This window comes from Sporothrix brasiliensis (genome assembly GCF_000820605.1).
Source record: "Sporothrix brasiliensis 5110 chromosome Unknown Cont22, whole genome shotgun sequence".
In the NCBI taxonomy this organism is placed as follows: domain Eukaryota; kingdom Fungi; phylum Ascomycota; class Sordariomycetes; order Ophiostomatales; family Ophiostomataceae; genus Sporothrix; species Sporothrix brasiliensis.
The window spans coordinates 2,060,107-2,308,040 of record NW_024467141.1 but is presented as its reverse complement, the minus strand read 5'-3'; the positions used below and the strand labels follow the sequence as shown (position 1 = coordinate 2,308,040).

Below are 247,934 nucleotides of genomic sequence, written 5' to 3'. Positions count from 1 at the left end.
CGTGCTCTGTCGCACCTGCCCGTCTGGCCGCACATTTGTACCTTCCGGTTTACAATACTTCTTCCTGAGAGCATGCTGCTGTAGCAATAGCATTGTCCGGGAGCAGGGGATAGTTGTACAAAACCAAATGTTGCGGGTGGCAGAGTCGCACTGCTATACCGCGTCGAGAAGAAAGAGTTGCCGGAGAACGCAGCAGACAAAACAACAGTGCCATATGTGATGCCGCTGTCGCCGGGTTTCACGGATCACGAGACTACGTTTTTTGTCGCAAGTGATATGCAGAGTATGTCGTAATTACCTTTGAGGAAGGAACGCTCGGGCACGGCTCTTGCCCAACAATACGAGGCAGGGGTGAGCAAGTGAGGAACAGGCGCAGAAGTCGCGACGGGCGGGAGCGCAGCGGCTGTGGAAGGAGCAACTCGTACAAAATGCGGATTTGTCTGCCTTGGGGAGACCAAGCGGTCGCTCTGTCCGACGCTTTCCACTTGGTTCCTTCCTTTTGTCTTGTCCTCTCTTCAATCTTCTCTCTTTTGGCAGGACCTTCGGGTGTTTCCACACGCGGACGAGGTGCAGGGGGTTGGATACTACCTTTGCTGCATGCTTCCTTGTCCATGCGGGCTGTAACTTGAACTTGAGCGACTATTCCGTCTCGCTGATCCTGTGGACTGCCCAGCGTTGCTTTGTCCTCCCCAACATTTCGTGTTATTGCGTCCCCCCCCCCCCCCTCCCTTGTCGCTTTCATTTAATATATGCTTTCCCCCCATCTCATGACCCGTCACCTCACATACTTCTCGTCCACTTTTACCACCCTTGTGTCCTGTTTCTCTTTTGTGTGCCCAGCACAGCGCAGCCTCTCAACAAAGCGAATGATGTGCACTCTTTTACGCCGTGTGTGCCTCCTGCATGCGGGTCAATGTCAGTGGGCCATACGGCGTGACCATTGGCCAGCCAGCTAGCCGCCCTTGCCATCATGGAGACAAGGCGACTGCTGAAAGGGGCAAGGTGACAAGATGTGGATATGTGCAATGGAACAGCGGCGAGACAACCGCAGGGCTTGTCAGGTCACACACGAATGCCCCTTGAGGGCATATGTTGTATCCCTGTCTCCCGTTGGCCGTGTATTTGAGTTACTGTCTTGCAAAGGGACAGTCGGGATCTTTGCCCAGCGACGTTGGACGATTCTCGCCCAGCATTGCCTAGCAGATGGAAAACGACTTGCCCACTCCTCCTCGTCCAAGCCATCCCTTGTTCCGCCACAAGGGACAGGACCCAAACGACGTAACGCCCGTAAATCGTCACAGCGGAAAGGCCTTGAAGTGGTGACGGGTGTCTGTTGGTCTGTGGGGCGGTCGCTTCGCCTCTGTACCGGCGAAGTGCGCGTGTGTTGTGTCGGGTGGTGGCTTTTGCTTCCTCCTACCCACTCTCAGAGTAACCCCCCTTGCTTCGCGTCCCGATGATACGCTAACGTCTCTTCTTTCCAGGGCGTCTCCTTCGAACATCGTCATGAATAAAACTTGGCCACGACAGGACACTTCATAGACGACACCTTGAAGGTCACTGTCGGACTCCAGATCAAAGACGTATCTTGTTCCGTGTGCCCACAGCACCGAATAGTAAAATTCGAGGTTGGAAATGGGTTGGCCAGCACGTCAATGTTTTCTTTTAGATGTTAGAAGTGGTGACTGAGGACGGCGGCATGAACCAGCCCGGTTGTTGATTGTTGATACTGCTCGACTTGGTCCGCACCTGCTTGAACTTTGTTTTATGTTGGGGGGAAGGGCTCCCCCCCCCCTTTGGCCACGTCTTATTTCCTCGAAGGCTGGTTACAGCGCAATGCAGTGACCGACATGAGAATGGGGAGAGAAATAAACGGACGCGTTACACAGACACCAGGGGCATGTGTTTGATGTGTTTTGCCGGTTTCCTCGAGCATGTCTGCTCCAAATGGCGTGGTCCCCATTCAGCCCTGGGTTGGTTTCTAATTTGAGTACCTAGGCATTGACCATTGTGACTTTTCATCGTCGAATTCTTTTGACCTCGAGCATATGTGCCTCTCATGGCATACGAGGACCTTGTTTTGCTCGCGGCGCTCACTTGCTGACCCATCCCTGCACGCTAAAGCAAGTTCAAGACAACCACCACACCCATAAAAGTAATTTTTTAGAAAATAAAAAAGGTTTCGCAGCGGCCGCACGGGAGCTATGGCCAGTGTTTCTGTATGGCCAACCGTGGGCTGGAAGGACTTGTTTTAGCACCCCCACAGTCATATCACGACTGGGGGACTGGACTGCAAAGTAATGGCGTCTGGCCGCTTGGATGGTGTAACACGGGCAAGGCATCCCGTTTCTCGGCTGAAGCGGTCGACGTTTGTGGGTCACTGAGGGGGAGGGGGGGGGGTGTGCCACCTGAAAACGTAGCCTCGTATCGAACAGTTGCCGTTTTTATTTATTTTTCTTCAAGTTTCTCAAAACGACTGAGGCAATTAGTGTCCCGGTGCAAGGAGAGGCGATTCGACCTAGAGGCCACTCGATGTTAGCAATATGTTAGCAATATATGCAAGAAAGGTTGAATGCGAAAGAGATGGAGCCAACATACGTAAGACGAACACAGCACCTGAATTGCTTTGCTCCGGGGTAACACACTGTCTAGAGTGTCAAACCACCACTGTGTGTTGGCACACATGCACAGACTCTAGTCGTACAAAACTTTCGCGCACCCCTTGGAGATTGGACTGTGCTCGCTCCGCTGTGATGGGGGCTGAAAGAGAGTGCATACCTCGCGCTGCAGCTGCTGCTGGCCGTTGGTTGTTGGATGCGTACATGAGTGCGTGCTTCTTGCCATTGGCTGGTCGTGTTTTGTCGATTGTTTTTCATTTGTGTCTCCTGTACCGTAGACCCCAGCACCGAACAGGACCTAATGCCACTCATCACAGCTCGTTGGCAAACTAGAGGTGATGGGGGCCAGCATGACCCGGAAATGCAGGTTGTACTTTGCGTTAGAACACCGATGGACGGGGGTCCGTTCTTGTTTCGGTAGAGACAGATATCAAGAGCGCAAGGGCGTGGACAAAGTGAGGTCATTCGGACCGCGCTTTCGGTCGCTAATATGACACCGCTTTGCCTGCCGGTTCGTCTCTTGCCAACCGATGGTTGGGGCTCCATCCGGGCAGATTGGCTATGGCCCGCTCAAATTGTCCTCAAAGGACACGATTGAGAACGCGGCACCAGGTCGGCGAACTATTCTTTTCTGGGACATTCTGTTGGATCTTGGAAAGAGGAGGGAGGGCATCCAAACAGGGTGGGGTGGGCATTGCGAGGCCGACAGCTGAGGGTATGGATTCAACCCGGCCAGAGGAGGAGGAGGAGGAGGAGGAGAAATGGGGATTTTGTTCTCGAATGACGCTCTGTGATTTGGGACTTTTTGTGGATGTTGCATGAGGAAAAACCGGCAAGGGCGCTTGGGACTTTGAATGCGGCAGGACCTTCTTGTGCAACACCCTCGTTCCTCCCGCACATACTGTGCTGAGCCGTTAGCCGTTCTTTCCTCGCCAACACAAGATACAGGAAGAAGACGTGCTACGAAGCGCTCTTTCCGTCGTTCTTCTTTTCTCTCTTAACTATTTGTTGGTGACTAAGTCGTCATTGCGATGTCCCTTTGTAGTAGGAATCATTGCCTCCGTGCCTTCCGTGGATGAGTGCGAATTTCCTGCCGAGGAAACATAAGGGGCAAAATACAATAAAACACCAAGGCGACGATAAATTCACAAATCCAAAAGAACCTGTTATTACCTGTTTCTTCCCAGGCTTTGTCGCTCCCTTTTGGTGAGCTTAGCTGTAACATGCTGTGTGACACACATGATAGCCCGCAACGACGAGATGCAAAGGCAAGGAGCGGATACGGGGAGGCAGGGACGATGCCGAAGGCATATATACAATGTATCAGCAGCAAACCCAGACTGACAACAAGAGAGAGGTATCACAGGCATCAGCCAGGCCGCTATCGATCATGTTGGCCTAGCCAGGGCGCCGGCTCTCATCGTCACAATTGGCGGCCTGAACGGCTGCCACCTAGGATTGCATGTATCCGGTCACCTATTACTACCTTTCAACCTCCTAGATATGTATTGCCTAGACTGTGGCCTTTGAAACGCACCAACTGGCGCTTACTGAACAGCCAGCCGAGCCTCATATCGAGAACCATGAGCAAGGCGAAGGCGAGACATGATTGACAGATAGCCCATTTTGTCCACATGCGTCGAGTATCTTTTGACACAATGACGAGTCATTTCTGTCGTTTTTGCCATCAGCGACACGATCCTGACTTGCATCGGCTAGTGCTCGCGTTGGAACAGGGGACAACGGTACACGAACGACACGCTGTCGACGGTCCTGCCGCCGTTCCTCGCCACACTGTGAGGGGACTGTGTGACAAACAAACAAGGATGGTTACACGGAAAGCACGGAAACTGTACAGACACTGTAGAGGGGCTGCAGGCGGTCCGTCACGCTCCGGAGACGGACAGACAGCTTCAGAACAATAGGGACGGCGGGGCCAGCAGATGGCCTTGCCGCGTCCTACGCATGGCAGCGGCTGTGGACCAGCTACAAAGGCCGACGTATCAGGATGGGCACTAAGCAATGGTTGTGAATTATGGGGGCACAAAAATACGGGAACGATTAGAACAGATCTTAGGCAAACACCTCATCGCTGGGCCATTGCTGCCGCCTGCATCTGGCCATTACTCGTTCCCGGTGACAAAAGGCCGTGTCGACAACAGCCTTGGCATTGCCGACCAAATGCTTCACGAAAATGCAACGACCAGTCTTCCGTGTCCGAAGCTCACTCCATCTGGCCGAACTCGAGCTTGCTGTGTTCAGCCTGGTCCCGTAGCGGGTGCATCCAAACGTGGCACTTCACCGTCCGGCTTCTACCTCGAGGTGACGATAATACGTGGGGGCCGGGCGATAGATTGAAACAGTAATATACAAATGAATCAACAAGAGTCAGAGGCAGCACCGGAACAGCCACAGCACCCCGAGGCGACGAGTACCTGCGGGCAGCCCTGCGGATGACTTGCATGACCGACGGCTTGTAGGACGTGAATTCGATGGGTGCAACGTCTGACCACCGAAAATTCGTACGTCTTGTCCGGGCCCTGCACGTACACAGACGAGACCTGACGACAGTAGGAATAGAGGGGAGAAGTAGAAAACAAAACACAAATGCAATTCTGTCTCCAATAACTGACGATCGTTTGGGGTCACACAATGTGGACGAGGCTGACTGTTTATGGGTTTCAGGGGCCGTTAGGCGGGCCCCGGTGGCAAAGGTACGCTACGTGGTCGCAGCCTCGCAGGGTGCGTGGCTGTGGGTGCACTAATTGTTGCTACCCCGCTAAATTTTTAGCACGCTCAGCGGGAAGGAACGCGTCTGCCAAAACGGCCAACGCGTCTTCGTCAACAGAAGATAGCGACGACAACGTCACCACAAAGACAGCCTCGCCGACCACTGCGGCACCACCAGCCCTGTCGCTGGCCTGCACCTCCGAATTGACAAGTTTTGCAACGCTCCCAACCGACTCTCGTCGTTGCCGTCTTCTCCCTTTGCCATGGACCCCGAGCCCGACGAGGAAATCGCGGCTTTGGTGGGCGACCTCGTCCAAGGTGCGCCTTTGCTTTCCATCTGGTGGACAATCACCCGCCTCGGTCCATCCCCCATCCCCTTACTGACAGGCCCAGCCGCTCGCGTCCCAGCCAAACGCCGACCCTTCTCCGTCAAACCCACCGTCGAACGCTTGACCGCCCTCGCCTACGAGCATGGCCTGCGGCCCGATGTCCTGCGTTTGCTCGTTGTCGACGTCCTTGCGGCACCCGGCGTGCTTCTCGACCAGGCCAGCCTCGGCAGCCTGATTCGCAATCTGTACCCGTCCGCCGCCGTGGCCGATGATGTCGTCTTGGCCATTGTCGGCTGCCTGGGCCAGGGCCAGCTGAAACCGCCCTTGCCCGTCCAGGCTCTGCTGCTGCGGTGGCTCGTGCTCGTGTACCATGTGCTGGCACCGCCGGCGCTTGCGGTGCTCTCGCGGGCGTACGCGGTGCTGTTCAACCTGCTGGACACGGCGGGCATCCGGCCGCAGCTGTGCCACGTGCTGGTGCTCATTACGCGGCGGAAGCATGTGCGGCCGTTCCGCATCCAAGCCACGTGAGTGTTGTTTGAGCGGAGGCAGCCGAGCTGAATGATGACGATTGAGAAAACAATAATAACTACAACACATACACTAACCGCTACAGTCTCGGCCTCTCGCGGCAGATTGGCCATGACCCGCACCTGGTCGGCCTGCTGCGCGTCTTCAAAAACTACTACCCGGAAGTGATTGTGGGCGCGGCCACGCGTGGCAGGGCGTCGCCGTTCAAGGTAGGAGGGCACGAGGGCACGCCAATGCCTTGCGGACGTTCCCAAACATCGATTCTAACATTGTTCATAGCACCCCGACCCACAATGGCGTGCACACCTCGACGACATTCGCCTCACGCGGCAGCAGAGCCGCCAAGATGAAGCCAATGGCAGAAACAGCGGCGCCAATGGGGTCGACCTTCTCGATGATGCGCCTTACAATGGCTTTCGCGTGCGGCACAATCACACCGGACGTGGCCGTTCCGCCGGAAAAGCCTCTGGTCTTCCCGTGGTGAACACCATCCACGCGCAAGAAGAGTCCGTCACCCTCGAGGAGATTGACAGTGCGGCAGGTTTGGCGGCGCACTTTGAGACCATTGAGCTGCCGACCCAGCTGGTTGCCGTGCTCGCTGATCCGCTCCTTCAGAAGCTGCTGCAGCTGCGGCCTGCGGACGAGGCCTTCAAGCGCGTCGACAACTGGCTGGAGGCGTGTGTGGCGAGCACGGCGAGCGGCGACAGCAGCAGAGACGAGCTAATGGATTTGTTGGAGGTGGTGCACGACTACATTACGAGCACCAAGACGTTCCCGCCCGTCTTCGACCGTTTCTTTCGCGAGATTCTTGCTCACTGGAACGGCCGTGACAAGAAGAGCTACATTCTCGAGTCCCTTGCCTTCGTTCCAGTGACGAGTTTCCCAGGTAAATATTGTCGCTGAGTTCCCTTTTTTTGGTTTACGCCTTCCTAACACCCCACAGAAACATACAAGGCAACCTACGAGCTGCTGGAAGCACGGCTCCTCAACAACGAAGTTTCTTCGCAACTTGACCTGCTGGCGTTCTATACCCTTGTCTTGCGACAGTGGCGAATTACCTTGATGGCGGGTACTGACGACGACGCCAGCACCAAGGCCGCTGGATCGGTCGCGGCCCTCGTCGAGCACGTCAGCGGCCTCGTGCTCGCCCTGATCCAGAACTCGGTCGGTGCATCGCCTTCCGCCCCGAACAACGGCGGCGTCTCGACCATTGCCCTGCTTGGTGTGCTCGACTTTTACGAAGAGGTGACGGCCGTGCTTGCCCACCGCCGCGACGATGTACTTGCCTCCGTCCAGGAGCTGATCCCACCCCCCGCTGCCGTGTACACACTCCACTTCCACCAGTCGGCTGCTGTCGTATCGCGTCTCTATGGGCTGCTGGCGAACTACAAGCGCGGCCTGGAGGCGGCCATGTCGCGCCGGCCAGGCCGCAGTGCGGCCGCCGCGGCCCTCGCTTTGAACAGCAACAACGGCCACCCCCCCAAGCCCCTGTCCCTGCCGCTGAGCGACCACGAGCGCGCACGCGTCAATCTGTTCAACGGCTATCTGATGGACGTTTGCAACTGCCTGTGGCGGTCGCGTGCCTTTTCGTCGACCGACACCAACGCGCTGGGCTGTTGCGTGGATGGCGCGGTCGTGGGCCGCTTGGCCGGCTACGTGCAGAGCCTGCTGGACCGCGATCTGCCCCTGGCGGCCGCCTTCAGTCTGCTGCACTCCCCGACGTTCTGTCTGCAGGCGATTTCCTATCTGCGGCAGCTGGAAGACGAGGCGATGGAAGCCGCGTCAAATGTGGGCAGCGGGAGCGGTGACAGCGGCAGCAACAACCCGGCTCCCTTACAGCGCCGGCACGCGGGCCCTGTGACGCAGGCGGCGCTCCTGCGACTGGCAAACTCGGGCGGCCTTCGCATCACCTGGCAGGCATACCGATCAGGCCTACTTGTTTATCTCGAGAAGCAACATCTCAACGGCGTTGCTTCGCTCATGTACAACACGATGAAGAATCTGATGAATGCCCGCGCGAGCTCCGGTGGATGAAGCTCAGAAGACCGATGGGTGGTGGAGAAGAAGCGTAAGTATATAAGAATTGCGACTACGCGCGGAATTCGGAGACGGATGGCGGCGCTACGTTCTTCAACGCAGGAATGGTCTCATCCAACCCCACTATGAGCCACAAATTCTCGGCATTGTTTGTCACTCCAAACCGTCACCAACTTGTACTTTTTCGATTTCTCATCCTCATCCTCATCGTTTTATCGCTTTTCCGACTCTTTCACGCCATTTATCTCGACTTCACTTTTTTTACCCTGCACTTTTACTTTTCCTCCGTACACCGAAGACAAAAGACAAAAACCAGCCACGACCCATACACAGCATGGCCGATACGCCGCCAGCGAATGGCGCCGCTGCCTCGACGACTGATTCGCCCGTTATCCAGACAAAGGGCCTGACGTACTCGTTCCCGGACTTCAGCACGGGCATTTCGGACATTACACTCGACCTACCCGCCGGCAGCCGTACGCTCCTGATCGGTGCCAACGGGGCCGGCAAGACGACGCTGCTGCGGCTGCTCGCCGGCAAGCGCCTCGCGCCCAAGGAGAGCATCCGCATTCAGGGCGTGGACCCGTTCTCGCGGGGTCTCGAGGGCGTCACGTACCTTGGCCTGGAGTGGGTGCTCAACCCTGTCGTGCGCCGCGACATTGGCGTCGACGAGCTGCTCGCGTCCGTCGGCGGCGATGCCTACCCGGCGCGCCGCGACGAGCTCGTGAGTGTCCTGGATATTGACACGTCGTGGCGCATGCACGCGGTCAGCGACGGCGAGCGCCGCCGAGTGCAGCTGGCCATGGGCCTCGTGCGCCCCTGGCGGGTGCTGCTGCTGGACGAGATCACGGTGGACCTGGACGTCTGGACGCGCGCCCAGTTTCTCGGGTGGCTGCGCCAGGAGTGCGAGCGGCACCCGGACCGCGCGGCGGGCCTGCCGCCGCCGACAATTGTGTACGCGACGCACATCCTGGACCACCTGGCCGGCTGGCCGACGCACCTGGTGCACATGCACATGGGCACGGTGCGCGAATGGGGCCCCGCGTCGCGGTTCCTGGACGACCCGACGTACGTCCAGCAGCGACTGCTCAAGCAGCAGCAGCGGGACGCGGCGGCTGCAGCCAGCAACAACAACGAGGTGGACGGCCGGCACACGGGCAAGAACAGTCCCGCGCTCAGCATGCTGGGCGCGTCCGGCAACTCGCGGCTGGGCGACTTGGTGCTGGCGTGGCTGCGCGAAGACCTGCGCGACCGGGGTCCGCGGAGCCAGAACAAGCGCGGGCCGGAGGGCCTGTCGTACTTGGTGCAGGGCATTGGCGGGTACGGCCTCGAAGTGTGGTCCAAAGACGACGGTGCGCCGGACAAGGTAGAGCGGCCGTCCGAGGAATAAGCAGCATCATCTGATGTTTTTGAGGGGCATTGTCTGCGCGTTATGACGTTTTGGCCTTTCCATTTGGCGGAGTTCTCACGATTGTTCAACTGTATTTTTCAACAGATACCCTGGGTGAACCGGACACACGGACGCATTGCTTTTGGGAACATGGTTTTTGTAACGATATAATGGATACAACGATTAAAAAAAAAAAAAAAAAAAAAGCTTACAACGCTTAGTTAAAAAAAAACAGGAACAGATCACAGATCAACCACATCATACTCTCATACTCACTGAACCAGTCCGTTCGCTACTCCAGATTCGCGGAGATGCCGGGGTGCACGCCCTCGAGAATCCCCAGCAGCTCTGTCCACACACGGCCCTGTGCCTGGGCGCCTGCTGCGGACGTCACGTACGTGCTCACGGGGTACACCTCGTTGGTATCGAGGTACTGGCCGTGGGTCTCGGGCCCGGCGGCCGCGGCCGACACGAGCGTGCGTGCGCCCATCTCGGCCGTGCGGCCAACGACAAGCAGCCCGCCGTGGACCAGGTGGCGCACGCCAAAGGGCAGCGAGCGGAACAGCTGGGTGCGGCAGAGGCCGGGGTTGAGGGTGTTGACCGTCACAGGGATGTGGCGGTCGTCGAGGACACGGGCCATCTCGCGCACGACGAGGATCTCCAGCAGCTTGGACACGTTGTAGCGGTCGTGGGACATGGCGGCCGGGTCCTGCAGGGCGGCGAAGATGGACGGCCGGTGCTGCTCGGCGAAGCGCGCGAAGAAGTGCGCGTCGGACGAGACCACGGCCAGGTTGGGGCGGACGTTGTGCTGGGCGGCGGTGCGGCGCAGCAGCGGCAGGAGGAGCAAGGCGAGGTAGAAGGTGGACAGGACGTTGACCGTGATGGAGCTCTCGTGGCCCTCGAGGGGTGTGTAGGTCCCGGTAGCCACGCCGGCGTTCTCCACAACGGCATCGAGGCGGTCGAGCTCCTTGGCGGCGCGCGCCCCAAACGCGGCGACACTCGCAAACGAGCCCAGGTCGACGTCCCAGGCCTCGAGGGTGCAGGCGGCGGCCTGCTCGGGCGTGAGGGACTGCTTGACATTGGCGACGGCGGCCGCGGCCTTGTCGACGGAGCGGCAGGCGACAATCACGCGAGAAGCGCCGAGACGGGCAAAGTGGCGGACGGCTTCGAGGCCGAGGCCGACATTGGCACCGGTGACGATGATGGTCTGGCCGGCAAAGTGGCCGGGGGCAGGCAGAGGCACGGTCTGCCACTGGGCCCAGACGACGTGCTTGACATAGCCGGGGCTGGACGATAGAGGGCACAATGAGCAACGAGACCGAAAAGAAAAGAGAACGCAGCAAAGGTAGAAAGGGGGCGGCCGATGTGTATCATGTGACAGGGCCATGATGATGATGCAGAAACGGAAGGTGCAAGGGAGGGGGCCGAGGAGCATGGCCAACGTACTTGAAGAACGCATGGAGATAGTTGGTTTCCGTAAAGACAGAGAGCGGGTGCTGGCGACGGTCGGCCATGGTGACGGTGGCACGACGGCAAGCAATGACAGCAGCGTGAAATTGTGCAGGATGACACTTGTCTTGCAGTCGAGAGCAATATGAGGCCGGAGTCGAGTGGTGGAAAAGAGGAAGGTGCGCTAGAATGTGTCGTACGACAGACACAAGCTGAAAAGTGGGACCAGAACCGTGCTGAAACTTTGGTGCTGTAGGGGCGTGTTCCAGCTCTCTAGTGGCCAGGCCCTATTTGGCGCAGTGCTATACAGTCTCACCCATCGGTGAAGCCTTTCCACGGCGAAACCAGTCGGACTCGCAAACGTCCACAGAGCCTTGTCAAAACAGTTGCAAGCTGGACGAGTGCTCGTGGAAAGGCACATCTCGTAGGTAGCTCGTTCTTCCATGGTTGGACACCAACGGCTTTCCGTCACCTGGTTGCCTGGCCTCTGCGTAGTATCGGCAGTAAGCGTCGACGGGCGGTGGGAATTGCTGGGGAGCATGAGCCGCTGTGTCCTTTGTATTTTCATCAACCAGCCTGTTGCCATACCAGCTGCCTCTGTTCAGCAGTGCCGCAAGGCATGCACAATCACCGCTGCAGCCGCTTCGCGAGGAACTGCATAATGGGCAGCATCTCGGCTCGATTGCGCGGCATCCCATTGTCTTCGTCGTCGGGACGACGCCACGCGGCTGTGTCGACCGCCGCAAACCGCCGCCGCAGCAGGCCTTGTATCTCCGCAGACACGGCCTCGCTGCCGGCTGCGCCGCACACGAGGAGAGGCGTGGCAAGGCGGGGCGCCGATGTTGGCGCGCCCGTGACGGCCGACGGCACAGCGGCACCAATGGCCACGATGCCCTTGAAGGCAGCCGTCGTCCCTGTGAACGGCTTGTCGGCAATGGCCCGAGGCGTGGCTGCCGTCCGTGCTGCCACACGTGCTGCCAGCGCCAGAGCAAACGTCCCGCCCTGGCCGAAGCCAAACAACAAAATGTCGTCGTAGCGCCAGCCGCACGCGCGCACCAGCACGTCCTGGATCAGCCGGCCGTCGACGCGCTGGACGGCCGCGTCAAAGCCCGGGTCGTCGTCGAGCTGGCCGGTGCCGTCGAGGCGCAGGTCGTCGCCCCAGTGGAAGCGTTGCGGGCCGTGGCCAAACGAAGCTTGCGATGAATCATCGGCCTCGGCTCCGGCCACCAAGCTCGGCGGCAGGACACTCGTCCCGCGCACGGCAATGGCCAGCACGCCCGGAAGATTCACGGCGCGCGCAAAGGCGGCAAACGGCGACTCGGCGTCGCCCAGTCCGTGGAAGAGGAGCAGAATGGCCGTTGTGGACGCCGGCGGATCTGGGAAGTGGAGGGCCACGTTGACGTCGGGCGCGAGGCCCTTGAAGTCGTCCTCGGTGGGCACGCGAATCATGGCGGGGATGGACGGCAAATTAGGTGAGAAGAGCAGACGAGCAGAAGAGCAGGACTGGGAAGTGAAAGGACATAGATGTGTCGCCGATGCCGACAGCTTGGGTGAGACTACGAGTTTCTTGTGCTTACTTGAGTGGGGCACTGGGATAAGTAATAGGGCTGTCATGCGCTATATTGATAGGCTGATGATGTGCCGCTGCAAATGAACTAAAACCAGGTCGAAGACGGGAATATTGACAGGAGTCGAAGCAAAGGATAAAGACGGAAAATCGAAACAAGAAGGAAGAAAACTGGAAACAAATAAGAAAATATAAATCACAAAACAAAAACAAAAAACAAAAACCCGCCAGTCCCAAACTCCATAACATGAGCAGCCACTCCTACAGTAGGATCGTCTCCGCCTCGCCTTTCGCCGCCTATCGCATCTCGGCCACCTCGCGGCTGCGCACCCGTGACGGTCCAGGCGGCATCGACAGCCACTCGCCCTCCGCCGTCCAAATTCCCGCCCGCGTGTAGTCGTCCGTCTGGCTGCCCTCCATGTAGCCGAACCGGAAGTATTCGTCGACGCCTGCCGCCGCCACGTCGGCCGGCCGCTCCCATGTAAACGTCGGCCCGCCGTTGCTTGTGCCGTCGGCCTCCACCGGATCGTCAAAGTAGCCGCGGTACCGCTCAACATCGTTGACCAGCACGCTGATGCCGTCGTAGCGCGGGCCCGGAGGCGGCTGCCACGAGAAGGTGATGCTGCTCGTGTTGGCGGCGGCCGTGAGCACGCCGGCGAGGCGCGACACGTCGGAGGCCAGCAGGCCTGTTGCGGCGTCGACGGCCGCCTCAACGGCCGTGGCCACTGTCGTGTTGGCCAGCCGGACCACCGGCTCCAGCAGCGTCGGCAGGGGCGAGTTCAGCTGCGCGTCGTCCTGCAGCGCCGCCGCCGTCTGCAGCAGCGAGTCCCAGCCCCAGCGCGCGATGCCGTTGATAAACAGGCCCACCAGGATGCCCTGGTAGACCAGCGCCGGCCGTGTTTGCATGCTTGTGCCGGGCAGGAGCAAAAGGCCCACAATGTAGTGGTGGATGCGCAGGCGCAGGCCGGGCAGCAGCATGCAGACAACCAAGCCGGAAATGAACAGAATGTACAGCTGCAGGTAGCGCCGGAGCCGGCCCTCGCGGCGGAAGTACCAGACCTGGGTGGCCGCAATCGACAGCAGCACGCCAATGATGATGGCGAGCGCCGCCTTGGCACCGGGCTGCTGCGCAAGGTCGTGCGGCGTCAGACGCTGGATCGGGATGCCGTCAAACGTGTAGTTGTTGAGCGAGCCAGCCCAGCAGCCGCCGAGCCACAGCACCGTCTTCTCAATCTGTGCCGTCAAGCCCGTGAGCGTGCGGCGCACGGCCATGACGTCAAAGATCACCCAGGCGACGAGGGCCGCCGGCAAGAACTTGCCGGATATGTTGGAGAGGAGGGCCGGGATCGACGCGTGCGGCGGCGGGTCCGAGGCCAGGCCAACGTGCCAGAAGAGGCCCGTAAAGACGCTGAAAAAGAAAGCCGCCGGGCTCGTCACAAACAGCGACAGGATCGTCGAGAACACCACCGACACCGCCAGCAGCGGCCAGCGCGCATCCTGCTGGCCGGGGCAGCTCACGCCCTGCTCAAACGTGAACGCGAGCGGGAAGTACGAGTCGAATGCGATGCTCTGGATGCCGTTGTTATTGGACGCCGTGAAGTGCGTCTGTCGGCCGACGAGCCGCACCACGCCGCAACCGCCGGCCGCATTGTTAATGACGCCCGCATGGATGGCCGCGCTGCAGATAAACGAGTCGCCACGGTAGATGTGGTCCGTGCCGTTGGCGCCCGAGTTCGGGCCGCCCACCACCAGTGTCTGGTACACCACCTCCTTGTCGCCGACCGCCCGCGGGTTCAGCACCTGGTAGCCCGCACAGGTCGCTGGGCACCGGAACGCAAAGCCGCTGCCGTTAAACGGCCGGCACCCGCTGCCGTCCAGGCCGCACATGTTGCCCGGCACCCAGTACGTGTTTCCGCACCCAATGTCCCCGGGGATGCCCCAGTCCGCCATCTCACCCGCCACAATGCCACGACGCATCACGAGCGCAAACGTCAGCAGCCAAATCGCGAGCCAGCCGCCCAGCAGCGCACGGCGCCACCGGATCCGGCTCTTGAGCGGGTCGTCCTTGGATCCCGGCAGTCTGTCCAGCAGCCAGTCCAGCAGCTGAAGGGGGGCATGCTGCACAACGGGCAGCAGGGGCTCAATCACAAAAGGGCGTGCGTCCTCGGGTCCACGGGACCATTGCACAGCCGCTTTGGCGGACCGGCGCACCCAGTACGGCACCCAGCGGAACCGCCGCCAGGAGCCCTCGTCCTGCATGAAACGTGGTGTCGGCGGGGCGTCGTCGCTGGCGTCGGCGTCTTCTTCGAGTTCGGAAAGGTCGCCGTCGAGGCGTTCGTCGGGGCGCTCAAATCCGACTTCGGCGGCAATCGTGTCAGACGACGATGAGCCTTCGGAACGAGCGGATCGCCGGATGTCGCCGTCAAGGAGGCCCTTGTTCACGTCGTTATCCTCGCCCATGGTGCCTTGCCAGCCGAAAGGCAATCCAGCGGGAGAGGTGAGGTTTTGTTATGTGTCTATGTATTCGCCAGGCGGGTGGTCGGCAGTGGCGGGAAAGCGGCACAGGGCGCTGGATAAATCACAACACACGTGAAGTGCAGGGCCCGGATGAACTGCCTGCTGGAAGCCCAGGTCGAAGAGGAGAAGAGGAGGAGGAGATGATGGCGGAAAAGGGAAATGGAGGGAGGAGAGATGAGGAAAGAAAAGAAAACAAAAAAGGAAACGAATTCCTATCGGCAGGAAAGAGCGAGTGAGATCGGTAAATACGAGACGACGCTGTGCATGCTGTGCGGGTGGAATCTTCGAAACAGCGCCAAAACAAGGCTGATTTTAGCGTCTTAAACGCCCTGGAACGAGCCCCAAGCCCTGCTGCGGATGCGACGGACAGTGGATGATGACGGAGCGAATCCGGTCGACTAGCTCCTACCCGTGCACAGAAACGTCCATGTCTTTGCGAGACCCACTTTGTTACGTCGCTCCTGCCCTTCTCTGGGCCATTGGACCCACTCCTCTGCGTGGCAGTTCGTCCTCTGTGATCTCAGATACTCCGTTACTCAGGGCACCCAGCCGGACTAGGCGAATTTGCTCTCAGATCACCCTCGGGCCAGTGGCAAGACAATGTCTTGGAAGTCGCATCGCATCGCCAACTGCAACGGTCTATGAAAGTGTACAAATGTCGCACATCGTATTCCCGTATTCCGTACCTTGCGCCAGCACCCCGTGGCTGCTCTTGCCCTTTCCTGTTGGGCGACGCGTGCTCTTTGCGGGTTACAGAAGGCAACTGCCATGCAACTCACACCAGGGACCAGCCAATCCTGTGCACGCATGCCCCCCCACAACCCCCCGCAGGTCCAACGTGACTGCCGTTTTCTGACACGGACAGCTTTGCGCCTGCTCGCCAGGTATTAACCCAACTTCCATTTCGAGCTGCCCCCTCCATTGCTCGATGTAGACCGCCCGCAATTGCGCCTTCCTATCTGGGGTCGTGTCAAATGAACCTCCTTCCTCACCTCCGCTGCGTCCACCACGCTGCCCAGCTCTCCGCCCCCCGCCGTTTGATTTGTAGCAGTAACAGCCGTAGGCTTTCTTCGTCATCTACGTCTTCGTCTCTCCATCTCGTCTCACGACGCACGCCCTGCTCACTGCCACGCACGCACGCTCGCCCCCCTCAGTCTCCCCGCCGTCACAACGTCACTGCACGCACATTCAGCGCAACCGCCACCATGGCCTTGACCGCCCAGGAGCTCAACCAATACCTGGCCGACGCGCCGCCGAGTGTCGTCCGCCTCGAGATCGCCAAACACTTTGACGCTCTGTCCGACAGCCAGAAGCGCTATGCCCACTACATCAGCCGGTAGGTGTCGTCGTGCGTCCCGTGGGTCGGTCTGCTGTCCACCCGGCGTGACACGTGTGCTAACCAGGCCTCTCGTTGGCTGGCGCCAGAGCCTCGTTTGCTGGCAACCGCATTGTGCTCCGCCAGGTCTCTCCCGAGGCTGAGTCCATCTACGACTTTATCCTGGCGCTCAACACGGCTGCTGCCGGCGACTGGAAGGCCCTTGCTGCCAAGGCGGGCGTCGAGGAGGCCCACCTCACGGCGTTTCTGCAGTACGCCGCGCAGTTCCTGGGCAACTGCGGCAACTACAAGAGCTTCGGCGACTCCAAGTTCATCCCGCGGGCCCCCGAGTCCGCCTTTGCCGCCCTGGCCGGCACGTCGCCCGATGCCGAGAAGCACTACAAGGCGACGAAGGGCGCCATCTTCTCGTCCGAGGATGTCGGCCTGCTGCATCTCGGCTACACCGACGACGGTCACCTGACCACGTACTACCCCGACTCGCCCGACATCACCAAGGACGAGATTGCCGGCGTCGCCCAGTGGATGGAGAAGAAGGGTCTGCTGCCGGAGAACACCCGTCTGCGCAAACAAAAGGGCAGCAAGGTCTTTGAGCTGCTGATTGCGTCCGGTCAGACCAATCCGCCCGTTGACGGCCGCGACGTCGGCAGCACCGAGACTGAGTTTGCGCTGGGCGAGAGCGAGCCGGCTGCCCTCAAGGGCGCCACAATCCGCCTGGTGTACGGCGATTACGCCACGGAGATGGCCGAGATTGCCAAAAACATTGCACAGGCGGCCCTCCATGCCGACAACGAGACGGAGGCGAAGATGCACGAGGCGTACGCCAAGTCCTTCTCCGAGGGCTCTCTGCTCGCGTTCAAGGACAGCCAGCGCCACTGGATCCGCGACAAGGGCCCCATGGTCGAGACCAACATCGGCTTCATCGAGACGTACCGCGACCCTGCCGGCACGCGCGGCGAGTGGGAGGGCTTTGTGGCCATGGTCAACCTGGAGCGTACACGCGCCTTTGGCGCCCTGGTCGACGCGGCCCCGACGCTGATCCCGCTGCTGCCCTGGAGCGCTGATTTCGAAAAGGACAAGTTTTTGTCGCCCGACTTCACGTCCCTCGAGGTGCTCACATTTGCTGGCTCCGGCATCCCCGCCGGCATCAACATCCCCAACTACGACGACATTCGCCAGACGGAGGGCTTCAAGAATGTGTCGCTTGGCAACGTGCTCAGCGCCAAGGCGCCCAACGAGAAGATCCCCTTTATCCGCGAGGAAGACCTGGAGCTGTATCAAAAGTACCGCGACGGCGCCTTTGAGGTCCAGGTCGGCCTGCACGAGCTGACGGGCCACGGCTGCGGCAAGCTGCTGCAGGAGACGAGCGCCGGCGTCTACAACTTTGACCACAGCAGCCCGCCCGTCAGCCCGCTGACCGGCAAGCCGGTGACGACCTGGTACAAGCCTGGACAGACGTGGGGCTCCGTGTTTGGCGGTCTGGCGGGCGCCTACGAGGAGTGCCGCGCCGAGCTGGTGGCCATGTTCCTGAGCTGCGAGTTCCCGGTGCTCAAAATCTTTGGCTTCGGCGACGGCTCCGACGACCTGGACGGCGAGGCAGGCGACGTCCTGTACGCCTCGTACCTCAGCATGGCCCGGGCCGGTCTGACGTCGGTTGAGTTCTGGGACCCCAAGGGCCAGAAATGGGGCCAGCCGCATTGCCAGGCGCGGTTTTCGATCCTCAAGTGCTTCCTCGAGGCCGGCGACGACTTTTGCAAGCTGGAGTACAAGAACGACGACCTATCCGACCTAACCATCAAGCTAGACCGCTCCAAGATTCTAACCACCGGTCGCAAGGGTAGGTCGTTTTTCGTTACCCCCCTCCCCCTCTCCTCTCCTCTCCTCCCGGACACGATGCTAACTTTACAGCCGTCGGTGACTACCTCCAGAAGCTGCACATCTACAAGTCGACTGCCGACGTCGTGAACGGCACCGCCTTCTTCGCCGACAAGATGTCGGCTGTTGGCCTCGAGTACTGGGGCACCAAGGTGCGCGATGTTGTGCTCAAGAACAAGCAGCCGCGCAAGGTGTTTGTCCAGGCCAACACGTATCTGGACGATGCCACTGGCAAGGTCACGCTCAAGGAGTACGATACGACGCCCGAGGGCCTGATCCAGAGCTTTGCCGACCGCGAGTGACTGCCCGTGGGGCGTCCAGTGCGTCACGGACGGTCGACCAAGTTGTGATAGGATATCAAAGTAAAGGAAAAGTAAATTATGCGAAGCCAGTATCTGGGCCCGTGTTGACTTACGTAGTGATTTACCGTATTGCATCTCATTTCGTTTCACGTATCCTGAAAAGACTGTAATATTCATATTTAAGGTTTTTATATATTGTATTTCGTATATTTTTGCTTTCTTGCTTTGCGCTTCTGTGTGTGGTGACGGTGGGGAGAATAAAAGAACAAAAAGGGGAGAACCAGTCAACACACACATTGGGTGACAAAACGCAGGACAGAAAAAGAAAAGAAGAATGAAAAACAGTGACAAACACAGAGAAGGCCAAAGCCGAAAATCGACCATCTAGTGCGCCATTGAATCACAAACCGTGGGACCGTGAAGAAAAAGTTGAATGGGTAATTTTGTTTGTTTTTTCTTTTGTTTCTCAGAATTTTGTTTCTCGTCTTTTTTATTTCTTAAATGTCCTTTCACATGTTTTCTTTCCCGTTCTTCTTTGACAAGGAAAATCAGAATGTTGTGAAAAAAAGGTTGTATTTCTTTTGCTCCCCTCGTGAGAGTTTGTGTGCCCGTGCCCCAAATGAAGACAAAGAGACGCGCCGATGCTCCCTCCAACCAACATCTCGTTTCCTTTTTTTCTTCTTCCGTGCCCCTTCTCCAGTCACCTCACCTCGCCACATGGTGTCCCCCGGTTCCCTTTTGCCAGTCATCCACGACAGCATGATCGATTGTTCCTTGGTTGTCGGAAAGCGAAAAGGTCGGTTGGCAAAAGCCGGTGAACCGAGAGGTGGGAGGGCCATTGGTGATGATGTGTATAGCGTTGAAAAAAGAAAAGAAAAACCCATAAACATAAATAACAGTGCCGCGATAAAAGAGAGACGAAAGGGATAAACGGAGAGAAATGAGACGAGAAGAAAAAAAAAACAAGAACAACGCCCTGAATTCTCTCTCATTATTTGTCGGGAAACGTACGTCGAACGTGAAAACGATGGATACTCCGTGTGTGTGTAGGGTGGAATTTTTAATTTTCAATCGATCATATTATCCGTAATAAAACAAGAGAAAGGTGTATTGTTGTGCTTTTTTTTCTTTGTCCGATCATCATCCGTCTACCACTTCATCTCGTGGGGCTTGTCGCCCTTGCGCAGGCTGAAGGATGTTGCCAGGTAGCTGCCGAGGAGCTCGACCTTCTTGATGTTGGCAATCAGAGCCTTGTCGATGGCCTTCTGGTCCGCTACGCGGGTCGTCGCAATCTCCTTCTTCTGGTATGGGTTAGTGGTGGTCGGAAAGGACAATACACACAGCATAGGCAACTGAAAAGGGGGAGGTAAAACGCACCTGGGGCTTCTCGCCCTGCTGGAAGAAAGCCTCCTCGCCAGCCTTCTGCTTGGCCTTGTCGGCGGTGAAGTAGTTGGGTGCCGCAATCTCCTCAATCTTCTTGGCGTCGACGCCGGCCAGGTCGACCTTCTCTGATGTCGCAATGACGTACTTGGCGTTGACTCTCCGCAGGGGAACGCCGTTGATCTTGAAGGGGCCGGTGACCAGCAGAACACCCTGGTCGAGGTTCTTGAGGAGGACCACGCGCTTGCCGCGGAATCGGCCGGCAACGAGGATCAGGATGGTGCCGGGAACCAGGGACTTGCGGGGGTTCCACGGGCGGAGGGCCTTGCGGACCTGTGATTGCGACTTCGTTAGCAACTGGAACTGTACTGTCTTGCAGATGTTTCGTCGTCGAGGATGCAGGATGGCTCATTGAGGCGGGCTTCCACGCAATTGTTGTCCGATGCGGGCGGCCTTCCGGTTCCCATCTCTCTGTTTCTCTCGATTCCCACCAGGTGGGCTTTCCGGGTGGCTTTTCCAGCTGGCCATGCATCCTCGCCAAAGACGAAAACATGCCGGCCAAGCCTTTCAAGTCTCCAATCCCATCTGCCCGCATATCATCCCATTGATGTCCTCCTCTTGCCGCATCGGTCCACGCCGGCGTCGGTATACTCGGCTTCCCCCTCTTCCAGGCCGTCCGTTCGTCCCGCGCTTGCCCGCCTCATGCATCCTGTTCGCCCTCTGCCTTCTCCCCTCTCCGTCAACACACCTTCTTCGGCTGCGCATCGTCCTCAGCCGGGTACCACTTCTGGGCCCGCTGGGTGTGGTGAGGCACAGTCCGCGAGGACTTGCCGAACTTCTTCGTCGCAGGGGCGGTGGGCGACATGGTGTCGATTGTAAGGAGTGGTAAACGACGAAAAAGAAACCTTCGTTGCTGTCCCGGGTCGCGATGTGTGCGGCGATGATACTGGGCGTGTTGTGTCTAGATGTGCGGGTTGGCCTAAGAAGCAGAGGAGGTTTTAAGAAAAAACCACACAACCGATGCCAGTAGGGGAAAGTAGGGCGGAAAAAAAATTGGTTAGCCCAGCCCACCAAGAAGCAAACCCTATCAGCACAGGATTCTCCGATTTTATTTTTGTGTGCGGCGTTAATTTTCTGAAGGAGAGTGGGGCCGTCCCATGGAAAAAACTGGAAGGCAAGACAAAGGGAGAATAGTTGACCAATCATCATGCGTAGCGTGCCCACCTATTGTAGAAGGCACATAAACGGCAGCATAGCTGCACGTGATGTAAATAAAATGTCACATGCAGAGTCACATGGGTCGGTTACTCATCACATTTAACATTTCTGTTCTTTCCACCCGTCACCTGTTGCCACCTGGCAGATGACGCTGCAGACGTCACGGCATTGGCGCCTGTCGCCAACGGCCGCCTGCCCAAACAGAAGCTCCGAAAGCTCCAACGTCTTGTTGCTCCGTTCCCCTCATCATCACCAACAAAACACACGACATCATCACCGTATCCGTGTTCCGCCCGCAACACGTGTTCCAACACTGTCCAAAGTCTGAATTGATTGCCATAGCACGTCTACACCATCTTTATTGTCGAGACACCAGAACCCCACAGCTCTTCGCGAACATGTCAATAATCCCAACCATCACGTTCAAGGCGGGCCTCTGTGAGGTGGATGTACGTTGCCACTACTGGACGCATGCACGCATAGTTCCTGGCGACTTGGGGCCGCTAACATTTTGATTTTCCTCTGCTGCAGTCGTCAAGCCGGCCGCACAAGGTAAAAGCTCAGCCCGAGCCGGGCTACATCTTTCTGTACGCCGAAGATGGTAAGTGGCAGGTGGCAGGATCGTCTCAAGACCCAAGCCTCACGCTCCACGCTCCATGCTCCATTACTGCCCTGAAGCCGGCTCGTCTGTCCTAACATCCGCTTCCCAGAACTCATGCACTTTTGTTGGCGGCCACGGGACGTCCTGATGGACGACGCACCGCTCAACCTCGTCATGGTTCCCGGCGACGGCCGCTTTATTCCCTATGAAGGCACGGGCGACCATGCCTCTTCCAAGACCAACGGCCGCATCTTTGTCCTCAAGTTCGAATCGTCCTCCCAGCGCCACCTCTTCTGGCTGCAGTCCAAACCCCAGAGCCCCGACGGCAACCCGGCCTGGCTCAGCCCACGCGACCGCAAGATTGGCAACCTGGTCGACGAGCTCCTGCAGGGCGGCGAGCCGGACATTGACGCAGAGTTGGCCGAGGTGCGCGATAACAACGACGACGACCGGCGAGGCGGCGGCCACAGCGGCAACGACGGCGACGGCGACGAGACCATGGAAGACGCCGAGGACCACCACGGCGGAGGCCCCGGCGGTGCTGGATCCGGCGCGACGGGCGGCGACGTCCGCGAAGAAGGGGAAGATTCCCGCGAAGGCGGCGCCGACGGGGCAAGAGCGTAGGTGTTCAGTCTTCCTTTCCGAGAGCGTTGTGTGAATGAGGACGTGGAGAGACAAGAGAGACGAGAGAGACGAGAGAGACGAGCGACGGCCGACGGTATGGGCCAAGTCACAGCCCGGCGCACCAAGAAAGATACGATGAGGAAGCAGACGTGCAAGGACGGTCATCGAATCTCAAAGAGGCGGTGAAGAACCTGGCGGACGCGAACAGCTCTACAACTACGACCTGCGCGCCTATCCCTCCTCCCTCCTCAACACCCACATCTGTGGCTACCACTCACCCCCTGACGATCTGCACAGCAGAGCAAGGGCACGCGCTCTCTCGAGGCACTGGTTTCCAGCGTTGTTTTACCAGCATTCTATTATCTTTTTTTGTCAGTTATTAACCATAGAGCGTTTTGCCAAACGAAAAAGAAGAATATTTTCCACCAGCAAAAAATTTACAATTGTGTCGGTGCGGGCGGGCTTTTGTTGTTATAGACTAGCGTTTTGTGTTCGTCTTTTGTTCTCGTTCTGTCTTTTCCTGTCTCTCTCTCTCTCTCCACTCTCCATGTTGTCGTCTGTCACAGCCAAATCTCTCCTCCTGGCGATGAATCACCTCACTGACTTACATGCTCCAGAGTTTCGTCATCCGCGCCAGACGCAGCAACAGTCGTTCGCAACCTACTAGCATCGCTCGGCCAGCAGGGTAACCCGGGGGGCGGTGCGGGCGGTGCAGGCGGCGCGGGCGCCGGCCAGGCACGCGACAAGACTTACCCGCTGCTCAACGACTTGCTCGAGACCAAAGTCACCATCCCCATGGTTCGCAACGCCAGCGAGGAGTACATCGATGGCCTCCTCAACTACCTGCCGCCCACAGTCCTGATTTTGAGCCAGCACGAGGCCGGCGAGGACGGCGGCGACCTGGTCGAGCCCACAGCGGAGACCGCTGCTGCTGCCAAGGCTGCCATGTCCATGGCCGAGAAGAAGAACCTGCTCGAAAAGGTGCTGCGCAGCCCACAGTTCTCGCAAAGCCTGGCCAGTCTGTCCATGGCCATCCGCGACGGCGGCCTGCCCAGCATTGCGGACGCGCTAGCCATCCCTGTGAAGAACCAAGGCTTCCTGACGGGCGGTGCCATGCCCATGGGCGGCGCCGAGGCCGTCGAGGCGTTTGTGGAGGGCGTCAAATCGGCCGTCGAGGACAAGCTCGAGAAGCAGAAGCAGTAGCGGAGACGGGGGGCGGTGATGTCATAGGACATGTGTTTTGGTGAATATAGACTCCTTGTATGACACTCACATGTCTATTAATACATGTTTCGGCGTAAATATGCAAGCGAATCCAAAAACAAGAAAGAAATGAGATCAGATCCATGGAGTCTTACTGTGACATGCCGTCAATGTGATGTACAGTGTAATACAGTGTTTATTATGTAATGCACTGTGCGTACAATTTGGCCAATAGGACCACGAGATGGAGCCACTTCGAAGCTACCCTGGTTCTGCCAGCTGCATTTCTTGTTTTCGTTGATCTCATTCTCGTTCTCATGCTCATGCTCACTTGGTATCGCAAACATAACGAACACGACACGTCGGCGTCCTCCTCATGGTGCTTTTATAGCTGGGTCCTCTCGTATCACCTCCGCCATGGCCGACCAAGGGGTGGGCCAGATCTGGACGTTTCCAACGGACATATCACAGTTTGACGACGATGAGCGCATCTCGTATTCACGGCTCGACCGCAAGTACATTGCCGTGCAGGACGATGGCACCGAGTTTGAGTTTGACCAGTCACTGAGGCGTTGGATCCCGCTTGCGGACAACGACGACGCGGACGAGGGCAGCGCCATCGATGCTTTTGCTGCCGCGCATCAACAAGAAGGCAGTGCTTCGGAGAGCAGGAAACGGAAGCCGGACCACTCCTACTACAATAGCGAGGTAAGCTGCACCCGTTGTTGCTGCTGCCACTGCCGCTGCCTGTGTGCAGCTGCCCCTGCACTGCCGGCCCCTTTTCTGTCTATTTCCTCACCTCACCCTGCGTCATCCTCCTTTGCCTTCACCTGAATATCAAAATGAGACATACGAAAAACAAGAACACGCGATGGGAAATTTCACCGTCCCGGGCGAAAAACTGACCATTTTTGCTCTCCTCTTCCGTCTTGGCTTCTGCCTCGACTTTGTTGTATTGTACGCTCCTTGTTTCCCTCATGTTCAGCCACGAGATACAAGTCAGAACCGAGACCGGCATCCAAACGGCCGTCGAGGAGGTCACAATGGCAACAACAGCAACAACAACGACAACGACACTACCACGGGCAGCAGCAACAAGCGTGCCAAGGCACAAGCTGGCCCACGCCAACCGAAACAAAATACCGCCGTCTACGTCACCGGACTGCCCCCCGACGCCACGGCCGACGAGGTGGCCGAGCTGTTTTCACGCAAGTGCGGCGTGATCGCCGAGGAGATTGACTCGGGCCGGCCGCGCATCAAGATGTACACAAACAGCGACGGCTCCTTCAAGGGCGACGCGCTCATTGTCTTTTTCAAGCCGCAGAGCGTCGACATGGCCATTATGCTGTTGGACGACACAGACTTCCGCTTTGCGCCCACGCCGGGCAGCGCAGACGCCGGACGCATGCACGTGCAGGCGGCCGACTCGAGCTACAAGAAGACCAACTACCAGCAGCAGAGCGAGTCCAGCACGCCGGCTGAGGGCGGAACACCAGGCGCCGGAACGGCGTCGGCGGCGGCGTCGGCGGTGCCGACGGACACTGGTGGACAGCCGGGATCGTCTGCGTCTGCGCCGGCGGGTGGCGGCGGGAAAGCCGCTCACCAGGACAAGCAAAAAATCATTAAAAAGACGCAGAAGCTGGACGCCAAGCTGGCCGACTGGAGCAGCGACGAGGACGAGCGGTTTGCAGGCCTGACGGGCGGCGGCGGCGGCAACAGCAACGGCACCAGCCGCAACCGCAAATGGGACAAGGTCGTCGTCCTCAAGCACATGTTTACGCTGGCCGAGCTCGACGAGGACCCGGCCGCGCTGCTCGACATAAAGGAGGACATCCGCGAGGAGTGCAGCAAGCTGGGCGACGTGACCAATGTGGTGCTCTTTGACCAGGAAGCCGCGGGCGTGGTGAGCGTCAAATTCAAGACGGCCGAGGCGGCGGCGGCCTGCGTGCGGCTGATGGGTGGGCGGGCGTTTGACGGGCGCATTGTGGAGGCGACGCTGGCGACGGGGCGGGAAAAGTACCGCAAGTCGAAAAAGGGCGACGACGACGAGGGCATGGGCAGCAGCGACGAGGAGGACAATTGATTCTCGTGTCGATGGTCGGTGCTCTTCCATTAGCGTCTCGTTTTCAGAGTTGTGGCCTTGGCCGGTAATTAAGTTCTTTAATAGCTTTTTTATTTATTTTCTGTGTCATTTATTTCAATTTTCTTTTCTTAAAATAAACAGGAAACATTGAGGAATATAATACTTGCATTTATTAAACTTCCTTTTTTTTTAAAAAAAAAAAGTGTTGTCATTGATATAATATATGCTCTCCCTTTTTCATCAATTTCCAGTCATCCCCGTACTAAACACCGCGTCAATTCCTACCTTTCGCCCTCATACATCCTATCAACACAGCACCCACCATTTTTGGTTTCGTCAAAACATCACTGTGGTATATCGTAACAATAGAAGCCAAAAAGCAAAGAGCAGACTATAGCTTGCACGAGTCCATGAATGCGACCAAGGATCTCAAAACAAATTAAGGCGAGAGGACGACTCTCAGTTGTGGACCGGAAGAAGACTGTGTGTACCTCGACCTTTAGTTACGCCAGCATCTCTGGCTCAGCAGGTGGCACTTTCAGCTGGATCTTTTGTGCCATGGTGTACCAGATGGCCGCCTCGACAATGCGAACAATGATAGCGAGATCGCTCTCGTCTGACCTGTTAGTGGAAACGATACTTGAAAGAAGACAAAAAGGATCACGAAAGCGCAGGTGACAACTGACCTCTCGGCGCATAGATCATGACAAAGGTCGGCGGCAGCGGCGCCTTGACCCAGCCAGAAAAGGCGAGAGGGTGGCGCTGACCCCAGCCCTTGTCCAGCACCTCCTTGATGTCGTCCGGGTGCAGGCTCATGTGCATGGACTTTTCCGAGTCGTGGATGTGGAAGATCTCGCCCTGGCCCCAGACGTTGACGGGATGGCGTGCAAACAGGCCAAAGCCGTGCTTCTCGATGCACGAGGTCGCGATGCTCAACGTGTCGGGGTGCTCACGCGTCAGGGCCTCGACCGCGGCACGGAGTTGGCTGTAGCACGCCGTGGACGCCTGCTGGTCGAGCTGCCGCTGCGGCGCGAGGCCAGCCACCTGCGGCCGGGGCCCGGGACGGTACGGCAGTTCGCTGGCAGTTGAGTCCATGTGCTCGTCGCTGCTGCCGCCGCCGCCGCTCTGCAGAATGCCACGGGACGGCGCCAAGCCCGGGTCGGTCTCAGGTGGGCAGTGGTAGACGTCACGCAGAGCAAACAATCGGAACCACAGCAGGCGGACGTAGCCCACAAAAGTGGGTGGTGTGCCGCCCGGGCCCAGCAAGAGGAAATTGAGATAGTCGTTGCGGATGAGCAAGACGACGGGCACCGCAACAATAATGGCTTTGAGCACAGACAGGTGCATACAGTGCATCCCGACCACGAGCAGCAAGGAGCCGGCGAGCATGGCCCAGGCGTCGAGTGTGACGGAAAAGGGGTTCTGGTGGATGACCATGTTGATGGAGAGGTCGCCAGTGTTGGCGTCTCCGTTGTGCTTGGGAAGGGAGAGTGGCGACAGCGTGGATGAGGGCGTCGTCGAGGGCAGAGGTGGAGTATGAGACGACGCAGGCAGAGCATGTAGAGGGTCGACATCGGTCGACGTCACGATGAGAGTCGCCATGTTGACGGCCGATAGAGACAGTTGACGGCTGATATAGAGAATGGGAACCGGGAAAGGCAAAACAGATTGAGACCCAAGCGGGAGATGTCAAGAGACGGGCGGAAATGTGTGGGTATGTCGGGCAAGAGAATACGACGGCGGGTACGTGAGGAAACAAGGGCTGACGATGAGGCGACCGAGAGTAATGAGAAAAGTGCGAATAGATGCACGACTGACAAGGAGACGACAAGGGTCTCGCGTCGAGAAGATGCCTTTTTATTTGCCACCTGTATGCTGCCGAGGCGAAAGGCGGGTGTTGGTGGTTTGAGGTGGCTCTAGGTGCGAGGGCAAGAGGGAGCGTCGAGACGAAAGCGAGGGTGTGAATGTAGACCAGTTGTGGGATGCTCTTAGGAATATATAATGACAGCAGTCTGTCGAGAGTCGAAAGACGGCAAAGATGAGGAGAAGTTCGAGACAATGTGCAGTTGACCTGTGTGGACTAACACCAGAACAGCAAGAGCAAGAACGACGCTAAGTAGTGGCAGGTGACTTGCCCGAGGACCGGTGGAAAGAGGAAAAGAGAAGGAGGGGTGTGTACGAGGAAAGAGCAAAGTGACAGTGTGGGAGCATAAAACGTGGAAAGGCGATTAAGAAGGGCAAGAACAAGGTCCAGGAAGGAGCAAAGGACGTTGCGCAACAATGTTACTTTTGGGAAGCGACGATGGATGACAAAAAGGTGGGAGGCTTTTTGCCCTTTTAAGTTTTCGGCGTGGCCAATTGTGCGGTGTGTTTCTGTTGTGAGAATCGGGCCGTAATTGGTTTTTATTTTTATTTTTATGGTATTTTATTTTATATTTAATTTTTTTTGTTCTTGTCTCTCCTTCCCATAACATATGCCTGCTTAGCTCTTGTGTCGATGCTGCTGTGTCATAGTGGCAGCGTTCGATCAGGGATTTTGTTCCGTATACGGAGGGCAGCGCCGGTTTGCATGAGCGGATGGACGACGTCGACAGTACATGGGGGTCACCGCAAGGCGGTACAATGCTGGGGTGAAGGTGCGATATCGTGTGCGCCTGCGAAGGACACATTTGCGTTGTGCGTGGCACGAGAACAACGCAGATGCAAGTCCACTAACAAGCGGGTCCGGGGGTCAGGTGGCCGGTGTCGAGAGGTACAGGCGCCGGGCCAATGACATACAAAGGAAGACGGCTGATTGGAGCGAACGGTGTCTGGATCGACGATGCAGTACGAGAGAAAACGAATGAGACCTGGAGACGTAACGAAGACACGTCGAGGATAGCAAACAAGACGAAGGCGGTGACAGGACATCAGGGGATGAAAGTAGGCGCAGTTCCTCAGGACGACAACGTTCTTTGCTTGGCATGGAATCAAGACGGGCTTACATGGAAACACGAGCATATCAAGTGCAGGGCCGGGGTGTATCAAGGTTGCAAAGGGCTTTCTAAAAGACGCTTGCACTTGGTGACATTTAGGGCTGGGAGAGGTTGCTACGAGCATCCCGCCGATCCAAGGTAGTGGACGTCGTCAAGGTTCCAATTATGCTGAGAGAAGGCTACATGGCACAGACGTTGGATGCATAACGCGAGTCAATGTGAGAGGAATGAGGTGAGGCGACAAAAGCCAAGAGGTTAAATTTACAAGATGTCAAGATATGTGTACGACCTCGTATCGAAATCATCTTCGAAACAAGAAACAAGGCCGTGTAAATTATAATGATTGGGTTGGGATCAACAGACGATGGAATCAATGCCTGTCCCTCTAGAGCCTCTCAGCCTCTCACCCGCAAAAATGGCTTTTGCGGTGGTGGTCAGCAGGACCTGAATGTGGACACGACGACTTACACGCCACAGGCTACTGTCGAGTAATGTACGTCCAGACACCGTAGACACCAATGCAAATGACCTCATGTTGAGTCTTGGCTGTGCTAAGCAAGGCTTGCGTCGGGGAAACGTGGATTTAGTGAGAGGGCCTGAGGGCCCAAGGTCACTTATGTCATCCTACGTCAAACACACGGTCCATGGGGCAGGCAAAGTAGTGTTGGCTTTCTCGTTTACCAGCTTTCGTCGTTTTGCGTCGTACTTTCTGCTGGTGATCGACACTGTTTTAGCGACGTAAGTCAACCGACCAGGGGCAAGCATTTCGCACAGCCAATGGTATGTCGAGCGTGGCCAAATCGCAGCCACGAGTCTGAGGAAACAATTGTGTGGGCCAGGAAAACGACTGGCATTGGAGTTTATGGGCCAGGGAATGGATCATTGGATTCCGAATGGAAGAATGCATTTCACTTCCCCTTTTTTGGTATTTGTTCATTCTGGCCACCGCGAGTTCGCGACGCAAGCTGCCCAAAACCAACGAGTCAAATCCAATGCGACATAGGTCGCCCTTGTGCATCGTGCTCGTACGAGCGTGCAGGACTCTGTCGACGATGCGACCTCTCATTGGCAGTGGCCGGCATGCCGGATAGCAGCCCCGCTGCACAGATTGAGGTCACAAGGCGAGAGAATGCCCGAAACAGTACAGAAACGGGTGCGTATGGGCGACCGAAGCACGGCGACAGAGGTGAAGGGAGACGGATTGGCCACCCAAGAAGAAGTCATGTGATGGGCCCAAAATTGGGGGTGCATCCGATGCAGGAGCAGCTGCAGAAACACGCCAATTTGAGGGAGAAGATGCAAGGCAAAGAGGAGGTGAGAGGCTCAGAGACGCGGTGAGATCCAAGGTGGGGGGCCGTGTAAGTTGAAGCCCTCAGCAGAGGAGTGGGGACTGAGAAGGACGTGGGAGGTGACGATTTCAATTATTGGGAACATATTTGGGTCATTTCCTTCGTGTCCAAATTATGATCTTATAAAATGGCGAGATGTGTGCTAGGAAGGACGGGGGAGATGGTTGCTTGGGACATAAACGAGTGAAAGACCCGGATGGAAGTAGGGCAGGACGAATGAGGATAAAGAAGAATTTCTGGCTGGCGGAGAATCAATAAGCGATCTACTGATAAGGTGGCACGAGGCTATTCTGTTGAACTTAATGGGACCGATGTGCTAGAGTAAGTTAAGATGGCAGGAAAGTATGTATTTGTTGTCGAGTTTCACAGGTTTTTTTTTTTTTTTACAAAAGGACAATAAAATGCAATGAATTTAACTTGAGATAATGCAGGCCAGTTACAAAAACAAACCTCAGTCTACTGCAGCAAACATCATTTCAAGAAACCCTGTTAAACAATATAAAAAGTAACGATTTGACAAAACAAATTGGAAGAGTACGAATATCAAGACGGTGACACATACGACAGGAAGCACCTGTTGTTTGTGATATTTTATTCATAAAATGAACAAAGATCAAGGAGAAACTTATATAGAAAAGCTTGCCTCATCATCCATCGCATCTCACATAACGAATCTCATGTATCGCCTTCCATATCATTGCACGTCTTACACTCGTGTGAGTTTCTTTGAAAGCTTGCAAAGAGTCTTGGCAACGCAGATTCTTTCCATTGTTTTTTCTGGCCATTCATCTTGGATCAAAGAGAGTACACTTTAATGTCCTTACTAAACGTCCCCCTGTCCACGGAAGGACGGGTAGCGGGTAATTACAGAGCATGCCGGAAGAGTACAAGAGCGTAGCCTTGCGTGAGAGGCTCATAAACAGGGATACACAAATGAAATGTCGCCCTTATTTTGCTGCTGGGCTTTGGTCGTTCGAAGTGGAGGACAAAAGGACGGTACAAAAACCCACTTGAGCGACCCAAGTTGGCAGGTCGCATTGACGTTAATTGTGGAGTTAGTTTCGGCCAGCCAAGTTTAAATTGACAAAGAGAAGGGGGAAAGGGGGAAGGGACAGAAGACAAGCAACTGGAAAGGGAGAAAGAACGACTGGCCGGCTGGTAGCCCTTTCCACGGCGCTCTTTTACTTCCCCGTCCGCGCCTGCCTCCACGTCCTCACACTGACGCCGCATCAATCAGCAAACTGTGTCGCACCTGCCTCCCTTCAATTTGCACCCCTTTCCTCACAAGAATGAACTTTTGCCTGCGCCTGTTCCACCAAAGGCAAGCGAGCCTCGTGATTAGCCCATGAATACGACGTCCCATAATCGTACAACAAAAAACTCGGATCATGTGACAAAAGTGACTAAAATAGGTCATGTGATCAATCCGCCAGGAACGCGAGCGATTGCCCGCGCGTCAAAAAAGTGAGGCTGTAAAAATACATCGTGAAGAATATCGTTAAAATGACTACGTTTTGTATTAAGTAGAAGAAAATTATTTTTGTATTATAAATATATTAATTACGTGTTACTTTTTAATACCCTTTTTTATTTTTTCCGATTTTTTTTTATAAAAGTAGTATAGTAACCGAAGTATAATAATTTTAAATTAAAATTATACTTTTTCGATATTATAATATTACCTTTTATTATTTTAACCGTACTTAGTGTTTTTTTTATATATTTTAAGGTTAAAAAAACGTTTTTATTATAATATTTATTATTATATTTTTATAAAGTTATAAGTATTTAAAGTAAAAGAATTATTATTATATTATTAATTACTTATTATTTATATTATTAAAGTTTTTATTTATAAGTAAACGGTAAAATATTATTAAAGGATATTTACGTATATTTTAAGTACGAGGTATCGTATACCGTTTTTATAAACTATTAATATCGTCGATTAACCGTATAAAAGAACGTAAAAGTATATTTAAACCGTTAATAAATCTTGTATTTTATTATATCTTTTATTTTTAAATTAAAAAAAAAGACGTTTAATATAATCTTTAATATTACGACCTTATTTATTAGTAACCTCGTTTTTTAAATCGTTCGAGTTAATATTAATAATAAAAATACTCGACGTATTATTAAAAACCTTTTTACTTACCCTTTATATATTTATAACGTTAACTTACTTTATTATTTATAAGAGTTTATATTTTAGTTTTAAAAGAAGTTACTCGTAACTTTAAAAAGGACACGTTTTATACTTTTATATATTATCGAAAAAGTGTATATTATTAATTAAAGGTTTAAAGTAATAAAGGATATACTTGTAAAAAAGGAAACGGTTTATTAAAAAGGTAAGGTAACCGTATATTTAATATTATAAGTTTATATAGTATCGTTAAATAATTATAAGATTTATAAACCGTTAAATCGTCGTTTTTTATTACTTTTTAAAGGTTTTACGTTAACTTATACGAGTAATACGGTGGTTTTTTTCGAGTATTATATATATTTACTTAATTACGTTAAGAAATATATACGTAGTTAAAACTTATATTATTAAGTCGATACGTAGTCGATTAAAACGATATAAAAAGTCGTATTTAATTTAACGTTAATAAAACTTAATAATTATAATCGTTTTTAAAATAAAAATTTTTACGGTGTTTATAAAACGAGTTTATAAAAACTAATAATTTTACTTATATTAATTAAAATATATATAAACCTAAAGTTTAAAGTAGTTACGAACTCGACACCACTCGTATATCTCGTTTACGTATACTTTATAAATAAACTTTACGTTATAACGAGTCCCGTTATCGTTTAATATTAACGAGTGTACGTTAAAGTAACGTATAAATATTTTAAATATAGTCTTTTTCTCGTTTAAAAATAAAGACTTTAACGAAGTATTTTTTAATATATTAATAATACGTTATATATAATTATATATCCTTTTACAATATAATCCTTTAAACCGTCGTATTAATAAGAATCTTTAATAAGGTTTTAAATTAAAGACGAGTTATAAAACCTTAAAAGAGTAGTATTATAATAAACTCGTTATTTTAATATTTATTAACCTCGTCTTTATTATACGTTTTATATACTAAGTATATAACTATACTTTAATAATCGGGAAGACGTAACGAATAACCGTAATTTTAAACTAATCTTTATTATAATTAAAAAACGAAGGTGTAAAACTATTATCTTGTATAAAAGTTAAAAAAAAGATTATCGTAACTTTCGTAACGTTAACGTTAATCTTTTTAATATTAAACGTTATTTTTATTATTTTAAAGAAAAGGTATACGAAAAGAACGTTAATCCCGTTAACTTTCGTAAAAATAATAAATAAATTTATATTAACGTTATTTATACCGAAAGTAGTATCGATAAAAAACTCTTTTATAATAAAAGTAAACGGTTATATTATTTCTTTATAAAAAAAAGTAAGTTTTTTTATATTATTATAAACGTACTTTTTAAAGGTAAATTTATCGACTTTTTTTAATAAAAGTAATAATATAAAAACGTATTAATTTTAATCTTATACTTAAAGATTTTTATTAACCTTCTTTTACTAATAATAAACTTAAAAAAGGGTTATACGACCTACGTTAAACACTTTACTAATAATAAGGTCGTAGTAAATCTTTACGGGAGTGTAAAAGTTAAACCGTATATCGATATACTTTAAGGCTTTTAATTTAAGATTAATATTTATATATATCTTATAATAACGGTGACGGAGAAAAAGTATAAACGTATACTCGATATAATATACTTTAATCGTTAAACGATTATTATAATCGTAACGTTTAAAACTTTTTTTATCTCGTTAACTCTCGTTTTTATTTTTTTATTTTATATTCGTATCTTAATAATAATAAAAATAAAACGTAAACGAGATATAAACTTTATAAGTTATTTTTTAAAAAAAACGATAACTACTAATTTATTAAATAGTGTCGATTAAAGTTAAAATAGTTTACGAGACGTCGTTTTTAAGTACTTCTTTTTTTTCTTTTAAATTTTATTAATTTAATAAAAGAAAAAGGAAAAAGATAAATAAACGGTCGATAATAAATAATATATTAATAAACGTAGGTTTATTATTCTTTTAATTATATTAATTATAAAGAAAATAAAAAAGAAATAAATAATTAAGTAAAAAAAGTATATTAATAACTTTTACGTTTATAACTTTTAATAAAAACCTTTTAAACGTTTAATTTAAAAATAAAACGTTTTTTTTATACTTTATATAAGTCCTTTTTTACTTATTATTTTATAAAAACCCGAATTCGGTAATATCTCGTACTATTTAATATTTCGAATAATACCTTTTAATAAAACTACCGAAAAAAGGGTTAAAAGGTAAGAAAAAAGGGTCGAGAAATAAAAAGAAAGAGTTTAAAAATAAAAAGAAAGGGTTTAAAGATAAAAGGAAAGGGTCGAGAGATAAAAAAGGGTCGAGAGACGGTTAAGGTTTTAAAAAGGTACCGATTTTTAACGACGACAAGACGTTATAATATCTTAAAAAAGAAAAGAAAAGTTAACCATATATATAAAAAGACGGTCGAAAAGATAACATAAAAGTAATCTACATACCGTCTTCCATAGTAGTTCAATTACCGAAAAACGATAAGGGTAAAAGAACGTACAGATTATATAAACGGAGGATTATAGTGATAGATACGGGTAAAAGTAAACAAAAAAGAGGACGCGACGCGTTTTCGACGTGGTCACGAGAAAAGCGGACCCGCTAGTCCCTAAAAGGATGGCGTTTTAGTCACATGATCCGAGTTTTTTGTTGTACGATTATGGTTCATGATGAATGCTTGAAATGTCCCACTACCCGCACCTTGTTGCTTCGGTTGCTTTAGCAACTAGCCCAGAAATAGCAAGTGGGACCGTCTTCTTGCTACATTGGCCAATGGCCTGCGGCAGCGCTGCACACTAATAACAAAAAAGCAAGCAAAACACTTTCACACTAGCAATTCAAAGGCGAGAAAGAGCGACCCAATCTCTCTTGCGTCGCGACTTCCTGAACTCCCTTATGCTATATTGTGCCCCCACTAAAGTTGGCCAGACGAAGAGGGAAGGGGCGACACCAACGAGAAAGAAGGCTCGACCTCTTTGTGTTCTGGGAAGGAGTCGCTTTCTTGTTTTCTGATTTTGCAACGGACTTGTTGACGGATATCCATCTGCAGCAGACGATCGTCTCCCGTCCTCATCCACTTTGACTTTGGCACAATTTTGTCTGTTTCTTTTTGTCGTACTCCAGTTGGCAACTTTTTTGTCTCTGCTTTGCACATGCCTATCTCCTGTGCCGCACTACTAGGACGACCACTTTATTTAGCCAGTCGTGACGATCGTCGACTTTTCTTGTCTCTTTTCTTTTCCCTCTGATCGTTCCTCTCAACGCCTCGATACTTTCCCGTCGTCTCATCGTGCCGCTTGGACAGTTTCCTCAACGTCCTTCCACTTCGCGGGCCATACCGCACACCATTCCAGCCAGACTTGGTCTGCCGACTCTAGCTCGCATTCTTCTCCGCCCTCCATCACTCAGTCTTTTGCCATGGGGCTTCTCCCCACGGGCCTGTTCCGTTCGCGGGACTCACGGCCACAGGCACTTCCTCTCTACGAGAAGCCCACAAGAGCATCCTCCGGCAAGGATCGCTACTCAGACGACGATATCTCCTCACCCGATGGCAGTGACGACGACGAATACGACTACGACGGTGAGAGCGCAGCCTCCTCACCACGCAGCGGCCGTGCTTTCTCGCGACAGTCCTCCGGCACGGCAGCCTCGACTTCTTATATGTTGCCAAAACGCGCCCCTGGTACCGGACACCCGGTGTCGGCTTTTGAACAGCCCCGGCGGCGGCTGCGGGCATCCACTGCGTCGGCCGCCGTTCGCGCACATATCTACCGCCTGCCACAAAAGGTCATCCGCTACCTCTGCACGGCGCTGATCATGACAATTGTTGTCCTCATCATCACACTCGTCCGTGCCAGCCAGCTGGAGAACCGCCGGTTAGCCGTTGGCGGCGGCAAAGGAGCGGCAACCCCGCCTGCCTGGGAGTCGTTTGACTTTTTGACTCGCTACTATGGCGGCGTGCGCAACCTGGTCCCGCTCAAGGAGAACGTGCCGCAGTACCCGCGCGAGGAAGACGAACAGCCGTACGGCCTGGGCGTGAACGATACATCGGCGAATGCCGCAGGCACGGGCGACGTCGCTGCGCCCAAGGTGCACCTGCACGCGGCCGCGGCCGCAGCGGCTGCTGCCCTGCACAAGGTGGACAAGGCGCCTCTGCCGCCCAGCGCTGCCTTTGACACGTACAAGGGTTACGTCAAGGCGAGCGACCCGGATCACATCAGCCCCTGCTTCGTCGACGACAAGAACACTGTCAGTGTGCCGCCTCTGCGCTACTATGAAGGCCGCCCCAACGGCTTTCCTCAGAACATTATGGGCTCGTATGAGCTTCTGTCGCTGCCCGAGGATATCTGCTTTGACCGCTTTGGTCGCTTCGGCCCATACGGCTACGGCTACTCGGTGCGCTCAGGTGGCCTGGGAGTCGGCGAGTATGGCGAGAACGAGGGGGCCGAGGCTGTGTGGGCGGGTGGTGCCAGCAAGGTCGATTATCGCAAGGTGGACTGGGCCGGCGCCCAGCAACGCTGCTACAACGCTAATGCCCGCCGCTTTAAGCCGGCCGAGACTCGCCACGCCCCGGTCAACGGCCTCTACATCAATGACGGTGCCCCTCTCGGAAAGGAAGCTCCTGCGCCCATTCACCACGCGCCACGCGATGCGCCTGCGGAGGCGACGTCCGACGTCGTTTCTGAGCCCGCCATGAACAGCACTGATTCAGCTCCTGTCGTGCATGCCGAAACCTCTGCTGCTCCGGCTGCACCTCCCCCGCAGGGCGACATACCGCGTACGGCTGTTGTGATCCGTTGTTGGGATGAGTTTATTTGGCGCGAGGAGGACATTATGAACTTGCGCGCTCTCATCGTGGAACTTTCGCTTGCGTCGGGCGGACGCTACGACGTCCACCTCCTTGTCCAGGTCAAGAACGACGCGAAGTTCCCCATCTGGGCCGACGACGGGGCCTACAGGGCGAAGATCGACTCCGTCATTCCTCCCGAGTTCCGCAGCATCGTCACGCTGTGGACCGAAACGCAGATGCTGTCGCTGTACCAGGGAATCCACGACCTGTACACCCGCGGTCCCGGCCTGCCGGTCCACGGTGTCTACCGTGGTCTCCAGATGGCCATGCAGCACTTTTCCTACAACCATCCCGAGTACGAGTACTTCTGGCAGTGGGAGATGGATATCCGCTACACGGGCCACCACCTCGACCTCTTCACCAAGATGGAGAACTGGGCCAAGGAACAGCCTCGCAAGGGCCTGTGGGAGCGTAACTCGCGCTTCTACATTCCCTCTGTCCACGGTTCCTGGGAGGACTTCCGTCAGATGGCACGTGTGCAGACGGAGGCGGGCCTTGCTGGTGCCGACAATATCTGGAGCGGCGTCCCCGGTGCTGGTCCCAATGCGGGTCCCGGCGCCAACAAGGTCGCTGGCGAGCAGACTGTCTGGGGCCCTGTGCGACCAGCCGACCCGGAGGACTGGTTTGAGCCCGAAAACGATCCTGTGCCGCCCACCTCGTACGAGAAGGACCGGTACACGTGGGGCGTGGGCGAGGAGGCAGATCTGATTACGCTGAACCCCATCTTCGACCCCGAGGGCACGACATGGCTGCTGGCCGACGACATCACCGGTTACAACGAGACAGCCGAGAGAGCGGGCGGCCAGACGAGCGGCAAGCCGCAGCGGCGCGCCCAGATCATCACGGCCTCTCGCATGTCCCGTCGCATGTTGCACACGATGCACCGCGAGACGGCCTTCAAGAAGCACCACGCCTTCTCCGAGATGTGGCCTGCCACTGCTGCCCTGCAGCACGGCTACAAGGCTGTCTACGTGCCGCACCCTGTCTATGTCGATCGCGAGTGGCCGACGCAGTACATGGCACGCACGTTCAACGGTGGCCGCAATGGTGCCTCGGGCGGCTCGCGCATGTCCGTCTTTGGCCAGCGTGAGCACAACTTTTTGGGTCTGACCTGGTACTACAACGCAGGCTTCTCGCCCAACTTGTACCGCCGCTGGCTGGGCCTGAAGGTGAACGGCGACGGCGGTGCCGACTTCGAGGAGAACGCCGACGTTACCCGCAACGACTCGACCGTGTCCAACATGCGCGGCGGTGAGGGCCGCATGTGCCTGCCTGCCATGCTGCTGCATCCCATCAAGAGCGTGGAACTGCCCGTCGAGAGCCATGCGAATGAGGACTACAACAAGCCCGACAGCGACCTCAACCCTGGGTCGTAGAGCACCGCGATGACAAACACAAGCGTTGGAAAGAGAATTAACGAGATCATGTCGGCGTGCACGTTTTTGCGAGTTGTAATGATGTGTTCGTTGCGCTGCTGGGTTGCTTTGGTTTTATTTATGCGCTGTTCTTTTCCGGGCATGACAATGGCGTTTGGTTTCCGGGCTGGCACGTTTTGTGTGTTTTTGTATACATTTGCTTGCCTTTTTTCTCGTCTATTTTTATTTGCCTTGGATCAAAGAGCGCCTTGTGAAGTTGTAGTACGTTCTTGGCATGACGTCCATCAGGAAACACGGTGGCGCCGGTGTATATACTAGAAGGCTACGGCAGTAGATGTTTTGATAATGAGAAATGAAAAGCAAATGCCGTTTGATGTATTTTCCTCGTCCCGTATTGTAACAGAAAATGATAACTATACATATGATAAAAAACGCGAAGTTGAAGTCTATATTAGCAGATCTGTCCAAGACCTGCACCAGACTTTGTGTATGCGCGCGCCAAAAATAACTCGCTTCGTATTGTTTCGTGGCGTGTTCTCTTTTTGTTTTGTGGTCGTTGATGATTAGATGCACGTCTGTGCTTGTTCGACCCCCTTTCATGTTTGTCCTCATGCAACGTCCTGCTGTGGATGCCTTTCCCACGCCCACCCGTCACTCCGAGGCCCGGTCAGCCCTCATTTAGATCACTCGCTTGACCTCAAAGAACCGCCGCAGCCACCACACCTGAAAGATGGACTCGCCGACAACGACTGTGATCACAAACAGGTTCCACCACTTGACCCGCGCGTTGGTGCTCTCGGCCGTGTTGCGGTGCGTCCGCTCTCGCACGACAATGTACGACTGCTCGTCCTTGACCTGGGCCAGCATCTCCGACAGCTTCTGCGCCTCCGCCTCAAGCGGGTCCTTGGGGCCGTCGGCATCCGACACGTATACTATGCCGTGCACGTTGAACGACACCTCCTTGCTGGACGCGCCCCAGTGCTCGTTGCTGAAGCAGTACATGTACTTGCCGTCGTGGTGCGCCGTAAACGTAAAGTCGCCGTTGGACGTGGACTTTTGCAGCGTCTCGTACTGGCCGGGCGGGTTGGTGATCTAGGCAACGGGCGTCAGCGAATGTGGTCTTACCGTATAAACGTACAAAATGGCCGGCACCAGTCTTGGGTCGGGAGCTGCATCTCACCCAAAAGTCAATGTCCAGGTTGCCTGCGCCGCCAAACTCGCGGTCGCCGACCTGGAAGGTCACGGTCATCTTGTCGTCCTTGTGCAGGTCCTCGAAGAAGCACTCGCGGCCGTGGGCCGGCAGCTGGATGTTGTGGGCGGCGACGGTCTGGACGAGGGCCGCGCCAGCAGCCAAGAGGCCGAAAAGAAGCCGAACCATTGTGTCGAGGACGAAAGCCGAAGAAGAGAATGAAGGAGAGTCGAGAACTGAACAAGAAAAGAAGAAACTGACCAATTCCGTTGTCAAGCCGTATGCCGTTCGCCTCTGTCGTCGATGATCGCGTGTGGTTGACAAAGTGGTGGAAATCGTGAGAAACGGCCCCTTTCTTTTTTACGTGTTGTTCCAGGGATACGGGGACGGACCCAGAAAGGAGACAGCTTGCCAGTTCGCGATTGGGGACCCGCCCTAGCAATAGCAATGGGACCCAGGGCAGAACGCGGTTGGTTGGCGTTGGCGCTGGAGCAGTGCAGTGCTCAGTGGCTCCAGGCCTGGAGCTGGTTGTCTGTAGCGGAAGAGCCAATTATAGTGGGCACTACGAATTACAGACGGGCCTACTTTGAACACTGAGGCGAGCACGTGAAACTCAAACAGCATGTTCGTGCTGGTGCCCATTTACAGGTGCTCCCCGTCCAGAAAAACCGGCCCGAGAAATGATCCGGCCAATTGAGTGCGCTGTGGCCTAAGTTTGCTACCCCTTTGCGAACCCCACTATGATACCCACTGATACCCACTGTCCTGGCTGTCTCTATCGCGTCTGGCTCGGCGGACCCTCCTGTCTCGCTCCCTGGAAAGACCCTCGACTGCCCTAGACGCGAAAGCTACAGCGCTGGCGACCAACAGGCACCTGTCAGCAGCGCCCAACCAACCCCTCTTCGAAGCTACCTAGCCCGCTGAAGACAGTTTCGATCGTATATGTTCGCAAGGACGCTGATTCGTTCCTGCCTTGTCCACCAGGCTTAAGACACACCACGCACTGTCCAGTCCCAGGCAGCCAGTGCAAGAGCGACCCGCGCAGTCCAACAAGCAAAAGGGGGAGGCGAAAAGTCCTATCAGCACAAACCAGTCGAGCCAGTGCAGTATCGGTAGCACAATCTTGGTCCTCGTCAGTGCCTTCCCCCAGCCTCCTCGTGCTCTGGTCTCAAATTTTACCCCCTCCGAGGCCCCCCTTTCCGCCCTTTCCCCCTTCCCTTTTTTTCGTCCCAGTCCCTCCTTCCTCGCTCGCACAGTCCACACTGTCCACATAGTCCACAGAGTCCACACACCGACAAATCCCACTTTTGGCCACATCGCGATAAATCACCCAGTTATTCCTCACCCCAACTAATCTCTCCCTCTTCTCTCCTACTTCCTCTCTGCACCGGAACCACCTCCACCCACCACCCGTCTACAGCCACGAATCCCGACTCCATCCTCGAGGTGAGCACCTTTCCTGCTTTTTGTGCTTTGCACTGCGATTGTCCCCAATCGAAGCGACAAACAAGACCACTCGGCGGCTTTCATCCGGCCCGCACCTTGTCAACCCCCTGGAATATCGTCACTCCTTTGCTCCTGTTGTTGTTTTGGTATCATCTTCCCTAATGGCTTCCCTCTGTCCTCTGCACGTCAGCCCTACGATGCTAGCATCGACTGGTCGTCTCCTTCCCCTGTCTCCTGGTACACCACCGTGATGTCTGTTCGTTGGACTGTCCGCCTATGGCCTCCCTGTTACCTGGCACATCGCGTTCTGCTCGCCTTCGGATCAAGATCAAGCCGCCAGTTTTGCAACCCGATATTTTCGAGATGCGCCGCCGAGTTTTTATGCAGGACTGGCGTGCACCGCCGCCTTGGTCCGCTGGCGACCGCCCATGCAGCTTCTTCCAATCCCAAGGCATCCGTCAAAGGGAGCCCGGCATCGACTTGGCAGACTTGCCGCCCGTGATTTCCACCACACCTCCTGATGCGGTGTTCACTTGGTGTTTTAATCTCGGAGCCTGGACCGGATCCCTTGCCAGGTGCAGGTTCAAAGCGGACATCGATCAAAGCCATACACAGGAGCAGGACACGGCCAGACACAGACTGCGGCAGCCTTCAGACGGAGTTCATCCTGCCAGACCTAGACCCCCTCCCTCCATCGTCCCAGCCCCCTTCTTGCTGTGCTGCTGCCTGCGCCAGAGCTCTCTCCTGCTATCGGATGGCTACAGAAGTCGTGATGTTTTCCTCGCAGCGACCATGGGCGTTGTCAAGTTATCTGTCCTCTTTTAATGGTTGTCGGCCTAGCGATGCTTTCCTGCCACTATATCTGGTCGGCGCCGGCGCACGACAGCAGTGGTCAGGACAGTACCTGCTTTCTCGCGCCATACCTGCATCATCCCGCCTTTTCCCATTTACCACCCACACACTCTCCAAATCATACCCCACGTCGGGCAACAAAGCCCTCCTAGGTTCCTACATTTCGTGCCTCTGAATTCCACAACCTGCCTGGTCTCGTGATCGTTTCCGGTTTGGTTTCGCAGCGCATCCGGGCCCAAATCGCAGCTTTGCTAACTCGTGCCTCTTTTGGTAAACTTCTAGATCAGCCGTTCGTATTTCGTCGTCTATCTCGCTCGCTCCCCGCTTTTCTTTTTCTTTTTCTTTTCTTTCGGAACCACCTAGTACCACCTCTTCCCAGCCGCAAACATGGGTCTCAACTTCTCCCGAATCTTTGCCTCTTTCCTTGGCAAGAAGGAAATGCGTATTCTGATGGTCGGTCTTGACGCTGCCGGAAAGACCACCATTCTGTACAAGCTCAAGCTTGGCGAGATTGTCACGACGATTCCCACTATCGGTACGTAGGCCTCGATGGCTGGCGTTGGACCTCCCGTTTGGACCATTTCTCGGGCCTGACTAACACCGCTTTGCAGGCTTCAACGTCGAGACCGTCGAGTACGGCAACATCCAGTTCACCGTGTGGGATGTCGGAGGACAGGACAAGATCCGCCCTCTGTGGAGACACTACTTCCAGAACACCCAGGGCATCATCTTCGTGGTCGACTCCAACGATCGCGACCGTATCATCGAGGCCCGCGAGGAGCTGCAGCGCATGCTCAACGAGGACGAGCTCCGCAACGCTGTCCTCCTGATCTTCGCCAACAAGCAGGATCTGCCCGTACGTTTATCCCACCCACGTCTTTCCTTCGGTTTCCCATTTTCTGTTTCGATTTCCGCTTTCGACGCTTTTAAAGCGCGTGGCCAGTTCTCTTTGTCCTGGGGTGTTGGCCTTCTTTCTCCCGTTTTGGCGGACCAGTTTTGGGGCATCCCTTGCTTGGACCGTAGCCATATGTTCCCCTATCGACCAGCTCATTCCCGGCCATAGCAACCCAACTGCTTGATGCTAACTATACGCTGTCTAGAACGCCATGAACGCCGCCGAGATCACAGATAAGCTCGGTCTCCACAGCATGCGGCAACGCCAATGGGTAAGCTTCAGTCGTATTTTGTTTCCGTTCTACTTCATGCGGCGCATCAGACAACTGACACTTTTGTTCCTCTCTAGTTCATCCAGTCGACGTGCGCCACGTCCGGTGACGGTCTGTACGAGGGACTTGACTGGCTTTCGGGTGCGCTGAAGAAGAGCCAGGCTAGCCAGTAAAGAGATGGCGAACATCGGCAACATCCTACGAAACCAGGCGCTGGGGGACGAAGGGGGGATAGATTGCGTGAGAGTGAGAACGAGCAGGGACGTTGAAAGAGGGTAACGACAAACATACGAGGGAGAGCGAAGACGGTGTGGCAGACCGAGGGCAAGATGGGAAAGGGTTTGGGGGCCTCTTTGAGAAAAGAGAAAGACTTATTTTTTTGCACGGTGCTTTTTATATGCCTGTTTTATAATCCGTCTCCCTTATTTTTTCATCCCAGGCGCTTTTTTTCTTCCCCTTCTGTTACTCGGTTCTTGTCTTTATTTTCTATTTTATTTTTTGTGTTTCTCACTGCTGTATGTCCATCTGGCTGCTGGTGTTTGATTTCCCCTCCGCCGCAGTCTTCGCTCTGAATCGGTGTCTCTTTCTTCAACTTGGTTCCTTGCTCGCACGCCTTCTTTCTCGTCTCGTTTACATCTCTCTGTTTTTCGTTTCAAACTGTCTCAACGTTCTCGTACCTACCAGTCTCTTTTTTCTCTCTTTTACCACCCGTCAACCGCAGACACTCAATCCCAATCAATCCTGTAAACCTCTGTTATGAACAGCTTTGTACTTTTCGTTTGTTTTATTCGCAAAAAATGGAACACTTGAACAAGAGTTTATTTCCCAACATGATTATCTGCTGTCCGTACACTGTTACCAAAGCGTACCTCAGACTGTACTATTTTATGCTGCGTGTGACCACTTTGTTTTATTTCCATTGGCATATTGGTATATGGCCAAGGTTGGCTGTAGTGTTTGTTTTATTCTACGAGATAAGAAGACGAGACAATAAATTTGAGACACTTGGAAACGTCTAACAAAATCTAAACAAAATGATGTAAGACCGTCTGTTAATACTTTAAAGTCTTAAAACGTACCCGAGTTAGGATGGTTAGATTCTTTCGGACGATAATACAGAACATGTTTGCATAATGTCACAAGAGGGGAATGAAGAAAAATAAAACGACAACCCAAAACTGCAAATACGAATATGCCAAATATAATCCAGTAAAAACGCCTCAAGTCCAGTTTTTGAAATGTCCCACCCCCTAGATGTCCCATGATATCATTGCCAATGTAGGCCCTTGTGATTCTTTTGCTACCTTGCTCCGATGTCGACTAATGCCTTTTCTTTTTTTTTTTTTTTTTTTTTTTTTTTTTTTTTTTGTTGAGAGAGAGAGAGAGTGATGGGGTTGTTATGACGACTCAGTAGCTGCGGCGTCGTCGGCGGGTGCAGGCGTGACCGTGCTTGGCGCTGCCGTCGCCACTTCCAGGCCCGAGCCGTCTTCCTTGACCGTGATCGTGGCCACGTCACCCGTCCGCACGCCGCCACGGATGATCTTGTCGGCCAGGTTGTTGCTAATTTCTGTGGTGATCAGACGGTTGAGGGGCCGCGCGCCAAACTTGGGGTCGTAGCCACGGTCGGCGAGCCAGTCGCGAGCGGGCAGCGTCACATCGAGCGTGATGCGGCGCTCGGTCAGGCGGCCCTGCAGCTCGCGCAGCCGAATGTCGACAATGTCGCGCAGGGCGGCGCGGGCCAGGCGCTTAAAGACGATGAACGAGTCGATGCGGTTCAGGAACTCGGGCGGGTAGCTTGCCGAGACGACGTCCATGACGGCTTCCCGGACGGCGGGGTCGACACTGCCGTCGTCGGTCTCCTTGTAGGGGTGCAGAGGGTCGTTGCCCACGAGAATGTCGGCGCCGAGGTTGGACGTCAGGACGATAATGGTGTTGCGGAAGTCGACGCGGTGGCCCTGGGCGTCGGTCAGGTAGCCTTCGTCGAGGACCTGCAGGAGGAGTGCCGAGATGTCGCGGTGCGCCTTTTCGAATTCGTCGAGGAGCAGGACGGCATACGGCTTGCGGCGCACGGCCTCGGTCAGCTGGCCGGCGTCATCGTAGCCGACGTAGCCTGAGGGCGCGCCAATGAGGCGCGAGATGGTGTGCTTCTCCTGGAACTCGCTCATGTCGAAGCGGACCACGGCCGACTCGGTGGAGAACAGGAAGCCGGCCAGCTTCTTGCAGAGCTCCGTCTTGCCGACACCCGTGGGGCCCAGGAAGAAGAAGGATGCCAGCGGCCGGTTGTCGCCCGAGAGGCCAGCACGCTGCAGACGAACGGCATCCGCGACGGCCTTGAGAGCCTCGTCCTGGCCGCGCACGGACTGCCGCAGCGTCTCTTCCATGTGCACGAGCTTCTCGATGTGGCCTGAGGTGAGCTTGGCCACAGGGATGCTGGTGATGCGAGAGACGACGGTAGCAATGTCGTCGGCGGTGACGGAGTCGTGGATGAGGGTGCTGTCCGAGGCGGCGTCGGTGCCGGAGGTCTCGACAGGGGCCGCATCGCTGTCGGACGCAGCAGGCGAAGACGCCGCCCTGGACTTGCCCTGCTTGTCGCTGTTGACCTTCTGCTCCAGCGAGGGGATGATGCCGAAGCGGAGCTCCGAGGCGCGGCCAAAGTTCCCTTCGCGCTGGGCACGCTCGAGGTCCATGCGGGCGCGGTCGAGGTCGCCCTGGGCCTGCTTGATGCTGTCAATCTCCTCACGCTCCTTCTCCCAGCGCGTGGTCAGGGACGCCGCCTCGTCTTGGTAGGCCTTGAGGTCCATCTCGAGCTTCTCGCGCCGCTCGCGGCTGGCAATGTCCGTCTCCTTGCGCAGGCTCTCGAGCTCGATCTGGATCGTCATGATCTTCTGGTCGAGGCGCATAATGTCCTCGGGCTTGCTCTCCTGCTGGAGGCGCAGCGAGCTGGCGGCCTCGTCCATCAGGTCAATGGCCTTGTCGGGCAGGAAGCGGTCGGTGATGTAGCGGTTCGACAGGGTCGCAGCGGCCACCAGCGCGCCGTCGGTGATGCGCACGCCATGGTGCACCTCGTACTTCTCCTTGATGCCGCGCAGGATGCTGATGGTGTCCTCGACGGTCGGCTCGTTGACCAGGATCGGCTGGAAGCGGCGGGCCAGCGCAACGTCCTTCTCGATCAAGCGGTACTCGTTGAGCGTCGTGGCGCCGCAACATTGCAGTTCGCCGCGGGACAGTGCCGGCTTGAGCAAGTTGGAGGCGTCGATGGAGCCCTCGGCCTTGCCGAGACCCAGAAGCGTGTGCAGCTCGTCAATGAACAAGATGACCTCGCCATTGGCCTGCTCGACTTCGGTCAGGACCTTTTTGAGGCGCTCCTCAAAGTCGCCGCGGAACTTGGCGCCCGCAATGAGCGAGCCCAGGTCGAGGCTGACGACGCGCTTCTTCTTGATGCTCTCGGGCACGTCGCCGCGCACGATGCGCAGGGCGAGGCCCTCGAGAATCGCCGTCTTTCCGGTGCCCGCCTTGCCGATCAGGACGGGGTTGTTCTTTGTGCGCCGCGAGAGCACCTGGATAGTCCGCTGGATCTCTTCGTCGCGGCCAATGACGGGGTCCAGCTTGCCGTCGCGCGCCCGGGCCGTCAGGTCAATACCGAACTGCTCCAGCGCCGGCTTCTCCGCCTCACCGCCGCCCATGTCCATGCGGTGGGTGCCGCCGGGCGGATGTGGACGGCCATTGGCATAGGAACGGGTGGCTCCGATGGGCAAGTACTGGAAGGTGTGCGCTACGGGCGCTGCGAAGCTGGGGACGGCTGTGTTCAAGGCGGCGAAGCGACTGGCCCGGAGGCTGCTGGGCGGAACATTTCTAGACTTGCCAGCTGCTGAGAGGAGCTGTCGCCTTGTGGAATTGGCGAGGATCTGATTTCGTGCAAGCATTGTTGTCGATGGCGATGTTGGCGGGGGCAGGCCAAAATGTGCCGAAAAAATGTGTCAGATCAGAAATTCAATTCCGGACGCGTCTGCTGTGATCCAATAACCATGTCTGTATATACCATCTTCGTGGTGTGGTCGTCTGGCGGGCATCCGAAGCTCCTCGTCGTTGTCGGTATATTGGGGTATCTTGGGGCGTTCTCGAGATCGTTCGAGTATCTTCGGGGAGCTACACCGAAGCTTCCAGGCCTTATCCTTTATCGGACAGCCCACTTAGCGCTCGGATTGTCCAATATGCATATACAGGGATTTTATTTTACCCTTGTAAGTCGGTATAGGGTGTATGGCAATACAGCCTGGCCTGCCCCGCCAACAGTGGCCCGCTTTAATTTTTTTTTTTTTTTTTTTTTTTTTTTTTTAAAGCAGTCTAGAGGCGGCCCAAGACCAAACACGTTGCGCCGTTTCGTGGCTGCCAGGCGAACGAAGAAATAGGCAAGAACGACGGGGCAGAAAAATAAAATCAAAAATCAAATTTCGTCCCAAAAAGGCCCTGCGTCCCACCACTGCCCATCGTCAGTGCCCGCACCTCCCCACCAGCACTTTCCTGTTCCTACCATCGCCAACCTCCCCTTGAAATTTTCCGTCAAGCTGTTAATTTCCCCCTTTTCGCATTCGTCCTTGTCTTCTTTTTTCTTCTTGACTCTTCTCGACCAAGTTTTCACTCTGCTTCTACCTGTCACAATGGGTTTCACGGATCTGCTCACCGACGCCGGCCTTGCTGGTACGTTCTGCGCTGTTTTGCCTCGCGGGCCTTCTTTTCTTCGTTCTTGATTCGACTCGTTTTTTGTGTTCTTTTTGCTTCTATCTCTTCGCCTCTCTGCTCTATTCTGTCTTCTCTGCTTTCTCGCTCGTTGCTTCACTCATGCGCTGCGCGGCTCGTTTGCCGGCAGCCTGGGCTGTCCAACGCTGACCGACAACTCGCAGTGCTGAACAGCTACCTGACCACCCGGTCGTACATTGTTGAGTAAGTTGCAGCTCTCCGTTTTTTGCCTTGCTTGCGCTCTCTTTGTTGTCCTCGGACAAGACGAATTCCCCTTGCAGAACACCTTATGATGAGAACAATTGGTCCGTGTTTCCGAGCAGACTCAAGACCTGTAAATGACGACCTATCTATTGCAACGCAGTTGCGTCTCTGATCTTTTATGTTTTGTTACATTTTTTGTTTTTTATTGTTTTTAGGGCCTTTCCCTTCGGGGCATCCGTCACTTTGCTCATGTTTTTGTGGACGCTTGCTAACGTTTGCCAACAGCCACAATGCCACCCAGGCCGATGTTGTTGTCTTCAAGGCCCTGAAGTCGGCCCCGGCGGCTGACAAGTACCCCAACGCTGCGCGGTGGTACAAGCACATCGCCACGTACGAGGACGAGTTCGCGACCCTGTCCGGCGACGCCTCCAAGCCCTACACCGCCTACGGCCCCGAGATCGCCGAGGTCACCATCAACCCTGCCAAGGCCCCGGCGGCTGAGGAGGACGACGACGATGTCGACCTGTTCGGCAGCGACGACGAGGAGGAGGACGCCGAGGCTGCCCGTATCCGGGAAGAGCGTCTGGCCGAGTACCGCAAGAAGAAGGAGGGCAAGGTCAAGCCGGCGGCCAAGTCGGTTGTGACGCTGGATGTCAAGCCGTGGGGTGAGTCTCTGCTCTTCGTTTTTACTATTGGGTACTTGAGTACGTGTCTAGTACTTGCCTCTTGCCTGCATACTAACAACAACACCAGACGACGAGACCGACATGAAGGCTCTGGAGGAGTCTGTCCGCAGCATCAACCAGGACGGCCTCGTCTGGGGTCTGTCCAAGCTGGTCGCCGTCGGCTTCGGCATCAAGAAGCTGCAGATCACCCTGGTCGTCGAGGACGAGAAGGTCTCCCTGGACGACCTCCAGGACACGATTGCCGAGTTCGAGGACTACGTCCAGTCGTCCGACGTTGTTGCCATGCAGAAGCTGTAAGAAGCGTCAATTTTTTGACGACTTTGTTTACTTGCTGATATGTGCGGGTGTTGTACGCGAGGTTGGATGGACGACCACATGGACATGACATGATCCTGGGAATAATCCTGGGAACAAGCAAAAAACATGAGAAACGTTTGACATGTCGAAATGTATGGGATGAGACGAAAACATTGCACGCCCCCTATATACGCAAAAAAGATTTAAAAAATGCATAGACAAGGAGACGACCATTTTGGATCCCCTACCAACGTGCTGCATGGCTGGCGACGTGTGAAATGTGACATGGCGACATGCCGTCGCCGCTGAGTCAAACGGGAGGCCAAAGGTCAGGCATCGCCCAGGAAGAGATTTTGGAGAAGGCGGGATGCCAATGGCATGGTGGGGTACGTTGGCTCCGGGTTGGCGCATTTGAGCCTGCTGTGGGCCCGGACTTGGTGCTGAATTTGTGGTAGCGTAATTGGCTGTTCGCGCCTGCCCGCGACGCGACTTTGACGCCTCGAGCTACTTTCTGCTAACTGACTGCATCTCAACATCGTCCAACATCCGCCATACATCATACATCGCGACACGTACGTCGCTCCACGCCGCAAGAACAGCACACGTTCGCCGGCATTGGCGTTTTTCACTTCGATTTGTTGTCTGCTTCTGCCCCAATTCGCATTTTTGTTCGCCACAACCATGTACGGAGACCTGGGTAACAAGCTGGTGCGTCTGCCGTCGTTTTGTTTGCAAGTCCTTTTTATTTTGCTGTGACATTCTGTACCGTGCTAACTTCATGCCTCCAGGTCCAACATGCCAAACGGACACAGAACCTGGCGCACTTGCCGCCCTACCAGACCGAGATCGTCCGCGCCGTGACGCGTGAAGTCCGCGACCTCGACAAGGACGTTGCCCAACTCCTGGAACCGTTCCAGGGCAACTTCGACCCGTCCGTCGAACAGGCCACGGCCTGCGCCCTGCTCGTTGACCATTTGGCCATGCGCCGCAACAAACGCTGTCTCCTCGCCTACCACCGGACGCGCACCGACAAGCTCGAGGAGCTCGTGTGGAAGGGCTCCGACGTGGTCGACTTGTCGGTGCAGCAGGTGCGCGACGCCAGCGGCAGTGCTGGAGTGGGCGGCGGTGGCAGCGGCGGCGGCGCAGGCTACAGAGCGGGGGGGGGATCTGGTGGTGCTGGCGGCGCGGGCGACAACGGCCTCTCGTCCGAGGCGAGCAATACCAGCAGCAGCTTGAGCCCGCAGGAGGAAGACTATGTGCGCCAGTACTCGGACCTGCTGGCGGCGTACAAGGGCCAGTGGACAGACATCGACTTAACCGGTAGCCTGGAGCCGCCACGGGACTTGTTTATCGATGTGCGTGTCCTCAAAGACGCGGGCGAGATCCAAACAGAATATGGGTAGGTTGTCTTTGATGCCGTAGTGGAATTGGCCTTCCGCGTCCGCTTTCTAACACGCCACAGATCCATCACACTGAGCCGCAACAGCCAGTTTTACGTTCGCCAGGGTGATGTCGAGCGGCTGATTGCCCAGGGGTACCTTCAGAAATTGGGATGAACAGCTCGTTTCTCGATTGCCGCTGGCTGGAACTGCTCCGAGCGGCACATTACCAAAGACGTGCGCGTTTGTGGATTCATCGGTGTTTGGCAACATTTGCTATTCTGCTATGCCATTGATGGAACAGAATAGCGCCTCGTTGACGACAAACAAACAACACACTGGCAGGGCAGCAATGGCAACGAAACCAAACCACAGGCCATGTACAAGTACATCGCATCACGCCGAGAACGGAGGCTTCGCGTCGCGAGACGGTGCACATCGTTGCGACCGGCAGGCCACTCAGCGAGACGAAGCGCTCGGCAAGACGCTATCGACAGGTGTAAATATGTCACGATATGCGAACAGCACAACATGTGAGGACAGGCTCGATATCACGACAGGTCCATTTGTTGGTTCTCAGCCGCAAAGGAGATTCAATCCTCAGAAGAAAGAAAAGACGTGCAGGTCCTTTCCTGCAGAACGACTGGGACCGACTGAAGTTGAAGCACTGCGATATGGCCATCCGAGGCCCCTCCTTCAAGGGTTCGACTCCGTGGGGGGCTGCAGATGTCTATTTACGGGCTATATAGCATAGAATAGCCAGTGTGCACCTGCGTGTGTATTCCATTATACAATAGTATTAGTACACACATGCAAGACATTCCATGCCCAGCCGTCCACAGAAAAGTCTGTTCAGACCACGAGGCCATCGCATACGGCAGCCTGCATTTCGACGTGGTACTCGCCGTTGGCATTTTTAAGACAATGCAACGGCATTTGGACCAAAGTACTGGGCGTGGCAGCTGGTGTGACAAACAGCTGCAGTCCCCGGCGCCTGCATGGCCCGTTTTTGCATTTCCACATGGCCAATGAAGTTTTCACATCGTGGAAGCTCCTGCGGCACTGAAAAGAAACTGCAGGCAGCCTCGCCTGGACTGTGCATACTACTTTGTACAGTGCATATCATGCTTATCATCTGGCTGGAAAAGAGTGAGTTCAAGACGGGGCATGGACAAGAGTCTGTAGACGCAATTGACCTCGGAAAAGTCGCAAATAGAATACACAATATATATACTTTATTCTGTACGGGGTACAGGCCATTTCCCTTCAGACTGACAGTAGCGTCCTCATCTTTGAACCATCGGTCGCACAGAAGACGCAATTCTCAAGGGATAAAGCCATTCTGAAGCATATGACCTGCAGCCTTTCACACCGTACTGCAAGACATTGCACGATGTCCACTTTTTCTTGGTCCTCCTGCAGCCAAAAAACCGACCTCTTCTTTCCTCTTTCGTCCCGTTCGATCTAGACCATTGCTGTTGCCATTGTGCCTGTCCTCGCCAATTCGCGCCTTCCGTCGTTGTGTTGACGACAAATCAGTCAATAATAATGGCGACAGCAGTTGCACTATCGCTCTTGCTATTTTCAATGAAACGTGAGGCAGCGCCTCCTGCCGATATTCTTGCACGTGTTGATCGCGCAGCCATTCGCAGCTTCCTGGGCGTGTGCTTTAAGGCATGCGAGTAGTCCCTTCCTCGGGAAGATGTCCAATGCATTGCAAGTTTCTGTTCATAAAGGGCATTACCAAAAGGAAAGCGCTAGCTTGAGTGACAGATAACGGAATCCAAGTGAGGGAAAGAGGGACGGAGCATAAAACACGAAAAACCCCATCACGGCAGCTCCAGTTGCTCGCTAGTCCCGTTGCCCAAGGAAAAGCCATCTTCTCTCTCACTGCCCACTTCTCTTTGCTCCTCTCCTCCTCTTCACCCTGATCTCGCCCCGACACCATCGTCGATCCTTGGCCGCAGCAGAAGCTACCCTAGTCACCTAGCTTCTGTACCTTGTTGGTAGAGAAGGCTTGGGCCATTTTGCATCCTGTGCGCAGGCTCTGTTGGTCGTTAGTTTTTATTCTGCACAATTGATGGTCGAGAAGTTGTGTCGTCATCACGCATCCAACAATCTCTCTGCCCTTGGGTTCCCTTTTGCACTTCTTTACGCGTGTCTTGGCTGCTTGCGCACGTCGTACTTTTGGTCGGCTCCTTGAAAAAAAACACCTTGGCACCCTGGCAGCTTTCGGCTGTCCGTTATCAACAGACTAAAGTCGCCTACTTCATTGACGCCACTTTTTTCTGTCGTCCTTAATTTAGCTGCCCCCGGATTCGAACGAGACCGGCGACCTCACATATCTGGGAACCCGATCAATCCTCTCTCGACTCAATTGTTCTCTGCATCTATTCTGCTTTTGTTCTAGGCTGCTTTCCCCACTATGCTGTTGCCATAAACCGGTGTGCAGCTCATTTGCGGGCAAAGGTCGACGACAGACGGCACACGACAAACCGAAATAAGTGACGCCAGCGCGCATCGTCTTCCCCCCTCTCTCCGTCACCATGTCCTCGACACCTCCGGCTGGGTTTGCCTTTACGGCTTGGGGCCGCCGGCGAGCTGAGTCCGTGGCATCAGAGGACAGCGCCAGCAGTCATGACAGCCGTGGCCGGCTTCGCTCTATCAGCTCCGTGGTCGCGCCCCGGGAACCTTTCCACAGCCAGGACGGTCGTCATCACCAGGGCCAGCACCAGCTCTCGTCGTCTGTAGCTTCGACGAGTCACAGGGAGCCCATTCGCTCCTTTATCAACCCTGCACAGCGGGACTTGGGTAGGAGCACCTGCACGAGATCTGCGCTGCCTTGTCATGTGAAAGCACCTGCTAACGCTTCTGTCGCCGTATTCTAGCTCCCGTCAGTAGCCAGCTGCAAGCACGATCTGTACGCGAAGACACGGCCGAGCTTGCCACCTACCAGCTTGCCGACAAGACCGAGCGCCAAAACTCTTCTATCCTCGATCGCAACCGCTCACTCTCCTTCCGAACCACCGTCTCCTCAGACGTGGACGCTGATGACCTTGACTCCCCAACAGCTGCCAACACGAGCGGCGCTAATCGAGACCCTGAGCCTATTGAGGAAACGTCGGAACCGGAACCGTCACCCTCGTTAGACGAGGAATCCGACGACACCGCCGCCTTTGGCGAGAGCCCCTCCCTGTTGACAAGAGCGTTGCGGCGCTCGCCCCCACATACGCCCGGCGGAGGCCCCTTTGCCTCGACCAGCAACAACCAGCAACAACAACAAGACCAGGGCGAACAGACACAATCCCGCAATGACGCATACCGTGGGCGCATCTACCAGCTACGGGGTGCCCTTGTGCGTGAGAGGAGCGACAGCTACGCTGTCTTTTCGGACGCAGAAGAGGATGGCGACGAGCTTCGGCCTGGTTTGCAGCGCCAGCAGGGTCGGCTGTCCTCGTCGGCCGCCGGCGGGCATGTCAACGGAACAAACTTCGCGTCACATGTGCCCACGGAGTCAACACCCCTCTTGGGAAGCTCGGGTGCTCCGAATGGGTCTGTTGGCCAAGCGAGCTACGATTTGGAGGGACAGATGAACACGATGCGGAGGCGGATTCTGGGTATCTTCGACCGGCGCCAAGAGGGACCTACACATAACCCGACGATCGTGGTCCGGGACAAATTCAAGAAAACCTACCGGAATGTCAAGAACCTCAAGTGGTGGGACCGCAGACGGCTCTGGCAAAATGTGGTTGTCGCGCCCATCGCGTGCCTCCCGGCTGTCGTCGTCGGCTTGCTTCTTAATATTCTGGATGCACTCTCATATGGTGAGTTATATTTGAGCCTTTTATTAACACATTTGCTGCGAATGTAGCTGCTGACCTCCTTTTCTTTCTAGGCATGATATTGTTCCCGCTAGGAAGTCCTATATTCGCACACCTGGGTGCGGCTGGCATCTCCATCTTTTATGTTAGTACCATTGTGTCGCAGATTGTATTTTCGAGCGGGAGTATCTTCAGAGGCGGCATTGGTTCGGAGTTGATCGAAGTCGTGCCCTTCTTCCATAGCATGGCCTTGACTATCACGGACATGGTGGGCGAAGAGCATCCCGACGCTGTCATTGCTACGACCATCACATCGTACGCCCTCAGTGCCATGGTGACAGGTACTGTATTCTACCTTATGGGCCATTTCAAGTTCGGCTACATTGTGGGCTTCATCCCACGACATATCCTCATCGGCTGTATTGGTGGCGTGGGCTGGTTTTTGATTGCGACCGGGTTTGAAGTGACGGCACGCATTGAAGGCAGCCTCGAGTACAACCTCGACACGCTCCAGAAGCTGATACAGCCCGACACGGTGCCACTATGGGTCATTCCCTTGACTCTCGCGATTGTCCTCTTCTATGGACAGAAGCACATCACCAACAAATACTTTCTTCCCCTCTACATCATCACGATTCCCTTCATCTTCTATCTGATTGCACTGATCGGCAGCTCCGCGTCGCCATCGGATCTTCGTGACCATGGCTGGGTGTTCCAAGGCCCGCCAGCCGGCGAGCCGTGGTGGTATTTCTACACATTATACAGTACGTTACGATGCTACAGCCACGAACGCTATTATAACCCCGTCTAACGTTGTTTTTCTAGAATTTAATGAGGTTCACTGGGGAGCCATTGCCCAGTGTATTCCGGCCATGTTTGCCTTGACCTTCTTTGGCATCTTGCACGTCCCGATCAACGTGCCCGCCCTGGCTCTCAACACGGGCGAAGACCACGCCGACCTGAACCACGAACTGAAGTTACACGGCTACTCCAACTTTTTGTCCGGCTGCACGGGTAGCATCCAGAACTACCTAGTGTATGCCAACACGCTCTTCTTCATGCGGTCGGGCGGCGATAGCCGTCTGGCAGGCTTCGAGCTGGCCGCTCTCACGTTCGGCGTGATGCTGATTGGGCCCAAGACCATTGGCTTTATCCCCGTGATGATGGTCGGATGCTTGATTTTTGACCTTGGATTCGAGCTTCTCGTCGAGGCTGTCTGGCAGCCGCGCAAGAAGCTCAAGCCCCTCGAATATATAACGGTAAGACAGACACTTGACAGAACAGACACTTCACAAAGTATAACAGCGGCTGACTCGTTCTGGCAGGTCATTGTCATTGTCTTGATTATGGGTGTCTATGACTTTGTCGTGGGCATCGGCGTCGGAATCTTGCTGGCGTTTGTGTCTCTGATTTTCCAGACGTCGCAGGTCTCGGCCGTCCGTGCCATGTACGCCGGTGACATTGTCACCTCGACAGTGCGCCGCAACCACGCGCAGCACCACTACCTGCGCCAGGTGGGACGGCAGATCTGCATTATCAAGGTGGCCGGCTACCTGTTCTTTGGCACGATTGTGAGTGTGGAGCAAAAAATCCGCGACCTGATTGCCGACGAGGCGTTTATCCAGCGGCCGATCCGCTACCTGATTCTTGATCTGCGCCAGGTGACGGGACTGGACTACTCGGCGGGAGAGGCCTTTAACACAATCAGCCGCCTTCTGACTGGGAAAGGGATCCATCTGGTCCTGAGTGGCGTCGATGCGGACCGTGCTCTGGGCCACGACCTGCGCGCGGTGGGTGTCGGTGAAGACGGTATCGAGGTCGCTTTTTTGCCGGACATCAACTCGGCTCTCGAGCTGTGCGAGAACGAGCTGCTGAAGACGCTCTATGCCAGCCAAGAGGCCGAGGCCAGCGAGATTGTCAAGGCGTCGACGGCTGGCGATGCAAGTGCAGCCGTCGCTTCAAAGGCCGTATCGAAAGCGACGGCCACACCGGCAGTCAACTCGTACCTGCATCCTCCAGCCGGTGGTAGCGGCACAGGAAGTGGGTCGGGACCTGCAGTCGATATGCTTGCCAGCTCGCCACGGCGTAACCTTCTTCGGACGGCCGCCCGGGAGTCGATCAACCGCTTGGAAGACCGCCGCCAGTCCAGGTGGCACAACTTTGCCGAACCCTTGCGGCTGATGCTGCAGGTGTTCCAGAACATTAGCGACAAGAACGAGGACTTTTGGTTCCGTGCCACGCGCTACTTTGAACGGCAAGAGTTTGCCGCGGGCCAGATGCTCTTCCAAGCCGGCGCACCTGCCGAGGGCTTTTATCTGCTGGAACAGGGAATTGTGCGGGCCGAATACGACCTGCCGCACGGCCAGTTCTACCACGAGAGCATTGTCGCGGGCACGACGTGCGGCGAGCTGCCCTTCTTCTCGGATACGAGGCGCACAGCGACGGTGTATGCGGACCTCGACTGCGTGGTATGGGTGCTCGAGCGGACGGCCTGGCAGCAGCTGCAGAAGGACGACCCAGAGGTGGCCAACGAGCCGCTGCGGGTATCCCTAAAGCTGACGGCAGAGCGCATGTCTACGGTGCCGGCATCGACGATGTTGATGGCGGACTGATGATGTCGAGGCAATATGCCTTGTACCGTTCTTTGTTTATTTTTGGGCATATTAGGCGGTTCATTTAGCGATGATGTTAGAGACATTTTGACTGTATTTCGGTTTATTTTTGACATATAAGAAGAGAGCATATATACGAGCTGACCTACAGACTATGTCGAACATCATCTAGGGCCAGATGTCGAAGGTAACTCGCTCAGTTTGAAGTGCGAATTTGATGATTTAGTGAATGGTGCATGTCCGCTATCGCTAGTGGGCTCCTGGACGAGGCTCTCGCACCAGAAAAGCGGGTCTTCTTATCGGCGCCGCTACAGTGCGAGGCCAAATCGCGATAAGGAAAAAAAGTTACAGAAAAAAGTTTCTGGGTGAGGCGAGGAAAGCAACTTGCCGTGGAGGTCCATTTGCACTTCCAGCACCCGATCATCTCTTCCAGCCCACGCACAGCGCGACAATGCGTCCTCTCACTGAAGAAGAGACCCAGACGGTCTTCAAGAAGCTCGCCGACTACACTGGCGCCTCACTAAAGAACCTGATTGCGCCCATCGACGACTCTCCCGATGCCGACCGCCACGTCTTCCGGTTGTCGCACGACCGTGTTTACTACGTATTGCTGTCGGTCGCCAACCTGGCCACCTCGGTCGCCCGCGACAAGCTGCTCTCGGTCGGAACATGCTTAGGTAGGACCCGGCGCAGTGGACGTTCTGAAGCCGCTGTGTTGCTTTCCCTTTCGCTAACCTTGCCAGGCAAATTCACAAAGACGGGCAAGTTCCGCCTCCATATCACCGCCCTCCCCGTCATCGCCGAGCACGCCCGCTACAAGATCTGGGTCCGCCCCAACGGTGTCATGCCCTTTCTGTACGGCGGCAACATCCTCAAGGCCCACGTCGGCCGCTACTCTGAGGACTGCCCCGAGCACCAGGGCATCGTTGTTGTCACCATGGACGACATCCCCATTGGCTTTGGTGTGACGGCGCGCGGCACGGTCGAGGCACGGCGTGTGGAGCCGACGGCGATTGTATGTTTCCGGCAAGCAGACTGCGGCGAGTACCTGCGTGACGAGAGCTCGCTGTTCTCGTCTGGTTGAGCGGGAGACAATGTGGCAAGGGAATACAAGCGGGAAAGGCTGGCAATATACGATGGTGAGAAAGAGGAGCACAACCAGTCGGCTGCGGTTTCGGACGGCAAAATTGGATACCCACGCGTCAGTCGTTGTGTGTCTCTGGGCTGACGTCTGTCGACGGCCTGGCTGTCGGCGGCCTGGCTGCTTGTTCTTCTGCCGTCCCGTCCCGGCCGGACTACGATGCCACTGCACCAAGACGGCCATACTTTATCAGAGCAACGTCGACGGTGGCCCTGCTTGCGTGTGCAAAAGGCACGTGTTCTCAGCTGGCCACCATATGCTTGGAGACGTGGAAGGAGATTATGATCGAAAACGGCATACCGGCGTACAAAAGGCGTTTATGTTTTGACATATTTATCTGCACAATCTATATTTTCTTCATGGTGGTCTTATAATTTGGCATCGTGTATTCGGTATCCTGCGAAGCCCAGACATGACTGCACTATGGCAAATATCCGCCTATCAAGCCAGCAGAATTGAATCACCGCTAGATTCCGTGCAACAGCGGGCGAAAGGCCTAAAGAGCCCTGTATTACAGGCGGGTCTTATGCCTATGTCGATTTTCTCTCGTACAATTTCGCCACGACATTGGCATGCTTTCCGAACAGCAGAGCCCATTTGCATCGAATGGAATGAGCAGCCTCCAGGAGAGCTGGCAGGCAGTCAAAGATGTGCTAGTCGGGGACTTTCCCATTTCCAGATGGGCCATTTTACTTTCTGTCTGGACTGATGGAGTAGTACAAGGCCGGTTTGCTCTAATGCGCTCCAATTTTATAGCGCCACCAGCTAATGACCAGCGGTCTGCTCTTGCAATTTACAGGGCGTCTCATGACTGCCACCAATGGTCGCCTACGTCATCGACCGATGGCGGCAGATCGTAGAGATCGAGGGAACAAAAGTTTGGAGCAAGCTTGCGCCTCTCTTTGTCTGTCAATGGAGCTTTGACTCAAAAGAAGCGCAAGAGAGTCCAGCCCTTAATTACCTGCATTGACCCGCTTTCTTGTTTTCTCCCATATCCGTTGTTTCTTGGATACCATCGGAAATTTGTTTCTTTACAAGTCTTCTTGACCATCATCTCACTCTATCGGTTGCATCCATCCCTTGTTTGTCAACTTACCGGACGTTGCCTGTAAAACAAGGTATTGAATGCCTACCGACACGATGAAAAAGCTTTTCAAGCCGGCGGACAACAACTCCAGCCGGAGCGCTGGCCGCTCTGAGATCGGCGAGTCGGCCTCCCGCGACAGCCTCGACCAGCCTTCTGCTGCCGGACCGCCGCCAGACGAGACGACACGCCTGCTGCCGAACCGCATCGACAGCAGCCACGCAGGCTACCTGAGCCCCGATGACCCGGCCGTGTCGCCCTACAATTTGTTTTCCGTCCGCGCCACCCACTATTTCACAGGCTTCCTCCTCTTCCTCACCTCGGTCTGGTGGATCTTGCTGCTGGTGTCGCTCTTTGTCACGCCGCCGGGCTTCCAGACACGCGGCTCGCCCTTTACGGCGTTCGCCTATGCGACCGTCGCGCTGACCAGCCTCGCCGTCAGCCTGCTGTTCTTTGCGGCGCCGTCCAAGTCTGTGCGTGTCATCACGGGCATCGTCGCCTTGTTCTTGTTCGTCAACACCATCGTCACGGCCGCCGTCGAGCGCACCCGGCACGAAGAGGGCTGGGTCGGCATCACCAGTGTCGCCTGGGCGCTGGCCATGGCCGTGTGGACCATTGTTGCCGACCGCACGGTGCAGTGGGGCAAGCGCGAAGAGGAGGAGCGCCTGACCGGCCGTCCGGAGTCGCGCCGCACGCTGCTCGAGTGGATCGAGGTGTCCGTGTCGAGCATTGCGCTGCTGGTCCTCTGCGTCGTCACGGGCCTGTTGATGTGTACCTTGATTCTGCGCTCGGTCGACGCCGGCCTGGCGCCGCTCGGCCACCGGTACTGGGTGGACGGCGACAAGTACGAGATTCACTTGTACTGCCACGGCACCAAGTCCAAGGAGCACCTGCCGACCGTGCTCTTTGAGGGCGGCGAGGGCCCCGTCGAGAACGGCCTGTGGCAGTTTGCGCAGAATGCCGTCCAGAACGGCTCCATCAACCGCTACTGCTTCGCGGACCGCCCCGGGCTCGGCTGGAGCGACACGGCGCCGTCGCCGTTCTCGGCCGGCCAGGCCACCGAGGCGCTGAGTGAGGCGCTGGCGCGCGCGGGCGAGACGGGGCCCTGGGTGTTGGTCGGCGCAGGCATCGGTTCCATCTACTCGCGCGTCTTCTCGTCGCGCCACGGCGCCGAGATCGAGGGCCTGCTGCTGGTCGACCCGCTGCACGAGGATCTGCTGGAGCGAGTCGGCGCTTCCGGTCGCGGCTTTGGGCTGTGGCTGCGCGGCGTCCTCTCGCCGCTCGGCCTCGACCGCATCCCCGGCGCCCTCTTCAAGGGCCGCACCCGCGAGGACCGCGTCTGGGGCCGCGCGGCCTACCAGAGCAGCAAGGCCATCTTTGCCAAGCTCCAGGAGAGCCTCGTGGCCAGCTCGCTCACCAAGCGCGACGCCACCACCAGCCGCGCCATCCAGTACCAGGACACGCCGCTCGTCCTCGTCTCGTCGGGGGTTCAGATCAAGCGCGACAAGGCCTGGGAGGACAAGCAAAAGGACCTCAGCAAGCTGACGCACACGCTGGTGAGCTGGGACATTGTCGAGGACGCGCCGCACGAGATCTGGCAGACGGTCGAGGGCCGCGAGCTGATTGAGAAGCGGCTGAAGAAGCTGGTGCGCCGACAGTTAAAGCGTCCAAGCACGGCCGAGGCAGGCGAGAAGGAGGAGCTGGTCGCGACCAGTGAGGCGAACTGAGGTGTGGATTGAGGTGGACTGGGGAGCACGAAGTACGAAGAGTGTTCCCTCTGGAAAAGGACTGTGCATGCTAGCTGCTTGTCAGTGGTTATTTTAAGGTTTCTGCCTAAAGCAAGTCCATGCAGTAGGGAGCAGCTGCCACCTCAACACGCGAAACGGCTTTGATACCAGGGTTCAGACGACGAACCAGTCCGCAGCGCCATTTGCTGCACCGCTGCAGACATATCCATATCGCCTCAGCGGGGCCCAGTGGCTGTGGCTCAGTGGATACGGATGGGCGGGAAACAAACAGATACGAATGTCAGACATGGAGCAGCGGGGTGGAGAGCAAAAGGCGGAGGGGCAATACCGAAACCCAGCAGACTGTTTTGTGATGATTTGACGTCAACTATTCTATTAATACACAATACAACACGGAGTACGACATACGGGAAGTACAAGTTCGTAGCATCGCACCTTCCATGGCAGTCGCATAAGAGATTAGATGGAAAGAGCCTGCTCGCCGTGCTGCAACCGTCGCTTCCTTCCGAACAGGAAAACGTCAGATGAAAAGGTACAAGGTACAAAGGAATGTAGAGTCCCCCCCATCGCCTGCACGGTCCTTCCTAATGACGGGGCAATGGTCTGTAGCGTGTTCAACGGTGCGAGCAGCTAGGCGAGCTGGCGAGGAAGGACCAGGGAGTCGAACAATTATGAATGAGGTGAGAACGACTGGCATGTCGTACGGAATGGCAAGAAGGAAAGCACGCAGGCAGGGAAGGAGGGAACAAGTCAAGGGCGTGTCGCACGGGCCAGAAACGGCCACCTAGGTAAAATCAGGACTAGTGCCCCGCGGATGTCTGTTCTTTCCCTGAGTTCCCCTTCTCGTTTCTTTTTCGGCTCCCCGTCTTTTCTCCCACAGCGTTATGCCATCCTGCTACAGTGGGCTTTTGGGTGCTCAGCGCTTGTCCTGGTCCCCTGGCCCCTGTTCTCCGCCCTTCCTCTCGCGTTGTCTCTTCCCCTGGGGCGTCTTGTGCCGTTTCTGCTTTGAGTCCTGTGGCTTGCTCTCCACTGGTGGTGCCTCGCGCCTTCCCTTTCTCTCTGTTTCCTCTCTTGTCTCCTGCAGTCGTACCTGCCCTCCCCCCTCTCACCTCACACGCCCCTCCTTCCCCCCTTCTTTCCCGCTCGCTCTTGCCCTGTCCACGCCCTGTAGATGGATTGCAGGCTCACGACGTCGTTTGTCGCTGCATCGCCGTTTTTTGTCGGTTTCGTTGCGTTTCCTACTATTTTCAACGGTCGTCCGCACCGCCCATTCCAACGTCTCTTCGCGCCAACGATTCACCACGCCAACCCAACTGCCAACAATAAGGGACTCGACTAACGCCCGGCTACCGCGAAAACGAGCCACGCCGCTACTTTCTGCCGAGCTAAAGGGGCTTTGTTTTTGGCCCGCTGGCCTTCTCCAGCCCCGAACCCGTCACGTCCCTTTTTGTCGTTCCGTCGAAACCGCAACGTACGCCCGCCATTCTGTACACGTCGTATGCGACCGCGTCGATACGTATCTCGGCGCCGACGAGTGACAGTGTGCCCTCCTCTTTCTCTCCCTACCGACGCGCTGTCCAACCTACCTCGCATCCAATCCCATCGCTCGTAGGACTTTCCAAGGCTGTCTCGTTCCGGAGCTGTCTCGTCCTCGTGCGACGACGCCAGTCTGGTGCTGCATTGGTCACCTCAGTCACCTTCTCGTGCAGTCAGAAAAACGCCTCCCTAGCGAGACAAGCGCTCTCTCTGCCCGTCCCGTCCTCAGACGTCCCCAAAATTAAGGTTCGACTTTCCTCGACCCCCGTGTCACCAGCAACCCTACCAAAATCCCCGCCTAAAAATAACCCTCCACCATCTCTATTCATTCTTGATCCTCGCCGCGTTTGCGTCGTGCTCGTCTTCTTCGCTTTGCCCTCTCCTTCGGTTTCTTTCCCCACCCGTCCCGTTGCGTCTTGTTGCTGTTATTGCTTCTCCCCCTTGCCTATCAGCTTTTGGGCTTCGCCACAGCCGTGTGTGGACGAAAACAGCAGCCCGACGTCCCCAGAAGCCCGCTTTTCTCTGACCAGCTCAGCCTCAGTACCTCCTCCTCTGTCGCCCATTTGCCCAATCGAGCGACTGTTTCGACGATTTGATCGTCATCTTCCTTTGTATCTGTTGCCCTGCTGCTCGCCTGCCCGGCACGCTTCCCTCCCCGCCTCTACCGTTCATTTGCAGGCGGGCAACTTGTCGCGGGCACGCACCCTGTCCTGGTGCAAAATACGCCGGAGCCAGGAGGACCCGCCAAAACTCGGAAGAAACGAAGAGACTACGAAGAGACCACGGAGAGACCACGAAAGCAAAACACCGATAACGACTGCGAAGACGAGGCCAGCGAACAACGAGTGGCCATACCGACGGCCAGTTCGAACCTTTCTCTTTTCCCCGCTGTCTTCAACACAGCCCTGCACCCGTTGCAGGACACCCGACCTTCACCATGGGGTCCGGCTACGATAACAACAGCGTACGAGACGACCACATCCATAACCCTCTCCAGCCACCACCGCCCCTCAACAGCGGCGGCTACCAGATGGAGCGAGACCACAGCGATCGCAGCAACCGCAGCAACCGGAGCCAAGGCCAGCCATGGCAGAACGGGGGCGACGGTGGCTACGGGGACGCCGGCTACGGCCATATGGGCGGCCATCCTCACCCACCAGGCTCCCCAGGACCTAGCTACCGGGAACAGCAACGAGGCGACCGTGAGCGGACACACGACCGCGATCGCGATCGCAGCCGAGAATTGGACCGTGGGCGGGATCGAGAGCTGGAGCCAAGGCGCAGCGGAGAGCGGAAGCATTCACAGCAAGGAAGCTCAAGGACAGCGAGCGGCCAAGTGCGGATATGCAAAAAGTGTGGGGAGCAGTTGACTGGCCAGTTCGTTCGCGCTCTGGACGGCACTTTTCACCTCGACTGCTTCCGTTGCAAGGTAACACTACGATCTTGACAATAGGCCACACGCCCCGATTATTTTATTACCCTACTCATTGCCCGACTAACCATTTCCTCCAGGATTGTGGCCAGATTGTTGCGTCCAAGTTCTTCCCGGCCGACGACGGCAACGGTGGGCCCCAATTCCCGCTCTGCGAAACAGACTACTTCCGCCGACTGGGTCTACTTTGCTACCATTGCGGTGGCGCCCTCCGAGGATCCTATATTACCGCACTCGACCGCAAATACCACGTCGACCATTTCACCTGCTCACTCTGTCCGACCGTCTTCGGCGCCCAGGACAGCTACTACGAACACGATGGCCATGTCTACTGCCACTACCACTACTCGTCCCAGTTCGCACAACGCTGCAATGGCTGTCAGACCGCCATTCTCAAGCAGTTCGTCGAGATCTTCCGCAATGGCCAAAACCAGCACTGGCATCCAGAGTGCTATATGATACACAAATTCTGGAACGTCCGGCTCACTGCACCACAAGATGTGAAGCCGGTCGAACCGCTCTCCGAGACCGACGAGGCCGCCAGCCGCCGGCGCGTTCGCGAAGACGAGGAGAAGATGGAGGAGAAGGTCTACCGCATCTGGAGCGTGCTCTCGACCTTTGAAGAGTCGTCGGCGGCATGCATTTCGGACATGCTTCTGCACGTCAGCAACGGCGCCTACGTCGATGGTGTCATTGTTGCGAAGCGCTTTATCAGTCACGTCGAGATTCTCTTCCGCTCAGCGGATCACTTGGATGCGACCATGACACGGTTGGACATGAAGAGCCTCTCGTACGGCCGCGAGGCCAAGCTTTTGTGCAAGAAGATTGTTGCCTTCTTCTCTCTCTTATCAAAATCCCAGGATACCTCCGCTGCTAAGCTCGGTGTGACCCAAGAGCTTCTGTCTCTTGTCACAAGCCTCGCACACTACCTGAAGCTCCTGATTCGCATCTGCCTCCAAGGCGCCCTCCGCATCGAGAAAGACCGAGGTGCACCCGACGGCCTCTACCAGTTCCTCGACGATATCAGCGCCCTCGAGGCCCTGAAGAATGAGCCTGAAGATAGTCTGCGGCAAATCACCGCCAGCATTTCCCGCCTTGCTGTCAACGACTCCGACCAGTGTATGGTCTGCCGAAAGCCCATCGAAGACGAATGCGCCAAGAGCGGTGAGCGGCGCTGGCATCTGGCCTGTGTCAACTGCTCGCGCTGCAACAAAGAGCTCGGGCGGACCCTGCAGGACGCCCACGTCAACCCCTACGACGGCAAGATCCTGTGCAGCTCCTGCGAAAGCTTGACCAACGCGGAGAAGGCCGTGTCGTTCGAGCAAGTGACCAAGCTGCAGCAGTACGTCTTCCTCCTTCGTGTGGCTCTCGCACGGCTGCTGGACATTTTACACAGTAGCGGCGCCCTGGCCCGTGCCTTGCAGGACGAGTCCTCCCAAGGCGGCGGCGGCGGCGGCAAGGACGACGATGTACGGCGAAACAACCGACTCTCCATTATCAGCGATCGCGATCCGAACCGCGAACCGTCGTCCTACGAAACCACCCTAAACGACATACGCCGCCTGCGGAGCACCCGCCTCGACAAGCACCTGTCGTCCAGCTTTCGAAAAGCAAGGACGTCGCGTGTCATGGGTGGCCCGGAGGATGCGAGCGCCCAACCTGGCTCGGCTGGAGCGGGCGCAAGTGGTGGGAATGGCCCCGGCGTGCAGATTGTGGAGGATCGGATGGACGAGTCAATGGCTGATACCATGCTCGGGCGCCAGGACGCGCTGACACTGGAAGACATTCCGCACATTGTCGCCGCCGAGCAGGCTCGTGAGCAGCGCCTGGGTGGCTTTGGCCGCCAAATCACCAACGAAAGCGGCGATGGCCAGCCAGGTGAACCGGGCGGTTCGGGCGACCGGAATATCTCCGAAGGGCGATTTGGCGGCGCGGCGCCAGGCCCGAATCGGGCGATGAGCCCCCAAAAGATCACGGGCCGCAAGTATTTTTCGGAGTTGTCGGGTCTGGAATACTTCATCGTGCGGCATCTCGCCGTGTTGACGATGCTCCCCATGATTGAGGCCGAGTTTTCACTCGAGGAGCTTTTGGGGTTCATCGAGTCCCGGAAGCCTGCCACGTTCTGGAACAAGTTTGGCAAGGCCTTCAAGAACGACAACAAGAAGAACGTCAAGAAGAAGGGTATATTCGGCGTGCCAATCGAAGTCATCATCGAACGCGACGGTGCAGACTCTACGGACGGTGTCGGGCCCGGCACGCTGCGCATCCCCGCCATTGTTGACGACATTGTATCGACCATGCGCAAGATGGATCTGTCAGTCGAGGGCGTTTTCCGTAAAAACGGCAACATCAAGAAGCTCACGGAGCTATGCGAAAGGATCGACCGCGAAGGCTCGGACAACGTTGGCCTCGGCCAGCAGCCGGTGATCCAAGTGGCCGCCTTGCTGAAGCGCTACCTCCGTGACCTGCCCGATCCACTGATGACGCACAAGCTGTACCGCCTGTGGCTGGCGGCGGCGAAAATCAACGACGAGACGAAGCGGCGCCGGTGCTTGCATCTGACGTGCTGCCTTCTGCCCAAGTGCCACCGCGACTGCCTGGAGGTCCTGTTCTTCTTCCTCAAATGGGCGGGCTCGTTCCACCAGGTGGACGACGAGAGCGGCTCCAAGATGGACATTCGGAACATTGCGACGGTCATTGCCCCCAACATTCTATGTGTCAACTCCAAGATTCCGGCACTCGACAGCGACCCCATGTTTGCCATTGATGCGGTGACCATGCTCATCACTTACATTGAGGAAATGTGCCTGGTACGTGCAGACGCCGAGGCGCACCACCCCTCCGTCATTTACGGTATAGATTTTTCATTTTCACTAACCAAACCACGCAGGTCCCTGACGAGCTCGTCGATGTCCTGAACGATCCTTCGCTCTTCAACAACAATGGCGAGATCACGACCAAGGAGATTCTCAAGCGCTTCGGCGACCGCACCATAACAAGTGGACCCGGCCAGCCGTACGGCAAGCTGGGCGAGGTCACGAACCGCCATGACCCGTCGACGCGGCCCCTTGCTCGGCGCGTCGAGACAGACCCCTCCGTACTGCAGGACGAGCGCAGCGTACGCCCCGTCCAGGATGCGCCACCACCCCCTGGTGCGAACATCCCGCCATACAACAGCGCGCCCAACCAGAGCACGCCGACCAAATGGAACCGCGGCCAGGACGACGGCTCGTTGCACCACGTATCGCCCTTCCCGTCCCAGCACAACCTCCACCTCAACGACAACGTCGACGATCAACCGCTCTACCCCCACCCACAAGCGCAGCAGCCGCCGCCACCCATGGCAGCCTCTCAGTCGCGGTCGCAGTCCCAGCAGCGCGGCGACCCACGTGACCCGCGTGATCCGGGGGACATGCCGCCACGGCAGGAATGGCGCAACTCGGGAGCTTGGGGCCGAGGGAACAATGGATCGGTTGGTGTTACCGGAGGCATCTAGACTCTGGTATGACTTGGCCTCATCTTGTCGTTCCGCTTCGTCTCTTGTTTTGGGGTTTGGTTTGGTTTGATTTGGTTTGGTTTGGGTAGTTTTTCGTTTGCGGAATGGGTTTTGGCCGCCGGGGACAGGGACGTGTTGTTTTCCCCTTCTGACATACGCAATGGTGCTATATGGTGTGATTTACAAAACGTGGTTTGCATATACGGTCACATGGTGACTACCTTTTTGTGTTTCTTCCCCCCTTCTCATCACAAAACTTTAGTTCTATCATCTTGGCCTAGTTCTTTCTCCACCCTTTTTTTAACAGTTTCTGTTTCCTTTTTTTTCGGTCGGGCGAAGGGTAAACCCGCGCGGGGGGGTTTTATGGAAGCTCAATACCCTAGTTATCTTCCCTCATAGCCTTCCTTTCTTTTTCTTTTCGTGTATTTTCGTCTTGATAAATTTTTCAATTTTTTATATGATATTTCTCTAAAAGTAGTTAATTTCCCCGAGACATTCTATTGCTCTGTTATCGGTTCTTCAATTCACAGAGCTGCACATTGCTTCAGTACTGGCTTGTATGCTTCTGCGTTTGCAGTTAATGCTCGACGTTTCCTAGCATGATTGCGAGTATAAAATCATGATTTAATTTTTCACTGTAATTCAACATCAACTGTAAGGTGCGGAGTTGAAAAGCCATGTAAATTCTGACAATAGTGTAAGAGTATTGATGGTTTAAATATAAATCAATAGAAGTAAATAAAATGACAACACAATTGCCAGTGGTATATGTGAAGAAATATAAAATATAGGAATAATACCCGAAATATCAAAGTAGGGATAAAAAGGTAAGCTTTTTTAAAATGCGCCCCGGTAACTGGAAGTGCATTTTTCAAATTGTCATAAAAAGCCAAGCATCACACGCACCAAGCCACGAGTGCTCTTGGAGCGGCGTTTTATTTATGTTTTGTTTGTTTTGCGTCTGGGAAACAAACTGTTGTGTGTATATCTTGTATGTCCGTTTGCTTGCAAAGTTTCGCCGTGGATTGTTCAAGCCCACTTGCCCAGGAGAGCCATGATAGCCACGCCAAGGAACAGGCTAACCAGCATGAACGTGACACGCTTGCCGTCGCGTGAGCGCTCCGGGTTGAAGAGGAAGTCGCGGGCCAGCAGCTCGACGAGACCGGTGTAGATCAGGATACCGGCCGAAATGCTGTCCAGGACACCGGACACGACATTGGCCGTGAAAGAGCTGTCGTTGTAGGTAGTGCGGACGCCGAGGCCGACGGCAATGGCGATCGGTGTCGTCAGGCCGTAGGCGGCGCACAGAAGCCAGGGCAGAGCCTTGAGGAACTTGCCAGGGCGGGCAGGGAAGGGGATGGCGCTGAGACGAGCGCCAATACCGAGACCCTCAAAGGCCTGGTGGAAGACGATAACAGGGTAGAGAGTGTTGAACTCTTCGCCGACGACGCCCAGATTGAGGCCGATGATGACAGAGTGGAAGATGACACCGAACTCGAGGATCAGGAAGGCGGCGAACTGCTCGCGGAAGGCACGTTCGTTGCTCGCGGCGGCATACTCAACCTTCTCAAGGTCAAGCTTCTCGTTGCTAGCGTCGTCTGCGGAGTTCGAGTGAGGAACAGCGGCGTTGGGGGCGGCTGAACCGTCTTGGTCGGCCGAGTGCAAGAATTGATGGGACTGCGAGGGGTGCGAGACGGGGACCGGGTTCCCGGCCTCACCAGAAACCCCGTTACGGTGCTTGTCACCACCCAAGGTAATGGATTGCGCAATGTTGTCACCATGGCCGTGACTCATGTTGTACTTCTTATCGACAAACCACTCAGCGCCAAAATCAAGTAGGAAAGTCAACATGACCATGATCATAGCCAAGCAGGGCGGCCAAGAGTACCCAGCCCATCCGCCCGTCAAGCCGACGCAGGACGCAGGGCCAATCTCAGCATAGGCCGGGTCCAAAAGATGGATGAACGCCGTAGCTATAATGACACCGGCACCGAAGTAGCGAGCGAAGAGGTAGACATAGACAGGAATGCGAAGGCGCTTGATCCGGGTAGCAACGACGGGGAAGAGGGTGCAGAGCAACGAGGTGATCAGAATCACAAAGAGGGCCGAGATGCGGGCACCCAGGCGACCGTCGTACTCATTCTCACCGGCACTGAGGAAGCAGATGATATCTTTCGGATCGGCCATCGTCAGGTCGACATGGTTCGGGTCAAACTCAAACTCGTGGTGTTGGTGGTTGTGGCTGTGGCGGTGGTGGTGGTGCGCCATTGTGAGGGCTGTTCTGGTGAAGCTTTGGATTTGGTTAGGGAGTTTTGTCAGACGTTGTTTGCGTCAGGATACCGTCACCGAGGATGTGGGATGGAGACACTATAAACAAGTGGCCCTGTGAACTAGGCACGTTATGGTGAACTGAGCACGACGACCCGAGAACCTGGAAACGGGGACGAGCCGGCTGCAAATCCAGGAACGGCGCAGCCACAGGGCTACACAGGTACAGAGCCACTATCGGGATTGTGACTGGTGAAGCAAGTAAAGTTGTTGAGGGGTAGGAGCAATATACGTACTGAAAAGCTGGATAAATAGCAAGGAATGTAAAGAAAAAGGCCAATAAAAAAGGCCAATAAAAAAGGTTCCGTCGGGACAAGTAGGCGACTAGGGACAGGCGGGAAGGAATCCAAAGAGACGAATGCCAAGACAACAGACCGACGGAAGAAGTATGCAAAGGAAAACAATTTGTTGACGATGCAAGCTCACCCTCCTAGAAGAGTGAGAGGATCTGCGATAAATATGTAAAATATAAGCACAAGGGTCTGAAAATCTGTAGAGCGACCATGGGGGCTAACGGGACCAGAAAACGCGAGAGACGCCGAAAAGAAATATATCAAAGTTAAGCGGAGATGGTCGACAAGGTCCCTGAAAAGCCAAGATGGCCAAAAGAGGGTCGATGGGGGGTCGAGTGGGCACAATCGGTGGTCGTATGCTCTCGTAGAGAAGTTCGTATGAAAGTGAAGAAAGTGAAGAAATTTCTGCTGTGGACAGACACCTTGATGGACAGACAGGTCCTTTTTGTTCGGGAAGAGGAAAGGGCGACTGGTATAAGAACGATGGAAGGCGAGACGGCAAGACGGGGTAATACGGAAGGTGTCCGTTATGGGAAGGCGTGGGGGGATTGCCAGGCAAGTGTATTTGTATGGCGCACAGTAATAAAAGTGGAAGGAACAGAACAAGCGACGGACACGACCGAATATGGAAAGAGCAAAAGGCCTGCGGAAGTTCAGCTAAAGAGGACGGAACAATATATCGTGGTCGAGGGAGAACAACTAAAGGACGAGACTCAACCTGGCAAGTCTGAAGAGTACAAAGTATGTGCGGGCTATTGAGGGCATTTTTTGGCCCGCCAATATGGGTAGACAACGAGAGGGACCTTTCACCGAGGGCGTGGGAAGGCGCAGGACTAGTGGTTGCTGTTCCGTGAGAAAGGGAGCAAAGTAAGACATGTGCCAAGCAGTGAGACGATGGTGGCCTTAGGAGTCGAATACGATGCAAGAAAAAGTAACAATGTAAAGAAGCCGTAAAAGAGCAGATGCACGAGAGGCGAATATGAGTTCAACATAAGAGAGACTAGGATATGATCTAGGGCGGCTAGTCATGACAAAGTACAAGCACAGGAGACTAAAGCTATGCACTTTGACGAAACGCCGAGATTATTACTAGTAAAACAAATGGGATAATAAATAAATAGGGGCGGCAGCGCAGAACGGCTCGGCCAAGTGTCGACCGCTGTGCCTGTAGTATATCCATGGCATAGTCTCGTGGCTATTCTTTTCTTTTGCACTTTCGTTTTGGCAACGGATTTTGCGGGAATCCAAAATAGAGAATCGCTATTGTAAGAAAAATTGCTATGACGACTGCCGTTCCAGGGCCGGTAACCGAGAAGAAAGACGAAAGTAACGGCGAGGTTGAGGTCGACGAGGGTGGTGGGAAGAGGAAGCTGAAGAGGAGCCAAGAGACTGACACACCTGCCACAGCGGCGCAGCTGAGGATCAGAACAAAAGTGGGCGTTGGTGTCTCCATGATGAGCGCGATCCAGCCACGTGAAATATAGATGGAAAGGGATTGTGGCGGGTCTCAATACAGATGAGAGACATAAATTTTGTGTCCACAATTCGATCTTGGTGCACGCGAGGATGAGTCATGAGATGGCTGCCATGTGTTTTGAAATACCCCGTACAGCGTACGCATATCTCTGATTATTTTGAACGACTCGTATTCAACGGTGAGCACTGCAGTCCGCGCGTGGGCCAATATATTACACTGACCACCATGTCTCAGCTCCGCGGAAAGGCAAAGCGACACGATTCCTTTGGATACTGAACGCATCTTGGCAATGTGCCCCAAAAGAGAAGACAGGCAGTGACGAGAACCAAGACGGCAATCGTTCACCAGATCAGCTAGACCTCCGAACTATCCATCGCGGCCCCTCTGTTGCATGCGAACAAGGATGAGAACGAATCAAGAGAGGGCCAGAGGGCCAAAGAAAAGAGGTGACGAGAAAAAGAAAAAGAAAGACATCGTCGAAAGTGCGAACAAGAAAGAACCTTGATGGCCGGTTGCCCATCTCCTGGTTTAATTCTCGTCGGATCCTCCATATGCATTGCGAGTGGAGAGAATCAAGAAGCGATACGTCTCTCAAAGAACCACCATCTATTTTCCTCATCTCTTGGTCGCGAGAACCTCTTTGGTCTGCTTCTGCAGGGCTGGACCCAGTTGGGCCGCAAATGTCTGACACGCTATTGGCCGGAAAGGTGCAAAGAAGCTCGGGAAGGAGCGTGTCTATCCATCAAGGTTCTCAATGGCCATCAGCACATCCCTGACCCGACATCCGTCTTATCTTATTCTTTGTTTGAATACGGAGCATTAAACGAGACAGAGAGAGCAAAAGTACGGAGCAGCAGAGGACCGCAACCGCAGAAGGCGACATAAAAGGAGAGGCACAGAAAATTGGTATACATCCGCTAAGTCGACGAGCAAAATCGGGCTGCGCTAGCTTGCGATATAGGGGATATAACAGTTAAGAGGAAAGAGCCAATATGACACGCGCAAACGGCTGACGCCGACTATAAACCGCAACGAGTTTTGCACGGCCCTTATTCGTATTGGCCATGATTTTTTTTGGGCATTTTGCAAGTAAAAAACATCTTCGGGATCGAACCCGTTTGATTTGGAGCGGACGTGTATTCTCACTGCCTATACACCGGTTGTTGGTGGGCATAAAATGTGCTTGTAATAGACTGCCTTAATGAACAGTGATATGTCGATCAAGACAGAGACTAAATAATGTTTAAGAGAGACGTTTGGCTCCACGTTTCGTCCAGCGTGTCGCCAATGCCAATATCAGATGCGGGCCGTCCCAGGACCGCTGTTGGTGATGGTTGATCTCAGGCTCTTCGCATCGCCACTTTGGGGCCTTCGGATGGCTTCATCGGAGATTGACCGCCCTGAGCTATATGGCTCCGTTTCTTGTGCCCTCGTTCTTTCCAATTTCGGCCTGCTTGGTCCGTTATTTTGTCCCTCTTTCCTCGCGAATGCATCGCGCTCCTGCCCGGTCTGGCAGCCCAACCCAACAGACCATCCGGGTTCTCACAGACAACAGTGAGGAAAGAACGATCCATGCCCACCGTCCCTGGAACGTGCAACTGAGGGCGGGAGACCAGATTATGCTCACCAAAGCAGGAAAGAAAGACACAACAGACATACTCCGTACAATCAGAAGCACGAGGGGCCGTCCTGACGCCTCTCCAGCTTGCTGTACACAACCACGACCGTTTCCTGCATTTCCCAACATCGCTGCTCGTCGCCGACTCAGAGACGATCACGCCCTCGAATTCCAAAACGGGACCGTGTTGAATCATCGTCCTGGACGGTCAATAAGCAGGTTCTGGCTTCGATCAAGGGGCGCAAGGAGGCACGCTTGTGCCGGCCCCTTTTTCCCTGTCGTTGGCACGTCCTCGGGCACAATCTGCTGATTGCTGATATGCGTTTCGTTCAGACAAGACACAAGATGCGGCCCCTGGCAGATCCGACTCGCTGGGAATCGGTTGGGAAGAGAGTCACAGTTGTCGCGCTCTCGGTTCTTGGATGAGCGGAGGAGCAGATGAGCAGATGAGCAGATGAGCAAATTTCTGTTTCGATTCCTTGTCTGCTCTTTTGGGTTGCGTCGATATAAAGAGTAGCAGTCGACCCCAAGTGCCGGTCTTTGACTCTGCCCTTCCTTTCCTCCTTTTGATCTTTTTCGCTTCTGGCACCTCTTCGTCCAGCATCCTGCGCTGTTCGGATCGCCGTTCATCTTTCTTTCGCCTTTCGACCTGCGTGTCCGGTTCGTTGCATTCGCAAATCTTCCGACGAGCAGCATCCGACAATTCGAATTTTGTGCCAGTCACTTACTTCTCGCGTTTGTCGGAACCGGCATCGACAACACGCCCTCGTCCGCACCTTTCGCCCACTATACTCCTGTGTTTAACCACGTCTGCCCGCGTTCGCTCGCTCAACCTCGTACTCTTCGGCCCTGCTCGGTCTACCACACTCTCTCCGCGCCTCCACGACCTCCACGACTGTTCTTGCATTCATGGCTTCCCCACGCGCTGTGTCCCATGCCTGTTCGTCTCCGGTTTCTTTCCTCTCGACTCTTTTTTTGGCTTACTTTCGTTACCAACACAATATTCTTCCTCCCGTCCCCTACTTCTCTCTGTCTCCGGCCTTTACCTTTACGTAACGACTGCAAGCAACACAGACAGAGCCCCGTCGACTGTTGCCCACGTCGTCCCACACTCTTCTTGCCCTCCTTGGTCACATCCTCCACTAATCTCCTGCTCAGCTTGCATGGAAGAAGGCGCCTAACCATGCACACTGCACCTCCCTTGGCCCCCTTCGCCCAGTCCTTGAGACCCAACTGACCACAATCCGCCCAGCCCCGTTTCACCCCCCTCCTCTGGTCTCTTCTCGCGTTGTCTCCCCATTCCTCCCGACCACTTGCGATTCCGTTCTCAACCAGCTCTGGTCAGCTAGGGTCTGTATGACCCTGGGCCGTCAGATTCTGTCTCTATCGTGCTCATTGTCTCCTCATCTTGTCCAAGTTGCCCTTCCTGCCTCTATGTTTCTATGCCCCCACGTTGTGACATGAAGTTATTACATACCGGGGGAGGGGGGGGGGGGAGCTTCCAACAACCTACTCGCTGGTTTACTTGGACCTCCGGAACCGCCCTGCATCGGCGGTCGATGTTGCCACAAGACTCGCGTGCCACGTCGGCGTCGGTGCAACAAACAGGAAAGATGGGTACATCCACTGTTCACCTCGCCGTCCCACTGTCCTCCCACAATCGAATATCCTGACCCGATCGAGAAACCATTTCTCACCCCATCTCGGCCTCAAACCCTGATTTTCTGACAACTGGGTTTTGTTCTTGCCTAACTCACCCTCACTATGACACTGCTCTCGTTTCTCTTATTATATTATTTGTCACTTTACCGTGCATCCTTCCTTCATCCTACGCCTGCTGTGTGACCATCTGCGGTGACCATCTGTGGCACCAGTTGTCTCCAGGCTCTCACTACGCCTTTCACGCTCTTTCTTACCTGCAGAGATACCCACATTACCACCACCCCTACCCTCCCTGCCAACCCTCCCTCAAATGATGTCGGATCACAGCCAACCAGAGACCGGCTTCGGCCCGCTTCGTTTGGATGCCTTGAGGGTCCGCAGACTTTCTCCCCTTTCCTGCTCGCCCGCCCATTTCGTTTGTCCTCCTTTCGTTCCCTGTCCTGGAGAATAGAGTCTCGTGCTACAGGGTGCCGTTTGCACAGAAGAGAAAATGGAACACGTTTTCGTTTTAATTTTCTGATAATGTGCTCTTTTTTTCTTTTGCTTTCTCTTTGACTTTTGCCGAACTTAGCGCAGCAGTCGCTGGTTTTTTCTTTTCGGCCTGCACCGAGAGCTACTACTTTCCGTCGTGTCCCCTCCGAACAGCTTTCCCCCACCCTCCTTTCTTGTCTATTTCCTCTCCTTCAGGGTGTCCCGTCATGTCGAACATGGAGCCTTTGCAGCTGTACAGGTGCAGGCTGCATGATGATCTTTTGGTTCACATTTCTTGCGTATGCACACCCTCTTCTGCGTTCCGTATCACCTCTATGAAGTACATACAGTGATACCGAGATTGCACCACAAACTTCTAGCTAGCTGCTACTATGTTTCTGCAGGAATATGTTAGCTGGTGGTGTAGCTTGACTGCGTTCATCACCCTCTCTTCTGGATTGTCTTATCATCTGCCACGTCTTCTCCGTTGCATTTTTTACAGTTTGCCTATCACTTCCTACATACGTGACCTCCACGCCGCGCTTGGCACTCACATCTCTGCAGTAGTCTGTATTTCTCAAGCTGCCTATCGATGCAAGGAAGCAAAACAAACAGGTTGATGTGAGGAATATGTGCACCCCACTGCTAACATCAGCAACCCACTCCCCACGCGTATACCCGCTCTATGACCTATGCTTTACTTTTATTTGCTCATGAAACCCTGCGGAAGTAGTATGACATCGCATGTGGCAGGCAGACAGGAGCAAATACGACGTCGAGGGCCGTACTTTTGGAGGGAGAAACAATCCTAGACTGCGAACCCTCTAGCTCTCTCCTTCTCCCACGCGGGGGATACGTTCTTTCTATTGTTGTATGCACGACGTGGGAAAGGCTGCCTTTGTTCTTCGCCTTCGGTCGTATTTTCCCACTTGTTCTCGCTGCCTTCAACCCCTCTGCTCGCCTTGTAGGCTTGTAGCTTTCTTTCTAGCCCGTAGCCAGAAAATGTGTATTTAAGGACCGTGATTCTCCCGGTTTGAGAGCTTCCAAAAATCTTTCTTCTCTCATCAAGAAATTCATTCTCAGCATCTCACCAATCATCTTCATTATCATACAACCTATTTCGACCTTAAACAGTCACCCACCCAAATCATCAAAATGGCCCCTTGGTAAGCCATAAGTCATTCCTCTTTTCTGGCGTCAAGAATCGGATTAGCCTCCCGCGGCTGCAGCCCATATGTCACCTCATCACGTGTAGACAGGCATTCCATAAGAACAAAACACTAACAACTTATCCTTGTTCGTAGCGACTGCTCCTCGTGCGCCTCTGGCTGCTCCGGCTCGTGCTCCTCCTGCTCTTGCAGTTCCTGCAGCGTACGTGTTTCCACCGGGTCTCTTTCACGTGTCTACACATTGAATGGCCTTTTATGGTGTCTTTCCAAAACCAATACTGACATTGCATTTCTCTTATCAGCACTAAATAGTCACTATTCAACCCCAGCAGCAGTCGCACGCTCCCCTTTATCTGAAGACTGACAATGTAGTCTCCCCGTGAGATCACGATGGCTTCAATAAAGGCTTCATAAAACACAATGAGATGCGACTTGTTTGCGAGGGTGGGATATTGGCCACTTCAACATACGTGGGAAACAAAACCTTTTTTTATTGTGGCTACATATGGTTCCTATTTGTCGCGATCGCTACCTGTCAATACCCAAGGGGATCCAATAAAAAAGAAACCATCCTGCTTCGTCAAGAGGACCCCAGTTTCTTTTTTATTTTCTCATCGTTCCCATAGTCCAGGCTCAAGGCATTTCAAAATACTAGACCAACTGTTGTCCACCTTAAAATTAGTCAAAGGCCCGTTTTCACGGACACAGGTGCCGTTTGCACGTGAAAGCATTGCAATGGTAAAAAAAAACCCCTCTTGTGAAGAGAGACAGAGAGGGAGAGAAGAAGTGAGCATGAGGCTACAAGATCAAGCAGTAAGCCTGCCTACTTCTGATATGTAGCATCGGCTCCAGACAGGAACAGTCTATCCTTACTTCTTCGGGGGTGGGGCCGGGCCGTGAGGCGCCGGAGCCGCCGGAGCAGGCTTGGGGAAGTCGTAGCCGTCTTTGCGACCCATGCTGGCAGTTGTGGGGTGGGTTGTTTTGTTGTTGGGCTATGGAAATCGTTTTACTTTTTGTCGTTTGCTGCGTTTGCTTCTTGTTGTGGTTTGGGTTGATAAAAGGAAAGAAAGCAGACTCTTAAACGTATACGAAGTCGGCTATTTATACCCTTCTCTTTTGCCACCAATATTTATTTTCGACGAGGTGCAAAGTGAGGTCAGGATGTAGATGGTGATGCTAGGACTTGAGCTGTCACTGCCAACAATCACTTCCCGCCACGTCGTGTATGAATTGGAAGTGAGTGAGTTTGATGACTCTATTATCGTTATCCAAGTCTAGAAAGACAAAAGCTAAATACAATGATGATCTAAACCACAACAAACTCGATTGACATTGAAACACAAGAATCTTGCCAAAACTCCGCAGGGTGAAAACACAGACGACCAAACAGCCGAAAAGGCACAAAAACAAATAAAGTCAAGATGAAAGAACCCGCTCTCTATTTTCATGACTTGATTAGCTTCTCCTCCTTGTGCAGCTCAACGCCCGCCGGTGCGCCCACCAGGGCCTTGCACTGCGCGTAAATCACAAACTGGCCCGCCACCAGGCCGCATGTCATCACCACACGAGGGCCCAGACCCGTCAGCAGCAGCCGCTTGGGGCCAAACTCGGACGCCAGCGTAAACATGCGGCTCAGCACGCCCTGCTTCGGGTCGCCGGCACCCTTGTTCATGGCCGACAGCAGCGTGTCGGCCGGGTGCGAGAGCACCGCTGCCGCCACACCGGCCACGATACCCGACGTCAGCTCGACACCGGTTTGTTGCAGGTGCGTCAGCTTGGCTTTGCGCTCGGGGCCCATGGCGCGGAAGATGACCTCGTTGGCGGCCTCGTGGACGGAAAACTGGCCGACGGCATACGGCACCTGCTTGAAGAGGAGGGGGATGAAGCCCGAGTAGAAGCCGCGCAGGCCCTCCTCGCGGGCGATGCGCACGAAGCCCGACGCCAGACCGGACGCGAAGCCGCGCTGCGACACGAGCCGGATGCGCGTGGCCTCGAGCGGGCAGAGCGCAATGTCGGCAAAAAACTCGGCGCTGGCACTGGCGCCCAGGTAGACGGCGGTGCGGTGCGGCGTGGCCGGCTCGATGCCGCCCAGCAGGTCAATGTACTTTTTCTTGAAGAACTCGTAGCCGGCAAACTTGCCGCCGCCCTGGACGAGGTAGCCGACGGCGGTCGGGCCGAAACCGGTCAGCAGCGCGGCGGCGCCCTCGTTGGCGACGATGCTGCGGCCGGCCGAGACCATGTTGAGGCCCTTCATGGCGCTGTCGACCTGGATGCGGGTCTTGACGACGTCAATGGGTGTGGCGGCGCCATGGGTGAGTGTGGCGGCGAGAGCGCCGGCGCCGAAGAACTTGACATAGTCGCCAGCCGCGAATGTGGGCGTCTCGTTGGACGTTAGTGTCGCCATTTGTCAAGGTTGTGACGAGGTGGCGAGAGTGAAATAAGGGACGGGACGAGGCCGAGACGAGGTCGAGGCTCAGAGGGATGCGAGGAGATCCCCGTTGGTGGCGGCGAAGAGGCGAGAGGTGAGGAGGAGGTGAAGAAGAACAACAAAAGTCGTGAGGTTGTCTGTTTGTGGCTTGCTTTGTTCCTTATTGTCTTCGCTTAACGAAATAGCACACGTGAAGCAACAGAACCCCTCGAATTGTGTGCGCGCGATTGTGGCCAGGAACTATCGGGACGGGGGTTGTTGACAGCTGTGTCCGGCAGGAACGATGCAAGTTACTCAGCTGCAGCTGCGGCGGGGTGACGTAAGGACCAAACCACGGAGGGGAGAGCAGGTGTGAGTGCGTTGTAAAATGAGCGCTAAAGACGATCAACAGGAATTGCACGAAAGAAGGCGCGCGAATCGCTCGACAAGGAAGGTGTGACGGTGCTGTGTGCAAGGGAAAAACGAGGAAGGAGGGGAGTTTGGAAAAGTAAAGTTGCCATTCAGCCGCAAAATAATCAATCCAGTTGAGTGTCTCTGGAGTCCATCGTAAAGTAAGGAAGTGCGATGCCCATCGCAAATAAATCATTTCCAAGGGCCGGAGCCGAAGCCGACAGCGCCCTGTTTTGTGTTTATTGGGACCATGCCATCATCGATGGGCCCGGCGACTCCGCCGAACGGTCATGCAAAAAAGCATGGTTTTGCGCACCGTCGCGCTTTCCTCGACATGGGTCTTGCTTTTCGCAGTGGACGTGCCTGCCGTTGACGTACCTCCTGCCTCTGGTGCGAATTTCGTCGTTCGCCATTCGCACCTGCCCCAAAGACAAGACCATTGGGCTCCTGAGGCACGACGTTCGGAGACGCGAATACGCCGAAAAGAAACTGTCTCGTTCCTGCCCCTCTCCTCTGTTAAGCCCGCTATTGACGGATTCGACGGGCTCATACGGGAGCTGCAGAGCGATGATGTCCTTTGCTCGGCAGTGCCGGCAGCGACGTGACAGAGGACGATTTGTTGACGAGTGGGGCATTTGTGCAAGAGCGGTGTCGGCAGGTTAGTGGCCGAGGTGCGAATTCAGCGAGCAAAAAAAGGCATGCGCCAGGGAAGGAGAGGGGCTATTGCGTCAGACAAGGCAAGAGCTCTAGTGGGGCAAGCCGAGGCGGCCTGAACAAGACATCAGCTCGAAGCAGACATAAGACAAAACTGCGCCCAGTTGTCGTCGTGCAAAGATCAGAAGTCAGAAATATGTATTATATTGCACCGTACTACGGAGTGAGTTTCTTTACTGCCGTTGCATCAATGTTATCTTGAGTCCATGTCGACAGCAACGACAACCAAAGTCACGTGACTGCGACAATAGGACGTCTTTTCCAGTTGGTATCTCTTTGATGCCTTTCTCTGTTGACTTTTGTCAGGGGCGAAGTTCTCGACAATTAAATTCAAAATTCAACATTCAAAATTCAAGCACACTCGAGGGAGTCAAGAATGTAGGGCTGCATGGCGTCTAACACGACCAAGACGACGTTGGCTTTTGGCCACGCATCGGAGACTGCCGACCGCCAAGTAGATGCATTTCCCGAATCGGCAACTGCGATAAGACTAAGAAGATTAGATTTGCCGTGTAGAGAGTCAAGTTCAGTGCCATGAAGGCTACACGCCACCATAGGATAGGATGGCCGGCGAGGGCCCGGACGATATCTATACTCTGGGCTCTGTGCGGGGGAGAAAACGTGCTTGTCACTCGTATCGGGTGAAATATTTATTCTTTGCCAGTGCAAATGATTTTTGACAACCTCTCACCAGGTAACGAAGGGAACACACCTCGTCTTTCTCAACGGGCCGTTACAACAATGTCTTCGACAGTCTCCCCCAGTGGCCTCGACAAGGCTACGTTCCAGGCCCTGGTGGCCTCGTTCGGCTTCCAAATGGCCCCCCAGGACGAGGCCGACTACTGTACGCTTGTCAAGGCCATGGAAGACGAGGTGCGCGAAGTCGAGGCCCTGCCCGCATACGTCGACCCCCGACTGGCGCCCAGCGTGGCCACGCCCGTTGCTGACCGGACGTATGCGGTGCCCGACAAGGCGGCCAACCCATTGAACGCCTGGAGCCACCGGTTCACGCTCAAAGACGCAGCCGCTGTTTCGACCGGCATCCTGGCCGGCCGCACTGTGGCCCTCAAGGACACCGTCGCCGTGGCGGGGATCCCGCTGACTCTGGGCACCCACCCGTACCAGCTCACCAACTCGCCCAATCAACCCTTTCCCATCCCGTCAATTGACGCGCCCATTGTCACGCGCCTCGTCGAGAGCGGCGGCGTGGTTGTCGGGACGTCGACGTGCGAGAACTTTTGCATGTCGGGCTTGTCGGACACGAGCGCCTCCGGGCCTGTGGACAACCCGTGGCTGGTGGGGCATGCGGCGGGCGGCAGCAGCAGTGGCAGCGGCGTCCTGACGGCCATTCCGGCGGTCGAAAAATGGCGCAAGACGCGCGGTCTGCCTGTCGGTGACAACGGGCCGGGTGTCGACCTGGCCATTGGCGGTGACCAGGGCGGAAGCATTCGACTGCCCGCGGCGTACAGCGGCGTGTACGGGCTCAAACCAACGCGCGGGCTGGTGCCGTACACGGGCATCGCATCACTGCACCCGCTTTGCGACCATGCGGGGCCGATGGCGTCGTCGGTGGCGGATGTGGCCCTGCTGTTGTCGGCGATTGCCGGGCACGACGGCCTGGACCCAAGAGCGACGCCAGAGACGCCGACACGAAAGAATGCACCAGCGTACCACGAGCAGCTAAAGGCAGCCATTGCCGCCAAGGAGAGCCGCGGCGCGTGGACGCCCGCCACCGCAGGAAACGGCCTGCGCGTCGGTTTGCTCAAGGAGGGCCTGGCGCTGCCGAAGCTCGACCCCAATGTGGCAGCCATTGTGCGTGCCGCCGCGGCCAAGTTCGAGAGCCTTGGCGCCACAGTGGTGGACGTCTCGGTGCCGCTGCACAGCAAAGGCGGCGCGATCTGGACGGCGGCCATGCGTGGTGTCATGTCCGACGTGCTGTTGGCCGGCAAGGCGCCGGACCTGCTCGCGTACACGACAACGGACGTGGCAGCGCCGCCGTTGACGCAGGACTGGTACGAGAAGATGACGGCGGCCAGTCCCATGGTCGTCACGGCCGCGCTGGGCTCGGCATACCTGGGCGACACGACGCGGTACCCGCATCGCTACCGCAGCAAGGCGGTGTCACACGTGGTTCAGCTGCAGGCAGCGTACGACGCCGTGCTGAACAGCGACGTGGACGTCTTGCTTCTGCCCGTGACACCGTCGGTGGCGCTCCCGCACACCATCACGGCAGCGGGCAGACCGCCAGGGACGAGTCTCCTGGAGCAGTATCAGGCGAACCTAGGCGTGAGCGACAACACGTCGCCATTCAACATCACAGGCCACCCGGCGCTGGCTATGCCGGGCGGATGGGCACCGGCCCCAAGCATGGACGGGGCAGAGTCGCCTGGGAAGCTGCCGGTCGGTATTCAGCTTGTAGGCAAGCACCACGATGAACTGGGTGTGTTGCTGGCGGCGTCCATTTGGGAAGTGGGCGGTCTTGGGCTGGACGAAGAGTGTTGAGCAAGAGAGTGATGAATGAGTCGGATCTGTTACTGCCGGCGAGAGAAACATTGCGTAGCGCCATCCATTGACTTGAGTATGCACAATTGTCGATCTTATGTGGGATATCAATCACTGAAGTACTGTGGGCGGATGTAGACTTTAGCCGGCAGTCCTTTTTGCAGTTCAGTTCAGTTCGGATTTGTATTTTTTTATTTATTTTGTCGCCTTCATTTGCTTGCCATTCTGTTTTGTGAGGAAAGATCAACCAACAAATCTGTAAAGAAATTCAGTGGAAGACACTAGGGGAAGGCACGATTGTGAGAAAGGAAGGTGCAATGTCTTCGCGAGTCGTCCTTTCCTTTCGGTGTTTTGATGTGTTGAAGCTGCCCCTTTTTCTAGCGCGTCGCTCTTGCCGCCTCGTCCAGAACGGCACGGCAGGCATTCCGAGGACCAGGACAATAGAACTGGGGGACGGCTTGAATGGCAAAATGCACAACATGAGCCGCACAACATGAGCCGGCAGTCAATGCTTCCCACGCAGCCGCGTTTCCAATGCATTTGCACTGGGCCAGGCGGGATAAGCTGTATGCAAGTCTGTTTGACCTTTGCCTCCAATTCACTGTTGTCCTTCTTCCAACCTCAAAGCACGCCAAGACATTGAGATGAGTTCGCGATGCTTCTGCCGGCGAGAATCTTTCGACGTCGGCCCAGACTGGCCGTCCTCGTTCTCATTGGCCTCGTCGTGTATGTCGTGCATCGCAATCGAGTCGCATTCGAGGACCTGCCAAAGCAATGGACGGCCGACCCGGTAGGGTGGACACACCATGGCCGTGGTCGTGGCCGAGAACGTCACAAACTCCTCGCCGATGTGGCCAATACGACACTAGGTGTATGTCCCATTGGCTGTATTGCACGTACTTGAGTCTTGCTAACGTGTCCAGTTCCAGGAAATATTCGTCGTCAACTTGCCGTCGCGGACGGACCGCAGTGATGCCATAGCGCTGGCCGCCAGCCTGACGAACCTAAAGCTCACATTCAGCCCCGGCATCGACAGCCAGACCGTCCAAGACCGCGTGCTTCCCGCCGACAGCGCGGGACAGCCGATCCCCGCGGGCAACAAGGGCTCGTGGCGGGCGCACATGAACGTGCTGCGGCGAATCATTGAGCAGAATTTGACGACGGCGCTGGTGATGGAGGACGACATCGACTGGGACGTGCGGCTCAAAGAGCAAATGACGTCGTTTGCATTGGCTGCGCAGGCGTACGGCCAGCCACAGCGGGTTCAGGGTTCTGGAACAGGGAGGTCGCTGGCACAGCTCCATAGACCTCTGTTTGACAAGGCTCCAAGAAGCATTCCCGATTTCGGCGGAGCGACCCTCATGCGCAAAGGCCAGCAACCTTCTGGCCCGGCAGAGGAACAATCAAGCGACCATGCCCATGTGTATCGCCTCATTGTAGCCGCTTCCGATGCCAAGGGCTACACGCAAAAGAAGCATGACGTCCCATTGGCCTCAGCGCCGGAATACGAATGGGCGACAACATCACCCTACGGCGACGACTGGGACGTCCTGTGGCTCGGCCATTGCGGCACCGAGTTCCCGGCATCGCCGCCATCGTTTACAAAACGGCCAGACACCATTGGGGGCACACAAAGTGGCGGGCCCTCGTCGGCACCGGCCCAGCTGTCCCTCTTGCGTGTGATCATGGCCGACGACGTCACGGTCCCTCAGCCAGCCGACCTCCGCCCGCACCCGTTTGCCCTTCCCGATCAAATTGGCAAGCAATACCCTCCTCATACGCGCGTCGTGCACACGGCCAGCGGAACATTGTGCACACAGACGTACGCTGTCAGCCAGCGGGGCGCGCGGAAGCTGCTTTATCAATTTGGGCTGGCTTCGTTCACGACAGGGTTTGACCTGATGCTACGGGACTGGTGCGATGGTATGTATCGCCAAGGGCCCGGAACGACGCCGAGGAGGCGTCGAGCGGCGACAACCACCGGCGGCGGGCAGTTGGCCGGTGACGATGGAGCAGAGGAGCCCCTGCCGCAGTGTTTGACGGTGCAGCCACCACTGTTCAGCCACTTTCTTGTGGCCAAAGAGACCAGCTCGGACATTGGGGCACAGGGCGGCGGCTTCTTGCACAAGACGGGGTCGCAGTACATACGCCTCAGCGTGCAGCAGAATCTACGACGGCTGGCAAACGGCGTCGGCCTGAGTGGCTTGAAAGACCAGTGGCCCGAGGAATCCGGAGGGCATCACGACGGTGGGTGACAGGTAAAAGACGCTTGCCGTTCTCTCACAATTTATTGGATATATATATAAATACACTCGCTCTCGGGTATAAACAAAAACTTTGATCACATACCGTATCATACACCAACTTACAACTAGCTACTGCTGATCCTCTTGAAACCACAGACCGCTGTCCAGCTCCTCGTCGTACCCAAGATCAACATCCCAGCCGGTGGCATACTCCGACAGGTCGATCCGGTCACGGGAAATGGTGCGTTGTGAGCCAAAGCGACACGTCGGCAAATGCAGCGGCATCAGTACCGTGGAGCTCGGGCCCTGGCCGCGCCTCCCGTAGCTGCCAAAGACGGAGCCGCGCGCACCCGGCCGGGCCGGCGCCTTCCAAATCACCTTGCACGCCCAGCAGAACTCGGTCAGGCACCGCCGGCACGTCATGTGCCCGCAGCCTGCATCCCGCTGGATGGGTACGCGGCAGCCCACGCGGGGGCAGCGCTTCGCCGTGGTGGCAATGACCAGCTGCGAGCCGCGGCTGTTTTCGTGGGCTTGAAGGGCCAGGGTCCTAACGGCTCGTTCGGCCAGCTGCCGCTGCCGTTGCATGTCGTACGAGGCAAAGCGGCTGCGCTCGTGCTCGTCGCGCAGGCGCTCCAGCGCGCGCTCGTCATCGACGCGGCGGAGGTGCTCGCAGACGGTGCCCACATCGGCGTCTTGGCACACAAAACAGTGGCGGGCCGAACATGCCGCGCAGGTCCACTCGGGCTTCGCTTCGCCGCCGGCGTGAATCTGGCCATGGCCGCAGCGGCACCAGCGGAAGTTGGGGTTGCGGGTCATGACGATAAAGGCGAGCTTCTTGTCGTACAGGCGCAGCGCTTCGTCCGACACGAGGTCGCGGATGGAGTTGCGGTTGAGCGGTTTGCGGCACGCGGGCTCGGGACAGACCAAGTCGCCAAGGCGGTCGCTCTGGATGGCCGCCTCGCAGAGCGTGGTGAGGCACGGCCCACAGACGTTGCGGTCGTGGTCGCACTCCGGTGTCAGGTCGGTCTCGGTGTGGGGGTCGCTGTCGACGGTATCGGCGTGGATATCGCACTCGTATGTGCTGTGCGCCCGGATCAGCGCGTGGAACGCTGTCCACAGGCCTGGGTGGTCCCAGAGGGTATCCTCGACGTCGAGTACATGCACCCGAAGAACACGGCGGCAGCCCGCATGGCGGCACTTGTGTTCGCCGCGGATGACCTGCAAGACATGGTCCTTGTCGCAGCGCTTGCAAAGGCCGCTTCGAACATGGTTGGCCTCCGGCGGCCGGTGGGATGCGCGACAGGTGGTCATGCGCCAAAAGGTAGACCGAAAGACGTGCTCTGTGTCGATGGTACCGGTGCCCGCGCCGTCCTCACAATCCTGGCCACAGGCAACACAAGAAATGACGCGCCCCCGCGCCGGTCGCATACACTGCAGGCCGACTTCGCTGCAAATGATCCAGTCGTGTAAAGACGGCGGGATGGTCGGCCGGGTGGCGAGGGCGGGCGTGTTCGAAAAGCTGGGCATTTCAAACGGCGGCACTGGCGTGAAGAGGTCGCTGTCGTCGACGTCGTCAGCCACAATGTCCTCCTCTTCCTTTGGCGTAGTGTTGTGCCTTGCCGCCGCTGACTCCGCATTCTCGACCGTCGTCTCGCTTGACGTCGACTGCACAAGGCTTCCTGGAGACTCGCGACTGGACGACGGGGCGGACGAGTCAGGCGAGGCGATCGGGACAGCTGCGGTGTCCTCCAAGGACGTCGAGTCCCAGCAATCGACGAGGGAATAGTCGCATGCCAGGCCGGACACGAAGGAATCCTCAGGTATGGGCCAGGCTATCAGTTCCGGTGTCTGTGGAATTGTTGCATAGTAGTAAGTGAGTTCATCGTCCGGTAGAGATATGTCGATGGGTGGTTGTGGGTGAGGCTGCAACTGTTGCCGTTCGACTGGTGCGGCTGGAACAGACGTCGGCGAAGCTGCACCTGCTGCCACCTGCGACTTTGGCGCCCAGCCTTGTCGCAGGAGGGCTGCAACAGCAGCCTCACGGGTGTTCATTTGCGGGGTGAGTTTGCCTTCGTCTCTTTTTTGCGTTCTTTGTTGCGTTCTTTGTTTTTGACGAAAGTCAACGGCCTAGGGAATCCCTAGAAAATAAAATCTAGAGGAAATTCCCGTGTCGACAGACTGTGGGTAGAAGAAATCGGGATGGGATCATTGGACAAAAGAAGCATCCCACCTCGACGATTCACTGGTAGCCGACCCTCCTACAGCGGAACGGATTAACGCAGCACGACGGACACAATATTTTCTCTGCTCCCTCACCGTCCTGAAACGGATTTCCTAACAGACCAAACAAGGCTGTCCAACAGTACAACATGCACAACGAAGGCATTAATACAAAACTATTTCGACCACTTTACCTGTAGGCCCCCCTCTCACCCGCACAGCCCACTCTCCACTTTGGAGAATGTGCCTCGTTATGCTCGAGGACCTCCTTTTCTTGGCATCTTGGTCAAGCCATTTTCTCACACAAAGCTTGTTGGGGCTGTCGAAATTGGAGACATTCTTCCTTGAGAGCCTGTCCGCAGACAGACTCCCGGAGCACTGCACATTGTAGTGGATGCACATTGACCGACGGTCCATATTTGGCGCAAGGCGCTCCAACCAAGGCGTCTTTTATATACAAGGCTGCCATGACCTGTTTGCTGCTTGTCTTTTCCCTTTCCTTTCCACTTCGAGTGGCTCAACTTCCGCATCCTTTCTTTCAACATCGCCAGCCATAATCTCACGACAAACAACCACGACCATGACCAGCACGTCTTCTGCCAAGCAAAAGGCGCTCGAGGCCTACAGCGGCTCCATCATCTTTGCCGAAGAGCTGATGGCCAACGAGGGCGAGTCGCATGCCATCGAAGGCCTTGACCCAGACAAGAGCGTGCGCGATCTTCGGCACCGCATCGCGCACGCCATCTACAACCCAGCCAGCTGGTCGACCATGCAAGTCATCTTTGCCGGTGAGGTCATGGAAGATAGTAAGTCTCTCCATTTTTCGTCGCCACACAAAACATTGATCCGTGGTTTTCATGTTTGCTAACCATGTCGTGCAGTGTCCAAATCACTGTCCCACTACGGTGTCCATAAAGTAAGTCTCTCGTGTTTTGTTGCGAGTTTCATTTCTCAGTTCACACAGTTACTAACAAACAGTCCAGGGCGATACCGTCTACTTTATCCGGTCCGTCGTCGAAGCGCCGCCACCCTACAATGTCGAACCCGATGCTCCAGTACAGGTAGCACGAAAGGCGACTGCGCCGGTCCCAGCACCAGCGACGGCTGCCTCTTCCTCCTCTTCGGCGGCCCCCAGCGTCCCCGTCCTCAAAACGCTCTTTTTCAAAGACCTCGACGGCAAGTCGCTCGTTCTCAGCGACGTCGGCATCGACACGCGCATGAGCGCCGTTTTCCGCCGCCTCGCCGAGGAAAAGTCCATGGACACTGAGTGGCTGCGCTTCATCTGGTCAGGCAAGCAGCTCAACGGCAATCTGACGGTGCGCGACTACGGCATCATGAACGAGAGCACCATTCACATTGTGGCCCGATTGCGCGGAGGTCATGATTCTGCCTGATGCGTGCGGCTTTGAGACTATTCTGTACCTTCTACTTTCGAGAGTAGCTGGCGTTTTGGTGCCGCTGTTGGGATGTTGGCTGTTTTCTTGTTTTATTTCCTTTTTGCCGATACTCCATTTGCTTTGCAGAATATACCACGATTGTTTCCCCAGAGCACGGCGTACGGAGTGATACCGTCTCTCTCTCTCTCGTATAGTACCCACGTGGCAGTGCTGTCCCCTCATTTCAAACTCGATGCCTAGGCGTTATGGTTGTCACTCGTGGGCAAGGCAAACTTCAGTTAGTTGGTCGTTTGGATTCGGATTCGCTGTAAGTCGCCCGTTCGGGACTAGCGCCGGGCCGCAGCAGTAGCCTTCTATGATTATTGGCGGGTGTGGCCGCCGCCTAAGGGCAGCTCCTGGCCCCACTGACGTCGGCTAGGCATAACTGATAACAACGGGCCCTGGGGGCGTCTCCTCGCCATTGCCGATTCTACAGCACTTGCCATCGTCTATCAAGCATGAAGCGCTCCCCGGTTTATTTCCCGCAATACGGCATGACGAGAAAATCACGTGGAGAGCCTTGCTGTTGACACAATCCAAAAAGGATGGGAAAGATGTCGGCAACTGAGCCTTGTCCATATTGAACGCAACAGACGGGAAGGAACAACTCTATACACGCCTCCCTCAACTGGCTGGCTACTTCTACCCAAAACCAGCATACATGCATACATCCTGACATCCAGCTTTACACCAAAGCGCCCTCTGGTCGTCCGCCAGAGACCACTGCCAACATGGCCCCAAGCGTCATCAACATATTCCACCGGGGGAGCACCAGCAAACCGCGAAACACTGGCGGCGGCCGTGTAGCATCCCCCCCGGGCAGCGGCAACAACACGGGCGGCAACAACAACACGGACAATCCCTGGAGCAGCGGGCATCAAACCGTCCGCATCCAGGCTCTTGAGGCCCGCATCGAAGAGCTGTGCGACCTGTGCGAGGCCCAAAACCAAGAGAATGGAAGGCTTTCCCTCATAATCAGCGGCATGGAGATAGCAAAGACCAAGCAGCGGGTCCAACAGACCATGCGCGAGGCCGATCTCATGCACCGGCTGAATGTCAAGGAGCAGCAGCTATGGCTGGCCCAAAACGTGGGCAGGAATCCCGATGACGCCGAAACAGAACGCGGGTCGACTGCCGTGACTGCGCCCTCCACCATCTTGTCCGACAAACCGTCCGTAGCTACCAGTTCTACCCTCCCCGACGAGTCGACGAGCCCGTCCGCCGTCTTCGCCTCCCTCAATGCCGAACGCACCCGTCGCGTCGAGCTCGAGAGCCAGGTCGCCCGCCTGCGCGTCCAGCTCAACGACGAGCGCCGCTGCGCATCCACGCGCAACAAGGAGCACGCCACCCAGCAGGAGCAGTTCACGGAGCAGCTGGTTGCAAAAGACGTCGTCGTCGCCGCTCGCGATGCCGAGCTGTACCGCGTCACGGCTCTGCTCTCCGACAAAAACAATGCGTCGTTGCAACGGGCCGCCGACCTGGAACGCCAAATCGCGGAAGCGGCCGCGCGCCACCAGACGGAGACGGAGGCCCAGGCGAGCCGGCTGGCTGCGCAGGTCCGCGCCGTCGAGGACCTGCGCCTCCAAAAGAACATCCAGAGCACAGCATGTGCGACCGCCGAGCGCAAAGTGCAGCGTCTGCAGGACGAAGTAGCGCAGCGCGGCGCGCAGCTTGAGTACTACCAGCAGCGCTTGTTGCGGACCGCCGAGTTCCGCCTGGTCAAGACGCCATTCGAGGTAGAGGAGGCCATCCCAATGGCCCCGCGAGGGCCGCATCCGCCACCAGGGGCTACAGCTCTCCCAAAAGAAGTTTCTGCAAACCCTTCCTCGATGGGGCCGGAATCATCCCCATCGTCGCCATCGTCGCCATCGACGCCATCAACGGCAAAATCGATACTCCCGGTCGAGACTTGATCTTGATTCGTGTTGTGTCATGACTTTACAAGTCTTTCTTCATAGAGCAGCGTTCATTTCAAGGCGTTCCGGCGTTTGCTGCACCATAGCGGCATATATACCCACAGCCACAGTTGACAGATTTTATTGTATTATGTGGCTTGGTATTGACACCGGCTTGCCTTGTGATTGTCTTCCGTCGCACCGAGATTTTGCCAATATGAGGCGTTGACTTTCGTCCCATCTTCGCTCACCTTCTCTGTGCGTTGGTTTTAATGCGTACTCTCGTGTTTCCGGGGCACAAGGCACCGCCCGCGGCCTGTATATTAATACCAACATCGGCATAAGACAAGATGCGGCGACAACATGAGCAATTAATAGGAGCCGAAGAATTTAACACTGCTCCTATTTCGTCCCGTTTTTGTCAACCGCCTGCGCGACTTGTCCGTCGGCGAGGCGACTGGAACACTCGGAAGATGATAATATCAGAGAAACACAACGAAAGCGCAAGACAAGGCTCTGCTCAAATTACCGTTTTCAGGGTGCACTGTGTCTCGCCTCGCGTCTGTGTAGTGCAGCAGGAGAAAGACAGGACGATAGGCGCCGTGGTTGAAACACCACCTGCTGTGGCAGCATACTGAGCCGACAACAGAGGAATCCCAGACAGAGGTTCCAACAAAGTCAGCGGAACCCTCGGTCAGGCGAGGGTTTAGGATTTGAAACTCCCCCAGAACTCTCCACCGCGATGGTGCATATGGTGTATATGCAATGTACTTGCAACGCAGAACGCATACGATGCAGTGCGTGAGCGCCGACGTGGGTGCCATGTTTGTCATGCCCTAGCATGCCCTATGTCCGCCCAGTACCCGTGAAAGGCATCCTTGCCGCGAGCGAGCAAATAAATTTAACATACTCTGAAGCGCGTCTCTGCTCGTCGGGTCGTGGCAGGATGTGGCAGTGTGGCGATCGACGTTACATCATTTTCACAAGTCGTCGATCCAGACGTCGTGATGATCAAGCCGTGGGGGTGGGGGGCGACTAGTGAAGACGGGACAAGAAATGCTTGGTTATTCCATGCTGCAGTAAAGACACTGTCTATGCTGTTTCTGCGCGTTCCAGACTTCGATGTTGGATTACTTCTTCACCTTGCCTTGTGTGCCGTGTCTCTGTTTCTAGAATACGTTGAAACAGAACCGGTACGACTCAAACAGAGACAGCCGTTTCTCGTCTTTCCCCCTTCACAAACGGCTGTGCGATGCTGAGCTCGACATTGTTCTTGATTCTTGGCTTGGGTCGTGCGCGCGTGCAGACGTTCATCAGAGACACTCCATGTTGATCACCGACCACTCAGTGCACTCGTACGTGCACATCTTCCATCGTTGGTGATGGACGGCCTCTCTCCTCTGTACTGTTGACAGCCATTTCGGCCCATCCAGCAGTCACCGCCCGTCTCGGTTGTCTCAATTCCCCCTTTTCAGCCGCTGAATCACTTCAAAAGAAAGCAAGTTGAAGAAGACTGCGAAATGTGTCTGAGAAAAGGCCGATATCAAGACCTGTTTTGTTTGAAGAAACGTTACCGTCTTACCCATAAAAAAGCAGAAAAAACAGAAAAAGCAGATTGTACAAATCCGGACCAAACATCACGGCTGCTTTGCTTGCAAAAGCAATTTGCACTCGCTTACGCTTCTTGCTTCCTTGTTCGCTTTCTAGTCGTGCCTTTTTTCGTCCTTTCTTCTTATCTCGCGTGCGGCCCATGTCGCAGGAGGTGGTGAGCTGCATGAAACGACTTGTGTTTGGAGAGGTCGGCAAACCGCCGTGCAAAACTGGACGGGATAGGATTTGCTCCTTTGACGTGGACTTTGACTGGGGGTCCAACATTACGGAGCCAGCCGCTTGGGAAGGAAAAAAGCGACGGAAACGAGTTGAAGAGGGGTCAGAAAAGACGAAACGGAAACAAGACACAGAAACAAACCTAGTATGAAGGCAGCCAAAGATAGGAGGATGATAAGACGTGAAGATGCATCGCGACTTTGTCAGCCAGCGTGGGTCGAAATACAGGCTAACAGGTCCCTCTGACAGGATCCAGTTTCGGCGCCAGAAGGATTGGAAGCCTCTGGCGAATGTTCGATGGGTTGCGTGATTCGAATGCTACGTTTCGTGTGGAAAGGCAAAAGTGCCAACAAGCAGCCAAGAGAAGAAAAAGGAAAGGCGCACGACATACATTCGAATGGGTCGTACTCAGTATTACTCCGGAACTCCAGATCGTCGTGACGAGAAGGCGCTCCTGACAACGCGCCTCTCCAGGGCAGGCACGCTAAATGGCAAAGAGGCCCGGAGGGCTGGAGAGTGAAGAGCAAATTAGGAAAGAGCCCCTCTTTCCCCTGAATCGATATCATCCGTGCCTGCCACTATTTTCGCAATTTTCGCAAGTGTAATTGCTTTCGTCGTTAAAGCGACACTAACATCCACCGTTGCCTCTTTGTTTACTCCGTACAAAGCGGCCAAGGCTCGACTGCAGCCTGGTCGGTGTGCTAACATGGGGAATCGTGCTCAGTCATCCTCGTGCCATCGAAAAGAGTTGGATAGGGATAAGGCGAACGCGAAAATACCGTCCTTCCCTCTTGCAAAGGTTGGCGATCGCTCCTTCCCGAGGCTTTTTCTTCTTCTTAATTTGCAACAAGAAGAGAAGGAGCGCAGGGCCATCTTCGCTGAGCGAGACTCGTCTAAGGAAGGTACACTGGTACACTGTACCTCTCGACAACGACAATGAAGGCAAGCGCGACAGGCGTAGAAAGGAACAAGTCAAGGAAGGTGCGGGTGGCGAGGCTAGATGTAGTCCCAAAAGGAGAAGCCGAAATGCCAAAGTCGTGACAACAAATGCGATATGCTCTTCTCGGCACTCATCACGTCGTGCTCGTCTCTTTGCCCTCGAGGTGCGACTCCGTGGCGGGCCACGAACATCGTTCATGCTGCCAGGCCTTCCTCGACATGTTTGTCTATGCAGCATTGACTGCATCAGTATTCGGGGCAGGGCCTTCGCAGCGGTCGCACTGCATTTTGCATGCAGGAATTGTCGACATTTGTTCCACCGCATGCGATCTACAAGGGCCTCCCCAGGCCAGGTGAGGTCAGTGCCGTGGACAGATTGTGCGCAGGGGACACGAAAACAGAGCCGAGCAGCAAAACTGCTTGTGACTTGTTCGTCAAAGTCCAGCTCGCTGGACCTCAACAGAGACACTATTTGCAAATGGCCGAGCGAAAACAAGGGCAACAGAAGATTGTGTGAAGAGCAAAGGTAGCAGTGAAGGAGGCCAGACAACAGCTGAAAGAAGAGGCAACAGCTAACTCGAGCAGCTTAATACAGCTCGAATCAAAACTACGCAGAAACAAGATACGCGTCTGGACAGCGTAGCGCAGTCAGCTCGTGAGATCTGCGTCAGACAAACCGCACGGTTGGAGCCATTCAGAGGGCGACCGCATTTTTGCTTCCATTTCCCAATTGTCCAGTCGAAATTGTCAGCGAGCCATGTACGGCCTCATTGGCCAGCCTTTGACCGATGCCAATAGACTCACGAGTACCACGTCAAAGGTCAGCACAGCTAACCAAATATGTGAGGTAGCCCCAATGTCAAAAGATCCATCGACACGACTCCACATAAGAGACGAGAGCCGGTCACGACAGGAGGAGTCGAGAGACACGGAGGGAGACAATCGGTGAAAATGGACACTGTGAGAAAAGAAAAAGGAAACAGAAAAGAAAAATTCGAGGCGCAGAAAAGGAACGAAGCAGGCCCAACCTGAGGGAATTGCAAAAACGAAAGCAAAAAGGAAGAGTACGGACGCGAGCCAGGGACAGAAAAGAAGACAAGCAAGACGCAAAAAATCCACCGAGGAAGCAAGCGCTAACCGTTCTACGATGTAGCTGCAGATCGCAGGTGTCGTGCAGTCTGCGCGCAAAAGGAGCATCTTCCTCGCTCATCGTCTGCTCATCACGTTGTTTCCACGCCTCCAATCTCCTTCAGAGCAATCTGCCCCCAGAAAGTCACCGGCGGCACCACCACCACACCACACAACCCCTGACTCTGCTGTGACATCGACAAAAGACGGTCGCCTTCTCCACTCTTTCCATGCCCTCCACCCCTTCCACCCTTCCACCCTTCCATCCCTCCCCAACCTTTCCAACTAGGGGTCATGACGGGCCCTTCGCCTTGGCCGGACCCAAAATCGAATTGGCCTAAAGAGGGAATACACAGGGGCTAAGAAAAGGGTCATTCAAGACGACGCACGAAGTACTGTGTAGCGAGACACGCAAACCCCAGGAAGACCCTCGTCGTCTGTCCGTCCATCGTTTCCTCGATTGTTCAAGACTGTCGGTCGACAGAGGAAACGACCACGAGAAACAAGAGTCGCTCGAGCCGAACGCTGCGTCTGTGCTGTCTGCCAATTTTGTCGTGGTTGTCGTGGTTGTCGTGGCTGTCGCACCTTTCCGGCTGATTGAAAGCCCTGCCACGCGCAGAGTTCCCCTTTTTTGCCCACCTCGAAAAAAGCACCCAGCAGCCGACTAGGCGATCCGGCTCGGCTGCCCGTGTTGTGTTCTCCTGATTTCGAATTCCTCAAAGCTCTCGAATTTCTCGGATTTCGCTGGCCACGACGCTACTCAGTCCATGCGACCTTGAATATTGCCAGGGCCCGTCTCTTCCGCCAAACAAAAGACCACCGACCAGTGCATGAATCCCTCCCTCGTCTCCTCCTTCACTAGTATGTCCGCCAAAAGGGCGCTCCACGAGAATCCCTGACCGCCTGCAAAGTGAACCACGACGACGACAACGGCCACGGCCACGACCCTCGTCCGTTTCTTCTTTTTTCTGCCCCGCGAGACAGGAGCAATGCCTGCACCGCACATTGCCTTCGCCTCGTCTGCCATCTCAAACCCGTCATCCACGACGTCCTCGCATGCCGTCGCTCACTTGGGCCATCCTACCGCTACTGGGCCCCTGCCCCTTTTCCCCCTCGTGTCTGCGCCGATCACCGTTTCCAACGCCATACCCAGCGCCAGACTGGATTCCAATTCCCACGCACACGCCTACTACAACTCAAACTCCTACAACACCCCGTCCGACCGTGACTTGACGGCAACATCCAGAACCGGCGCCAGAGCCCAGGCCCACATCTCCTCGGCCTTTGTCTCGCCGGCCGCTGCCATTCCCTCCGCTGCACCTGTCGATACCTTTGCAGACTCGGACTTGCATCCCCTCTCCTTCCGCCAGCGCACCACGCCCGCCGCCCCCGCGCCCTTTTCCGCAGCCTCCCTCCCTCGCACCTCGTCGCTTCTTCCGCCCGCGCGCGTTGTCGCCAAAACCGTCCCCATCACCAACGGAAACAGCACCGTCCACGCCAACGCCGTCAACGTCGGCGGCGCGACTGCTCCGAATCGTCCTGCGGCTTCTACGGCCGCCGTCGCACCGTACGGCACCCTCAATGACCCCGCCACGACAACAGCCGCATCATCGTCGAATCATCGTCCGTCGCGTTCCAACAGTGTCGGCGGCGTCGCCCCTGACCTAGCACGCCTCAACAACCGCTGGTCCGCCTCCACCGCTGCTTCCAGCCGTGCCTCCATTGCCGGCAGCCACCAGCTCTACCACCGCCACCAGCGCTCGGCCAGCTTCAGTCGCCGCCTGAGCGTCGATTCTCTCGGCTCTTCGTTTCGCATTTCTCAATTTGAGCCCACAACCACTCCATCCCCTGAACGAACGCAGCAATCGACACCGCGCAAGTTGCAAAAGAGCCAGTCGGGCACGTCCAACAGCGGTTCCCCTCTCCGCGACCGCGGCTCGCCGCTCCGCTCCGCTGCACTCTTTACCAGCCTCCCACCCATCATTGCCCTTCCATCACTCGAGCAGGAGGTCCAAGGCGGAACGGCATCTCTTTCCATCGAGGACCGGCAGCAACGTCTACCCCACGCTCGCCAGCTCAGCTCCGAGGATAACCTGCAGGCGTTCTATCTAGGAGAGCTCACCACCACCACGACCGCCGTCGGCCCCCTCTCCACCACAATGTACAGCCGCGACCAACCTGAGGCAGTGTCCTCACGCGGCTACACGCGCAGTCGCTCACAAGCCCCCAATGGAAGCACAGACTCCACCAAGAGCAACAAGGACCGGAGCAGCAAGCCGCCGTCACAAAAGGCCATGCTCTCGCGCGCCCTTCAAAAAGCAAACACCGCCGTCCAGCTCGACAACGCCGGCAACATTGAAGGCGCGCGAGAAGCCTACTCCGAGGCATGCAGGCTTCTGACGCAAGTCCTACTTAAGACTCCCGGTGAAGAGGACAAACGCAAGCTAGAAGCTATTGTGAGTACAGCCCACGGTCTCTCGGTCCTGGCATCTGATTTGATATTCAATCACTTACCATTCACAGAAAATTACATATACAGCGCGGATCGAAGAACTCGATCTTATCGCCTCAACACAAAGTCAGGACACTCGGCCATTGCCTCAACGACCCTCGAGCAGTAGTGATCGTGGCCGGCGCAGTTCTGAGGTCTATCCGGGCGCTATTGATGTCGACTCGGATACTGCCGTAGAGCCCGATGAGGACCTGGCCCAGATGTCCGGCATATACAACACCGACAGCGAGCAACAGCGGCAAGCCGAACCGCGCTCCATACCAGGCTACTCCATTCCGCAGTCGTCCTCATCACCAAGACCAATGCAGTCTGGTTTCCCCAATTCGGCCAACGAGCAGCACCCACAACAACACGTTTCCTCTCTGCTCAAGGACCAGTACACCCTGCAGTCGACGTTCTCGCGCTCGCCAAGAAAAGAGTTCATCCCACCTCGCAACTTAAACACGAAGCCAATTGCAACGAGCCAGGCGTCGACATTACAACCACCACCCAGTGCCAACCAGTACATGCCCCCTCCCCTCTCGCCGAGGCGGATTGTACCGCCATCACGCCCTTTTGAGGATGCGCCTACCTCCTACCGCTACAACCCCGACGAAGAAACGCTCCCATCTGCGCACTACGGCTCCACCCTGCGCCCAGGCAGCGCCAATGCAAACAACGATGATGCCACACACGCTGCCTATGGACACACCAGGACAGGAAGCCACGAGTCGGTATCTTGGTTGGACCCCATCCACGAATCCGGCAGCTCGGCAGCCTCGTCAGTTCACTCCCGGTCGTCTTCAATGGTTATCCGGAGGAAACACATTCGTGCGGCCAGCGGCGCCACAGAAGCCGAGTTTGATGCCGCTCTCGACGATGCGATTGAGGCTGCCTACAACGACGGCTACGAACCCATGAATTCGGACCCGACATACCCAGCATCGTCGCAAAATAACTACAAGAGCTACGGCAACGGCGATGCAAGGGTGTCCAAGAGTTTACGCAAGGTAGAGCTGGCCAAGGAGCGCGTGCGAGAGACAGAGCGCGAGGCCATTGCCCTTGAGCGCCAGTTGCGCCTCCGCGAACAGCTGATGCTTCAACAGCAACAGGAAGAGGAGGAGGGGCAGGTGGAACGCCGGACGCCGCGCGACTTTCTGGACGACGAGGACGTCGACTCAGACGACGAGGAGCGTATTCTCGAGGAAATGACCAGTGGCCTAGCCATCGAAGACTTTACGTTTGGTCTCAAACAGAAGTCCGCCATCAAGCCGCCGCCGCCACGCGAGTCTGATTCAAGCGAGTTTACCTCGCGCACCTGGCATAGCTCCATGGCCTCCAATCCGCCTACTGCCAACACAGTTCTCTCGACTGTGTCCGAAAGCACGGTTCTGCCGCCCGGAATGGTTCCCAAGGGCATGCCCCCACCGCCACCACCACCACCGACACAAGCGCTTCCGTCGCTACCGCCCCAGATGCCCCCACCGGGCCGCCCGTCAACCGCCCAGACGAGTCCCGTACGCGCCGGCAGCGCGCAGAGCGTCCGCAATCGACGACTGTCGGGCCAGAACATGAAGCAGCTCAAGATTGAAACGACCAAGCTGAGCCCGCCGTCCGCGACAGGTCCCGCGACCACGGCTAACAACGCCGCCTCGTCCACATTGCCCGCCTTCGCCGCCCCCCCACTGCCCCAGCAGCCACGCACCGCAGGCTTCCTTGTGCAACAACGGCAAGCACTGTCGACGGCGCCCGGGGGGCCACCAGCCCTACCTGGCGCCAGTCAGAGCCGTCCAGGGTCCAGTGCCGCGGGCGCGGCTGGCCGACCGGCCGCCCCGACGCCGTCACCAGGTGCAGGCAACACCATGTTTTTTGGTGCCAGCCCAGTCGAAACCATGCCACCGCCAAACTTCCCGCCACCCACACCACCCATCCCTCAGGGCTTCGACAACGATGGACGCTCCGGCTCGCCGTCTGCAGGACGGCCCGGCCTACGCAAGAACTTCTCGTCGTCCAGTCTTCGCAGCCTGCGCAGCCGCAACATGTCGTTGACCAACCTGGACGGCGACATGTCGCCGAGTACACCGCTGACCACCCAGTTCTCCAATACACGCCTGCCCGACATGCCTACACTGCCTACGCCGAACGCAGCCACGTTTAAGGACCGTATCTTCATCGCTGCCAGTGGCGTCGGCGGCATGCACCTGCTGGATAACGACTTCCACTCGCCCAGCACGCCCGGGTCGCCCAATCCCATGTACTCGGACGCCCCCGTGCCGCTGGAGCCGTGCCCGACCGATACGATGCTGCGGCCCTTTTGGCTCATGCGCTGTCTCTACCAAACGCTTGTCCACCCCCGCGGTGGCTACCTCAGCAACAAGCTCTTTGTGCCCAGCGACGTATGGAAAGTCAAGGGCGTGCGCCTCAAGAACGTTGACGAAAAGGTTGCAAATTGCGATTTCTTGACGTCGGCGCTCATGAAGCTCGCTCAGGTCGACACCTGCGATGCCGACGCTGTCTTGGAAGAAATGCAGGCGCTCGAGAACGTACTGGAACAGACCCAGACTACGCTTGCCCGCAAGCTCGGCAACGAGGTCGGCGTCCAGAGCGCCAGTGCCCTGTTCAAAGAGGCGTCCGTGGTTATCGACGCGGACGCCAACGGCGGGGCAGGTGGTGGTGGCGGCAGTGCCGTGCCGCGCACGTCGAGCGTCTCGGGCCAGTCGGGATCGCGGTCGTTTTCGTGGCGCCGGCTGCGGTCCAAGAACTCGTCGGCAGGGCTGAACAGCAACTACAACACGTCGGGCGGCCGCAAAGAGAGCGTGTCGGATGCCAGCGGTGCGGGCGGTGCCGGTGGCAGCAAAGATGGCGGCCCGCTCGCGAGTCTCCCGATGACGGCCCAGCCCACGCGCCGGCCTGCCAAGCGCGACGTGTCGTCGGCCAAGTTCGGCGGGCCGAATGCCGTGTACATGAACTCGCTCGCACGGTTGTTTGACGCGGCACAGTCCATCGACCAGATCGCGCGCCAAGTCGAGGACCCCGGCCTGCGGCACGCAGACAAGACGCAGGTCGGCCTGGAGCTGTGCACGCGGCACGCGGCCGAGTTCTTCGCCTTCTTCATTTGCCGCTTTGTGCTTTCGGACGTGTCGCTGCTGCTTGAGAAGTTTATCAAGCGTGGCAGTGAATGGGTGATGGCGTGACGCCTTCCTCGTCGTCTCTGATTTATGTATAACCTTGATGTCCACATTTGCATTCTGGCATGTATATATGATGTACCGGTTTTGTTCTATATGTGTATGCTCTTGTAGCAGTTTATTCCTCCATTCCTTCTACCGCTGCCTCTTCCTTCTCTTTTCCCTGAACATATCGTTTATATTCCGTCTGGTTCATTTCTGCGCGTTGCTGCTGCTTTCTGTTATGTTTCTCTGTAACGGCTGTATTAGACGTCGCCATGTCATGTCGCCATGCGCAATTTTGTTTCGCGTTTATACCTTGTTATCTTTTTTTATCTTGGAGAGCGAGTGCAATATATATATTCCTTGTGCGAACAGCAGACGATATTTTTGGATAACAAAAGTCGACAAATATTGGGTAGCGTCAAGCCTGACTTGTTTTAGCGCTCTTGTGCCTTGTCGTCCCCCGTAATATAGAGCATGTTTAGCGCTCTTTGGAACCGCACGGTCCGATAAGATAAGACTCTCTAGGGCGTAAATTCTCGGGCCTCAATCCGCCCGAACCTCGCGATATCTGTCGGCAATTGGTCTTCACGCATATTCTTGACACGCCTTCTCGCACCTACGCCAATTCACCATCGACTTCGTCCTCTGGCAAACTTGAGCCAAATTCCGATCGGACCGTGCGCGGGGGACTCTACATACCCCCTCCTCTCGGAGACCACATGCAGCCATGTCTTCGGCTGCTGCGTCCCGGCGCAACGGTCCTTCGCGGCCGGTCGTGCGCAGGGAGCGCCAGGACCAGCAGAGACGCCGGGAGCAGATACAGCAGTACAATGGTGCTCTCTTATGACATCAGCCGTCGCACGTCCACAACGGCGCGCCCACGGACAGCCGAGCGGACAACGTCCATACGGCACCCTCGACGCACCTTTGCAGCCACAGTCAACGCGGCTTCGACGACCTCGACGGCCTCTACGGCTACTCCGAATGCTTCTTCCACAACACTACCTGCCGTCTCTTACTCGTCGAAACAGCCGCGCGTGAGCAAGAACCCGGCGGACATTGAGCGACGCATCGCGGCCATCCCGATCGAGCGGTTTCGCAACTTTTGCATTGTGGCGCACATTGACCACGGCAAGAGCACACTCAGCGACCGGCTGCTCGAGATCACCGGCACGATCCTGCCGGGCGACGGCAACAAGCAGATTCTGGACAAGCTGGACGTGGAGCGCGAGCGGGGCATCACGGTCAAGGCGCAGACGTGCACCATGATCTACCGGCACAAGGGTCTGGACTACCTGCTGCACCTCGTCGACACGCCAGGCCACGTCGACTTCCGCGCCGAGGTCACGCGCTCGTATGCCAGCTGCGGCGGCGCGCTGCTGCTGGTGGACGCCTCGCAGGGCGTGCAGGCGCAGACGGTGGCCAACTTTTACCACGCCTTCGCGCAGGGGCTGGGGCTGATCCCCGTCGTCAACAAGGTGGACCTGCCGACGGCCGACGTGCCGCGGGCGCTGCGGCAGCTGCGCGACACGTTTGAGCTGGACGTGGACGAGGACAACAGCAACGGATGCGCGGTGCTGGTCAGCGCCAAGACGGGCAAAAACGTCGAGGCGCTCCTGCCGGCGGTGATTGAGCGGATCCCGGCGCCCGAGGGCGACGCATCGGCGCCGCCGCGCATCCTGCTGGTGGACTCGTGGTACGACACGTTCCGCGGCGTCGTGCTGCTGGTGCGCGTGTTTGCGGGCACCGTCAAGGCGGGCGACCAGGTCGTCTCGATGCAGACGAACCGCAAGTACACGGTGGGCGAGGTGGGCATCCAGTACCCGGACGGCGTGGCGCAGCCGACGCTGCGGGCCGGCCAGGTCGGGTACCTGTACTTCAACCCGGGCATGAAGAAGATCCAGGACGCCAAGATTGGCGACACGCTGACGACGGTGGGCAACGAGGGCATTGTCGAGCCGTACCCGGGCTTTGAGGAGCCCAAGCCCATGGTGTTCGTGGCGGCGTTCCCGACGGACCAGGGCGACCACGCCCGGCTGGCCGAGAGCATCAGCCAGCTGGTGCTCAACGACCGCAGCATCACGCTGCAAAAGGACCACTCGGAGGCGCTGGGCGCGGGTTGGCGGCTCGGCTTCTTGGGCAGCCTGCACTGCTCGGTGTTCCAGGACCGGCTGCGCCAGGAGCATGGCGCAAGCGTCATCATCACGGAGCCGGCCGTGCCGGTCAAGATGCGGATGCGCGACGGCACGGAGAAGGTACTGACGAGCGCGGCCGAGTTCCCGGACGCCGACGACGCTGGGCGCACGCGCGGTGCCGAGTACTTTGAGCCGTTTGTGAACGCGACCATCACGGTGCCCGAGGAGTACCTGGGGCGGGTGATTACGGTGTGTGAGGCCAGCCGCGGCGAGCAGAAGAGCATTGATTTTATGGGAACGGGGGCGGCGTCTCTCGCCACGGCGGATTCGGCGACGACGGCGACGACGAAGACAACAACAACAACGACGACGACGACAGACAGCGCAACCGTCACCACGCCCAATACGGCGTCCACGGCCAGCATCCAAGTGATCCTCAAGTACGCGCTGTCGGCGATGGCCTTGGTGGACGACCTTTTTGGCAAGCTCAAGGGCGCCTCGCGCGGCTACGCGACGCTCGACTACGAGGACGCCGGCTGGCGCTCGAGCGACCTGGTCAAGCTGCAGCTGCTCGTCAACAAGCAGCCCGTCGACGCCATCGGCCGCGTCATGCACCGCTCGCAAATCGACCGCGTCGGCCGCCAGTGGGTCACCAAGTTCAAGGAGCACGTCGACCGGCAGATGTTCGAGGTCATCATCCAGGCCGCCACGGGCAAGCGCGTCGTCGCCCGCGAGACCATCAAGCCGTTCCGCAAGGACGTCTTGGCCAAGCTGCACGCCTCGGACATTACGCGCCGCCGGAAGCTGCTGGAGAAGCAAAAGGCAGGTCGCAAGCGGCTGACGGCTGTGGGCAATGTGACGATTGACCACGGCGCATTCCAGAAGTTCTTGGCAAAATAGGAGAGGAAGAAGAGAGAGGAAGGGTGAGGGAAGAGTGAGTTTGGTTGATCCGAGGTTCCTGATTCTTCGCATTTACAGGGCGTTTTGGCGGCCGCATTTGTACCTATATTCGCGGCTTTGACACACTCCAAAAGCAGCAAAAAAAGAATTCAAGCGTGTAATAAAATAAACATGTAGAACGATCATACGAAAACATCACGACGAGAATGAGAGAATGCTAAAGAAAAAAAAAAAAAAAGAGAAAGAAAAAAAAGGTACTTCAGACTCGACAAAAAACAACGACCACTACGGGACTCGAACCCGCAACCTCGGTCTAAACCCCCCGGATTTTGCCCTATGGTCGGGACAAAATAGGAGGACCGCGCGCTACCATTGCGCCAAGCGGCCTTGCAACAGTAGCATTGAGCACAGAAAACTTGTGGCCAATAGCGACGTGGCGACAATTTGTCTGCTTCTAGGGTTTATATAGTCTTTCGCAGAAGGGTGAGCCTCATGTTAGTTTCTTTGCTGCGATTGTTTAACAACGATTCACTATGTGTTTCTCATTATACATTCATATTTTGTCATTTTATTCAATAATACACAGTAATAGAGACGTTTTCGGGGAGATTATGTAAAAAAGGTTCTTGATAGTAAATACGGCCGAAATTCGGCCCTACATTTCCGAGAATAAAAGTCGTTTAAAAAGTTTGATAAACAAAACGAAGAAGAGAAAACAAACTAAAAGGAAGCTGGCATCATCTTGCAGCCATGACTCGCTCATTGGGTCAATTTGATGAAGAAAAGAAGACAAAAACAGACCAGAGAGCCAACAGGCACTGTGGCTCCCATTACATCCAACCTGTCGACACCAACCCGACAGTCTGTCCGGCAGTCTGTTCGACACTATGTAGGACCGCATCGACACTCACACCCTTGCCATCACACCATGTCCCGCCGCACTTCCACCTCGCGGTCGACCCACACGCGGCAATCGCTTGCCGACAGCGGTGTTGCATCAATGTCATGCAGCTGCTTCTCAACGGGGTCCATGGCGGCCAGGCTGTTGTTGCGTGTGTGGCTGTTGGGCGCCCCAGATCCGCCAGACATGCCCGCATTGCCCAGGCTGGACTGGTTGGCCTGGATGCGGACCTGCGTGGCAATGCCGCCCGCGATCATGGCGTTGGTGCTGTTAGCGTCCGACGCGTGCGACCAGGTACCGGAGTTGGCATTGTTCTTGCTCATGCCGTTGCTGTGGTTTCTGTGGTGGTGGTGGTGGTGCATGATGCCTATCTTGCTGTCCACGGTGTCGAGCGTGTCGAGCGTGTTGAGCGTGTTGGTCATGGCACGGCTGTAGGCGCCGCCGTGACCACCATGGCCGCTACCATTGCGGCCAGGGTGGGCGCCGGACGCGCCGCTGGCACCACTGGTGTTTGTGCGCTGGACGTAGCCGTCGGGGCGCGTCATGGCCTGGGCGATGAGCGAGCCAAGAGGCAGCAGGACAATGACGGACGTATAGACGAGCGAACCAGACTCGAACGACGAGAGCCCGTTGATCTCGATCGCAGCGAAGATGACTATGTTGTTAGCAGCGGTACGTCAATAGACAGATACGTAGAGGGAAAAGCATCGCCGAAAAGAACAAAACCTACCCGGCACCAGCATCAGGACACCGTTGGTCATGACGAGCACCTCCATGGCGGACACGCTACCCATGGGCGGAAGGATGCTGCGGTACTCCCACATGTGGATGACGAGCCGGATGATAAAGATGAAGCAGAACCAGAAGATGGTTGTGGCCGTGAAGGCAAGGTCGACCTCGACGAGCCAGAAATCGAGGGAGTCGTCCAAGTTCAGGGTCGCGCGCATGCGCATCACCACCGACGCGAACTTGAAGCCAATGGCGCACACGGCGACGACCACGGACATGGCCAAGACCACGGCGCGCCACAAGGACGGCCACATCTTGATCATCGAGTAGGCCTGCAAGAACAGCGCGGCCTCGATCAGGACCAGCTGGGGCAGCGAGAAGAAGGTGGCCACGGCCGAGACGCACAAGTCCGAGCGCCGCACCTGGCTGTAGTCGCCGACGAAGAGGGTGTAGAACTCCGTCAGCGACGACGTAAAGTACACTGCGAGCAGCACGCAGCGGATCACGCCAATCAACAGAGAGGCGACGTTGATGAGGGTGGCGGCGCGCGAGAAGCGCGACTTGGACGTCAGGGTCAGCATGACGAGCAGCATGAGGAGACAGGCGCCAATCTGGCTGCCATAGTTGATGCTCGTGCCGATGAGGTAGTGCCAGATGTAGTCGACTTGGGGCACCGAAACGGGGACGGTCGTGTTGTCGGGGCCCGTGAGATAGAACGTCTGGTTGAAGGGGTCAAAGGGGGACGAGGCCGGGCCGGCCGCGGGGGGAGCAGAAGAGGCCATGAGGAACGTGGAGATGGGAACAGGAGACGGGGGACAATATCTGCAAGATGGCAAGTTGATGACGTGGAAAAATCAAAGCCTGGCTTCGGGTGGTGATGGTATGGAATGGCAAGACCTCCTGCGAGAGAGAGAAGCAAAAATATTGAAAACGAAAGGTAAAGAAGAAAGATGGTAAAAGCTGGATGGTGATATACGTCAAAGAACGGGCGAGGAAAAAGACGGAAGATGAAGACGAGGGAAACAAGTGATATGAGAAAGCGGACAACTTGTCAGCTCCAACGAAGCACCAACCGAAAGACAGGTAAGGGAGAGACGGTAGTTGCAGTTGTTGCCGACGAGAGACAAGAAAGACGAGAGAATAGCGAGACAAGAAATAACAAAACGGCCAACAGACAAGACGCCATACACTCTCGTATTTAAAGCGTCAACAAGGAGGCGATGCTGCTCGTCCTGTTCTCGTCCTTGCTGCTCTGCCGGCTCCTTTTCGATTGTTGTCAGTTGTCTGTTGCAGGATACCTCCGGTGAGCGTTTCACTGAATGGGAAGAATGCTCTGCGTAGCCCATTCTGGCCCCGGCCCCCCTTGGCAAGAGATAAGGGCCGTGAAGCTGAAGGATGTCACGTCTTCGCCTAGGAAGAGAAGAGGTGGCGACGCTATCGAAAGTGAAAAGCGACGGTGGCCGTGGGCATCACTGGCAACAATACCAAGGGCGAGACTCTTCAATGAAAGCCACGGGAAGGGGGGGTAGGCAAGAGACAAGAGACAAGTGACGAGGAAGAGACACAGAAACCGGACGACGGCAAAAATAGAAAAGCAACAAAGCAACAAAAAACGACAAACGACAAAAGGGCAAAAGATGTGCCGAATGTCTGCAGCAACCGACTGACAAGCGCGGACTGCCCTGCCCTTGCCTGGTCGCCGAGAAATGATAGGCCGGCGCGGCGATGCAGCGCCGCGGCGTTGGTATTGTTCTCCATGCTTAGCCTTAGCATTGTTCCCGCATTGGACAGCCGTTCAAAGACAAGCCGCACGGCCGTTGGGGGCGGGCGTGCAATGGGCCTGGTCCAGTCCCCTCCCCTCGTCGCTGCACGGCAAAGTGACATCAGATGCATCTCATCAAGCGTCGGCAGAGCGAGCAGGGTGTGCGGCGAGCTGTTGGATGGTCGTTTTCTGGTTGCATATTTGTTGTTCTCCCTGAGTTTGCAACGATGATGAGTAGCTTGCACTTGCAACGGGCCACGGAGCGACTCTCACAAAGGATGAATCATTTCAGGGGGGCACGTAGGGGCAAATTGTTGCTCTTTTCGGAAATTGTGCCATTTGCTCCAAGGGTGGGAGTGATGCTGTTGCTTTCGTGTTGGTGATGCTGGTACGAAGCTGTCGTTGTCCGAAAGAACGTCCTCCAATTCTCCACAGTCATCGCACGCTACGACGCATTGGGATAGTTGGCGGATTACGTAAGTCCTGAGGTGTTCCCTTTGGTCACGTGCACATCATTTCCTTGAGTCACGTGCACTTCAATTTCTAAGCACAACTCGGACCCATGCGCAGGCAGGAGCGACCTACACCATGTCCGGCCTAGCGCTCTGTTTTGCCGTGTTGCCCCCTAGCTTTCTAGCAGCCTCTCTGGCGAGTCGAGACAAAAAAGGGAAAATAAGGCAGGGGCGACCAAGGGACATCGATGTGGCTCAAAAGCCTCTTTGTCTTCTACATCCACTTTGTTGCCATCACGAGTTTTCTGTCGACCACCGCACTGCTGCCACCACGCGGTCTCGCCCTCGACGACACGCCTTTGCCCGTTCCTTGCCGTCTCGCCATTCGTTGTGTTCGATTCGTTTTCTCTCTTTTCCGCGTTGCGCCGCCCGCCCTGCATGCGCTGATCTCGACAGCTGGGGAGAGCAGAAACGCGTCGCGGTCGCTTCGCCTGGCCCAGATCTGCGGGCCGACTCCCGTCTGCTTCGCTGTCCGCGTCCATCGATTCGACTCTGTGTCTTCTTGCCCTGTGTGCCGTTGCTCGACTGCCACCGGCCCCTTGCTCGTCGCCGCGCCCGACGCTTCCGACCCATTCGCTTTTGCGGTGAAAATCGTTGATTTCTGCTTCTTTTCACTTTTGCATCGACCCGCCATCTTTCCTACCACCTCCCATTTTCATCTTCCGACCACACCCTCATCATGGCTGACTACGACGACGGTTACGAGTACGACGACATTGTCGACGGCGAGGGCGAGGGCGACGAGAGCATCACGCCCGAAGACTGCTGGAAGGTCATCTCGTCCTACTTTGAGAAGAAGAGCTTGGTCTCGCAGCAGATCGATTCCTTCAACGAGTTTACGACCACCACGGTCCAGTCGCTCATCGACGAGCACTCCCTCTTGACGCTCGACCAGAGCAACCCGCCCATCACCTCCGACCGCCCCGTCAAGCTGCGTCGCTATGAAATCAAGTTTGGCAGCGTCATGGTGTCCAAGCCGCAGTTCGCCGAAGGCGACGGCCGCGTGTCCACGCTGACGCCCTACGAGTGCCGCGACCGCAACCTGACCTACTCGTGCCCCATCTACGCGCGCATCACCAAAAAGGTGTCGCTGGCCGTCGACGAGGAGATCCCCTACGACGAGCTCGACGAAGAGCAGATTCAGGAGATGAACCAGACCGGCGAGCAGCCCACGCGCATCGTCTGGGAGGAGGAGGCCGCCGAGGTGGCCGACGTGGAAAAGGACAAGACGGACGAGGACATGAAGGACATGGTGTTCATGGGCCGCCTGCCCATTATGGTGCGCTCCAAGATCTGCCACCTGGCCACCGAGGACGAGGAGGGCCTGTTTCTGCTCAACGAGTGCCCCTACGACCAGGGCGGCTACTTTATCATCAACGGCTCCGAAAAGGTCCTGATCGCCCAGGAGCGCTCGGCCGCCAACATCGTCCAGGTCTTCAAGAAGGCCCAGCCCAGCAAGTTCTCGTACACCGCCGAGATCCGCAGCGCGCTCGAAAAGGGCTCGCGCCTGATCTCGTCGCTGAGCATCATGCTGCTGACCAAGGGCGACACGCAGCGCGGCAGCTTCGGGCAGACCGTCCACAGCACCCTGCCGTACATCAAGTCCGAGCTGCCCATCGCCGTCGTCTTCCGCGCCCTCGGCGTCGTGTCCGACGAGGACATTCTGAACCACATCTGCTACGACCGCCACGACAGCCAGATGCTGGAGATGCTGCGGCCGTGCATCGAGGAGGCCTTTTGCATCCAGGACCGCGAGGTCGCGCTCGACTACATTGGCAAGCGAGGCCAGAACTCGCACGCCGTCAGCCGCAAGGACCGCGTGCGCGCCGCGCGCGACATTCTGCAAAAGGAGATGCTGCCGCACATTTCGCAGAGCGAGGGCTGCGAGACGCGCAAAGCCTTCTTCCTGGGCTACATGGTCCACAAGCTGCTGCAGTGCGCCCTCGGCCGCCGCGACACGGACGACCGCGACCACTTTGGCAAGAAGCGCCTGGACCTGGCGGGCCCGCTGCTGGCCAAGCTGTTCCGGGGCATCATCCGCAAGATGTACCAGGAGCTGATGAACCACCTGAAGCGCTGCGTCGACACGGGCAAGCACTTTGACCTGCGCGTCGGCATCCGCCACCAGACGCTGACCAACGGCCTCAAGTACTCGCTCGCCACGGGCAACTGGGGCGACCAGAAGAAGGCCATGAGCTCGACGGCCGGCGTGTCGCAGGTGCTGAACCGCTACACGTTTGCCTCGACCCTGTCGCATCTGCGGCGCACCAACACGCCCATCGGCCGCGACGGCAAGCTGGCCAAGCCGCGCCAGCTGCACAACACGCACTGGGGTCTCGTGTGCCCGGCCGAGACGCCCGAGGGCCAGGCCTGCGGCCTCGTCAAGAACCTGTCGCTCATGTGCTACGTCAGCGTGGGCACGCCCGCCGACCCCATTGTGGAGTTTATGATTGCGCGCAACATGGAGGTGCTCGAGGAGTACGAGCCGGTGCGCTACCCCAACGCGACCAAGGTCTTTGTCAACGGCAGCTGGGTCGGCGTGCACCAGGACCCCAAGCACCTGGTGAGTCTGGTGCAGGGCCTGCGCCGCAAGGGCGTGATCCAGTCGGAGGTGTCGCTGGTGCGCGACATTCGCGACCGCGAGTTCAAGATCTTCTCGGACGCCGGCCGGGTCATGCGGCCGCTGTTTGCGATTGAGCAGGAGGAAAAGGCCGAGTCCGGCCGGGAAAAGGGCCAGCTCCTGCTGACCAAGGAGCACATCCAGCGGCTGGATGAGGACGACGCGCTGCCGCGCGACGACCCCAGGTTCTTTGGCTGGGACGGCATCTGCGAGGCGGGCGCGATTGAGTACCTGGACGCCGAGGAGGAGGAGACGGCGATGATCTGCATGACGCCGGAGGACCTGGACAACTACCGGCTGCAGAAGGCGGGCTACGAGATCCCCGAGGACGTCCCCGACGAGGACATCAACAAGCGGGTCAAGACCAAGGTGAACCCGACGACGCACATGTACACGCACTGCGAGATCCACCCGAGCATGCTGCTGGGCATCTGCGCCAGCATCATCCCGTTCCCCGACCACAACCAGTCGCCGCGCAACACGTACCAGTCGGCCATGGGCAAGCAGGCCATGGGCTTCTTCCTGACCAACTACCCGCGGCGCATGGACACCATGGCCAACGTGCTGTACTACCCGCAGAAGCCGCTGGCGACGACGCGGTCGATGGAGTACCTCAAGTTCCGCGAGCTGCCGGCGGGGCAGAACGCGATTGTGGCGATTCTGTGCTACTCGGGCTACAACCAGGAAGATTCGGTGATTATGAACCAGAGCAGCATCGACCGCGGCCTGTTCCGCAGCCTGTTCTTCCGCGCGTACACGGACTCGGAGAAGCGCGTGGGCATCAACTTTGTCGAGACGTTTGAGAAGCCGTTCCGCAGCGACACGCTGCGCCTCAAGCACGGCACGTACGACAAGCTGGACGACGACGGCATTGTGGCGCCCGGCGTGCGCGTGTCCGGCGAGGACATTATCATTGGCAAGACGTCGCCCATCAACCTGGACCACCAGGAGCTGGGCCAGCGCACGCAGTCGCACGTGAAGCGCGACGCGTCGACGCCGCTGCGTAGTACGGAGAACGGCATTGTCGACCAGGTCGTGGTGACGACGAACCAGGACAACCTGCGGTACGTCAAGGTGCGGGTGCGCACGACCAAGATCCCGCAGATCGGCGACAAGTTTGCGTCGCGCCACGGCCAAAAGGGCACCATTGGCCTCGCGTACCGCCACGAGGACATGCCGTTCACGGCCGAGGGCATCACGCCGGACATTATCATCAACCCGCACGCCATCCCGTCGCGCATGACGATTGCGCACTTGATTGAGTGTCTGCTGAGCAAGGTGGCGACGCTCAAGGGCATGGAGGGCGACGCGACGCCGTTTACCGACGTCACGGTCGACTCCGTGTCTGGGCTGCTGCGCGAGCACGGCTACCAGTCGCGCGGCTTCGAAATCCTGTACCACGGCCACACGGGCCGCAAGCTGCGCGCCCAGGTCTTCTTCGGCCCGACCTACTACCAGCGCCTGCGCCACATGGTCGACGACAAGATCCACGCGCGCGCGCGCGGCCCCGTGCAGATCATGACGCGGCAGCCGGTGGAGGGTCGTGCGCGCGACGGCGGTCTGCGGTTCGGTGAAATGGAGCGCGACTGCATGATTGCGCACGGTGCGGCGGCGTTCTTGAAGGAGCGTCTGTTTGAGGTGTCGGACGCCTACCGAGTCCACATTTGCGAGATTTGTGGACTCATGACGCCGATTGCGTATGTTTCTGTCCCCCCCCCACCTCCCCTTCTTCATATCATCCTTTACAAGAGTATGCTGACCGTCTAGAAACCTCACGAAACAATCGTTCGAGTGCCGGCCGTGCAAGAACAAGACGCGCATTGCGCAGGTGCAGATCCCCTACGCGGCCAAGCTGCTGTTCCAGGAGCTGGCGTCGATGAACATTGCCGCGCGCATGTTTACCGACCGGTCGGGCGTGTCGATTCGTTGAGAAGCGCCGGCGTGCGAAGCGCAGCCAACGTGACAAAGGTGCATGATATCACGCTGCGTCTTCTCATGCCGTCTTGTCTGGGGGGAATCAAAATGACATGCGGAAAAATTGCAATATCTTGTAGAATGCCTTTCCGATCTGCTGTTTTCTTCTTGCTATGCTTTACTTGTCATTCCTGCCCTTTATCCCTCTTCTTTTTTCCTCACCTACTCTTCCCCCTTTTCGTTTTTATCCTCTTACTACAGCATTGACTGGATGGCGTTGCAATTTTTGTTCTTTCTTTTTTACTTTTATTTGGTCGGAAGGGCAGGGAGTTGACGTGTAAAAAGAAGATAGGCTGGCGATTCACAGAAATATAGAAATGCTAAAGTGCAATATAGGCGATACTTACCATCTTGTGACGATGCACTCAAAGAAGCATAACACAGCTTACAACAACAACACTCCGATACAATACGATATGTTCTACCAGGCTTGCTCATCCTTTACCGTAAAATATCATAACTTTTGGAGATGTCTATCTGTTTCTATAGTGCGTTCAAAAAGCCCGTGATCAATATCCAACCGCAACGCCAGTATATCGTACATTTCTTCATCCCATCGCACCCATTGAGTCCATTTTTGGGTATCAGCCACTTTCATTACACGAAGCAACACCCCTCTCCTTGTCTCATGCCCCCTTTCCTTTCGCTTTCGCCTCTGCCGCGTCTGCTGCGGCAACGGCATCGTGCACCGACTGCTCCTGTTTGTACTGGAGCTCGAGTGCCCGCTGCGTGTCAAAGTCCAGCTGCCGCTCCTGCTTGATGCGCTGCTGCTCCATGTCGCGCACGACGCCTTGGTGCATGGCCTGTACAGTTAGTGGTGGTCTTCTGGCATGTCCTGGTCGCATCGACGACGGTCTTACAGTCTTCTCGGCTTCTTGCTGGAAGTGGACAAAGGCCACAGTCGAGGCGGCAAAGAGGGACGTGCCCAGCAGCGTGAGCTTGGAGGCACGGGACATTTTGCCGTGCGGTGGACGGCTGTATGCAAAACGCTGTCGTTGGGACGTTGAAAACAAGTGATTCGATGAAAAGCTTCAAAAAGCAAAGACCGCCAAAACCGCCAAAGACCGCTAAAAGCCGTATCTACGGGCACTATACGAAGTACCGCCTATCAGCCTATGACACACCAAGCTCCATAGCTCTTTCCGTCTCTCTACACCCCCACCCCAAATTCTGCCGCTTCTGACCGCCCATTGGTTGGTTGCCCGCCTGCTCCTGCCGTTTGTCCATGCTGCAGCAAGCTTCCACTTCTGGATCAAATAGGCAACTCCAATCTGCCCGCTTTGTTATTTCAACATCCAACATCCAACATCCAACATCCACTTCCGACGACCAACGATCAACTTCAACCTCACGTCTGCCACGACGCAGTTGCTCTTCTCCTCAACAACAAGCAACCGTACTCATACGACCATCTCCTAGCACCACACCACATTCGCTCGCCTGCCGATAGCTCCCCTCCGCAGCTGCCTTGACGCTCATCGATTCTACCTCCTTCAAGACCGAAGATGGTGCGCAGCCTCTCCCTTCTTCCGTCCACAACGACTGAATAAGGGTGTCCCATTGGCCAGCTTCTTGCCGTATCGTTTCAACCTTGCTAACAGGCCTCCGGCGACAGTCCGCCCAGAACTCCACAGGCATCCAGACCCTGCTCGAGGTATGCCCCGCCCTGGTTCTTGTGTCTTGCTCGACGATTCATGCGATGGAGATGCGTTCTGTTATGCAATCAGAGTGCATATGTGAAGATGTTCCATGGCCAGCCACTGACGACATTGTTCCCGAACCTCTAGGCCGAGCAAAAAGCCGCCCAGATTGTGCAGAAAGGTGCGTGATTTTGGCTGCTCAGGGACATTCCTTTTCTATGGCGAGACGACGAGGACAGCAAGCTAACCATGATCTTCTTGTGCAGCGCGCGAGTGTACGTTTCGGACAGCAGCTGCCAGCAACCTCCCACTCCTCGTATTCCACCACTAACAACCACACACAGTCCGGACAAAGCGCGTAAGAGAGGCCCGCGACGAGGCCCGGAAAGAGATTGACGAGTACAAGGCCCAGAAGGAGGCCGAGTTCAAGAAGTTTGAGGCCGAGGTACGTCCAGCCCCGTCTTTGTTCATGGCACGAGTGCTACCTGCTGCGTGCTATCTGCTACGTGCCACTGCTAACCGTCTAGCACACCCAAGGAAACAAGGCGGCCGAGGAGGAGGCCAGCCGCGAGGCCGAGGCCAAGATCCAGGAGATCAAGGCCGCCGGCAAGAAGAGCCAGGACAAGGTCGTCAAGGACCTGCTGACTGCCGTCCTCAGCGCCAACCCCGTGCCGCCGTCCAAGGCATAGAGCGGCGGCGACCATGTGCCGTTACGTCGAGGGAGGGTGTCGGTAGATGCCGCCTCTCTTTGTTCATTGCTTTGTGTTCTCATTTTGCATATCCTATTTCGTTTTACTTTCGTCTCATGGACAAGGACAGACATTGTTCGGCAGCCACTGCCACTGCTGCACTCGACCTGGCCGTGGGCTTCCATTTTGCATAGTTGTTCATTAAACCGATCATCTTTCCAATGCTGTGCCATTGTGTCCCTAGATGCATGCGCTGTCCGTCTTGCTCGTCTCCCACCTACAGACATCCCAGCAAGGCCGTCAGCATCTCCTGCAAATCCTTGCCCTCGGGCGTCCGAAGATCCAGCTCGTCTCGCCGCTCCTGGAGCGACGTTCGCAGCACGGAAAATGCGTCGTCCTTGCCGCCCGCTGCCGACAAGAGCGACCGGATCTTCTCTTGCGCGCCGTCGTCTTCGGCCACCAGCCACGCCAGGATAATGTCGAGCGTCTGCAGCGTAAACAGGCCCGCCTCCAGCCGCAGCGACAACCGCTCGGCGTCCGCCAATGCCCTGCGCTCCGCCTCGGTCGCGTCGGCCTCGGCCGTGTACGTCGGCTCGCGTCCGGGCACGGCCAGCGCGCGGTCCACGGCGTCCACCCTCGTCGCGTACGCCGCCCGCAGCGACAGCAGCTGGTCGACCTTCTCGTAGTCTTTTTCGACAAACTTGGCCAGCAGGCGGATGCGCTCGGGCGTGTCGGCGGGTAGAAGACGCAGCATCGCCGAGAAGATGGCCAGCAGGTGCTCCGCCGTGGGCCCGGCATGCGGCCGGCTCTCCTTTTCCGTGTCCTTTTTGCTCTTGCTCTTCTTCTTATTCTTGTTCTTGCTGTGCTTAGCGTCTTCCTCGCCCTTCATAAACAGCGTAAATGTCGCCTTGAGCCCGCCGGCGTCGACCAGCGTGCGGCACACGTCGCCGGCGTACAGGCCGCTGGTGGCGTGGTCCAGCAGCTTCAGCGCGGGCGCACGGCTCTTGTGGCCCTCCTTGAGCATCAGCAGGCACAGCTCGACGCCCTCGGCCTCGACGAACTTGGCCTTGCCCTTGTGCGGCGGCGGGTCGTCCGACGTCGCCGTGGCCTTGGATTTTGCTTGCGCTTGCGCTTGCGCTTGCGCTCGGGCATCGTCGTCGTCCACGGCCGCCTCGCCCACCAGGTACGTCAGCGCCTCAAACAGGTCCGCCATGTACTCCTCCTCGTTGCCGCGCTCGGGGTCGCGCCGGCGGTAGGCGGCCACGAGCTGCAGCAGAATGTCGACCGCGTCCAGGTCCACCAGCCGCTGGCAGTTGGCCGGCGACCGGTACGCCAGCGTCACCAGGGTCTCGGCCGCGTACTGCTTGTTTTGGCTGACCGTCTCCTTGTCGTGCTCTTTGCGCTGCACCCGCTGCAGCAGCCATTGGAGAAGCGCGGCATGGCGGCCCAAGGCGTCCGCCGCGCGCGTCGCCCGCAACGAGCACAGGTTCTCGACAATGCCCAGCGCATAGTACACGCCGTTGCGGTCCACGCCGTCCGTGTCGACGGCCGGGTCCTCGTTGAGCCGCGCCAGGTTCGACACCAGCAGCCCCACCAGGTCTGCGTCCAGCAGCGCGTCGACCAGCGCAGTCCACTGCTCGTCCGTTGCGTCCACGTCCTCGTCCGTCAGCTCCCCGAGAATCTCAATCGCCGAGATGGCAATGTCCGTGTTGTCGTGCGCCAGCAGGCCCACGAGGCTGGCCGCGGTGCCGAGGCGCGCAAACTCCGGGTACAGCGCCGGGTGCTCGCCCAGGATCGACAGCGCCTTGATGTCGGCGTCGAGGTCGGCCTCGCTGGCGATAAAGCGCGTGGGGTCCGACGCATACCGCGCGCGCAGTTCGGCGTTGCGGTTGATGCGCTTTTCAAAGTTGAGCGCCGTCCTGCGCAGCCAGGCCGCGTCAAACGCCTCTGGCCCATCGGTGACGCCTGTTTCGCCCTGTTTCCGGCCTCCCTTGATCGCCCCTCCTGGCCCGTCTGCCGCGTTCTGGTCCCGGCCCTCGACGTAGTCTAGTATGCTCGCTTCAGCCCTTGTGATGCCGCCGCCAAAGAAACGGTCCTCCTCGTCGTCGCCATCGCCATCGCCATCGTCCTCAGGAGGCGCTGCCGGGCCGTAGTCGTCGCCGTCGCCGTCCTCGCCGTCGGGTGGTAGCGACGGGCCGGCCTCAATGTCGCCGGTGTCGTCGTCGACGCGCGCAAGGCGCGAGCTGCTCCCGCCATTGGGTGTGAGCTTGACCGATTTATAAATTTCGTCTGCGAGACAACGCATGTTAGTAAACGACAAGATTACCACCCCGAGCGTCGTCATGGAGGAGGATCGCGGTTCGGAACATACTGGGATCGCGGACGGGCTCAAACTTGCGTTTGCTTGGAACGCCCGATTTCTGGCGTCAGTTAGCAAGACAGACATACACAGTCGTGGCATGCATGGAGAGACTACCTTGAAGAGCTCGTCGATGCTCGTCATCGTGACAACCGGATGCGTGGGTGGGCCAAGTAGCGGGCGCAATTGAGAGTCGTGGACTTTGAAGTCGCAAAAAGTGTACAGATCGAAAGCAGAGCTTCTGGCCAGGGCCACTTTGAAGTGAGCTTGGCAGCCGCGCTGGACCTTCTATTGCTGCATTACTGGTGCCTGCAGGCCTCGCCCCGGCGTCCCCACTAAAAACGTTTTTAGCGGGTGCTTGGTGGGCGCTGTTTTGCTGTAGGACGGCTCGGCGGACACGACAATCGCGCTTGCCTGCCCCGAGACGACGTCGATGCCCCCATAACCGAGTCGTGCCTAACGGCAGGCAGGAGCCAACGGCCGACTCTTCAGGGTAGGAGCGAAGAGGTCGAGCCTGCTTGGCGTACAAATACCATGGCGAGGCCTCTTTACTTTGAAATTGCATCAAGACCATCTGCCCGTCTTTCAGCCTCGCTGCCTCACGGGCTGGGCATTTAAAGACGCCTCGGTCCCCCGCCTTTTCCCATACTTTGGCAGTACACCTTGACTCCCCTCTCCAGTACCACCACCGCCCTCACCTGCGTCAACATGCCGCCGACCGTGATTCTTATCCGCCATGCCCAGGCGCTTCACAATGTTGCAGATACGTATTCAACCCATTCGTTCTCTGCTGCGTCACTCATTCACACAGCTAACGTATCCAACGCGACTATCAGCTGCATGATCCGTCACTCTCGGAGCTCGGCTTCGAGCAGTGCAAAAAGCTGCGCGAGGTCCTGCGCACCACCCTGCCGGGCCGCCTCGACCCGGATCTGGTCATCGTCAGCCCGATGACCCGCACCCTCCAGACCGCCATGGCCTCGCTGGACTGGCTGCAGGCCAACGGCGTGCCCTTTGAGGCACACGCCGGCTGGCAGGAGACCACGGACCACCCCTGCGACGTGGGCTCCGAGATCGACCAGGTGGCCAAGCAGTTCCCGCACGTCGACTTTTCGCACGTCGATCCCATCTTCCCCGAAAAGACGACACCCCAGGCGCTGCTCTATGCCTTCAACCGGCAGGCCCTCGTGACGCGGGCGCAGACCGTCCTGGCCGAACTGTATGCGCGGCCCGAAAAGGTCGTGGCCGTGGTGTCGCACTCGGCGTTTTTGAGCAAAGCCGTGAGCGGCAGCTTGTATGCCAATGCCGATTTCCGCATCTTTTCCTTCAAGGAGCCCGTTGCGGCCGACTCGAAAGAGGCACGGAGCGCAGAACACCCGGACCTGCCACCACTCGTGTACCAGCTGCACGAGTGGGACGAGACACGGAACGGCCACGGCGGCATGGGCTGGAGCGAGGACCGTATCCGCAGCATTGGCGATGAGCTGGTAGATTGATCACAGAGATGATAGACAGGCGGTTTTGCTTTGTGTTATGTGCAAATGTGTACATTATATCATGACTAACTAGCATTTGTGTTTTGCCTACTATATACAAGACATTAGATTGCTTTAAACCGCATCCAGTCGTGGCATATCGCGTCCCAATGTCAATTTTTGGTCATTGCATCATGCCTTGTTGGCAACACACCGCTTGCCAGGTTGCCTACATTTATTTCGTTAGATCCTCGCTTCAAAAGACAAAGAATTGTGAAACCCCCCCCAAAAAGAAAAGAGCAGAAAACAAACAAAACACCAAATAAAACAAAAAACACAAGATCATCTCTCACTCGCAACACCACCCAACTCACTGCAAAACAAACTGCTCCGCATGCTCCTTGTACAGCACAGAGCTGTCCAACACCCGGCCCGTCGACGACTGGTAGAAATCAATTTTGAGGTGCTTGCTGTCCTGGAACGTAATGGACGCATACGAAAAGTCGTCGGCGTACGCAAACACGTTCGTCGAGTAGTTGGCGCCAACCGCGCTCAGGCCCTCGACGTTGCCCGGACCGCCCGCCACAATGTACATGGGGCTCTTGGGGTTCTGCATCCCTGCCGGATCCGCCACGCTGTTGTTGACGGGCAGGAAGCGCTGCGAGTTGTGCACGTGGCCGAAAATGCCCACGTCTACGCCGTACTTGTAAAAGAGCGGCTCAAACGCCTTCTGGCACGGCGAGCAGATGTTGCCGCTGCCGCCCGTCGAGTACCAAGGGCGGTGGCCGCCGACAACAACCCACGGCGTGACGGTGCGGTCGACGGACGCCAGGTCGGCCTCGAGGAACGCCAGCTGCTGCCCGAGCGAGCCAAAGGGGCCGGCGCCGAGGTGCGCGCTGCCGCTCTGGCTGTCGGGCGCATTGGGGAAATCCGTCTCGGTGTCAATCATCACGACGTGCGCCATGCCGTACTCGAACGAGTACCAGAACGGCGGGTTGGCCAGCTGGCGCGCCGTGTTGGCCGAGATCTTGGCGTCGCTGTTGGACGATGTCGAGGCAAACGCCGACGGCATCGTGCGGCCGAAGCGGTTCATGAAATCCGTAAAGTTGTGCTGCCCGGACGGGCACAGGGCCGACGTGTATGGGATCTCCTCGCAGGCGGCCTCGTGGTTACCGGGGGACGCCAGGTAGGGCTTGCGGGCGGCAATGGGGGCCAGCTGGTTGTAAAACTCTTCGAGAATCGCCTCGTACGCCTGGTGGCTGTCGAGGATGTTGGCGGCATTGTAGACCCAGTCGTCCGCATACGCCAGGTCGCCCGGATGGATGATGAACTCGTAGTCATTGATGGTCTCGGCGAGGGCACCAATGGTCGTGTGGTTGAGCGAGGGCTGGATAGTCGGAATGGTGTCGCGCTTGGACATGTCCATGCCGATCGTGTAGCCGTCCACACCGTACACGCCGAGGTCGATGACAATGTTCATCTGGAACGGCGTGGTGTCGCCGGGCAGCCGAGGGCTCAAAAAGTGCTCGACGGTCGAGTTGGTCGACACGATCTTGTAGTAGTAGGTGGTCGCCGGCGTGAGGCCAGTCAGAGACGCGGCGTTGGAGTAGGTGCGCGCCGTGTCGTACGTGACAGACGTACCGCAAGCCTGCGAGGTGAGCTTGTCGGGCGAGGTGCCGTAGTTGACGCAGGGCTTGTCGAGCTGCTCAAAGGTGTTCCAGCCAACAGACATGGCTGCATTGTTAGTCGGCGTTCCGTCCCACGCATATATTGCGTCTTAACACCATCCGTACGTACAGTTGGCACCATTGACGGCAATGCGCTGCTGCACCGGCGTCGTCTTGTCTGACGGGGTGGGCGGGAAGTTGGCAGCGCGGGCACACGCGGCGAGGACAGACAGGCCCCATGCGGCCGACGGGATGTTGTAGACCATGGTGAGATACGAGGCTGTGATTGAGTCAGCACACTGCGATTCGGGAAACAGCAAGCACAAAATTGAATACACGATGGAACAAGTAACCATAATGAGCAGGAGACAAGAAGACTAATACGAAGGCAATAAAGACAACAGCAAGCCACTACTTACTGTATATAAACTGGATAAGAGGCAAGGATGTCTTGTCCGTTCTCGGGTCGTATTATCTGCACTGACGGACGATCTCTCAGATTCAGCCCATCAAGGAGGTGGACGTCATCCAGACTTTATCCTTCCCCAAATCTACCTGCTGTCTGTTCACCATCTGGTAGAACACACCAGAGGGCCACTCCCATTCCGAAATCCTCCACGGCGGTTCGCGAAAGTAGCTGTCGGGATACCCCGTGCTATGGCTTTTGTAACCCTTCAGGGGTCTTCTCCGAGCCTCCGTAAACAAAAAAGAGGCGTAGCATGGTTGTCTTTCCCTCTTCTTTCATTCGACCGCCCTGGTCTAAGTGCTGCGAGTGGCCCATCGATGTATTTAGTGTAATTTGGTCGCAAGATCGGCCTTTCCTGTACCTGATTGGGTTGGCCAGGCCTAGAAAGAACGCCGGTTGTCGACAGGGGGACAAACCGTGTCGCCGCGTGCCAGCCCGTCCATCCCCCCCTGGTCTTTTTGCCCCCAACGGCTGGGGCTAACGTCGGCCATGTGCTGTCGATGATTGGGCGACGGTCTCGAAGAGACATCTTTTTAGATGCCCAGTAAACGGAGGCACGGTTTAAATCCAAAGAGAAGGTGCCACCTGATGCGCAGCGAGCGATGCATGTGAAAATCAAGTGATCCCCCACGCTAAAGGCGAAATAGAAGGAGCAAAAAGAGCCCAGACGAGGATAAAAGTGAACAAAATCAGGGCAAAATGCAGAGAAGGCGAGAACGACGGTGACGCCAGGTATGAAGAGGCGAGGGAAATATAACGGCCAGTTCAACAATAAACGATCAGTTCCAAGTAGCGTAGACAGACGACACCCGAATGAAAACGTGGTCGGACAAAATCACCAAACTTTGCCACGCATTTGACCCATGAACATTGCCGTGTGCCGCAGTTAGTCTGGTGACAAAGGTGGCGAGTCGTTCAGGCACACTGTTGTGTAAGTCGAGTGTGGGCTAGCCGGCCAAAGAAGCTTTTTGGTGCTCGGCACCTGTATCCTTCCTATGCGCGTACAGCCCAATGAAACAGCTGCAGTTTGTCAGTTTCGTTGCTCGTATTTCTTGCCTTACTTTGCCCTGCCTTGCATTTTCTGCTGGCTGATTCGGTCGCCGTTTTGGGGATGATTTCCCCCAACCTGCTTGGAAGTGGCATGCCTGGTCGCAGTGAGGCTTTTTGGCGTCGTTTTCCTGTCTAGGTTTACTTCACCACGCCGTAGAAGCGTACATCAAAGGTCTTTGGCATGTGTATGTCGGTATGCCGAGGACGACACTGGCAGTGTGGCGGGTGTGCGATGTAGGGGTCCAGGTAACATGCAGCCAAAATGCCAAAACGAAACCGCCGTCGACGGAAGGTAAAAAGAAAAAAACCCTGCGATGTAGGCGTCTGCACAGAAGAAAATAAAAATAAAACACAATTCAATCCTGACAAGGCCAGAATGTCCGCCCATGCCGCACGTTTCTTAATGCGGAGACCGACGCCTTGCAGCAACAGAAGAGAGGGCAGAGACAAGGGTCGCTTTGCTTCACAAGAACCGCCAGATCCCATCGGCAATCCATGTCGAGCAGAGATGCAACGGTACATCGCCTTCTGATTTTGCTGGTTGGCCGCTACCATGTGGGTCGATGATATGTCGTACAGCCGACCAGGTCAAGCTGGAGCTGTGATCCTTGCCGTTGGCTTGCGCGTTCAGATGATTAGGTCGTCTTCTGGAGCAGCCGCTGTGTAAATACTATTTACGGAGTAAGGGACTCCACCCCGTCAAATCTGCAATAACCTGTTAGTTATGCCTCTGACTACTTCGATTGAGATATATCTTCCGTGTAGAGTTACACTGGTGAAGCGACACTGCATACTTGTACCTGTGCATCTTCTCTGTTTTGCAAACACATTTAGAGCTCGGTGACGACACTGGGAAATGTGCCATAGATTCAGGTCCAGGTGGCTGACGTGCATCGGCGAAAACTCTATTAGAGACGAGAAGATTATTGAGCGGAACACATTCTATTCGGGAGCTGCCGTCGTCAGAACGCGGGACCGGTACTTCGTATGGACCGGTGACGCTGGAAAAGTCGGCATCAAGGGCGTGGGCAAATGTTGGTATCTGATTGCTGCGAAAGATGAAAGGAAGAAAAGGGGAGAGGGAGAGGGAGAGGAGGGAGAATACACAACCGACGGCTTGACATGCGTAACGATCGTGCCTGCCTCCTTTGACGGGATCTCAATGTCCAAAACGGAAGGCACAAGAAAGCACCTTCCTCGAAAACTACTTCCGGCTAGAACGGAAAGAACGTTCACGAGATGCATATGCACGGACAGCAGGCAGCTTCCTTGAAAGGAAGGACTAAGCTTTGGCTGGCTGAACGGGCCAACGAGTTCTGCTATTCCTGTGCCAACAAAATAGTAAACGAGGAGATTCTGTAGGAGTGCAAAACAAGGATCGTCACCAACCGCCCACTGTGATGCCCGCATCCTTTTGTCCACCTTCAGCCGCTACATCGGAACTCAGACCATCTTGGCATTTGTTGCTTTTGCTACTCACTTTGCCAACTCAGCGTTACGGTGCCTCCCTGAGCACCATCCGACAGGCCCCAACAACATTTCCCTCCATGGCTTACTCACACTCCATTTCGTCCCCAAGGGCATCGATGCTTCACGCGGAGTTCCAGCCATCGGCGTCCAGCTTCCGGCAGAGCGTCGGGTCCTCCCAAAGGAGCGCCGAAAACTCACACCCCGCCGGCCCGCGTCACGCGGCTGACAGCAGCTAGGTCCGCTCGTCATCCGGCTCGCAGAGATCCACCAACCCGTTTTTTCCATTCATCGAGACGCGGAAAGAAGTCGTAAACGAGGAAAAAAAGGAGGCTCGCAAGGCTCGCAGGGTCCAGGCAAACACTCTTATTCGTGACCTGCTCCGGGGCGAGCGTTTAGCCAAAGAGAATCATCGTGGGAGCCGCTCAGGCTGCGCGTCATGTAAGTCAATATTGAGAGTCTTGTCTGCCGCTGTTTACACACCACCAACTAATACACCTTGCCAAAGCAGTGAACGACAGAGCAACTGTGTTTGTGCCTCCTGTAGATGCACAAAAACCTGTCCATTGGCAGCCTGTGAGGAACTCCACGTGGGAAGCACGTCAAGACCCTTTTGCGGATGAAAAGAAAACACAATGCGTTGCGCAGTCGCACGTCGGGGTCACCACTCCAATCAGAAAGCGGTGCTCTGCTGTGGATGTGGCTCCTTTGAGCCAGCCTCTAGTCAAAACGAAGCCTGCTTCACCGCATACGACGAGCACGACAGGGCTTTACGCATTGTACGATTCCCAGAGCGGCCTGCACACTTCGCCCAACGTCAAAAGTGCTGCCACAAGCTTGGTCTCAACGAGACAAGCCAGCAACGGCATCCAAGGAAACGGGGCTTCTCGAAAGTCTCACTCAGTCGCCATTGTTAGACTCATGGCACCCATTGAGCCGGCGTCTCTCTCAAAGTCAACACTCTACACTCCTTTCCCCGTGAGTGTATGGGCAGTCTCAAGATCACCAGCTGCCAAGGCATCGAGTCTCAAAACAAAGTCAGTCACCAGCATCGAGGAGTCTCCACAGATAGATATTGAGACTACTTCGGCAGACACTGTCAAAGTCGTCAAGAGCCACGGCAAGGTCGCATCTGGAAACGACAACTTTGATTTGTCCCCGGAAGCAACTCCACGCAAAAGCCTGCCTCCTCAAGCCAGCCATGAACCGACTACACCTGTTCGCCGGGAGCCACCTCTGGTCCACGAATCAATTACGAAGCCGGTCAAAAAGAATCACGAAGAAGGAAATGAAGCAGTACACGAAACGTCAACCTCTGTAGCAAGCCATCCAATTATCGGCCACAAAGCCGCATCTGTTGCCGACCTCAGAAAAATCTTTGACCGTCCGGGCCCAAGCAACATGTCTACCCACTCGATGCCGAAACTGTCACCTGCAAAGCACTGTGAAGGTAACAGCTTTAGGCCACTTAAAGTTTCCAAAACAATGATATGTGCCGAGACCACAAAGTCACCATCACTTTCCGAGCTTACGAAGACCACTCTCCACAGCCCAGGGCCCGAAAAGACGGACGCTGTTCGACCAAGGCTTATTGGCAGCCCTTCAGCGCAGTGTCACCCTGTGCAGGAAAATCAGATTGGGGCCCTTCCAAGGTCTAGACTACGGGCATTTCTTCATTCAAATCGAAGCTCAGGATCATGGAGGCGGCTGTCGTCGCACCTGCGCCGCCGGGGCTCACACGAACAAAGCTCATCCACTGGTGATGTTCCTTGCCCAAGTCAAGCTTTTGCAGGCTCTGCATCGCATGAAGCCACTCGTGGTCCTTCTTCCTGGAACTCAACTACTGAAAACAAATACCCTGCTAGTGCCCGGTCAGACAATCGCAACGGCGAACAACTTGTTGCTAAATTGGAGCCTTTGGCACCACTGACTACGACGCAAAACGCGTTGAACGGATCAAAGCGATCCTGGGTCTGGGGCCATGTTCATAGAGCCAAGGAACAGTCGGGTGCTGCATTCCATGCCAGTGAGGCAGCCGCCGGCTTTGAGGAAAACAAACTGTTCCGGCGCGTCTCGAAAGAGAGCCGTTTTCGAAGCTGGAGTTGGGGGCGTCGAAGTGGCGCCAAAGCATCCGTCAATGATGCTAACAGCAATTCTGTGAATGTGTCTTCGTCGACAAGAGACACGCAGGGCAGCAGTACGAGCACATTTAACGGCCCCTTTGAGGATCTGGACCGCTCAGAAACCGATGCCACTGTTTTGTCGAACACAGATATGACCTCTGCCACGGCCTCCTCCCCAATGGTCGATGCCGAAGCAAGTTGCGAGCTACAACACCCAATTCCGGTCCACGTCGACGATATCCAGCGCCTAGTCAGCCTCTGCAAGAAGAGAGAAAAGAGCCCGAGCTTGTCGTACCTCTTCCAGCCTTGAATAGTGCCATGCTTACGGAAGACTGCAGTCAAATTGCTATTGCTACAGCATCGTTCTAAGTCCTCTCTTATGTTTGATGATTACCTGGCGGCGAAATTATTATATGGCTCCTTGGTCTATGTGCAATGAAAAACGAGAAAGTGAGGAAGAGAGAAACAGAGAAATAGAACTGGTATCCGCTACTACGTCTTCCATGTATGTATTGCCCAAGCCATTATAAATCAACTTATTTACAGGCGTCAGTTTTCTTGCAAAAGCAACGAGGTCCATGAATAATAATAAAAACAAAAAAAAAACACAACGGACATGAAAATAAAATAAATGAAACGAAATGATGGGGGATGTACATGCTATTGAAACAACCGTTAATCTACGCAACAAAGCAAAGAAGCTGAGCCTTTACATTCTTCTTCTCGATGCGACCACCTCTTTTCTATGCCGATGCGAGGCCCATGCCTCGGCCGACCTTGCGCACCAGGGCTTTCTTCAGGTACCACTCGCGGGCGAGCGACCGCGTCATCTTGGCGAAAACGACCGGGCTGACGCGCCCGCGCTCGACGGCACGGCCCAGCATAAACACCGCGTCGGCCAGCGCGCGCTCCTCGGCCACCAGGTCGTACAGCTGGTTCGCCACCACCGTGGGGCCCACCAGCAGGTCGTCCACGGCCGGCGCCGGTGTCTGCTGGCTGCTCGCCACCAGCCCGTCGGCCGCGGCCAACGTCTCGTGCAGAATGTCCGTGTTGCTCGTCAGCAGCGCCGACAGCTGCGCCACGTCCGACATGTCCTGCTGCAGGCGCTGGGCCGCCGTCAGCATGGCCGCCCGCTGCGCACGCAGACCGGCCAGGGACAGGTCGTTCTTGTCACGGATCTGCTGGCGTTGGGCCGCGAGGGTCTGTGCAAGCTGGTGGAGGAGGGCGTCCTTTTCCGGGTTGCGCGGTACGGGCGGCGGCTGCACGGATCCAGCTTGTGCGCGGCCGGACTGGCTGTCGCCGAGGTGGGCACCGTCGGAGGGGCCGTTAGGAGCGTCGTTGGTGGCGGGCTCGTCCATAAGATCGGGCGGAGGGGGTTGCCGCGGCCGTGACTGAACTTGCTGAAGGAACTGCTGCTGTGGTGGATACTGCTGTTGCTGTTGCTGGGGGTTATACTGCTGGAACTGTTGCTGCTGCTGTTGCTGCTGCTGCCATGGTGGCGGGACTAGTTGCGGCTGCTGCTGCTGTTGTTGGTACTGATAGTAGGCATTTGAGGACTGATGGCCGTAAGGCACGGAGGGCGGTGGCGGAGACGACTTGGATGGTTGTAAAGGCTGTGGCTGTCCGTAGGAGGCGTTATATGGTGGCTGCTGGTGCTGCTGGCTCGGGCTCATGGGCGGCTGGCCGAGAGGTGATTGCTGGTATGCAGGTCGGTCGGGTCGGTCAGGGCGTTCAGGGCGGCCTGGGACCGGTGGCCCCCCGCTAGCACTCCGTGCAGACGGTCCTGCTTCGACGGCTTGCGGCGGTGGTGGACTTGCGCCATACCACGAGCTGCGGACGCCGCCAGCTCCCGAGGTTGACGGATGAGGAGGTGGTGGAGGGGGGCTCGGGGTTGCTTGCGATGCTGGGTAGGCATTGTTGCCGTTGGTATACGAGGGATGCGGCGGGACGGGTGGCGGCGATGGGGTGTGATGCGCCAGCACAGCGGCGCTGTGCTGTGGCTGTCCGTTTGCCTTTGGTGGTGGTGGTGGCGGTGGTGGGTCCTGTTGTTGCTGCTGTTGCTGCTGCTGTTGTCGTGAAGCGGTTGCCTTTGGTGACAGTGGGGGTGGGTGCGGCGGCGAGGCCAGCTCTTGTGGCGGTGGAGGGACGGGCGGAGGTGTTGGTGATGCGGCTGGTGCTTGTAATGGCGCTGCTCTCGGGGCCTGGCGTGCAATGACAGGTGGTTCTTTGGCGAAGACATCGCGCAATATGGTCAGAAAGTCACATATCGTCGACTTCTAGAGGATGCGGAATCCGGTTAGCGGTCAACATCGCAAGATCCTATCCCAGCTGCCCTTGCTTTACTCGCTCAACGTACATCCCAAAACTCGGCCCAGCCGGCAAGATACGGATGATAAACCTGCCCCTGGGGGTCGACGTGCTGGCCAGGGCGGACCATCATATTCTCGGTCGGTGTGACGTAGACGAGCGGCGCCTCGCGCGGGTAGTTGTGCGGCACCCAGAGCGAGATGGGGTAGCGGTAGGTGGCGCCGCGGAAGACAGCCGGTATTGTGCCGGACAGGTGAAGAAGGAGAGCAGATGCGCCATTGGGGAAGGCTGCCAGGGTCAGCAGGGAAACAAAAGCTGCAAAGTACCAAAGGCAAAGTCCATGCACTCACTGTGAACGTCGGTCCGCGGCGACAGCGAGGGGAAGTAGGAGAGCGCCTGCGACACGTCATTGTATGTCCGATTGACGTCTTGGTATTCCTAGAGAAGCAGTGACAGTCAGTAAGCGGCGCCGCAGCTCGGGACACATCCGCATCTGTCACATTCACATCATTGTGGTCTCAGACTTACGCTCGTCAGGACGCTGTAGAGCCAATTCAGCACATGCTGCTGGACAGCCATAGCGGGCGGCTCGCGAGGCGGCGTCGGATAGTGCAGCAGAGAGGTTGTTGGAGTTTAGCAGCGCATGCAGGGCGGTCGTGCTGTGAGGTCTGACCCTGCATGGGGAGTTGGTATGAAGGGGAGAGTGGTGACGATGTTGGACAATATTACGTGCAACAGTGCTTAGTGGGGTTGCAACAAGGTATCCTGGGCAAGCTTGGCTGGCACAGTGTGGACATACAGATGGGCCAAATGCTGTGGCTGAAGTGTGGCGTCAATTAAAAGGTCCAGCCACCTTGCACAGTCCTGGCCGCGACCAACGCTCCACCCCCGCGTCGCAAATATGTAAAGTCGTCTTTGACAGTGACACAGACGTCACTCGATGTGGGACACTCCGCTGACAGGTTGTATTTGGTATCGCACAGTCGGCGAAAGCGTGCTTCATAGACGGCCTATGGTTATGTGGCGTGCGTTTGAGCGTTTCGCTTGATTACTGAATATGGCAGGACAAGTGCGAATCGGTGCCTGCCGTGGGATTTGTATTTGCGTTCTTCGGTGTTCACTTCGGAGAAATACAGCCCCCTCCTTCCAAACAGCGAAGGCACCTGACGGCCAATACGGAAACAGCGCCTGTAACTTACCGCAGCAAAACAAACCTGCAGCTTCCCTAGTCGGCGGGGTGTATGTAGAAAATGAATATGGCAATCACGCCTTGCAGCTCATAAGGGCAGGAGCGCGACTGTGTGGCGAGCGATCCCGTGCTCTTCCTTACCTGCATGAGAAAACGTGGAAAGAGCGAAGCATGTGCAAATCATGTCACACGACAGCGTTAAAAACGATTCACATTCAAAATACGTCACGGTTTATAAGACGGTACGATAATTGCAATGAAGTCCGAGGTCTGCCACTAGGGCGAGGGACGATTTGTGAGCATATGTGAGAGGGAGACGAGTCGGAAATTTTGCATTTGTAAATGAAAATCGAGGCCGCTGTCGGAGAGCGACTGCCCAGCGCAAAGCAGCGCAGCCCGGTTCCGCCGGACCAAGGATGGTCTTAGGGGGGGAAATTAGAATAGGGCAGGCGCTATGGAGCACCCATACAGGCAGATTATGAGCGACGCACCCGGAGGGACGACATGCACAAAACAGAAGCGATGAATCGTGCAAGTTTGGCAGGAGCAGTGGGAAAAACAGAAACAACAGGAAAAGAGATTCCGCACGCCCCTGCGCCCTTGCCTTTTTCGCAAATGCTGGCATCCACTGGTTCCTTCCCTACCTTTGCGTAGGCTTCTTCGTTAGTGCCATACGACGCAAAAGGCGCACATCTGTTGCGCAGAGCCGGACCATCGGAATTTGCCTCTCACACCCGGGACACTGGATTCGCCTCGAGACTTTGGAGGGCGGGATGGCGCGGAGCAGTGCGAGAATGGTCCTGCCCTGCCCTGTCCCATGGTTATGGGCAGCCTGGGATTTTCAAGCTATGTTCCTTAGCGGCATAGCCTGGTGAAAGAACCCGGAAGAAGGCGCGATCGAGACAACCCGGGGGCGGCGCTTGCCTGCAAATTATAAAGCGCCGTTAGTTTCCCGTTTTTCTCGGGCGCCTTCCGTTGTCTCGCTTCCTCTCCTTTTTCTCTTCTTCTTTTCTTCTCTTCTCCTTTTTTCCTTCACCCCAAGACAAACTCCCTCAAACCCATGGTCACGCAACCAGAAACTCGCACGGCTGAGGAGTATCACAGAATCAATTCTGTATACTCCTTGCGTCAGGACCTCTCGAGTACTTGAAACATCACGACCGCTTACATTGCCGAATCCAGCAATTGCTTCAGTCCCAAGCCCTACAAGCAATCTCGGCATAACAGATACTAAACTACCGACGGCTTACACTTTGGACCAAAGAGCATCGCAACGTCAAACAATCACGAGCGACGACATCGTTCCAAAAGACAAGAGCAGACAAATCCAAGCCGCTGTCCTCGTGACCAACAGTCCGCAGCTTCACGCGCTATCGAAAACGACTCTTGCTTCTCGGTTTCTTGAAACATAGGGCCAACAAGAGCCAGACAAGCCTCTGGCCTGCTACCAAATATGCTTCCCAAAATTCCCGTTCTTGCCGACTATGGCATCTCCCCCAAGCACGGCTTCCTCCCTAATGAGCTGCCCCTTGCCCGGCTGCCGGATCCGTACTACAACAAGTGGGAGGCCGTCGTGGCCAACCTGCAGGCCCTGATCCTCAGCCGTCGCCTGCGCGGCGTGGTCGACCGTCTGCCTGTGCTCTCCACAGTCGGCCTGGAACACGACGCGGAGTGGCGGCGGGCGTACAGCATCCTCTGCTTCATTGCGCACGGCTACATCTGGGGCGGTGACAGCCCCAGCGACCGCCTCCCGCCGCCCATCACCGTGCCGCTGCTGGCCATTTCGGCGCGCCTCGAGGTGCCGCCCGTGGCCACGTACGCCGCGGTGTGCCTCTGGAACTTCAAGCCGCTCTTTGTCGACGAAGGCGTCGACCAGCTCGAGAACCTGGCCACGCTCAACACGCTGACCGGCTCCATTGACGAGTCGTGGTTCTACCTCGTCTCTGTGGCCATGGAGGCCCGCGGCGGGCCCATGATTGCCATCATGCTCAAGGCCATGGCGGCCGTGCGCGAAGACGACGCCGACACGGTCACGGCATGCCTGTGCGCCTTTGCCGAGCGCCTCAACGACCTCGGCGAGCTGCTGCAGCGCCTGCACGAGCAGTGCGACCCCACCGTCTTTTACCACCGCATCCGGCCGTTTTTGGCCGGCAGCAAGAACATGGCCGACGCGGGCCTCCCGCTCGGCGTGATCTACGACGACGGCCGCGGCGACGGCGAGGACCAGGAGTACCGCCAGTACAGCGGGGGCAGCAATGCGCAGAGCAGCCTGATCCAGTTCTTTGACATTGTCCTGGGCGTGGAACACCGCCCGACGGGCGTCAAGGCCGGCGACGGTGACAGTGCTGGCGGTGCCGACGGCGACGATGCGGCCGCCAAGGCGGCCGCCGCATCCCGCCACAACTTTATTCTGGAGATGCGCAAGTACATGCCGGGCGCGCACGCGCGCTTCCTGCAGGACGTCACGGATGTGGCCAACATCCGCCCGTACGTGCTTGCCAACCAGGCTGCGGGTACCAACCGACCACTGTCGATTGCCTACGACTCGTGCCTGGCCATGCTCCGCGCCCTGCGCGACAAGCACATTGCCGTGGTCACACGCTACATTGTGATTCCGTCGCGTGACGTGGCACGTGCCCGTAGCCGCTCGCGCAGCCCCGAGGCTCTGCGCCGCGCCGCGCCTACGACGCACCGGCCCAAGACGATGAACCTGGCGATGGCGGCCGTGAAGACGGACGACAGCGGCACCAAGAAATCGCTCAAGGGCACGGGCGGCACGGCACTTATTTCGTTCCTCAAGCAGGCACGCGACGAGACGGGCGAGCCGGCCGTCGAAGAGTGGACGCAGCGTTTCATGCACCGGCAGGGCCGCGTGCCGGGCAAGAACGACTTCTTCTTTGGCAAGCCCGCCGAGCCAGCGACGCCGGAGGTGGCAGCGGCTGTGACGGGGGACGATGAGGTCGAGGTCGGCGGGCTGGCCGGCATGTGGACGCTGGACGAAGATGTCGGCGGTCTCTGCTTGTACTAGTCTCTGATTGGGCCTCGGTCCAGTTTTTGATCAATTCCATTGCGAGCGTGCATGCACAGTACGCTTTGTCATGGCCCTGGCCTTGGAAACGATGGGATCCTCAACGATTCACTCGTCTTTTATCATTCTTCGCCGTTTCCCGGTGGCTACAGGTACACTTTTGCCGTCGAGCCAAGTCAGCTCGATGCAGGCGGGCCTGTGTAAATGAACGTTTTCTTTATTTTCTTTTCTTTTCACCTACATACATAAGCAATGACATCTTATATTTTGCATTTTGGATACTGGCGCTGCCGAAGCTCTACATTCTTGAAGACCGCATCGAAGCTTTCCCGTTTCTTTGTCTGCATTATGGACCAACATCAGTCCATTCAGGGAGAGATGAACTGCGTCCCCCAGCCTACAGTTTGGCTCGCTGACTCCGTCAAACCACTAGCTGTTGTTGGATGAGGGCCAACGGTACGTCACTACACAATGTGCAACGAGTGACGCTCACTAAGTTGGCAACTATTGCATCACCAGTGTAAGCTGCAAGCGTGAACTCCCTCCATCTGTCAACCAATGAGGGGCAACATCGAGATTTGTTTACGCACCCTTTTCTGCGGCAGCACGACCCATGGATCTTTTCTATCCTTTATCTGGCCCCTTCTCCTTCCTTGGTCTCTTTCTTGCCAAGGTTTTTGTTTCTCTCTTCTTTTTCTTTTTTCTACTTTCTGTCATTGTATCTTATTTCATGCTTAATCATTAATTTTTAATTTCTGCGGATAGTTAGAACGCATCCATCGCTATTTGCATCACCTCAAATTTTTATTATTTTTTTTGTGCCATCGTCATTTTCATCATGGATTACAAGGACGAGAAGCCAATTGTCACCGTTCATGACATTGTCGACGACTACAAGGTGGCCCACTCCAAGATTGCCACCGCCAACCCCATTACGTCGCCGATTCTCTTTTGTCGGCAGCTGGTGAAGCGCCGGCGCGAGGCCAAGAACGAGAAGGCGCGTCAGGAGGGCGAGACCAAAATCGCAAAGAGCCTGTCCGGCATCCGGGAGGCCATCTTCGAATCGGAGCAAAAGTGCCACATTCTCGTCAGGCGCATAGAAGACCTCTGCGGCAACATCGGCATGCGGACCCAGTACCTGCATTTCGCCGTCGTGAGTCTGCTCCCACCGTCCGACGACGCCGGCTACCGGGGCAGCAGCACGGCCGAGTACCAGGCCTTGAAGGCGGCCAAGCTCCGCAGCATGACTGAGCAGACCCAGGCCGCCTTCAACGCAGTCGAGACGGCCGTCGGGTTCATCCGCGCGCAAATGAACGGAGTCATTGTCCTGGTCGACGAGGCCTGCGCGGGCAAGCTGTTTGTGTCGCCTTTTGGCGACCAGAACCCGCCGAGCTTGTACCCAAACGGGCGGACGCGGCCGCGGATGGTGCGCCGGGACCCGTCCAAAGACGGCTGCCCGTCCCAGTTTGTCAAATTGCGCGAGGCCGTACTTGCCACGGCGACGACCAACAGCGACTGGAACATTCCGGACGCGCAGTATGACTTGCTCCACGCCGTCCACAGGCAGCTGAAGAAGGTGCAAGACGCGCACGCCTCCGCGTACGGGGACAGCATGGCCAAGCGGACCATCCACGGCGGGTTCCGGCCGCCCCCCGGCGGTTGGTGGAGCCGCGAGTACATGCGGTCGGCCGCGACGGTGCTGAACAATCTGGCCACGCGGATGGCCTCCCTGCAAGCGAAAGCAGACGGCGTCCGCGAGGCGCTGGTCAGCGCCAACGCCGTGCGCGAGGCCACGGCGGCGGTGATCAAGCAGGAGTTGGCGTCGCTGGGTCCGGCCTGCACCGTCATCCCCAAGCAGCTGGAGCCGGTTGACATGAGAATGTACAGCATCTGTTACGACAGCATGCAATCGGTGAAATGGACAAAGGGCAGGACGCACAGCATCCTGCAGACGGCAGAAGCCATGCCCCTTGTCCACACCATCAGCTACAAGCCGCAACAGCGCGGAGTGACGAAGTAGAGGAGGACATCCATGTGATACCGGCTCTTGGAGATGTGCATTTGTGCATATGTGCATTTTTGTTGTGATTTATGATTTGGTTCTACCTTTCATTCGGGTTCGGATACGTTTGGAGTTGACTCGGGGGTCTTTCGTTTATTTGATGTCATTTACTTGTAATCAACCGATGATGCATGAATTAAGCGTAAACCTAAACTTCTTTTTCCAGTTGAAGCTACACACTGTGATTAGCAAAATGCGCGGGATCATTCTACGTCAGTCTTTTAGGAACCAGACAACACTAACACGACACAAGAAAGGGGCTATTAGTTTCCTTACCATTTCAACCATCGTACGAACAGTGTAGATCCACGAAATGCGTTGTACGTCTAGCGAAATGTGGCATATGTTGTGTATATATCGCTTACTTGACTTATACAACGATTATATGGCACTTATGCAATTAAACAGAAATTGGGCAAAGGCGAGCCGGCGTCGCAGCACGAATTTGGCAGTCGTATCCCAGGCAAAGATATAGTTTGTCTCACATAATGCGCAGAAAACTCGCTTTTCTCCTCAGCCTCATCGTACTCCACAGGTCAAACGTTGAGACAAAACAAAAAACCAGTCCAGGGTGCAAAAACACAATGAACAGAACGGTAAAGTGAAGTCGGAAAAGTGGAGCAGATGCAAGGCTCGACATTGGGAAGGTACGGGGTGCGCCGTCCAGATCGGAAGTACCCGGTACTTCCTGCTGCGAACTCCTACAACACGCTAGCACCATTTTGAGGAGAGGGGTGTGTCTATCACTATGAATCATTTCGCATCACTTTGCATCAACGTCGCATCATTTGCAGGCGGGCAGCAGACTTGTTGCTCTCCCACTGCATCCCGTTTGGTGGAAAGATTCTTGGCTGGCTGTTGTAAGGAACTGAGTGCAGCAACACAGGGTGAGCAGGGCGAGCAGATTGGCCTGGGCTTCGGAAGGATTCGCGGTGGAAGACAAAGGCGGTGATGTTGTGAAAGCCATGAACGAGGAGGAATGTCGAGAGTTTTCGAGGGAATGGGGCAGCTAGAGAGCGCTGTCGGTGTCTATATTGCCGCCAAGTGTCCATTGAGAGCCAGGCTACTCCAAGACTTCGTCCAGATGACCTTGCTCCCGTCTACCACAAAATGCGGTCTATGTGCTTCTGGCAGCGTGCATTCTGAATCTTTTTTCCTTTCGTAGACGTTCATAAGAGAGCGGGACTCACGATCTGTGGTAGACCTTCCGCTGGTCGTCGTAAGACAAGAGAATACTGCTTGCCGAAAGGGGGCTGGGTAGAGGACACCAGACACTTGCTTCCGCCAGAGCGAATCTGACCGCGACCTAGAGGATAAGAGGATAAGAGGATATAAAGACTGGTATCTCAATGAATGATGTCGCATAGATACTGTGACAGACGGTGGATGACGGGAAGCAAGCAACCGTCATATTGCCCTATCCTGCCGAGCACGATTCCATACATCCACGGTTTGTGTATAGTCGAGCCAAGCCAGTTATAGAGCAGCACCACAACGAAACAGCCATTTCGCCAGGTGCTTTCGTGATGCGTCAGGAGTCGTCAAAAGAGCGAGTACAGGTACATCCGCTCGAGAGTTGCAGATGAGGAGAAGAAGAGTGTGAAGCGAGACGTGGCCTATATATGAAGCGTCGCAGATGACGAGATATGAATCATTCTCCCTCGCAATCCGACACACCTCGACTCGACAGTATACCGAAATCACCCCAAAATCACCAAAAGCAACACACGCACCTCTCGTAGATGCTCATTTGTCTGGTACTTGGCACTGCAGAGCCCGTCTACCCCCTCGTCTGTCGTTTCCCTTGCGACGTCCCCGGAAAAAAAGAGGAGGGTATGGACAACGAGCAGCATATATAAAGAACAGTTGCTGGTATCTGGATCGATCTTTTCCTTTCCTTTTTTTGGTCCCTTTCTTCGTTTATCCTTTATATTTCCCTTACCAAAATTGATTTTCTCTTGTTCCTCTGTCCTTCCGACCCTGCATCGATATGTTCTGCTGGCATCGATATCCCAATGATCGATATCCAATGTCGCCATCGTGGCATCGACATATATGTAGGTAGGCTCTCGCTCTCTTCTGCCCCGTCCACAAAAAGCACAAACCACACAATGTTGCACGCCTCTCTGCATGAAGAAAAACCATCGTTCCCAATGTTGAGAGCAAAACCACTGCACACAACATGGCACGAAGAGACTGAGGATTTGATGGAGTCGGACACCTGCAGAGTGGAACAGGAACTATCAGGCGACAAAAGAGGACGACAAGGTGGTATGGAAATAGAAGAGTCGGTGCCAAGAGAGTTTACTTTCTAGCACCGTTCCTACGTTCCTTTTCAACGGGTTATCTTCGTTTGAGGATGATGGCGCCGCTCGTTTTGGTCTCTTGCCCTCCCGTCACATCTTGTCCTCCTCGTTTTGTTTGTGGTGGGACTGTGTCTTCGTTCTCGCAGTGGCCTTCTTCTCTCCTCGGCTCATGCGTGGTTGTGCCTTGACGTGTCCATGAAAGCACTATATTCTACATATATGTCACCTAAGAGCCGACATCGTCCGACAGCAGCCTTCACAAGGCACATTTGTTGCTTTGTCTTTGGCGTGCAATTAAGCTTTGATTCTTCAGTTTGCATAAGATACATAAAAGAGCAAAACTCGCTAACGAGACAAAGCAAAGGACATAGAAAAGGAGAAACGCAAGAATAGAGGTAAGCAAAAATAGAAATAGACAATATAAAAACAACTCGGCCAGTCCTTTTGTACTTTTGTCCTTTTGAAATGTTGTCCTTTTGTGTGAAAAAAAAAAGTAACTTTTAAAAAACAAATCCTCTCTACTGCTACTTTCTTTTCCGCCGCTTGCTGCCTCCATCGTCTTCGCGGTCCCGGCTCTGCACAAGAAGCATCTTCCGCAGTGCCGTCGTCTCCGCCTCCTGTCGTGCCAGCTGAATGCGCAGCGCGTCGCGCTCGCCCTGCAGCTGCCCGACTTCCACCTCCAGCTCCGAGATGCGGTCCAGCTTCTTCTGGCGGTACTTGCGCGCCGCCAAGCTGTTGCGCTGTCTCTTGAGGAGGAGATCCTCGTCGTCTGCAGCCGCCGTCGTCGTGGACGTCCGGACACGCGCACCGCCGGCACCCGACCTTTTGTGGACGCCGCGCGCAGCACGACTGAGCGTCAGGCCAGGGACGTTCGGCGCCGAGGACGACGAAGAAGAAAGGGAAGAACGAGGCGGAGGCGAGGGCGCGGCTACAGCCGAAACCGACGTGCCAGACGCAGACGACGACGAAACGGACGGTGCCATGGCCACAGACGCGGCTGGTTCCGCGGTGCTACCTGGCGTCGACCCAAGCGAAGACAGGTCCAAGAACGAAAGAAACTGAAGATTGTTGCTGCTGCTGCTGCTGCTGCTGCTGTTGTTGTCGTTGTCGTTGTCTTCTCCGACAGCTACACTCGCGCTGCAGCCGCCGTCGGCCGCCTGCGCAACAGGCGACGTCTCCGACGAGTAGGCCGGCGACAGCGACAGAGGTGGCGTGCGCGACTGGGTGGCCGTTGACGTGGCCATGGTCGCGCCCACCGATGACGAGGGCGAATGGTGGTGCGACGCCATGCCAAGGCGAGACGGCGGAAACATGATGGGGTCCGCGTACGGCATCGTCAAGATCGACGACCAGTCAAAAATATCGAGCAGGGGTTGTTGTTGCAGCTGCTGCTCTTGTTGTTGAGCGAAAGAGGAGCTTGCCGAAGAACAGGACAGCTGCTGGGATCCGTACGAGTCCAGCAGCGGTGTGGATAGCGAAGAAAGGAGAGAGGCCGGCGTGGTCGACGGCGTTGTGGTCAGCGGCGTGTCCGCAAACGAGACGGCGGGCGTCGACTGGGCCGCCGGGAACAGAGGCCAATTGGAAAGCTCCGATGGGGTGGGAGCCGTTGAAGGCAGGGAACTGGAGGGAACAGAAGTCGAGGTTGAAACAGAATAAGGTGCAAAAACAAATGCAGGTGAAGAATCAAAACAGAGGCTGCCGCCGCTTTCGTGGTTCGCCCAATTAAGGAACAGATCACCAACGTCGCCGTCGTCGGGGTCCTGGTGCGGCTGCTGTTGGCAATCTGTCGAGGGTGCTTGTCGGTGGCTGTCGCACTGCCGCCCGTCTCGACAACTAAGACATGTTGTGGGCGACAGGTGCCTGGGTGGGCCGGAACCAGTGGAAAGCGGAGTTGCGGACGCACGCTGCTGCTGATGAAGCGCCGGCACCCATTCTTGCAGAGTTAACGGTCGGCCTCCTTAGGTCGAGGCCGTGACAAGGGGAAGAAAACCGGAGGATATCAAAAGAAAGGAACACCGACTGCAAGACAGGTGGTGCCTTGTAAAGGGAAATCAAATGAAAGAAAGTGACAAAAAGGGCTGTGGAAAGGGGTGAAGTTGAACGAGAGAAAGGAGAGAAGACAAGAAATGAGGCAAAAGAGGGGTGGGCGTTGGAAATTTATAACGAGATCTGGTGAGATGTGGTTTGGTGCCAAGTTCACAAAGGAAAGGAACCATAAAACTTGCCCGTTTACCCTGGCACAGGTTTTGGGAAGGTTTTGGTGATCGTCGTTGTCTTAGCCACACGCCCCCCCAAGAAGCCGCCTCTGAGTCACCGCAAGTACCTCTGACTTCCTCGGCACAGCCGTCCTGGCGTCCTTGTCGCCAATCAGTCCCACCCTGCTCTGAATGGTCCAGGCGGTGCTGCAAAGGATGATGCGCGCCGTTGATCGACAATCGAATTTGGGTATGTCAGGTTTATCAGATTGAAAACCTCATTCTAAGGTTGGCTTTCTTGTGATGTGAGCAACGTTAGAAAAATGGGAAGGACGAGGCGGTGCAAAAAATGGGAAGAAATTTCGCGCAACGCTAGAACAGAACGAACCCACAACAAGATGCATACATACACTTCCTACATAAACAGGGAAAAGGGGAAAACAAGCACAAACCAGACGAGAAGAGAGATGGGGTTCTCAAACTGACGCGCAACGTCTCTTGTTCTTTATGTTTGCGTGCCACAACAGCAAAAACTGCAAATCCACCGTTCGTTCTGTTTTCGTGAAACTGACAAAAGTATGCTGTATATCGTACAAGACTCGTTGTGAAGCCACACCAATACATCCAAAAAGTCTGGACACAACGGCCTGCCCGGAAAAAGTGTGCAGGAGATAAGCTGCAGCAACAAACACACTTGACATTTACATAAAACAACAAAGGGTGCTGCGGTCCAACTGAAAGAATCCAAAAAAGTTTTGTTTTCAAAGGTATAAATAGAGAGAAGGAAAAGGTTAAGGCAATGCAATATGCTGTGTTAAAACCACCTGTACAGTAAAAGCCAAGACCAGACAAAAGAAAAAAAAGCCCGAAACCCAGAAAAGACGCAGTCCGTCATTGTAAGCAATCAAGACAAGATTGGAGCCTTTTTATTGACCGCTTTACAGCATCATCATAACACCGGCGACGAACAGGGCGGCCAGACCCATATGGGTCGACACCTTGCCAGCGCCAGCAGTGACGACACTGCTGCTGGGCGATGAGGAAAGGCGCGAGGCGCTGGCCGTGGCGCCAGAGCCAGCACCGTTGCCGTTCCCGTTGCCGCTGCCCGAACCGGCACCAACGGTCGTAGGCTTGACCTTGGTAACATTCGAGGCCGTCGAGTTGCTGTAGTGCACTGCAATAAGCGTCGTGGTGGGAACAGCGACGTGGCCAACAATGATCGGCGACGAGTTGGCGCCCGAGCCCGAGCCCGAGCCCGAGCCCGAGCCCGAGCCCGAGCCCGAGCCAGAGCCAGAGCCAGAGCCAGAGCCAGAGCCAGAGCCAGAGCCAGAGCCCGAGCTGGGATAGACAGTGATGGTGCTGACAGCAACCGTGTGGGTGTTGACGCGGGCCGGGCAGTTGGTGACCTCGGGAGCGCACGAGGTGATGGTCTCGTAGCTGGTGCTGTAGATGGTGCTGACAACAGGGGCACCGCCAGCACCACCGTTACCGCCGGCAGGGGTGCTGGTGGTATGCTTCTCGGTAGCAGTCACTGGGCAGATGGTGGTGTACAGATCGACGATGACCGTGGTCACCTTGCCGTAAGGGCAGTTGGTCACCGTCGGGGCGCAAGACAGGATGGTGCTCGTGTAGGTCGAGCGGACAGTCGAGGTGATCAGCGAGGCGGAAGGCGAAACAGCCGGGCTGGAGATGGGACCGGTAGAGGCCGAAGCACTGGCAGAGCCGCCGGCAGAGCCACTGGACGTGCTAGGGACAGCTGAGGCTGAGGCACTCGAGTTGGAATAAGGAGCGGAGCTGAAAGCAGCGGAGCTGGAGGCCGAGCCGGAAGCCGAAGCCGAAGCAGAGGCAGACGACGAGGCGACGGAGCTGGAGGCCGAGGCAGAGCTGGAAGCCGAGGCAGAGCTGGAGGCAGAGCTGGAGGCAGAGCTGGAGGCCGAGGCAGAGCTGGAGGCAGAGCTGGAGGCCGAGACAGAGCTGGAGGCAGAAGCGGACGACGAAGCGGATGAAGAAGCCGAGCTGGTAGAGACGACGCTCGAGGTCGAGATAATCGACGGGACGGGGTCAGCAGGGTTGGCAAGCTCGACAGCCAGGCCAATATAGTTGGTCTTGCCCTGCTGCTTGGTCTCGACGGGGTTGTTGAGACCGAAGAACTCGTCCCACAGCATGATGCCACCATAGTGGCTGTTGCCGCGGTACTTGACAATCAGGTCCTCAAACTGCTTGGGGTTAAGGTAGCCGGACCCGGCCGCTTCGGGACTAGCGGGCAGACCAATGAGCAGCGGGGTGTCAGCGTTGGGGGAGCCGTCGAGGTGGGTGACCCAGGCATTGAAGTTGAAACCCCCATTCAAGCCATCACAGACCGGGTTGTTGTAGAACTGGATGAAGAGGAGATCAAACTTGGACCCGGCCAGAATACCAGTCATCTGGAAGTTCCTGTCGTTGAAGGGGCACTGGGGAGCAGCAGTGACAAGGTAATCGCCGCCCTTGAAGTTGGTGCGCAGCCGCGAAACAAGGGTGTTCCAGGGACCCTGGTCGGCGAACTTCTCTTCGATGTCCAGGTCGAAGCCGTCGACGGAGTTGTGGGTGGCGCCGACATCGAAAGGACGGGGATACGTGTCGGTGCCGTCATACGGACCGAAGGCACCCCACAAGAAGTCGGCAAACTTGGTGGCCTCGGCGTCGGAGGACACGGTGTAGTTGGAGGTCGGCGAGAAGACACCGCCAATGGACAGGAGGATCTTGACGCCGTTGTCCTTGCAAGTCTGCCAGCCATCGGTGATGTCCGGGCAGTCCTTCAGCAGGAACGAGTCGGGGTAGTAGCCAGCAAAGCAGTGGTTGGCGAAGTTGTCACCAGGATAGCCGGACTTGCCGCCGTTCTCGGGCGAGACGTTGATGAAGGCCAGTGTCACGTAGTCGATGCCGGTCTCGCAGATGGTGGACAGCTCATTGCTACCCTGCTGGCCGTAGTAAACATTGACTTTGGCGGACTTGGCGGCCACAACAGCGGCGGAAGCCACAGCCAGGAGAGTGTTCTTGATAGAAGGCATTGTTGCGTTCTTTGTTTATATAAATGAGTGTTGGTGATATGAAAAAAAGGAGTGCCAAAAGAGAACGGGACGAGGCCGTTGAAGAACGAGAGACTATATAAAAATGAGTGACTATGATCCAAAGATCAAAACGAAAGGACGCAAACCAGAAGGAATGCAAAAAAAAAAAAAACGACTCAGTGAACAGAGTCGGTTGGTGAACGAAGTTGGCGATGGTGAGAAAACAAAAAGAGGAAAAAAAGAAGGAGAAAAAGAAGGAAAACGTCCAAAGCTGGACAAGCGGCGAGCCATCGTAGCCATATATTGCTCGAGGAAAAGTCCCGAGAACGACCATGCCACGCGCGCGTATGGGGGGTGGTGGGCAAGCCACAAGGAGGAGTAGGAGGTGAAGGGGGGCTGCTCTCTGCGAGTTTGCATGTTGAGTGTGAAAAGGGGCACGATAGCCAGATTGGGCAAGTCTGCCGCTCCATGCGTGTATCGACCCTTGCCCTGCCTTGGGCTGGCCTCAGTCCACGTCCCATCGAAGGGGTTTGCCTGGTACCTTTTGGCATTGCCATTTGGTTGCTGCTTGCCCTTTTGAACTCTAGCTCCGTCTCTTCCCTAGCAACATGTCTCTAGCACTGCACGAGAAGGTAGGAAGGGCGCGACAGGGCGTGCCGAGCATGTCGACCTGCCAGGAACAGAACTGGCAAAGTGGATAAGATCAGGAACAATAGAAAAAGCCTCCAGTCTCGAAGGATTCGGGGTCAGTGGAAAGACCGGGGAGACAGATCGTGATTGGCCTGGGAGGCACATCTCATGCAGGTACAAGTGGATGGCCCTGAAAGTTAAGATGACTGACGATGCCCGTCCTGCGGTTCTTCTGAAGAGTCCCCCAAGGCTGAGGGGTGACGAAAGAACCGCCAACGGAATGCTTGCCGACGACATCGAACGAACATCAGGCGTTGAAACACGTCTGTCGAAATCAACCTTTTTCAACGGTTTATGGAAGGCTCGACTGCAGCCGTATGCTGCTTTGCATTCATGTTTCCTTCTTCGTCGCATTCCTCGGTCAGGTCGGCAGGGCGGCACAGTGGCAAACAGAAGACGCCGGGTTTACCTCGACCGTTTTGCTTAATTCCAGACTTGCCCGGACGGCGGAAGCAGAGAATGGGCCGCCATGTCTTCGAGATCCCAGCGTGCCTCTTTGCGTCTCATTGTGCCTCCCTTGCGCTGGGCCTGTGTGTGTCAGTTAATATACGGTGGGAGCATGATAGTGGCAGGGGATGCATAGGCATGGTAGGGCTTTGTCACCCAACACGTTCGCAACGTATGTTGGCCTTCATGATGTGTTTTTTTTTTCTTCTTTTTTTTCTCTTCATCTCGCCAGTCCAGCTTGGCGCGCTGGGGACTGGGTGTCAATGGAAAAGCGGCACGCCAGGTACGGCACCCATCCATAACCGTCTGCAGTGTTGTCGGTGTAGCAGACGAGTTGCCCGAAGCAGAATTCCAAAACCCAATACATCGTAAAGTCAACAGCACAAGCCGCATCCCTTAGCGTGGGCCGAGAACCCACTGGCCATCCATCACCAACAGATAGAGGACCAGGATTGGCTGCTTCTTGGTAAATGGGACCTGGTAAGGGGGGTCTGGTGGAAACCGTGTGACGGCTCGTCTGAAAGTTTCGCCGGGCTGGCGCGCTTGGAACGAAGCGTTACCGATTTGAGCTTTGAGGCAAAAGAAGATGGAAAGGAATAAGATTAGCACCAAGCGCCTTGTCCGTTGAAGTCAGGGGGTGCCACCTGCGATGGAGAGGAAGGTGCAGAAAGACTGCGGGGCACACACATAACTACAATCCCGAGGAGAAAGAAAGTGCAAAAATGCCAGTGGAGGAAAGCGACAAGAGGTAAGGAGTGCGAAAAAGGTGGGTAAGCACGGCAGGCAACACCTTACAGGGAATAGCAGGGGGAAGGTGCAAGGGACACAAAGTGACAGCCAGGCCTTGGCCAGGGGATATAGGCTTAGAAGCTGCCCAGGCTGTGGCAACAACATTGTCGTGAAGAGCACCAAAATTGGCAGTGGCTCGCTTCATCGTTCCTGCCATGAATGTGGACGTGCTGTTGACCCCACAGCCGGAGCGGCCGCCAGCATCACAGCAGGAAAGTGCGAATGAGGCTGTTGCGTCCCCCACAGCAGAACATTCTTCACTTAGCGGGTTTCCCTTTATCTGGCTGAGCATGTCGTACTCGCCAGCATGATGCGGCTCCCGTGAGACGGGATCGTAAACAAACAAAAAAAATCAAGTTCCTCGCCGAAATATCTTAAAATGTCCCTGCCCCCAGTGTCTTTACATATGCCCAAAGGACAGGAGGTTTGAAAAGAATCCGCTCCAGCAGCAGGTGGAAAAAGCGCTGGGAAGGTACGATTCTCTGCGACAGAGTACTTTCTATGTGCTGCAACTACGTCGGGCACACCTTCCTCGCTACAACATCCCTTCCACACCTCCACCAGCCATGCCAATTTCCGGGCGTTTAGGAAGGAACAGAGGACTACGAACATATTTTGTGGCCGGGCAGGAAAGAGACAAGTCGTTCTTTCTCGTACTGATGTGGACTCTGTTGGACGAATTCCAAGATTGTCTTCCAAGCAAAGGCAGTTTCTCTCTTATTTAATCATCACCACTCCCCGCCGCCAAGAAGCTCCAGTCTTTTCAGTGCCCGGCTCTCGGCCTTTCTCCAAGACTCCTATGGCTTGGTACGCGCCCGATATCGCCAGCATTGCGAGCGGATAAATTGGCTAACTAGAAGACAGCAGACCCAAAACGGCATGGAGCACGAGTGGCACAAGGTAATTACCCTCCTCGCCAGGGGCAGAATTCTTGACACGATTCCAGTTGAAGGCCCGGTTGGAGAATATGTCCCCTTTGTCGTCCTGGTGTCCTGTTTGTCCTGTTTGTCGTCTCCTCGTCAGATGGCCAAGCACAACAGAGTTGCCGTGCAAGAAAGAATCTCCGTGTCAGTTTGCCAGCGCCTATTAGGGAGAACGACAAAGGGTCCTGTTTGAATCCGAGACAAGACTCAATGAAGCGACTGTCGTCTCGCTCCAGCGCATGGCGAGACAACATGCGTGCGGAAAAAGGTCGCTATTCCACACTACAGGGGGCCTTGTCTTTGCGATCGCTCCGCTCCGCGGATGATCCGCTCTGGAGAGGGCGATGATCAAAAACGTATTGACCTGGCCCACGGATGTCGGGAGTGGCTTGAAGAGGATGCGATCGACGGAACAGTGCCTGCCAGCGAATGCACCGCATTTCCCGTCCACCATAAGATATTGCCGTTTGCTCGTTTTCCAAGCTCTGGAACCAGCGCCAATTTCTTGGTGACGACTGCACACCCGCACGACAAGCCTGCTCCTGTCGCGAGTGTTGATATTTGTCTTCGCAAGATTAGTGTCTGCTGGAGTACGATGTATCTTACAACATGTGCGCATATGACCTCAAACCATTGCACTCTTGAAACTTCCGGGGATCTAGACGTACGACAGCATCAACCTAACATGACGGCTTACAAGCCTCGAAACAAAGACGGACAATTCATGTCAAATTTCTAAGCGGGAAAAACAGGCGAAATACCAGTTCGACTATTCCTGCCAATAATTGAGGCAGCGGACACATTTGTTCACTGAAAACTACAGCAGGCGAAGCGAAGATTTTTCAAGCATCCCCCCTCTTAAAAATTACCTGACTCGACAAACCGCCAATGCCCAACCAAAAGGTCCAGAACGATGCAGCATGGTAATTACACATCTTCGACAGGGGTGCGCAGTATTACTGCAGGGGCATGTGCGGCTCAATTCCGTAGCCAGGCGCAAAAAGGCCCAGAGCACGTTTCTGCCAAGCACAGCAGGGCTGACCGGGGTGTCTCTTGACGCCACATTCATATTTTTATCGCGATAATGTACCCAAATTTCAGTGCGAATAACACGGTTTGCTGACAACAAACAGAAACCAGAATTTCGACCAACTTTAGTCCTTCTCCCCTCGCACAATGCGCACGTTTCGTGGTATTACTTCCTTGCTCCGCAGACGCGTGCAAAATGGTCACAGTGGATACAGATGTTTACTTAGCCTCTGTCGTTTTCCCCGTATACGCTACGACGAAAAGGGGCGAGGGTGGCAGGGGGGGGGTTGAAGCCCCATCAGAGGTTGCATCCGAAGGATCTGGTAAGAGATTTGTTAATACCAATGCAACAAACAAAAACAGCTCATTGACGGTCAATGGTGGTCTGTTCAATGGACTGGACATGTCTCGCGCCATGGCGACAATTGCCCGCCTCCGGAACAAGTGTCGACATAACAACAAAAGGCCGACCAAGCATCAGAGTGAGAGAGCATGCACGGTCAACCAAATTTCAGCCGCCGGGACAAAACAGCAAGGGAAAATTATAGTGGAAAAAAATCCAGCGTCGTCTCCAAGCTTTGGGCATCATCGATGTTATTGCAGGCTAATTTCAAAAACAGCTGGTGTGGTGCGTGCGCCAAAAGGCGATGGGCATGACAGCGGCATACGCTGTCAATACGGCGAATACCGACTGGGTCAACATCCACAGCTGACTGCCGCTTACTTACGGCGTATTCACCGTACCAGCAGGTATTTGGCATGCACGGCGCACGGCACATAATTATGTACGTTCCGTACGTTGCGTATGCCTGGTGTCAAACACGTCGTATACCTTCAACAGACGGCGGGCGTCCTCGAGTGACACTCGACGATACCCTCGTATGAGCTAGTCGCAAGTGGTGCCATGAATGGTTGGGTACGGATACTAATGTTGAGGGGAAATAATATACAAGAAAATGAAGATACGCAGTCTGAACATACGACCGCGCCGACATTCCAACGCTCGACGGCTATGTCCTCAACGGCAAGAGACTTAGGTGACCGGAAGTGACAGGAACGGAAACAAAACCCCCGGCAACACCAGTACAATCCAGACGTCTCCCTGCCACCTCACTACGACGGCGCCAGCACATCCTTGTCGGCCGCCCGCCAGGTGACGTTGGTAATGGGCACGTTCCAGGACGCCGTCTCGTCCGTCAGGCACTGTGTCTGGCCACCTGCTGTCGAGCAACTAAACGGCTTCGAGATGGCCGTCGTCGCCGTGCCGCTGAAGAGAACCGGGCGCTCTCTGTCCAGGTCGCTGCAGATCCAGTCGGCCGCCAGTGTCAGCTGCTTGGCCGCAGCATCGTACGTATACGTGCAGTTGTACGGCGCCAGCGGGATCTCGTCGGCACCAAACGTGCAGTGGAACCACTGCGGCCTGCCCTCGACAGCCCTGCCCTGATAGACGCTGATCGGATAGGTGGCCTCGTTGGTGCCAGTGGCAAGCCGGAGATCGAAGCCGACGGAGGTGATGTTCGCCGTCCTGTTTCCTTTGGGATCACTGTCAATCTCGAAGCTGCTCAGCGTCCAGGCCGGCCCCACAATCGACGACACCGTGCAGCCGTCGGGTGTGGGCAGCGGATCGGTGACGGAGTACGGCGGCAGCGACGTTACCGTGCCGGGGTGCTGGGCCTGCACTACAATGTCGCCATTGGACAGGCACGTCGTCTTGTTGCCCACCTTGTCGCCCGCGCCGACAGCGACGCTCGTGCAGTTGAGCGGCAGGACCGTGCTGCCACTGGCCGTGATGCTGACCCTATATGTTGTTAGTCTCGACGTGCGCCGTCCAACACAAGTCCCCCTTTCCCTCGACGTCTACAGTACTCACGGTTTCCCCTCGTCCGTGTCATCGCAGTACCATGTCTGGTTCACGGTAAAGTTGAACGTTGCCGGCTCAAAGAGCGCCTGCGTCTGGATCCGGTACTGGTCCCTGCCGAGAAAGTCGTAGCCCTGCCCGGCGCAGGTAAACGACACCGGTTTGGTCGACAGGTCGTCGGACAAGAAGCCCGTGCAGCCGGCCTGGTACCCAATCGCGTGGTTGATGACCTGCAGCATCAGCGTCTGCGACGAGATCGCGGTCGCCCCGTTGTCGCCCGTCTGGTTGAGGTAGTAGACGCTCTGCAGCGACCACGAGGGTGGTTTGCTGGCCGCCGCGGAGCAGCCGGCCTTGCTGTGGCCAATGGGGCCGTCGGCAGGTGCCGGGTGGATGGCCACGGGCGCGGCGAGGTTGCCCCGGACGAGCAGGGGCGAGTCGACCGCCACACAGCCGGCGGCGCCGCACGCGAGCACCGTGGAACTGTTGCCGGCCGCCGAGAAGTTGATTGGCTGGACCGCTGCCGTCGTGCGGTCGCTGCAGGCCCACCTCTGCCGAAGCAGCACATCCGCCGCCGTGCCCTTGGCCGTCACGCGCACGAGCGCCAGCAGCGAGTCGTCGCTGGGCGCAGGGTCCGTCTGCACATCACAGTGCGCATACACGTCGGGCTTGCTCTCGTCGGCCGTGGCGTTGGCGCAGCCAATGAAGGCGGTGTAGTTGGTGGCGCGGTTGAGGAGGTCGAACGTGACGCTGTCGTCGGTGCGGTTCAAGGTCAAATTGCGGACGAGCCAGCTCGGCGTCGAAAAGGAGCTGGTGGTGCAGCCGAGAATGGGCGCCGCAGCAGCGGCAGTGTCGCCATTTTGTGCGTTTACTTGGGCAACAGTCGAGGCCGACGCGAGGGCGTGGCCCGGCAGCTCGATGGTGAAGCCGGCGGCGTCCTGGAGGTGGTCGGTGGCCATGAGAATGACCGCCTCGGCCGTGGCGGCCAACAGGGCAAGATGGAGACGCATCTGGGAGACGGTTGACAGACGACAGGAACAAATGAGCGACAATATTGGTTTGTATCAAAAGGAATGGCGGTGTAAGTGCTGCGGTCGTTGGGTATCAAAGGAGTGTACGTGGTCGGTGTGTTTACTGATTCCGAAGATCGTGAGATTGTCAACCTTGCCTCGCGAGAGATCCAGGAACAAAATTCAACAAGGGCAGATCTCTTCTGCACAACGTGGTGGCAGCCCCATGTGCCATGTTGTTCCCCAGGCCTTTCCCTTTCCTTTTCCCCTTATTGTCTCTTTCTTACCCTCTACACCCACAATGTCGGCTTCATTTAGCCAACATGTGCTCAAGGCCGGACGTTGGAAAGCCTGCGGAAAATTTGGGAGGGCTGGAATGAGCAGTCTGACTCGCCTATCCGCGCGCCCAAGCGAATATAGCCATATTAAAGATTTTAAACAGACCTTCCACTGTCTTACACGCATCCCGTCTCTCGATGCCGACCAAACGAAACGAAACGAAGTAGACAGGGCGGCCGGCTAAACTCGTGTTTATCTACTATGCGGCAGTCAGAAAGAACAATTATGTTTGGCCATAAACGTATAGGCTCTGCTTTCCCGTTTTTCATGAATGTAATTTTACCAGGGTTGGTGTCGTTGGCGGTGCCTTTCTCGTCAGCCACCACGACTGATGCAACAATTGCCCAAGAATCCGTCAACAACGGTCAATAGATTGAAGACGCAAACACGAATACAATTATAAAGGTGCGAGGGCCTATTTGGCGATGGTGATGCTGGGAGAGCGTTGCTCAAAGCATCTTGTAGCGTCAACTTCACAACTCCCACATCAAACGAGTTCACAGAACATATGGCACAGCACTTGGAGAGAGGAAATTATGCGATTTTGTATTTTGTTGCGCCGCAGGAGTGTCCAACGCATACATATAGCAGATTCAATATTGTCGCGGGTACGGTGCCCGCCCTGCTATCATTTTTGTCGTTTTGATGTGCTTTTGGGATGTTTTTTGTGTTTTGTGTTTTGTGCTGTTATTCATCCTCGTTGTCCATTTCTGTATCCCACGGGAGCTTCCAAGGCATCCCTCTCCCAGTGTACGCGTCGTAGCCTTGCTGTCGTACAAATACATCACCGACGCGTATACATCCGGACAAGTGTCGTTAAGCTGGTCGTTGGTATAGACAAAGAAGGAGATATGTCGGCCGATCAGTGATGCGTCTTCACAGTCTCCGTGTCCGCAGATGTTATTGCGTGCTCATCTTCTGGCCGTACCACCCCTTTGCAGTTCATCTGTCCGCTCGTCTGTTCGTTCGCCGTCTGTCGCTTATTGCCTGTGGAAAGTCAGCGGCCAGCCCTCACCAAATCTTCCTTCTCCTCCGTCTCGGCATGCACTTACGGCGGCAGCAGGAACTCGCCCCAGGAGCTGGCCAGGAAGGCAGTGCCGACAGCAAAGGCGGCAATGCCCTTGACAAACGAAGCGTTCTCGGCCGCCGTCAGGCTGTCGTAGGTCGACCGGAAGAAGCCCTTGGGCTGCAGCGTCTGGCCGCCGGCCTTTTCGACCTGCACGATCTGTCTTGGCTGGTACATTTTGTGTGTGTGTGCGTGTCGGTGAGTGTATTTGTGTGTGTTGACGTGAGAAATATCGTGTATCGTCGCTGTTCGTGTCGTGCGCGTTGTGTCGTCTCAGTCGTCTGTCGTCGTCTTGTCGTCATCTGTCGTCGCCGTTGACGTCAAAGTTGCAAACCAGAGTGCGAATTTTTTTGTGGCGCTAATGGAGTCGACGCCACACTCCGGCTAACCAACTGTGGCTGGTGGGTCTGCTGCTGAGCAAATGTAGGCTAATACCGTTAGCGACCAATCATGCCCCAATTCAGCGGCGATGCACTGTAAGACAGCTTCACCAGCCCCACGAACAATGATCACCAAGCACTCATATACACACCTTATTCTATGCTTACATATTCCGACATATTTGCCAGAGCATTAAACAGTTATACAAAGCTGATTTTTGGGAATTTTTGCTAAAGCCAGCCATTATCTGACTGAAAAAGACGGGCCAGCGGGAGCTCTCTCTCAGGCATCTGTTCTCTCATCTCATCTTCATCCCACATTCAACTCAAAAGGACTGTATCGGACCTCACATTCCCAGCACCTCAGCGCACTTCAGCACACCTCAGCATACCTCAGCCAGCCATGGCTGACCCAGCACGAACTCCGGCTTCGTCTGTGGTCTCACCGAGCCCTGGCGGGTTTGTTCCGGATAGCTCTGGTCTCATGTCACCCACACCTAGCCATGCCTCCTCTGCACGCAGCAGCACCTCCGCCCTCGGTCTGCCACACCCCCGCAGCCATCCATTGCGGCCGGGCTCTTCCAAGGAGGAGATTGTGCGCCGTTTCGTCAGCGATCGTCTCTTGCACATTAGTCGGCGGTTTGTAAAACGAAGTGGTATTGTCGAGGCGGTCAGCGGCGACGACGTCGACGACGACGGCGACGACATCGACAACAACCTCGACAACAACAACGGTGGCAGCAGCCACCATGACACGGCCGGCTATGCATCCATGGGCGAGCTGTGCCGCGACCTCGACGCGCTGCTCAACAACCTGTGGCGGTCCGGCACCCCCTCTTTGCAGGTGCAGTACCTTTTGAGCATCGCGAGCGAGCTCATTGCATGGATGGAGGGCTTTCCGCCGTCGCCGCGCGCGACACTCGCCCTGCTGCGCAAACTCGACTATTGCTTTGCAAGCTTGCTGGTGGGCGAGGACCTCGAGACGCGCGAGACGCTGCCCGGGTTCGAGGGCGGCAGCACCAACAGCTACCGTCGGGTGGGCCTGTCGCGGACGGACATGGTGCGGTGCCGAAGCATTGCCGAGCAGACGCGCATGGTCGTGGTGGATGTGTTCCGACGCGGCCCGCCTGACCCTCTGGACGAGATGAATGCGAATAATACGAATCCTTTGCGTAGCGGCCGGTCTCGGGCAGCACAGGAACCGGGTCAGCGTCGCCGCGAAGACAGAGAAGGGACCGTCGGCACAGAGGCATCCTCGACCGTCCAAGGCGAGGAAACAGACGCCGAGCGGGAGACAACAGCCGAGCCGACCGACGACGATGCCACTACGCTGGCCGATGAAGGCGACGACGACGACGCCAGTGACGACGACGTCAGTGACGTTCAGATGAGCGTAGCACGCGTCTACGAGTTCACGCTCGTCAAGTTGGGCCAGGCGCTTGGCGACCAGCCGGCTCGTATCGGCGATTTCGAGCCGCCCGGCGACCGCATGGTCTTGGAAGACGAGAACGACGATGAGTACTAGATGTCAGTGGCCAGGCTGAATAATGTATGTCGTAATGAATGTATGATAACGAAGCACGAACAACCTTTTACTGAAAAGCAACGAAGAACACAACCCCAATGGGAATCAAATATGGGGTATAATTGGTTGCGACACTTGCCGTACAGAAGTAGCATCTTGCCTCTCGATTAAGTGTCGAAAATCCGACTCGCAATATTAGAAAGTGCAGACCCTCGTCTGTCCAAGTAGCTACCAACAGAGAGAAACAACTGGACGTCCTTCGCTCATCAACATGCATCAACGTAGTAGTGAGGAATCTCAGTGCCTATATGCCTACCCCCTCAACGACAGTTCCGTCGAATTTCCTTGGTGTGGGTCCGTTACCCAGGCAGCTCCGAGTAATTGTTGTGGTCCATGGTGGGCACGCCATGGTACGCAGCCATGCGCCGGCCATCATAAGGAATCTCGGGGATGGGCTCGCTCGTCACGCTCGGGCCACTGCCTTGGTGGCCCCAAGCAACCGGCGGTGTCCGTCGCAGGTCGTGCATGGCCACTGCGTCCGGGCTAAAGCGGGCTTGTGCATAGCTGTAGTGTCGCTGGGGGTGCGGTTGGTGCAGATGAAGCGGCGCCTGTGGCTGTTGCTGGAAGAGCGGCTGCTGGTGGTACTGTTGCTGCTGCTGCTGCTGCTGCTGTTGCTGTTGCTGTTGGCTTTGCTGGTACTGCTGGAATGAGCTCAGCATGCGCCCTGAACGGAGACTTTCGGCACACGGGCCACTCAGCACAGATCTAGTGTCCGGCATCGGTGCGGCTGGACCGCCGTCGCCGGCACCCATGTTGCTCAGTAGTGTTTTGCTTGGACGTCGACTGAGAAGGCTTCCAGATCGAAACATGGACCCCTCCAGCACGGAATTCAGGATAACGTCGTCGGGCACATCACGCGGTGGCGGCGACTCGGCCGGGGCAGGTTCGTCCCGTTTCCGGCGGCGCCAGAGAAAGTACCCTATGACGGCGGCGGCAATAATAGAAGCACCTCCGATGGTGACGCCCACGGCCAGAGGGACGTTCGAGCCCGAGTTTGACGAAGTCGAGGTTGTGGGCGGAGGGACCACCGTCGACAATGGATTGCCCGATGTTGTCGACGCCACAGACGGTCCAGACACACCGCTTGGGAAGCCTGTAGGCGCAGCGCTTCCAGGTGCGGTAACAAGCCCGGTGGTTGCATTCCCGCCACCTGGCGAGGATGTCATCGAGGTTGCCATCGAGGTGGATGCTGAGGTAGGTGCTGCAGTATGAGCAGTTTTGGACGGTGAGATGCCAATTGTGGTAAACGAAACAGGTCCTATCACGTTAGAAACGTCCGCTTGTTGAAAATCCGCAACGAGGATCAAGAGAACTCACTGGGCAGCGAAACAATAAAAGCACCCGTGGAACAGTTGGCCCTGTGCATGTTGCTATCAGCGCAGTACCAGTCTGTGTTAGACCCAGGGCACGGGATGATGCCCACGTCCGTGTGCGGCGAGATTCCGGAGCCCTTGATGCACACCGTCGGGCAGTTCTTGCCCTGGCTCCAGTCCTTGAACGTGCAGCTGCCGCGGTAATAAACGTTGGTATCCAGGGCATTTGCGTACGCGCTCTCAATCATATCCGTCGAGCCACCCGCGGACGAGCGACTCATGCACACGCCGTTTGACAAACAAACATCGCCCGTGCCGCAACAGAGTCCGATGGCGCCACCATTGGGCGAGTAGCACGGCTGATGCTCATCGTTCTCGGTCCCGTCGGGCCAGTAGCAGTCGGCACGCACACCGCTTGCCAGAATGGCGGCCGCTATGACGACCGTGACATATGTCCAGAAATGGCGAGACGGTGATAATGGTGTACAAAATCGCAACAGCGAGATGACGGCCATAGTTGCAGGGTGGTCAAGGTCGTGATGAATATCTGGAGAAACGCAACGATGCGTCTCTTTGTATCAACCTCTTCAACGATGAATAGAGATCAAGCTCTGCTATCCCGCTTGTTTGTATGTTCTCTTCTAATCAAGCACCCGTGTTTGGTTATGGTTCCATGGACCGCTTTGCCCATTTGATGCGAGTGATGGCGGCGGTGATGATGATGACAAGATGTGGAAGCGCAAAATCGAAACGGCAAAATAAAATTTCTTCCAAGGAAAAGGCAGGATAAGAAACCGCGGACAGGCGTCAATCATGACAGTGAAAGGCAGGAGCCTCCGAGACAAGCAAGTTGTGGGTGGAAGGTGGACGTGTACCCAAAGAGGAAAGAGCAGTCGACAAGAACTTCCCTTCGTTCCTTCCTCAACTCTGTCCCTCCCACCTTCCCTCGCCCTGGCCTCTTTCCCTTATCGTCCGTATTAGGCCAGGAACAAAAGGCCGAACGAAGGCAAAAGCACAGAGCCATTGTGTGCTCTTCTATCTCCAGTCACAGCGTGACAGTCGCCTCCTTTGCGCAACGTCCAAAGCTCTCTGCACAACGGCATCTCTTGGGTAGATAAGACTGGAACACACGCATTGCATTGACAAAGGCTCGCAAACGAGCACGGGTGTACCCCTCTGGGGAGTGTTTGCACGACCAGGACCGTCGGAGAATGGAACAACCTCGTTTCGTTTCGATCCACTGGCCGCCCCAGTGACACCTTGACGTTGTGCTCGTTTTGCGGGACGGCAAGGTCAGGAAATGGGACAAAAAGAGCCAGCAACGGAACGAGTACTGCACGTAGTGCGGCGGTTGACGAGATGTGGCCGGTGGACATATGTTGACTCAGGGGAGTTACTCAGAAAGGCTGAAAATTCGAGCTGAAAAGAACATATATTTTGTTCCTACTAGGACATCATACCTCTTCTTTCCGACCGTCCAGTAGTTAGATACAGAAATATGTGGCTCGAGACTATTACAAAACTTGAATGCCAAGCTGGTTCTCCATTCGTATTGGAAGGGAGGAGAGAGGGTCGGAATAAGCCACGAACGTCACAAGGCACAAAAGATGTGGGAGGAACAATTGACAGCGTTGAAATAGATATATCGACCAAAACAAAGTGATAGACAAGCAAACAACTCGACGAAAACAAACACAAAACAATACCAACTTCCGCCCGAGTCCTCCCTTCCCTTTTGAAGAATCCCTTTCCCCCGATTCCATCGTCCCAAGAGGCATATAATAAAAGAGGCGGACGAAAACGAAAACGACAAGCCAAAAAAAAAGTGCGGGAAACAAAGATGAAGAAAAGAGAGCAAACTCGAGGACAGAGAGGTGTAAAGGAAAGGATGACAGTGGGGAAGCTCTCGAGAAGGAGAGAGATTTAGGTGAGAAAGGGATGAAGGATGAAGAGAAAAAAAGGACGAGAACGGGGAGAGTAAAAGCACACAGGCTCTAATAGATACATATACACGAACAAAGGGAAAGGGCCGATCAAGCCTTCGAATATGTCCTGCCCACACATCTGCTCGTCTCATCTCGTTCCTCTTTCGTATATTTCCGCACACGCAAACATTGCCGAAAGAAATGTGTGGCTTCCTGGTCGAACAAGAAAGAACTGCCGCAGATGCAGAAGCGTCAAAGTGCAGTAAGCGGAGCACGAGTCAGACGCTGTTTCGAAGGGTCGGTTTCGTCATTGAGGCGGCCTGAAAAGGACAAAAGTCCAGCCAGGTCGACGGCCAGAAATGGCCCGCATAAGAAGTGAGTAGAAAACGTCATTTTGTAGTAATTGTGTATCAAGTCGTGGGCAAAATCCCACCGGATGCCGAGGCGTTGTCGCGTAGTGACCATGGGAGCAAAAACGTTGACGAGTGCAAACAGTCGGTGAATTTTGGAGAGAGCAAAAAATGGTCGCAAAATATCGACGAAAGACAGGAGATAAGAACGACGAACGCATCAGAATCAACAAGATAATGACAGCGGAAAGACGATCAATGACAAAAGAAAAAGGTCCCAGGAAAACGCCTCAAGAAAGAAATGCTGCCCGGATTAAAAGCGCACAAACCAAAATTGCAAGTAAAGTAGAACAACGGTGCAACACACATCATAGGCGAGATTGTGTCAAAGAGAAAATGTTGTCCAGATGCGAGATGTAGGGGATACTATTGACAGCCGGCAAAGTAAGTCGGTTGCAGAGTGCGGAGATCGGCTCCACAATTGGCGAACAAAAAGTCTGTATCACCGGGTCAAGAACCAGTGCTCCATCTAGTCAGCACCGATCTCGCCCGTGCCTTCAATACCAAAAGTGGCCGAGCCAAAGTCAAAGCCGCTGCCGTCTTCGTTGGTTTCGTGCAGGAACGTATCGAAGTCGAAGTCGTTGAGCACGTCTCCTGACGCCATAGGGTCGGCAAACTCGAGGCCAAACGTCTATAAAAAAAATGTTAGTGTTCAAACCTGACACAAAACCACTCGGGTCAAAAAGCAAAAGAGCACGCACCATCGATGTGTTGTCCATGCCAAACGCCGAGTTCTGGTTGGGGTCGGCCGCGGCCGGTGCCGGTGGCGGGACAGGGGTCACGCCAGGTGCCGTAACAGCAGGCGGCTGGCCATTCGAAACATTGGCGCCAGCGGGAGGAGCTGACACGGCAGGTCCTGCCGCTTTGCCGTTGAAACCTGCCGCGTTGCCGGGCGTGATTGGCGTTGCCGGTGTCGGCGGCTCAGCGTCGGTAGTCGAGGGTTCGCCGGCCGGTGTTGCTGCGGCGTTGAGGTTCGACGCGGACTTTTTCTGCGCGGCAGTCTGCGGTTTCTATAAGTTAGCGGAAGTGCACAACCAAATGACAGAAGCAGAGACCAAATCGATCTCCACAGAACACAGCATAGATCCTCGTCCTGTACCTTCTTCGTAGCCTTGCCGTCCTTCTTCTTCGGGTTGGCCTTGGCGGCCGTCTGTGGCGTCGGGGGCGCCGCAGTGCTTGTCTGGGGCGAGGCCGTTGTCCGCTGGTTGGCGCTGGCGGCAGCAGCACCAGGTGCGGACGGTGGCGGCATCGCTCTCTGCTGAGGTGTGCCCTGCGGCTGCGGGGCCTGGAGGGCACCGCCCTGCGGGCCGTTCATCGGACCGCCGTTGGGTGCACCCTGCTGCCACTGGATCGGAGGACCACCCTGGCCTGCAGCACCGGCCGCAGCGGCAGCCTGTTGCTGTTGCTGCTGCTGCTGACGGGCAGCAGCCATCATCTGCGGGTTCATGGGGCCGTTGAAAGGCATACCGGGGTGGGCGCCAGGGGTCCGCATGCCGTTCATTTGCTGAGCGGCCATGTTGCCGTCGACCTTGAAGAAGTTGGGCGCCATGGACGGGTCCATGTGCGTGTTCATAAAGTTCGCGGCGTTCGGTGAGCCGCGGGACTGCGGGTTGTCAGGCAGCGGTGAGCCCATGCCGTTGCCAGCCATCTGCTGGTTGTTACGCTTCATCTGATCAGCAGGGTTGGGCGAGGCGCCGGGGCGGCCACCCTGAGGCGACGAGCCAGGGAATTGCTGGCCGACGTTGGGCGCGCCGGGGCCGCCGGGGCCACCAGGAACGCCGGGCTGGCCAGGAGCACCAGGAACGCCCGGTGTACCGACCGTGCCAACAGGGGTGCCGTCAGGGCGGCCCATGCCGACATTGCCGTCCTGCTCCTGGCGAGCCATCATCAAACGCTTCTTGTTCTGCTGTTCAAGGAGCATCAGCTGCATCTGATAGTCCTGCAGGGCGTGGTTGCTCCCACCGCCTGCCGGTGGAGCGCCAGGGCCACCGCGCATAGCAGCGGGGCCGGCCAGCTCACCGGCATTGTAGAACGCATTCAGCGAAGCACCATCCGGGATCATAGGCGAGCCCTGACCGGGAGGACCTGACACATTGGGCATGACCTTGTTTGGCAGCTGAGCGTTGTGATGCTGTTGCAGGTTTTGTGAGTAAGCCTGAATACTCTTGGCCTGGGCGGCGGGGGATTGCTGGGAGAACTGCTGGAGCTGCTCGGTGCTCAGACTAGCGGGGTTCACACCGTTGGCGAGAAACATCTGGTGAACCTGAGGGTTTATAGGACCGGTTCCTACCTGTTGGCCAGGCATGCCCTGTGCAACCGGACGACCGTTTTGCATCAGAGCCGCTTGGTTGGGGTTAAAAGGCACACTGTCCAGGCGGGGTCGCTTGGAGGGCGACGGAGCATTTTCACCCGAGCCAGGAGACGAGGGGCGCGCGCGGTTGCCGTCAAGATCCGACGGGTCCCGCTGCATCTGGCCCTGTTTTGCCTGAAGCATGTTCATACCTTGCGGACTGTGGGGACGAGGAAAAACAAGAATTAGCGACGGCCTATGAGTTGTGGCGCTGGGAGCGTAAGGAAAGTAAAAACGAACATGTTCTGGCTGTTCGCCATGGCCGTACGCGGGAGATTGTTTCCCTGCTTCATGGCGAGCATTCCGCCATTCTGCATATTGCGCATCATCATCTGCTGCTGCTGCTGCTGAAAGTCGGGGCGAATTTGACGGAGCATGTCCTGTTGCTGGGCTTGACGGAGGCGAGACTGTACATCAGAGAAGGAAACATCTTGTCAGCAACACGAAGACTTCGACAAGACGGGAGAAAGGATCAAAAGAGGTGAGACATACCTGCATGTGCTGCGTGTATTGGTTCACGCCAGAATGGTGACCCTTGCCCTTTTGTGCGTTGAACATTTCCCAGAAGAGGCAGAACCAGTCGAAGAGGAAACTACTATCTGACGGCATGGGCAAGTTCGGGGTCGGCAGGTCCTCGACGGTCTTTGCGTCGGCAAAGTCCTTGGAGTCGGTGTCCATAGCATCGTCGCCGACGCCGTTGATAATGTTGCCGTTCTCGTCGCGGCGGCCGTCAGGGCCATCCTTCTGCAAGTTCACCTGCTGACCAAGGATCGCGCGGGCGCAGTCCAGCATCTCGTACCGGAGGAAGTATTCGTAGATGTAGGTGTTGAGCAACGTGCGGTTGCCAATCTCCTGCATAGGGAGGCCCGGGGCCGGGCCCTGGGGCTGGCCATGGGGCTGCCCTTGGGACAGGCCCTGCTGTTGCTGTTGCTGCTGCTGTTGAAGTTGGAGTTGTGCCTGCTGCTGTTGCTGTTGCTGCTGAAGCTGCTGCTGCTGCTGGGCCTGCTGCTGTTGTTGTGCTTGCTGCTGGTTCTGCGGAGGCTGGGGCCGGTTTGCCGCGCCGGGCGGGACACCGACATTGTTCATCATACCCATCGGAGCGCCGACGGCACCAGTCATGGCGGCCATGTTGGCCATGTTGATGTTGTTCATGATGCTCGGGGTAACGAGAACCAAGCGTTCAATAACGTGAACGGGTTGTAAGGAGGAGAAGGCCTTGAACTAAGGGGCGCGAAGAAACGCGGCGATCAGGTTGACGGAGAGCCTAGTCCCGACAACAGAAATCCAAGCGTGCCCCAAAAACAAGGCACGAGGAGCGAAAGAAAAGAACGAACAAAGAAAAGACACGCGTATTGTGCCTATCCGATGCAGTTCCAGAGTCGCGATCCCCCGAAAAGAAATCAAGTTGCAGGTGTGCAACTCTTTTTCTTTACTTTGAACTCGATGCTTCCAAGCCAGCAAGCGAACCACTTCATGCGGAGGAGAAACACAGAAAATGGGCAAGGGTTGCGACGCTAACGGCGAAGCAGAAATATAGCCCTTGATGCTGAGAAAGGAGGAGTCGGCCGACACAGGTCTTGCTTATCCAGCTACTCCGGCGGAGCAACAGTTGATTGCGCAGAAGGCGTGTTTGAGTGGTGTGTTGCGGTTGAGAAAGCAGAAAATAGAAAGAGGGCGAGCGTCACAGTGTGCAACGAATGCGATGCACAAAGAAGCAGCAACGACAAAAAAATAGGGAGGGGGAGGAGAGGTACGGCAAAAACGTCGCGTGAAGTTGCGTGTTACTATTCGATTCGGAGGGAGGCGGATTTGACAAAGGTCGAAGCTGCTGACGAGAAAATCCGCCGGAATAAAGAGGAAAATGGTGGTCGAATCGAAATGCGAAGTATGGCGACGGGATGTGGCGATAAAATGGAAGGGCGGGTTTTCCCCCTTTGCGACAGGCGAAGGGGAGAGCAGCTCTCCGAGAAGCGTGGTGTGTGTTGTATGGGGGACAACGCTGTTGGTGTGCTAGCGAAACCAAAAAGCGGCCTCTGCAACCCGTGGTCGGTGACAGCAAGAATGCAGAAAAGAGCAAAGCGGTGATGATGCTGCCGGGAACAACAAAACGGGTTCTCCGTCAGCTCATTCGCGATGCTGGTGGCCTCGCCTGAGCCTCTGCTGCGTTGGATTGGGGCCACGCCCACAACTCGATCTCTAAGCGGATCGGTCGACTGCGAACAGAACCGCGCGGGCGAACGAAGGCGAACACATTAATAGGGGGGGCGAGGCGACGTCGTCAATCGAAGCAAGTGTCGGCACGGTGAGGGAAAAGAAAAGAAACAAAAGAGAGGTGGAAACCAAAAGGAAAGGAAGAAGCGAATCGATACCAGGAAGGAAAAACAGGGCAGTCGCGAAGGGGAAACAGAAAAGGGAAGGTCGAGATGTGCGAGAGGAATTTGGAACGGAGGGAAGGAGCAAACGGGGGTTGGAAGGCGCTGGGTGAGGGAAGCAGCGACGGACTGCACAACGGACAGCGTGCAGCGGAAGCAGACAGAGACAGCAACACGGACGGCTCTTGCCTGGGATGAATTCAAAGGGAAAGCGTTGCAAATGGCAGGCGCAGTGGGCGTCACCGCTAGCGGCCGCTGAGAAAGCTGCTAAAGGGCTGCTGTAAAGTAGCTTTTGGTCCCTGTTTTTCTGCAGCCGATTTTTAATTTTTGGTGTTGCTGTTGTCCTGCAGGGGGTAGTATGGCTTGCTGCTAGGGGTTGTGGACGGGTTCATCTGGCGCTGGGAGAGAACAAGGAGGAGGGGGGACTACGATGGGCTAATGTGCGAAAACTCTCGCGTCGGCGCAGATTGAGGCATGGAGAAGTGGGGATGGCATGCGTAGATCCAGTACCGATGCCTGGATTTTAAGGCTATAATATCCAAATAGGGACTAGCGCCGTCCATTTACATGCATAGATGCCTCAGGCCAAAAGGAGCGTGTAAATTGGCCACGCCGTGACTGTTTCGGCGCTGGCAACGACGGCGACCGCGCCGAAATTACAATGCAAGAATTGATATCTGCACGTGTGTGTTTGGTGCTGCTTTGTCTACGTCGTTATATTTCTGAGAATTCGAGTTTTTTGTGCGTGTTTGTGTGATGCTGGTGTTGTGATCTGTGGCCCGACGGTTGCAGCCTCGTTGGCTCCTTCCACATAAAGTCGACCATGCATTAGCTGCCCTTACCCGTGACAATAGAACGACAATAGATCGGTTGACTAAAGCACCTCAATAGCACCTTATGTCGCACAAACGCATACAGCCACTGGGTCCTATGTTCGACAGCAATGCCGCCAGTGGACGAGTCTCTCTAGCAGTGCATTCCTCGTGAGGAGCTGCGGACGCCCGCAGCATAGCCGACCGTCCCCGCTGGTAGCAGAGGCAAGCAAACAAGTTGACTGCCCAAAGCCAACGGGGACGACAAACAATGAGAAACAAGAGCAGGAAACCATCCGGTGGAGAAAGCCTGGCACAGCAAAAGTAGGGACGGTTTGTGCTATTGTCGGACCAATTGGGGCGAAACGGGGTGCACGTTGTGCTGCGCTGGCGGAAACGGGGGATCGATTCGCCGGCGGCGGAGGACAACACTGAGGGATAACCCGCATCTACGGCCGAAACGCGACACACATGATTGCTTGCCCACAGTGGTGCTTGGCGTTGCAAAAGAACTTGTAAGTGCTATTGTCAGCTGAGCAGCAGTGACGCACTGCTTCCATTCGAGATACGACGTGAAGTCAGCAGCCAGTTTGGTGAATATCAGGTCCAGGAGCTTGCTGTGAAGCACGAATTGACAAAAGCTTTTGGGCAGCAAAAATGGGGGGCAGGCCGAGAAGGCTCAAAGGCCAGCCTTTGGCTTGGCCAGTTTGGCCGTGGGCTGGTCAACCTACATTGATCGACCGCCGCCTGCAGGTCTTCGCTGCTTCAGGCCTAGACTACCCGGCAATGCGAGCAAAAGAAGGGGGCCAGCAGCAGCCTAGCACACCAAAACAACAAAAAATGCTTGTGTTAAGGCTCCAGACGTTAGAGGCTGCTGTCACACTATTTTAACGCTATTGTGCTTTTACGGGGTAGCAGAGCTCAGGGATCAAAGTCTGGGCGGAGCGCCCTTGCATTTGGGCGAGCTGTCATCGTGGCAAGAGGTATGCTAGGTGAATGATATGCTTCATCAGAGCCTAACATGAGAGGGCTGGAGAGGAGCTTGAGAACTAGTGAGGGGTTGTAAATAGTTGAATGGGTGTTGAACACTTCGTTCGTATTGTTAACATATTTTCAAAAGCATGCCAACTCATCCATGGACTGTATTTCCGCGCTTTTTGCAGTCGGTTTATTTTAGGTCTAAAACGGCTCATACGATGGCCTCGTCTTTATTTCGTCGTCTTGATTCTTTGTTCGCTATAAGCTTTGAGACGACCATCGAGAGAATGCCGGTTGAGACTGCGTCGGAACGGCCCCCATTGCCGCCATATTGCCTCCTACGCCTGCTTGGCCCCACGGCCGGACCTGACCAGCATAAGTCGAGCTCCCACGTCACTTGCCATGTATTCGTACCTTGCATTAGCTCATACCGCCCGATCAGTTTTCACCTTGTGAATTAAAAGTTCCCACGGGGCGTTCCTGAGGCACGCAAAGACAATAATTTGAAACCAACAAAGCTGGAAATGCCACCATAAATAGGATTGTATTTATTGAATGCAGACGGCTATTGAAGTATCATAGACAACTTCTGCAGCCTCGGCTTTGGAACCCAGAGCTGCCCTGTCGTTACGTAACATTTGCGAGGTTTACACGACAATCTGTTCCCTTTTCAGCTAAACAAGATACCTTCTGCTCTGGTTCACTTCGAGAAACAAAAAAAGGCAGTGAGCTTTTATGCTAGTCATGGAGCACTCGCAAAAGTGTTCCGGATAAGAATCTGAAGTCTGGGGCTCTACGATGTAAGTTGCCATCTGACAGGATTTAAACACGTTTTTTGCTTTACCTCAATCTCATTTTCATTTCTTTGAAATGTCAAAAGACGATTCGAACCGGTAAGACGTCCTAACATTGTTTATTTATTTATAAAAAACATAATTTTCCTAAACAATCAAGAAAAGAGATATCTATAGAGCACTTTTCTTTCTCGTTCTTTCTTTCTATCTGCCCTTTGTTTTTCTTCTTTATATATATAAACACAAACAACAAGAAATTGCTGTGCATTTTTAAGTATTACGATGGGAATGCTACACCGGCCATATGCCGTATCTTCAACACCGTTAACATCACGAGTTTGCCAGGCTATGCTTTGCCCTTCGTAGATTGAACGATTAAAGCTCATAGTACATACGCAAAAAAATAAAGCTTGGTTGGCCAGTAACCAAGTGTGTCTGAATGATTAGACTTCTGCTTCTTCCACTTCTTCCGTTCCCTCATTACCCGCCATGCAACATAGGCTGCATTTGGAGTGCGATTATTCGTGGAGGCTCCCGAACCGGCCGAACACCGCCTTTGCTACCACAGAGTCCGATACCTGTTTGCTTGTATCATGCTTGCCATGCTCGTACTTGTTCCCATGGTTCCTCCCCCACTTCTAGTCATCTTCTGGCGGCAGCTCGTCGTCAATGTAGCGGATCAGGGATATCCGCATCTCGGTGGTGTCGTTGCCGCGCAGGACATCACTGATGAAATGGGCCTCGACCTGGACCTGGACCATTTCAAGGGCGCCCCGAAGTACGCCGCACAGGATGTTGGAGTACCACAGCTCGTCCTGGGCGCGGCCGTCGTCGGGCAGCTCGACAAAGTCGGCGAGGGGGAGCTCGTCAAAGACGAGGGAGAACTGCTTGCCGTCGGAGGTCCAGTTGGTGATGATGGGTGTGGTGTTGAGGAAGATTTTGAAACCGACCTAGGCGCGAGGTGGTGTCAGCGGGGGAGGAGAGGGAGAACAAAATGGCAAAATGGCAAAAGGGACAAGGGCAAAAGGGAGAGAAGGATGTAAGATACATATAGGGGAGGGAATTCACCTTTGAAATCATATCGGCCGTCTCGCGAAAGTTGTTGCAGCGCTTCATGGACACCGACTTTGCGAGGTAGTCCTCTATTAAGCGCAGGCCAATGTTGTAGCCCATCTTGTCGAGCTGCTTGTTGACCTCAATGTAGTCATTGTCGTAGTCCTTGCATAGCTGAGCGACGATGGTGCCGTAGGTGAGGGTCACGAGCTCGGCATTGACCTTGTCTATCCGTGTCTTCCAGATTCTGGCGAGGTTAGCCCGGTATCCATTTCCACGCAGACAACATGCGCAGTACCCACTCCTCGCCCACGCGGGCAGCCTTTGCGGCAGACATTGTGCTCCTCCGTATGCGGCGGCCAACACCAGAGGCCCTGGAGTCTGGCGCGGTGCAGTTGTGCCGGACGACGCAGGGTTGGGCGCGGCTGTGTTACGGTTGCGATGGGGGTTGGTTCGTCAAAGAAAGGTAATGTGCCGTCGTTCGCAGGGGTATCGTCGTCAACGTCGCCGGCGTTGTGGTCGTTGTCGGTTGTCGATGTTGCAATGGGGGAGCTTTCGGCAGCCGATTGTCTCGCTGGCGGTGTAATGCGTGCCTGCCTTGTCCAGTGGGCTCGAGTGCTCCTGCCATCTGGCGGGGAGTGCGATAAGGAACACGGCCCACTTTTATTCACCGATAAGGCCTTGCTCCCTTTTGGCGCAACTCGAAAGTTGAGGACGGCCAAAGGAAAATTGGATTTTGCGGAGCTTCAACCAGGCACCACGTGAACCAAACAAACGACAACCAACGTTCGCTACTGCGACACGACCCGACTACGTCCACAACCACGCTCGCGTCTTCAGAGGACATTACCCGTTTGTTTGGAAAATACGCTACGCTTCGCCTGTTTCGCGCTCTCGCACTTGCATGCCCCACAATGTCGGAAAAGAGACGAGCATCGGCGACGCAGCCCGGCAGCCAGCTGGTGAAGCGGCCGAACCTGGGCGGCAGCTCTGGCGGGCCGGGCAGCACTGCACTGATCCAGGCACAGCCCCGCACGAGCGGGCTGCAGGCGCCCGTGATGCAGCTGACGGGCCACGGCGACGAGGTGTTTTGTGCCAAGTTCGACCCGGCGGGCCACCTGCTGGCGTCGGGGTCCATGGACCGGTCGATTCTGCTGTGGCGCACGTACGGCGACTGCGAAAACTACGGCGTGCTGACGGGCCACCGCAGCGCCGTGCTGGACCTGCAGTGGTCGCGCGACGCAGACATATTGTTTTCGGCGTCGGCCGACACGCACCTGGCGAGCTGGGACCTGACGACGGGCGCGCGCATCCGGCGGTACGTGGGCCACGAGGAGGCGGTGAACGCGCTGGACATTAGCAAGCGCGGCGAGGAGATCCTGTACAGCGGCAGCGACGACGGGTCGCTGGGCATCTGGGACCCGCGCACCAAGAACGCGGCCGACTACATCCAGACGGACTTCCCGATCACCGCGGTGGCGATTGCCGAGGCGGGCCACGAGCTGTACGCAGGCGGCATCGACAACGACATCAAGGTGTGGGACGTGCGCAAGCAGGCGGTGGTGTACACGCTGCACGGGCACCAGGACACCGTCACAAGTCTGCGGGTGTCGCCCGACAGCCAGTCGCTGCTGTCGTTTTCCATGGACGCGACGGCGCGCACATGGGACATTCGGCCGTTTGCGCCGACGGAGCGGCATATACGGACGCTTGACGGCGCGCAGCCGGGGGTGGACAAAAATCTGACGCACGCCAGCTGGGACCCGCAGGGCAAGCGGATTGCCGCCGGGTCGGGCGACGGGACAGTGGTGGTGTGGTCGAGCGACAATGGCAAGCTGCTGTATAAGCTGCCGGGCCACAAGGGCAGTGTCAACGCGGCGGAGTTTTCGCCTTCGGACGAGCCGATCAGTGAGTTGATGGTCCCCACCCGTTGCCGAATGTACAAATGTTTATGTTTACTTCATAGCGACTAACCAGCTCTAGTTCTCTCTGCGTCGTCTGACCGGACGCTGATGCTCGGCGAGCTGAAATAAGGCACCACCGTCGTGTCTCCTGGCCGACCGACATGCCGCGCGGCAAGCACGATGACGTAGCGACACGCAGCCAAGTCTGGGTCTGCCTTGACCGGGTCGAGATGGTTTGGCTATGTCTACATATAATCCGGCGCTCGTCGACCTTGTCTAGACGAGGCTGCCAAGGAACAAGCAAGGCCGCGGATCGAGAACAGCACCAGGCTCTCCTCGGTGGGAGTCCGTGCCGCTATATACAAGTGACGGCTGCGCAGCCAAGCAGGACAAGTTGCCGTTTATGGATCTGGTCTACGAGAAACCTCGCCATGACAGTTGTTGACGACGTCAACCACCAACAAGGGAAACGAGGGACATCTTGGTTGGTACATGTTGTTGCCAGTTCAGGCTGCGTGTGCGATCTTCAGTACATTATGGCCCGGCTTTGTTTCTGCTTAATAGGCACAGACGGCACATCCACTATGCCTTGGCAAGTGGCGAGTGCAGAAGACATATCTGGTCGGACAGTGGAACGGCACTGGTGCTCGTGATTTCATGGCGAGGCATCTTTTTTCCACCAAGCTGCAGGACGCCTGCAACATGTCACCTTCAGATACAAAGAGGGTGTACGGGATACGTGGACATGCGCAGAGCCGCGTTCGAACCAGTTGGATGCGGTCTACCCGACCTGGCATTGGTGGCCGAGCCCTCGGGAGAGTACTTCAAGGGTACAATGTGTTGTATGTAATTTGTGGCGTTTTCTGGCATATCGTGATGATATATTTGGTTCATAGAGCGTGCATACCTTTCCTAATCACACGTTTATTTGAGACGCGATGTCCCTGTTGTCTCCCTATTCATCGGTGTACGACATTGTCAATGTTGGTTTGTCGTGCTTGGCGCGGACATCAATCATTTTTCTTCCTTCTTCCACCCTCTTTACGACTCTAGGACTCTATCAGCGTCAAACCGTTGAGAAACCAGTAGCTGCCACACTGCGCAAACACACCTGTTACGTGAGGCGCAGCCGACATGAAGCACTGGCATGAGAGTGTTGGCAACGGTATTCGTATCGTATCCGGACATCTCCCTCGTCTTTGGAGCTCAGGTTCACTGCTGCACGTTGATTGGCTGGCAGGTCTCCATTTCCAGAGGAAGGGTCTTAGCGCCCACGGGCAGAGGCTCAAGCCCAGTCCCGTTCTTTCCCCCAAAGAGAACCCGAAACACACGACAAACGCCCACACTCCGCGGACCCCTGCATCAATTAGGCAAGAGCATCGACATGGCCGCCCTCACCTCAGAAGAACGTCCAAGCCGCACCCTTCAATTTGTGTGCCCTTGTATGTTGTACGCAGTACTTTCACTCTGCTTCCGATTCCGATCTCCTTGCGCCTTTCGTTCGTGATTTCCTGATCCATGCTGCGACAGCCCCCAAACCACAAGCCGTGTCGCAGGAACCAACTCATCCCCCCCCCCCCCCCTTTTCGAGGCCCCCTTTTCTGGTTGTATTTTGCGACTCAGTTGGATCTTGGTCTCCCCTCCCGTCTTCAGTCCTTCAGAGTCTTTGTAGTCTTTCGTCTTTATTGGCTGTCTGTTGTCCGTCCTCCGCGGCCCCAGGAGTGATCGTCCTTTGCTCTTGCCGTTGTTGTGCTTCCCCTGACTTTGGACGTGGTCGTGCTTTCCTTAAAATGTCTGGTGCTCAGCGGGCCTTCTCACATGCATGGAGAAGGCGCCATGGACAGTTCAGCCCTGTGTCGCAGCCAGTCCAGTTGAAGGAAGCAGCCACGACGATAGCGGCGGTTACCCTGTCAGATTGTTCAAAGCTTTATGCAGGATAAAACTAGCAACTTTCTTACTGCAACAGTGCTACGTTATGACAGGCATTTTTCATATTCTCACATGCCAAACACGGCAGCAAAAGATCGCAGTGGAATTACGACATACTCTGGGATGAATTCCAAAGCCAGCGCCATGAAAACCGGCGGACGGAATCGGAAGTGGTGATGTTAAAGAAAGACGAAATAAAAACAAAAATGGGCAAAGAGACATACAGGAGAAAAAGTGCAGAGATACAGTGGAAGAAAGCACGGTACAGAGCTGTCTTTCTCACTCGTTCTCACCGTTGCTTGCCGTCTTCGAGTCTCCTGCCAAAGCCTATTCCTTTTCCGGGTTTGTGACGCAGTTGGCCCCCTACTGCGACTTTGCTCACCCCTGTCTCAGTCTGCATTCCTGGCGTCCCTCACGCATCGTGCACTATTTTCCCAATTTTGCACTTATTTTTCGTGCTCTATCACGGACTACTGCGACACCTCCCTCTCTCTGCTGTCCGTATTCGTGCCTCTTTCTATACTCACGACGTACTGTTTCTCTCACATTCCCCTGCTTGTCGATTGCCGTTTTCGTCCTCCCTACATCGTCTCGCCGACCGCAGCCCAGACCCGTCCGAGTACGTTGTATTGAAAGGGGTTTGCCCCCCTAGTATCTCTGTCGAAGCCGTGTTTACGTCACAGCTTGCTTTGGCGTCTTCTGTGTTCGTCGTCTAGTGCAGGTCCGAACCCAAAACAGGAGACGGCGCGAGCGGGCGCAACCTCAGACTGCGGTAGTAAGCAATGTTCTGTGTTCTGTGCTCTCCTTGCGTTTTCATGTGCGAGTTGGTGTGTTGTATTGGATGTGTTCGTATTAGTCTCGCCGTGTGTGTGTACCTGCATACGTTGTTTCGCCTGCTTTCCAAAGCATAATCCATTGGCAAAAAGCCTCTGTTTGTTCCTACCCATTTTCGGTCTTTTTCTTTCTTTCCAATTCTTTGGTTGTCGTTGCTCCCCTTCTCATTATTTTCTTTTTCTCAGTTCCTGTGCACTGCGACAGCGCAGTGTCTTTTCCGAAACGAGGCTCCCACCCCTTGTCCTTTCGTACTCTGTTTCTCACTTTCCCTCACCATTTCCTGACACATCCAGACGCACGCTCTCTCTTCTCTCTCTCTCTGTCACTTTTCTTTTTCCTGGATGACAACTCCGTCTTGAGGACAGACCTTGTCACAGGTTTTTGGCCTCCTGGTATTCATTGGCCCTCATCACTCATTCTCTTACTCCCTTGCCCTCCCATATTCTACAAACGACTCTCAAGTCTTGGCCTTTTTGTTTCTTTTGTTTTCTTCCTATCCTCACCTCCGAGAACCTCTCCGGTTTCTCTTTCCCTCTTTTTTCTTTCCTCTTCTTCCTCGGTTATCACTTGCAGATAACCGCTTTACGACTCGCGGCTCGTGAGACTCGACAAAGTACATTCGACACACCTCGTGGTTGACGACTGACAACGTCACGACAGCCTGGCAGCTCGAGGAGGCATCGGCAGTAAAAACGGTCGAACACCGCAAGAGAACGACAGCAAGGCGTGCAGGACACCTCAAAAAAGCATGAACGGCTCGAAATAGGACGCCCATACTGCTCTCCTCTCCCCGCCTCCGTCAAACACGCACTTTCTCACTGGTGCCTGTACAGCCTCACATCATTCCACTCTCGCAATGGACATCTTCCGCAATGCACGCCAGAACTTCCTGCGGCGGCAGGCCGAGGCCGAGCAGGCCGACCTAGAACGGCAACAAGCTCGTGGACAGGAGTTGCGGCAACAAGAGCGGCAGCAGCCACAGCAGCCCGAAATGCGGCAGCAAGGCACGGCACAGCCCCAGACAGCCCGCTCGTCACCTGTGAGTGCCGTCCTGCGCCGCTTCGCCGATCTGCCACGTCCGTCGATGCCTTCAATGCCATCGATGCCCTCCTTTGGCCGCGCGGCGCCCCGCCCGACGAGCAGCCACTACACCACAAACAGTCACGCCGGCAGCGCCACGACGGACAATGACGAAATCGTCTCGCCCAAAACACCACAATTTGGCTCTCTGGGGATGCCGTCCTTGCCCTCGACTCGCCTGCACCTGCCGAACCTGCAACGAACCTGGACACGAGGCTCGAGCGGCCCGCCGTCCCGGCCGGGCACGGCCAATGGTACTACCACCTCCACGACCACAACGGCAGCGACACCAGCTGTGCCTCCCACAGGCATGTCCGAGCCTGGGCCCATCGTGCCGGCCCAGCACGTTACCACCAGTCGGCACCGCAGCGGCAGCAGCCTGAGCGAAGCGGGGACCGAGGACGACCGCCGACGAGGCCGGCGGCGGCGCTTCGAGGGGGCGGATCCGGCCGAGATGCACCTGGCGAACATGGCCGACGACGGCCGGCGGCGGCGGCGACAGAACCGGCAAAACAGCGACGGAAGTGGGAGCGGGAGCCGAAGCCACAGTGGCAGCGGGAACCGGTCGGGCCGGCGGCAGCGACACCAGCGACAGTATGTCGTCGACATGGGCGTCTCGCCGCCCTACCCAGGACGCGGGCCGGCCGACCCAAACGCTCCACCAAAACGGTTCCTGTTTTGCTTCCCCTACATCAAGTCCCGCCGCATGCGCGCCCAGATCCTGCGCCTGTTCGTCTCGGGCACCTTTCTCACGCTCATGGTAGGCGTCTTCTTGGCCCTCTACATGACGAAGAACATTTACAACACCGAATTTGCCGTCCTCCTCATCCTCATTCTCTTGTGCACCACCATCTTCTTCGCCCACGGACTCATCCGGCTGTGCTTCATGGTAATCCACCCAATGTCGCCCGCCGAGGAAGAGGCCGCCGAGGAGCAGTACCGTCGCCGCCGCCGTGGTGGTCCCGCGGGCCTGCCGGACATGTACGGCCCGGGCGGCTACGCCATCCCCAACCAGCCCATCCGCGTGGTGCTGGCGCGCGACGAAGAGGCCGCGGGCCTCGAGAGCGTCACTGCCAAGATGCAGCCACCAGCGTACGGCTTGTGGCGGGAGAGCGTGCGTGTGGATCCGAACCGCATCTATTGGCAGCGCAACGAACAGCCGTCGGCGGCAACGACAACCACCGGAGGCAGCGAGACGACGCGCTCAACAGAGGCGAGCAGCAGCAATAGCAGCAACAGCAGCAGGAGCAGCCGCAGCAGCCGTAGTCGAAGTGCCACAATGCGTGGCGGCGCCGCCAGCAGTGTTTCCGATAGCAGCAGCAGGACAAGCAGCACCCACCACCGCCAATCTCGTGACGACAGCGATGGTGCCAGCACACGCGGCCGCCAGAGCCCACGTCCACCGTCGTACATGTCGGATGACGGCGTGCAGTATGTTGTCGAGGCCCAGCCACGCTCCATGGCACCAACGACCGAGATCCCGCTGCCTCAGCACCCGTCCGAGGCGGGGCGTACGGCACCGCGACCGGCGTGGTGAAGGCGAGAGACGAGAGTTGACGAGCACCTTGCTGTGTAGTTATACATCTGTAACAAATTGAGCGTTCATTGTTTTGTCTTACTTATTTTGATTTTTCTGTCGTTTTTGTTCGGGAGCGGGACGGGGGGTAATTACGGGACATGATTTGGGTTTGATTTTTATACCTGTTTGACACAGCATAGAGTGGTTAGCACATGGCGTTTTGACAAAGTTGGCCACGATTTGGGTCCCAATAAGTGAAGACGAATAGTTTATATCCCTCTCGCTGTCCTTTGAAATGAACAATGCACCGGCACCGGGGATTGCCTACCACTTGTAGCATGCGATCGAAATACATCACCGTTCCTTATTTTTGATGTATTTGTTCCAGAGGTAAGGTATTGACGGCTTCGATCTCTTCACACATCTTCGTGCACAAGGTCAAAAGCGGATATTTGCTGCCACCGGATGTCTGCATCTTTCCTTGATTGAAGACAGACTACCCAAGCCAACCGAAGAATAAGAGAAATCAGTGTTTGGCTATGTGATCCGCGGCGCACCGGCGAGTTTCAGTCTCTTTCTCCCATTGGAACGGTCGGCTGGTTGTCGAGAGACCGGTTGCCCTCCCCTCATTTCTTAAAGAAAAAGTGAAAACTGACATCGCCTACATCGGCGTCTGGTGCCAGGAAGCAAACGTATAAACGAGAGCTGCCCGAAGCTGATAGCACTGCTTCTGTTAACGGACCAAAATAGGACACTCATGGCTTACTGCAGCGTAGACTCTCACTTTGAGAGCCACGATACTCAAATCTGCCTCATCTGGTACTGTCGAACCGGCGCGGCACGTTTTATTGCAGAATCGAATAGAATGCTTTGTTCAACTCGTGCTGGTGCTTAGAACCGTCTCGGTACCATCAAATCGATATATTCCCATATTCCGTTCGTCTGCTAAGAGTGGTGGGGAGACAAGACTCGACAAGAGATCGGGACTAGGGCCAAAACCAGCAGGTGTGGAGTAAACAAAGGTGCTGCCCTGCGACCCTATTGAATGCATCGTCAAACACTCGTTCGGTGACGATCCTCTTTTCTTGCACTTTCGTCCTATTGGCTTTTTTCGGCGGTGAGCAGAAACGTGCCGTGGGAAGGGGGGACACGCATTGAGTTCGTTAGCCCAAAGCGGGCCAATACCGCTTCTTCTGTCATGGTGAAGCGTTTCGATACACGAAGCAGACCAATAACCGTGGCCATATTTGGCTGTCCTGAGAAGCGGCGGGGGCTGATTTGAAAGAACTAGAAAGAGCTTGTTGTGTGCTGGTACGATGGTCAGCTCCTTTCGATCAACTGATTCACTTGGTGGCTGTTTTTGTATATCACAATGTCGGAGAGCTATGCCGTGTGAGTGTGTGTGCTGAACTTTCGCGCTTGCAACCCAACGATGTTCTGCAACTCTGCTTTCAGTCAGTGCTTTTATTTGTATCCTCTCCCCTGTCCCTTCCACCTGCCGCCTTCAAACATACTGTGAAGGCCTGACAGGGCCTGGCCACACCTCCAGACTAGCCCCAATAAAACAGTAGACCGGTGACGGCGCAGACGCCCCTGGTTAAAAAACAAACCAAAAAAAAGAGCCCACGCGCGCTCCGACCCACTGGGATGTATTCCGTCTCAACTTTACCACAAAGCTCAGCGAATCCCCTTTGCCGGTTCGTCCCACAGTCGATGGAGTGTTCTGTCAACCAACGTTCTCTCGGAGCATGGGTGGTGTGTGGGCTGATGAGGGGGAAGAGAGGCGCGGCGCCTGACGAGAGACAAGAGACACCCCCATGTTGCTTTCTCGTCTTTCGTGTTCTGTTTCCCTTGCATGATATGTCTTTTGGCCTCCTTTGGGCTTTCCACCGCAACATCACAGCGCACTAGACCAAGTCGGCTGCCAAGCTACTCCGAGTGTAGCGGCGAAAGGGGGCTTGGGCGGGCGCACGCAGAGGCGATGAGAGGTGCATGTTGGGAATTGTTTGGTTGAAGAGATCAAAAAGGGGGCAGAACTTCTCCATGAAAAAGTACTGAAGAGGCACAAGAGACCATCGGCCAGGCACGAAGGACAAAGATGGCAGGTGCGTTGCAGTCCAGTTGCAAAGACACAGTGGGCAAGACACGCACGACGCACCGAGCGCATGAAAAGGGAAAGTGCAGGTCTCTCGGCTTGGATCAGTACTTGCCCGTTGTGAGTCCCTCGGCTACACGATAGTCGAGGCAAGTGCATCCCAGCTTTGGGGGCCTGTCCTTTCCGCACCGGCGCCGCTTTGCCACAAAGCCCATTGGCCCCAATGGTCAGGGCTGGTCAGACTAGGTGTTTAAGGCAAGGGCGATGGGCGATGGGCGACGGACGATGGCAACCGCACAATCGTGACCCGCACGGTACCTCGACTGTGCGCTGAACTTAGCGCCAATATTTCGCGAGGCCGCGGTACCCGCTGGGTATCTCAAATTGAGCACTCCTCCCAGTTGCGCCTCCCACTTTTGTGTTGGTGGGTTCTTCCCTCGTCCTGGATTCTCCCCTGCCACTGGCGCACCTCTGCCCGCCTTTCACGTCTCGCCCCTTCCGCTCCTCACCTTTTGCTCCGTAGTCGAGACTTACCAGCTCTTTCCTATTCGCCTGCCGCCGCCATACCAGTGGTCGCCTCCTTCCATAGGCGGTGGCCATCCCCACAAAAAGGCCCAAAACCTGTCGTCTTAGTCGCTCGTCGCCTCCTTCCCATAATTTTTTATTCATTTTTTTTAAACTGCTGTTTTAGTGTCGTTTTTATTTTTTTATATCCCTTCCTGCCTTTTCCCCCTCCTCTTTCCCTTTCCTACCTCTTCCTCCCCTTTCCCTCTCTTCCTCTCTCTTTTTCTCGATATCCACATCTCAATCATTTTGCTCTTCACCATACATTACATCCTTATCTGGGTTGTTGTCGGTGTTGCTGTCGGAAGAAGTTGACGAAGAAGCCGAAGTTTTTGGAAGGGATCGTTTTTTGCAGGGTATTTTGTCTTCAGGTTTGTCGCGCCCTCTTCTCAGTTTGTTGTCCTGTTCCTTTGGTTCCTTTTGATCCTTTGTTCTCCGTCCATCTCCGATCTCTCCGATCTCTCCATATTCCCCTCCTCTCTCGTCCTTGAGTCTCTTCTCTCCTCCCGTCACTGCATATACTCTCGCCGTCGCTCCTCTCTCGATCCACCTCGCACCACTTCTGCGCCCACCACATCACCGTCGTCTTCCCTGCGACAGCTGTTGGCCTGGAGCGCGTCATATTTCGCCTCCCGAATCTGGAGCTGCGTATCCTCGTCGCGACGCACAGTCGACAGCCTCGCACTCAACGCCTATTCTCCGACCGTGTGACCATGCCGGCGTGGCTTCCTCGCCCGTCTCACGCCCGCTTGGGAACGCGGCCGCTTCGGTACCGACAAGCTTTGACTTGAGCCTCAACTGCCTGGGATTACAGACGCGCACTCACAGTCACAAACAACGTATGCGATTCACCACTGTCTCTATCTTCGACTGCGTCAGCAAATGCACTGGACTTGGCACCACCGTGTCGTCGTTTTGGTCATCGCCACTACGATGTCGCGCCACGTTGTCTGCCACAAGGATGCAGCCAACCAATCTATCGGGACTTTGGACTGGGGTTCCAGCCGCATTCTGCACGTCTTGCATCCATTCCTCTTGCTCTGTGCTCCCACCATGCACTGCCTTCCCGCCTCCCTGTGAACGCGCTCTACCGAGGTCCTTCCACTTCATCCCATATGGCTCTCACCCCGTTGTATCGGAGACTCTTGTGCTTAGAGCGCCCTCTCGCTTCACATTTTCAAGACGCGTCCGACTTCGGTCTTCTCTCAATGCCACAATGGCAGTTGGTAGAGCAGCGGCAGAGAATTGCAGCGCGAGGCGATGTCGCACAGGCTCATGCGCCTCATGCATCCTGAAAGTCGTGGGTGGACAAGGCAGGCCGTGTGCGACGAGTTGTGCTGATCGGGACAACTTAATCCACACAACGAAGTTCGGGCTGTTGATCGGGTTCGCACGTCACTGCTCTGCACCTCTTCAAATTTTAACACTGCCCTTTACATTGCACACCTCCACAAGCCTGGATCACAGGGACGGGACTCTCTGGGTTCTGACGGAGAACATTGGTTCGCCTCGTCCTTTTATTTCAAATAGCCACTAACATGAAAATTCAGACCTCTCACACCCACATACATCATGTCTTCTCTCTCTCGTCGTGCCTGCTACAAGTGCGGCAACGTCGGCCACTACGCCGAGGTTTGCTCGTCCGCCGAGCGTCTTTGCTACAACTGTAAGTGGATAAATCCAAAAAGCGAAGTACTATTTCGCGTTTGCGCCGTTACAAAAGCAATTGTTGACATTACGTTCCTTTACAGGCAAGCAGCCCGGCCACGAGTCCAACGGCTGCCCCCTGCCCCGCACCACCGATGCCAAGCAGTGCTACCACTGCCAGGGCCTCGGCCATGTGCAGGCGGACTGCCCGACCTTGCGCCTGACTGGCGCCTCCACCGGCGGCCGCTGCTACAACTGCGGCCAGCCCGGCCATCTGGCCCGTGCTTGCCAGGCTCCCAACGCTGCCGGCGTTGGCCGCGGCGTGCCTATGATTCCCCGTGGCGGCTACGGCGGCTACGGCCGCGGAGGCTTCGTGTCCGGTGGCCCGCGCCCTGCCACGTGCTACAAGTGCGGCGGACCTAACCATTTCGCCCGCGACTGCCAGGCTCAGGCCATGAAGTGCTACGCCTGCGGCAAGTTGGGCCACATCTCGCGTGACTGCACTGCCCCTAACGGGGGCCCCCTCAACACTGCCGGCAAGACCTGCTACCAGTGCGGCGAGGCTGGTCACATCTCGCGTGACTGCCCGCAGAAGAACCAGGCCAACAACACCACTACCGACATCCCCAGCACCGCCGATGTGCCGATCGCCCAGATCCCGGTTGATGCCAACAACGTTGCGGCCCCTGCCCCCGTCGCGCCCATTGCCCCTGTTGCTTAGGCGGCAATATCTGAACAAGCAGTTTTGATGGAGAGGAATTCGGCGCCTGGCAACAGCGATGACATTCAACGCAAGCGCAGCGGAAGTCCTTTGATTGCCGTACGCCGTTGGAGGCGTCGTACATGAACAACAAAAAAACCATGTGCTGCGTCGCACTTCCTGTTGTCGCCGAATTCGTTTTGTCGATTCTCGCTCGCCTAAGGGCTGTCTGTTTCTGTTGGGGGTTTCGACTCCTTTTGTGCGCTGCTTGTGATCGTTTCGCCGTCTTTTTTTTCAAAGACAACCCCAATACCTCGTTCTTTGCTTTTGTTTTGCCACGCCCTTTTTGTCGGGATTTCGCACGTTTCTCCACTTTCTCGCCCTTTTTATGTCTCTTTTGACATCGTCTCGTTTTCGGTATTGGCATAATATCCTTTTTCTTTTCGACATGATCCTGCGATTTTCAACGGCGTCAACGGTTTTTTTTCCACCCTCTCTTTTTTTTATTTGATTCTCTGAACGAACGCGAAACGAAAAGTACACGACGCACCGAACAACTTTTTTAAATTTTTCTCGGGTCCAACAAACGGAATATCACGATTGGGGGAAACAAGAAAAAGGAGAAGAGGGGAGGCCAAGAGAAACGAAAGTGGAAAGTGTAGTATGGGGAGAGGGAAGAGAAAGAGAGAGAAGAAAGAGAGAGCAACAAAAAAGACTGTCCGACGTTTCGTCTTTTGAAGAAGCAAGCCCTGGCGGAAGAAGACTAAAAAAACATGCAATTTTATTTTGCTCATGAATGTCGTGTTGATGATGTTGATGCTGTTGATTGAAGATGAAGATGGCTGATGCTGGTGCAAGTGAGGAGGGAGTTGGAAACCAAAAGAACCAAAGAAAAGAAAGATGAAACGAACGTAAAGCGTCATTGCTCACCTTTTATGCTGGACTTGGGCCATATTGCATCCGCCATGATACCCCTTCTCGCATTTGTTTTGATTGTTCGGCTCGGATTTGACTGAGGAACTTGGAGTTGAAATGTTGCATTCTTGACGAAGGTCGAGTGTCAGTAATGACGATGAAATAATGAAATATCCAACCACTTAAATCGTGACTTTCACCCAAGTGAGTCCGTCGTGAACTGAAATAAAAGAAACAGGCGAATCCATGCGGTGCAAACAAATTGTTGCGGTGTAGTGTATTTGTGAGAACAATGTGCAGTATAGTATTCAAGAGAAGCGAAAAGAAAGAAAAGAAAAAAAGAAAAAAGAAAAAAAGAAAAAAAGAAACGAAACGAAACATTAGGGGTCAACAGTTGTGATTTCACACACCCTAAAAAATGGATATTCACGTATTTCCACAGACAGAATAAGCAAAAAAAGGAAGACATGAGACGACCTTTGGTCAGTCCATCAATTTGTCGCATAGACGGCCACGTACTGCACCTCCATTTGGCTGGCGGTGCCGCCTTGGGTCGCGCTGTTGGGCGCACCGGGAAAATCGCCGCCCACGGCCACGTTCATGACAATGTTGAAGCCACTCGCCGCCAGCGTCCGCCACGTCGCCTCGTCGAGCTGCGCCCCCGCGAGGGTAAAGAAGACCGTCTGGTCCAGCGCCCACTGGATGGTCTGCGCCTTGTAGTCGCTGCTCGTGCGGTCCCACGTCATCGTCCACGTGTGAAACGCCGCCGGGTCGGGGACGGCGACGGTCGCGCCGCGGCCCGAGGGCTCGTTGCACACGCCGCCGTTGGCCGTGGTGCCGCAGTGGGCTGTGCCAAAGCCCATGGCCACGCCGTTGCGCAGCTCCAGAATGTCGAGCTCGCCGCACTGCGGCCAGTTTGTGCCCATGCGGATGGCCTCACCCAGCAGCCAAAAGGCGGGCCAGATGCCCTGCTTGGTCCCGGCGGGCCCGTCGCCCATGCGGATGCGGCCTTCGACCCGTGTCTTTTGGCCAGCCGCGGGCAGCCAGCCGCTGGCGGACTCGACGCGGCCCGAGGTCCAGCCGCTGCCCGGCCCGGACGACTGGGGGTCCTTGAGGGGCACAATCTGAAGGGAGCCGCTGCCACTCAACTGGAGGTTCTTGGTGCTGCTCGAGTAGACCTCGGCCTCGCTGTTCTGGTTGAGGTAGCCGGTAACGGTTCTCCAGTTGTTGGCATTGGGCGGTGTGCCTGCCGCGCCGGCAAACGTGTCGTTCCAGATGAGGGTGAATCCGGGATAGCTGGGCGGCGCGGTGGCGGAGACAAGCAGGTTGGGGAGAACGGCCGCGGCCGCGGCCGCGAGGAGAGACGCCGTGTACATGCTGAAAGGAGTGACTCGAAAAAGTGTGAAGAGCAAAAAGGCACGGTGACAATGGTAAAGAAAGACTGCCGCTGAAAATGAGAGACGGGTCTACAGATGCCAGATCTGTAGTGGAAACCAAAAATAAGAAGAAATGTCGCCGGCGTTTATATGTATTGACGTCGAGTCGAGGCGCGTCAGGGGTATATTACAGAGACGGGAGATGGGTATCATGACATAGCCTTGGACCAGCCGCTTCCAAGCGACGCTGTTGGAGATCTTGCGTGAGTAGAAACTGAATCGGCAAGGAGAGCGAGAAGGAAGGCAGGCAAAACAGACGAGTAATTAAAAGAAACGTGGGAGAGGCAAAGAGGATGCAAACGACACAACCAACAACGCTGCTTTTAATTTGCAAAAACGCGACAAACGTGAGAAATCAATAACAGGCAAAAGGAATAAAACACAAGCGAGAGAGTAGGGGAAGCAAAGACGCAGGAACAAGACCAAAAAGGAATACAAAAAGAGGCCCAGCCAGGAGGCAAAGGGGCAAACGGCATGACAGCGAGCTCATATATAGTCGTTGAAGTGAGGGAGACAATGATGAGGGGGGGGAACCGGGCATGACGAAAAGGTGTATGGACACCTCCTTCAAGGCGCTCGGAGCGCACCACTAACACGACATGCAGGGCGGAAGAAGGGTGGATGCTTTGGGCGGGTCTTGGAGAGGGGGAGAGAGGGATACTCGGACAGTCAGAGAGATATGAGATGTGGTTAGACATAATGGGAGGCTAGACTTTACTTTTGATAAAGACGGCTCGACCAAGAGGTCCGAGAGGCAAATAAGAGGTGTAGAAATACGACATATATTGTCAGGAAAGTTTATTAGAGCGCGGACTGTTGCGGACATTAAAATGGACAAAAAAAAGATGTTCTTTTGATTTCAGGAATGCTGGACAGGGAAAGACAAATACTGTCGTTTGAATTCTTTCTTCCTTTTCCTCACAAATGGACAGATGGCCCGTCCATAATGTGTTTAGTTCAGAAATACGGAACACAGAAAGCCCGTAGACCAGAAGATTGTGCGCATTGCGATATGTCGTATTTCCGTTGTGTCTGCCGGCTTTTGGCGCTTTGAATCAACTAGCCATGCACCTCTATGGTCAACCGCCTCGTTTGTTGTCTTCCGGAGCTCCTACATCTTCTCTACATAATTCTATTTTCTCGTTGAAGTTTCATAGTTGATATTTTGGTAAACTGTATTCGCTGGATCGATTCAGTGGCCCCGATCCTGATTAGTGAGAAGCACACGATTGTTGGTTGTTTGACAATTCGCAGAACCAGGCAGCGGCATATGCAAAGCCACACCACACTTGGCAACTCTGCCCTCTACTTATTGTCTTATCTTGTACCGGTCTCTGGGTATTCAGAAAACCAGTTTTGCCGACAAATGCCCTGCTGGCCGACGTTGGTCAATGGAGCGCCGAGGATAAAGTCAAATAAAAGAATGACAAGCGCGAAGCACAACAATCAAATCCTGACCGTTGCCTCCCAGGATCTGCAAACTACGCTCCGTGCTTGGACACGGAGCTGGCGCCTCTTCTGCAGCACCGGAACGTCACCCGTTGGAGGGCATTTCTCATATATCCAATGCCCGCTCCATTTACCCAAAACGCCCGTCTTTGGCACGCTCCTCGCTGTGCCGCCACCCGCCGTTGTTGGTATCGGTTATATCAACCTAAGTACCAGATGCAAGACGTAAGTGTGAGAGAGAACAAAACGAATATACGGTTGCCAAACGAGAGTCCCAGAGTATATGCCACTTTTTTGTTCTGCCATTAGTTTTCTTAACTTCTATCTCCGAGGCGAAAACAAGTTTGCTAAATATGAAACAAAAAATGCAAGGAAAACCTGCAAAAAACGTTTTAAACCCCAAGTTATTTGCAAAGCCTACCTATTATACCTTTGTTTAAATCGAACCTCCAGATTTGCACATCAAAAGCGTACTCTCGAGACAGACGGTGACGGTGATTCTCAGATGCCACCGAATGTGACCGGATTTGGGTACTGTGAATTGGATTCTGTCGGAAAACGGCCAGCAGACATATCAATTACGGAAATAAGGCTGCCACATGCTTTTCTCTCTTCCAAATGAGTGCATAGACCTTCGCCGTCAACATCGCCGCAGTCTTCGCATAGCCCCTATATATGCATATTATATAGCTATAGTTGCATATACCACCTCGTAAGAGAATATTACTAAGCACTGTTGAAGGCCATAATTCAACCAATCACAGTCTCCCAATTTGATCTGGCAAGGGCCCGACAAAGCAAAGCTAGTGTCCCGGCCGCTTCCAAACCGTAGTCGAATGGGAAAATCGAGAGACGAGGCTCACGACCTGGAGCGCTGGTAGAATTCCATATCCCCACGACCACAAGCGCGCACCATAGGTCCACTCGGTATCCGACGACGGATCCAATTGTCTTGTTTTGGCAGTCGGCCCCAAACGTGCGACTTCAATTCCTCGGCCCCTGGCGTCTCTCGTTCGCTTGAGCCTTTTTCCAAAACGTTTCAACGACCCTCAACGACCACCAGTTATATACCCTCTCTCCGACTTTACACACCACCGCTCCAATGGCCGCCAAGCGTATCTCCTCGACCGCCCTGCGACGCGCCGTCCGCTCCGCATGCGGCACCGTCGCTCCCCACCCGGCCCTGGCGGCTGCTGCCGCCACCGCCGCAAAGCCCATGCAGATCCGTGCCCTCTCCGCCTCTGCCCGGAGGGCCAGTGATACCCTCATGGTGGTGAGTCTACATTTAGGAGGCTTCTCCTGTTTCGATTCCTTGCCTTGTTGGTATACTAACGTTTGTCAGCACCGCCACACCCCCGACAACAACCCCGACCTGCCGTTCAAGTTCTCGGCCGAAAACGAGCAGGTCATTGCAGAGATCCTCAAGCGCTACCCGCCCCAGTACAAGAAGGCCGCGGTCATGCCGCTGCTCGATGTCGGCCAGCGGCAGCACGGCTTCACGAGCATCAGCGTCATGAACGAGGTGGCGCGTCTGCTGGAGATGCCGCCCATGCGCGTCTACGAGGTGGCGTCGTTTTACACAATGTACAACCGGACGCCGGTGGGCAAGTTCTTTGTCCAGGCATGCACGACGGTAAGTCAGCGCCAACGAGAGAAACGAGTGAGCGAAGCGAGCGAGGAAAGAAAAAAGGATAAGCGAGTGAGCGAAGCGAGCGAGGACAGAAGAAGAGGAGATGCGAGTGAGCGAAGCGAGCGAGGACAGAAGAAGAGGAGATGCGAGTGAGCGAAGCGAGCGAGGACAGAAGAAGAGGAGATGCGAATAAGGCCACAAGCTGACTTTCTTATAGACTCCCTGCCAGCTCGGCGGCTGCGGCAGCGACGCTGTGGTCAAGGCGATCACAGAGCACCTGGGCATCACGGCAGGCCACACGACGGCGGACGGCCTGTTTACGTTCATCGAGGTGGAGTGCCTGGGCGCGTGCGTCAACGCGCCGATGATCCAGATCAACGACGACTACTACGAGGACCTGACGCCCGAGACGGTCAAGGCGCTGCTGGACGGCCTCAAGGCGTCGGCGCTCGACACGACGGGCAAGACGCCCTTACCCAAGGCGGGCCCGCTGTCCGGCCGCGACACCTGCGAGAACAGCGCAGGCCTGACGTCGCTGACAAGCAAGCCGTGGGGCACGGAGACGACCCGGAGTGACCTGTAGGGGAAGAAGATGGCCGAAAATAGGGGATATGCACTGCGGAATACAGACTATGGCAGTTGGCCATGCGTGTGAGGTACACTTTTATGGATGCTACTGCAATGGCAGCGTGAGCGAACAGTCACAGGACACGAGGACAGATGAGATGGGCGGCAAGAGGTAGCGAGCTGTCTTGTATATAACCAAATGCTAAAAATCATGTATTGCAACTTATATCTTATGCCATCACTGCGTAATCTATCTGTGTAGAACGTTCATATTCAATTTACGACCCAAAAGATGTCATAGAAATCAAGCTAAATCGGTCCAACAGAGCAAAACACGCCAAATCATAATGAAAGTAAAAATTCCAAGTCATCGTTACTCGCGCGTATCGGCACCCAGACGGAAAATCCAGGCATCGCCCAGCCGCTGGTTCTTCTCGTTCAGGCCGCCAAAGATGACAATGCCGTTCTCCTCCAGCTCGCCAATCCGCGAGCTCGCGATCCAGCCGCGCGCCTCCGGGCCAAACTCTGGACCCTCGCCCGCCGTGTCGTCATCCGCGTCGTAGGGCGCCGTCACCACGCGCGACCAGCGGCCCTCGCCGGCGCCCGAGGCGCCGCCAAACAGCCGCCGCGGCAGCACGTAGCGCACGGCATTGGACACGCTGGCCGCGCTAAAGTTGTCCGAGGGCACCTGGAAGGCCCAGACGTCGCGCCAAAACGTGCCGGCAGCCTCGTGGCCCGTGCCGCTCGGCGTGCGCTCACCCAGTGCCAGCACCAGGTACTCCCAGCCGCCGCCCGCAGAGATGGTCTCGAGGCTCGAGACGGAGCGGTCGCCGGGCCAGGTGGCGCCCGAAACCAGCGGCGCAGCATCGCTGTCACGCCCGGCCGTCGCCTCTTCGGCCGCGGCCGAGTCGGCAGCGACCGACGCCGTGTTGGACACGACGGGGCTGGTCTCGGCGACAATGCTCTGCCAGGCGCCCTTGGCAGCCAGGGTGACGTCGGCGTTGTCGACGCTCGTGTCCGTCAGCGTGTTCAGCTCCAGCTGCAAAAAGTCAAGGCGCCCGCCCTCCTCGGTCGACCCGTTGAAGCCGCCAAAGCGGTACAGCCGGTTGCGGCTGATGCAGATGGACGTGCCGCCGCGGGGCAGGCCAGGCGCCGACGGCAGCGCCTGCCACACACGCGTGCGCACGTCAAAGGCCCACAGGTCGTTGGTGCGGCCACCGCTCGCCAGGCAGCCGCCGTGCACAATGAACGTGCCATAGCCGTCGCTGTCGGCGTCGCGGGCGCGCGCGGCAATGTTGCCCACAATGGGCCGCTGCGGCGTGCCCACCTCGGCCATGTCACCCTCGACCCACTCCTTCCAGCTGCTGACACGGCCGCGCTTGGCAAAGGACGACGAGAGCGGGTCGTCGGCGCTGGCCGGCAGATCAGAGGCCGTCGCCGCGTGGTAGCTGCGGGCCTCGGGGAAGATGGGGCGGTTGACCGACGAGGGCGCCGCCGCCGTCGTGGCCACTGTGGCTGCGTGGCCCGTCTCGGGCACGGCCTGGAGCGGCACCGGCGCCGACGGGGCCAGCGGGTCCAGGAAGCTCCAGGTATGCGTCTTGGTGTCAAACACCCACACGCGGCCACGCTCCTCGAGCGGCTTCATGTCCGGCCCGCCCCGGCCGCCAAACAAGAAGATGCGGTTGCCAATGACGGCCGTGGCGTGCCCGACACGCGGTGACGGCACATCGCCCAGCGCCGGGCCCGGCAGCGGGATCTCGTCGACGGCACCCGTCGAGTCCTGTTCGGTGACCCTGCCTTTGCCTTTGGCGTCCTTGCTGTCGAGGCCGATCGCCTCGGCCGCCTCCCCCTGTCCCTCGCTGCCAGTGGCTGTGGTCGCCGTCTCCGCCTCCTCACCGCTGACTGTGCTGTCCGGTGTCACCAACTGCGGCTCGACAATGGCGACAGGGTCCGACTCCGGCGGCGGCTCCGAGATGGTCAGCTTGGGCGCCTCGGGTACCGCCGGCTTCTTGGCCGGCGCCGCCTTGATGGTATAGTAGTCGGCCGAAGCGCTGCCCGTCGGCAGGACCAGTGCGTGCATGACGTTGTCGACGGGCTTGCGCGCATTGACGCTTTCGCCGCCAAAGACGTAAGCGGTGCCGGCAATGACATTGATAGAGGACGAAGAGCGGGGCAGCGATGGAATGGCGACGCGCTGCCAGGTGCCCTTTAGGGAGTCATCCTGTGGGGCAGCGGACTGGGACGACGAGAAGATATTGCCGAACGTGGTCTTGGTCGGCGAGAGCGTCTCCGGAAGTGACTGGAGGAGGTCTGTTGTGCGGCGTTTCAGCTGTTGAATTTGCTCCATTTTGGAATATGCGGGGAGTTAGGATGAGAGATTGTGAGAAGAGGATAATGGGAAGTTGTGGTGGTAGTGTAGAGACGGTGAGGAAAGAAGAAGGAGCGTTGGAGACGATGAGTTTTCAGGTAATAAAGGAAAGAGCGAGGCGTCAGCAAGGAAGGAGGAGAAGTGGCTTGTTTCGTCAGATTGAGGAGGATCAGCTGCTCGGCTGGGATGACGACGGCCCTTGAGGAAACTGCGACTCTACTTTACGGAGGATGCACCTGCCTGTAATTGATGGTTGTTGTGCACCAATGAAGAAGGCGCAGTTGGTGCAATTGGCCTAGGCGCGCCTGCCCTGATGTGACGTAAGACTAAGTTGCGGATCGACAAGCTGAGCGGGACACGTTTCTGGCCGTTTCAAGGTACCAGAACGTAGTGCTAGTGGCTGCTATGCGTCTCCTTGTCTCAGTGTAGTTAAGCCTGTGCAGAGGTATATTTAGTGTGATTACATGACATGTAACGAATTACATGACATGTAACGACAACGCTCACGAGAGAAGGAAGTACGCTGCCCTTTGGTGGCCATTGAGGGAGGGACGAAGGACCAATTGTGCATCGCTCCTGCCTTGCGGGGCGAATGCCCGTTTTCCCATACAAAAAAGGAAAGTGTTAGGATGCGCGCAGTAGGAGAGGCAGGAACTTTGAACTGCGACTACATCAAAGGGAAGGAAGCTAGCAGAGTTTCAAAGTCGACGAAATGCGGACGACTGCTTACGAAGCCTCACTCTAACGGCATGGCTTCGCCAGGTCATGCAGACTGCCTACATCTACACGAGCGCACAAATTGACCTGAGATGAAAGGACATTTAGGTACAAGTAGTCGTACAGGCGGTCTGGTGGTGGTGAAAAGGCAGCACAGGACGGCAAGATGTAGGAGCCGCTGAGTGTATGGTTGCAAGTATTTTATGCAGCCTGACGGAGAGAAGACAGGGCGAGACGCTGATGAATTTCACAATGTACTGTACTCCGCCTGGCGAAGGAGGTTAAGTGAAATAGATAGTAAAAGAAGCGCTGACTATAGTATCCAACGTGTATATGGTGAATCCAAGATCGAGCATGGGATAAATAATAAAATGCAAATCAATGGCGCCGGCCTTGGGCCATGACTATGGGATAGAACGAAATACATGTTCGGTGAACTACTACAGACGCTTTATCGCTGCTTGATAACTTTTGACCAAAAACAAAGAAGGTCTCGACGACGCGAAAGTAAACCAAAGACACCGTCCAAACTTTGAAACACACGCAGGGCAAGCCGGCCAAGACCCTTCAAAAGACTATGCATGTGAAACCCAAGGTATGGCTTTATGGTGGCACATGGTTGGGCAAAGAGTCCTGAATCTGGATCGGATGCTTGTCGAGACTCTCGTACCACTGGATAATGCTGCCGATCTGTGTGTGTTAGAAACCAGTCGTGGAGCAGTCACATTAAAACGTGATACAGTTCGCATTACTTACTAAGAAAGCCCATGAGCCGATAAACGTCGACAGAGTCGACGCGTACGTCACAGCCGCGCTCGTCGCCGCGCCAAAGCCCAGCGCACCGCAGAGCGTGAAGCCAATGGCGCCAATCATGTTCCACAAGCCAATGTGCCAGCCCAGCAGATGCGGTGCCGGCAGGTACCACTTTCTCTGTGTCTCCAGCATGAAGAGCCAGCTCGACACGATGAAGCCCGTGCCGCCAATGACTTGCGGCGCCCAGAAGGCGCCATTGGTGCCGGCCGTCGACAGGCGGTCGGCAACCGGCGGCAGACCCGTGAACCCGGAGATCCAGAACACGGTGGCGCCAAAGAGCTGGATGAGACAGGCCCAGAAGCCCATTTCGCGAGTGTACACGGTGCGCAGCTCGGTCCACGACGGGCACCAGGTCCACCGACGCCGCTGGGGGTGAATGCGGGTGTCGTCGCTGCCGGTGTCTGAGCTCGTATTGGCATTGCCCAGGTCGCTGCTGCTGGTGTTCACATTGCCATCGTCGGGGACCTCTGTGATTGTTTTCCCACCCACGCTGCTTTCTGGGACACCGTCTTTTGCGCCACCATGACCAACGCCCTTGTCCTTTCCGCGACGGCGTCCATTGCGCCGCCGGGAAAAGAGTCGCGTCCGCTCGACATGCGCGTGTTTGCAGTCGTCCGGGCTCGGCTGCAGCGACAGGAAGCCGCTCTCCAGGGCCTCCTCGAGCGCCCACCCAAAGCAGTCGGCGCGGTTCTCGTTGACGGCCTCGAGGAGGCCCAGCACAGCACCCACTTCAAAGATGCTTGCGCCGATCACGGCCGTTATTCCACCGCCCGTGGTCTCCTCGCCCGCAAATTCGGTCCAGGGTGCCGCCAGCGGCAGCCACACGAAGAACGAGTTGATCACCCACACAACTGACCCGATCGTGAAAATGATGGCCACGTCGTACGACACGTCCCAGACCGGGTAGCGAACGAGCATCTTCCACAAGATATGGGCGATGCCGCGCCATGAGTTGGTGCTGCGCGGGACAGCGCCGGAACCCGTCGTGCCCTTCGTCTCGCCCTTCCCTCCTTCAGGAGACTGACCTCCATGGAGGCTGAGGTGCCGATGGCGGAAAAAATCGTTGGTGAGCACAATGGCATGGCGACCCTTGCGGTTGTCACGACTGCGCCAGACCTGGTACGCGCCATGAACGTGGTTTTGATGCTGTGTGGCTTGCGGGGCCAGCGTGGACGGTGGTTGTTGCTGTTGCTGTTGTTGTTTCTGCTGTTCCTGGGCAATGTTGTCACCTGGGATGTCGACATCGGCGCCGGCCGGCGTCTTGTACGGCTTCATTGCTGGGACCTTGACGTAGCGAGTCGTCGGATTCAGAAACGAAACGGGGCTCGACGCGTGGTGCGCGTTGGCGATGCGCCGTGGCAGATGCGCATGCCGGTCTTGGCTCATGCTTGGCTGACGTGTGTCGGACGCAGTGCCGACGCGCTCCAATTGAAGACAATATATGGTGGTCAGGGAGAGAAATGGAGCGTGTTCCGCAAGTGTCAACAAAAGAAAGGCGACATAAAAAAAGAAAATAATTAGGACCTCTAATACTCCAGGAAAGGAGGTGACGATACGATGTGTCGTTTGTCCCTTCCCTCGTTGAGCCCTGAGGAGATCAAGGTTTTGCCAAGAAAAGGAGCGACGGGAAGCCCACGAGATGGAAGGAAGGACCAGGACTGGTGCTGTTTCAGGGGGGGGGCATTTTTCCTCTTGACGTCAGAACAATGTCGCTAGTTTTTAGTGGTATTTTGTGAAAATATCCCAAAACGGGGCCTGCCGTCATAGCCGGCGTCTAAACGGGGTTGTCAACACCTACCAAAAGTGGGTGACTCCACACATTAAGACGAGATCACACTGTTGCAAGCGCTCAATCTTGCTAGCGCCATGGGTGTATTTTCCGCACCATTAGCAGGAGGCTTCTGGGTGGTGGCCGTACCTGAGATGTTCTTGCACAGCACGCCATCACCAGGGCTGGGTCGCAGGCTGGCTTCTCCCTAGGCCAACAGCGTTGAAGCCTCCAAGCCTCAACTATGGCTTGCTCCTGCAGGGCTTCCCGCCTAGGTACAAAAGAAGGGGGGGGGGGGTTCTGATGCTTGACCAGCAGTTTTGGGAAGGTACATCACAAGGGCGGCGACAATGCGAATGACGAGGCATATAAGGAATGGTTTGTCCTGCTTGTCTTGTCATGAGCACGAAGACCTCAGCATCCTTCAGCTCACCATTTTGACTTTTTCACACGCCGTGTTGCGAGCCAGAACCGTACACCTCTCTTAGTCGCATTTATATTCCAGTCCTATCATTCACAAACCTACCCAGTGTCATATCCAGATACTCAACAGCACGTCCAGAGCGCAAAGTCTGCGTTGCTCAGGCATGAAGGTGTCAGCCCAACATGGAGGCATGGATACAAGCATATCAGGCCGGACGCACGGTGTCATTTATGCCTCAGGCAACAACCGCCTCTCATACTTACCCTCAGTCTTCTTTTTCAAATTTGTATTCCCAAGAGCACCCGTCATCCGCGCCAACATAAAACATATTGCACAATGTCGTTGAATCTTTCCAACTTGTCTCGGTTCCAGATACAAAGATTTTTTCAGGAGAACACTGCTGTCACACAGGAGCAATGCAACGAACTGGCTCGACACATAGCTGGCAGGCCCGTCACCGCAACACCGAGTCAAGGTGGGACCAGCTACACGGTTGAAGGTGGCGATGTTGTCGTCCAGTTCCGCGCTCCAAATTCCCCTCTAGATATGGACCTTCTCCGAGACATCGAACAGGCCTATGCGGGCTTTGCACCAAGACACCAGCACCATGACGACCTCGCTGGCGGTGTCATTGTCTACACGATGAACAATCTGGGGGGGGCCTGTATGTACCTAGCTCGAACCGAGCTACAGAGCAATGACTGTTACCTCCTGCGATTCACCCTAGATGACTACGCGAGGCATGTCAACCCCTTCCTCCCTCCCTCTTGCAAACGGTCGACTGAGCTGACTGGCGCAGATTCTTCACGTCGGCGTATTACAACACGCCCGACAGCATGGCACGGCCAGATCGTGCCCAACTCTTCAGCACGTACTCGTCGCTACTCCACCAACTACGCAGGGGGCTCCCTAGGCGCTTTCATTCAACGCTGGACGCTCTCATCCCTCAAGTCCCGATCCTCTTTGATGAGAGCTGGCCGCTTGTGCCTCACCATGTTGACCTCCTCGAGAACAACATCCATGTGGACAAAATTACGGGCAGGATGCTGGGCATCTGCGACTGGAGAGGCGCCGAGGTTGGTCCGTTTGGGATATCATTGGGGGGCCTCGAGACCATGCTGGGGGTCCGAACCACGTCTGGGGACTTTTGGCGTTACCACCCCAATTTCGAGGAGCTCGAACACCTTTTCTGGGACAGACTGTTCTACTATCTGGGGGGTGAGAGAGGTGTGTCTGACGTGGACAAGGAGCGCATCAGGGTTGCAAGACTAGTTGGCCTCTTCTTGGCCAATGGCTTTCAGAATGGCGTGGCGGCCACAGAGGAGAGCGAGGACTTGCGCTTTCTCGGTGCCGTCGTTCTCAGATGATATGCGGTGCCCGTACTTACCTTGTCCACTTAGATTGAGATTGTTATTCATAGTTACACAAAATCACCGATGGTACCACCCTTTGCAGACGTGTGTGTGCGAGTGGATGTGGGCGGTCGTGTTTGACGCAAGGACCTTCGGGGTTTGCAACCCGCCTTCGTTAACGTGTGTGGCAGCCTATAGTTGACCTGCGTGACAAAGGAGAACGAATTAAGCGGGACCGTGCTGCCGTCCGTGGTCATTCTGCGGCTCCGTGTGGGTCTTTCCTACAATGAGGCAAATATACGGACTATGATATCAAGAAATTGAACGAAGATGTGACTGTAAAGATGGTGGCCTGCAGCGATATCTAATTGGGCTCAAAAATCGCTCACATGCAGAGAGTTGGGTGGTAGAGTCTTACCATGCTGCTGGCAAACTCAGCGATGGGCGATGGGTTTGTGTCTCAGGCGGGGCCTCGAGAGTCGAGAGCACGACCTCGACCGTATCTGTGCATGCATTCATATCGAAACGTGCAGGGTGACAGCTCGAGCTACAGCGCTCCAATGTTTGGTAGTGGGATGGTGATACCTCTCTGTGTCGCTGTGTCTCTCTCTCTTTTCAAGCAGAGACGACTTGGCTCTCATCTTCAAGCCTATGGTTGATCGGATGGGAAGGATATAAATACCCCGACTCTTTCGATCAAAGGAGTATATATTTGTTTTCTTTCAGCATCAGAGCCTAACTCTACAGACGAACCATCTCCTCAGATTTTTCTCAATTCAATTATTCATTTACCATATACACTCGACTCACAACCAAGCAAAAATGGCCACCGCCGCTGTCAACTACCCTTTTGCTGCTATCCCAGGCATTGGCCGCGCTCTTACGGAGAAGGACTTGTTACTCTCTAACGAGATGTGGGTTGCAACAACTACCTACAAACGGGCCGCTACAACTCCAAAGCACCTGCTGACTTCATGTATTTCTTTCTTTCTCGCACACAGGTACAACGGCCTCACCCCCATTGAGAAGCAGGTCAGGCTCCAGGGCTCTCATGATGACCACATCAACGCTTTGCTCGCCATCATCAAGGGCCACGGCATGGACAGCGTCTTCGGAGTTCACTCACTCCATTGCCATGATCGGGTCCCCGAGAAGACGATCCGCCTTGAGGCCGACGCAACTGGCGTCGAAGGGATGAAGTGGACCAGGGCCACGCCCATCATCGACGCGCTTCTTGCCCAGGACAAGATCCACGCTACCTTCTATAAGGTCGAGGCCAACGATTTGGTTCCCTTCGAGTTCGGCGCGGGCCCATCGCCCCTTAAGGAGCGCGAGATCCCCGCGCAGTTCATCCCTGACATGGCCCAGTACCTCTGCGAGCACGACCTAACCAACCTCATCGCCATCGAGGTTGGCGACTTCACCAAGGCTCCTAGCGAGCGCCCCAAGCGCACGTCCGAGCTGGAGGTGGTCTGGGGCACCATCGAGAAGCTCACCGTCGTTCTGTCATACGATAAGATGGTCGAGGGAGTCTCGAATCCAGTCCCCACGGGCTGGAATATCCAAGACCAAGACCCGGAGGAGTCCGGCCCTGGCCCAGGTGAGCATTGGAATGAGGCCACAAAGTCCGATGGCACAAAGACCCACAAGGTCCATGTCGACAGTGTCGAGCCCGTCACCCCTCAGCTTCTTCATACCGCTCTTGTCGACCAGGGGTTCATCAAGGTTCTCTAATCGCCATAGGCCGCACCACTAGAAGAGTTAACAACTTCGATAGACCAAAGGATTATCCATTATTGACAGATGAATTCGTACTAAACACACACGGGACACGTATTATTAATTTGATAAAAACGCGTTTAGTCTCACACATAAAAGAATATGTGGGATAATTTACATGGCATTTTACAAGAATAGCAGATCGTGCCTTCGTCCAAGCCGAAGGAAGGCTGGTCCGACGACCGCATCGGCGCGCCGCGACGAAACCGGACGGACAAAGGCAGTGCCCACACCAGACATTTGTTTCTTGCTAGGGATTCTCGTTAATGCGAAGCGACAGGGGGGACGAGGATGCTGTCAATGTTTGTCACGTTGGATGTACATTACAGGCATGGACTCGCTGTCGGGTCCGCGGCCGCCGGGGTAGCCCGACGCCTTTCCTTTTTAGACGCGCCTTACATGAAGTGGCCTGTAGTGACACGACTTTTACAGGCCCAAGGCTTGTGTAGCGTTTTGGCTCTAAAGGGAGCGTGAAAAGGCGTATGCAACAACATGCCATCGCCACAGTGACGGCATTCATAGGTATATTTTTCAATTTGATCTTGTATGAAAACACACTATTTAAAGAGCCTTATCGATCGCTAATAAAAGGACACATGCTGCTTTGTGCATGCAAAAAAAAAGATTTATCCCAGAATGTAAGCTTTGATATTCCAACAACTCCAGACAAGGCCAAAAAAGGAAGACAGAAAGATTTATGAAATGGACAAAGTGTGAGGCATTGTGTAGGCGAGAGAGAGAGAGAGAAATGCTTGTTGATAGGAAGAGATGAGCAACGACTAGCAGACATTAGTCTTCGAGACTGCGCTTGCCGGCCTCCTTCTCGCGCTGCTTCTGCTGGTGACGAATCACAAACAGCGTCACCGCGAGGCCGAGCCCGCAGGCCGCCAGCGTCACAAAGTACGCTGCACGGTAGCAGGCGAGGCCGTCGTCGCAGGACCGCTCGCCCGACGGCTCGACAACCGAGTGGGCGTCAAACACGAGGCCGTAGAACAGGTTGAAGATGTTGCCAGAAACAACGGGCGACAGGGTCATGAAGCCCCAGTTCTGGGAGAGGCCGTGGATGCCAAAGGCCTCGGCGACAATGGATGGAAAGACGCCGAACAAGAAGCCGTAGCCGAGACCGGACAGACTCGAGACAAGGCCGAGGAAATGCGGGTTGGTAATGTTGATGGCGAAGAGCTGCGCGGCGACAAAGATCGTGGCCGCGATGACGAGACACCAGACCCGGCTGGCGTGCATCTTCTTCACCAAAAAGTCGGAGCCGACGCCTGCACCCTGTCAGCCACAGCCAAATGCAGGTGATTAGAACGTGAAACAGCGGAAGAGCCACTCACCACTGAGAAGACGGCCGGCAAAACTGCCAATCGACAGGATGGATACGTGCATTTGCTGGTGTGCAATGAGGAAGCTTTCGTCAACAGACTCGTCGTAGTGCTTCCACAGGGCGTTGGCATCGTGGCCAATGTTGCTGGACATGTTAGAGCGTTCACCGGAAAGAACAAACAAAGTAGACGAGCGAACGCCGGGGGACCTACTTGATCGTCATCAGGCCGATACCAGCGAGAATGCCCATGATGGCAAAGAACTGCCAGAACTCGACGTTGCGCAGCAGCTTCCAGCCTCGAATGTCTACACGGTGGGATTGGTCCATATCAACACTGTTCTGCAGCAGAATTTCGCCGGGCAGTGATGACGCTTTCGACACGAGGGAGGACGTCTCGTCCATCGGATCTTGGTCGGCATCCTCCGCGGCAGGCGGGGCAGCAGAAGGGTTGAAGGCGGACGCGGAGGTGGAAGCGGAGGTCGAGGCCGAGGCCGAGGCACTGCTCGAGCTGCCGTTCTCGTGGCTGATGGAGGCGTACGTCATGGCCGTCGACCGCGGTGCCTGCGGCGAGGACAGGTCGCCGTCGTTGTCGTCCACGCCCTTCCGGACATCCTCATCCTCGTCTTGTCCTCGCGTCCCTGCACCCTCTGTGCCCCGGTCTGCTTGGTCTTCATATGCGCCGTAGCTGCCGTGGGCATGATCATCATCGTCATCGTCTAGTGACCTACCAGGTTCTTCGGTGTGTTGATAGGAGCGCCCGCGCCCTCCACCGCCGCCGCGTCGGGCCAGTTTCGCCTCCTCGGAAATGGTCCGGCGCAGCTGCTGCGAGTCGCTGAGCGCATCGTCGTCGGTGGCCCCCACAGCGTGGTAGTGGGAGTGGCCGGTCGCGGGTGGCAGCACGTGCAAGAAGAAGAAGCTCACAAAGGTGAGGACAAAGGTGCCAATGGCCAGCAGCAACAAGAAGGCGCTGGTGTCGCCGGGAACGATGAGCGACCCAAACAGCGCAAAGAAAAAGGCGCTGAGGCCAAAAGCGGCCAGCGGGAAGGCGGTGGCCGTGCCGCGGTGGTGCGGCCAGTTGAGCGCCGAAGTCTTGACGGCCGCGGCAAAGGCCATGCAGCCGCCGAGGCCGGTCAGATACGAGACGAGGCACAAAAAGACCACGGACCCGGATCCTCTAACAAAGGCCTGCCGCAGCGGGAAGTAACCCAGAGCCAGCAATATAGAGCCGGCAATGACTGCAGGACGCGGGCCTCGCGAGTCGATGAACATGCCGATGGGCACGCCCATGGAGTACATGCCCAGGTTCCCGGCGAGGCCGATCAGGTTGGACTGGGTGGCGGACAGCTTGAGCTTGTCGGCGAACTGCGGCGCCCATGCGGAATATACGTACTGGAGACGAGAAAAAAAAAAGACATATGTTAGAGATGGCTCATCCTGCCGACACTGTTCATTCCGACGCCGGGACGTACGTTTGTTCCGCATGCTAATGAGATGACAGTGGCAGCCACGCTCGACACAAGGCGTGCCCGGTGGTCTGCCTGGTCGTGCATCTCGAGGGGCGCTGGCTAGGCTTGCCAGCTAGGTCGGGGGCGGGATGCTGTGCGAATCTGGGGCGGCGAAGACGACAGCAGACGGAAGGCTGTCTGTCCGTCGGAACAATGGAAAGTAGTACAGAAATCAAAGGTGGTGATATCGTAAGATCATGGCAACGAACGACTGTTGTCGGAGAAAGGCCGGTTTCGCCGGCATTCGGCAAATCGTGCGCCGAGGAAGGGGGCGGGCGTGCACAAGGAAGTGTTGTTAGAACGTCGGCAGCGGCCGATGTGCGTGCGGCGGTGACACGATAGCTGCGCGAAATGGCGAATTGGATGGCTGCTGATACAGACGACGAAACGGAGATGCGGTGAAAAGGGATACTGAGAGATGCAAAGAAGAAGAAGAGAAGAGAAATAAAGAAGGAAAGAAAGAAAGGGCGGAAATAAAATCGAAACGGGGAAAGAGCGGCTGAGGATACTGATGCGTACAGCTTTCGGATCGTTCTTGCTGTCTCATCCCTTCCTTATCGGCAGTCCACAGGGGGAAGGCGCTGGCGCAATCTCGTGGGTTGCAGCTTTGGGAAGGCGTGTAGGTGGTGGTGGAGCACGAGCACTGCGGATGGGTCGCAGCTGCCCTGCAGCGCGTGCACTTTGCTCTTAATGTGCACTTGGCTCCGGTCGGAATGGCTGTTGGCATTCCGATATGGGGACGGTGTTGTGAGACCGATACAGGAGGACTCAGGACGAGTGGCACCCGTTGCAGCCAATACAAAACGCCCAGGACCCATACTTGCGACTTGGGTCCCGACGCTGTTGCGCAAATTTGGATACTCTCGTTGGAGATTCATGTGATATGTCATGTGACAACAAATGATCACGTGCACTTTTGCATTGGAAACATGGCGCTGGAATGACCCACTCGGGCGCAGCGCTTCAGGTCTGCCTTGTCCATAGTGCCTGCCTCCTCTTTCGGCGCCTCGCCACTTTCCTCATTCCTCGTCATCTTCTTCAACACAACATCACCACATCACCACATCGCAAACGGGTCGTCTACGCCTTTCCACGAGCTCGGACACCCTACTCCGAAACGATACAGCCATCGTCTGCCTTCTTTGACAAACGCCAACCTCTCCGACTCTGCCGGTCGCCCCGCAACGCCAGCCGCCAGAATGGGCGCTCTTCTCTCGTTGCCGCTTCTCGCGGTACCGAGTGCGACAACGGTGCGTACAACGGCCGGCTGTTCTCTTCTGCGGGGACGATTTCTGACATGCGTGTTTCTAGGTCCTCTCGTTTGCTGCCAGCTGCTGCGGTGCGGCGACGTGTTCGATGGTGTGCAGCGCCTGCGGGAAATGCGGCAACAGCGTGGCCACGCGCATCGGCTATGCGCTCATCCTCCTCATCAACTCGATCCTGGCGTGGATCATGGAGACGCCGTGGGCCGTCAAGAAGCTGGAACACCTGATGCTCGACTACGTCAAGATCAACTGCCCGACGGGCCAGTGCTACGGCTGGCTGGCGGTGCACCGCATCAACTTTGCGCTCGGCCTGTTCCACCTCATCTTTGCGGGCCTCCTGATTGGCGTGTCCTCGTCGAAGCAGCCGCGGGCGGCGCTGCAGAACGGCTACTGGGGCCCCAAGATCATTGCGTGGCTGGCGTTTATCGTGCTGTCGTTTTTGATTCCCGACGAGTTCTACCTGTTCTGGGGCAACTACGTGTCGCTCGCGGGCGCGATGCTCTTTTTGATTCTCGGCCTGATTCTTCTCGTGGACATGGCGCATTCGTGGGCCGAGTACTGCCTGGAGCAAATTGAAAACACCGAGTCGCGTGTCTGGCGCGCCGTGCTGGTCGGCTCGACGCTCGGCATGTACCTCGGCTCGATTGCCATGACGGTCCTGCAATACGTCTTCTTCGGGCGCGGCGGCTGCTCCATGAACCAGGCGGCCATCACAATCAACCTCATTCTGCTGCTGGTCGTGTCGGCCGTGTCTGTGCACCCCACCGTGCAGGAGTACAACCCCAAGGCGGGCCTGGCGCAGGCGGCCATGGTGGCGGTCTACTGCACGTACCTGACCATGTCGGCCGTCTCGATGAAGCCCGACGCGACCGAGGACAAGCACTGCAACCCGCTGCTGCTGGCGCAGGGCACGCGCACGACGTCCGTGGTCATTGGCGCCATTGTGACGATGCTGACGGTGGCGTGGACGACGACGCGCGCGGCGACGCAGACGCTCGGCCTGGGCGGCAGCCGCACGGGCGGCATCCGCCTGCCCGACGACGACGACGAGGACGCCGCGCACGACGGCAGCAGCAGCTACAGCACCCACGGGCTGGTGACGACGCAGCCGTCGCGCCGCGAGATGCGCGCCGAGGCGCTGCGCCGGGCAGTGGCCGAGGGCAGTCTGCCGGCGGACGCGATGCTGTCGGACGACGACGACGACTCGGACGACGAGGACAGCGGCCGCGGCGGCCGCGGCAAGTCGGGCGACGACGAGCGCGGCAGCACGCAGTACAATTACACGATGTTCCACATCATCTTCTTCCTGGCGACGGCGTGGGTGGCGACGCTGCTGACGATGAACTACGAGGACTCGACGCGGGACGGCGACTTTGCGACGGTGGGCCGCACGTACTGGGCGACGTGGGTCAAGATTGTCAGCTCGTGGGGGTGCTACGCGCTGTACATCTGGACGCTGGTGGCACCGGTTGTGCTGCCTGATCGGTTCGAATAGTCGGGGTGGCGTCGATATGTTGAAATGTGTCCTTTGTGTTGCCTTGTGTCGCCTTTCTATTTTTTCGATTTGCCATTGTCCTTTTGGCGTTGGCATCTCACTCTCTGTATTATGCATTCGTTGAGCGCGTCCTTGCAGTCTTTATCTAGGTATATCAACTTTCTTTTGTCGCAATACTATCCCAGTGTGCATTATTTTCAAGGTCCTTTCCGAGGGCGAGCCCGTAGCTCGTTTGTTCCCCACGTTACTATTGTCGGTACAACGTACTCTGTAGGTGGGAGATCAATAGCGTCAGTACATTGCGACTTACTTGACTTACTGAGGCCTGCACACTAAGCTCGATTTAATCGGCCTTACGTTTCACAAAGTGAACGGCATCGAATAATGCATTCGTTGTCTATGGATATGTCTTTTCCATTCAGACTCCAGACGAATGCCAGTTTCCAGTTTTCAATCTACAATATCATTACCATTGTTGGCCACATGAACCGAACAGAAGTGCTGTTGATTACGAGCACATAGTACAGATTTATATATATATATATATGTATTGATCTCGAGCTACGTTCTGGTGATGAGGGTAGGTCTTTATTCCAAAGTGTACCACCTGCAGCGTCTGCTCCACGTCACGACCTAGGTCCTTGCGTGAGGCGACGACATGAACAAACGCAACCGGTAACTTCATTTCACAAAGACCACCTCTCCGAGTACGACAATGAACGCGCATGTTAGCCATGTCGGCAAGACCGACAAGCCAGAGGACGGCAAGGACGACAAGGACGGGCCCCTGCAAGCGGATATGGCGTTCACCAGCGTCGCCGATGTCTTCAAGCAACTCGAACGCGCAGCCAAGGCCATGCCCGGCCAAGGACGCTTCGATGGCCTTGTGTTCGGCAACATGTCACCCGCCAATTTTGACGTTTTGAGCAACGAGCGGGACCGGCGCGAACGCCACCTGCGCCTCTTTTTCTTGCCCGACCAAGAGATTGCGATTGTGACCGTCCCCAGCGCGCCTCACGAACAGGCGCACAGTCGGTTGTACACGTTGGTGGATCGCCAGCTGTTTGCAATGGGACTTGATCCAGAATGGAGGGGCACACAGGCGACTCGGTTCTCGTTGCCTGGTGGCGGTGGCCATGGTGAGGGAGACTCTGGCGGCGGCCTACGACGGGGCAACAGATACAACAACCAACGGTGGCCAGCTCTAGTTATCGAAGCGGGTGTTAGCCAGTCCATGGCTGCGTTGCGCGCCAAAGGCCGCTGGTGGCTTTCAGCGTCCAACTTCCATATGAAGGTCGTTGTCCTGGTCAAGACCGTCATCCGCCGGTCCTTGATCACTATAGAGAAGTGGACCGCTGAGCAGCATTTTGGCCCGGAAAGCTACCGCCTTGGCGCCACAACCACGCGCGCGGCGACGCGTGCGGCAGCCGCTCCACGAGAACCCACGCGCCAGCAGCAGATGGAGATTTCGTGGTCCGGGCCTGGGCATATCCTTGACACGCAGCCCAACGACCGTGCAGCGGCGCTGTTCACCGTCGTCGGTGCACCTCTGGTGCTGCGGTTTGAGGAGCTTTTCCGGCGCCCACCTGTTGCTTCTGACGGTGAACGTGATATCGAGATATCCGAGCACGACTTGAAAGACTTGGCTAGCCGTGTATGGGAGGACGTCGAGTGAGAGAGGCGGTGGAGTTTGGGACATTCTGGACGAGGAAAAGGACAGAACTAAGCAGAGAAAGAAGAAGAAAATAGAAATTGAAATATGCAAGAAAACCCTGATCGTCTTGCAGTGATAGTTCAATTTCAATCTGTGTTTTTACTATCATTTCAAAAACACCATTGTAGTATTATTATTATACAGTGTCCAAACCAAATAATGTGTTGAAAGAGCTGCTTCGCTTTAATTGGTTATTATTTTGAAGTATATGTCATGATGACTTTGCCTTCGCCCGCGTGTCTCGCACAACATGAAAGTTGGCCACGCCGTCGTTGGCCAGCTGCGCGACAAGTTGGTGCTCCCACGCAATGTAACCCTCCATGGCCTCGCGGTCGTTGCCTGTGCCCTCGTAGGGCCGCTTATAGACGTCAATCGGGGGTGACAGCCAGCGGGCGTTGCTTGTGCCCGTTGCCGTCTCCAGAGGCAGCGCGGCGCTCGTCCAAGCAGCTGTGCCGCCGGCCAGGAACAGTACGGTACGCGGCGCCACGGCGTCCCGTGCGTCGACGAGATTTGCTTGGGCGACGATGCCATCAGGCGATGTAAGAACAATCGGGCCGTCGCCTTGGCCTTGGCCGTGGACGCGAACAAGAGCCTGCAGGTCCCGCGCGAGCTCTGGGCCCGAGGCATGCCAGGCACCGGGAATGTGGCCCTTGCGGTAGGCAGGACTGCGCGCGAGGTCGACCACTGTGGCGCCTTTGTTGTCGAGCAGCGCCTTGAGGTCGTCAGCCGCAACGGCAACGGCACCTTCGGCAGGCGGTGGAGGCACAAATGCGGGAGCATGCGGTGCTGGACCAGGGAGTGCGGGCAGCGCCGCCGCATGATCAAAGACGTAGACCTCCCACCCCAGCTGCAGCAGCCACGAGGCGGCCATGCGTGCGCGCACACCGTCCGTGTCATACAAGACAGCCCGGGCACCGCGCACGCCCATCCACTCGTCCGTGGCTTGGACGAGCTGGCCGCCGGGCGCCGACTGGAAGCCGGCAGGGTGGTCCACGGCATACTCGCTGGGATCGCGCACGTCGAGCAGGTAGAGCGTGCGCTCGTCGGCGCTGTGCGCGGCCAGCAGCGCCAGAAGCTGCGGTGCCTGGACAATGGGCACGCCGACATGCGCGGCCCAGGACGCGGCGTGTTCGCGTGCGCGGCGGACGCCGTCGTCCGAGGGCGGCGGTACGCGCGCGGTCTTGCCCGTTTCGAGCGGCGGCAGACCACCGCGCGCCAGATCCTCCAGGGTCCAGCCAATGGTGCCGTCGCGCAGGGCCACGACTTTGTTGGAGATGGCCGCATTGACGAGCGACTGGGTGCCAATCAGGCTGCGCGTGCGGCCGGCGCAGTGGACGACGACGGTCGTGTCGGGCGACGGCGCCGCGTCAAACACGCGGTAGAGCAGCTCGCCGCCGGGGCAGCTGCGGCCGCGCGGGATGCTCATGGTGTTGTACTCTTCGAAGCGGCGCGCGTCCAGCACGACGACGTCGCTGTCGGGGCGGCTGAGCAGCGCGTCGAAGATGTCGCGCGGCGGGGCCGACGGCGTCGCGCGGATGGCCTCGACGAGCTCGCCAAAGGCCTTGGAGGGCACATTGACGTCGCGGTAGAGCTCGCCCACGTCTGCGTAGCCGGCGAGACCGCCTTCCAAAACGGAAATGTCCCGGTAGCCCAGCGCGGCGATGCGCGGGACGGCCCGTGCCGCATGGCCCTCGCCGCTGTCGTACACCACCAGCGGCACCGACGGCCGCGGCACCAGGGCCGGCAGCCTGGCTTCCAGCTCCGACACGGGCACGGTCACGGCAAACAGCGGGTGCGCGTCGGCATAGGGGCCTTCTTCGCGGACGTCGACCAGGGCGACCTCCAGCCCATTGGCCCAGCGGCGGCGCAGCGCCTGCGGGGTCGTTGTCCGGAGGGCCATTTTCGATACGACTCGCAGCTGTGTGCACAGCGGACGACAAAGCATCAATCACTTCATTCGGAGTCGATATTATGTATCCCTTTGACGCACTGCACATGACCCGTCTGCCACTGCATCGCGAAGGCTGCAGCAGATTCGCTTCGGACTTGCCAATTCTGGACGACCAACGATTTGTGGACCGCAGTGTAAGTGCTGGGCTCTGTGTGGACTGCCCGGACGGTTTTTGTGCCAATCGGACGGTTTCGTCTCGTGAGCGCATGACGCCATTTACCAATGGTGTGGCGTCGCCCAGGCTGGGTGTGCGGAGTCGACAAGGGCGATCGACGGCTTAAGGTGGACTGCCGCGGCCACGAAACAACCAAACTCGTTTCAACGGCCATTTCACTTACACAGTACTCCATATTCTGCTCAGTTCATCGTGTTCGTCGGCAGCGGCCATTTTTTATCTTGTAATCTTTTTGTCACACGCCGATTTGAATGAAAAGAAAAAAAGAAAATAAGAAATACGCCGCAACAACGATGCAGAATCCCACCAGACAAAAGCGCCAATCGTGCGAAGCATGCCGTGAGTGACCCCATCCTAGCCTCTTGACGCGTGTGCCTTTTATTGTACTTTGGTATTGCAATTCTTGTCTTGTCCATGCACTCGCTCACCGTTCAGGAACACGCAAACTCAAATGCTCGGGGTACGCGGGCGAGAGACGGAGCTGCACCCGGTGCCTGGCCCTCAACGTCGTGTGCCACTACCAGGACAAGGGCATCCCGGGACGGTCGCGGAAGCAGCGCGGCGACCTGCGGGAGGAGTCCTCCAGAGCATCGAGAGGCCCACGCGAGGCGCGGGAGTCGAGCGAGGCGCGCCGGTTTGCTTTTGCGCCGTCGCCGCCCGTCACGGACTCGAGTTCGACCGGGTCGATTGACGGATCGAACGACGAAGGGCAGTCACACCCACCGCTGCAGACGGCGGCAGCGCACCAAGCACATCGTCTCGGGGTCGACAGCTTGTTTCTGCAGCCGCTGTCGTTCCCCCTCTTTCCGCCGTCAAGCGATGCGCTGCCAACGACGCTCCCCGACCCGAGCAGCTCGTCGGCCGACTTTGCCTTTGACCCCTTCCCGATCGAGCTGTTTGGGCAGTGTCCCCTCGTCCGACACCATCACAGCGGCGAGGAGACGCCCACTGCCACGCTGTCACCGCCGCAGTCGCCACATTCGTCGCCACAGTCGCCCGCGACCCTGTCTTGCCACTGCGCTGACGACGTATCGGCGTCCGTCCGGGCACTTCGCCACCGGGCGCAGGCCGTGTCGCACGCCATTGTCGGCGACCTGCGCGTCGGCATCGACCTCGTCGAGCGGCTGCTGACGTGCCCCATCTGCTACGACATAAAAAAAGGCGCCGCGGCTCACGATTGAGAATGTTCTTCTCATCGGCCGTCTGATGCACGAAGTCAACGCGGGCTACCGGCGGTACGTGCGGTGGGTGGGCAATATAACAAGCGGCGGCAGCGAGAGCAGTGGAGACCGTGGACACGGAGGCCCGAAAAACACCGTCCTCGTGGGCGGCGCGGCGTTCGAGGTCGACCGCCGCATGGTGCAGGCGGTTGTCCGCCAGGGCTTGCAGGCCGACGCGGCACGGCTCACCGACCTGGGCGGGCGCTTTGCCCTGCGGCAGCACAACCGGCACTTGGTCGGCCACGAAACGTGTCCGGACCCAGACGGACGGTGCTGGCGCGAGCGGTACGACATGGACACGGATCCGCTGGACATTTGCCCGCAGAATGCGGCCGCACGGACGTTGACGCCGTGCTATCGCGTGGTGGACGCAATTTGTTTGGGAATCAAGGCGTTTGCCGACGACGTAAACGGGCCAGTCACGGCGGCGTAAAGCACCGAGGAACAGGAACAGATTGCCTTTCTTCTTCTTCTTCTTCTTCTTCCTTTTTTTATTTTCTTTCTTTCCTTCTGTCATTATTCAAATTGTGCTGTATTCTATCATGTACATTAGGCATGCAACGAGGTCAACGAAGGCAATGAATGATCCACTTCACAGCACAGCTCCTTGACCGTGATCGCGTCCCTCTGCTTCTCCACCGTGTTCGCGCCACAGCAGGACGGCACACCGATACGGCAGAAGCACGACGACGTGACGTCGACGTCGGCATCGGCGAGCGCGGCCGCCAGCTGTGTTTCGAGCCGCGCGGCCTCGCTGTGGCGGCCCAGACGCTGCAGGCACTCGTGGTAGCCGTGCAGCGCCCACACATTGTTGGGGTGCTGGTGCACGCGGCCCGGCGTGGGCGCCAGGCCCAGGTCCTGCGCGTACGCGTGCGCCGCCTCCTCGACAAACCCCTGCTCGAGCGACAGCGCCGCGAACGCGTGCCGCGCCGGCAGCATCCAGCCCCAGGGCTCCGCAAACGGCAGCGCGTCCTCGAGCGCCACGGCATCGCGCAGCCGGCCAAAGGCCACCGGGTAGTCGGCGCGCCGGTACGCAATCTCGCCGTCCAGCATGGCCGTGGCAATGTGCAGGATGTCTGTGATCTTGTTGGGGAAGTCGAGCCGTGTGGGCGGCACGTACGCCGCGGCCGCGCGGAACCGCGCGCGCGCCGCCTCGGCCTCGGCCACCCGGCCGGTCGCCGCATAGGCAATGGCGTGGCCGTAGTGCCGGAACACGTTGGTCACGCAGTACAGGTCCCTGTCGGCCTTGGGCTCGAGCCGCAGCACCTCGTCCCACCGCCCGAAGCGGATCAGCACGTGCACGCGCACCGCCAGGAAAAACTCCATCCAGTCGGCCAGCGCGGGCGCCTCGACGCGCAGCATCGCTTCGGTGATTGTCGCCTCCATGCGGTCCGTCGTCTCGAGCGCCGCCTGCGACATGCCGCCCAGCATCGCCGCGTAAATCAGCGAGTGGTAGTCGTGCAGCCGGTAGTAGCTGTAAAACGTGCGCCCGCCGTTGCCCGCCGCCGCAAAGTACTTGTCGTCGGCCACCGTCGCCCGGTGGTTGTACTCCACCGCGCGCCGGTAGTCGCCCACCAGCACGTCAATGTGCGCCGGCATGTGGTACGTGTGGCCCGTGTCCGGCACCAGATCACGGATCATGTCCGCTGCCGGCAGCGCCGCGGCCGGGGTCGCCGACATTTCCATCAAGTGGATGTAGTAGTGCGCCACGCCCGGGTGCGTCTCGACGCCCGGGCGCGCCAGGGCTCGCTCGAGGAGCGCGCGCACCTCGGCGACCGGCGAACTGGCAATCGGTCCGCCCGTCGCCGTGTCAAAGAGTTTCCGCGGCGCCACGTTCATCAGCGCGTCGGCAAAGAGCGTGACCATGTCGAAGTTGGTGTCGTCGCGACCGAACTGGGCGTACACAGTGCGCATGGCGTCTGCATAGGCGCGGTCGCACACGGCCGTGTCGCGGTGGGCGCTGTTGTCCGGGTAGCGCTCGACGAGCGCACGAATGAGTGCCTTCTCCCACTCTGCTACGGCCGGGCGGGCCGGCCCGCTCGCCGAGCCGGACACGGGATTTGACCCTGGACCCACTCCCAGTCGTGCCAGTGCCGCCTGTGTATATGTGAATGTGTCGTGGACGGCCTGTCGCCGGTCGGCGTCGTTGAACAGGCGCCAGGTGCGGTTGTAGTTGGGGCCCGAGCAGAAGGCGAGGCCCCAGTAGGCCATGGCGCAGGCATCGTCGTGTGCGAGCACCTGTCGGTAGCACGCAATGGCCTCGTCGTGGTTGAAGCAGTAGGTCCAGACGAGGGCGCGGCCGAACCAAATCTGGGCTTCCGGCGACGTCGTGGTCACATGCGGTGCGGCGGCCGACGACCGGCCCAAGTCGTAGTAGGGTTCGGCGGTGGCGCGGGGCTTGACTTCGGACGACGCTGCGGCGGCCCCAGACGACGTGTCGGAGAGAAAGTGAGAGCCCATAGTGTCCAACGCCAATGGTAGGCCGGCACTGATTCGCTGTTTTCGGGGCCTGGTCAATACGTCAGTTTTAGATGGAAAAGAAGGATGTCGAGCATGAAATAACAACATTGAATCACGGCATGCATTTTGGCAGTTCTTTCTTCGCCCCGACTTTTCTTCTTATCGATCAACTTCTTCCTCTCTCTATCGCTGCGGACGGTTTTGCACGCCGGCCGCCCGCTCGCGCTCGCGCTCGCGTGGTGTCGCCGGATCGCTGCACAACATACCCCACACCAGCCCGTCGGATCCCGCTGGCTGTCGAGTCAGCCGATGGTGCAATATGTTTGCTTGGCATCACTTGTTTCGTTGTGCTTTCTTTTTCCGATCTATCCACAGCCCTGGGTTCCCTCCACGTGGGGCGCGCCGTCTGTATAAACCTCCGAAACCCCACACACCCTCGGACGATTTCCAGGACACCCATGCTGCCACCATAAAACCTCCGAAGCGACAGCAGACACTCTCGGCACTCGAAGCAGGGTTACAGCACGAAGCACACAATTTTGCAGGGGCGTATATCTGTCTGAAGATGTCATAATTCTGTCCGACGGCGACACGAACACTGCTTGTCTGGGACCCTGTCTGTCTGTTCTTTCTCATCTCTCGCCTAGTCGTAGTACTTTGCCGATTTGCCCTTGATGACCTCCTGCTCCGACCCCGTCACGGGCAGCCGCTTGCCGTCCTTGCCAATGTTGCCCTTGACGCGCGCCTTGACCCACTCGCCCGCGGTGATGCCGACGGCCGCCTCGTCGTCGTTGGCGTCGTAGCCCAGCCGCGCCAGCACGGCGCTCTGCACGGGCCGCAGCTCGAGCGCGTCCTCGGGGCGCAGAAAGTAGAGCACGCCGAGGCGGTCAATGTGCGCCTGGTCGGGCGGCGGGGCGACGACGCGGTGGATGCTGCTCTTCAGGAAGCCGTTGGTCAAAAACTGCAGCGCGTCGGCCACGTTGACCGTGATGCTGCCGTCGAGCGGCTTGACCCAGCGCCAGCCGCCGTCGGCGCCGCGCACCTGCAGGGCGGCGACGGGCTGGCGGAACAGGAGCGTGAGGCTCCCAAAGTCGGTGTGGCCCTTGACCCAGACGTTGTCGAGCTTGGCGTTGTCGGCGGCGCTGCGGTGGTGGTACTTCATGTAGCGCAGGTGGCAGTCGGACAGCTCGTCGTAGCGGTGGTGGGCGGTCAGGGCGTCCTCGGGCAGCTCGAGGACCAGGGCAAAGAGCACGAGCAGCTTGCCGACGATGTGGTCGTGGATGTGGCGGGCAAAGTGCTCAATCTCGGGCCGGTTGGCCGTGATCACGGCCGGATGGGGCCGCTCGGCGTGGGCGGGGATGAACTTGGGGATGTTGTAGATTTCCGTGTTGTCGGTGATGCCGGGCGTCACCTCGCGCAGGCCCAGCGGCTTGTAGCCGTTGTAGCCGCCGTGCTCGAGGTCGGCGCGGTACGTGAGCTTCTCGTGCATCGGCAGCTCAAACACAGACTTGCCAATGGCAAACTGGCGGTCGACCTCCTCCTGGCTCAGGCCAAAGTTGACAATGTAGAAGAAGCCGACGGACTGGATGGCGGCCTCGAGCTGCTTGGCCAGGGCCTCTTTGCCGCCGGGCTGGTCGAACGTCGACAGGTCGAGCGTGGCAAGTTGGGCCCATTCGACTGGGGGGAGGCGCGGGAACGGTCAGTTTGCATCGACAGAATGGCAATCGCTACCAAAGGGGTGAAGGGCGCCTAGACTCACGATCGTATGCCGTCTCGGGGACCTGCTTGTACGTCAGGTTCGGTGCCTCGACGCCCGTCGGCGGGAGCGGGAGTGTCTCTACTGCGGCCATTGTGGATGAGCGTATACTATGGTGCTAGTGCTTTAGTACTATAGAGCGTGTGCGACTATAATGTTCTATCACTGGGAGCGTGACGCGTGCGACATACGACACCCGACGTCTTGAGCCAACAAGGCCACTTACACCTTTTAATACTTTGTCCACGACGGAATTTCCGCGATAGCCTTGTCGGCGGTTGCAAGCCTTGCCCCAAATGCGAACGGCAAACGTCCGTGGTAAAGTCTCCGCATGATCGGCAACGTGACAGGTCCCTGAATGCGCTGAGTCGTGTAAGTCGGTGGGCCGTGTTCTTATCGATTAGAACGCTCCGGCCAGCCTCCAACGACGCCATAATGGCGACATCTTGCGCACGGCGGAGAGTATCATAATATCCTCCGGGAAGTGCGTGCAGGACGTGAATGTGTTCAAGAAAAACAGTGTACTTGATATGGTTTAGGAGGTGTTGTATAGAGCCGAAACTACTACAACAAACACAAAACAAACGAAGCTTTGGTAGGCAACGTCTGACCCTCCGAAGCTTCCTGGACGGGGCGTTTTTCTTCTTTTTTCAATTAATTTCAGTTAAAATCAATTCAACATTCCCATCGTTCCACGGAAAAGCCGGTCTTGGCCTTGTCCAGAGACATGCTTTGGACCATCGATTGCATCACCAAACACGCCGGATGGATATCATGATCGGTCGTCTCTTTGGCGTGCATGTCCACGGCCATAAGATATAAGAGCTGCATGCTACATAAACCTTGCGAGAACGGATGTCCACGGCTACTGGCAGTTGATCATCCAACAACCCAACACTGTGCATAAGCCATAGCCCTCCATCGGCCATTTATCGGCACCTTTCCTTCTGCCCACCCTCCTGTCCTCAGCGACACCCGATAGCATGGCCGACAGCAAAGAAGCGGCCGTCAGCGCCGTCAGCGTGCAGCCTTCGTCGGCTGTGTCGACCGACGGCGAGCTCACTGTCCACGGCCACGACGGCGGCCACCACCTCCATTTCGCCCAGCGCGGCGCCGAGGTCGACCTCGCGACGGTCGGCGCCAGCACCGACGCGGACATTGACGGCTACGACGCCGCGCGGATGCGGGCGCGGTCGGCGCTGACGGCCGCCGAGGAAAAGAAGCTCATGCGGCGGGTGGACGTGCGCATGATGATCCTGTGCTCGCTCATCTTCCTCATCAAAAACCTCGACTCGGCCAACCTCTCCAACGCGCGCATCATGAACGCCGGCACGCCGCGCAACATCATGGCGCAGCTCCAGCTGACGTCGGACGAGTACAGCCTCCTGACGGTGCTGTACTACGTGCCGTACATTGTCCTGGAGGCGCCGTCCAACCTGCTGCTCAAGCGCGCGCGCCCGAGCGTCTGGCAGGCGCGCATCATCGTGTCGTGGGGCATTGCGCTGCTGTGCCACGTGCCCGTGCGCAACAAGGGCGGCATCTACGCGACGCGCTTCCTGCTGGGCCTGTTTGAGGCCGGCATGTTCCCCGGCGTCATCCTGCAAATGACCTACTGGTACCGGCCCGACGAGATGTCGATCCGGCTGCTGTATTTCTGTGCGTGTGGGACGGGCTCTTCTATTTTGTGCCGCTTTCGGGACCCGGCTGACAGCGACAGACTGCCTTGGCAGCTTCTCGGGCATCATCAGCGGCCTTTTGGCGTATGGCTTTGACTACGCCTCGGGCCACGGCGGCCTCTCTGGCTGGCAATGGTGAGCGCGAGCCGACATTGTGCTTCTTGTGATTTTCAAGTGTATTGACGGTCCTCTCTCCCTTAGGCTCTTCCTTGTCGAGGGCATCGTCACCGTGCTGATCGGCATTGCCATCTATTTTTTGCTGCCTGACTGTATGTCCCCTCCCTGGCGCTGTATGCTTTTCTTCCGCACTTCCGCACCGCCTTGACCCATGCTGACAGTCGCAGTCCCCGACACGGCCAAGTGGCTGACGCCGCGGGAAAAGGCCTTCATCCAGGCCCGTCTTCCGCCCAACGCGCCGCGCGCCGACGAGCTCAACTTCAACCTGCGCGAGCTGACCGCCGCCTTGAGGGACAGCCGGCTCTGGCTCTTTACGTTCATCTGGGCCTTCTTCACCGTCGGCACCAGCGGCGTCTCCTTTTTCCAGCCCACCGTCATTGCCAATCTCGGCTACACGTGCGTTCTCGTCTGCGTTCTGCCTCAACATCTCTGCGTTGTATCTGTTTATCTGCTGGTATCCCTCTCTTCTAACACCCCCAGGACCATTGCGCAGGCGCAGCTTCTGAACCTGCCCGTCTCCATCCTCAGCATCGTCCTCATCGCCCTCACCGGCTACTTCGCCGACAAGAGCCGCCTGCCCCGCCCCGTCTATCCGCTGACCGTCTATGCCATTGTCCTCGCCTGCTACGGCGTCATGGTCGCCTACCCGTCCGACGGCGGCGTCTACGCGGCCACCCTCATTGGCAACTCCGTGTCCGCCACCTTTTATCCGCTCATGTGGCCCTGGCGCGTCCAGACCACGGCCCACGCCACGGGCTCGGCGTTCAGCATCGGCTTCGTCAACAGCTACGGCCAGATCGGCGGCGCCATCGGCCCCCAAATCTTCCGCGCCAAGTACGCGCCGCGCTACCGCCAGAGCTTCACGGCCGCCATGGCCTGTGTGGCCGGCGGCGTCGTCGTCACGCTGCTGACGTGGTGGGTCACCCGCCGCACCGAGCGCGACACGCGGATGCTGAAGCGGGCGCGGCTGACGGCCAGCAAGAAGGGCATGACGGTCCTCGAGGATGTGGTCGACCACGACGTCGGCGCAAAGAACAGCGACAATGACAGTCTTTGACGGGAGGCGGCTACGAACTAGCTGGTAGGAGTAGAAACAAATTGTTGGTGATAGACGAGTAAATCCATACGCTTGAATACATAAAGATACGCTCGTGGATGCTTGAAAATCCAGGCAAAAGAGAATCTAATGCACGCCACCGTGATGTGTATACAGAAATGTGTATCGGATTTGAATTAATGTAAAAGGACATGCAAACAGATGCATCATGAACCGCATCGGCAAGCACACAGCAATCAACGCCAGAACAAAAATGCACAAATACACAAATGCAACAACGCCGGCTGCCTTCCCCACCCAACCTACTGGTCCTCCGTCAGGGCCTGCATGACACGCTTGTAGAACTTGGCAGCCTGCAGGCGCGGGAACGAGATCTCCTCGACGAGGTAGTCCGGCAGCTGCTCAATGAGAGCGGCATCGCGGCGGTCGTCGAGCTGCGGCGTGTACACAAACTGCGCGCTGTCGTCGCCGGCCGCGCCATCGCCTGCGTCGTCCTCGTCGATGCAGAGCTTAAAGTGCAGGCTGCCGTTGCGCCCCGTCTGGATGCAGTCGTACATCTCGCGGCCACCCTGGCGCACGGCCGAGCGCACCAGCAGTCCCGTCAGGTCGCCGTACAGGTCTTCCTTGAGCTGCGCCATCTGGCTGTTAGCCTGCATGGCCTCGACGGCGGCCCGCGCGTTGGCGGGCGCCGACGACGCCTTGGACGACGCCTTGATCGCGCTTCCCGGCACCGCCATGCCGGCCGGCAGGGCCGGCATCTCGGCGGCTGTGCGTGCGGCGGCCAGTTTCGTGGACAGCGTCTTGGATGCTGCTTTGGCGTCGTCGAGCGCCTTCTTGAGCTCGCCCACCTGGGCCTGCAGATCCGCTGCACGGGCCTCACTGGCCTCCCAGTCCCGCCGGACCTTGGCGCCATCCTTGGTCAGTTCGCGGAACGACGCCAGTTCGGCCTTGAGGCTCGCAATCAGGTCGTTGGATGCTGTGGTTATGTCAGTCAGTCAGTGCTCTCCTGGGACAAAAGGATGCTTACGGGGGGGAACTGGCAGCGCACCTTTCGCTCGGTCGTCACCTTGCTTCTTGAGCCGGTCAAAGTTGCGCTCGGCCTCCTTGACACCAATCTCTTTGAGGTCGCGATACCGTGCCTCGAGAGCGTCGTATTTCTTGGTCAGCTCGCCCAACCGCCGGCGCACCGACGCGTCATCCGACCCACCGGCCGTCGTCGAGCCGCCTCGCGCGCGCCGCGCGTAGGGTGGTGCTGGCGCGTGCGGCCGGCTGTGGCGCTGTGGCGACTGGAACACGCTGCTGGCATCGACGCTCGCGGGCTCGGTCGGCTCAATCTCCATTGTGTCGGCCAGCTCCGTGGTGGTAGCTGCGGCGTTTTCGTCCATGTCGGCCGTCTCATCGCCGTCCGTCGCCATCGAAACATCGCCGTCGACAGTGGATGCAGCCGATCGCCGTCCCCGCTTGGCCGGCTTCGCGGCCTGCTGGTCCTCGTTCTCGTTTGTCGTCGCCTTGGGCCGGCCGCGACCGCGCTTCTTGGGCACAGCCGGTGCATCTTCTGCCTCTGCCTCTGCAGCCGTCTCTTGCTCCGTCTCTGCTTCGGACGCCACCACGTCTGTGACAGGAGGTGCTGCGGCCTTGCGCCCTGGCCGCCCGCGTGCCTTGGCTGGTGCTGCTGTCGTCGGCTCGGCTGGCTCGACGGCCATCTCGTTGGTCTTGTCAGCGAGCACGCGCTGGCTCCGTGCTGCCGTCGTTGGTTTCGCTGCTGTGGAGGTGTCGTCGGCCGCGACAGCAGCAGCCGCCGCCGCTCCTCGTCGCTCACCGGCACGACGCGTCGCGGCCGTCTTTTGCGCTGCCTTTGTGACCTTACTCGTTGCTGCCGCCGTCGCCGGGGGCCGGCCTCGCTTTGCTGGCGGCATGTCGCGAATGGATGCGGACGCTGCCGTTGTGTTTGTCGCCGCCGTCTTCGCCTTTACTGCAGCCACGGTTGTCTTGCCGTGAAACACGCCCAGATCGTCGTCCGAATCCGACTCGACCAAGCTCAGCAGGTGGGAAGGTGCCCTTGTTCTCGCCATGTGATGCCGGAACGCAGACAGGGAGGTGAAGAGGGGTGGATGATGGGGCAGTGGACGGGCGGGTCCAGGTGTGTTTTGTTTTGGAAGAGGAGCGCGTCAAGTTGTGAGACAATTCGAGCGAGAAAAAGAGCAAAATAGAAGGGAACGACAGCCTCGCGAAGAATGGCGGGACCAGGCCAATTTGTGCTGCTCTGCTGTAGAGAAAGACAATCGTCAAAAAGAGGGGACAAGAAACGTGAGCAAACGTCAAAGAGCGCACAAGTCCACACAAGGCACATCATCGACACAGATTGACCGTAGTCGAAAGATAGATGTGATGAAAAGGTGGGAGGCAGCTGGAGCCAGGACAGGGGCGCTAGTCAGGCGCTGATTGGCTGGCCTTGTGTGTACGCGATGGTTGTACGGGCAACGCGTCCAGTCGCAGTTTCCTTGTGGACCCACTTTGTTCTTTCCCTTTTCGGAGCAGAGACAGATGGAGGAAAGAGCAAATGCGCACGCGGCAGGACCCACTTTATCACATGTGATTGGCCCGCGGCTCGAACCAGAACCTCGACAGGAGGGCTCCTTCCGACCCTGCGACGTAAGCGTGTGCGCTGAGTCCAGTGGTCTTTGGTCGTTGCCGCCACAAGGCATCGGCGAAAATTGGCCCGCGAAACTGCGACACATAAAACCACTTTAAAGCCATCGATCCTCGGCGCGACCCCAACGCGCTCCTCCGGCAGAACCTGCAGCGCTGGTTTTATGGCAGTCGACTGCTTTGCGATTCCATCCATTTTCATTGTAACCCGGCGCTGTTTCCCGCAGTCGCCTGCGGTCTCCTCGCCATGTCGGACAGAAAACGAGTCGGCGACTATGTGTTGGACCTCGTGTTCTTCGCTGGAATGGTGAGCGATTCTGGTCTTCCTGGTCGTCCTGGTCTTCCTGGCATCCCTGACGGGACGAAACGTCCGACAGACTTTCGAACAGAACTGAGAGAGGGGGGGAGAGAACAAGACACCCGCTAACGTGGACCACAGACGGCCACCGCCTACTTCCTCGCCCGAAACGTCCTCTCGACCTTCTCGTCGCATTTCGCCGACCCGGAAAAGGAGAAGAGCGACCAGAACCGCCGCAAGGCCAAGGCCAACCTGCAGCGCCTGCTTCGGTCGCGAGACGCCGAGAATGGCGACGGTGACGGCGACGACGACGGCGAGGGGGGGTCGGGCAGCGGCGGCGACAGGAACGGCGCGTCACGACGCGATGGACCGCGACCCGAAGACTTGGAGCTCAACGAGTACGAGAACTTGATTGCGATGGAGGTCGTGGCGCCCAACGACATTTCCGTCGGCTTTGACGACATCGGCGGCCTCGACGACATCATCGAGGAGCTGAAAGAGTCCGTCATCTACCCGCTCACCATGCCGCACCTCTACTCGCACGCCGGGTCCTTGCTGGCCGCGCCGTCGGGCGTGCTGCTTCACGGCCCGCCGGGCTGCGGCAAGACCATGCTGGCCAAGGCGCTGGCGCACGAGAGCGGCGCGTCCTTTATCAACCTGCACATCTCGACCATGACGGAGAAGTGGTACGGCGACTCCAACAAGATTGTGCGGGCCGTCTTCTCGCTCGCCCGCAAGCTGCAGCCCGCCATCATCTTCATCGACGAGATCGACGCCGTCCTGGGCACGCGCCGCAGCGGCGAGCACGAGGCCAGCGGCATGGTCAAGGCCGAGTTTATGACGCTCTGGGACGGCCTGACGTCGTCCAACGCCGCCGGCGTGCCCTCGCGCATCGTCGTGCTCGGCGCCACCAACCGCATGCACGACATTGACGAGGCCATCCTGCGCCGCATGCCCAAGAAGTTCCCCGTCACGCTGCCCGGCGTCCAGCAGCGCCGCCGCATCCTGCAGCTCGTGCTCGGCGACACCAAGCGCGACGACGACGACTTTGACATTGAGTACATTGCCCGCGTCACCAGCGGCATGTCCGGCAGCGACCTCAAGGAGCTGTGCCGCGACGCCGCCATGATGCCCATGCGCGAGTTCCTGCGCGCCCACCGCGCCTCCGGCAAGCGCATGTCCGCCATCAACCCGGCCGACGTGCGCGGCCTCCGCACCGACGACTTCTTCCCCCGCAGCGCCGCCCTTCCCGTCGGCCCTCTGCCCCCGCGGACGGCCAAGACCGGCGAGGCCTCCGAGACCCAGAGCTACACCACCACGGAGGACACCGGCAGCCGGCGGCGGAGCAACCGTCGGTCCTCGGCAGCGTCGTCGTCGGCCAAGCGGCGGACAGGAGCGTCCAAGTCGGCCAGCAGCCGGAACGGCGACGACGACGAGTACGAGGATGTTGATGAAACCGCCGACCAGACGGACATCGTCCCTGCACTGGACTAGGCGCAGCACGCGGCACGCGGAAGGCGACGCAATCGACCTGCTTTAGACTGCGATAGAGGGATAGATCGGATCTTGGACCTGGTTTTATGTGCTGTTTCTTCTTGCTTGCCTCCCCTGCTTCTCTCGTTTTCTTTGGTTTTTACTATATGATGGGATTGGGGAGTTTGCACAGGCTATATTCTACTCTTGATTTGGGATACCGAGCATACGACGGCGTTTTTCTTCTTTCCTTGTATGGTCTTTATTTCTGGTAGTTTATGAAGCCCTCCATCGCACTATTGTGAAGTCAATTGTAATAGTACGAATGGCGATGAAACGCATATAACGTAAAAAGCAATATGCCCTTATCCGACTATGACTCTTACCTGGCGGCCCAAATGGCCCAAATGGCAGTCGCGGCCGGTGCTGAGCACGTCATTTTGCAATCCAAATTCCTGTGGCGAACCAGGTGCTAGCTTGGTACTTTGCTCATCCCATTCCTTTCACCGAAACTAATGTACTGCAGCCCGCTGAGACAAGTTGGCGGGGAAGGTGCGGTTCGGTGAGCACAGAGCACCCACTTGTGGAACCCGACAGCACCTGCCAAACTCCGCGCATCGGCTCAATTGCTGCAACCACCGCCCAAAATGGCCACAAAAAATTAGATAGGGAAGGAGCCAACAGACTGCGTCCACCGCGCATTCTTTGAGAGACACGAAAAGGCGGTCGGCAGAAAGCAGAAAGCAGTTCAATTGCAGCCAATCTCACGGAATTCGCAATTGCATCGCGAGCACGCCTTGCAGCACAAGAGCTTATTTTTGCATTCTACCTCCTTTTCTTCACGTCCCCTGCCGCATACTTAAACATAAATTCCTGTAGCGAACGAATCCGCCGTCGCTTTTTTTCCCGCCTGCCGTCGTTCGCCCCTTCCCCCCTTTCATTGACTCTGCTCTTTCCTCCCACATTGTCTTGATCTGCCGAAGAAAGTCCAACCCGGCTTGAACAATTTCTGGCAATTGTTTACATCGCTCAATTGCTTCGTTTCCCCTTCACCGCCGAGCCGACAAAACCCTCCACTGGCTGTCTTTACCACTGGCCCGTTGGATTTCTGTGTCCGATTTCCGCTTCGCTCGCTCGACCCGTCCACCAGGGACCTCTGTGAGTCACGCGAGTCAGAACGAAAAGACCCAAAAGAGTCCATCGTCACTTCGTTCCCATTCAATCCTCACATATCCTTTTTCAACACCTCTCTCCATACTCCTCCTTTTCCTCCTCCTCCAACACAATGGCCGACAAGCCCGTCTCCAAGGTGCTATCCCGCGTCGACCTGGACGGCCACAACCTGCCGCCGTCGCCCGCCCCCTCCAGCCCGTCCAACGGCCGCCGACGCTATGCCCTCGCAACCGAGCTGGTCTACACCGAGACCAAGGACCAGCATGGCGCCTCCAGCATCCCCATCTACCAGTCCGCCACGTTCAAGCAGACCTCGGCCACCGGTGGCAGCGAGTACGACTACACCCGCTCCGGCAACCCCACCCGCACGCACCTCGAGCGCCACATGGCCAAGATCATGAACGCCAACCGCGCGCTCGCCGTCGGCTCGGGCATGGGCGCGCTCGACGTCATCACCCGCCTGCTGTCGCCCGGCGACGAGGTCATTACGGGCGACGACCTGTACGGCGGCACCAACCGTCTGCTGACGTACCTGGCCCGCAAGCAGAACATTGTCGTGCACCACGTCGACACGACCGACGTGGGCGCGGCCGTCGCGCGCGTCTCCGACAAGACCGCCATGGTCCTGCTCGAGACCCCGACGAACCCGCTCCTCAAGATCGTCGACATCCCCGCCATTGCCAAGGCCGCGCACGCCGCCAACCCGCGCGCCCTCGTCGTCGTCGACAACACCATGCTCTCGCCCCTGCTCTTCCACCCCCTCGACGTCGGCGCCGACATCACCTACGAGTCCGGCACCAAGTACCTGTCCGGCCACCACGACATCATGGCCGGCATCATTGCCTGCAACGACGCCAAGCTCGCCGACGAGCTCTACTTTATGATCAACACCACCGGCTGCGGCCTGGCGCCCAACGACTCCTTCTTGCTCATGCGCGGCGTCAAGACGCTGGCCATCCGCATGGAGAAGCAGCAGGCCAACGCGCAGACGATTGCCGAGTTCCTCGAGGGCCACGGCTTCCGCGTGCGCTACCCCGGCCTCGCGTCGCACCCGCAGTACGACCTGCACTGGGCCATGGCACGCGGCGCGGGCGCCGTGCTGTCCTTTGAGACGGGCGACCCGGCGCTGTCGGAGCGCATTGTCGAGGCGACGCGCCTCTGGGGCATTTCCGTCAGCTTCGGCTGCGTCAACAGCCTCATCAGCATGCCCTGCCAGATGAGCCACGCGAGCATCGACGCCAAGATCCGCCAGGAGCGCCAGATGCCCGAGGACATTATCCGGCTGTGTGTCGGTATCGAGGACGTCCACGATTTGATTGACGATCTGCAGCGCGCAGTAAGTTCCTACCTCGCCTTGTATTTTCGTGCCATGGGTAGAGTCATATGTTAACAAATCCAGCTCGTGCAAGCCGGTGCAGTCACTCTGTCTATTGACGGTTTCGAGGCAAACGGCTCTGCTCCTGCGCCTGCGGAGACCTAAATGGATGTCTTTTTTGCTACAATGTGATGCCATGTTTTGCAATCTGTTGAAAGCTTTGCCACTGCACTTTCATGCACGTTTTCTGTATTTTGGACTTGTTGCTTCTTTCTTTTTCTTTTGGGCGTTCTTTCTGGCGCATTCGGAATTTTTATTACCGTCATACTTCATACTATCATATCATAGGCTACCAAAATTTCTTGTCCGTATCAATTTCCATCTCACAAAAGTACGTTCTATGGTTCAAGAAAATAAAGAGCTAAACATTAATGGCTAGATGATATGCCGTATTGGTCCGTGTGGGCTGTCTTTCTCCCCGCTGTCCGCAACTATACTTTTGCCCTTCCGCTTTTGTCCCGTCAATAAACACAGACCAGCGGTGACAACACGTCAAATTATGTACATATATGTAAAGTATACAAAATTATGAGAGGCACAGAGAGGGTAGCCGCATCGCTGCTCTCTAGACATATGCCTCCCTCTAGTCCCTCTTTTGGTCGGTGGGTTTCGTTTCCACCTCGCACCAGATTCTCCTTCTTTCATGTCTTGTATGCCTGTGCGTGAATATAAAACAGAACAAAGAGCAAGGCCAAAAAGAGACAAATAACACATAAAACGTTAGAAAGGAAAATGTAGTATGAGAAGAAGGCGGTTGGCAGGTGCCAGGAACAAGAATTGCCGGGTACGACTGCGGCTCTGCTTCGTCGTAGCATCGCACTCGTCCCGCGCACTTTGTCCCGGCTCATGCGGCCACATGAATGGGCGAGAAAAGCAAGAAGAAAAAGAAAAGAAAACGCCGGTGCGCCAGTCTGCCAAGTGAAATAAAAAAAAAAAAAAGGAAGACGAAAAGGAAGCATCTCCGTTTCTACCTGGCTGTGGACAGGTTGAAACGGAGATAGATTAACAATAGATGGCAATAAAGGTATGAAAAATGGAGTATAACGACCGCCATATGCAATACACAAAAACAGGGGTAATAAAAAAGCGGGAGCATAATGGAAAAGAGAAGAACAAAAACAAGAATGCTCGCAGAAGAGGTATGGAGAAACGCAAATCAAATACAGCAACCTCCAGCACACCACGCCCGCTCAAATAAATAGAAGTGAGTGCGGCATCAGAAAAAAAAGCCAAAATGTGACAAAGAAGAGTCATGGTCGCTGAATGAAACAAAAGCAAATACCAAGCCTAGTGCTATGGCGACTTGCCCTGTTTTCTGTCCGTGGTCCCGTTCTCGAACAGGTCCGTCAGCACTGCCCCCGACCAAATCTCCGAGTCGCCTGTCGAATGGACCGTCACCAACCAGGCCACGACAAGGTTGACGAGGTGATGAATCATGTAGGCGTACGACACGCCATACACAGCGGCGGAAACAGCAACGCCGAAGAGAAGGAAGCTCACAACGTACTTTAGCCGCGTGGTCACACGAGGCACCATCCTGCCGGTCGTGAGCGTCTCGACCAAGACGATGAATGGCATGATTGAGAGCACGTTGTGATGGGACGAGAACGGCGTCAGCCAATGGACGGCCAGATTCCGAATCCAGACGGCCAAAATTGGGAGGTTGATGGGAAGAATCCACAGCATCAGGATGAGGATCGAGTGAACGTAGTTGTAAAAGTTGTAGTTAACCGTCGACCGCAGATCGGATGCCACACGCAAGGCCCGCACGGTGGTCGCAATCTGGACGAGACAAGCGACAAGGTAGGCAAACTGATAGGGAACGACCGTGGATACCAGAAACAGGAGCACGGCCGTGGTGATCAAGCGGCGACGCGGCGTCGACTGGATAAAGGCCGGTGAGAAGTACTGCTGGGATTGTAGCTGGCTTGCGGCCGTCTGCTGTTGCTGCTGGAGCGGGTCGGCTGCATGGGCCAGATGCTGGGACGCCCGACGGCGATCGTCGTGGCGTACCCAGCCCGGACGGGAAACCGCGAGGCTTAGGGCGAGGCCCAGTATATGCGTCAAGGCCAGAGCAGCATAGTTGACGGCCGTGCATACGCCAATACAGATGACGCTGATGAGGGGGATGAGGAACCAGTAGAATGGGTCCTGTGTACCCACAAGAAGGTCGTTCTTATGAAAGTCAACGGCCACATCGGTGGCATTTCGCCAGTTCCAAAAGCCAGGAGACGACTGGCTTGCCTGGGGACCTCCAATGGACAGGGAAAACACGGTCAAAACCGCTACAACAACAGGGATGGACTTGCGAAGGCACATGTCCAGACTCTCAGAGAAGGTGACAAAAATGCCCGTCTCGTCATAGATCCGGAACTGCTTTTGCAGGACAAGGGCAACAATCAGTACAGGGAAGGCGGCAAAAACAGTCCGGTAGCGCATATACAGCTTGCCCATGCTGCCCATTACATCGACGGAAAGATGCACTTGGATGCTCGAGTTGCAGGTCGGGTCGGTCCAGAACTGGAAGCTCAGGCCGTCTTCGGATGAGAGACGCCGGTTCAATGGCGGGGGCATGTAGGGTGCCACGCCGTGAACACTGACACTGGCCTGGCGCGCGTTGACATAGTACTTGGACTCGAATGGTGCTGACAGGTGCTGGCGCACAAGCGGCGTAAAGATCTCTGCCTCTTCGCCGCAAGCCTGGTTTCCAATGTCCAAGTGGTAGGCCAGGAGGCTGGACTGCAGCGACGAGATCTTGACATCTGTCACCATGGGGCGGTTGGCAGGTAGCCGGAACTTGAGACCAAAGGCGAGCATGCTATGAAGGCTGGTTTCGCGCACGCGGTGCGATTGGGAGTTGTCGCTGAACTCGGCGATGAGGAAGCCCGGAGCATGCCCCGTGGCCTTGTCGATGACAGCGACAAACTGATGCTCCGCGATGTGCTCGATGTCGTACTGAAGGTAGGAGAACGGGCTCGCCTCCCGCTCTTCACCGAGAGTGAAGGGATAGCGGGAGCTGCGCCGCGAAGCAGGCAGTACAATGACATCTGACGCGGCGTTCTTACACGCCAGGCGCGTGGAACCAGTGCCCTCGCCCGACAGGTCCATCTTGATCGGAAACACGCCAGCCTGGCCCGACTGCAGTGGGAAAACGCTGCAGAACAAGACTTCCAACTTGCCAGCGTCGCCGGGCTTGTCGAGCTGCTGGTCGGTCAGCAGAGTGAACTGCCTGCCAACGGGCGACCCAGCCGGCGGAATGGGCAAGAGATGGGCCTTGAGACGGGGCGAGTCGCCAAAGCTGCGCAGAACGAGACGGTCGCCCTGGGGAACGATGGCGTTGGAGTTGTCCTCGAGGGTCAGGAGCGTCGTGGGCTCCTTGGACGGCACGTCTCTCTCAGCAATGGACTCCATGCCGGTGAGAAAGTGCTTCTTGAACACTCGCATGCGCTCGGCGCGCGGCTTCGTCTGCGTCGCACGGTGAACATCGACAACATCGTACAAGGCGCGGGAGATGACTTTGCGGAACTGATCGCACCACAAAATAGCCTGGTGGTCCGTGCTGGTCCAGACATTGGGAATCGTGGTAGTGAAGACAGTAAACCCGTGCGTATCGGGAACGAGAGACTCCAGGCTCGCGTAGTCAGAGGGCACAACGGTGTCGAGGCCGCCGCCCGCGATGGACACGAGCGTGACATGCCACAGGGGATTGTTGTTGGCCCACTGCTGGGAGTAAGCATGGCGCCAGTAGTCGTTGATGTCGCTGTAGATCTTGACAATTTCGCTGTCAAACGTCACTGGTGGGCGGGCGTGGGGGGCCGAAAGCGTCACGATGGTGTTAATCGAATTGGACTGGTAGTTGGACATGATGAGCATCGTGCGGGCCACGACGCCGCCCATGGAGTGGCCGAGGATGATGACGGAGGTAGGGTCGGGCGTATCGGATTCGCGGGCGGATATGCGCGGGTCGAGGTAGAGAGAAAGAATGTAACGGATGGCTTCGTTGAGGTATTCGGCCTGGTCCAATAGCGTCTGGCCATGGAAGGCCGTAATGTCCTCGTTGAAGTCGACGGTGAAGAAGTCGAGGCTGCGCGCACCACCACGGATGGCGGCCTCGTTGTGCTGCACGACGTCATGGAAATAGTTTGCGGCCTCGGCGGCGATGGGGCGGACCTGCTTGTAGCTGCCAGCATTGCCCGGGATGAAAAGGACGGGAATGCCCTTCAGCTGTGGAGTGTGTCAGCGGACTGTGTGATCTGAACGCTGGTTTTGTTTTTTTTTAAAAAAAAAAGCTCGACTACTTCGCCTTCCCAGACATACCTTGGTCTCGTCATCAACACCCTGCTCTCGATATAAATATAGAGAGTATTTACTGGCGAACCTAGTGTGCTCGGTGTCGAACTCGCTCAGGTGCGCGTAGGAGGGCCTCATATAGGACATACGACAGCCTTTGGGATCCAGAACAAACTGTCGTGTAACAAACGACTTGAGGATCAAGCCCAGCAGCACAGCGCCGAGCAGCGAGGCGGACAACGTCAAGAGGGTTATGCCCCATGGGCTTCGTGCGCGTGGTGGCCGGCGAACGACTGGCCGCTCCGGCCGCGGCGACTTCTCCATGATGGGCTGGGGGACGGCGTTCGCCCCTGACGCAATCGCGTACCTGGGCGCAGGCGAACCAAAGCCGGCGCTAACGATGCCGTTACCGTTGCCGTTGCTCCGGTAGGCAATGCCGCTGCTGCCGCCGGTGCGGCTTCCGCTGTCGTCGTCGAGATGGTTGCTAGTAGCGCCGCGCGCGGGAGTATTGCCTGACAAGGCGAGCAAGGGGGTAGAGGCGGCCAGGGTCGCGGCCGACGCAGAAGTCGAGGCAGCGGTCGAGACCGCAGGTGGGAGAGAGAAGGCGGGCGCGGGCGAGGAGGTTGGCGATCGCCGAGTCGCGGTGGAGGACAGGACGGTGGCCGGCGGTGAAAAGGGGACTATAGGCGCCAGACGAGCCAGCCCATTCCGCGTCTTTGCGTCGCGGTGGGCGGATGGGATGGACAAGGACGGGGCGCCGTTACGCCGACTGCGGGCGGACAACGGTCGCGAATCAAGGCTGGCGCGTGGTGTTTCTGGCGCTGTCGAGGGCGACGTTGAGGCTGATGCAGAGGCCAAGGGCGAGTCCGAAGTCGGGCTCGACGGCGACGGCCTCAATGCGCGCGAGAGCGGATCCAGCGCAGGCAAGGAGTGTCTCGGATGGCTGCTGAGGGCAGTGTCGAGGCTGGTCGGGACGCTGGTGCTCGGAATAGGGGTTGTCGTCGTGCTGGTCTTGGAGGCTGCTGTGGGCAAAGTCGGCGATGCCAGGGCCGCACCATTGGACGTTCTAGCAGTGGAATTGTCGCCGGCAGAGAAGCCAGAGGCGGGATTCTGCATCCCAGGGGGAGGACCTGCACCTCTCCGTCGCTTTCGCTGGCGGCCGTGGTTGGTGAGTCGATGGGGGAGGGTGAGGAATGGGCGGCGCTGGGGGATGTGGCCGGAGCGGAATGGAGAAAGGGGAGAGAAGAAGGGGGAAACGAATCGAGAGAGGAAAGGGAGACAAGGGAATGGGAGATACGACGAAAAAACACAGAAACAGAAACACACACTCGAAAAAGAAGGAACGAAACAAAAAAGACGAAAGAAGGGAAACAACCAAAATGGGGAAATGGCAGATGGAAAGGAGCGGCAGGTGCAAGGAGCGGCAGGGCGACAAGCCAGGTACGATGGACGACAGGAAATAAAACAGTGCAAATTACGAGGACGACACAGAGGATCTCACGCGCTGTTGGGCGCCTGGTCTGTATTATCCTGGTGCTGGAAATGGCCTGACCAAAGTCGAGCTAACTGCAGTCACTGATGGGCGATGGCGGCTGCGCTTCGGATTTGACGGGGGAAAGAGCGATGAGCGACAGGGAAGGGACGAAGGTATCTTAATACCGCCGACGCGTGAACAGTTTGCTAACTGGTCCCCGTTCAGTCGCAGCAAGAGGGGGTCCGCAGGAGATTAGAAGTAGCGCCTTCCCGTTTTAAGCCAACTTCTGGTAAGAGCAGCGACGATCGGGGGACCAAAACCGTTCAGTTGCTTGTGTCCTTCCCCATTTTGACAATTTTGTTCGTACGACAGGTCCCCAGTGCTGATTCGCACCTGCCGAGTCGAAAAAGGTGCAATTGCGCTCGTACAGAGCGTTTTCACGGAAGGAACTAAAAACAAGTATAAGGCAGGCGCGCAATTGTTCAAAATTGTGCAATTGCAGGAACGCCCGTGGCTGTTGTCTCCGCTGCCTTCCTAAATAGTCTCATAGTGTCCCCGACAAGTGGGTTGTGGAGCAGCAAAAATGGCAAAATCCTTAGGCCCCGTCTTGATTTTGTGCTTGTTGCGTCTCTGCAGTTTTTTTCTTTGCTTTCCAGCCAACCCGCCCTGTTCCCTCGTTTTCTCTTTTTTTCTTTGTATGGCCGACAATTATGCCTCATGCTCTGTCGTGCCGCGCGCGATGTCCGTCTGCCTCTTAAGTGGTCTCGACCGCCAGCCACAAAGCATGCGACTAAAAAAAAAAAAAAAAAAAAAAAAAAAAAAAACGAATAGAAGAAGAAAAACAAGAAATAAAAAATATAAACAATAGAACAAAGAAAGGGAAGACTAGGAACGTGACTCGATAGGCAACGAATGTCAGCACACAGCCATTGGCCATTTCGAGCTGCATGTGGTACTGATACGCCACATCCAAGACGACCGATGACGACGGCAACGCAAGGCTCTCCCAAACTGTTACAAGGGAAAGCTTCCTACGCTACTGCATGCCTGCAACGCTGCAAGGTGCTGATTTCGTTTGGGCCTTGCTTGAGCGATCGTATGGGTGACCTCTACTTCGGATGGTGACACCGATGGGGGAGGGTCGCATTGGCTGCTATCTGCGTCCAGCATGGCTTACAGAGTGGCTGAGTTTTTCTTTGGCAAATGTTGCAGGTTTGAAGTCTCGTGTTGCGTGTTTTTGGCGTTCTTTTTTTTACTGGTTTCATGCTAACCTTATCCTCTTTCACTAGTTTCTGGTTCTTTTGTACTCTCCCATTGCGTAAGTTGAAAAACTTTGGCCTGCAGTAGTCTCCTCCGCGGTTGCCGACTATTTGCGCTCGACTCTGGCCACGCGTCTGTGACTGCTCGGAAGCTTCCGTTGCCTGTCAACGTTGGTGTTCCTGGCTGCCGCTCAACTCGGGGATGGAAACTCGTGGAGATAACAACAAGGCTGGGCTGGGGGACGCAGTCCAAATACAGTTTACACTCTGTACGCCAAGCATGTTTGGAATGGAGTCGCCTAAGCTGCTTCTGAAGCTACATCGAGTAGCATCGGCGTCAAAACCGTCAAAAAGATCTAGACCTTTGACTTCGTTCGATGGCCCCGTCTGACCGTTTTTGCGGCCGTCACCACGTTTCGTTGGCACACGGCTAACTTAGCTCATTGGATGCGCCATTGTCTGTGACATGTGCACTGCACCCTGGTCCACTAACTTGGCTCGACAACACCACTGGCGGTTCAAACGCTGTTCTTGCAACTCGTGAATGGGATCAATCGCCGAGAACACATGCCAGCAAATTGTGGCCAACTCGCCTTGTCGTCCCGTCTAGCCTCGCCTCCATTTTCATAGGGTTCCAACATGCAGCACGGGACAAAGGTTTACCAACCGCTTTTAGTTGCCGCCCTTTGAAGCTCTCGCCTCTTGGCACATTGTGTTTTTATAAGAAGCCACTGCGAAATCACCCATCTCAAATTGATGGAGCTCATCACACAGCCATGTCTGACCGCTCCAAGGCTGTTGGACAACATCAGTACCGCTGATTTTACTATCGCAAGCAGATTGAGACAATCTTCCTAGCTGGATAATCAAAATGGTCGGCCCGGGTGCGGGCGAATATCAACCATCCCAGTTTCATAGGCCCGGGACGGCTGGAAAAGGTACAAAGGCTGTCGACGGGGAATCTTCAAACCCGCGGACAAATGGCCAAAGGGCCAATATCGATGCCAGCCCCTGGCTGTTGGCCAACATGCAGACAAATTATGAAGCAAGAAAAGCCATTTGGCTGGCGCACATTCTTGCATCTGAAGGAAGCCAGCCGAGTCCAGCAAGCCACAAGTGGCAAGATGCCTGACCCGGGTCCGAGCGAAGCGCCTCAACCCGCCAGACCTGTCTGGCCTTCCAGACTACTGCAACGCCAACATGCACGAGGATGGTCTACGGCGTTTTGACAGACTTGTCGGCGTCATCACTATGTTAGCCCCCGCGAGAAGTAGCACTCGCGTCCAATGCTGCTTTTACGACGTAATTACTACGTATTTGAATCAAGTCACAATATCTCGCGAGCATTGAAGCGCTTCTACATGCGGCACAGCAGCCAAGATACCAGCCTTGTCCAACCAAGAAAACAGCATTTCCATGCCAACTTTCCTTATCCGCACACGGCAGCGCATGTCCGTCTTATTTCGGTATCAGCCCAATTAGCAAGCATGGCCAAGAGACGTTCAACTGTGTTCAGCCTCATCGTCGCAGAGAAGCTTTTCCCCAAAGGCTGAGCAAATCGCTCGCACCACAGACGACGTCTTCCTTCATGTCTACAAGGATTCACGTCCCAATGCCGTTGCCGGTACTCCGAACATTGTTTCTGCAAACGCAACTACGTGCCTGACGTTTCTTCCAGATTGTTCGACACCATTTCACATAGCAAAACGTTATGAGAAACGGCCCACGGGTGCGAACCAATCCCAAAACGGAGCCCTGGGCACTGCAAAGTCACACCTTTATTAATTGTGATGGGCAAGGATTAGTCCTCCACATCCTGTCGTAAAATCATGCGGAGTTCGCGAATCGACGGAGTACACCTTGCAAAGGACACGAGCCAATATTTTTCACGTTGGGCGGCCAAGGATGAATTCAGCGAAAACGGGCAACACGGCTCGTGCCATTCTCCGTTTCTTCATTGAAACAACTCTCGGCAGCTTTGATGTCAAATTATAGGTGGATCCTACTTTCAAACAGCACATTCGCACGCCTGTGCCCGCGTTACCTGGACAGTTCTGCCATGGTCGGATGAAGCTCGAAACCAATTTCCCATCTGACAGCCGTTACAGGTAGGGCCTTGGCAAATGCCAGGGTGAGAGATCACCACTGGATGTCATCGTCAGGGGTTCCTCCAAATGGAATCGAGTCACGTGCATAAGAACGAATGTTGACATGACCAAGCCACTCAAATTAGTCATCAATATCGCGCTAGTCTATATCAGGCAACCTCTGTCAGTTTTGTCGCAACGCCTGTGGCTTGTGCCCTATGGCGGGGCGTCTCTTAACAGCCGAAGACGCGACGCGTTTTGGAGACGAGGCTGACCAAACGTCGAAACGGTGCCATGCCGATGTGACGCCACAGGAGCTTTGAACGACATTCCGAGGCGGCCGTATTGCGACCGTTGACTCTGCAGCTTTGTAGACGTCCCGAAAAATCAACGCACGCCAGACATTACGACGCACTCTCCACCTTACAGGCTCGAATATGATTTTGTCTTGTCCCCTCTGATCGGCGTCAACGATGGCGGCAACGTCGGCAGCGGCGGCCGTGACGATCAAAGCAATTGACGCCTCGGCTGTATGTTGTTTCGCTTGCTCTCTCGCCGAACCCTTCCTTGTAACTCGAATGCTAAATCTCACAATCGCAGGTGCATCGCATTCAGTCTGGCCAGGTCATTGTCAACTTGTGCTCCGTCGCCAAGGAGCTCGTCGAGAACAGCCTCGACGCCGGCGCCACGAGCATCGAGGTCCGCTTCAAGAACCAGGGACTCGACGCTATCGAGGTCCAGGACAACGGTTCCGGCATTGCCCCGCAAAACTATGCCAACCTCGCGCTCAAGCACTACACCTCCAAGCTCGCCACCTACGACGACCTCGACACTCTCCAGACCTTTGGCTTCCGCGGCGAGGCGCTGTCGTCGCTGTGCGCTCTCTCGCGCTTTTCCGTCACGACATGCCTGGCGGCCGACGTCCCCAAAGGCACACGGCTTGACTTTGAAACATCCGGCCGGTTGGGGTCGACGAGCGTCGTCGCCGCGCAAAAAGGCACCACCGTCTCCGTCGAGGGCCTGTTTTGGAACCTGCCCGTGCGCCGGCGCGAGCTCGAGCGCAACATCAAGCGTGAGTGGGCCAAGGTCATTGGGCTACTCAACCAGTACGCCTGCATCCAGACGGGTGTCAAGTTCACCGTGTCGCAGCAGCCGAGCAAGGGCAAGAAGGTCGTCCTCTTCTCCACCAAGGGCAACGCCGCTACGCGCGAAAACATTATCAATGTGTTTGGCGCCAAGACCATGGGCGCGCTGCTCGCGCTCGACCTGACCCTGGAGATGGCCGCGACCAAGCGCACCACAACAAGCATCGGAGGTGCATCGCCCACCCACAATGTCCACGTCAGCGGATACGTCTCGCGGCCTGCACACGGCCAGGGCCGCCAGACCCCGGACCGCCAGATGTTTTACGTCAACGGCCGGCCGTGCAAGCTGCCGCAGTTTGCCCAGCTGTTTGGCGAGGTCTACCGCTCCTACAATAGTGGACAGTCGCCGTTTATATTTGCCGACATCCAACTCGACACGCATCTGTACGACGTCAATGTCAGCCCGGACAAGCAGACCATCCTGCTGCATGATCAAGGTCGTATGCTGGACACGCTGCGCGAGTCGCTCATTGAGCTGTTTGAGAAGCAGGACATTACTGTGCCCATCGGGCAGCTGTCCTCCCAGAAGCTGACTGCCTTTAAGAAAGCAGCAGCACCGCCTTCTGCGCCATCGTCTGCTGCTGCCACCGCGAGTGCCAAGAGTGCACCCCTGTCAAGGCCGGTACAGGGCAAAGAGAGCGATGACGAAGAGGCTGGTGAACAGCGGCTGCCACAAGTTATCGCTGAGACTCCTGCTGGGGATGTCGATCGCTCTGGCCACAACACCAATAATGCAAGCAGTGCTGTAAAAGACGGCACAGATGAGCCTGAAGCTGCACAAGTCAGGGAGGAGATCTCCGCCTCATTGCCAACACCAAACCAATACCAAGCACGAGAGGACGCATCGAACGTCGTTGTGTACCCCGGCCCGCGCAAGCGACTGTCCGATGAAATCGCGACTGTGACCGTCGGTGGTGCAACTGTGTCGATGCCTGTCTTGTCCAGCGCCAGCGCAAAGCGGCCGAAAACCACAGCCGTTGGCAACTCGGCACGAGACAGCCGGCCTATGGCCGCAACGGCCGCAACCAAAGGGCAGAAAGCGAAGAGGACAAAGGCACAATTGCCGTCTTTCGGAGGGCGTTTAACGCAAATGTTTTCTGCTGCAAGACGCCCATCGCAAGAGGATGAGGAAGAGGCCGATGAGGTGATGGACGACGGGGACGAAGAGGATGACGATGCCGAAGAATTCATCGGCGAAGACGACGGAACAGAGAGAAGCTCTGAAGATGAAGACGTCGACGAAGAAATGGGCCACAGGCCAGATGCAGAAGTTGACGACGAGGCTGATGAAGATCTCCATCAAGAAATGCCCGGCGATGATGGGGGTGACAAAGATCCGCTCAGTGCAGAGAACGACGATGACGATGACCACCTGTCAAATCCATTGCCAACGGAGAACACCACAATGAAACCAAAAACACCGGACGAGCACCATCAAATGGACGATGTTGAAGACATTGTACGCGATGCTGGTAGAGCGCCGGAGGAAGTCGAGGTTGAAGCCGACGAAGAAGCCGACGAAGAAGCCGACGAAGAGGACGACGATGGGGATGGAACCGATCCTGTCCTCCAAAACGGCCGTTCTTCTACCACTACGGAAGCACGTGGATATACCGACGAAGAGAAGCGCAGTCGCGTCTTTTTGAAACCAGGCGGCTCCAAAAAGCGGCACGAGACTCTGCAGCTCGTCCAAGTCCTCAAAACCAACGAAGCCCTGGTTAGAAAGCAGGCCCTGTCATGGCACACGTCATGCTCGCAAAACGAGGGCAACGGTGACAAAAAATCCCGGAGTGCCGCCGGCGATGGGAACGACGACGCCCGTACCGACACAAGCGGCGGCCTTGACGACACTGAGGCCGTCGCAGAGGCCAAGCTCGCGCTGACCATTGTCAAGAGCGACTTTGCCAAGATGCGCGTCATTGGGCAGTTCAACCTGGGCTTTATCCTTGCCGTCCGCGAAGCGACCCGCGTGGGCGAAGAGGACGTCGATGACGACGGTGACGTTGACGGCGCTGACGGCGAACGTGGTGCTAGGCAGAGCGCTGCGCCCAAACTGGACGACGAGCTCTTTATCATCGATCAGCACGCGTCCGACGAAAAGTACAACTTTGAGCGCCTGCAGGCCAGCACCGTCGTCCAGTCCCAGCGGCTCGTGCAGCCCAAGCGCCTCGAGCTCACCGCCGTCGAGGAAGAAATCGTCCTCGAGCACCTGCCTGCGCTCGCCGCCAATGGGTTCGTCGTCGACGCCGTCCTCGACGGCTCGGAGCCCGTCGGCAGTCGCTGCCGCCTGCGTACCCTCCCGCTGAGTCGCGAGACGACCTTTGACTTGACGGATCTGGAGGAGCTGATTGCCCTCCTCGGCGACCACGGCGACAGCCACGACCATGGCCGTGATCATGACCACGGCGGGGCGTGCCGGGCAGCCAGCTGACCGCCGTGCCCCGCCCGGCCAAGGTGCGCAAAATGTTTGCGATGCGGGCGTGCCGCAGCAGCATCATGATTGGCAAAGCGCTGTCGCGGCGCCAGATGGCATCGGTGCTGTCGCACATGGGCGAGATGGACAAGCCGTGGAACTGTCCGCACGGGCGTCCGACGATGCGGCACCTTTGCAGTCTGGGCGCCGCCTGGGACAAGAGTGGTCGCTCCTGGGGCGGCGGTGGTCCAGACGTCGACGACAACCTGGAACAGGGGGACAACCAACCCATCCACAACACCGAATGGGGTCGTTTTCTTAGGAAGAGAAGGCGAGCTGCCAAGACATGACCGGACTGGCAGGCTGGGATGGTTTCATTTAGCAAGCCATTGAGCAAGTCGTTTACCATTTGATTTTTGGAATATTGTGAGACGTGCACAACCACGACATTATAACATCACTGGGACGTATTGGAAAACGAAAATCAAAAAGGAGTACTTGGCTACAAAGTGGTATTATTCTACCTAAGAGAGCGAGTCCATGTATTGGGCCGCAAAATATGAGAGATACATCAAACAAGAAATATTGCAAACCCAAATAACGCCGTTTGACATGTGCGATGATATCTTCCAACAGCCGCCAAACCCCATTTCCATATGAGAGTTCCCTTCGTTACGTCGGAGGCCGACCCAATTTGACTCTTTGCCTCTTCCCCAGACCAACGTCCAAATAAGCACCAGAAATACCGGAAATACCGAGAAACATCGGATATCATCACCACCTTGTCGTATGAATGGATTATTAGTGAAAGAGGCGGAAGACATCAGTTGCATGTACCGATATTCCCCAACTCAGTTGTTGTACGTGCTGTACCGATTGAAGGCCCTGCCTTCTTCGGCAATCTTGCCGCTCACGTTCCGCCGGCTAAAGGTGTTGGCCGCGCCAGCGTTGTTGTCGCCGTAGTACAGGTAACGGTCACTGCCCAGATCGTAGTCGTTGCCACTCGAAACCTGCCGTGTTCCGCTCGGGCTGCCAGCCCCCAAGTCCTCGCCCACCATAATAGGTGGCGTGGCCGACTTCAGCTGACCGTACGGCTTGCTGTAGAAGTCGTCCTCCTTCTGCACGCTGCTCTGACGACTCCGAGGAGCCCAGGTCCAGCGTTTCGTTGGCGTACGAGACACCTTCGAGTCAGGCTTTTGCTGCGTCTCCTGTGGCGAGAGCTTGCCCTTTGTAAGGCCACGTCCAATATCCTTTGTGGGGCTGCTTTTGCCATCCTTGGCGATACTGGACTTCATTGCGTCGGCAATATCGACCGTATAGCCACCGCTCACACGACGGTCGTTAATAGGCACCTCGCCAAGTACGTTTCCATTGTGCGTGGTGCTGGTGTGGACGGACGAGGTCATTGATGGGACGGTAGATGCAGGACGTTCCTGGCGGAACGGAGTCTTTGTGCGCGGGAGCGTCGGGTTCGAACGGAGGGGATTCGGGCGGTTGGAATCACCGCCATCATCGTAGCTGTAGTGATTGTACGGGGCGTTCTCGTCGTCGTCGTCGTCAATGTCATGGCGGTGCACGGTATCCGTATCCGACACCTCTCCCTCCGAGTCGTGGAAATCGTATGCCTGGCTGACGACCTCATAGTTCCGCCGCTTGCCCGAGGCGTTGAGGACCATAGTGTTAAGAGCCGCGTTGCGCTGCTGGGTGCGGTTGACCATGGAATCCGTCGCTTGCCACGTCTCAGTGAACTTGCCAGGGCGGCCGCCGTCGTTGGCGCCGTCGGTGATGCCAAGACCGGCCGGGGAGTTGGAGCTGTTGGGCGTGCCAGATTGGGGGCGGCTGCTGGGCCGTCCACTGTGGTAGCTAAGGCGAGAGCTGGGCGAGTTGGCGTAGCCACCGTCGTTGAGCGGGACCTCGGCGTAAGAGCCACGTCCGCTGTTCGGTGTATTCACCATCGACGAGCGCTTCAGGTTAGCCAGAGAGCTGCGTGCCGAGTTCGATGAAGGGCTGTTCTGGCTGGGAAGAGTGAGACGGGGATCGCTAGACGAGATGGTGGCCTGGGAGCCTGTCCGCGTGTGCAGGAAGGGAACCGAGGGCGGACGGCTGAGCAAGCCCTTGTCATTGTCAAGGCTGGACAGCGACTCAAACGTGTCAGCTGTGGCAATCGAGGACTTGTTCCGTGCATGCTGCTGCTTCTGCATATCCTTGAGCTGCTTTTGCTGGCGCTTCTTCGACCGCGTGGTGTAGCGGTCCTCGAGCGGGTTCATATCGGGCGGCATTTGAGCAATCTGGCGGAACTTGAGCGCAAGCCAGAAAGAGACGACCAGCGACAAACCATGCAGGCCACCGGAACCAATCAGAGTGTAGTAAAACGATGTGACAAGGTACGGCACATAAGTCTGGTCCGTGAGCAGCGTCGTCCACCCGGCGCTGTTGTTCTTGGCAGACATAGCGCCGTATGCGTACAGGGGAAGAACTGAGACATCGGAGAAAGCAGCAAAGACCTGGTAGGCGCCCGAAGATGCTGGCGTCCGGTAGCCAGCGGGCTTGGAGTGGTGGTAGACGCCATAGGCGCTGTGAGCAATGACAAATCCAGCCTGGCCTGTTAGCAAGTGTACGACCCAAGCAACGCAGCTGTATCAACATACCGTGATGCGCAGAACCCAGGTCGTGATGCCGGGCACGCCCGTGATGAGAATGACGAGAACTAGGATAGCCGTTGCGCCGATGAACTGGAGCGCTCGTATGAGCAGCTGAACGACGCGGATGGCCTTGATCCAGGCCTTGGTGGTGCTGCTCATGGTCTTGACGGGCTTGCGCTGTCCGCCGATAACTTCATGAGCGCTTGAGAAAGGTCAGCAAATAGGAAATGGATTACAGGATCAAACGACAAAAGAAAAACGAATGTAAGGGCGACGGGAAAAAAAAAAGAAAGCAGTGAAAGAGTGAAGAATCAGACATCGAAAAGAAGGAAGCCAAACAAACAAGAGACGTACTCAGGATGCCGGTTCAGCTGCACCAATGGTCCCTCTTGCTGGGGCTTGACGGGTTTGGGCTGCCAGCTAGCACGCGTGACGGCCTTGGGATCAAACGGCTTCTCAGGCAACCTCGACGAGCTGTGCTCGGCGTCGTAGAGGAACGGCTGATGATGACTCCCCATGGTGACAGTCGACAAGCGAGAACGAGATCGATCCCAGTCCTTTCCAGTGTGTCCGTTGCTGTTGTCTTGCTGCGTTGCGTTCCAGAGGATAGACGGTGCCTGTGATCCGTGCGGGACTTCGGCTAGATTGACGGCTGCCCTTTCTCAAGTGAATCTAGTGTGCGTTCCTGGGATGTCGAGATGGCGATCATCCGTGTGCGAAGATGTGCGTTTTGGCGATTTGTCGATTTCTTTCGAATAATTTGATCTGTTGATTGTCTCGGCTCCTGTCGTTCTGTCTTTCGATTGATTGCTTTTTCCTGTCAAAACATGAGTACCGTCACAGACGATCTCACGTTGAATGGCAGTTACCAGCAATGTCGTCGTTGGAATGCGCCGGTAAAGGCGAGACAATATCCGTCTGTCTTGGTTGTTGGAGGAAGGGTTTTGATTGCGACAGGAGACGGGATGCAAAACGACGGGAGCAATATGAGAGAGGGGGCGATGGTGAGGTAATAGCAGGCCGGGCGTGCCTTCCTGTTCGTATTCCTCGCATGAAATTATGCCTTTTCGTGCAAGGCAGGCGCAAACCACAGCGCTTCCAGGCCCTGTCTGCATGTTGGAGGCAAGAGCTGTCTGTGTGGTGTGGTGAGAAAGGAAGGGACGCTGTTGCCACAGCAACAACGCTACTGGAATTTGGGTCTCTTGCAAGGCAGGTGCGACTTGAGACAGGACAACGTCGTATTTGGAAGGACATGAGCTTGGCGAAACTTGGGAAAGTGCCACCGCAACAGCATTCCTTACCGAGACACTAAACGAGCATCTGGAAAATCGCATCAAGTTTGGCCAATTCGAGGATTTTCAAGACATGATCAAGGTGAGGCGTGAGGCGGCGCCATTCTGCCCTGCAACTACAGCCCGCACAAGGCAAAAGAGCCAATCGCAATCAAGTACAATCCCGTCTCTGCGCGGCTACGTCAATTCGACAATACCATGCCCTTCGCGATGCAATTGTCCAATGTTGGGTGAAAAGCGTCATTTTTTGGTTCGTTTTCAACAAATCCGAAGGGCAGACGTTTGCCGTCGTATCTACGGGGACACGTCCAGCGACAATGCCAGCGCGCCTCAAAGCTCCGTTCAGCGGAGTTATGAACGAGCGACAGGTACCTGAACGTCCCCAGTTTTCGCTAGTCCAATAGAACGAGCGGCAATCGAAACTCTCGACATAGTGAATGTCCTTGGAATTGTCTTGACAAGAACTCTACCGACACAAATAACAGCCGTGCCTTGACAAAACCGGCTGCAACCCTTGCTGCGACATGCCACTGTCGCTATGCAGCCCGTTATAGCGACTTGCGGCGCGCGATTGCGATCGCCGCGACTGTTTGGATCGGCTGCCTGGAACGTGCGCGGTAGGCTGCAGAGCCAGAACCAGAGCCCATACCAGGCCCGACATGCCTCGGACAGCTCTGGCCGTCGGCCGCTGCGCATGGCCGTGATCGGCTCGGGTCCCGCCGGCTTCTACACGACCTACCGCGTCATGGCCAAGACAGCCGCCCGTGTCGACATGTACGAGGCGCTGCCCGTGCCGTTTGGCCTCGTGCGCTTCGGCGTGGCGCCGGACCACCCGGAGGTCAAGAACTGCCAGGACAAGTTTGAGGGGGTGGCCCAGTCGCCCGATTTCCGGTTTCTGGGCAACGTGGCCGTGGGCGACGGGTCTGCCGCGACCAACAGCATCAGCAGCCACAACCCCGACGGCGGCCATGTACCACTCGCAACCCTCGCCCGCCACTACGATGCCATCGTCTTTGCCTACGGCGCCTCGCGCGACCGCAAGCTCGGCGTGCCCGGCGAGGACCTGCGCGGCGTGTACGCGGCGCGTGACTTTGTGGGCTGGTACAACGGGCTGCCGAGCGGCTCGGACGCTCTGGGCAGCAGCATCGTGGCCGACCTGGTGCGTGCCGACACGGACACAGCAGTGGTCGTTGGCCAGGGCAACGTGGCGCTGGACGTGGCCCGGATGCTGCTGGAGCACGTCGACGTGCTGCGCACGACGGACATGAGCGAGGCGGCGCTCGAGGCGCTGGCTCGCAGCCGCATCAAGCGTGTGCACGTGGTCGGACGCCGCGGCCCCATGCAGGCGGCGTTTACGATCAAGGAGGTGCGCGAGCTCATGAAGCTGCCCGGCGTGGGGCTGCACCCCTGGGATACCTCGACGCTGCTGCCGCCCAAGCTCACGGACCTGCCGCGAGCCCAGCGCAGGCTGATGGAGGTCGTGGCCAAGGGCGCAGCCACGCCGCTGGACCAGGCCAATAAGTCGTGGTCGCTCGACTTCTGCATGGCACCGAAGCACTTTGCCGCCGCCAAGGGGAGCGAGCAAGGCCGCGTGGCGACGGCAGCATTTGAAAAGACACACCTGGCAGCACCCTTTGATGCCAATGCCCAGCCGGAACACACGGGCGAGCTTGTGAACGTGCCGACCCAGCTCGTCTTCCGGTCCATTGGCTATCGGTCGCAGCCGCTGGCCGGGTTTGAGGACCTGGGCATTCCCTTTGACGAGCGGCGCGGCATGATTCTGAACGACGGCCTCGGGCGCGTGCTGCGTGACGTGCGCTCACAGGACGCCAGCATGACGACGGAGCCGTACCCGGGCTTCTACTGCGCAGGATGGGTGAAACGTGGGCCGACCGGTGTTATCGCATCGACCATGGACGATGCTTTCACGACGGCGGACGCCATCGTCAAGGACTGGGAGGCACGGGCGCCGTTCCTTGCTGGCGGCGTGGAGGGCGGCGGCTGGGACGGAGTCAAAGCCGAGGCCGACACGACAGGGGCCAAGGTCGTGTCCTGGGCCGACTGGCAGAAGATTGACCAGGTCGAGCTGGGCAGGGGCAAGGAGCTGGGCAAGCCACGCAGCAAGCTCACACAGACTGCCGACATGCTGGCCGTGCTGGGTTGAAATGCCGCGGGAATGCACTTGTACGATAGACATGAACCTACGCCTTTACGAGCAGAAGTAGCTGAATACAAACGCAAAAGTCAATTCTCCGAGAGCCCTCCAGACATAATGTTGCTACACGTCTAATATAGTTTATGAAATTACCGCCATGCTGTCCAAAACCAGTATTCCCATCGTTTTGATCCCTTCCTTTTGGTTTGCTGTCGTCCGTTTAAGCATCTTTCGTCGCCATGGTCCCTGTCAACCGCTTATGACTTGAGCTTCTCGGTCAGCTCGGGCACCTTCTCGAACAGGTCACCCACCAGGCCAACGTCGGCCACCTGGAAGATGGGCGCCTCGGCATCCTTGTTGATGGCAGCAATGACCTTGCTGTCCTTCATGCCCGCCAGATGCTGGATCGCACCGGAGATGCCGACGGCCATGTACAGCTGCGGCGCCACCACCTTGCCGGTCTGGCCGACCTGCAGGCTGTTGTCGGCGTAGCCGCTGTCGACGGCCGCGCGCGACGCACCCACAGCGGCGCCGATCGCGTCGGCCAGCGGCAGCATGATCTTGTCAAACTCCTCCTTGGACTTGAGGCCGCGGCCACCCGACACAACCTTGCCGGCGGTCGCCAGGTCGGGGCGGTCGGACGTGGCCAGGTCCTCGGAGAGCCACTCGGTCGGGGCCTCGGCCTTGGGGTCGACGCCCTCCTCGACGGCGGCGCTGCCGCTGCCCGCCGTGGCCTCGGAGGCCGGGAAGGCGGTGCCGCGGATGGTCAGGAGCTTGATGGGGTCGGTCGACTCGACCGTGGCAATGGCGTTGCCGGCGTAGATGGGGCGGACAAACGTCGAGTCGCTCTCGACGCTGGTGACGTCGGACACGGGCTGGACGTCGAGCAGGGCGGCGACGCGGGGCATCAGGTTCTTGCCAAAGGCCGTGTGGCCCGCCAGCACGTGCGTGTAGCCGCCCTTCTTGATGTTCTCGGCCAGCAGCGGCGCGTAGTTCTCGGGCAGGCCCTTGTCGTAGGCGGCGCTGTCGACGACGACGACCTTTTCGAGGCCGTCGATCTTGGCCACCTCGTCGGCGACCGCCTTGACGCCGCTGCCAGCCACAAAGGCGTGCACGGAGCCGCCCAGCTTCTTGGCCGCCGTGACCGCGCTCAGCGAGCCGCTGCTCAGCTGGCCGTTGCGCTGCTCGAGGACGGCGAGAGACGACAGCAGACGGGCGAGGCTGGCGCTTCGCAGCTGCTGCCGGGCCGGGCCAGGGACGGCCCTCCGAACGGTAGACAGCATTGTGGTGGGTGGGGTTGTTCAAAAAGGGAGGACGGTCGAGGAAACGGCAGGGAGCCTGTCGGGAAATCCGGTGAAAAGAACGAGGCGTGCGTTGCAGAGTCCAATTGGCCTGCGTGGGGATGGATCGCGAGGTGAGGAAAAGCGGCTCCAAAAACGCGGCCTCGAAAATCCGACGACGGCTATGAGCGAGAGCGTAGCACCTGCCCCAGCGGAGAAACAAGCTGTAGGCATGGAGGGGCAGGAGCCAGCCAAAGCACTGGCTCGCCGGCTGGAAGCGGCCCGAGGTTGAGTGAGTGGGTGCCCCGTTTTTCGGAGACTCACGCGAACACCAGCGCGTGCTGTGTCATGTGATGGTTCCGCTTAGGTAATAAGTCCTTCCCTTTCCATGCCTCAGGCACCCAGGCAGAAACACCTGCAGCGCGCCTTCCTAGCTTACCAGTTTTTCTGCTCCTGCCCCAAACGCGACACCCCAGCAATCAAATCATAATCCCCATTTGGCAGCAGCGTCCACCCCTTGGAACTCTTTCGCAAATCCACCACCAAATTTCCAGGCGCGAAATTCAAAGGGCGAATCGACCACCGCGATCACGAACCCCCATCGATTCTCGTGGAGCATCATCGCGTCTCGCAACGACCCCGGAGACTGCCCACGCTAGCAACTCGGCGGAACCAACCTCTGTCCTTTTGGGTGCTATTTTTGCCGTTGTTGCTGATCGGTCCAGCTCGCCGTCGTTTACGCAGCTGTTGGTCTGTTGGCTTTTTTCGCCTTGTTTTCGACCATCTTTTTTGTGTCATTTTTCAACCGCCCAACAGTCCCCCTGGGCTTACGCATCACGTCGACCGTCGCGCTTCATTGTGGGCTTTCGATTGACGCGCGATTCGTTTCCTCCGACTCGCATCCGCGCATCTCATCACGACTCGTCACGGCCGTCTGGAATTGACCTTAGAGCACCCCTTTTTCTTCCATCACAATCGCCTCCATCACACACGCCACAATGGATGAGGATACCGTCAACTTCGGCAGCCCTGCCAACGCCGGAACACCATCCAGCAACCCGCCTGTCGCGGCACCACCTGCAGACGAGCCATCGACAACTGCCCCCGAAGGTACGACGTGTGAGAGGACTACTTGAACGATGGGAATGAAAGAAGACGCGGAATGGCGCGTCGATTAGCGGTCGATTGACCCCAGGAACGAATGCTAACATACGGTTTTCGCCTCTTTAGATGTTCACATGGGCGACGGGGATGCCGCAGACACACAAGATGCACCCAGCACAACAGAACCAGCCATCAAGGAGGACAGCGCCACACCCGCCGTAGCAGGCCTTTCCGACAGCGCGCTCAATGCGCCCGAGGCACCAGCAGCCGCGACGAGCGGCGCCGAGGACGAGGAAATGGGCGACGCAGCCAACGGCGGCTCGGCAGACGCGACAGCAGCACAAGCGTCGGGCGACGCGGCTGAAGACACCAAGGTTGACGTGACGGCCGGCGACAACGGCACGCCGGCAGCGGCCGCTGACGAGGGTGCGGCGGAGGCAGCGGGCGAGGCGTCGGGCGAGGCGGACGGCGCTGCCGAGGGCGCTGCTGCCGAGGGCGAGGACGGCGCTGCCAGCACCACCAAGTCCAAGGAGACGGTCGAGAACGCGGCGCGCGAGCACCTCATTACGCAGACGCACGCCATCATCCTCCCCAGCTACAGCACCTGGTTCGACATGAACAAGATTCACAACATTGAGCGGAAAGCCCTGCCCGAGTTCTTCAACAGCCGCAACCGCAGCAAGACCCCGCACGTCTACAAGGACTACCGCGATTTCATGATCAACACCTACCGCCTCAACCCCGTCGAGTACCTGACCGTCACCGCCTGCCGTCGCAACCTGGCAGGCGACGTCTGCGCCATCATGCGCGTGCACGCCTTCCTCGAGCAGTGGGGCCTCATCAACTACCAGGTCGACTACGAGCAGCGCCCGTCGCACGTCGGCCCTCCCTTCACCGGCCACTTCAAGATCATTGCCGACACGCCGCGCGGTCTGCAGCCATGGCAGCCTGCTGCCGATCCCGTCATCGTCGGTGGCAAGAAGCACGGCGACACCGACGCACGCGCCGCCACGGGCGTTGCGCCCAAGTCGGAGCTGAACCTCGAGGTCGGCCGCAACATCTACGAGGCCAACGCGCGCGGCGCCAAGGTCTCCGGTGCCAGCGGCACCGCCGCCGCCGCGTCTGCGGCAGCCAAGACGGAGGCCAAGACGAACAACGAGGCGTCGCACACTGCCGGTGCGACGACGAACGGCACACAGAACGGCACCCCCGCACCGGGCGCACCATCGGCATCCGCTGCTGCTGCCGCCGCCGCCGAAGAGCTGACCAAGAAGCCGAGTGTCAAGGTCAACTGCCACCTGTGCGGCATCGACTGCACCCGCATCTACTACCACAACCCCCAGGCCGAGGGCAACCCGCGCGCCCAGTACGACCTGTGCCCCAGCTGCTACCTCGAAGGCCGCATGGCGGGCAACCAGACCAGCGCGCAGTATCTGCGCATGGAGAACCCCACCTACTCGTCTGTCCTCGACCGCGACGCGCCCTGGAGCGATGCCGAGCTGGTGCGCCTGCTCGAGGCCATTGAGCGCTTCGACGACGACTGGGGCCAAGTGGCCGACCACGTCGGCACGCGCACGCGCGAGGAGTGTGTTTTGCAGTTCCTGCAGCTGGACATTGAGTCCAAGTACCTGGACTCCGAGGTCACGGAGCAGGCCCCCGTGGGCCTGTCGATCCTGGGCGGCGGCGGCGGCCGTCTGCCCTTCAACCAGGCCGACAACCCTGTCATGTCGGTTATTGGTTTCCTGGCCAGCCTGGCGGACCCGGCCAGCACGGCGGCGGCGGCCAACAAGTCGCTGGACGAGCTGAAGCGCGGCCTGCAGAAGAAGCTGGAAGCCGGCGGCGAGGAGGCGGCATCGGACGACAAGGACAAGGATAGCAAGGACAAGGCGGCCACGGCCGGTACGGACGACCGCAACGACGATGCCATGGATGTGGACGGCACGCGGTCGACCGACGTGTCCCTGACGACCAAGACGACCACCACCACAACCACCACGACCACGACGACGTTGAGCAGCGCACAGCAGAACCTGGCCAACCTGCCGCTGGCGTCCATTGGCGCGCGGTCGGGCGGCCTGGCGTCCCACGAGGAGCGCGAGATGACCCGCCTCGTGTCGGCCGCCGTCAACGTCACCCTGCAGAAGATGGAGCTCAAGCTCAAGTACTTTAACGAGATGGAGGCCATCCTGCAGGCCGAGCGCCGCGAGCTCGAGCGCGCGCGCCAGCAGCTGTTCCTCGACCGCCTGTCGTTCAAGCGCCGCGTGCGCGAGGTCCAGGAAAACCTCAAGACCGCCGCCGCCACCGGCGGCGACCAGGGCCTGCGCCTGGCCCAGGACGCCCTCGTCGACGGCCCGCGCCTGGCTTTCCCGCCGGCCACGCCGGCCGGTGGTGTGCAGCCCCTGAGCGCCACGCCCGGTGCGGCGCGGAGTCTGGAGCTGTAACGCGTCTGGGTTGAGTGTGGCGAAACGATCGATGCGAGATCCCGAATTGGGCGTCTGCAGACAGGGCGTAATGCCGTGGTACACGCGGAGATGATTTGGAGAGGCCAGTCCAAGCCATGGGAGCCGGGGACCAGACCGTGAGGAGTCCGAGGAGTGTGGGGGACCGACAGGGAGTGTCTTGTCTGTATTTTGTCTTTATTTTTACCTTTCCCTGTTGTTCTTTTTACAAAGTGTGGCTTGTATCTTACTCTTTTGTTGTCAGGGTGTCATGGGACAATTGCTCTGTTAACGTACTATTGGTTCTATTTCTATTTTTTATTGTTTTTTTGTTTTTTTTTTGCTTTGTACCGGGAAGGAAGAACGTCAAACCCAAAAACAACAAAAATCTTATAGCTAACGAATGGTAGAGCATTGGAAGCTCTTGTTCTCGTCGGGGAGTCTTGTATCTTAGGCGGGAGAGACATTGGCGTTTTATATATCTGTCACAACTAGTTTTCGTTTTCTTTTATGTCCTATTATTTGCCATCCCGTAACTTCGCTTTGTTCTTCACATTTTAATGTGACCACTCTTGACCGTACTTCTGGAATATTCCTATGACTAGTATATTGCATTTTTATTGTTTCATTATTTTCAACATTTATGTTTATGTTTGTTTATTTATTTTTAAAAAAAAAGACAAAAGAAAAGAAAACAACCCAAGTTCAGATTTTCACTGCATTTCCAAAAATCTATCCAAACCATATGTACAAAATAAAGGAATCCCTTTTCATCCGAAACAAGTCGCAACATTTGCTTTTTCCATGATAAAAAGAGACCAAACATCAACATCTCTACACCATCTATGACTCTCATTCGTCGTTGATAGCGACTCTATACTTATGTTTTTTTTCGTCTTCTATAATTTGACCGCTCTTTGACTGGTCCGTCCGCCGTTTTACAGCTTGGCCTTGGTCTCGAGCGAGGGCGTCAGCAGGTCACGGATATCGTTGGCGGCCTCGTTGAGGTAGAAACTCATGCGGTCGCTGCCGAGGCCCTTGGAGACAATGTTGAAGTTGAGGCTGTTCTCGTTGATCATGTAGGCAATGCCGAAGCCCTCGTCGACGACCTGGGACCAGCCGTAGCCATTGAAGTACTCGGAGCTCAGCTGGCTGGTGGACAGGAACCACTTGCTCGAGTAGGCAAAGGCCGGGTCGGCGTAGATGGCGGGGACGGGCTCGTTGGGGTCCAGCAGCTTGCGCAGACCGAACAGGTGACGGTCGACGCCGTAGCCATCGAGAGCGGCCGAGATGTACTCGATGTGGGAGGCAGCCGCCTCGCGGAACAGCTTCTCCTTGGTGGCGGCGTCGGCGCTGTCGTCGCCCATGGCCTTGCAGAAGGCGACGGAGGCCTCCGAAACAGAACGGCAGGTCTCGGTGCGGCCGAGCTGGAAGAAGCGCGTGGCGGCAGACTCGTAGGTAGGGCGGTTCACGCCGTACATCTTGAAGTAGGCCAGCTGGATGACCATCTGGACGTAGGCGTCGGGCGAGACCTTGAACTTCTTGATGAGGCCCTTGCCGTAGCCCTGGTAGGACTGGACGGCCAGCTCGTGGCGGCCAATGATGTCGCGGAAGTGCTCGCCGGCGGCGGCGACGGTCTTGGCAAGCTCCGCGTTGACCTTGAACTCGACAGGGGTGGGCTCGGGCAGGTTGGCGCGGACGGTCGGGTTGTCAAAGTCGAGCTTGTTCTTGAAGATGGCGTCGTTGACCCAATCGTTGAGGCGGTGGGTGGGGGTGCCGTCCATCATGCTGTGCTCGCCCATGAAGCCCGAGGTGCCGTTGTCGCAGACAATGAACTGCAGGGGCTTGTCGAACCAACGGTTCGAGCCGTTGCCGTGCCAGTACTGGTGGGCGCGCTCCTCAAAGGTGACGGGGGCGGCCTCGTCGAGGCAGACCAGGAACGCGGCCGAGTCAATAGCAGCCAGGGACTCGGCGTTGACGGGGGAGGATTCGGCGAGGGCCTTGCGGGCATCGGCCCAGACATCGCGGTTCTCGGTGGTCAGGAAGCCGACCGGGGCGGCGGGCTCCGAGGCAGCGTTGGCGGCGGCGGCGGACAGCTCGTAGACGCGGCGGAACTGGGCCTCGAGCTCGCTTGTGTTGAGCTGGCGGCCGTCGACCTCGTGGAGGACCTTGTAGAAGCGGTTGTTGCGGACAACGACAATGTGCTTGTAGTTGGCCGGGTTGTGCTTTTCGGCGTGGTCCTTGGGGTGGGCGGGGATGCGGTCGCAGTTGAACATCCACTTGTAGCTGTCCATGCAGATGGGGACGCCCTTCATGTACTCGGGCTCCAGGGTGCCCTGGTCGACCATCTTCTTGAACTCGAGGGCGGCGGTGGTGATGGCGGCAGCGCGCTTCGAGGGGTCGCGGCGGCGGCGGTCGTCGCGGTGGGAGTAAAAGTAGGAGACGTAGGGAACGACGGGGTCGCGGTAGGCCAGGTAGGCGGCGTCGTTCCACCACTCGTACAGCCAGTTCTTGGTCTTGGGGTCCGCGCGGCGCGCAAGCAGCTTCTCCTGCAGGCGCTGGCCGACACCGCCGGGGCGGATGAACTCCTGGACGGCGGCCTCGCTCTTGGCGACGTCTTCGGCCGGGTAGAGGGCCCTGAGAGACTTGACATAGCGGGCTGCGGTCTGCTCGAGGGTGGGGACAGGCAGGCGCGGCAGGGACTCCTGGAAGCGCAGCATGGGGCCCTTGGACGTATCCTCGACATAGCCTGGGCGAGAGTTAGTACGGACGCCGGCCAAACACATCACAGCTTGGGCAGAAGCCGGTCGAGTCTCTCCTCAAACGAGGATCACAAGACTGGCTGCCAAAACTCAAAACGCACCCTTGGGCAGCGCCTTCTTGGTGCTGTTGTTTCTCTTGGCGGGAGCCATTGTGAATCCGGTCTGTAGAAAGAAACGTTAGCGCAGGCCAGATTGCAGGACCACGGGCTTTTGAGCTTGGTGCGCACAACGGCGGGCGCAAACACTGCGTTGCTGTGCCCGGCGTCGTCACATGCTCTTTAGCCAGAAGCATCAAAAGAATGGACAGAAACTCACAAGCTGCGTCCTCAACAAACTGCTGGTGCTGGTGCTTGTACTTCTGAGCACAGACGACCTTGCCTCAGCTCGTGCGACTGCTGCAAACATCCCAAACAGGTTGTAGGAGACGGGGGAGGGGGTGACGTTTGGCTTGTGAAAGGGACAGAAACGAAGAGGAAGAGAGGAAGAGAGGAAGTGGAAAGAAGGCCCTGTGGCGCGATGCGTGCTGAGTTTTGTTTTTCTTTTTGGCAGGTTCGGGATGGGAAAGAGCGAGCCTAATGAGTTTAATTTGGTTCTTGCTGTCAAGACGGGGGACCTGGGGTTCGTTGCTTGGAGGTTTTGGAGTTTGGCCCTTGGTTCTTTCTTCTTTCGTGCCTGTGGAGGGTGGGTTGTGTAGCGGAGTCGTCCGATGGGGGGATCGCCGAGGTGCTTTTCGGGAAAGAGCAAGTGTCTTGCGTGCGGGCAGGTCCTACCCAGTCGAGCGCGTGAAAGGGTTACGTGCAGAATACGGAAGGGACAGCGCCAGCGACACGGGCGGTTCTTACCCCAAAGGGGGCGACTCTCCCCACTCCCCACCAAAAAATCACCGAGCTGGGGAATTGTGGCTTTTCCATGTGCCGACAGGTGCAACAAATGTGCTGACCGAGCCGTGGACGAGCTGTGGAATACAAAAAATGCGAGTTCCCCAATCGCGTAGCAACGAAACGAACGACCAGCAGCCACAATACGTCGTACTTTACAGTGTGAAAATGCAAATGGACCGCCAACAGTACGTACAGAAGAGCAGCCGAGTTTCGCGTCGATCGCGCCTTCCCTTTCGTCAGCGCGCGAATTGACCACCGGGTCGGCTTCAGAGCAGGAGCGAACAATGCATCAACCCTCTGTAGGAGCGGTGGCGCGCAAAGAACACTACAAAAGAAAGTGCGAGGCAGGTGCCACTCAACCTTGGTGTCGCCCGTGGGCAAGAAGATGGATGGATCCTGCCTTCCATTGAGCCGAGGTAGGAAGGTGTTTGCCGCGCCGCCAGGTGACAGGAGACCACCTGCTAACACGGCTGCGACCAAAATAAAAATGGAGACGCCTCGCCTCTTTCCCCCAAGTCCGCCGCCCAATAGCCACTAGAGCCCCCACAGTAAGTAAGTTACGTTAAGACTCTGGACGACATGAGACATATTTCTGACTGGAAACATCTATGCGGCCAAGGCTTTCTGGGGACGTCTTGAGCTTAAAAAGGATCATGTTGTGCGAGTGGATATGAATTTGTTTCTTTGAGATTATAATGTAGGACATTTGCAATGAAGCAGCTGGAATAGTCGTCAGCCAATGGTAATGGGACAATGGCTGAGGGCATTGCAACGTTGACACCAGCTTAAAATGTGAAGACAGTGAGATTTTGCGGACGGAAGGGGCTTTTTATCGCCCAAAAGCGCGCAACGGCTGGGCTGTGGTAGGTGTCGTCAAGGACAGACTCGGTGATATCTTGCCGTTGTGGGATAAGGCCGCATTCGCGATGCGGCACTGAGTGGCATACGATATGCGGTAGTCGGGATAAGAGGCAGCCAGATGGCAGATTCACATTTCACCTGCAATCTTGACTGAACTGCCCATTTTGAATATATGCATAAGCTGCATATGCTGACAATTGCCTGGAATCGATGTGCTTGCCAATGCAATGCCCTCTCCCTCGACGACGGAGATGGATTGTGCAAAGTATTGGGAGCAACATAGCAAACACAAGCACAGCGCACAGACGCCCGCATATGTGCACGAATAGATGCTGTCTCAAAGCCGTGATGTTTGGGGCGTTTGTTTACTTTGCTCCTTCCTCCCTTCCTTTGTTGACGTGAGGCTGGCCAAGTTTGTCATGGGGAAGGTGCAGATCAAGACATTGTGGTTGGGCAGGCGCTAAGAAAACGGCACTAGGCGCGCTTCAACGACAGCCTCGCCATTTACTGCGGCACAAATGACTCTCGATCAAGCACGCATCAATTGCCCACGTGCCTCTTTTCTCGGGATCAATCGCACCCAGCTACGTCGAGAGAACACTCACACGACAATCAGCATGGAGGATCAAGTGAGCCGACTGGTGGACAAGGTCTGGGGTCGGTACCTCCGGACGCCGCCTGACCAGCGTGTGCGTGAGTCTCTCTTGTTTCTTGGGTCATGCATGGCCGGTGGGATGGAGATAATCTCGTAGACTTGGGCAATTACTAACCAGCTCTTTACCTTTGCCGTCGTTTAGTGATTGCCATTGGCGGCATTCCTGGCTCTGGTACGTTATGGTGCCCCTTTTGGTGTCCCTTTTGGTGCCCCTTTTGATATTTTTGCGGTGCGCGACGTTCCTGACACTGGTCACAGGGAAAACATCCTTGGCCCGCGCCGTTGCTGCGGCCATCAACCAGAAGCACGCGGAGCAGGCTGGGGTATCTGGGCCGGTTGGTACGGCGGAGCCAACCGAGCCGGTCGCCACGGCCGTGCCCATGGACGGCTTCCATCTCACCCGTGCGCAACTTTCCGCCATGCCCGACCCCGTCCGTGCTCACGCCCGCCGCGGTGCCGAATTTACGTTTGACGGCGCCGCATTTCTGGCGCTGGTGGAACGCCTGCGGACACCCGTCGAGGAACCGGACACGTCCGGGTCCACGTCCGGGTCCGTGGCCACCGTTCTGGCCCCCTCGTTTGACCACGCCATCAAGGACCCCGTCGCCGACGCTATTGCCATTGGCCCGCGCCAGCGCATCGTCCTCTTCGAGGGCAATTACGTCTGTCTCGACAAGGAGCCCTGGCGCACCGCGTCCGACGCCCAGCACATGGACGAGCGCTGGTTTGTGGATGTGGACTTTGCCGTGGCGCGCGCCCGGCTGATCCAGCGGCATATAGCTGCGGGTCTTGCGGCGGACGCCGAAGCGGCAGCAGCGCGGGCCGACGAGAACGACCTCGTCAATGGCGCCGAGATTGTGGCTGGACGGGTGGCGACGATTGACGAGACGATTGTCAGCCGAGAGGACGCCTCGTGGTCATGAAAGGCAGTGAGCCTGGAACAACACGTTTAAAATTCTAAAACCGAGAAGACGTACAAACAGGCAAGATACGATCAAGTGGGGACTCGGGCGATGTAGTCCGGAGAACGCTGACATGCATCGGAGCTGCCACTTGACGAAATGATCCCAGCACCCGGTCTGCTTGCTTGCCTTTCCGGTGTCAGCGCGCGGAGAAATCTGTCTTACCCTTATCCGTGATTTAGCTTTCTGTGCCTTGGCCTCAAGTGATTCGTAGCTCCCATTCTCCGTTCCATGATTTGATTACATGGTCATGGTACATGAAACGAAATAGACGTAAACAAAACATTGACAGGACCATGATAGTTCCAAGATGGATGCATGCAACGGTACATTTAATGTAGACTCGGTGCACGACACATTGTGATCAGCCTCCCACTGATGCACTATGGTGTGCTGCGTTGGGGCAAGTCCGGATCTTTATTGCACAGCGCCGCAAGGAACGGAGACAATAACAAACAGATTCAAAGAATCAGGTGCAAGACGGCACTTCACATATGGTCATGCTGACACCATGCTCGGAAACTTTCTCATTAGAGGTCCCATCGACACACCCAGGAGGTGAGGCGGCGGGGTGTGGCGGGTGGATGTAAATAAAACAATACAAATACACGGCCGTAGCCCTGACGTTTAAGCTTAAACATTGGAGTCATCGAAAAGAAAGAGAGGGTGGTGCCGGTGGTGGTGGAGGTGTTGAAGAACAAGAAACAGAAGCCAAGGACGCCGAGTAGGCCTAGACTCGAGAATTCATATATTGCAAGGGTGATTTCACAGTCCAGAAGCCGACACTATCACGACTTGTCAACTAAATCGACTAGAGTTGGACGCCAAGTCAATACGACGACTCAGTGCCGAGGGTCCTAAAACAACAGAAGAAGGGAAAAGGCATTCTCGAGCGGTATTTGTTGATTGCTTGGTCTCGTAAACCCGGTTTACAGAGAAAATCCAGGGCGTTTTAAGATGAGACCCGGACTGGACTGTATATCGTGCCTGTGCCCTCGGCAGTCTACCAATGTAGAACATGGCCCGACTGTGTTTGGCTACTACGTTTGAACCTAAGTCCTTTGCATGTTTTTATCGTTGTTGTAAATAAAGTTGTTGTAAATAAAGTTGTTGTAAATAAAATGTGTCCAGGAACGTATTGGAAATTCATATGATAAGCCACAATACGGGTTTCCTAGTTGCATAGCTACTTACGCCCCTTGGCCTTTTGATGGGCTTGCTGCCTGAAATTTCTTGCTAAAAACGCCTCTTTTTGATTAATTTCTGTACTTCGTACTCCGATTCTATTCCCAGCCTCTCTTTTCTGCATAGTTCATTTATCCTCTTTTGTCTGTCCTTACTCCTTTGGTCTTCGTCGACAAAGGAACTCTCCGTCTTACAAACGCATCCTGTGTATATCTATCCGGTCCTCTACTCAGTAATTACCACTCGCTATCCTTCACTCCCCAAACACACACATTCAAAAAAGAGCAGCGAACCCCTGTCTGCTGTCAGGCAGATCCTATGCCAAATAGGTAAAAAGCTTACTCGGCGGGACGCCCTGCGACATTACCCAATTAGGAAAGACTGTCGAAAACGCACCTATGTAAACGCATCCCCTGTCCCACACACTTCCTCAAATACAGTGCACCCTATTCCCCCGCAATCTTCCTTGTGCCCCACGGCCGCTGCAGCTGGGGTCTGTCGTATGAGCATCTCTCCCGCCGCCTCGATGCTTCCTGCGAACCGTTTTTATATCTGTTGCTGTGCGTTATGGTGATTGTCTGCGGTGGCTGCCTTTTTGAGTCTATTATCAAGAGATTTATTTATCTCCTTTCCTAAATCATCCCTGTTCCATGGCCCTTTCGCTCGCTGATGATCATTGGAGAACTATGTTCCAAGATATACGGTGTCTAGCTTTTGCTGTTTTGATATCCCATAATGTAGCGACTTATCCCACGTTTTCCCCATTTGTTGAGACAGCTTGGCGTCTTTCAGAAACTTGTCTGTCCATGTTAAGAGAGGTGAGGTAGCCTGCAATTGCCCGATCATGAGGCCCTTCACAGCCCTGTTCCGTAGATTTGGCTTTCCAATATATTACTTGGGCACTCACCGTGCAACTCCTACGATCAAACAGTTTTTTTATTATTATTTCATTTTTTTTTCTTTTGCTCGCAGTTCATCTAAAAGACCGCCCTCCCTTGCTGTGGCTTTCGGTATACCCCCTCCTGTAAGGTGTTGATGGCCCGCTTTTGTTCATCACAGGTCTTCGTCTAGTAGATTGCTCTATCGCCCAGATTGCGACTGATGTCTTGGCTTTCCGTCCCGTCCTTGTCCCTTTGTCGTGCACTGGCCATCCGCAGCTCCTGCTTTTGCTTCTGAATGCACTCTAATCCTTCAAACCGCGTTCCCGTTTTCTTCTTTCCTTGTGGCCCTCGTGCACGCAACACTCTCTGCAGCCCAATTTCAAGATGCACCTCCCGCACCTGGCTTCTGCAACTTTAATTCCCCGAGTGGCAAAGCCGCGCTGACTCAAAGTAAGACCCTTCTTACAGATCACAGAGAACTGGGGGGGTGAGGCATTAGGGTGGACGGTGACGGACACAAAAACGGGAGCACGAGCCAGTTGTGCCGTCACCTGCGAACGGTGGGGCGTAATTTTGTTTCCATTTTGGCAGGCCGCTGCGGCCGTCGCGGCTCTCGGGACGGCCATTTCGTCCCCTCGTTGTGGCCTGCATCAGAAGCATTTTCTTCTGTCGTTTTTGCCAGCCTTTTCTTTGCTGGTTATGGTTTTACATACGACTCTATGCATCGCGTGCCAATGGTTGCAGTTGCTATTTGTTCGGCGGGTTGTGTATGCCAGCGCCGATGTGTACGTCGTCGGCCCATGGTTCCTGTCGCGAATTCAAATATAGCCAGAATGACAAAAAATGGAGAACAACCAGACATTGCTGTTTGACGGGGTGTTTTGCAATGCAACATTGTGGGAATGTGTCTTAAGAAAACAGCCCAGCACAAAATATGCGCCGCACGTTGCGCTCTCTTGGCTCGGCAGAGCGCTCCGCCGGATCTTGCTCCAGGGGATCGATGGTCGTGCTAAGAGTCTTAACTGGCATATGATTGTCTGTCGGGCTTGCCCATCCGAACTCACGGCAGTCCAGCGCCTCAGCTGTCCTCGTATGCTACTGTCGTACCCGGCAAGACGGACGCATGGCGGAGACGCTGACAGAAAAGGCGTGTCAGTGGTACTCTGTAAACGCAGATCCTGGTTGCAAGGTGGTCTTCCATAGTAATATGACCTTGTATGCTCACGGAAATACAAGCCTCGTAGCCGTTGTAGGTTGTTTGCGTTGCATCCAGATCTCTTGTCTCTCTCGATTTTAGGTCGCATCGGTGTTCATTTTCGTTGTCTTGTTCCGGCGTCCACTTTTCTGCTTCTGCTCCTTTACCGGCCCACGAGACGTCCGTCTTCTTTGCGTCATTTTTACCACTCGCTTGTTTTGTAATTCTCACTCGTTAGTTGGACTTCTCGTCTACCTGTTTAGCAGTGGCAGGCTCCC

General features: G+C 56.4%; 78 protein-coding genes and 1 non-coding gene across 79 annotated transcripts; 44 read left to right on the top strand and 35 right to left on the bottom strand.

The window, feature by feature from the left end:
• Positions 1-5,608: 5,608 nt before the first annotated feature.
• SPBR_08155 (centromere protein I) lies at positions 5,609-8,236 on the top strand (the record flags this gene model as incomplete). The annotated part of the gene is made up of 5 exons (XM_040766393.1): positions 5,609-5,663; positions 5,739-6,198; positions 6,288-6,411; positions 6,482-7,088; positions 7,146-8,236. 5 exons carry the CDS (start codon positions 5,609-5,611, stop codon positions 8,234-8,236), a joined length of 2,337 nt encoding a protein of 778 aa, XP_040614939.1.
• Positions 8,237-8,573: 337 nt separating this feature from the next.
• On the top strand, positions 8,574-9,629 carry SPBR_08564 (CCR4-NOT complex subunit CAF16; the record flags this gene model as incomplete). Its single annotated transcript, XM_040766802.1, has 1 exon — positions 8,574-9,629. One exon carries the CDS (start codon positions 8,574-8,576, stop codon positions 9,627-9,629), a length of 1,056 nt encoding a protein of 351 aa, XP_040614938.1.
• A 292-nt stretch (positions 9,630-9,921) lies between these two features.
• SPBR_08512 (uncharacterized protein) lies at positions 9,922-11,143 on the bottom strand (the record flags this gene model as incomplete). The annotated part of the gene is made up of 2 exons (XM_040766750.1): positions 9,922-10,915; positions 11,076-11,143. 2 exons carry the CDS (start codon positions 11,141-11,143, stop codon positions 9,922-9,924), a joined length of 1,062 nt encoding a protein of 353 aa, XP_040614937.1.
• Positions 11,144-11,705: 562 nt separating this feature from the next.
• SPBR_08640 (uncharacterized protein) lies at positions 11,706-12,527 on the bottom strand (the record flags this gene model as incomplete). Its single annotated transcript, XM_040766878.1, has 1 exon — positions 11,706-12,527. The coding sequence occupies one exon, from the start codon at positions 12,525-12,527 to the stop codon at positions 11,706-11,708; it is 822 nt and encodes a 273-aa protein (XP_040614936.1).
• A 415-nt stretch (positions 12,528-12,942) lies between these two features.
• SPBR_08232 (lccl domain containing protein) lies at positions 12,943-15,105 on the bottom strand (the record flags this gene model as incomplete). The annotated part of the gene is made up of 1 exon (XM_040766470.1): positions 12,943-15,105. The coding sequence occupies one exon, from the start codon at positions 15,103-15,105 to the stop codon at positions 12,943-12,945; it is 2,163 nt and encodes a 720-aa protein (XP_040614935.1).
• Positions 15,106-16,367: 1,262 nt separating this feature from the next.
• Positions 16,368-18,672, top strand: SPBR_08207 (dipeptidyl-peptidase III; the record flags this gene model as incomplete). Its single annotated transcript, XM_040766445.1, has 3 exons — positions 16,368-16,498; positions 16,588-18,332; positions 18,404-18,672. 3 exons carry the CDS (start codon positions 16,368-16,370, stop codon positions 18,670-18,672), a joined length of 2,145 nt encoding a protein of 714 aa, XP_040614934.1.
• Positions 18,673-19,820: 1,148 nt separating this feature from the next.
• SPBR_08551 (large subunit ribosomal protein L6e) lies at positions 19,821-20,917 on the bottom strand (the record flags this gene model as incomplete). The annotated part of the gene is made up of 3 exons (XM_040766789.1): positions 19,821-19,973; positions 20,050-20,385; positions 20,801-20,917. The coding sequence occupies 3 exons, from the start codon at positions 20,915-20,917 to the stop codon at positions 19,821-19,823; spliced, it is 606 nt and encodes a 201-aa protein (XP_040614933.1).
• A 751-nt stretch (positions 20,918-21,668) lies between these two features.
• On the top strand, positions 21,669-23,698 carry SPBR_08260 (uncharacterized protein; the record flags this gene model as incomplete). Its single annotated transcript, XM_040766498.1, has 4 exons — positions 21,669-21,719; positions 21,802-21,871; positions 21,981-22,491; positions 23,113-23,698. 4 exons carry the CDS (start codon positions 21,669-21,671, stop codon positions 23,696-23,698), a joined length of 1,218 nt encoding a protein of 405 aa, XP_040614932.1.
• A 417-nt stretch (positions 23,699-24,115) lies between these two features.
• Positions 24,116-25,781, top strand: SPBR_08363 (HIV Tat-specific factor 1; the record flags this gene model as incomplete). Its single annotated transcript, XM_040766601.1, has 2 exons — positions 24,116-24,406; positions 24,684-25,781. 2 exons carry the CDS (start codon positions 24,116-24,118, stop codon positions 25,779-25,781), a joined length of 1,389 nt encoding a protein of 462 aa, XP_040614931.1.
• A 503-nt stretch (positions 25,782-26,284) lies between these two features.
• SPBR_08550 (uncharacterized protein) lies at positions 26,285-27,383 on the bottom strand (the record flags this gene model as incomplete). Its single annotated transcript, XM_040766788.1, has 2 exons — positions 26,285-26,397; positions 26,468-27,383. 2 exons carry the CDS (start codon positions 27,381-27,383, stop codon positions 26,285-26,287), a joined length of 1,029 nt encoding a protein of 342 aa, XP_040614930.1.
• An 8,312-nt stretch (positions 27,384-35,695) lies between these two features.
• SPBR_08137 (uncharacterized protein) lies at positions 35,696-38,503 on the top strand (the record flags this gene model as incomplete). Its single annotated transcript, XM_040766375.1, has 1 exon — positions 35,696-38,503. One exon carries the CDS (start codon positions 35,696-35,698, stop codon positions 38,501-38,503), a length of 2,808 nt encoding a protein of 935 aa, XP_040614929.1.
• Positions 38,504-39,181: 678 nt separating this feature from the next.
• SPBR_08680 (uncharacterized protein) lies at positions 39,182-39,881 on the bottom strand (the record flags this gene model as incomplete). The annotated part of the gene is made up of 2 exons (XM_040766918.1): positions 39,182-39,595; positions 39,684-39,881. The coding sequence occupies 2 exons, from the start codon at positions 39,879-39,881 to the stop codon at positions 39,182-39,184; spliced, it is 612 nt and encodes a 203-aa protein (XP_040614928.1).
• A 2,496-nt stretch (positions 39,882-42,377) lies between these two features.
• SPBR_08595 (Arf/Sar family, other) lies at positions 42,378-43,329 on the top strand (the record flags this gene model as incomplete). The annotated part of the gene is made up of 4 exons (XM_040766833.1): positions 42,378-42,525; positions 42,602-42,846; positions 43,091-43,156; positions 43,234-43,329. 4 exons carry the CDS (start codon positions 42,378-42,380, stop codon positions 43,327-43,329), a joined length of 555 nt encoding a protein of 184 aa, XP_040614927.1.
• A 1,224-nt stretch (positions 43,330-44,553) lies between these two features.
• Positions 44,554-47,079, bottom strand: SPBR_08170 (ATP-dependent Clp protease ATP-binding protein subunit ClpB; the record flags this gene model as incomplete). The annotated part of the gene is made up of 1 exon (XM_040766408.1): positions 44,554-47,079. The coding sequence occupies one exon, from the start codon at positions 47,077-47,079 to the stop codon at positions 44,554-44,556; it is 2,526 nt and encodes an 841-aa protein (XP_040614926.1).
• Positions 47,080-47,814: 735 nt separating this feature from the next.
• SPBR_08497 (elongation factor 1-beta) lies at positions 47,815-49,080 on the top strand (the record flags this gene model as incomplete). Its single annotated transcript, XM_040766735.1, has 4 exons — positions 47,815-47,854; positions 48,058-48,097; positions 48,383-48,762; positions 48,851-49,080. The coding sequence occupies 4 exons, from the start codon at positions 47,815-47,817 to the stop codon at positions 49,078-49,080; spliced, it is 690 nt and encodes a 229-aa protein (XP_040614925.1).
• A 681-nt stretch (positions 49,081-49,761) lies between these two features.
• Positions 49,762-50,636, top strand: SPBR_08622 (GINS complex subunit 1; the record flags this gene model as incomplete). Its single annotated transcript, XM_040766860.1, has 3 exons — positions 49,762-49,788; positions 49,869-50,479; positions 50,543-50,636. 3 exons carry the CDS (start codon positions 49,762-49,764, stop codon positions 50,634-50,636), a joined length of 732 nt encoding a protein of 243 aa, XP_040614924.1.
• A 2,369-nt stretch (positions 50,637-53,005) lies between these two features.
• Positions 53,006-56,892, top strand: SPBR_08089 (uncharacterized protein; the record flags this gene model as incomplete). Its single annotated transcript, XM_040766327.1, has 5 exons — positions 53,006-53,270; positions 53,348-54,283; positions 54,355-55,044; positions 55,106-55,539; positions 55,606-56,892. The coding sequence occupies 5 exons, from the start codon at positions 53,006-53,008 to the stop codon at positions 56,890-56,892; spliced, it is 3,612 nt and encodes a 1,203-aa protein (XP_040614923.1).
• Positions 56,893-57,343: 451 nt separating this feature from the next.
• On the top strand, positions 57,344-57,976 carry SPBR_08697 (60S ribosome subunit biogenesis protein NIP7; the record flags this gene model as incomplete). Its single annotated transcript, XM_040766935.1, has 2 exons — positions 57,344-57,569; positions 57,636-57,976. The coding sequence occupies 2 exons, from the start codon at positions 57,344-57,346 to the stop codon at positions 57,974-57,976; spliced, it is 567 nt and encodes a 188-aa protein (XP_040614922.1).
• A 1,197-nt stretch (positions 57,977-59,173) lies between these two features.
• Positions 59,174-60,844, top strand: SPBR_08361 (mitochondrial integral membrane protein; the record flags this gene model as incomplete). Its single annotated transcript, XM_040766599.1, has 1 exon — positions 59,174-60,844. One exon carries the CDS (start codon positions 59,174-59,176, stop codon positions 60,842-60,844), a length of 1,671 nt encoding a protein of 556 aa, XP_040614921.1.
• A 2,494-nt stretch (positions 60,845-63,338) lies between these two features.
• SPBR_08084 (LRG1 protein) lies at positions 63,339-67,329 on the top strand (the record flags this gene model as incomplete). The annotated part of the gene is made up of 3 exons (XM_040766322.1): positions 63,339-63,830; positions 63,914-66,643; positions 66,724-67,329. The coding sequence occupies 3 exons, from the start codon at positions 63,339-63,341 to the stop codon at positions 67,327-67,329; spliced, it is 3,828 nt and encodes a 1,275-aa protein (XP_040614920.1).
• Positions 67,330-68,358: 1,029 nt separating this feature from the next.
• On the bottom strand, positions 68,359-69,597 carry SPBR_08503 (solute carrier family 39 (zinc transporter), member 1/2/3; the record flags this gene model as incomplete). Its single annotated transcript, XM_040766741.1, has 1 exon — positions 68,359-69,597. One exon carries the CDS (start codon positions 69,595-69,597, stop codon positions 68,359-68,361), a length of 1,239 nt encoding a protein of 412 aa, XP_040614919.1.
• An 8,194-nt stretch (positions 69,598-77,791) lies between these two features.
• SPBR_08592 (solute carrier family 25 (mitochondrial phosphate transporter), member 3) lies at positions 77,792-78,751 on the bottom strand (the record flags this gene model as incomplete). The annotated part of the gene is made up of 1 exon (XM_040766830.1): positions 77,792-78,751. One exon carries the CDS (start codon positions 78,749-78,751, stop codon positions 77,792-77,794), a length of 960 nt encoding a protein of 319 aa, XP_040614918.1.
• Positions 78,752-80,620: 1,869 nt separating this feature from the next.
• SPBR_08330 (amidase) lies at positions 80,621-82,381 on the top strand (the record flags this gene model as incomplete). Its single annotated transcript, XM_040766568.1, has 1 exon — positions 80,621-82,381. One exon carries the CDS (start codon positions 80,621-80,623, stop codon positions 82,379-82,381), a length of 1,761 nt encoding a protein of 586 aa, XP_040614917.1.
• Positions 82,382-83,036: 655 nt separating this feature from the next.
• On the top strand, positions 83,037-84,636 carry SPBR_08388 (uncharacterized protein; the record flags this gene model as incomplete). Its single annotated transcript, XM_040766626.1, has 2 exons — positions 83,037-83,252; positions 83,305-84,636. The coding sequence occupies 2 exons, from the start codon at positions 83,037-83,039 to the stop codon at positions 84,634-84,636; spliced, it is 1,548 nt and encodes a 515-aa protein (XP_040614916.1).
• A 120-nt stretch (positions 84,637-84,756) lies between these two features.
• SPBR_08286 (uncharacterized protein) lies at positions 84,757-86,679 on the bottom strand (the record flags this gene model as incomplete). Its single annotated transcript, XM_040766524.1, has 1 exon — positions 84,757-86,679. The coding sequence occupies one exon, from the start codon at positions 86,677-86,679 to the stop codon at positions 84,757-84,759; it is 1,923 nt and encodes a 640-aa protein (XP_040614915.1).
• Positions 86,680-87,427: 748 nt separating this feature from the next.
• Positions 87,428-88,241, top strand: SPBR_08646 (uncharacterized protein; the record flags this gene model as incomplete). Its single annotated transcript, XM_040766884.1, has 2 exons — positions 87,428-87,653; positions 87,826-88,241. The coding sequence occupies 2 exons, from the start codon at positions 87,428-87,430 to the stop codon at positions 88,239-88,241; spliced, it is 642 nt and encodes a 213-aa protein (XP_040614914.1).
• Positions 88,242-89,014: 773 nt separating this feature from the next.
• On the top strand, positions 89,015-90,196 carry SPBR_08526 (uncharacterized protein; the record flags this gene model as incomplete). Its single annotated transcript, XM_040766764.1, has 1 exon — positions 89,015-90,196. The coding sequence occupies one exon, from the start codon at positions 89,015-89,017 to the stop codon at positions 90,194-90,196; it is 1,182 nt and encodes a 393-aa protein (XP_040614913.1).
• A 4,865-nt stretch (positions 90,197-95,061) lies between these two features.
• Positions 95,062-99,757, top strand: SPBR_08073 (uncharacterized protein; the record flags this gene model as incomplete). Its single annotated transcript, XM_040766311.1, has 2 exons — positions 95,062-96,528; positions 96,596-99,757. 2 exons carry the CDS (start codon positions 95,062-95,064, stop codon positions 99,755-99,757), a joined length of 4,629 nt encoding a protein of 1,542 aa, XP_040614912.1.
• Positions 99,758-100,463: 706 nt separating this feature from the next.
• On the top strand, positions 100,464-102,771 carry SPBR_08206 (GTP-binding protein GUF1; the record flags this gene model as incomplete). The annotated part of the gene is made up of 2 exons (XM_040766444.1): positions 100,464-100,569; positions 100,670-102,771. 2 exons carry the CDS (start codon positions 100,464-100,466, stop codon positions 102,769-102,771), a joined length of 2,208 nt encoding a protein of 735 aa, XP_040614911.1.
• A 279-nt stretch (positions 102,772-103,050) lies between these two features.
• On the bottom strand, positions 103,051-103,158 carry SPBR_09562. The gene has a single exon. It is a non-coding gene; the product is annotated as a tRNA-Arg (tRNA).
• A 534-nt stretch (positions 103,159-103,692) lies between these two features.
• SPBR_08424 (mating-type alpha-pheromone receptor) lies at positions 103,693-105,183 on the bottom strand (the record flags this gene model as incomplete). Its single annotated transcript, XM_040766662.1, has 2 exons — positions 103,693-104,327; positions 104,403-105,183. The coding sequence occupies 2 exons, from the start codon at positions 105,181-105,183 to the stop codon at positions 103,693-103,695; spliced, it is 1,416 nt and encodes a 471-aa protein (XP_040614910.1).
• A 1,706-nt stretch (positions 105,184-106,889) lies between these two features.
• Positions 106,890-107,309, bottom strand: SPBR_08748 (uncharacterized protein; the record flags this gene model as incomplete). The annotated part of the gene is made up of 1 exon (XM_040766986.1): positions 106,890-107,309. One exon carries the CDS (start codon positions 107,307-107,309, stop codon positions 106,890-106,892), a length of 420 nt encoding a protein of 139 aa, XP_040614909.1.
• Positions 107,310-107,354: 45 nt separating this feature from the next.
• SPBR_08090 (DNA-directed RNA polymerase II subunit RPB2) lies at positions 107,355-111,225 on the top strand (the record flags this gene model as incomplete). Its single annotated transcript, XM_040766328.1, has 2 exons — positions 107,355-110,992; positions 111,063-111,225. 2 exons carry the CDS (start codon positions 107,355-107,357, stop codon positions 111,223-111,225), a joined length of 3,801 nt encoding a protein of 1,266 aa, XP_040614908.1.
• Positions 111,226-111,895: 670 nt separating this feature from the next.
• On the bottom strand, positions 111,896-112,225 carry SPBR_08761 (cytochrome c oxidase assembly protein; the record flags this gene model as incomplete). Its single annotated transcript, XM_040766999.1, has 2 exons — positions 111,896-112,072; positions 112,130-112,225. 2 exons carry the CDS (start codon positions 112,223-112,225, stop codon positions 111,896-111,898), a joined length of 273 nt encoding a protein of 90 aa, XP_040614907.1.
• A 743-nt stretch (positions 112,226-112,968) lies between these two features.
• SPBR_08700 (V-type H+-transporting ATPase subunit G) lies at positions 112,969-113,598 on the top strand (the record flags this gene model as incomplete). The annotated part of the gene is made up of 4 exons (XM_040766938.1): positions 112,969-112,978; positions 113,176-113,184; positions 113,254-113,354; positions 113,437-113,598. 4 exons carry the CDS (start codon positions 112,969-112,971, stop codon positions 113,596-113,598), a joined length of 282 nt encoding a protein of 93 aa, XP_040614906.1.
• Positions 113,599-113,875: 277 nt separating this feature from the next.
• On the bottom strand, positions 113,876-116,101 carry SPBR_08223 (beta-catenin-like protein 1; the record flags this gene model as incomplete). Its single annotated transcript, XM_040766461.1, has 3 exons — positions 113,876-115,887; positions 115,970-116,018; positions 116,075-116,101. The coding sequence occupies 3 exons, from the start codon at positions 116,099-116,101 to the stop codon at positions 113,876-113,878; spliced, it is 2,088 nt and encodes a 695-aa protein (XP_040614905.1).
• Positions 116,102-116,805: 704 nt separating this feature from the next.
• Positions 116,806-119,365, bottom strand: SPBR_08163 (acid phosphatase; the record flags this gene model as incomplete). The annotated part of the gene is made up of 3 exons (XM_040766401.1): positions 116,806-117,441; positions 117,815-119,166; positions 119,230-119,365. The coding sequence occupies 3 exons, from the start codon at positions 119,363-119,365 to the stop codon at positions 116,806-116,808; spliced, it is 2,124 nt and encodes a 707-aa protein (XP_040614904.1).
• A 4,414-nt stretch (positions 119,366-123,779) lies between these two features.
• On the top strand, positions 123,780-124,515 carry SPBR_08903 (uncharacterized protein; the record flags this gene model as incomplete). The annotated part of the gene is made up of 2 exons (XM_040767029.1): positions 123,780-123,841; positions 123,948-124,515. The coding sequence occupies 2 exons, from the start codon at positions 123,780-123,782 to the stop codon at positions 124,513-124,515; spliced, it is 630 nt and encodes a 209-aa protein (XP_040614903.1).
• A 433-nt stretch (positions 124,516-124,948) lies between these two features.
• On the bottom strand, positions 124,949-127,091 carry SPBR_08235 (uncharacterized protein; the record flags this gene model as incomplete). The annotated part of the gene is made up of 4 exons (XM_040766473.1): positions 124,949-126,481; positions 126,562-126,800; positions 126,863-126,950; positions 127,041-127,091. The coding sequence occupies 4 exons, from the start codon at positions 127,089-127,091 to the stop codon at positions 124,949-124,951; spliced, it is 1,911 nt and encodes a 636-aa protein (XP_040614902.1).
• A 2,063-nt stretch (positions 127,092-129,154) lies between these two features.
• On the top strand, positions 129,155-130,729 carry SPBR_08398 (indoleamine 2,3-dioxygenase; the record flags this gene model as incomplete). Its single annotated transcript, XM_040766636.1, has 1 exon — positions 129,155-130,729. One exon carries the CDS (start codon positions 129,155-129,157, stop codon positions 130,727-130,729), a length of 1,575 nt encoding a protein of 524 aa, XP_040614901.1.
• An 838-nt stretch (positions 130,730-131,567) lies between these two features.
• On the top strand, positions 131,568-132,749 carry SPBR_08525 (uncharacterized protein; the record flags this gene model as incomplete). The annotated part of the gene is made up of 1 exon (XM_040766763.1): positions 131,568-132,749. One exon carries the CDS (start codon positions 131,568-131,570, stop codon positions 132,747-132,749), a length of 1,182 nt encoding a protein of 393 aa, XP_040614900.1.
• Positions 132,750-135,621: 2,872 nt separating this feature from the next.
• On the bottom strand, positions 135,622-137,029 carry SPBR_08446 (uncharacterized protein; the record flags this gene model as incomplete). The annotated part of the gene is made up of 2 exons (XM_040766684.1): positions 135,622-136,717; positions 137,001-137,029. The coding sequence occupies 2 exons, from the start codon at positions 137,027-137,029 to the stop codon at positions 135,622-135,624; spliced, it is 1,125 nt and encodes a 374-aa protein (XP_040614899.1).
• Positions 137,030-138,230: 1,201 nt separating this feature from the next.
• SPBR_08243 (class 3 chitinase 2) lies at positions 138,231-140,339 on the bottom strand (the record flags this gene model as incomplete). Its single annotated transcript, XM_040766481.1, has 1 exon — positions 138,231-140,339. The coding sequence occupies one exon, from the start codon at positions 140,337-140,339 to the stop codon at positions 138,231-138,233; it is 2,109 nt and encodes a 702-aa protein (XP_040614898.1).
• Positions 140,340-145,330: 4,991 nt separating this feature from the next.
• Positions 145,331-147,082, bottom strand: SPBR_08333 (uncharacterized protein; the record flags this gene model as incomplete). Its single annotated transcript, XM_040766571.1, has 2 exons — positions 145,331-146,015; positions 146,088-147,082. 2 exons carry the CDS (start codon positions 147,080-147,082, stop codon positions 145,331-145,333), a joined length of 1,680 nt encoding a protein of 559 aa, XP_040614897.1.
• Positions 147,083-148,469: 1,387 nt separating this feature from the next.
• Positions 148,470-148,664, bottom strand: SPBR_08773 (TOM core complex subunit Tom6; the record flags this gene model as incomplete). Its single annotated transcript, XM_040767009.1, has 1 exon — positions 148,470-148,664. One exon carries the CDS (start codon positions 148,662-148,664, stop codon positions 148,470-148,472), a length of 195 nt encoding a protein of 64 aa, XP_040614896.1.
• A 606-nt stretch (positions 148,665-149,270) lies between these two features.
• SPBR_08544 (uncharacterized protein) lies at positions 149,271-150,392 on the top strand (the record flags this gene model as incomplete). Its single annotated transcript, XM_040766782.1, has 1 exon — positions 149,271-150,392. The coding sequence occupies one exon, from the start codon at positions 149,271-149,273 to the stop codon at positions 150,390-150,392; it is 1,122 nt and encodes a 373-aa protein (XP_040614895.1).
• A 359-nt stretch (positions 150,393-150,751) lies between these two features.
• On the bottom strand, positions 150,752-152,280 carry SPBR_08414 (uncharacterized protein; the record flags this gene model as incomplete). Its single annotated transcript, XM_040766652.1, has 2 exons — positions 150,752-151,641; positions 151,770-152,280. 2 exons carry the CDS (start codon positions 152,278-152,280, stop codon positions 150,752-150,754), a joined length of 1,401 nt encoding a protein of 466 aa, XP_040614894.1.
• Positions 152,281-154,569: 2,289 nt separating this feature from the next.
• SPBR_08124 (cyclic-AMP-dependent protein kinase pathway protein) lies at positions 154,570-157,602 on the bottom strand (the record flags this gene model as incomplete). Its single annotated transcript, XM_040766362.1, has 5 exons — positions 154,570-154,731; positions 154,802-155,110; positions 155,200-156,610; positions 156,691-156,857; positions 156,943-157,602. 5 exons carry the CDS (start codon positions 157,600-157,602, stop codon positions 154,570-154,572), a joined length of 2,709 nt encoding a protein of 902 aa, XP_040614893.1.
• A 4,442-nt stretch (positions 157,603-162,044) lies between these two features.
• Positions 162,045-162,796, bottom strand: SPBR_08670 (transport protein particle subunit; the record flags this gene model as incomplete). The annotated part of the gene is made up of 3 exons (XM_040766908.1): positions 162,045-162,356; positions 162,475-162,706; positions 162,762-162,796. 3 exons carry the CDS (start codon positions 162,794-162,796, stop codon positions 162,045-162,047), a joined length of 579 nt encoding a protein of 192 aa, XP_040614892.1.
• A 577-nt stretch (positions 162,797-163,373) lies between these two features.
• SPBR_08545 (Prp8 binding protein) lies at positions 163,374-164,492 on the top strand (the record flags this gene model as incomplete). Its single annotated transcript, XM_040766783.1, has 2 exons — positions 163,374-164,367; positions 164,437-164,492. The coding sequence occupies 2 exons, from the start codon at positions 163,374-163,376 to the stop codon at positions 164,490-164,492; spliced, it is 1,050 nt and encodes a 349-aa protein (XP_040614891.1).
• A 3,490-nt stretch (positions 164,493-167,982) lies between these two features.
• SPBR_08329 (uncharacterized protein) lies at positions 167,983-169,743 on the top strand (the record flags this gene model as incomplete). The annotated part of the gene is made up of 1 exon (XM_040766567.1): positions 167,983-169,743. The coding sequence occupies one exon, from the start codon at positions 167,983-167,985 to the stop codon at positions 169,741-169,743; it is 1,761 nt and encodes a 586-aa protein (XP_040614890.1).
• Positions 169,744-173,956: 4,213 nt separating this feature from the next.
• SPBR_08654 (cellular nucleic acid-binding protein) lies at positions 173,957-174,752 on the top strand (the record flags this gene model as incomplete). Its single annotated transcript, XM_040766892.1, has 2 exons — positions 173,957-174,050; positions 174,136-174,752. The coding sequence occupies 2 exons, from the start codon at positions 173,957-173,959 to the stop codon at positions 174,750-174,752; spliced, it is 711 nt and encodes a 236-aa protein (XP_040614889.1).
• A 1,385-nt stretch (positions 174,753-176,137) lies between these two features.
• Positions 176,138-177,022, bottom strand: SPBR_08619 (endo-1,3(4)-beta-glucanase; the record flags this gene model as incomplete). The annotated part of the gene is made up of 1 exon (XM_040766857.1): positions 176,138-177,022. One exon carries the CDS (start codon positions 177,020-177,022, stop codon positions 176,138-176,140), a length of 885 nt encoding a protein of 294 aa, XP_040614888.1.
• A 2,611-nt stretch (positions 177,023-179,633) lies between these two features.
• On the top strand, positions 179,634-180,744 carry SPBR_08548 (NADH dehydrogenase (ubiquinone) flavoprotein 2; the record flags this gene model as incomplete). Its single annotated transcript, XM_040766786.1, has 3 exons — positions 179,634-179,804; positions 179,874-180,164; positions 180,391-180,744. The coding sequence occupies 3 exons, from the start codon at positions 179,634-179,636 to the stop codon at positions 180,742-180,744; spliced, it is 816 nt and encodes a 271-aa protein (XP_040614887.1).
• A 357-nt stretch (positions 180,745-181,101) lies between these two features.
• Positions 181,102-183,075, bottom strand: SPBR_08272 (kelch repeat protein; the record flags this gene model as incomplete). Its single annotated transcript, XM_040766510.1, has 1 exon — positions 181,102-183,075. One exon carries the CDS (start codon positions 183,073-183,075, stop codon positions 181,102-181,104), a length of 1,974 nt encoding a protein of 657 aa, XP_040614886.1.
• A 1,341-nt stretch (positions 183,076-184,416) lies between these two features.
• SPBR_08391 (uncharacterized protein) lies at positions 184,417-186,012 on the bottom strand (the record flags this gene model as incomplete). The annotated part of the gene is made up of 2 exons (XM_040766629.1): positions 184,417-184,503; positions 184,570-186,012. The coding sequence occupies 2 exons, from the start codon at positions 186,010-186,012 to the stop codon at positions 184,417-184,419; spliced, it is 1,530 nt and encodes a 509-aa protein (XP_040614885.1).
• Positions 186,013-187,364: 1,352 nt separating this feature from the next.
• Positions 187,365-188,185, top strand: SPBR_08641 (uncharacterized protein; the record flags this gene model as incomplete). Its single annotated transcript, XM_040766879.1, has 2 exons — positions 187,365-187,486; positions 187,618-188,185. 2 exons carry the CDS (start codon positions 187,365-187,367, stop codon positions 188,183-188,185), a joined length of 690 nt encoding a protein of 229 aa, XP_040614884.1.
• Positions 188,186-188,992: 807 nt separating this feature from the next.
• Positions 188,993-189,904, top strand: SPBR_08610 (uncharacterized protein; the record flags this gene model as incomplete). The annotated part of the gene is made up of 2 exons (XM_040766848.1): positions 188,993-189,084; positions 189,172-189,904. The coding sequence occupies 2 exons, from the start codon at positions 188,993-188,995 to the stop codon at positions 189,902-189,904; spliced, it is 825 nt and encodes a 274-aa protein (XP_040614883.1).
• An 834-nt stretch (positions 189,905-190,738) lies between these two features.
• Positions 190,739-191,428, bottom strand: SPBR_08681 (uncharacterized protein; the record flags this gene model as incomplete). The annotated part of the gene is made up of 2 exons (XM_040766919.1): positions 190,739-191,220; positions 191,287-191,428. 2 exons carry the CDS (start codon positions 191,426-191,428, stop codon positions 190,739-190,741), a joined length of 624 nt encoding a protein of 207 aa, XP_040614882.1.
• A 55-nt stretch (positions 191,429-191,483) lies between these two features.
• Positions 191,484-192,826, bottom strand: SPBR_08473 (major facilitator superfamily transporter; the record flags this gene model as incomplete). The annotated part of the gene is made up of 2 exons (XM_040766711.1): positions 191,484-192,665; positions 192,746-192,826. The coding sequence occupies 2 exons, from the start codon at positions 192,824-192,826 to the stop codon at positions 191,484-191,486; spliced, it is 1,263 nt and encodes a 420-aa protein (XP_040614881.1).
• Positions 192,827-193,980: 1,154 nt separating this feature from the next.
• SPBR_08407 (membrane protein TMS1) lies at positions 193,981-195,541 on the top strand (the record flags this gene model as incomplete). Its single annotated transcript, XM_040766645.1, has 2 exons — positions 193,981-194,031; positions 194,093-195,541. 2 exons carry the CDS (start codon positions 193,981-193,983, stop codon positions 195,539-195,541), a joined length of 1,500 nt encoding a protein of 499 aa, XP_040614880.1.
• Positions 195,542-196,256: 715 nt separating this feature from the next.
• On the top strand, positions 196,257-197,216 carry SPBR_08591 (uncharacterized protein; the record flags this gene model as incomplete). Its single annotated transcript, XM_040766829.1, has 1 exon — positions 196,257-197,216. The coding sequence occupies one exon, from the start codon at positions 196,257-196,259 to the stop codon at positions 197,214-197,216; it is 960 nt and encodes a 319-aa protein (XP_040614879.1).
• Positions 197,217-197,466: 250 nt separating this feature from the next.
• SPBR_08354 (uncharacterized protein) lies at positions 197,467-199,155 on the bottom strand (the record flags this gene model as incomplete). The annotated part of the gene is made up of 1 exon (XM_040766592.1): positions 197,467-199,155. One exon carries the CDS (start codon positions 199,153-199,155, stop codon positions 197,467-197,469), a length of 1,689 nt encoding a protein of 562 aa, XP_040614878.1.
• Positions 199,156-199,674: 519 nt separating this feature from the next.
• On the top strand, positions 199,675-200,562 carry SPBR_08618 (uncharacterized protein; the record flags this gene model as incomplete). Its single annotated transcript, XM_040766856.1, has 2 exons — positions 199,675-199,720; positions 199,817-200,562. The coding sequence occupies 2 exons, from the start codon at positions 199,675-199,677 to the stop codon at positions 200,560-200,562; spliced, it is 792 nt and encodes a 263-aa protein (XP_040614877.1).
• Positions 200,563-200,587: 25 nt separating this feature from the next.
• Positions 200,588-201,034, top strand: SPBR_08743 (uncharacterized protein; the record flags this gene model as incomplete). Its single annotated transcript, XM_040766981.1, has 1 exon — positions 200,588-201,034. One exon carries the CDS (start codon positions 200,588-200,590, stop codon positions 201,032-201,034), a length of 447 nt encoding a protein of 148 aa, XP_040614876.1.
• Positions 201,035-201,183: 149 nt separating this feature from the next.
• Positions 201,184-204,814, top strand: SPBR_08101 (uncharacterized protein; the record flags this gene model as incomplete). Its single annotated transcript, XM_040766339.1, has 4 exons — positions 201,184-202,554; positions 202,693-203,049; positions 203,768-204,529; positions 204,557-204,814. The coding sequence occupies 4 exons, from the start codon at positions 201,184-201,186 to the stop codon at positions 204,812-204,814; spliced, it is 2,748 nt and encodes a 915-aa protein (XP_040614875.1).
• A 986-nt stretch (positions 204,815-205,800) lies between these two features.
• Positions 205,801-207,727, top strand: SPBR_08284 (pantothenate transporter; the record flags this gene model as incomplete). Its single annotated transcript, XM_040766522.1, has 5 exons — positions 205,801-206,473; positions 206,535-206,628; positions 206,695-206,762; positions 206,838-207,066; positions 207,151-207,727. The coding sequence occupies 5 exons, from the start codon at positions 205,801-205,803 to the stop codon at positions 207,725-207,727; spliced, it is 1,641 nt and encodes a 546-aa protein (XP_040614874.1).
• A 302-nt stretch (positions 207,728-208,029) lies between these two features.
• On the bottom strand, positions 208,030-209,799 carry SPBR_08325 (uncharacterized protein; the record flags this gene model as incomplete). The annotated part of the gene is made up of 2 exons (XM_040766563.1): positions 208,030-208,703; positions 208,776-209,799. The coding sequence occupies 2 exons, from the start codon at positions 209,797-209,799 to the stop codon at positions 208,030-208,032; spliced, it is 1,698 nt and encodes a 565-aa protein (XP_040614873.1).
• Positions 209,800-210,623: 824 nt separating this feature from the next.
• Positions 210,624-212,168, top strand: SPBR_08410 (ATPase family AAA domain-containing protein 1; the record flags this gene model as incomplete). The annotated part of the gene is made up of 2 exons (XM_040766648.1): positions 210,624-210,683; positions 210,816-212,168. 2 exons carry the CDS (start codon positions 210,624-210,626, stop codon positions 212,166-212,168), a joined length of 1,413 nt encoding a protein of 470 aa, XP_040614872.1.
• A 1,264-nt stretch (positions 212,169-213,432) lies between these two features.
• SPBR_08465 (cystathionine beta-lyase) lies at positions 213,433-214,800 on the top strand (the record flags this gene model as incomplete). The annotated part of the gene is made up of 2 exons (XM_040766703.1): positions 213,433-214,656; positions 214,720-214,800. 2 exons carry the CDS (start codon positions 213,433-213,435, stop codon positions 214,798-214,800), a joined length of 1,305 nt encoding a protein of 434 aa, XP_040614871.1.
• A 1,188-nt stretch (positions 214,801-215,988) lies between these two features.
• Positions 215,989-220,101, bottom strand: SPBR_08082 (uncharacterized protein; the record flags this gene model as incomplete). Its single annotated transcript, XM_040766320.1, has 2 exons — positions 215,989-218,919; positions 219,013-220,101. The coding sequence occupies 2 exons, from the start codon at positions 220,099-220,101 to the stop codon at positions 215,989-215,991; spliced, it is 4,020 nt and encodes a 1,339-aa protein (XP_040614870.1).
• Positions 220,102-224,278: 4,177 nt separating this feature from the next.
• Positions 224,279-227,381, top strand: SPBR_08119 (uncharacterized protein; the record flags this gene model as incomplete). Its single annotated transcript, XM_040766357.1, has 2 exons — positions 224,279-224,335; positions 224,406-227,381. 2 exons carry the CDS (start codon positions 224,279-224,281, stop codon positions 227,379-227,381), a joined length of 3,033 nt encoding a protein of 1,010 aa, XP_040614869.1.
• Positions 227,382-227,413: 32 nt separating this feature from the next.
• Positions 227,414-227,713, top strand: SPBR_08766 (uncharacterized protein; the record flags this gene model as incomplete). Its single annotated transcript, XM_040767004.1, has 1 exon — positions 227,414-227,713. The coding sequence occupies one exon, from the start codon at positions 227,414-227,416 to the stop codon at positions 227,711-227,713; it is 300 nt and encodes a 99-aa protein (XP_040614868.1).
• A 501-nt stretch (positions 227,714-228,214) lies between these two features.
• On the bottom strand, positions 228,215-230,523 carry SPBR_08205 (uncharacterized protein; the record flags this gene model as incomplete). Its single annotated transcript, XM_040766443.1, has 3 exons — positions 228,215-229,960; positions 230,012-230,182; positions 230,383-230,523. 3 exons carry the CDS (start codon positions 230,521-230,523, stop codon positions 228,215-228,217), a joined length of 2,058 nt encoding a protein of 685 aa, XP_040614867.1.
• A 1,312-nt stretch (positions 230,524-231,835) lies between these two features.
• Positions 231,836-233,461, top strand: SPBR_08376 (ferredoxin--NADP+ reductase; the record flags this gene model as incomplete). The annotated part of the gene is made up of 1 exon (XM_040766614.1): positions 231,836-233,461. The coding sequence occupies one exon, from the start codon at positions 231,836-231,838 to the stop codon at positions 233,459-233,461; it is 1,626 nt and encodes a 541-aa protein (XP_040614866.1).
• Positions 233,462-233,709: 248 nt separating this feature from the next.
• SPBR_08572 (electron transfer flavoprotein alpha subunit) lies at positions 233,710-234,735 on the bottom strand (the record flags this gene model as incomplete). Its single annotated transcript, XM_040766810.1, has 1 exon — positions 233,710-234,735. One exon carries the CDS (start codon positions 234,733-234,735, stop codon positions 233,710-233,712), a length of 1,026 nt encoding a protein of 341 aa, XP_040614865.1.
• Positions 234,736-235,730: 995 nt separating this feature from the next.
• Positions 235,731-238,277, top strand: SPBR_08168 (uncharacterized protein; the record flags this gene model as incomplete). Its single annotated transcript, XM_040766406.1, has 2 exons — positions 235,731-235,842; positions 235,963-238,277. The coding sequence occupies 2 exons, from the start codon at positions 235,731-235,733 to the stop codon at positions 238,275-238,277; spliced, it is 2,427 nt and encodes an 808-aa protein (XP_040614864.1).
• A 935-nt stretch (positions 238,278-239,212) lies between these two features.
• SPBR_08271 (carnitine O-acetyltransferase) lies at positions 239,213-241,186 on the bottom strand (the record flags this gene model as incomplete). Its single annotated transcript, XM_040766509.1, has 2 exons — positions 239,213-241,023; positions 241,138-241,186. 2 exons carry the CDS (start codon positions 241,184-241,186, stop codon positions 239,213-239,215), a joined length of 1,860 nt encoding a protein of 619 aa, XP_040614863.1.
• A 2,209-nt stretch (positions 241,187-243,395) lies between these two features.
• SPBR_08589 (uncharacterized protein) lies at positions 243,396-244,356 on the top strand (the record flags this gene model as incomplete). Its single annotated transcript, XM_040766827.1, has 3 exons — positions 243,396-243,471; positions 243,576-243,605; positions 243,692-244,356. 3 exons carry the CDS (start codon positions 243,396-243,398, stop codon positions 244,354-244,356), a joined length of 771 nt encoding a protein of 256 aa, XP_040614862.1.
• Between the last annotated feature and the right edge of the window lie 3,578 nt (positions 244,357-247,934).